The 284497-nt window shown below is 44.1% G+C and overlaps 17 protein-coding genes, 1 non-coding gene and 1 pseudogene across 19 annotated transcripts; 8 read left to right on the top strand and 11 right to left on the bottom strand.

The window, feature by feature from the left end:
* Nucleotides 1–15587: 15587 nt before the first annotated feature.
* LOC137896070 (lutropin-choriogonadotropic hormone receptor-like) lies at nt 15588–20773 on the top strand (annotated as a pseudogene).
* A 904-nt stretch (nt 20774–21677) lies between these two features.
* gtf2a1l (general transcription factor IIA, 1-like) lies at nt 21678–25535 on the bottom strand. The gene is made up of 9 exons (XM_068741599.1): nt 25512–25535; nt 25118–25219; nt 24905–25028; nt 24681–24727; nt 23858–23951; nt 23265–23770; nt 22410–22649; nt 21861–21950; nt 21678–21785 (listed from the first exon to the last, which is right to left on the bottom strand). The coding sequence occupies exons 1-9, from the start codon at nt 25533–25535 to the stop codon at nt 21678–21680; spliced, it is 1335 nt and encodes a 444-aa protein (XP_068597700.1).
* Nucleotides 25536–27543: 2008 nt separating this feature from the next.
* ston1 (stonin 1) lies at nt 27544–35453 on the bottom strand. The gene is made up of 4 exons (XM_068741199.1): nt 35344–35453; nt 29217–31124; nt 28913–29115; nt 27544–28798 (listed from the first exon to the last, which is right to left on the bottom strand). The coding sequence occupies exons 2-4, from the start codon at nt 31063–31065 to the stop codon at nt 28733–28735; spliced, it is 2118 nt and encodes a 705-aa protein (XP_068597300.1). The 5' UTR covers nt 31066–31124; nt 35344–35453; the 3' UTR covers nt 27544–28732.
* A 380-nt stretch (nt 35454–35833) lies between these two features.
* Nucleotides 35834–46044, bottom strand: ppp1r21 (protein phosphatase 1, regulatory subunit 21). The gene is made up of 22 exons (XM_068741170.1): nt 45985–46044; nt 45032–45100; nt 44532–44678; nt 44252–44353; nt 43987–44151; nt 43839–43897; nt 43541–43635; nt 43333–43385; nt 42441–42590; nt 42226–42327; nt 42038–42126; nt 41808–41944; nt 41630–41722; nt 41360–41487; nt 40936–41085; nt 40657–40749; nt 38967–39221; nt 38579–38614; nt 38360–38476; nt 37871–37969; nt 37659–37787; nt 35834–37063 (listed from the first exon to the last, which is right to left on the bottom strand). The coding sequence occupies exons 1-22, from the start codon at nt 46042–46044 to the stop codon at nt 37034–37036; spliced, it is 2358 nt and encodes a 785-aa protein (XP_068597271.1). The 3' UTR covers nt 35834–37033.
* Nucleotides 46045–52029: 5985 nt separating this feature from the next.
* Nucleotides 52030–66129, bottom strand: foxn2a (forkhead box N2a). Of its 2 annotated transcripts, none has more exons than XM_068741515.1 (6): nt 66045–66129; nt 57615–58189; nt 54991–55115; nt 54628–54677; nt 53928–53996; nt 52030–52454 (listed from the first exon to the last, which is right to left on the bottom strand). In XM_068741515.1, the coding sequence occupies exons 2-6, from the start codon at nt 58173–58175 to the stop codon at nt 52030–52032; spliced, it is 1230 nt and encodes a 409-aa protein (XP_068597616.1). In that variant the 5' UTR covers nt 58176–58189; nt 66045–66129. The 2 variants fall into 2 exon arrangements, with proteins under 2 accessions (XP_068597616.1, XP_068597615.1); XM_068741514.1 differs by lacking the exon at nt 66045–66129 and adding an exon at nt 64036–64153.
* Nucleotides 66130–77093: 10964 nt separating this feature from the next.
* fbxo11a (F-box protein 11a) lies at nt 77094–87341 on the top strand. The gene is made up of 22 exons (XM_068740953.1): nt 77094–77333; nt 78851–78975; nt 79078–79159; nt 79691–79835; nt 81057–81186; nt 81671–81754; nt 81844–81976; nt 82057–82163; nt 82266–82377; nt 82611–82717; nt 82792–82929; nt 83167–83384; nt 83474–83654; nt 83762–83884; nt 84003–84088; nt 84238–84314; nt 84436–84579; nt 84897–85007; nt 85143–85250; nt 85355–85463; nt 85553–85651; nt 85757–87341. Exons 1-22 carry the CDS (start codon nt 77240–77242, stop codon nt 85884–85886), a joined length of 2643 nt encoding a protein of 880 aa, XP_068597054.1. The 5' UTR covers nt 77094–77239; the 3' UTR covers nt 85887–87341.
* A 30-nt stretch (nt 87342–87371) lies between these two features.
* Nucleotides 87372–93623, bottom strand: msh6 (mutS homolog 6 (E. coli)). The gene is made up of 10 exons (XM_068741220.1): nt 93346–93623; nt 92573–92778; nt 92310–92485; nt 89606–92159; nt 88582–88865; nt 88388–88505; nt 88216–88305; nt 87982–88136; nt 87592–87791; nt 87372–87481 (listed from the first exon to the last, which is right to left on the bottom strand). The coding sequence occupies exons 1-10, from the start codon at nt 93621–93623 to the stop codon at nt 87400–87402; spliced, it is 4143 nt and encodes a 1380-aa protein (XP_068597321.1). The 3' UTR covers nt 87372–87399.
* Nucleotides 93624–109374: 15751 nt separating this feature from the next.
* Nucleotides 109375–126882, bottom strand: kcnk12 (potassium channel, subfamily K, member 12). The gene is made up of 2 exons (XM_068741490.1): nt 126543–126882; nt 109375–110267 (listed from the first exon to the last, which is right to left on the bottom strand). The coding sequence occupies exons 1-2, from the start codon at nt 126880–126882 to the stop codon at nt 109375–109377; spliced, it is 1233 nt and encodes a 410-aa protein (XP_068597591.1).
* Nucleotides 126883–140942: 14060 nt separating this feature from the next.
* Nucleotides 140943–160898, top strand: golga4 (golgin A4). Its single transcript, XM_068740907.1, has 25 exons — nt 140943–141104; nt 143200–143277; nt 144566–144675; nt 146665–146731; nt 146842–147168; nt 147287–147334; nt 147456–147512; nt 147609–147707; nt 148152–148296; nt 148388–148578; nt 149771–149854; nt 150050–150197; nt 150281–150459; nt 150738–150836; nt 150928–151083; nt 151371–155200; nt 155313–155434; nt 155679–155809; nt 156052–156138; nt 157358–157378; nt 157527–157595; nt 157954–158029; nt 159270–159367; nt 159954–160040; nt 160213–160898. The coding sequence occupies exons 1-25, from the start codon at nt 141027–141029 to the stop codon at nt 160234–160236; spliced, it is 6411 nt and encodes a 2136-aa protein (XP_068597008.1). The 5' UTR covers nt 140943–141026; the 3' UTR covers nt 160237–160898.
* A 1224-nt stretch (nt 160899–162122) lies between these two features.
* Nucleotides 162123–201988, top strand: itga9 (integrin, alpha 9). The gene is made up of 28 exons (XM_068740909.1): nt 162123–162370; nt 162516–162643; nt 163967–164064; nt 165873–165996; nt 167567–167634; nt 169174–169303; nt 169393–169478; nt 169573–169635; nt 170094–170231; nt 170555–170660; nt 173338–173432; nt 173874–173964; nt 174263–174308; nt 174393–174547; nt 176018–176178; nt 189246–189398; nt 190201–190277; nt 191413–191560; nt 194759–194845; nt 195060–195139; nt 195262–195345; nt 195734–195842; nt 195960–196067; nt 197238–197363; nt 197463–197582; nt 197672–197767; nt 200023–200142; nt 201890–201988. The coding sequence occupies exons 1-28, from the start codon at nt 162180–162182 to the stop codon at nt 201986–201988; spliced, it is 3087 nt and encodes a 1028-aa protein (XP_068597010.1). The 5' UTR covers nt 162123–162179.
* Nucleotides 201989–213402: 11414 nt separating this feature from the next.
* Nucleotides 213403–219240, bottom strand: LOC137895724 (zinc finger CCCH domain-containing protein 6). Its single transcript, XM_068741226.1, has 11 exons — nt 219155–219240; nt 217267–217492; nt 217044–217166; nt 216746–216968; nt 216471–216613; nt 216258–216386; nt 216064–216178; nt 215855–215964; nt 215536–215768; nt 214873–215456; nt 213403–214793 (listed from the first exon to the last, which is right to left on the bottom strand). The coding sequence occupies exons 1-11, from the start codon at nt 219238–219240 to the stop codon at nt 213403–213405; spliced, it is 3363 nt and encodes a 1120-aa protein (XP_068597327.1).
* Nucleotides 219241–220587: 1347 nt separating this feature from the next.
* Nucleotides 220588–229181, top strand: LOC137895725 (fibulin-7). Its single transcript, XM_068741227.1, has 8 exons — nt 220588–220665; nt 221619–221781; nt 223357–223533; nt 224721–224846; nt 224962–225099; nt 225704–225841; nt 227407–227545; nt 228809–229181. Exons 1-8 carry the CDS (start codon nt 220588–220590, stop codon nt 229179–229181), a joined length of 1332 nt encoding a protein of 443 aa, XP_068597328.1.
* trnag-ucc (transfer RNA glycine (anticodon UCC)) lies at nt 222344–222415 on the bottom strand. The gene has a single exon. It is a non-coding gene; the product is annotated as a tRNA-Gly (tRNA).
* Nucleotides 229182–232226: 3045 nt separating the features above from the next.
* tmem87b (transmembrane protein 87B) lies at nt 232227–238740 on the bottom strand. The gene is made up of 19 exons (XM_068741231.1): nt 238601–238740; nt 237705–237765; nt 237529–237620; nt 237305–237439; nt 237153–237206; nt 236571–236736; nt 236354–236415; nt 235907–236090; nt 235721–235820; nt 235511–235604; nt 234578–234649; nt 233812–233920; nt 233655–233713; nt 233459–233562; nt 233315–233388; nt 233138–233208; nt 232948–233000; nt 232813–232843; nt 232227–232367 (listed from the first exon to the last, which is right to left on the bottom strand). Exons 1-19 carry the CDS (start codon nt 238733–238735, stop codon nt 232326–232328), a joined length of 1698 nt encoding a protein of 565 aa, XP_068597332.1. The 5' UTR covers nt 238736–238740; the 3' UTR covers nt 232227–232325.
* A 1119-nt stretch (nt 238741–239859) lies between these two features.
* Nucleotides 239860–252548, bottom strand: mertka (c-mer proto-oncogene tyrosine kinase a). The gene is made up of 19 exons (XM_068741173.1): nt 252467–252548; nt 251168–251474; nt 250988–251088; nt 250739–250909; nt 247147–247233; nt 246938–247053; nt 246669–246858; nt 245837–245982; nt 244038–244173; nt 243286–243436; nt 242810–242898; nt 242623–242718; nt 242433–242513; nt 242260–242352; nt 242043–242161; nt 241839–241948; nt 241584–241743; nt 240879–241015; nt 239860–240559 (listed from the first exon to the last, which is right to left on the bottom strand). Exons 1-19 carry the CDS (start codon nt 252546–252548, stop codon nt 240109–240111), a joined length of 2823 nt encoding a protein of 940 aa, XP_068597274.1. The 3' UTR covers nt 239860–240108.
* Nucleotides 252549–253532: 984 nt separating this feature from the next.
* Nucleotides 253533–258702, bottom strand: lhcgr (luteinizing hormone/choriogonadotropin receptor). Its single transcript, XM_068741249.1, has 11 exons — nt 258521–258702; nt 257102–257173; nt 256493–256567; nt 256333–256407; nt 256177–256251; nt 256002–256079; nt 255855–255923; nt 255681–255755; nt 255189–255374; nt 254931–254999; nt 253533–254754 (listed from the first exon to the last, which is right to left on the bottom strand). Exons 1-11 carry the CDS (start codon nt 258700–258702, stop codon nt 253533–253535), a joined length of 2178 nt encoding a protein of 725 aa, XP_068597350.1.
* A 2178-nt stretch (nt 258703–260880) lies between these two features.
* sft2d1 (SFT2 domain containing 1) lies at nt 260881–268837 on the top strand. Its single transcript, XM_068741211.1, has 8 exons — nt 260881–261038; nt 261578–261664; nt 262624–262709; nt 263568–263649; nt 263968–264003; nt 264093–264151; nt 265428–265457; nt 267301–268837. Exons 1-8 carry the CDS (start codon nt 260973–260975, stop codon nt 267338–267340), a joined length of 486 nt encoding a protein of 161 aa, XP_068597312.1. The 5' UTR covers nt 260881–260972; the 3' UTR covers nt 267341–268837.
* Nucleotides 268838–269581: 744 nt separating this feature from the next.
* Nucleotides 269582–270352, top strand: prr18 (proline rich 18). Its single transcript, XM_068741750.1, has one exon. The coding sequence runs from the start codon at nt 269582–269584 to the stop codon at nt 270350–270352; it is 771 nt and encodes a 256-aa protein (XP_068597851.1).
* A 10933-nt stretch (nt 270353–281285) lies between these two features.
* Nucleotides 281286–284021, top strand: tbxtb (T-box transcription factor Tb). The gene is made up of 8 exons (XM_068741598.1): nt 281286–281491; nt 281587–281851; nt 281947–282081; nt 282270–282331; nt 282417–282478; nt 282580–282756; nt 283046–283178; nt 283787–284021. Exons 1-8 carry the CDS (start codon nt 281286–281288, stop codon nt 284019–284021), a joined length of 1275 nt encoding a protein of 424 aa, XP_068597699.1.
* The last annotated feature ends 476 nt before the right edge of the window (nt 284022–284497 follow it).

Raw genomic sequence — 284497 nt, 5'->3', positions numbered from 1 at the left:
GATTAGATATAGCAGCTAAACACTGATAAAAATGTATGCAACGGGTAGTGAAACAATTTGTAATAAGATCCAGTTCATTATCCATCGAACATTTAGTAACATGATTGACACCTCAGCTGATGTGGTGTGGTTTCACTTAGTCCCTTCCCAGTGTGCTGTGATTGGCCAGTTTTACCAGGGGCATTGCCCATTGACTTCATTGGTTATATAGAATTATACAGATTTCAGACAGAAAGCCTTCGTGAATGTATGGCTGGTTGTCTGCCTTCCTATGAAGCCCTGTGATCCTCCAAGATACAAAAAGTTATGTATCTTGAGTAACAGCCTTTTTGATGAATAACACAACAGATTCATTTGTTTTTTTTTCATTTTTAAGTCATGTCCTCTGAAACACATTTAAACAGACAATGCACAAGATAATTTGGGAAAATATCCAACAATTTGAAAAGACATGCACACTAATTGGGAAATGCACTGCCATTAAACAAAATAGAAGCATGTGCCGACCGGTACATAAAACGTGCCAGTGCTGAAAACAGTTTGGAGCAAGCTTCACTTGGCCTCCTCGTACTTGTGCTACAGCACCATTACTCTGTCGAACCATTTAATCTGGACTCCCTGTGGGTCAAGTAAGACAATAATTCTGGCTTGCTTGGCTTGGCTCCGTTCTGGCTCCTCAGCAGCTGCAGTCTGTGATGAAAAGAAATGGATCCAAAAGGAAAATGTGCCGGAGCCTCTGACACTTGTTATGATACATGTCTCGTTCGTACAGCATCCGACATGCAGGCCAACACCATCCGACTGCTAATTCCACAGTAGCAGCTCAGCAGGGTTGCTGGAGGAGGTGAGCCATGTCCATCTGCTGGATACTCCCTCGCTCTCCAGAGCAGCAAAAGGAAAAACCCTCCAGGAATTCAAATGGTTAGAATAGACTGAGACACTCCCTTCCACGTTGCAGGACTCCCCACTGCCCCTCACATCTGAAGCCTGTATGGGATTAAAATATGATTAAAATATGTATCAGCACTTATTGGTAAGACAATCAGTCAGCCTCTCCCTGTTTCGATTTTTTGTTTTATTTTTTCCTTTTCAGGAAACATCGACAGAATCTCAGATCACTTGCACAACAACAATCTCAAGGGAAGGAGGTGCAGCGAGGCATCGTCACGTGTGCGGTATGATGAGTGGTATCCACTGCCAACAGCATATCAGGCTCTGTACCGATCCGTCAGGCCATGAAATATTCATTCACAATTCCAAACTGCTGGTTATTATTATTATTGTACAACATTGACCCTCTTCGAGCCTGAAACACGGTAAACGCAGCACAATTAAATGGAGCCACATGCTAGGAAGGTTTTCTTGCCCAAGCTGGATTTGTAGATTTTGTTTGTGACAGTGTAGTAACAACAATAATGTGTAAGAAAGGAGCCTGGAGAAATCCTCATTGCCTCAGTATCTTGTTTCCTGATTAGGCGGAGCAGTCACAGTCGCACGTTGCTTTCAGACGCACGTTTCTGTTGCACATAGCTCTGAATTCAAGGCAAATCCCCTCGACTGCACACCATCAGACATGGTAGAGTCACCGCAGGCCGTAGATATCCGCTTCCTTAGCGCCCATTAGCACGAAGCCGAGGATTTATCACTAATGTCAGGGAGGCATTAGCGGACCTAATGAAATTTCATGTTGTTCTTCAAGCAATATTATCCCTGTGACCCCACTCTTTTCACAACAGCGAGGTTTAACTGCTGACTGTCAAACAGCTGGCTAAGTCTGTAGCATCAAGCTCAGTTAAGATTGTCTTCTTTTTTTTTTTTATCTGTGCTCATTTGTATTTGTGTGTCAGAATAATAGAAAATAATGACAACCCCAAAGCCCCTTTCAGACTGAGGTGGGCTGCGAGTTAATGACATCGGGCCATGTTGGGCTTGGCTGCATCCCAACACATAATTATGGTCTGTTTGTCACAAAGGACTCCCCCCCCTCCACCCTGAAATTCAAGTTTGCTGAAAAGGGCACATTATCAATAGTGTGCTGGGGTTGCAACCATAACCGCCTTGAAATGAGTAATTAAAATTTAGCTTCACGACAACAGGTGCAGCCTGGAAATTAATTGCCGTGACTCAAATATTAAATTCTCATTTTGCACGAGATCCATGTCCAGAGAGGAGATCACCAGGAGATCACCAGTAGTTACGTGAGTTAGTGCGCTCACTGTATGTATAAATATGGGTTTGTACTTGTGTGGCTCTGTGAATGAGAAGAGGACATTTCTGTTAGCATGGTCATTAAATAAAATAAATATCTTAATACTAATACCTGTGACCCCAGCATATATATATATAAATCTTAAATAGGGGCCATGATATGTTGTTTCTGTGGCAGATTTATTATTTCAATTGCTACAGCTTCCATTTAAACACATTATTTTAAGGTTTCCTCTTCTTCCCAATGTTTTTGTCTCGAGGGTTTGAGAGACACATTTTTGTCTGAGAATAAACTGGCTATCAACACAGCCAGCATACAAAGTATGACTCTATATACCATCCGATGGAAGCTCTTTTCCTGCTGCAGTGCAGATTGTGTGAGATTTTCATCTTTAAAAATCAGTAGCTGTAACTGATTCCCTGGAAGTGAACACTTCTGCCACAACCTTTGACCATTAAGGAGCCTTCAAATGCAAGCAGTTTTAGGTTGACAGTGGAACTTGATCACATTCAGGGGTGTTTGTGTGTGTGTGTGGGGGGGGGGTGAGAGCGAGAACGGAGAGGCTTCTAAAAAGTAAAATCTGAGCAGGTGTGAAATCTTTGCCGTGTCCGAGCTTCTCAGGCTCCTTTTAACTTTAGACTCACAACAGCAGGACGACTTCCATGTGATGAGGAGACACATGAAGGACTTGGCAAACTGTAAAACCGGGACACACACACACACACACACACACCTCTCTTTGTCCCGCCTCCGCCTCCTGCCTCTCCTGAGACTTACCTCCAAGTTCAGGTGGTTGGTAGTCATGGTAACTGCCAGACAGTGCGGGCTACTTGCATTGTTTGTGCTTTCATCTCTAGATCCATGTTATTATCCATACAATGCAGGTACCTGTCTTCATTTGTATGCTTGATTTGTACTCTATTTGTCCATCCACCTGATCGTCCGTCCGCCTCTGTCAGAATCTGCCTCTCCTGATCGGTCTCCCCTTTTTCTGTGCCGTTGATCTACACTATTGCTCAATTTATTCGCCACATCTGCTTCTTCATTTCATGCACAGCGTGCAGTACTGCGTGTATCTGCACCCACTTGGTTCTGCACCCATTCTCCATTAACTGCCAAATTATCACCATCACACAGACACAATGACAAACAGTGACATGCTGCTCGTTTGTTGTTATTTACACACCTCACAGCATCAAACAGAAGAAGATAATCCTTGTGTTGCACCTCTGTGTGACTGAACATTCATATTACATGTAAAAAAAAAATAGGAAAGAAAACAAGCTAGAAGGCAATAACATGATCTCATTGCATGGAAGCACACCCGAGTTATGAGGAATACTTCTGACATCTGCTGGCCATGATGGGAATATTAGTAAATATGCGGGTTATTAAAAGGGGGGGGGGGGGGGGGGGTCTACAAACTGCAATCAATTTTTTCATTGATGTCATTGTCATTGCTGAAATGATTTATTTGTCACAATACTCTCAACAACATGGTAGTGGATCCAAATGTTTGGTCCAGCAGATACAAGTTATTAGCTATAACCATACCAACACTAACAATGACATCATTATTTCCTCGGAAATTTAAAGCTGTTGAATAAAGGTTTGTCTCCATATGCACAGTTTTTTTTCACACTGAAATTCAATGACGTTTTGGTTCTTGTCTCACTCCTTCATAAAGGTTTGTGGAAATCAGTTAATTAGCAGTTTTCATAATATCCTGCGAGGAAACAAACAAAGAAACAAAAACACTCGGCAAAAGAGTCACAACTCCAATCCTACTCGGCCTGGCAGAGCTAACGAATGCACCAACCATAGAGGCGAATTTGGTGGACTAACACGCAAGGTAATCTTCTGGAAGAAATACAGCAACGGCAATTTATCATCATGAAACATGCACATTTTATTTTTAAAGTGCAGGTAATATTTTCTCGATTGAACACAATGACATTGTATTTTATGTTCCGTTAATCACGACAGCAATTTCAAATTCAGTGGTTGATTTATGTTTTCAGTCTGCATCAAATGTTTCTCAAGCACTGCACATGCAAACGAGTGAGAGCAGCACTTCCACAAATACATAACTCAAACCCCAAATGCACAATCTGCCATCCATTGAGCAACGCGCAAGGTGATTATGCTGGAGTCTGAACAGGAGGACTGATTCCCATGAGATTTCCTTTGCTTTAAAAAAAAAAGAAACTAACTTGCTGCTCCACAGGCTGCAGCGCTAATTGGGGGGATTTATAAAGTATGAGAATGAAAGCTTTTTGCCACTTTCTGTTTCAGCATGTCACCTCGCCTAAAACGCAAAGGAAAGTGGTTGATTTCAACATTAAAGGGCTGTTATTGGATGGGCAAACATCTGTCAGGAAAAACTCTACCTGGAGCTCACTCAGGACTTCATGTGTGATCAAATAAATATTACCGATTATGGCCTGGGAGACTTTTGTTTTTAATCTGTCTATACGCTGAATATATATTTGAGCAAGATGAAAGTGAGAATACCCAGAAGACTGTGATACGGCCCTGGAGCCTACAGTGTTTTATTGTGAGTCTGGATGCACGCCAGTGTTTCATCAGAAGAAGAGCAGCTGTTTGCTGAATCCACACATCCATAGCCAACCGCACTGGGTTTTGTCTACGCCGATTCCCAGCTCTCCGCAGTTATGGAGTGACGGTGCAAATGCTTTTCATTCCTTCAGACATCAAGTCTAAACAATAGTCAGCAAGATTGACTCTGAAATAGAGAATAAATAATCCATTTATGTTGCATAGTGGCATTTGTAGTATGAATGTTATGCCTGAAAGAATAAATATTTGGCAATGCAACAGGTATATATTCACATTCTTTTGCATGGCATGATTAAATGTATAAATTCTAAAATATAATGTATTGAATGCATTGATACCACCTTATGTTTGCTATAGCTAAGGTTTTATGGAATAATTACCTCCTGCGATTCACTTTTTATTTCATGGTTGGCGTATAAAGATACCAAGAACAATTTAGAACCTTTTGGTGATGATCCAGATCACCGTGTGGACGGTGTTAATCCAATTAGGAGCGGGATGAGCTGCCCGGCAGAGGTCTGCGCTGTCTGAGCGCTTTTCTAGTTGCTCTTTGGCATGTCCACCAAGCAGGGCACAATTAGCATTCATTTCAAGACACATTTCTGTCCACCTGGGGAGTTCATGTCCAATAATCGCTCTGCCTCCAGCTTTACTGAGGGAAATATCTGAATCTTTAGCTGCAAAATGCTTCATTAACTCATCCAGTCAGTAGTTTTTTTTTTTTTTTGCTGCTGGTCAGATATAGGCCCTGTGTGAGATTAACAGAGATTTTCAACAAAGAGAAACAAAAAAATGACTGAGCGCACGGAGGCAGCATGAAAACAGCAAGAAAGAGAAGATGCCCAAAGGCACTGCAGAAGTGAGGAAAGCTGTGGAGTTGGATGACAGCTAGCTTTGGCAAACGGAACCTTCCACGCTGCACGCTTTGCTAATAATGGCATCTAGTAGTGCAGATTTTAAAATTATTTTACAATGTATTGCACCGTCAAGGATTCTTTTTCAGACATACAGTGAGATCTATATTTCAGGACAGTGAATCTTCCATTCACATTGATTGAAGAAAAAAGTAACCGCTTGTGTGAAACTCACTCAGCCTGCCTCAGATCCCTGCCTTGTTCTTCCCTCAGTGAAAAGTGGGCCTATAAAGAAAACTCATGGAACAGTGACTCATGGAGGCGACACGCCAGACAGGATGTGAGGATATGATGGGCCGCGAAGAGCCATGCGCCGGCAAGGAGAGCTTAATCCTCGAGGCTCATCCATGACAGGTCAGCGTCTCCGTGGAAGCACATGATCGATGGCACTTAACCCCCTTAAATAGCACAAGTTCCGACATCATTTGGGCCTCAGCGCCTCGCCCAATCAGGATTGATTGCAGAGCGGTACTCCTTCTCGGGCGCGTGACAAGTTAGTTCCTCATCTTTAGTAATGGCGATGCTGTGCATTGACCTCACGGCAGCTGCAAGGAGGAGCAGTTTGAAAGTTTCGTGTGTGTTTTATTATCCTCGTCACAAACAAAGTGCGGGGGGGCTCAGACGTGAGTTCCATCTGTCTATCATGTTCAACTCCTGAAGCATTACTCAAAAACTGTTTATTGTCTTCTCAGTAAACGCTGCACATCGTCAATCTAAGCATGATGTGGTGCAGGGTGCAACTCAGGAATGTTAGCCCTTATAATTTATTTCTGTTTCCATGGTTACAGGTTTGATTTCAGCTCATCTGTTGGTTTTGGTTGCAGAGTAGTCAACAAATGCTATGCAGCAAATCTTTATAAACACATTTGGAAGTTTGGACCATTTAGACCTTACCAACATAGCACTGTATGGTAAAGGCATCCTGGAGCTTCCTCTATGTAGCCTCACAGAGGAATACAAGAGCAGCAAAGTCAGGCTGGAGATGATTCTGACAGATTCTCGAGACCCCTGTGTAGCTCAAACCGCTCCTGCAATTGCAACTGGGAGGAAGTGGACTCCAACTGTAGCTATACACCAGGCTAAATCAGCCCTTAAGCACCGGGATAATGTCGGCCACGTGCAAATGGGAAGAGGAGGCATTGGCCTAGAGGAGAGTAAACCATCCTGGTGCAAGGCATCTCCAGCTCAGCGACGTGGGGAGGTTCGCCGAGAGGAGCAGGCTGCAAGGTGTGCAAAGGCTGTCTCACAAGGAAAGCAAGGTCAATGGATGCGTTTCCATGTGCTGGAGAGGTGTCTTTGATAGTTTGGGAATAAACCATTTATTTATTCATTCATTCATCTTCTTAACCGCTCTGTCCGATACCAGGTCGCGGGTCGTGCTGAAGCTTATCCCAGTAGTCAACAAGAGGCGGGGTACACCCTGGATAAGCCGCCAGCTCATTGCAGGGCCTCACACAGACAGACAATCATTCACACACACTCACACCTATAGATAATTTAGTGTAACCAGTTAAGCTAATTTGCATGTTTTTAATGGTGGAGGAAGCCAGAGAACCCGGAGAGAACCAACGCAGACACGGGAAGAACATGCAAACTCCTCACAGAAAGGCTGCATTTGAACCTGTGACCTTCTTGCTGTGAGGCAACAGCACTATCCACTGCACCACCGTGCTCCCTGAATATATTATAGTTAGGTAATTGGTTAAAAAAAAAAATCCTGATGAATTATGGATCCTGATTAATTGTGTTTGTTTGATTTCCCTTTTTGATGTATTTTGATGCAAACAGCGCTGAAAGAATTGAATTGCCCCTTGGGATAAATAAAGTTGTCTGAACTGAACTGAACTAAATAAAGAATCAGTATGCTAAATATTTGCAATTGAAAAACATGCTCGATACAGATGCAAACGGATCCATAGCAAAATGCTTTGCATTTAATCAATAGCGTTGTTCCACAGAAAACCCTGCCCTGAGTCAAAATGTGGAATGGATCGATTTAAATAACAAACTGAACATATAAATAAAAACTCTCTTCAATACGTACTGAGCATCAGGGCATGTGCTCTTTATGCTTTGAGTAGCAATCCTCTGGACACTGAATATATTTGTTTTATGCCAATTCATTATGGATTGGACTCAGGAACAAGACACCATAGATGTAGTACAGCATCTTGGTGAATCTGGATAAGTGTAAAATCAGTTACTCAAAAACTGCTGGACCAGTGGAACGAATTAGGAATTATTCAGCACTGACTAGCAGCAGCAGGTAAACGATGGAAAACACAACACGGGAGACGTGCAGGAGACGAGAGTAGGGAACACCCGTATGCCAAAGCACTCGTATGTCGAGGTATTACTGTAGTTTAAAATTACGAGCTCCTCTGGGGAACATTTTCTGAAATATTCTGCGCATGCACACATGATTCTAGTAGTAGGTCAATTTGAGACTTCAATTGATCAAAACAAAACAAATGAAAATTTCTCAGGATGTTTTGGGACACCAGTTTGTCAAGAGAATGCAAAAGCTTTACTTTGTAAACTTCCTCTTTTTTCATCCCATTTCTTTCTCCCCTCCCCTCAGCAGATATATACCCCACCGACAAGATTAATACCTCAGGCTCATAAAAGCAAAAAAACACAATGCCCCGTCTTTTTGTGTTCATTAAAGCACGCTACGCTAGCTAGACGGCAGACGAAGAGAGTCATCACAGATAGAGACAGTCTGTCATACAGATGCAGACATGATAGGATGAGTACAGATTAGGGGATTGTTTTCTGAATAGACTGTAGAGGAGCAGATAGGAGGGGTTGCGGTTCATATTTGTCAGATAAAGAGCACCTCTTCAGTGTCCTCACAGGGCCTCCAACAATGGGTTTGACCTTTTCTCTGACACTGGCAGTATTTCAGGTCGCAGAGCGTTCAAACAGCTGGAGCTGGAGCTCCGGAGGTGCCGTGATTAACGGTCCTCTCCCGCAATCTGTGACAAGCACAAGGGCCACTCCACTAGCGTGATAGGCTTCTTCCCAAATTGAATCCTCTCTCTCTACTCTGTCCTCATCGTGATGTAATCGCACTCGGTGCCACCATTCTTCGCAAAAACACCGATCCTCGTTTCATTTCTAGCAATAAAGCATCATGTGTAAGGCTGCTCCTGCAAGCAGCTCCCGAAATGCATTTGGAGGTTTTGAGGTCAACAAGGGTATTCATCAGCAGCACGGCCCCCCGCAGAGGATGTAATGATCAAAGTTTGTGCGCCACAAGCCGCAATTTACAGCCCCCCCCCCCCCCCACATACACACACACACAAGTGCCCTTGCCCATCACTCTGCACGGTGCAGATCTTATCATTGTTCACACCAATTATATGACCCGGTGAGAAGAATACGATTGCTGTTCTGTACCAGTGGTTTGCCAAATAAATAAGTGCTTAATGACCCTCTCACTCCCCCACTTTTCGACTTAATTAGGGTGGGGAACAGATTTGCTGGATGGATGACTCTACAGCAAGCGACTGAGAATATATAGCAGAGGACCGCCAGCCTCTCACTCGTTTGGTTTGCTCTGCAGCTGCTTGACTGCTGCTGAAGTCATTTAACTATAGCTGACCAGGAGTAGGCCCAGCGGTGAGCCTTCAGCCATCTCAGCATCCTGCTGCACCATTCAAGCAATGGCGTTCTGCAGACCAAGTGCGTCTCTCCCATTGATCAGTCCATGTCACACATTCCATTGATCCACATGATCTATTAATGGTGGCAAACTACTGAAATCTGGGATCCAGTGTAAGGCAGTGAAGACGACACGGTTGCATGATTCCCTCCAGCTTGATACTGTCTGCAACTGGCAGCATGCGCTAGCTAGCGTTAGCATTCATGAAATGCGTCATCATACGGCAACGTAAGAAAACCGGTCCAAAATAATGCACTTAAAAGACAATAGAATAAGAGAGTGAAGAAATGTGCTGCCGGATGCTCAACGGACACATTTATAACTAGTATTGATCCTCAGCTGAAATGCTATTGATCACTTGAGATCGGTAAAGAGCAAAAGGAACTGCGCTGCTCATTTATCTGCACGACTCGTATGAATTTGATGTCCAGCGCAGCAGAGGACATTTCAGAATCAGGATAAACAGAGCAAGACTGGGATCCTTAAAGGCCCAGTAATGCTCTATCTATCTATCCATCCATCCATCCATCCATCCATCCATCCATCCATCCATCCATCCATCCACTACTTGGATCATGTGTCACAGGATGTTTGTATACCCTCTGTTTCAGCCTCCTGGTCATGAACCATCTTTGTGTCTGTGGTTTAAAATGCAAATGAGGAGAGGATAGCCACACCCCTTACCAAAAGTGGGTGTGGTTTGGCCATGCAGGTGCTTTGCTCCATTGTGAGTGAGGACGAAGCAAATTCTGAGTGTCTGTGGTGTCTCCTGCTCGGAAGCCATCACCTATGGCGTCATACGTAACCATAAATCTGAATAGAGCTTGACAGGAGATATTATCTGAGAGATGGAGCAAGATAAGAGTTATTTTCACACTCATACTAAACATGCTTTTAGCTGCTATTACTTCAAATTAATACCCAAAGTAAAATCATTCATGAATGGTTTCTAAGAAATTGCATTTCTATATAGTATATTAAAGTACTTGACTCCAAGTGTGTCTGCATACCCTCCACTCTGAAGTATTATTAGATATGCATCAATGATTAATTTTCTGGCTGTCCTGGTATTTATTACATTTTAATTCAGGCGCATCGCTGCTTCTGAAGGTAGTTTAAAAGTTAAACTAAGGTTTTAAGATGATGGAACTTTTGTTAAACAAAAAATTAAAAATTATGGCTTCCAGTAGCTCCGAGAAGGCTTTCACGTTTCATCATTTCAGCACGATGCCAATGACAGCAGACTCCTTAGGTCACATGATGTGCTAATTTACATGCATGATCACAAAATATAGAGGCTATCATGTAATAGACAATTTAAATTGGCAAATGGGAACAGCGCAAACAGCAACGAAACAGAAAGGTATTACCTCCGCCATTAACCAGTGCAATTCTGCACTGGTTAACTGCAGGTCCGATGGTGGTCCAAAAGAACGTCCCCTCTCTGTATTGATTCACCACCCAACTCTTTAATCAAGTATCAGAAAGCAATTTTCCATCAAGAATTGGGTCTTGCACTTAGTGAGTAACGGTCTTCTTACTTTATCATTGCGCACATGATGCCAGACATTGTCAGACATCACGCTTGTGATCCAGAGTGTTTGAGTCCTGAACAAACACAACAGCATGCATGCTCTATGTAGCAGTACGTACTTTGTAAGGACAGCTACAGACTGACACAATTCTTGTTGTTTTGATTTGTTGTAGTTCAACCTTCAAGTCCATCAAACAATCAAATCAAATCAATCAAATATGTATTCAATTTTGCCTAATAGATCCGAGATATTAAATGTCCAGGACCGGTACAGATCAGAATGAGCCCAGCATTGCAAAGTGTCATCAGCAGACTGCCTTAAAAAACGAGTATTTTGGAGTGTTTGGGAGTCTCAGTTTGTGGAGCTGCCTGAAAGCAGATATCCTTTCAGTAAAGACTCAACAACTCAAGCTGGATAAACATCACAAAACCCAGACGAAAAAGGACTCGGCCCGAGTCCAAATCTGTCACCCTCTAACACACACACACACACACACCTAGCCAACACTGCTGTTTCTGTCCATCTGGCACTAAAAGAGTCACTTGGATGTTCGTAGAGGCCAAGAAATTGCTGGTTTTGCATGAATGAAATAGGTTGAGAAGAGCTCTGCCTGTTGCAGAGGAGATAGTTGAAATATTTAGAACAAAAACTGTGATGTATTTAGAGCTAGCGAGGCTACTGTAGTTGCAGAAGTGCAAGGTAGTCAGGGAAATGAAGAAGCGATGCAAAAAGAGAAAGTTAATGAACGTGATAAACATGCATGCACTAAAAGTTAACTCATCGCCTGCATCATTGTCAAGAGTCAGGCGGTGAGAATATAACTACCGGTAAAACTTTTTAATGGTTTCAAAATCTGCAGAGATCTTCTTTTTTTATTTTTTTTGCTTCTTTCCAGCAGCATGATTGTTCTACACTGTGTATTGCCGACTGATTACCGCCTGTATAAAATAATATATTACATAATGTTAATAGATTTGAAAGCAAATTTTTTTCTCATGAACATTTCAATTAAACATGAATGTCTTACATTCCTACTTTACATCTTTCAATGAGACTTTGTGGAAGGTGTTGAAGCCTGTCCCGGCTAACACTGAGTAAGAGGATCACAGAGACAAACAAAACTTTAGTAGCATTCCGGATACAACACGGAGGCTGTAACCACATCCATGTCAGATTTCCATGGAAACATTCTTTGGCTCTGACAGTGATCTGATTATTACTCAAATACTCTGTTTCTGTCCAGTGGATGAGAGCCGGTCCGGTTGTGAAAGGGTTAAGACTCTTAATGCGATAGCTCTGTGGTGCATGTCAGGTACCCAAGGACCAGAGAATCCCTGCACTGATAAGCTGCAAGGAGCATTGCATGTGTGTGTGAGGGTTGAGTGAGAACAGACAGCTTTAATGTTGCATGCATTAAAACCAGATTGCATTCATAATTCTTAATAATAGCTCCCCTGCATGTTTGTTGCTTGTTTGTGCCACGTTCATTAGCATGCCATCCCCATGGTGCTCATTCTGCAAAATGTCTTCAGCGTGGAGCGTGAGAATCATTAGAGGGCATATGGAATTGATTATAACCTGCCGAAGTGGAAATAAACTACAAGCCCATCAGAACAGTGAGGATTAAGTCAGAAGATTAGCAAGTACTTCCGTGTGTGAGTGTGTATGTGCTTTGTCATTTTGAACTCCCTTGGTTCTCCTTGTCAGTCTCCTGTTTCTTCTTTCATTCATGATATGAGACTCCTTTGGTGTCTTTGAGTACTGAGCCTTAATTCTTCAAATTTTAAGGTAGAAACACAAAAAGATCATCCTGGTCTTCCCAACTCTTCCTCAACACCAAGTCCTTACATGCAACCGCAATTACTCGTAAAAATTGTGATGCTGTGTCAAATAATAATCAACGTAATTTCTTAACCATGCGCTTCAAAGGAAAATGGTATAAAGACAAGATGTAAAAGCTCAATCTTGATTTTTGGGAACATTTTGACATTTCAATCAGGACAAATAAACTTTTAGCCAACATTTACACTTGGGCTATACTTTACTTCTAATGGTATTCTGTTCTTCACACTTCTCACACATGTTCTGCTATCGCAGTCTGGAGCCATTAATCAACCTCAGCTGTTCTCATCAGCTGGTCACATCTGTCCAATAAGGACATGCCTTCATCATCAATCAATCATTTCACTGCTGTCTATTTAAGTCCAACTTAATCATCTCCCCGTCACCACCCAGTCTTCAAGATTCACCGACTTCATAATTCATCAGGTTCACCGGCGTCATCAGCCGCCACCACCACCAGTGTCTGAAATCCAAGACAAATTTCCTTTGACCTGGAGATCTGGAGAAATCTCTGCTACGATGGGACAAACCATCAATGTCCTGCAGTTCCTCAGGAGGCTCAGAAACATGATTCTATAAATATGCACTGATACTAAGTACATGGGCTCAGGAACGGGTTAGAAAATGTGTAACGGTAAACAATATCCTTCCAACCTGCACATCTTTGAAAGCCCAATATATGCTGGAAGGTGTGTGCAACAACATCCAGATGTCATTGAGGTGACATATCTTTCAGGGTCGCCCCTGGTGATTCCAGAAAGCAGGGTAAAGTGTCTAGACTGGCCTGCCTGTAATCCACACAGCCTAAAATATGGGACAGAATTCCAGTGCAAACACTTCTGCAATTAATATCCTATGTTGTCATCTGTTCCCCAGTGGGACTAGAATAGATGATGCAACCCAATTTAAACAACTTCTGAAGTGTGTTTTTAACCATCAATTTCAGTATCAGTGCATATTTATAAAAAATCAATAAAGTTTTGTTTTATTGCACTCAGTTATTATGTGCAATAGTCAATGTGGTGATATTAGGATTTATGCTGTATAACTATATAATCTGGGGGATTTCTCAATTAAACAAGCTTTCTCACACCGAGCTACATGCTGACGATCTGGCCTTGCATCTCCGTCCAAGTCATGTCGACTTTGTCCTGAAGATAAATGACCAATAGAAAAGAAGCAGGTTTTAACCTTGTAGTATAATCAGTTAAACACTTTCCAGATTACAAAGATGAAGCCAAAGCGAGCTGTAGGCATGTCAATTAAACTAACTTACACTTTAAATTGTTAAATAGTTAAACTTTTCAAAATCTATGTCAGCCCTTGTATACATTATGTGTACATAATCTCTTTAAAGCAACAAGGAATCAAGGCCCATTAAACAGCAAAATATCCAAAGCTGAAAAATGAGTGTTTTACTGACAGAGCTAGACTCCAACTATTAGACAATATAAATTAACGCAATCCTTAAAGGAAATGAGTAACTGCCAATAAAAAGGAAGAGTGCATCAGATATAAGAGATGGTGTATTTGTCTGTTGGTCAGAGAGGGAGACTGCGCGTGGTTTGAAACAGGTTCACTTCTTGTTTTGCTGCTGAGCTGCAGCTACGATGAAGAATAAAGCAAAGGGGCTCTCAGAGCAAACTCAGCGTCCCGGTTTCCAATTACCAGAAAATGCCACACAGATGTGTGCTCACTCTTGAACTCCCAGGAATTGAAATTTTGTGTGTAGAAATAGGAAGTGAATGTATTTGACACCAATTGCTGCTTCCAACACTTTGAGCTACGACTGTGGGCTCAACCCGTGTGTGTGTCTGCTGCGGTGTGTACGATGTGTTTCCTGTCGGCGGCAGTTCTTTTATATTGTGTTCTCCCTTTTTTTTTTCTCGCTGGATATGCGGAATTGTTTTAGCATGTTGTCATATTGCGACATGTCATTTTGCCTTTGGTGGTACTGCATCCCTCGACCAATGATTCGTCCTCCGATAACTAGTAGGATGCTGACAGGCCAACAGCCCCCCCCCCCCCCCCCAAAGATGCATATTGTGCCTAAAAAAGGAAGCCTTGACAACACACAGCGATAAAGTAGGTGGAGGTGATGGTGCAGAGTGTGATCACACCTACTGCCTTTTTGCCACGTCTGCACAGGTCTGAAGGACGCCGGTCTCTGGTCACCTAATTGAAGACAAAGAAATATGTTTGAACCCACGCTCACATTCCATAGATGTAAATTCGGTTTACTTAAGCACAAAATTATTAGAGAAATATGGAAGAGAGGCCCATCTGAAGTATGGGCATGGCCTTAGAATAACATTCTAGAATAAAAACAAGGCTTTAGTGTTTTTCAGGTAACTTGTTGTGCAGCTTTGTGGGACTGAGGCTGTAGTGTGAGAGGACTAAAGGAGACTGCATCAAAACGATTTGTGACTCCAAAATGACCACCCAGAGAAACAGAACAATGAATGAAGGCAACCCAACTACAAACAGAAGAAAACCAAGCTCACAGTAATCACAGAAACAAACTAAAAACACAGAGGACCCACCGACACACAAAATGACCACCAAGAGAGGGAAATCAATCCCAATACGACAAATGACCCCACAAAAAGAAATACTATGGACACATGATGCACACGCACTCTGTCATAATGTTAATAATACTTAATACTAACATTAAAATATGTGTAACTGCATTTTGAAAGAGTTCAAAGGTGAAAAGGAGGTCAAGCCTCACACATTCACCTTTCCAGGGAGCTGTGTGTGTGTGTGTGTGTGTGTATGTGTGTGTGTCTGCTTGTTATACAAGAGCGGTGAGGAGAAGGTGATGCTACTCTGTCGACATGGGTCACAGTGGAGGAGCGAGGCGACAGCGCCATGAAAGAGGTCAGAGACAGCCGAGGTGATTCAGCTCAGGATGGACACGATGACACGGAGGCGCTGCAAACTGCTGTAAATGCAAACAAAAAAAGGATTTGCAACCAAAGAAAAGATTTGCAAACAAGAGTAATGGATTTGCAATTTTAAAAAATATTTGAAAACAAGACCATTATTATCTATAAACATTACTTTTGTTTGCAAATCTTTTTTTTTGTTGCAAATCCATTAGCAAATCCATGGCCTGGCTCCTGGTCGTGCTGTCCGGTGTCCAGAGCGCGCGCTCCCGCGGGGCGTTCACCTGTCTGGCCGTCTGCCGCTGCAGCGCCGACGCTTTCCGGTGCAGCAGCGACACCCAGCTGAATATAAATCATTTTTATTCCATTGCCCGCCCCCCCCCCCCCCCCCCCCCCCTTCCACGCACATTTAACTGATTATGACTAAACATTTACACTAGTGTTATCACTAATGTATTGTGTGCTTCAGGTACTTATGGGACCAGACTGCAGATCATTCACACGTCGCATGTCCATTTAGGAATAGAAAACAAAAAACAACCGAAGGTAAAAGAAATATCGACATCAAAACATGCTACAATTAGCTGACATTACAACTGGATGATGTGTCGTGCCAAAGCCAGTCAGACAAGAGAAGACATCAGTTCTTTGATTTGCCTAAATCAAAGTCTGTCATGCGTTTACAGTAAACACTCCATCCTAAAGCTGCAGCGTCAGCCTGGGCCGTCACACGAGTGGCTTGATGAGTGGGGCTGTGGTGAAATCAATTTCAAACTGAACATGCTGAGTGTGTCTGACTTTGATCTCTGCTCCTCAGGGACAGGCCTCATCAGTCCCAGAGACTTTACAGTACTCGCATGTGATAGGTGCATTATGTCCTCAATGGTTAAAACAAAAAAAATACATTATGCCGCTGTCTTTAAAGCGACGACCTTTCATCAAAGCCTGATCTGTGCGCCGGCGATGACACAGACTGGAAATCACAGCAAGGCCGCGTCTCGATGAGGCGAAGAAGCTTTTCATCAGCCGTATGCAGAGATTAGGACACTAAACCCCGTAAAAGGCATTAAAAAACTACATTCAAGCGTTAGAGATGGAGGTATTTAAAGGTTTTCTCCGTTCTTTCAGTGAGAGCGAAAGATGAGGCTGAAGGAAAAGGAAGCAAAAACACCCAAGGACAAATAAAGGGGTCTTGTTGACTTTGTTTAGTCCTCCTTATCAAACATCCACCCTCAGTCTCCTTGACCCAGATGCATCAGTGATTTATGTTTAGACAGCGTGCGTGTGTGCGTGTGTGTGTGTGTGTGGTGCCCTAGAAATATCAATCATTGATATTAAAATAAATACTATGTCCCTCATGAGCTGCATCCCAATTATCAATCAACTATCAGCTTTGTCCTATTTCTAAAAAGTACGGAAAGGAAGAAAAGCATGTGTGTGATTAAATCCCACATTCATTAACTGATGTGAGGGACATTTCTAGAATAAGTAGTCTAGTGGCTCCCGTTAAACTGCTTCCTTTTTCTTTTTACCACAGTGAGATTTCCCAGAGCGACTGCATCACACAGATCCGGAGACACGCCTTCCTTTCCCTCTGCAGCCTGGCTCAAATGTAAGTGACACTTCCACCAAGTGTCAAATTCACAGCTCCATACGTCTTTGACACTTTATTTTCAGTTTCAGGGGATTAGCCCCTCAACTACAGAGCAGCTGATTTGTGAATGGGCCTTCCTGCTTTTCGTTGACAGAAAAAGTGTGATTGCTATTTTTTTTTTCCTGCAGTTCATTGCAGAACATCAACAGTCTGGGGGTTATTGAAAAGGGGCTTTCACTGACCTGCCCAGGCTGGAATATCTGTAAATCACCTTTTTTAAACTTGTCTGACCCAAGGATTTTGTAGTCACTGCGATTCATTCTCATTCCTCAGGAGGCAAGTATTTAAACTTGCATGTTATTTTATTTGATTCTAAATACTGTGGACATCCTAAACCTTCCAAAAATTTAAATACTTGCAATTAATCTGGTAAACATTTATTATTAAATAATACTTTGTCACAGCAGTTTATAATAAGTTTGTAGTACAGTTTCCCATTTTTTTCCAGTTGGTACTAAATACCAAATTCTGAGGAAAAGGCAGGAGGCAGAGCTAGAAGTGAAGATGCTGAGGTTCTCCTTGCCGGTGACCAGGTTGGATAGGATTAGAAATGAGACAAGAGGGACAGTGAAGTTTAGAAATTTTGGAGATAAGATCAGAGGACAGACTTTGATGGTTTGGACATGTCCAGAGGAGAGACAGGGACTATATCGGTAGAAGCATGCTGAGGATGGAACTGCCAGGGAACAGGGCTAGAGGTCAATTATAGGTGCAGCCGCACAAGTCATTTCTCTGGATGGGTTTTATTTAGTACATCCTTACCTGCAGTACTGGTCATTTTACCATGGCAACCACCTGCTACTGTTTGCGATGCATCTTCAAACAGCGTCACGTCCAAAGGGAAAAAAAGGTTCTTCTCTGAAAGGCTTTTTGCTTATTTAGCATTCATTGCTTCAAGGTTGGGATCAAGCAGTAAATTGTTGTTTGACCTGTAATATTTCCCTGAAATGTCTCGTACCAACTGAGACAACCTGATATCTTGTTTGCACGTTCAAGATTTGTTCTTGTGAGTTGATAGTCATCATTCATTGATGCTGGTCTTCTCAGGAGCATCTCAAACACCGGGGTGATGCATTTCCAAGACTTCTCAACCATCTCTTCCTTGGTGTCAAATATTATGTGAGTCATGTATTTTCTTTCAAATTAAGACATAGAACAAGGGGGACCCTGGTTGTTTATTCTGCACACAGTTTTTAATCTGTTAATGTCACACTGTTGCTCCCAAGCCTCCCCCAGTGGGTCACATGTCATCAAACTGCATGTTTTGTTTTTTTATCGCTATACATCATTTTGTCAAAGTGATCATTTAGCCTCAGCCCAGGTTACTGTCATCTCCTCTGTGTGTAGAGAAATGACAGATAACATGGGAATCGATTTCATCCCTCCCAATTCTTTCCAGGGTATCACGCAGGAGCATGTTGACATGTGAGTACAGGAGCCTGGCTCCCATTGGCTCCTCTTCCCCCATCAGAAGAGACAGGAGCAACAATTTGCCACCACTTGTTGAAAATGTATTTTGGTGTGTCTCGATATTCTTATGTAATCGTATGTTCGCTTGTCCGACCTTGGCAACCGGTATTTTTTTTTTTTTTTTACAGAAAACGAGAATGAATAACGGCGTGTCCTCGACAGGAACCTGGTTAGAAACGGCTTCAGTGGAATCAAGTCCCACGCATTTAATGGAAGCAAGCTCAACACCCTGTAAGCACATTGACAATATGAATTGTGTAAAATGACAGGCCTCAATAGTGTGTAGTTCAGCTTTAAGGCTTCCTAAAAACTCAACGTACGAGTCAACAAACGTCATGTAAGACTAAACAACGAAGGAACTACAGGCCCAAACTTTCTGTGAGTGACTAATTCACGAGAAGACAAAGATGAGCGGCGAACAAAGCCGCTATAATCAATATTTCCGTATTAATGGCTGATCATGTGACAGAACGTGAAAGGACTCAGTGGTTGAGTCTGGAGTTGATCAGCTCAAAGTTTGGCTTTTGTTCACTCTTACTGCGTTTGGTGAAAAAGCTCTGAGAGGAGCGACGCACATCGTCAGCTAATTAACAGAAAAGAGCGTCTGACTGCTACGAAGCCTTTATTTTTATCTCACAAAATATATCAAATATTGACTGTAAATTGTAGGGGTGACCAGATGGAGAAAAGAATATACATATATGGAAGTTCTCGCCTATTGTAACAAATTTGATGTTCCACAGAAAAGAGGGTGAAATCAAAAAGCAGCAAACTTCATGCTTATTTTTCAAAGTTTATTTACATGCAACAGGGCAATCACAGATTTTCTGCCTGTTAAAGTCAGCCGTGTTAAGATGCCTCCATTTGAACAGGGTCAGTGAAGGAAGATTAATATTCAAAACAAAGTGTATCAGGCTATTGTATAAACATCAGGGCAGTGTCGGCCGGTCTGAATAAACCCCCAACAGAGCAGACCGTGCTGAACACCGATTTGACGGTCGGACATTCTGTGGCGTCTAACTTTGTCCCTTTTTCTATTTACAGGGAGAGCGCCTGAAGGAACTTCACAATGTTATGTGATCTCAGCCAAAGTGAAACATACGGTAATCCAGCAAAGAGCCGAAAAGCACACAGCGAGGTTCATCTAGATTAAACAGCACCCGAACTGAACAAAGGAGTTCAATCAGAAATGTGTGTTTACACTGTGACACGTTTAAACATCCACCTGCGTTGTTAGACCAACTTTTAGATGATTCGTCATCCTCCCATTATCTATTACAAGTAACTGCCCCTGGAATTTGAGTGTGCGAGCAACCCCTTTGAAGTGCACTCCAAAGCCAGACGAGTTTAACCCTTGTGAATACTTGCTGGGTTTCCCCTGCCTGCGCCGTCTCACTTGGATCGTCGCCGTCTCTGATTTCTCATGTGCAACCTGGCCATCGCTGACCTGTGCATGGGGCTCTACCTGATGCTCATCAGCTGTATGGACCACCGCTCTCGTCACGAGTACTACGACCACGCCACGGTCCGGCAGACGGGGCCTGGATGTGGTGTAGCAGGGTTCTTGACCGTTTGCCAATGAGCTGTCGGTATATACACCGACTAATTAGCCTTGAACGCTGCCACACCATCACAAATGTCATGCACGTCAACAAGGTGCAGATGCATCACGTAGCAGACATAATGGGGGCAGGCTGGGGCTTCCCTCTGCTGGCTGCCCTGCTCCCTCTAGTGGGGGTCAGCAGTTACAGCAAAGTGAGCATCTGTCTACCAATGGACATCGACGCCCTGACCTCTATATATCTGAGCGTTCACAACCCAGAGTAGAGCATGCTACGTGTCGCGGAGACACCAAAATCGCCAAGCGCATGGCTGTGCTTATTTTCACCGACTTCTTATGGATGGCTCAAATCTCCTTCGCCATCTCTGCAGCCCTGCAACCGTGTCTCATTCCAAGATCCTCCTCACCCTGTTCTTGAACACGCTCTTCACACTGTTTGAAAAGGGCTAATGAAAGGTCTTGGTCTACCTACTGCATATCTTCACCATCAACACACCCTACCTCTGTCAGGATCAAGTGCAAAGTCTGCAGAAGAAGCTGTAAATCTGGACACCATTTCCGCTCCCACCAAGCCTCAGACCGAGGGTCACCACAGAATTTCTTCTGATCTGCCCATCAGAAGAAATTCCTCCAGCACCGCAGAGTGTGCTGCGAGACGGCGCGGGCGAAGCACCCAATACTCCCCCGGGAAAAGAAGCTATAGAACCCCTGGAAGAATCGCTCCCTCTTTTAGATGCACAACTCCCACAGACACCAGCGGTTCCTTTTAAAAGATATAATACAACCACATCCGAACGAACCAGTACACCAACCATATCTCCCCATAAATAGCTTCCCACTGAATTCAATAGAGACAAGTGTTTGAATAATCCGAGTCACGACTTTAGCATCTATTCAAACCACAACACAAAGTATTTGCTTCCATGCTGACATTTACTAACTTTGTGTGTTCAAGGAAACTTGTACACTGGAAGTTACCGACTATAAAAAGGTCTCTCATACATGACATGAAATAAAAAAAACTTTAAGCAGGTATGCATGGAAAATAAAAGGCTTGCTGGCTGCAGCACACCTGTTTGCAGTTCAGCATTTTTGAATTGTGATTAAGGGCAAGATATTTCAATGTTTGAAAAGCCAACAGCACACGGAGCCTTCAAAGCATCGCGACAGGACTCAGCAAGGTCAAACTATGTTTTGTTCCAATAATAAGTAAAGTGAAAACATTTTTAAATAAATATACAACATAAACGCACGCCGTTTGTCTCGGCAGAATGAAATTCAAAGCAACGCTGTAAGAAATCAATCTGATTCTGCCCCATCAGGTTCTTCTTCTTTCATTATAATCAGATGCTCCTTACCACTCGGCTTCTCCGACAGCTTTGGAGAACACGTAGTCCCTGCCTCCGTAACACATCACTCCATCTTTCAAATGAAACTTCCAGCGGTTCTTACTGCGGTGAATCTGCAATAAGTAGTAATACATCATATACAGTCGTTATTCAGCATCGAGCTCTGTTAAAATATAGTATATACGTACCTTGTCATACTGGCAAACAATAACATTGTCAGTGTCAAAGAGATCCGGGATTTCCTGCTCAATCACGTCATCGCCTGAATTCAGTGGATCCTGATTTCGGGACAAACGGTTAAATCAGCAACATGCCTGACCTCCACTCGGTCCTTCACCAGTGCCACAGCTTTGAGCCATCTCCCAGCACAGTAGTGCAATCAGCTCATTCGAGGGAACATCGCCACCTGCAGGTTTATCTATGAACTGCACCTCACATGTGAAAATTCTGACGTTTAGCAACACCAAGACATTTTGTCACAAATGGTTAGGGACGCAGAAATGTCACGTGGTCCTCGTACTCATGGGGATTCACAAACGTGCAAGAGAAACTTCAACAACTGATCCTCAAATGGTTACATGACTTTAGAAACATTCTTGTGGTGAAATGACTTTCCACAACAAATAAAGTAGACGATGGCTACAAACATTAAACTCAGTGAAATATATATCAACAACAAACGTAACACCCATCAGCTGGAGTTTTGCGTTTTAAATAAACTTGCACAAATCTCTCACCTCTTCCTCCACGTCAGCGAGTTCATCCACTGCCTCGCCGTCGCTGCTGGAAGAGACGCTGTCGCCATCACTGCTCCCATCGCCTTCCTGCAGGGCTTTTATGGCCTCTGCATTAATGAGACCCAGAAAGTCGTTCTCTTCCACAGGATTTAACTCTTCCTCCTCAAAGTCGGAGCTGCCTGCAGGACCGTCCAGCTGAACGATGTCCAACAGCTCACCGTAGCTGTAGTCCAGGTCCAACTTAGCAGGGATTGCATAAAGAAAGGCCAGAAGTCAATCAGTACCGAGAGCGTTTCCATTTGAATCAACCCATGATCAGGCAGGAGTTTCTCATGTACAGTAGCTGCATTAGCGTTTAAAATACAACGCAGAAGCCTTCATTATGCCCTGTATACACCAATCAATTCCTCAACACCAGCTGGGTGCAGCTTTATAAAGATAATAAAGGGCATGGATCGGCTGCCAAGAGCAAGTAAAGCAACGCGTTAGAGGTCTCTCAAATACAAAGCTAAGGCTGCTTATCTTACCCCTACCTTAAACAAACTGAGGCATACAACTCAGGATAGATTCTGCTGCCTTTTTTTTGTGTTTTCTATTTAATCACCGTTGTGCTAAGCTAACCGTTTCCAGCGACGCAACATATTTTACAGATATGACAGATATTGTCTCATGTAACTCCGAGCAAAGAAAAAAGGTAATTAGTTAATGTTCCAAAACTTAGGAAGTATTAATTTCTAAATCCGTATTTGCATCTCAAACATCTGGCCTTTCTGTTTACATGTTCCTGGAGGAGGAATATTCTTTACGGACCAGCCCAGAATGTCTATTAGTATTCGCAGACCCGAGAGTCCTCACCCTTCCTGCTTTCTCTCGCTCTTCCTCAATCACTTTTTTGAGAATATCATCAATGTCACTGGTCTTGAACTCTGTCGTCTGTGTCAAAGCCTCCTCGGCGTCTATCTGGAAGTCTAATAACCGCCTGTGGGGGGTGGCGGTCAGCTCGAGGTCCACGGGTTGGGGTTGTGGACTCTGCTCGCTGTCTTCCAGCGTGACCTGCTGTTCTGGAGAGCGGCCGCCCTGGAGCTGCGAGGTCTCCGGTGCAGGAGCGTGCGGCTGCTGGGGGAGGCTGCCCTCATGGCTGGGGGGGAAACCGGTCTTTCTGTGTGCGGGCTCTGTCGCGGATGGAACAGATGATGGCTCCGCCTCTTGGGGCTGATGATTGGTGCTCGATGGGATCGCAGCTGACTGAGACGCACGTGTTTCTTTCCACTCAGTGACGTTGTGTGCGTGCTGGGACACAGGTTGCTGACACGCTGCAGTCTGACTAACCACAACAGGAACATTGACCTTGTATAGCTGACCTGAGAGAGAGAGAGAGAGAGAGAGAGAGTTATTTTAACCTGTTAGTACATGATGAAAATGCAGAAAGGCCCAAAGCAGGCGTTTACCAGAAGCCGTTTGCAGAGTGACTCCAGCTGGTATCTGCACAGGGTAAGCTAACCCAGCAGGGAGAGAGAAAGTAGCGAGCGTTTCCGAGTTATTCTGCAACGAATGATGGATTCATATTTAATGGACCAACAAAATGCAACACTTGATAGTGTTTGCTGCCATTTTCCATGAGTCAAAGATGCAAGACAAGCACACAAATGCTGGCTCGTTTGTTTAGCGTTTGCCCTTCATTGAGATAAACAGTGAACACCACAATGAAAAGACCCGTCCTGTTACACCAGGCATGGGCAAACCAAGGCCCGCGGGCCATTTGCGGCCCGTTAGTCTTTAATCCGGCCTTCCGAATTTGTCCAAATTATCATTGAATTAAATGTTACTATTATTAAACCTCTTTAGTTTTACCTTGTCCCTGTTATTTGTACAACGAGCCTTGCATATTCATGCTTTGCTACCTGTAAAAGGCCAAATCCTTTCATAACGGCATTTACAAGTCATCTATATTAGTTCAAACAAACACTTCACCTTTTCCTGGCCCGGCCCCCCTGTCAAATTTTAAAACCAATTGTGGCCCGCGAGTCAAGGAGATTGCCCACCTGTGCGTTACACCAGTGGAGGTCACGTAATGTTGACATTTTCACTGCTGAACCACAAAGCAAATCATCAAACTGAATTTCCGAAGAATGAATTCTAAATCTTTCGTGTTGGGCATTTCACTGCCTGAAATGATTTTGTAGACATTGAAAAACAGTTCAGTACTGTGAAAGCTGTTTCGAGTAAAAAAGCAATGCGAGGTCAGGGACACGACAAACGGTCAACCCTTACCTTGAGCCCTGGGAATCTGTTCTGACCTGCAGGAACAACAACAGAGGCTGAAATGGAAAGAAAAAAAACACGATTATACAAATTCAAAATAAGAAGTCGTGACTGAATCACTGCTTCTGCTTAAGTAATTTATAACCCGAGTGGTAAGGCAGTGCTACTGGACATCACAGTCACACACACGCCGTCGTGTTCTCCGATGCAGTTCCTACTCCACACAGCCGTACCTGTGACCTCCTGGTCAGTCTGACTGTAGCTGGCGGGAAGTTGCAGCACGAAGTTTGAAGAGTTCATGTTGCTTTTCCCGAAGTCTTCCATTGCTTTGGACTGCATCATCTTTGATTCCCAAAGCTGGAACACAGAGACACGACTGTCTTGAGTCAATGTGCATTTTTATTATTGCTCTGTATGAATGAAAGGTGATATCAAAAGTAACTCACGTGTCTTAAATCATCCAGAACACGGTCTTCAAGGCCTTCATCCAGAAACAGCTCCCTCATACTCTCGATGACATCATCAATGATGGACAAATAGAGCTTGGCCTGGCATCATTTACAAAGTCCGTTAAGGCAGAAGCTGCTTTGGGAGGATCAAACCTACCAGTACTCCTCATTTCAATAGTCTTCAACTTTCTAGCTAAAACTTCCACTTTGAGAACACAGAATCATTTGTACAGGAGAATAAACAGTTTATATTTAAACAAGAATGTGCACGCTTATCAAACGACTTCACATATGACAAACAAACAGAAGCCCCGCTTCTAGTCAACCTGGAGCTAAACTAGAGCGACTAGTTAACCTCTGGTGAAGCTAATTTAAAAGCATCTTTTCTCACCACCGGGCCTGCGTTGGTCAACATGACTTCAACTCGTCAAAGACAACTGCAGTCCAGCTTCAACAAGGTAAGGAGACGGTGGCAGTAGGAACACACAGCTGACAGTCATCAGGCGTGATTGGGCAGCACCTTCAAGCATGTGACGTCCCAAAGCCCCGCCCCTAGCCACACCCTCCCACCCCAGCTGCTGTCAGAGCCATTAGTTCTTTGTCAATTACCTGTATCAGTGATGACACATTAAAGTTATACCACTGAACCTACAAGTATTTGTGTTTTGTGTTTTGTTCCTGAGAATATGTGTGAATGTAAAAGTTGGAGTTGTGAAAAAAGGTGGACATATTTTCTTTAGCATATCAAGTGAAGTGAATCTGTGCCAAAACAGAAGGCTATATGTGATATTATGGGATGTCCCGATCCGATCTCCCCTGCCATCCTTACTCGCTTTCTCTGATCCCATCACTTATAAGGAATACTCACAGATACAGCCAGAATCAAGTAAATAATGGAAACATAACACGGGAGGCCCGCTGGAGAGCGCTCGGGCCATCCAGTGCCAGCATCTGAAAAATGTTCGTGTCTCAAAGCAAACTAAAAAGACAATCAGAGATTGCAGACCCTCGCCTCCAATAGACTATTCGATCTTGTGAGACAGTAAACAGGGCTTCCGGATCAGAGGGGCCAAACCTGCTCTAGCTTGCTGCTCCGGAACGTACTACAAGACTCCTTCTGGACTCTTTTTCCCATCATGCCATTCGTGTCCCTCCCTCTTAAAGTGACACTCCCATGTTACAGCACAGGCACAATTCCTGTTCATGTAAAAATAATTCTAGAATCTGGATCCAGATCCGGATCAACACCATTCTCGGGGAAGACCGAGCCACGGAGAGAACCTTGCTTGTGTAAAAATTTCAAGTCGATTGGCTTACTAGTTTTTGAGTTATGCGCTAGGACAGACAAACAGACAAACAGACAAACGCGCCCAATTGCAATACCCTTGCCTCCCCTTCGGCGAGGGTAAATATCGACGCAGGTTTGCTCCGTGTCTCGGAACATTCGTATGTCAAAGCGCTCATATGTCGAGGTATCACTGTTCAGCAATGCCGACGGTCCTTCGACATCGTAGCTTGACTTCCTCTGATGAAGATGAGAAGGCAGCAACGTAAGAAACATCCCAATGCATAGCTGGCTCGTCACTCCAGAGCTCCTCAGCATCGTGACTTCTTTCATCTTGTGTAGAACCAGCAAGACTCAAATCAGACAGAAAACACTCTGGAATAAAATTCACTCTGTTCAAGTTACTCATGTCAATTTGAGTTCTGTAACACAAACACTGGGAGACCCCCCCCACACACACTAATACAGGTTTAATTAATAGGTGAGCCCATATGCAAAATAAAAGCACCCTGCTATGTTTGACTTTCAAGCCATATTTGACACCGCTGGAGGCACTTGCATTAAACCCTCATTTGTATCAGAACAGCTGCAGTGAGGAAGATCTTGTCCATGTGTTTAATAAAAGGCATGTCCCCCCCCCCCCCCCCCCACAACTAAAAGACCATAATGAACCAGTGAAACAATGACAGGTTTTCTTCCAGAAGCTGAGTCTCGTCTCAGGTTGGTTGTTTGTTTGCAGCTCATCACCACAGGAGAGAAGTGGCACGTTAGAAGCAGCAGGTAGCACTTTAAAAAAAGATGCTTTCATACAACTCATGTCACTTTTTGAGCTGCGTGACTTTACTCACCGCTGAGCGTCTCAGAGATCAGCTGAGCTGTTTTGACATATACAGTAAAGTGTTTAAAAGTTTTACTTTACTGTGGGGGGGGGGGGGGGGGGGGAAACTAATCTTTCTGCTTTTCCCGGGAGGGGTCGCCACAGCAAACCAACATTCTCCACTTCACCCTGTCCTTTGCATCGTCCTCCCCAACACCAGCCACTCTCATGTCCTCCCTCACTACGTCCATGTATCTTCTCCTGGGTCGACCTCTAGCCCTGTTCCCTGGCAGCTCCATCCTCAGCATCCTTCTACCGATATAGTCCCTGTCTCTCCTCTGGACATGTCCAAACAATCAAAGTCTGTCCTCTGTGACTTTATCTCCAAAATGTCTAACCTTCACTGTCCCTCTCATTGTCTAATTTCTAATCCTATCCCACCTGGTCGCCCCCAAGGAGAACCTCAGCCTGATTGGTAGCCTCCAACAGTTTGTCTTTTAATGGAAAACTTTCATATGAAACAGATTTGGAGATTTTAACATGGCATATAAACTGTGGAAGACATACAGGATTGATTAAATCGTTACTCTCGATGATATACAGAATATTCAAAGAGGGTCGGGTACATAACCTGATGCATTATTTTTTTTATCCCATTTATTTACAACCCAATGGTAGAAAGATCAATAAAATATATTTATTTCAATAAAATTACACTCCTCCAGAACATAAAGTCAGTTCATGGTAAGCAACAAAAGTATTACATTTCAGTTGCATTCAAATGTTGGTGGCATTTCAGGATTAGCATCCGTTGCTATGGCAATAAAATAAGCCTCTGTTGTGTTTCATTGCTATCAATGGATGCTAATTAGCACGAGCTGAGTCAGGTCAAGCAAACTGTTGCAATTTACTTGATGTAATTGGGACTCCATATGAGCATGTTTCTGTTGCTGCAGATTTCCTATAGTCCCTTTTTTTTTGCTGCTTTTCATCCTTAAATGAAGCAGTCTGGTAGTTTGAACTGGGAAAACACTGCTGGGAAACAGAAGGGCGCGACCTGACACATCTGCTCGCCATTAGCTTTCCTCAAACGCAGTAAATATTGCTCCTTACCTAAGCTGTTTATCTCCATTAGCCCATCCGGCCGTACATTTAATAAGGCATTTATAAAAAACGATGTCAGTCATTCCAGAGGCCAGTGCAGATGATGCAATAAAAAGTTTATACACAGTACATAAACAATTAATCTATTAAATGTAAAGTGCTAGTCGAAATGGACCACGTTAAAGTGTTTCGGTCTAGACTTATCCAGTCTAATTTAAAGGACACACAATCAGCTAACCTCCATGTAATTAGAGTCGACACCAAAGAGAAGCAGAAAGTCCCACAACACCCCCATTTTTTTTTTTCCATGAGATTTTTGTTTCACCATCAGGAACATTTGGCACATATTTTGGCCCAAAGCGCTCGTGTCCTTCTCAGAGCTTCATCATCATCATCATCATCATCATCACTGCGTCATGCAGCCGGATTGCCTCTGAGACTCTGTTTCAATCCACTTCTTCTCCACTTCCACCTAAAAAAAAAAAAAAAAAAGGAAAAAACAGTTGTTCTATGAAATGCAGATGCTTTTGTTTTTGTGTTTGTGCACACTGAACAAGGCATTATTCCACTTGTTCAATCCTCTTACCTGACAGTGATAGCGTGTCCAGCTGGTGGTGTGTTTCTGCGGCTGGATGTCGTCGGCCGTGCCCAGCGACTTCACCCTCGTCTGCGACACAACCGCTCCCATAATCTCACACTCCATAGTGACGAACGGGTACCAGTCACTCGGGATTTCCTGATCAGATCCCAGCTCCAGTTTGCAGGAAAAGGAATGCGGCTGATCCACTACTGCAAAAAAGACAAAGCGCGTTGCTTTTAATTCGACTCCGACTGAACTGAGGAAATACTTCACACATATGAAGCGAGGCTTATTTTGGTTGTGACGTTACCCATATTCTTTGCGGGCAGCCTGTCAATCCTCCACACGATGGCCGAATACGCATTCTCGTACTTGATGGTGCCGATTGTCACCTGCATGGCGGGCTGAGAGCCCGCGGCGCCGACGGCGCCCAAGCAGGCATTCCTGTTCATGCGGGCCTTCAGCGACCTCTGCCGCAGCAGCGACACTGTCGGCGCCGCTTTCACCCAGTTGCCCGGCACAGGCACGCGGATCACCACTTTCTCGCACAGCGGGTACGTGTCGGACATGATGGAAAGGAAGGTGGCCGACATGTTAAGAAAGGCCTGGAGCTCCACATAGGCGCCTTGAACCGCGACCACGGCTTTGATTGAGAACGGGATCTCCGTGCAACCCAGGACCGCCGTCTTGTAGCGCATCAGCTCCACCCTGCAGGCGTCCGGAGGGGAGAACTTGATCAGCCGGGACCTGCGGAACTCCGTCTCGTTCGCGCAGTGATGGAAATAGCAGTCGGTGATCTCCATCCAGAGTTCGCCGCCTTCCTTCGACGAGTAGCTGGGGTTGAGGCGGAGCAGCCCGAGATCGTTCAGGGCAAGAAAACAATCCGCTCGCCCGTTCAGAAACGCCAGACAGTGCATCTGCGTGAAGGCTGCCCGCGCCATAACTCTTCCACACGTATCCAGTTGCACCCAGATGTGATCAGTGACCTGCAGCGAAAGCTCCTGCTCCTCATAGTGCCTCCTGGGCTGGTGCGGGACGCGAAGCTTGAAGATTTCCTCTTCCATGGAGATCGCCAGGTCCTCCATGTCGTCGTGCGCCGTCGAGCCGAACTTGAGCAGCTGCTCGACCTCTGCGTCGTGACTGACCTCCAACTTAGGGTGGAAGCGTTTCTTTTCAGTGTATGAGAAATGCTCCACCTTGAGCGCGAGCACTTTGCGGGGCTCGCCGTAGCTTTCCAGTTTCAGCTCCGAGATCCGGCACTGAGGGAGGAGTTGGAATTCCTTGTACGGCTTCTCCAGCCCTTTCTCATAGTACATCTGCAGCACGCCTCCCTGCAGCAAGCGGAGATAGATCGGCCCCCACTGTCGAGATGACATGCGGTTCTTTTTTTCGGGAATCCTGACCATGACAGACCAGCCGTCTCTCTTCTGACTCCGAAACAGAACGCGAGGAACAAATTGAGATGAGCCCTCACTTAAAACCTCATTTTTGCAACTCAGCCGCCCCCCCGCATCATTCTCTGCCTCCGCCTCATGATCAGTATCTGCTTGTAGCTCCTCTAATTTGTGGCAAATGTAGGAGGAGGAGTTCTGGAACTGGTAGCGTGGAGGCTCGCTTCCATCTTTGGTCCGGATAAAAAAACGTGGGAGGCCATTGTCCGATTCGGAGTCCGAGGAGGAACTGTCCACATCGGCGCCGTATCTCGACCCGTCCCAGAAAGGGTTGTAGTGTCCTGAGTTCTCCTTGATAGAAGGGAATGGGCTTGGTCCGTCTGAGGTCTGAGTGAGCGCCTCCGGTGCCGGAGAGGGAGCGGAGACGGTAGACGTGGTGGAATAACTCCGGAAGAAGTTGTTCTCTTCCCACGTGCTTGAATGAAATGGGGATGCACTGCTGGGAGCCCCGCTCACAGGAGTGCAAAAGGGCGTGTTACAAGGAACGCGGGGGCTGTCATTAAGACTCGAGTGGCTTTGAGGGGATTCCAGGGACCTGCTGAAGCTCCAGGAAGTGTCTCGAATGGGAGGAAGCCCTAATTTCAGACCGTTTGGCCGTGGCACCGATGCTCTTAGAAGCCCCGGTGACTGTTGGGGCTTCTGAGGGGAAGAGAAGGATGCCCCGTCATCTTCAAATGTGACCCAGTTGGAATAATTTGTGGAGCACATGGCTGAAGAGGACTGATGTTCAGAGAAGAAATCGCCTTCTTGTAAAAAGGTCCCGTGTCCTGCAAGAGACCAAAAAGAGAACTAAATAAACATTAAAAAGCAGAGTCGGGATCTTCCGTGCCATAATGTCCTTCTGAAGACCCGTTTGAAAGCTTGAACAAGTCAATTTGTCCTTCGGGGGGGGGGAATAATGAAGACACAAAGCTTCTGACCTCGGAAGCATTCGTGTGTAATTATGCAGTAAAACGAACCGAGACAGAGAAGCAGCAGGATCTCGCCTCACGTTAGAGCTTTTGTTGATTGAATTTAAGCCTTCATGCAAGCGTATCGACCAACGTCTTCTTCACGTCTGTTAGAGACGCGCCTTCGATTGCTTTGAACGTGACGTGAAAACCAGCTATAATCACGTACAGCCTTTATCCTCCTGGCAGCAATGAATTATTTATTATTCCTGATGGATTCTAAAATACCCGGAGAAGAATTTTGGAGATTCAAAAGCACCGTTGCGATTAAAACGTTGCATTTTATTTTGATGGTTTAACCATTCACTAGCAAGCCGTCTCCAAATGTGTGAAGGGAGGTGTATAGAGAAGCAGAGCTGTAAACGGCTGCTCTCAGACGTCACACCTGCGACACACGTTTCAACGTCGGCGTTAAACGTTACGGCACCGTGGGAATATTCATGCATTTCACTCTCCTGCCAGCCGGTCGGTCTTTCTCTTGATGCGCTTGGCAGCTCCGAGGCCTTTCAAAACGTCAAAGCCTCACCTCGCCATGGAAATGTTGAAAAGAACAATTGAACGCGGGAAGCTTCAATTACGGCCCTTCAAGATCACAGGCGTGACTTTGGATGAAGAGACATCCAGTGGTGAGTTCCTGTAGCTATAAATAAAGTGTGTGTGGGGGGGGGGGGCACTGGATGGACGTCTTCAGTCAAACACTGCAGAACATCTTTCTAATGAGAGGACGTTTGCAGCAAGTTCATCCGTCTGTCCTTCCACGCCCCCCCCCCCCTCCCCCCCGCCTGGTTCAAAGAGATGTGCGGAAGGGAGGACGAGTTCTCCGCGGGGTGACGGGCGAGCTCTCAGACTCGTTTCCAGGCGGCTGTCTCTCTGGACTCGAGCAAGCAGCACAAGCAGAAAGGAGAGAATCTACAGAGGACAAAAGAACACATTCCACACATTCCTCTGGGACAGGCAGCGCCGCACACAGGAAATAGCAGCCAGCTATATTTGCCATATTTGTGTGAACCGACAACAAATATTATCTTAAAAGACATTTTTATAAAAAATGATAATAATCTAAATGGGCCACATTTACAGTTTTTGCAACAACAAGCAGCGGATTTCTCGAGAGCAAATCTCCAGTCTCTTTTAATTCTACGCGAAGGCTTTGGTGTTGAAGTGCAGAACAGCGAGGCAGAATCTCAGGCGTGCCCCTGATGGTAAACAAAACTTCTACGCTTTAAATGTTGACGAAGAACAAACGGAGCGTCAAACGTGACTCTTATTGAAATGTCTGTCATGCCTGCGGTGTTACTGGACTGACTTACAACGAGGACAAGCGTCTTTACAACAGGAAGTCCTTTCCAGTCGTAGCCTGACATGTGACGACGGAGGGGGAAACTGGCGCAGTCCAAGAATAAAACTGCTGAGTTCACACAAGCTTGAACTTTGTGGACGGGCGCTTCCTGATATTTAAAAAGAAAAAAAAAGAAAAAAAAGGTTCCCGCTGGAGCTTCAAAAACATTTCCACACGTAGAGGCTGTAGAGGAGACTGTTGTCCAAAGAGAGGTGTGTAAATACACAAACTAAACCTTTATCCACACCAGAAATAAATAAAAAAGCAGCAGAATTAACTTTTCCACTACTGCAGTTTATTCAAGGGACTTGTTGGAATTTTGAATTAAGATTAAAGATGAATAAAAACAAATAATATCAGAATACAGTGGAGGAAAGCCTCCTAGTAGTCAGTGTTGGGTTCAAATGTTTAAGTATAACCTCAGGACAAGACGCATAATGCTGAGACGGTGGGAAACCACTTGAGGGCCACAATTTGAGGAAGAAAGTGTCAGCTAGGAAAGGAAGGGGTCCATAACGGTCTGGATTGTAGATCAAAGGTCATGCAGGGACCATTGTAGCATTTATGTCTCAATCAGTCCAATATAATGGACGAAGCTGCAGCCAGTCCCCGAAGCTCTGTTTGTTTGTCTGCAAGATCTCAGTAAAGGTGCATTATAGAACCGGACCTAAAGGTGCATTATAGAACCGGACCTAAAGGTGCATTATAGAACCGGACCTAAAGGTGCATTATAGAACCGGACCTACAGGTGCATTATAGAACCGGACCTAAAGGTGCATTATAGAACCTGACCTACAGGTGCATTATAGAACCGGACCTAAAGGTGCATTATAGAACCGGACCTACAGGTGCATTATAGAACCGGACCTAAAGGTGCATTATAGAACCAGACCTAAAGGTGCATTATAGAACCAGACCTACAGGTGCATTATAGTACCGGACATAAAGGTGCATTATAGAACCGGACCTAAAGGTGCATTATAGAACCGGACCTAAAGGTGCATTATAGAACCGGACCTAAAGGTGCATTATAGAACCAGACCTACAGGTGCATTATAGAACCGGACCTAAAGGTGCATTATAGAACCGGACCTACAGGTGCATTATAGAACCGGACCTACAGGTGCATTATAGTACCGGACCTAAAGGTGCATTATAGAACCGGACCTACAGGTGCATTATAGAACCGGACCTACAGGTGCATTATAGAACCGGACCTACAGGTGCATTATAGAACCGGACATAAAGGTGCATTATAGAACCGGACCTAAAGGTGCATTATAGAACCAGACCTACAGGTGCATTATAGAACCGGACCTAAAGGTGCATTATAGAACCGGACCTACAGGTGCATTATAGAACCGGACCTACAGGTGCATTATAGTACCGGACCTACAGGTGCATTATAGAACCGGACCTACAGGTGCATTATAGAACCGGACCTAAAGGTGCATTATAGAACCAGACCTACAGGTGCATTATAGAACCTGACCTAAAGGTGCATTATAGAACCGGACCTAAAGGTGCATTATAGAACCGGACCTAAAGGTGCATTATAGAACCGGACCTACAGGTGCATTATAGAACCTGACCTAAAGGTGCATTATAGAACCGGACCTACAGGTGCATTATAGAACCTGACCTACAGGTGCATTATAGAACCGGACCTACAGGTGCATTATAGAACCTGACCTACAGGTGCATTATAGTACCTGACCTACAGGTGCATTATAGTACCTGACCTACAGGTGCATTATAGAACCTGACCTAAAGGCGCATTATAGAACAGGACCTACAGGTGCATTATAGAACCGGACCTACAGGTGCATTATAGATGCAACTCCGATGCCATTAGAAGAACCGGGGGTGGTCTGGACTCTGGACCTCGGAGGTTCAGCACCACCATCAGTATGTCCGTAATGACTTCTCATCTGCATGCTGCTAAACAATAACATGCAGACATTTGATTTTGTTGTTTTCAAAAGAAAGACGCTTTTTAAAAAGGCAGGTGTGAAAGTTGTTTAAACCATTTCACACGTATCACCAGTTGTCATCCCCACATTGGATCTGCGCTCGGTTCGGTTCGGGTCGGTTCAGTTCGGTCTTTCTGCTGCTTCCGCCTCACGCTCAAAACTTTTTCCGGTCATTTCTAAATCAGCCTATTTCCCCGTTCCGAGCCCTCTTTTGGCTTTATCGCCGTTCTCCGGTCTGTGTGTGTTTTAGCATTTGTTGTTACTTCAAGGCGAACTTCAGCTCATCCCATCGGAAACATCAAACAAACAAACAAACAAACAACAAACGCGCCGCTGTTGTGTTGACGCGCATTCTTAACGCGTGGGGTCGGTAAAGGAAACAAAAACACGAGTTCAACTTGTGTTTTTGTTTTTGCTCGTAGTAACCGGAGGAAGACTACAGCACCGGTGCTGTCGCCCCCCCGCAGGCCCCCCCCGCCCCGGCCCCCCCGGGCCCGGAACGCAGGCCCGTTTCTGGTTCAGCTCTTTGTTTTGATGCGGGCTCTGGGAAAAAGTTGTCTCTGCGTTAATTCAGCGCAACATGCGCCATTCACTTAAACCCGAGCTGCGACTGACCCCAGACCTGGTAAACACCAGAGATGCGTGGTTTAAAGTCGGTGCTGGCGGGACTCGAACCCCCCCCCCCCCCGCTCTACGAAGCGGAGCAGAGCAAAGAGGCACTCACAGACTCTCCGGAGGAGTTCCCTGATCCGGATCATAGCGCGTTTCCTCGGCCGGTTCTCTTCAAAATGGCAGAGAGTAAATCCTGAGTTCTGTCGGCGTTGCTCTCCCCCCCCCCTCCCGGGTTCACGGACTGTCCTGCAGCGGGACGGTGCGGGGACGGACGGGGGCGTGCTGCGTTCACGGCCGTAGGAAAGAAAAAGACGCCGGATTCTGGTGTTCTCCCAGAACTCTAACTCTAACTCACTAGGAAACTTCGTGGTATTGATCAATGAGTGTTAACATTAAATGCAATAAACTACTTAAACTGTGTTCGCTCACCATTTTACTTGCAAAAAAAGTTTAAAAAATACAAATCCAGCTCCCGTACATGCTCAATGGTGCGGCCTCTATTTGCCAGCAGTTTGGGTGGATTAAATGTTTTTAATAATGGAACTCTAAAATCCCACACTCCACCACTCACCGAAATGTAGCACAAAAAAAAGAAGCAACAATAGAATGTTACACAAGTGCTTTATTTTGCTTCACATAAAGACATGTGCTTTTGAGAACACAAGTATTATTCTGTGAAATCTGGGGGAGGAGCCTCTTTGCTAATAGATGAGGCTCGCTAACCGGACTGTAACTTTGAATGAAAGGCTAACGACCACGATTTAAGCTTCCAATCATTCAGCTGCAAAGCTATTTATTCTGTAAACTCAAAGTGCACTCTGCCTCCGCTTGATTCTGGTCGTCTCAGCACTAGTTACCCCTGAAACACTTCCCCATATATTAAGAAATTGAACAGTACAAGTACATCAGAATTTCAAATGAGCATATATTCATATTAACCCTTTTTGTCCATACAAATTACAACAAGAGGCTGTTCCGAGACATCAGGCTTCCGAGTGCACGTTCACATTGACTTTGGTGATAACGACTATTGTAACTCCAGACAGACACTACCCTACGAGCTGCGACTTGTCCATCCCGCCCTTTTGTCGAGGTGAACGATCAATCAGTGCTAAACGGTAGACGTTTTCTTCTTTCTCCACTCCCAGAAGAACGAACTTCCCCCCCAAACTGAGCGGTGTTGAAGTTCCAGAGAGGATTGTGGTTCATGTACATGTTATAAAGGGGTATCTATGTCAGCTGGAGACATACGCAGGACCCTTAAGTTGATGTAAAAAAAGAAAAAGAAAATTAAGTGTAAAATAAAACTGACATGTGAAGCCTGGCACTACAATCGCACAATGAGGCGAAAGTCTGCACACAAACGCAGCTCGGCCAACACCGAGTGTGTTGGCGTGCTCCCACAGATTAGCATAGCACACATACATTAAGCAGGATAATGATAAACAGGGATTGGTCTTCAAGTCTCGACCTCAGCGAGAATCACCAACTGTTCGTTTCCCTCTGTCCCTTTGGGGGGGCAGTTTCTCTGCTCAAGTTCAAGCAACAGCTTCCAGCACTGTTACAGAAAGCGCTTTCTGCAAACGTTTTAACTGGTGCTGTAGCAAGGAAAAGATAAAGAGAAGCTTCTTCAGTCAAAAAGGTTCAAGCCTCATGTCGACGGTCACCGAGCCTCCAGCGGCTGGACCTGTGGTCTGGTGATTAGTGGCGGTGTTGCTACCAGGAGGCTGCTGGGATGCTCCACAGATCAGATCTTCCAGTCAAGGTGTCCTTTCGCGATGCCAAATGAAGCCTGAAGCTTTCTAGCGTCCTTTGTTCTTCTTGGAATTTCCCTGAAGGGAACAGAAAAAGTGTAAGTTCAGTTCTACGCTAAAAAAAATTGAAACAAGTCACATCCAGGGTTTGGCACATAAAGAAAAGGCCCCGTGGTGCGTTCAAGTGCTGCTAATTAAAATAGCTCAGATGACTAATCCAACTTGCTGAGGCTGGTCTCTGGGCCTGCGAGAGGAAAATCACCGCCCCGAGCTCAGAGACATGTTCTGTCCTGCAGCCCCCCCCCCCCCCCCCCGTGCATACCCGTAGGAACACGCTCGCTTAAAGCCGGCCTCTTCGTTTCTGCAGCTTTAACCTAAACGACTTTCTCAGATGGTTCCAGCAGGAGCTTTTCCCATCAGGCCCAGTAGCAACTACAACACCACTGTGGGACCTCCCCAGGTCACCTCATAACTGAAATGTTTTATTTTTCCCAACATCACATTTTGCCAGCAGACCTGAAAAAGATCCTTCACACTCCCCTTAAGCCGCTAGACTCTCAGCACTCTGCGTCTGGATTTATTTACACGGAACCTGACAGATTGCGGCAGCTGAAAACAAACTTGAAAGGGGAGCAGAAACTTCTAAAGCAAACACGGCTTGGCAGCCGTTTACCTTGCCGCCCAGTTTGAGCGTATCGATTTCCTCCCTCTGCTTGCTCAGAGTCTCATTCATGCTACACAGGTGGTCGCTCATCGTGCTCAGCTGGTCCTCGTAGCTCCTCTTGGTCGTAGTCAGCTCATCCTGTCGGGAGACGGCCACAGTTATAATGTCAGTTCTATCGGGAGAAGGTCTGCGCTTAGCCCGGAAGCTCTTCGGTTATTTACCTGCAAGCGTGTGATGTTCTGATCCGCCAGCTTGACTTCTTCGCTCAGAGTCTCTCGTGATCTTTCTGCGATGGCTAATCTCTTGGCCAGAGCTCGACACTAGAAAACAAATAAAAAGAATACCTGATAAGTACCCTGGTGTGGGTTTAATGAAAAGATTCTTAAGAGCAACGACTGTGCCGAAGGTGAACAATTTGAAAATGCAACAGACTGATAATTTAGATGCTGAAATGACATCAGAAGCATCCCTGTTGCTAGGATACACAACGATGACTGGGTACATCTTGATTCTGTCACTTTTTCACTAACAAAAAGGCAAGTCGTTGTAATCATGGGAGGGATCTGGAACAACTATTTCTAAAGTACAAAAAGATAAAAACCACAGTTTTTGTGTGTGTGTGTGTGTGGGGGGGTGGTTTCTTGTTGCTTCAGAAGACGACAAGCGCTGCTAGAAAAGCTGCTCGGTTCTCTGCTACAATAAGCAGTTACCTCAGAGTGAAAGTTCACGGCTTTGCTGTCTGAGATCTGGAGCTGGGTGGTGAGCTCGCCAACTCTGGCCATGTAATGAGACTTTATTAGCTGCTCCCTGGACTCGCCGTCTCCCACCTGCAGCCACAAACAACGCCCAGCGAGACAAACGCCACGACTTCAAGTACTACCCGTTCAATGAATACAGGAACTCCACAGTCAAATGTTTAGGAGACTCACGTGTTCGACTGCAGGGGTTGTGCACAACATGCCAACCTGGATAAATCACAAAAGAAAGATTTAAATCAAGTCTCAAAGATCAGACGCTATAAAATCTACTTTGAGCAAACGAGCCATGCAGTGAGGTGAAGGCTAACGCATGTAGCACAGGGGCTAGCTGATCTGGACGTGTGTGTGCTGCGAACTCTGCACACACTTTTCCCCCACAGCAGTATTCTTCCATTCTGCCACATCAGCACATTGGGAGTCTGAAGTTCATTAAAAACCTGCTCACTGCAGGAGCCACAAGAAGACAGTGACACTCCCCTTTTTGAAGGCATCAAACAACAGTACTACGGGTGGAAATGTATTCTGCATGCAGACAAAGGAGCCGGTGGAGGTGCGCTACCAGACTGGTGCACAGCGTGGCCTCCTTTCCTCCAGCTTTCTGCTCCCTCTCTGCCTCCTCGTGGCTCTGAGCAACCGAGCTGGCAGGAGCCGCTTGAGAGTTTGGGCTTCCCCCCAGAACGCCTGCGAGCTGCGCTTCCAGGTCCGCAATGCGCTGGTTCTCCTTTTCCAGCCGCACCTTCCCCAACTGGGCTTCCAAGAGCCAGTGCTCCTTCTCCTGCTCCAGTCGCGCAATCTTCTCCTGGCTCTGCTGCACCTGTAGGAGGCCGACGGAGAGAGGCGAGGAGCAGACGGTGAGCTTTTGGGTCAGGAGGCGAGAGGACAGCAGCGTCCAGCGGGAGAAACCGTCAAATAAACGCAAAAAAAGCCTTACAGCGTTACCTCATGAAAAAATATGCGAAGGCTGCACTGCCAAATGGTTCACGCCCCGTCCCTCAAGAGCGACCGCTAACATTAAATCATTCCTGCAGTTTGGTGACCGGCATTTTGAGATTTCCTCTTAGTGGCCGTGTGCCGTTTGTTACGTTCGAAGCTTCTACCGAGGCTTTCCACGAAGGATGGGATATCACATTCTAACAAGTGTGATGTCATTGCCCCTGGAAAATGTTAGAAGTCCTCTAACAACCAGAATAACGTGATTTATTAGATTAAATATTCTATAGTGTTTGAATGTTTAATAGACGGTATTTGCTGCGTCTGTTGGGCAAAAGGAAGGACAGCGTGAGTGAAAGCAGCCGAGCAGGAAGAAATCAGCGAGTGAATGCACAGGGACAAAGTTTGTCACGCAACCAAAGTCTCTCAAAACCAAAGTGAAGCGTGTTAATTCCCAAACTACAAGAGAGAAAGCTCGCCCTGAAGCAAGAATCAGGAGAAACACCTCGTCTCCCCCCCTTAGGCTGGAAACGCTGTCAGACCAACTCATTCAAACGTGTGTGCAGCATAACACACACACATTTAGCTCCGACCAACATGGAGTTTTTGAAAAGCCATTTATTTTCATTATATAAAGATTGTTAAGTAATCCAACAAGTAGTAATAATAGTCTAATACTACTGTACTTTCTTCTTGTCCCGGGAGGGGTCGCCACAGCAAATCAACTCTCTCCACTTAACCCCGTCCTTTGCATCCCTCTTATTGTATCATTTCCAATCCTATCCAACCTGCTCTCTCCCAAGGAGAACCTCAGCATCTTCATCTCCACCACTTCTAGCTCCGCCTCCTGTCTTTTCCTCAGAGCCATCGTCTCTAAGCCGTCCATCATGGCTGTCCTCTCCACTGTCTATTCTAACCCTTCATCCTCAATGACACTCTATCACAGAGCACACCTGATACTTTCCTCCACCCGTTCCAGCCTGATTCTTCACCTCCTTTCCACATTCTCAATCACTCTGCACAAATAGCAATGATAGTCCACAAATAATATTAGGGGAGCCTGTTATCTCCAACCGTGCAGAAGTAAAATGTTTAAAGAAAAAGAACAAACGTGCTGCGTCGGACATGTCGGCGCCATCTTTTAATTTCACCTCTGTGTTATTACACTTCTGTGTTTGGTGTGACAAAAGATGGCGTCCACTCCCGACTCATGCCCGACAGCATCATCGACAGATTGAGACCAGCGCTCGACCCGATACGCGTCCGGTTTAGCCGACAGAAACGGTTGAAAGGAGCGGCCTTTGACCCGGGCGTCTCACCTGCTGACTGAGACCCTCTCGGCTCTCGGTGGAGCTGGTGAGGACGCGGCGGTTTGACAGGGCTTCTCTGTAGGGAACGGACTGAGGCCTGGGCTGAAGGCGGAAACGGGGCAACAATTACACAAAGCATGCAATCACAAATAAAATGATGCTTTACGAAGTGATTTAGAGACATTAGAGACGTCGTCTCTGTGATCTCAGTGGACACAAGGAGACCCCGAAGACTTTGGGCTTTGTTTTGGGGCGAGTCAGTGCAGGCAGACGAGAGCGGCTACTGACCTTGGTGACGGCTTGGATATAGGCAGCCGCTTTCTTTTTGTTGGCCAGCATGTGCTCTGCTTGCAAGGGGTTGAGGGCTGCCGTGTTGCCTCTTGGACTGTAGCCTTGTGATGTGAAGAAGTCCAAATTGTTGCTGAAGAAAGTGGCAATCTACAACGAAACGTGGGACAATCACGCGTCGCATCGCTCACACGAAGGAGAGACCTCTGCTCGGCCAAAGACACGCCTCCTTTATCAACGCAAACGCCCGACAGTCAGTCTCAGATCAATGAATCGCTGCACCGGATTACCGTCTGAGCAACAGAGAATCACACACGTCGTATTGAAAACGCACAGTTAGGGTTAATAATTAAGCTTTATGCACTGCAGACGCTTAAAAATACAGATACAACTCTGGACGCCGTCTGCCCCCTGGTGGACACACCTTGCCGGTGCTGCTGGTCAGCGAGGCCAGCGAGCCCAGCAAGCACTCTGAGGTGGTGCAGAGCTTCTGGGTGGTGGTGGGGAGCTCCTGCTCCAAGCTGGCCTTCTGGTTGTAGTGCTTTGACATCTCTGGACACACAGAGAGGGACCACGTTAGCAAAAGAGGCTTTAATGGACTCTTTCTTTCTGTCTTCAGCTTCATCCGCCATGTCCATCATTTTGTGAGGTCAGAAAACAGCCGTTTGAGAACAGATTGTGAAATGCTGCCCACCTTTAATGGCGTCATAAAGGCTGTGAAGGCAGGCAGCCATCTGGGTGAAGACCGCTGAGGTGCTGCTCTGTGGCATAGCATCCTGACGAACACCTGCGACACGAGACACACATTAGCAATAAAATGAAATATACATCACATATATTTAGTTTTATCTGCTCTGCCACCGCTCACTCACTGAGTAAGGCCAAGATGTTAATGTAGTTCTGTAGCTTCTCAAACACTGAGGTCACCCTCTTCATGTCTCTCTGCAGCTCCTGGTTCTTGGCGGTTAGGGCAGCGGTGCAAAGAGGCGCCTCACACTCTTCCTCCAGACTGAAAGGAGAAGACGAGCTAGTTATCAGTACAGCCTCCTTCACTCCAGCTCGACATCACACACACACACACACACGCCTGAAAAGATCAAACCTTTTCAGCTGGTAGGGGAGAAGCTTTTTCAGGAAGTGGGCGTATAAGGAAAAATGATCAGCGAAGCCCTTCAGCTTCACCACAGTCTCCTTCGATTCAAGAGAAAAATAACCCCAATCAGCGGCTGGTTGTAAACACGCGTCATGAATGAGCCCACACAACGTCCGTGTCCAATGAAAAGCACACACCAACACCGTGACCGTGTCCTCCGTGATGCTTTGGTGTAGCTGCAGAAAGCTGTCCTCCAGGGGGCGCACATAGGCCGCATTTTCATGGAGAAACTGTGAAAACTGAGAGAACAAAACATACTTCTCTCAGCTAATGCCTTTATTGATCATGTAATTGTTACGTGTCGCATGGAATTGAAGAGAAGCGTGCATGTCTTGTGTTAAGGATGCTTCACCTTCTGGTTCAGAGGGGAGATGGGCTCGATGGAGGAATCCCGGGGATAGATTTGAACCCTCTGTTCTGTGTACGAATGAAAGTTCAGCAGAGCAGCTACAAGGTCCTGAAGAAAACTGAGGGCCTGTCCCACCACGTCCCGAGCTTTGAGCTACAACAACACAACAAGCGAGGCAGCCGCGTCTTAGTGGCGTTTCGGCTGCATTGACTTTGAAAGATGTATTCCATGCAAAAAAAAAAGATAGCCGATGACCGATTCATTACAAAACAAAATTAGATAAACTTTCCCAAATCTCCAACTTTGTTGAGATATGTTTTTGCTTCTTTGTCTTAAGTGATCATCATGTGAATGTCTTTTGGTTTTGGACTGTTGGTCTGGTAAAACCAGGTGACGGCGTCGCGTTGGAGTTGGGAGGATTGTAAAAGGAGCTTTTAACTAATTAACCATTCGATCCCTTTGAGAGGTTATGAAACACTTATGAAATGGTGAATGGGTGGCTGCAGTCCTTCCCACCGCACGGGGTACGTATCCATATTCAATTCAATTTAATTTAACAACAATACGTTCAATACCTTTTGGCATTTAATGATTTTTCTAACCAAATTTAGGAAAATAATAGTATTTGTATGATCAGTTTGTTCAGGATCGGCCCATCACTGCATTGGCTCTCTGGTACCATTCCAGAAATGTCCTGAAGATGTAATCAAGACCTGCCTCTAACATCTTATATTATGCTGCTAACAGACAGACAGACAGACCGACCAACGCCAGTGATTTGGTAACCCCCGCCTCGGTGGAGGTAAAAATAAAGCATTTAGATTGTTGGGGAAATATTCCTGTAATTGCAGACATTAAATAACAAAATGTTCACAATAAACCTATAGAGACTCACCTGATGCCTTCGATTGTGAGGGGGCACGTTCAGGCTGTTGTAGTCGCCAAACTCTGCAGGGTGGGAGGGGCAAGCAGTTAAAACAGGCCACGCCCACAATCCCTGCACAGCTCAAATGCCCCCCACCCCCTTGCGTGCAGCGTCACAGTTCGGCCCAGCATTGCACTATTGACTCCGAAGGCTCCGCTACCATCAGGCAGATACTCACTGGTGTCATTAAAGGGCACTTTCTCCTGGATAACGCTGCTGCTTTGTTTCACCTGCCGGTTCAGATCCAACTGGCACCGCTTCAGCTGCCGCTGGCTGCAGACAGAGGGGGGGAAGCATTCATTCATAAAACAAGAGGCACAAGGATTAACATCATCACTGGATTGTTAACATGATGGTTAATACTTGTGTATTATATGATATTTTGTTTCTTTTTTACATCATGGTTATATATATTTACTGAGACAGTCCTTGAGGAATGCATTATTCTCAAACTGTGGGCATTGAGGAGGACGTACCACTCTTCTGTTCGCACTCTGCACTCCTTTGCTTCCCTCTCTAGGGTCTGTGCTCTCACCTATCAAAACGAAAACACGGACGCATTTGGATTAAAGTCCTCCGGATGGCATCGCCTGCGTCTCCCTCCCTCCTGCTGTGCATCCTCACCTCTAAACGCGCTTTGTCATTCTGCAGCCGCTCGACCGCGTCCGTGTGCTTAGCGGTGAGTCCGTCCACGGTGGCCCGGTGCTGCTTGGAGTCTCTCTCCAGCTCCTGGAGTCGTGCCTTCAGCTCAGCCTCCTGCCTCCTATGCTGCTCATCTGCTTCGTAGAACTAACGCGCACACAGCAGGACACAGAGCCGTCAGGTGCACAGCCTCTCCAGGACACAGAACTTCATTTAGGAAACGGCGGTAGACGCTACGGCAGCTTACTTGGATGTGAAGTCTCTCGTTTTCCTCGATCTTTTTTTGCAGGTCCTCGTCAAAGACGCTCTTGGTCTCCAGGCCATGCTCTGACGGAGAGTCGCCTTTACTCTAGAGCAGGTCAAGAATAAATACTAGCTGTTATTCATGGTCCATTAAAGTCCAACGGTAATCATATGTGAATTTTCGTAACTAACTAATGTTTCTGATTCATATCATGAGCGTTACAAAAAAACGCATGCGACGGACCGTTCCCTCCACCCTACTGTGCAGCATCTGAATTGATCACCTTCCCCTTCCTGCCCTTGGCTTCGCTAACGGCTAACTCCTCCTGGAGCAGCTCCACCCTCTTGGCCAGCTGTTGGTTCCTGAAACTGAGACTGTCCATCTCCTGCTCCTGCTTCCTCAGGCTTTGGTCCCTCTGCTTCAGCTGCTCCTGATGAAGAAGATGAGGAACAGGTGGCAAGGCATTACAGCGCCACACGTGCCTTCATTCAAACGGACCAATCCATCAATACCTCTAAATCACGACATTGCTCAAAGGCACTGGAGTAGAATTTGTAGCGCTTGTTTTTATTAAAAAGAGAAGCTTTTAGTAGGAGCTCCTACTAACCCAACAGAAACATGGCAACAAGTGCGAGCGAGGTTAGGAGACCCACTTGATTCGTTGAGCAAACGTGAAAACATTTATTCACTAGACGCTTGTATTATAAATTGATTAACAGTTTTTAATACGGTACGGTTGTGTTTTGATTATGCCGTTTATATTGCAGTCATTTTCTATGTTACCTTCAGGGAAACAGAGCTAGCCTGTTCATCTACCACTGCTTTCTTTAGCACTTGGTTCTGTGCACGGAGCTGAAAAAAAAAAAGAGAAATAAATGAAAATGCTCAGACATCAAAAGAAAAATACAAGGCTAAACATTACCAAAGGTCAATGCTGCAATGCTAAATAAAGTGGCATTTGTTTGCAGTAGTTTTGAGCAAAAATTCACTGCTGACCGAACGCAGAATTATCTGTCACAGGTCAGAGTGTGTTTCCCTTCTGCTTCTTTTTTTATCCCAGTAGGTCAAATGTCAATAATTATCAAATTTAAAGCAATTGAATACAGTGCAAAGTCAAAATATTGTATGTTCAAACTGATGCACTTTGTTTTTACTCTCCTTATATTTATACGAGATATACATTTGTCTTTGTCCTGATTTCAATATAACTGAATGTTATCAAAAAGGAACTTTCATGGAATGAGGGCTGTAAGAATCTGATGGCCTTTCACACTCTCTCTCTCACACACACACACACACACACACACACACACACACAATGGACAACAGCAGCGTGTGACCCAGTTGCACAGTCAGCACTTCCTCTGTGGGTATCAGGAGATCAGTTGAACAGGAAACACACTCCTCCTGTCAGCTGACACAATAGGCGCCCACATTTCACCCAGAAAAACCCACCAAAGGTTAAAAGTCGATTAACTGACCCAAGATGCTGATAGAAACATGTTTCTGGTTACTTAAACTGTATCAGCTCATCGTTATCAACTTTCTACATGTGAAATACTACGAGAGTAAAATAGTTTAATCTTACAGTAGTCTAAACATAAGTTTTATATGTGTGTGTAAGTTTTACTAATGTGTCCAGTCATATAAATCGCAACATTTAATTAAAAAAAATAGGTTCTCTATATAGAATATTAAAAACACAAGCGGACAGAACGCTTTTGATGTGTTTTTACCTTGGAGTACTCCTGTGCCAACTTGCTGTATTTCGACTGCAGGTCCGTAACGTTAGCCATCGTTAGCTCCAAATGTTATCCAGTGGCTAATACCTGACGCTAACCCGGCTAGCGGAGCCGCTGTCCCGTTAGCTTTTCTTCCCCACGCTGCAAACCTGCTGCTTGAAATATTGAGGATAGTTAGATACGTGAGCTACAGTCTGGCTAACGAAAGTTAGCTAGTTAGCTCGCTGCTCTTACTACTTCAAGACTGACCTCAGCCACATTCTGACAGAGGCATTGGGGAAAACGCTTAAGCGTCATCTGAATTACGCGTATTCCTAAAACCGGGTGTAAATCCGATCTGCCTGCAGCGTTTTTTTTTTATTTACAATATTAGCGGCATAAACCTCCTAGCTAGCTACCTAGCCTGCTAGATAGCATAACAAATCCCTCCACGGAGTAAAACATGGCGCTCTGTGTGAGTAAAGAAAACCTGCGGTGTCCGTAAACCTAAGAGTGAAATTGTAGAGGCGAGTTGTCATTCCCTCTGGTCAACGGAAAACATCGATTTTCAAAGTACAAAAAAATCCACTCGAGATCCGACCGGAAACACGGGAGCAGAGGTCAAAGGTGAGAGTTCCGAGAAGTGCTGACCAGAAGTCAACAGGGCGCCATCTAGCGTTGAAAGCTCTCCAGGACCATGTCGTTGGAAGTAAAACCAGTCAAAAGGTTTATTTATGACCAACATTTTCTTATTATATGTACGCGATTACTTTTACAACGTACTTGTCAGGATATGTAAAGTATAACAAAACAGTACTAATTTTCCCGGACTGCTGCAGTGTCAAATTTATTCAACCTCTTCATGACGAGAGTTTCAGGATTTTTGTGGAGAAACTGTGACCCGCTCGCAAAGATGCACAGCTAGACACCGGCCCAGCATAATTATAGGCCTTAATGGGGAAATTTTATATTCAGATTTTATTTTATCTATGTATCTAAAATGTACTCTTATGAGGGATGATATTTAGGATATTCATTATAGATTGATATACTGTAGCTATAGATGGGATTAAAGTGTAAATTAATTTATACCGATACACAGCCTTCAACATACCACAATAAATTGTACCGACATCAATTTGAGAAGGATTGAATAGGATATTATGACAGAAAATGCAGATGAGCTCTCTATTTATATAATACAAGCTAAAATTAAGCAGTTTTAAATCACTGTTAAATTATTTAGCAATGATTTTGAGGATGGATGGATTGTATATCACTGTGAAGGGTAGCCTCTGTGCTTTCCCTTTAAACCTCACATGACCTCATTTAGACTGGAAGTGAAATGACGTTGCTATCGCTGCGACCCTTTCTCAAATCCTACACGATGAATTTGATCTAATCCATAATAATCTCTTCACATTTTCAGCCTTTATTTCCCCCCCGCCCCCATTATTATTGACATGTTTCTTTGGTCCATAGTCACAGGTACGTGATTGGTTAATACAAATCTAACATCTGATGGAATAACCAAAGGGCATTTCGTATGCTGAGGTTTCACTACTCCTCATTTTTAATGCATACAGGCAAAATATAAACTCTCCAACGTACACAAGCTCCACAGCCAGTGGCTCCAGCATTGTCTGGTTGCCAGGCAACTGTCAGCTTGGCGTGGTTGCTAGGGCCGCGTGTGTGTGTGTGTGTGTGGTGGGGGGGTGCGCTCTGGTTTCCAGCTGAATTGAGGCAGTCAGTAGGGAGAAGCCCCCCTCTCCCAGTCGACACACAAGACTCTATTGAACAATAGAGCCGTGCCAATGGGCCTGAGGCTCGTCAGACAAGCCCTTGTTCAGGGTCACTCTGTGTTCATCCCACAGTCCTCCATGACTAATTAGCTTACAGCGAGGAGTGCTGATAGGACAACTGGTGAGGCATCCATCACTGGCACGGCCCTGGAATTTACATTAACGCGAGGTGCATTTCTGGCAGCATGCCATGTCTGTGCATTCAGAAGACATGCAGGAAAAGAATGGAAGGTGGGGTGGAGCCGCCCCACGCAGCACCGAACAGTCAAAGCAGCGCTGAACTGCTTTTCCCCTCCTGCTAAATAGGAATATTGCTCTTCCATTGATACGCTTAACCCTGACCCTATCTTAATAGCCTTGAAGACAAGAAATGATGAAAGGGCTACAGTATCTAAAAACCGAGTGGCGGTACTACTATTACATCAGGACCGCGCCACGTGCCTGAGTTTTCTCCTATATTTTCTTTGCCAATAAGTCGGATCCCTCAGTGAAATGAAGCTTCTTATCCTTAATTTGCTGCAGCATTCTCTGAAGCTTCCCATATTTTCTGCCTGAAGGTGATAAATGATATCACATGATAAATTGGATAATCACCAGTTTTGAACTTCTTGTCTTTCTGCGGGGCGTTTGGTTTGTGGAGCACTTTGACCGAAGATATGAACGACACACTTTCTTGCATCCTCCTTGGTTTGCGTCGACAGATTCAGGGAGGTTGAAAAGTTTCAGATTATATCGAGTTCAGCTTCTTCAAATCTTCTGAGTCACTGATTAACGGCACGCATTTTACCATTCATTACGTTTGTCAGGTGTTCATTCACCCCCCCTCCTCGTACCTATACCTGGTATGTTCTTACTTCCCCTTGCGCAGGTTAGATGAACGTTTGTTAGCCAAGGAAAATATCCAAGATCCAAGAACTATTTAGCAACTGGTTGCTAAATCTTCGCAGAGCTCGAAAGCAAAGCATGCGCACTGGCCGCCATGTTGGAACTGCAGCCCTGAACCATTGGTGAGACATATTTGCCGGGTGTAACACGGTTTTGTGAGAATTGAAAGAGGCTAGGATGTTGGTCATTTGGCGAAGGAGGCGAAGTATTTTGCTAATGTCAGCTACTAGTGTAAACTCATGGTATTGGTGCATTGAGGAGGAGTTTGGAGAAAGAAATGTCTGTTACACTGAAGCTGAGCTGCTAGAATAAGAGGATGCTCACAGGGGGGGGGGGGGGTAACAAGAACAGGGTTTTATTAATATTTTTGTAATACCATATATAATGCAATTGCATATCTTTGGCGAAAATAAATCTTATTAACATCTTATCAACAGAGGTTAGCGTACAAAAACCAAAGATGTCGGTCTAATAGACATGGCAAATATGATGGCAAACAATGATACTGGGTTGGCAACTTTGTCGACTGCAAGAACGTGTTCAACATAATCACAGGAACGGCAACGTGATTTAGAGAATCGCAAAAAAACCCCAATTCAATAATAGCTGTTGAACAATGACGCAACATTTGATTCGAGTCAGACCCCATGGAGGGGGGCTCCTCCACCGATCGGCCAACTCACCGACGCCGACACAGCATTTACAAGAGTTACAGAAATAATGAGGGAGTTTGAGCAGGTCTGAAACTACAGAGCAGCAGTCAGGGGAGGGGGTTGGTCTGATCCCATTTTCAGAGATACTCATTTCTCAATATCAGTGCCTGGAATCATGCATTACGAGTGGCAGTATTTATTTATTTATTTTTTAAATCAAGATTCTAATCCGTAGAGAAATCGAGAGCTAACGTTCAATTTGACATCTTTATATGATCTAAACAAACATGAAACAAATGTAAAAGATGATTCAACAGCATATGGGGAATGTGTCTGTCTTACATTTTACATCTATTTTGGCAACAAAAGGTTTCGGGATCAATATGAATTTGTCTTCTTTCCAGTCCGACACAAAACATCAAGAAAACCTGGCAGTCGTTGCTAAACTTGGAGAAAACAAAGCAAACAAGTTATTGGCAAAATATATCGAATCACTCTGACATGGTGAAAGAAAAAAGGCCCATGTATTGCTGTAAAAGAAGAGTTCACAGGCGCTGAGAAATAATGTTTCAAATGAAGTGTTTGATGGTTCTTAATAATCCCATAAATTAAAGTTATAAACAAAGTGATGATTCACGATCAATAAAAAAAAAAATCTTCACAGCGAAATAGACCAGTGTATGCAAGTATTACTTCTGAGAAGTGCAGCTTCCTGTGCTCAGAACAATTCAAAACACTAAAGCGCCAAAAAAAGAAATGATTTCGTCTAAGAGTCCCCCCCCCCTCCCATTTCCTGTCGGGATGATTTAGAGAAGGATGGGATTGTTGCTCTAAGTCACAAATACACTGGGGGGGGGGGGTAATAGTGATCTTGGCCCTCAGCAGTTTAACATCAGTGGCACAACAACATGTTTGGCACTGACCGTGCTTGCTTATACCGACAGTCCCATGTGAGCCAGCCCTTTGTGAAAAGATCTTTTTTTTTTTTCTCAATTTCGTGCGTCAACCTTGCGTGCTTCTGTGCTACCTCGTCTTGCGAGTGCAAAGCCTTTCTAAAAGCGCAAAACTACTGTGGCCTTTTACGCGAGTGACTCTTGGTGAACTGCAAGCAATCGACGAACAATAAACGCTCCACTTCACAGCGTGAGAGGAGAGTGTGCGCTTCCTTGTTTTGTTCTGAGAGGAAGACCAAAGACGAAATACTCACGGCCAACCAGAGCCGAGGGAAAACACGAGCGCAGCCCGGGTCTTCCTGTACACGTCCCGTCAGCGACACAGACCAGTTCTCCCAGGCCGGGTCTGCATCGCCCCCCCCCCCCCCCCCCCCTTTTGGTCTTTAAACTTGACCTTTCATTTTTCTGAACCAAAACAGATACACTTCCCCTCAAGCTGTGAATGAACCCCATGATTAGCAGGCAGAGAATTAGCAGTATAGTTTTCCGGACTTTCTCAAGAACACAGTTCAACACACAAGGAGATCACGCGGAGGCATTATCAAAATCAAAAAAACGTGGTCATTTACCAGCGTTCAAAAATAATCGCAAACAAACAAGCGGCCCAACAGCCTGACAACAACGAGAAGACGCGTCACGACGCCGGTCAGTGGAGCAGCAGGACGACTTCGAACTCTTTTCTTTCAGGCCGAAGTCAACATGCACCGTCAAAAATAAAAACAATTCTAAATGAGGATAGCCTATGACCACGCAGTGAACATCTGGCAATACAAGCCAGATGTTCAGTTTGCATAGGCTGTCACAGTGTCGCCAAATGCGAACATGTGTTGTGTGCACAGTAAATGTGAAAAACCCACTGATGAATGAAAGGTGTTGACAAGGCGAGTGGCAGGTTTGGGAGAAAAAAAGAAATGAAATCAGTATGTATGGCATGAGTAAACTGAAGTAGTACAGCTAAAACTACAACTTAATTTGGCAGTGGCAGAGACATAATACGTCCAGAGGCAGGGTTCAAACATAATAAAGTATATCACATAACAGGATCATAGTACTATACTCCATTCATTCATTCATTCATTCATTCTCTTAATTGTAAAGTTTAACCAGCATACTCAGGTCTGACAATTGCCACCACACAAAAAAAAAAAAAAAGTTAAGGTTGTGGATTAATTATTGCATCTCTCTTCAGAGGATCTATGGAGCAAGAAATCAAAAAAATAATGGCAATTTGTTTTTCTTCTTGATCACAGAAAAGGAGAAACTGAAAACAGGAGGTTAGAGTTTGTCTGTTACAAACATGCACTCACTCGCTTCATAAATAGATTCACTTGGAAGAGAATACAGGTTTTAGGAGGAAGCATGCAACGCATTGAGTTATTTCAACTTTCATTTTTCCATATTTTGTCTCTCGGAAGGAAAATTCTTGAATTACAATCTTCTAATCCAACAGAAGCAGGCAGGTCGTGTTTTTGGATAGGTTTCGTAATGGATCTCCGTCGCCCAAACAGCCACACCCAGCAGTTACCTCCAAATTTACAGAAGTCTCTATATGGCTTTGTTCCCCTGTGTGAACGATACTATTGCCATCTGTTTGTTTGTTTTTCCTTTTATGTCGGAGAGGAATATTCCCAACGAAAAAAAGGGGCTTGAAATGGCCAAATGAACGATCAGGTAAGGAGATGGAGGCACACTGGGACACACGATCAGGGGTCAGAGGTTTATGGTTCGCAGGGTCTGGAGTCTGACGTGGAAAAAGAAAAGAAAACCTTATTTCCTGTTAAGTTTTGTGCTCTTGACGGTGCGTTTAGAGTCCTCCATGCAGCTGCGTATACCGGCGAGGTGCAACAAGGAGCCGGCGGCTTCCTTCAGCTCCTCGTCCAGCTCCGGCTTGAGCTCGCGCCGTGGCCGTTTACTGACGGGCCACTTGATGGCGGGAGAGCGTCGAGACGTCGGATGGACGGCCCGCTCTTCCCACAGGTCGGAGTCCTCGTCGCTGTGGAAGCCCTCGCTGCCGGCGCGGTGGGACTGCCTCCCGTTGCAGCCTCCTTCATCGAGGGAGGAAAGAGATGAGGAGGAGGAAGGGGAGGAGCAGCGCTGCAGGGCTACGCTGCTGTAGTTGTGGTCCTGCTTTGGATCACTGCTCACCAGGACCGAGTCGTGCTGGGAGAGGTCCAGGGGACTATCAGAATTGTCTGAGGAGAGCAGCAGATGGAAAAGAGCCATGAAGTTGCATCCAATGCTTGGCTTGCAATGTTCCAACAAATACTCAAAATATTTTATACTAATACATGTTAAAGTGACAGATCCCTGGGTTGAATAAAGTCAACTGGATTTGGAGGACTTCCTACAAGATCCACCGTGACCTTGATGACTGGGAATCCCCACAGACATTATAGCGATGGGTAAACTGATACAGTGGAACCTCGGTTCTCCAACATAATTCGAGATAGAGCCTTCTCCATTGCTGCACCCACACTTTGGAACACACTCCCACAACTGCTACGAGCATGCCCGGATCTAAATTCATTTAAAAAAGATCTTAAAACATATCTGTTTAACATTGCTTTTACTTTATAATTGCACTGTTGGAATTTTTATTGACTGCTTAAACCGTGTTCACTTTTAATGTATTATTTTACTGTTTGAATTTTATTGATTCTATATCCGTGTTCACATTTTTATTGTTTGTATTTTTTGTTTTATTTTATTGTTTTTACTATGTACACTGTAAAGCGTCTTTGAGTTCTAAGAAAAGCGCTATACAAATAAAATGTATTATTATATTGTTATTATAATTCGTTCCGTAATGCTGTTTGAAAACCGAAACTATAAATAATGGAAACGGGGTAACGAATAAGAATGGGTAACTGTCCTTTTGGGTTTTTTCCCCTTCCCTTGATTTCTCCATACCGCACTGCGCAGCAAGATCCGAGACAGGAACGCCATTTTCATATTTGCCAATTATTTCCTTCTTTAATTCAACTGTAGTTCTCACTCCGTTGCTCGATTCTTTAGCTAAGAGCTCAAAAGAATTAATGCACAGGACGCAAGAAAATTGCACACAGTCTTTCTCCTACGGCAGGTCGACTCAAACGGAACCTACTCGGGTTGACTCCGCCTTCGTTCGCGTGTCTTGGGTTCGCCTCGGCTCCACACGTGTTTCGGACTCCGAAAATAAGTACGACTTCCGAGGGATTAAAAAAAAAAATGTTTTGGGTTGAAAACCGAGTTGATGGACGACCAAGTCGTTCGATAACAGAGGTTCCACTGTGCTTAGAACATCTGATGGAACTTTAGGGTGCATTAGCCGTTGCATAACAAAGTAACCCACATTCATTAGTGTGGGTTACATGCTTAGTATATAAAGTCTTACAGACAGTTCAACATTTTTGGACAAATAAGTTTTCAGTCAGACCAGTCATTTCAGAGCCACCAGTGCCAGCTTCAAGTATTTCACAAATGTCCAACTATTTATTTAATGCAGCTTTAAAATAAAGTCCATAACAGAGAAAAGAAAACAAACCACTTCTAGAAGAAAAAACAATGAATGCATATGTTCCAAATCAAAGCACACAATGAGAGAAGAGTCAAGCCATGGCGGGGTGGTATGTCTGGGGTAGGAGGCAAAGCGCTGGAAGAAGAGGTGAAAGGATGGATTCTCTTACATGGGTCAACGTGGTGCCCGGGGGCAGAGTTTAAGAGCATCATGGCAGTGGCAGCATCAATGTCAGACTCTGGAAGAGGAGAGAACATGCATGATGGTCAGTCCTAAGCTGTGAAAGTATGGCGGCATGACATCTCTGCTTGGACTGGAAGGACTGGTTCTCACTAGAACTTTATCAGCCCAATCAGTGCTCGGTGAACGGGCTGGAAGGCTCACCAAAACAACAAAGGACAAACGCCATTCACTGGTATTGAGAGTGCGTCTCAGCAATTTCCTTTCCAAGCCGACAGTGTCTAAAAGCCTCATAGTTCACTTTTGGGGTTCTAAATTATTAATGATTACGTGAGAGCGAGCGCTCGACACACTGCACCAGCAGAACCTCTGCCTGTCGTCAAGGTTACAAATCCAGGAGGCAGGGGGGAGAGAGAGAGAGAGAGAAGAGGCTAAGACAATGGACTGGGAGCTCTAACACTGTGGTCTAAATGAGGCATCAATGACTTGAGAGCAACAAATCAAACCAAGAGAATAAAAGCACAGTGATGCAGGGATTGAAATGAAAGATGACGTCATCAAAACAGTGCACAAAAAAACAAACGAACAAACAAAGAAACAGAAAGCTGCACAGACCGAAGTCTCTGTAACATCTGCAGCTTGTATTTGTGCTCGTCCAAACAGTGACGTAAAGTTTGCTTTGGGCTCACCTTTGAATGTGCAGCCTTGTAGTAAGAGGTGGCGTGGGGGCGAGGAGGCACTGCAAACAGTAAACAACAGACAGGAAGCGTCAGATTGTCAAAGAGATGAAGAGGAAAAAAGGGACTGAATGTTAAGTCTCCAATAAAAGATGAAAAACCTCGTTGAATAATAAAGATATAATTAACAAATGGATTTAATGGAACTTCAAAATAAAATCAAGCCTCATTAGATATGCTTCACTGTGCCAAGTTCACTAAATAAGGGTACTATGGTGATATTTATTTTCCAGCTCTGCCAAATTCTGTGTTTAACAGCAGACGTGATGTCAGATCATGATTCGCATGGTCCACAGAGTGGCCGAGGCCGTTTACCTGGGTGGGGAGGCGGGTTGTGTGCAGAAGGCATGCGTGGCAGGGAAGTGCTGCTTCTTCAGGGCTTGGATCAGGTTGGGCCGGTACTCAGGGTCGACGCACCAGAGAGAACCTTTTCCACTGGCCTGTAGAAAAGAGCAGGGACAGTCAGAGAACTAACCAAGCGTAACTTCCCTCCGACTGCTCCTTCAACGAATAAACCAAACGCACCCTGTGAATATTTGTCGACACTTATTTCTGCTGTTCTCAGCAGATTGTGTTGCTTCTTTCCTGAGGTGCCATAAACAGTTCTTTCATCACAACATTCAGAAAGCTGCCTTTTCTGTTACCTAATGCATCGTTTCCGTTCATGTCAGGTGAGTTCCCTCATTAACGGTCAAAAACATGCAAGGAGCAGTTCGGTAGTTTTTACGTACGTTAAAGGAAAATTATAAAAACTATTCATCTGCATTCACCTCTTCCCTGCCACAATCCCAACCCTCCACAAACTTTCATGCAGTTTTTTTTAATCTAATCCTGCAAACAGTCAGACAAATCAATCCTTACCCATCAACAACTCGCTGCAAAAGCTGCCGGAAACCAAACCTGATCCTCAATGCACAAACCTAAAAAGATCCAAGTGGGGGGGGGGGATTGCTGCATTCTGTTCTTAGCAACACAGACTGCTTTAAGAAACATGAATAATCCAGGGTGCTTTTCCTCCCTGCACTGCACTAACAGGTGCAGCCATTGTGTATAAAGTCGTCTGTATGCGAGACAACGTCACGACCTAAATAAGACTGAAAGGGGCATATTGATCTATCAGAAATCAATGCACTAGATCTAAGAGGCACACTCCATCATAAGCGAACTAGTGGAAGACAGAAATGACATCAACAAGGATTCCTGGACAAGAAGAGGAAGTCGCTGCTCCACAGAACGATGCGAGGAGAGCGTTTATCTGTGGCATCAACTGTCACTTTTCCTAATGGCGGCATATTGCAGAATCTGGGAGAAGAGGGAGGGAGAAAGGAGAGAAACCTTGACTCAGATTACCAACCAGCCCTGATGCAGGAAGAAGGAAATGTCTCCATGGCAACGGAAACCACCAGCTAGCGTCATGTGACACTGGTGGCAGTTTCTCAGCAGACGCAGCGCTCACGCTGTGCACCTGCATGCTGAGCAGCCTGCGCCTCATGGTGGGAAAACACAAGGTCTTAGCCAGACACAGCCTTGGCACCATGAGCTCCACCAGTCACAAGTCTGAACTCATAGTGGAGCGCAATATGGCTACCCATCATGCCACTCCTCAGATTGGCACAACAACATGACAGAGATACAGGTCTGACTGCAATCCTCAAAGCCTTCCTCTAAAGCTTGGGAACAAAATGCTACACGTACTGACGGGAAGCCAAGCAAGCTTAGAAAACATGACGCTGGGCCTGTTCAGCGCTTAACTGGCTTCCTACGAGTCCTTTTTTCCTGATAAAAGCTCTTGTGTCGTTTGCTCATTAAGCGGCTGACAATCAAATCTGATCGAACCACAGCATCGTAGTCTTTAAAAAATGAGATGGGTTCGCTTTATAAGTGCAGTTTCTGCAGCTTTTCTGCTACTGGCTACATTTGTCAATGCAAAGTTTGGAAAAATACATGGAAATTGCAAATATTCAGAAATAAATTTACAATTGCACAACAAATATTTCACAAGAATGAGGCAGAAACGCAGGCCAGTATCTAAACTTTTCAAGAAACTTCACACGAGCCGGGCCCACTTCTCTGTCTGGTTTCTGTCTGTATGGTCTCACAAAAACCCAAACCCGCACAACAATTGTCAAACAAATATTCACGATCAATGACTTAATCATCTTCCCCTGTTTTATCTCAAATTATAGTTTAAATCTCATCACATCATTGTAATAACTCTGGGAATATTGTCCTCGTCACACTGCTGATGCTGTCCTGCTAGGATCCTCTGCTGAAAGGTTTCAGAAACAACCAATTGCCAGGATGTACCTGTGGCTGAAGCCGCGTGTCCGAGCTCAGTGAACACGGAACTGTGGTATTGGCAGATTTCACTGCTCCCCTTCTGCTATGAATTTCCTCCTCTTGTTTAAGTCACAACATGTTTGTTCCCCTCAGGAGTAAAACAGTCAGCGCCATTGAGGACTAACTCCCCATGTGTGGCCAAAGTAGCCCATCAGATGACATCATTACAAGCACCAGCCAATCACGGGGGGGGGGCAGTCAAAAATGATGTGAAAACTTAAACTGCAATATAAAACTTCTCTCAGTGTTACAGTAACGATCATCTCGGGCAATAATGCAATAATTGCGGCAGGCCTATGCACTACCCAAAAGTGCTCCGCCTTCTTATTGTGCCGTGTTGAATTTCCTCTGAAGGTTGAATCTGTGACCTTGACTGCATCGCATCCTTATCACAGCAGTCAGAGGCGTTACAGCCCCGGGACATCGTCACGGCACACACTGCAGTGTGTAAACTGTTGACCAAACATGACTTCCGAAAACAAAGGCACGTTTCGGGTCCTTGTTTATTTTACCACAGCAACGAAAAACAATGACTTTTCGAGAAGCATGACCAAAAATAGCCGTTTGCTTTGTGTAAATGTGTGTGTACCACAACCTACCTTTCCCAAACTCCTTTCGACCTTGCGGAAGCATTTGTTCAGGGACAGGTTGTGGCGGACTGAGTTCTTCCAGCCAGTGGGAGCGTTGGAGAAATACGGGAAGTGCTCAAGAATCCAGCCATAGATTTCTTTAACGGGTAAAGACTTGCTGGGAGACTGCTCAATGGCCATGTAGATGAGCAGAGAAAATGAGAAAGGGGGCTTCGACTTCAACGAGTCCCGCTCCCTGCCTCTGCTGTGTGACAAAGATGAGGAGGACGAAGGGCCCTGGTTGGACTTGTAGTCTCCCTCTATGTCAAAAAGGGGGCTGCCGCTGGGCTGAGCTTCTGGGCCTCCTAGAGTGAAGTTCTGAAGTAGGTTTTCATGCAACCAGTTGAGGTTGGTGAGTTCTTCGTCCTCGGTGCCTCCAGTACGATCCACACAAGTCGCCAGCGGACTGGACGCACACTCCGCCTCAGGCAGCGTTCCAACACCGCAAACACCTCTGAGTCCCGTCCGCTCCTCTTGCATACCCGGAATTTCCGTTTTCTTATCTGGTGACATCCCAATGATTGGACCCATTAAACCAAAGAGGTCTAGAGACAGAGAGAAGAGGATCTTGATGTTAAACAGCTCACAGAAACAGACAGAATGTCAACATTTCAGAACAGCGCCGGCCGTATGAAACATACAGACGTGACGCTATGAAACGATGTGCCCTTCAAAGCATTGACCTTGTTTCCTTAGGTTTTCCCTGGGGGGCACAGCCCCTGTAGCTGAATCTGTCTGCCTCCACCATTCTGCTTGGCCCTCTCACTGCCCATCTCTTCCACTATTAAGACAGAGAGGCCTGCCACTCCTCCCTCCTTGACTCCAGCAGAGTACCATCGAGGAGGTCCTCAAGATACTGAGCCGGCTTAAGGCTCCCCTCCTCAACCGCCACCTCATTTCAGGCAAGAACCTGATGATTGTTATGTGCAAATGAGGAAGAGACCATCCAGTGACTGCAGGAGGAAAAGAAAAGCCTCCATCTTCTAGAGTGGATGACTCTTACAAACTGATCTGCATTCACCCAGGAACAAGTCCTAATTTGTCACACGCCTGGTTTAAGTAGTGCTAAGAGGCTACCGACCCTAGCGTTGTCAGAGTAAACTCAGTATTATCCCCATCACTAGCTAATTCCACGCAAGTACTCTCATTAATAAGATATGAAACATTTTTCCGGGGACTCAAGAAGAAAATTGTTTCCATGTGTCAATTTGTGCAACATCAAAAATCACCTTTTCCAGGTTAACGTCGAATTTAATAATTTAATTACAAGCAAAATATAAAACTAAGAAATATAATCTGATTATATACGTAAAAAAGAAAAATACACGCTATTGTGTTTCTCTGTCGTGGTACTCACTGGCTCAGTTCACAACAACACGCTTAACTGTATGTCCTGGGTCACCATGACAACCATGCTATCCCCTTCTATTAGGAGCACAAATCTCACAAACAAGATATACAGATGCAATAAGAAAATAAGTAATCCACACTGCCTATCTCTGCCACAGCAGACCACCGAATATTCGGCCTGTGGCAGAGAGGCTCTCTCTGCACCCGTGCACGGACACATGATGGGGGGGGGGGGGGGTCTGGATCCAGACTGAAATGGGTGTGCAGCTAGGATTTTAGATGAAAGGTAAAGGCTGACAGAGAGTAGACGATTGGGATATCTTCCTGTTTCGGTGAGAGGATAAGAACTGGGTCAAACGTGATTGTTTGCAAAGTGGGTGAGACAGTAGAGGGAGTGTACCGGTACACACAAAATCACTTTGTCAAAGCCAGTCAGAGAGGATGGGAGGTGGAAGGGAGAGGCATTAGTGCATTTACAAAATAACCACTCGACTCTCAATGGGGGGACAAGCATGTAGCAGTCAGATCCTTTGGTTTAGAGAAACCTCTAAATCTGTGAGCGTGATTTATTCACCCTTTAAAAAGGATAGTGTGGGCATCTAAATGTATGCCACTATGGTAGCGCCTGCCTGCTCTATAGGTGCTATCAGCCACACTGTGTCATGCTTTGCTCTCGAATACTCTTGTCTGCATTTCCAGCTGTCAGCGTCATTCACATTGCTTTGCATACCTTAGATAAGTCTTTGATTGTGCTCACCAAAAAAAACAAAAAGTAAGTCAAAGAGCATTTCAGGTCAAAGGCAAAGGGGCAGGCAAATTCAACACAGGAAGAGACTCACAATGGGATATCCAGTTTATAGCAAAACTGTGAACACATGGAGAGAAATAGGAAAAGAGATATGAGGAGAGAGGGAGGAAGACAGGGGAGCTCTGTGTCAGAGAGGTAGGCTAGTAGCTATGCAAGTCTGAGATGAATCACAGCTCTCCACCCAAGTAGAGCAGTCAGTTACGGCAGGAAGGCAGAGACCACCAATCTGTATTAAAAGAAATCTCTGCTTGAAACAGTCAAACATGACAGGTTCCTAATCTGAACCAATTTACAAGCACAGACACTCCTCAGACAGACACGCTTGCACTTTTGGACATCATAATATGTCCTTCCAAGAATCGACTCATAACTGAGCAAGCAGCGTAGACAGGCAATAGGTGCAATTAGGAGATCTTTGCAATTCACCCACGTGTGACCGTTGACGGTAGAGAAAACGGTGAGGTGAAGGAAAGCGGCATTCAATCAAGTTCCAGTAAAGTTCCACGGAGCGCTACCTTCGGCTGTTCTTTGTGAGTTTAGGCCAGATCTAGATCCAAAAATGTAAAATAATAAAAGCTGTTTACAATAATTAAATCACACAAGAACAGTTTTTTTCTTCTTCATCCAGTCTGTGAACTGGGGAACACAATACAGTATATAAAGTCACTTTAAGTGGCAAACCATAAATTAACCTTCAAGCGCAAGAGAGCTTCGCCTCAGTCCTTCACGGACCTGACCTCCTAGCTCTGCGCTAGGACGCCAAGGAGTGATCATCCTCCTTTGAGTCGCTACTGCAGAAGACCGTTATTTGAATATCAACAGAGACTGGGTGGATGAATGGGGGGGAAAGTGGCCATGCATGCATCCAAACACAGGAAGTGAATGCAGCTGGTCAGTTACCACCGGTGTTGCAATGAACGCAGTTATCATTGTACTTATATAAAAGGCATCAAAGAGAGGAGATTAGGAACGCAATGAATAATGGGGCATTAGGGTGTTGAGAGGAGAGCGGGGAAACGGAGTTAATAAGATGCACTGGCCTGTTGATGCAATGATGCTGACCCTGATGGCTCATCTGCAAGTGAAAATAGCCCTGCACACCACCAGGCTCATCATATTCATGTGTAAACAGGGAGGCACTAAGAGCAGGTGCCACAGCCCCCCCCCCCAAAGAAATCCAGTTATGCACTTATCCTATTCAAAAATACACAAATACATATGAGAATAGCTTTACGAGTTGTTGATGTGTCAAATATGTATGGGTGTACAGGATATTTTGGGCGCTTCAAAAATGTAAAGGCACTGGTTTGGAATGCTTTCTGTGAGCGAATCTCATGATCAGGACCCAGTTGCCACGGCAGCCAATGTTGTAAGGGAAGCAATTGTGCCCATGCCTGTGCATGAAGAGAGAGCGCTAATGTGGAGAGATCAATATAGGCGGAAAATGCTGAGGGCAGCAGTCTGCTGCTGTTCTCCGTAAAACCTGCCTGACAAAGAGCAGTGAGAAAGGCCGCCGTTGATCCGGACGGCAGGGCACGACGGCGCGCGCGCGCCATTAAGGCAGGCAGTAACCATCCCATGGTCCAAAAATCTGCTTTACCTGTCATAACAGACAACCAAGCACGCTTTAAGTAAGTAATAAGATCACTGGTGTTGTTGGCAGGTCTTCTCGTTTCACCCTCTTAACAAGAAGGAAACCAGTTGACACAAACCAGTTGCGCCTCCGTAAAGGATACACAGAGGTGTGTCGCGAAGCCCGAGGGCTGTTATTTGACACCCTAACTGATATTTAGGCGACTACTCGGTCTGGCTGAAGCTCTAAACATTTGACAGAGATGATACGAGTTAGAATGGGGAAAAAGAGCGGCTGCTCTGTAGATCACCAAGTCGCAGTCTTTCTTTAATTCACAGGTCGCTGTTTGCCGTAACAAATAAGGCAACATTTAGTTTTACAGCTAAAGGATGGTTTTTCTTGTATAACTTGGATTACAGTAATCTAATCAGCAGCTCGTGAAAGCAAATTAAAAAAAAAATGCTTTCGCAAAGCATTCCAATTTGACCCACACTTGGCGCGTACAAAGGGGCAGTTGTTTTTTTGCTCTAGTCATGTTTCGGACGTGTTCAGTATTCACCTCACAGTCTCAAACAGAGTAGCAGGAGGGAAGGAAACACCTCCTGCCTGTTGAGGAAGTTCATTTTGAGAAACAAACGCAGACTTCACACGGAGACAGTTATGCCTGTTCTACACCAAAACAGCGGACTCGAGCAGACGGAGGCTGTGTTTACTGAAGCCTCAGTATTTACTTTGCAATCCATAAATTCCACAAGCATGGAGGTTCTAGAATGCCGACGAATCACCAAGCTGAACCTGGTGAATTGACCGCTGCAATCACTTAGCAGTTTAGGGGGGGGGAGCTAATGAAACGATATATAGTTATTTGCACTGTTCATCAAAGGTCTACATTTGACATGAATTTACACTCAGGACTGCACTTTGACTCTCAACAGGGGCGAGGCCTGTAAAAGTGCCTGCCAGCTCCCATCCTACACTGAAACCTTATCTCTTGGGTCACGTGGCGTTGAGTTCAGTGTACAAACACTCGCTGCCCATCAGGACACACACGCACGCACACTCAATGACAAACAGCAGTAACTGCCACACCAAGTTTAGAAACCCATAATAAATGGTCCAACACATCTGAGGAAAGCCTACTCATCTGCAGATGAGCTGCTCAGGCCATGCTATAGTAGTCATACTGCCATCAATTAAATCAACTCAGTTATTGCAGACGGGGGTGGTGAGACAAAGACCCATTGTGACACAGGACACAGCCGAGCCTCCCTCTTCCTGTCAATGAAGGAAATGGTCACATCAGTGTTGCTCTCAAGGAGGGAGGCCCTAATGGGCAGCGTCTTGAGGAAAGTCCATTAGTAATTAGACAGGCAAAGGGACAGTTGTGTGATGGAGAGTGGCAGGGAGGAGGCGGGCAGGGGGGGGGGGGGGGGGGGGCTGCTCACTACAGTCTGGGGAAATCCAATGTGTCCAATCAAGAGATGTAAAACAATAACTGAAGTCGACAGAGGGTCAGGAATACACATGGTCCAAAAGCAAATGTAACCTGAAAATGCACAGGTGGGCAAGTGGAGAAAAACTGAGGTAGAAATTCACAGCATCCCGATTCGATGAATGCATTGGAAGAGAAATCGCAAATTGTTGTCTTTTTGTTGACCTTTTGTAACCTATACTAGAACAGCGGGAGTTGTGGGAAGTTTGGAGAATAAAAACAGAGGCCAATTTGCCTGGTTCCCAATGACTTTTGAGATATTAGCTGATTTGTAACACAACACAATACATTGTTCAATTCAAAAGGATCATTTAAATGGGACAGGAAAACAAACCCATGACCAGAGGCTCATAAGAATGGAGACACCACATTGGTGTAAACCTGCATCTCCATGCGTTTTCATTTACATTTCAAATTCAGAGTCCTCCAACTATATTTGATTAGCAGCTCATCTGAGGCTACAGTGGACTATTGGTGAGGATATCCCCCCTTCACAAACACACCAGTGTGCACGTAGTTGATGAAACATGAGCAGCGTCAATCAATCCAACCGCCACGGAGCTGCATGAACCAGAGAGGTCAACACCAGCAAACAGAGCTGCAACTCATTGATGATTGGCTCATCCCATGTTCCATTTAACAAGTTAGGCATTCATGATATTATTTTGGCTTAATAAATTATTTTGGCTTAATAAAAAATTATCTTCTTGAAAAACATACTTTTACACCGGTGGAAATACAATCATCTTTCTTCATTTCCTTTACAATACATGCTTGTGATGCTCAATAATTGTTTGTTATAAAAGTTTGAGGTTTTCTGTTTAACAATCCAGAAGCCAGAATTAAACTGTGCTACGCTATCGCAATGGTTTGGTCAAGAGTCAGGGCTTTCGTAATAAATTTAAACACAGATCCTCTTATGTCTACAAAGAACATGGTGTATTTTAGAGGACTCAACCTTCAGTTTACTCTGGGTCAGAGTACAGAGCTCTGTGATAAGGCTGATCACACAGTAATACCACCATTTTGAAGTAAGGATTATTTAGCACTAGATTGGGGTAACAGCTATAAACTACAGTCCAGTACCAGCAGTAGAGTCACTTGTTTTCACTGGATGGTTAATTGAACATAACTCCACTGGACTAAAAAGAAATTACTTTATACTCACTTGATAAGAATATTGTGATGCAGCATCCCTTTGATAATGTTGCCTCATAGTTACACATCCCCTTTGGAACATCATCCTGTTCTGTTGTCCCTCCAGTATGTCGGAGCTACTTCACAGAGGCCTGACACAAACATGTTTAACAAGTGGTAAAAAAAAAAAAAAAAAAATTGTGGCATTCATCTCAATGTTCCTTTGAAAAAAATATTTAAATAGGAACAGAGAATAAAGACAAATGTAATTTCAAAACAAGGCCAACACATCTGAACAGAGCGCCAATCATCATTGATGAGCTGTAAATTTAAATTTCAAGAGACCTTCAGTGAAAGCATGACTTGACTCAAGTCTGTGAGTTATATTTCCAAAAACTGAAATTTAGGAGAAGAGACAATTCCACGAAGACCTGAGTCTGCCTCATGCTGGACCCGCTGTTCACCTCTTTACTGAAGGAGAAAAGAACTTCAAGCCACAGAGTAATTCTATCGATGGCAATGACGGCTGCATCTGAGCAAAGTCAAATAGCATTATGGCGTTTCGCAATTTACAATAATTCAACTCCACTGACAATACTTTAGATCACTGTAGTCATTAAAGCCATTCTACGTCAGCAAGAACCACATCACAGGGTTACAACAAGTCTTATTTATAGTAATGAATGTCAGTGGAGTTAGCAGGCGCTCATCTATTCCGGGAGCCAAACGCACTTCAGAAGCGCTGCGCATACAAACGTGTACAGAAGTCGATTCGAGCTAGACGCACAAACAACAGCAAAGACAACAGATGGTTTGACCTACATGACCATGGAGACTCTAGCAGCAGCATACCGGCAGACTGTCAACATCTGTTTCTTTTTTTTTTTTTACTCTTTTTGTCCCCTGAGCTCCTGTTGCCTTTGTTTTTCTATTTATCACAAGGGATTTAACACTGTCAAGCAAGGAGAAAGGACCGTCAGCCGACATTAATGTCTGAACCTCACAAAGGGAATCGTCCCCCCCCCCCCCCATCATCATCATTATTTTTATTACTATTCTGTACTCTTAACAGCACAGATTCATTTAACACCGCGTGTGAACTGGCAGGCGCACAAACAACACGTCCAATGACATTAAGAATAGACGAATACTGTGATGTCCAACACAAAGTACATGTAACTGGATTTAGCATTGTTTGTAGAGCACACTATATCTGGGACAATCTAGCCGGTATAGCCCCCCCCCCCCCCAAAAAAAACCTCTCGTTCCGTCGACATTTATCATGATATGACTATTTAAAGTATTTTAAATTGTCTCTGACAACAGCTGACTGAATATCGCTGTTCACTACAACCGGAGAAACTACGTGATAAACGAAGACCTGCAACCAAACACCGAGTCTAAACCAAATATATTGTCTAAATTAGCATTGTAGCTAATGGCAGTGATAAGTGAGTGCAGCATTTAAACGTCACGGACTCCAAAGTGCGCGCACACACACACACAATGAGCAACGCGAAGTTACACGTAACGAGGTGAACTATTGCACAACACTTCGAAGAACACGGGACTCGTTGGATAAGTTAGCTGGTTAAGCTGGTTAATCTCCACTTGGAGTGACTTGGAGTTTATGAAATGTAATGTTGCCAATACTAGCTCGGCCAGGGAGAAGGGAGAAGGGAGAAAGGAGAAGTATCCGCGTTAGCTCCGCTCCGTGGGTTAGTGACGGTGCTAGCTGTTAGCATAACATTTTAACTCTCTCGAGGCATTTCACGCGTCTGCTTCCATACTCTCCGGCGATAGCGCTCGGTTTGTGCTGCGCGCCTGCCCGCCTGCTGCTCGACGGGTGCCGGATAACAGAGGGACGCGTTAGCATTAGCTAGCTGACCACATGCTAGCGCTGGTTCTGCCACGCTGACTCCTCTTAAGGGAAGTCGCTTGACCACATTTTACTTTTAGCGTGTTCGAAACACAACCCGTATCCTGTCGGACAGCATTTGATTACAGTCATTTTTTGGGGGGGGAAAACGAGATACTCACAATCATACGCGGCGTCGCCTCGGCGCGATTCGTTTAAACACGCAGACGTGCGCAGTTAATTCAGATGTCTCTCTCTCTCTCTCTCTCTCTCCCGCACAATGTCAGAGATCAGATCAGCAGCTGCTTCCTCCATGCACGCAGCGCGCAGCAGTCTCACTCAGCGCACGCTACCAAACCCATGGCCGTCGTCATGGCAACAGACCCACTTCAGCCAATCAAAACCCCTCCCCTCCTATCTCCCCTGGCAACTGCCGCAGCGCCGAAGCTCCGCGAGCGCGCGCGCGCCGTCGTCTCGTGCAGCAATGTGCTTTCACTGTTAACTCCGACTGCTCGTAATGTAACACGGAGGGGTCGGAATTGTGTTTTATAAATTGATTTATCGACTAAAGAAGTATTTTTTTTTCGTTTTTGATAAATGAGGAAAACGAATAAATTAAGTGCGTAAATGGTCAATCCGGACGGAACCCTTAGTAAGCAGCGCTCCCGCGATATTTAGGATACACAAACACCTCGGGGTGGAGAGAGAGAGAGAGAGAGAGAGAGAGAGAGAGCATGTAACGCCACGCCCAACCTTGTGACGATAATGGACCCTCAACGGGGCCCCTCCTAGAGTCAACCGCGATATAAGGAGTTAACATGATCTGTATACACACAGCAGCGAGATAAAGAAAATAAAACAAAGAAGAGAGAGACGGCTGATTTTAATTACTTTGTAAATGTGTGAAGAACCATAATTGCAAATACGCATTATTCACATGGCTGTGTGGATGTACTGCAGTCCAGTAGTTTTATGGGTTTTGCAGAGTATCTTACTGGCCAACAAACTTGACACCAAACTGTAACTTTCACACAATGGTGATGCCTTGCTCACCACCAGCCACTCTATTCCATAAGCCTGCACGAGTTGCTCACTGTGGACTGGTCTAAAAGGCTCTTAATTTGCTTTTCCCCGTGTATAAAGCTGAATACCTGTCATGCAGCATTGCTTGTGCACTGGTGTTGAAGCACACCCCAATGTCTTCCCGTATTTCAACTGGATAAACAGGCTTTGCATCGTTGTGGGCCCGACAGTTATACCTGGCCGATACTCAAGCATGTATTTGCGTTGTTCCGTAGCGGTACACTCATATTTAACATTTAAACACAGTGGTATGTGAAGTGATTGATCAGTACTGGTAAAGCACTCTGGAAAACACAAGATTAAATCATTTAATTATTCAGGTTTTGAGGCTTCGCTCAGGTTGCTGTCGCAAGAATTTCTTGTGCAAGATTTTCCCACGGCCAGCAATCACCATATCCTCTCCTCCATTTTTTTAATTCAGTGTCACAGGGTTGAGGAAGTTGCAGCACAAGCAAATGATAGTGAGCTGACAAAGACACTGGGAAGGAGTTGATTGAGGTTCCTTTACATAGACAGACCCATTATTCTGTGACTGCAATCGGCGAAAACAAACATGCCCCATTGACCAGCATCAGAGACGGTCATAACTGTACTGGAGCATTTCCTGATCTATATAACATGCCGTCTGCTCAGGATGCTAATGGGAATGACTTTTGGAATGATGCGTTTTGTGACATGAAAATAGAACAAATACAAATCATGTATCGTTACTTTATGTAAAAAAGGCTGGTAAAGAATGCAGTTTGTAAGCTATGCTCTGGACAGGATGGCCACCCTTCAGTCACCTGAAAGAACGTGTTTTTAGCAGAAAACACAGAACAACAACATTTGTAGATGATTCAAGATATCAAAAAGCACCATTGCTTATTTGCTTCATATATTTGTAATGTTTTGTGAAGGTGGTATGCAGTTTGTGAGATATTCATTCATTTATTTTCTTGCACTTTTCCGCTTTGGGGGTCACAGGAGTTGCTGGAGACTATCCCAGCTTGCTATGGACGAGAGGCTGGGTACACCCCGGATGCATCGCCAGCATATCGCAGGGCCAGTTTGTGAGATATACGCCATACCAAAAAACGTGTACAGACAGATGGTTACATACAGACTTTGCCCACGAAAGTGTTTAGTATTTACTTAAGAATTGGCGAGGAAAAAGACAGCAAAGTGTTCACTTTGTTTCTGAGGAAGCAGCAAGGGGAGGTGAGCAGTACGGTTACAGAGTAAGAAAGGAGTTCATGTGAGTCAATAAAAGAGGTGCTGATGAAGGGAAGAACAATGAAGAAGCTTGCCTGTGATGAAGAGTGGCGACCAAGCATGAATGAGGACGTGTGTGTGTGTGTGTGTGTGTGTGTGTGTCAGTAGCCGGCCTACGGTGGCATCGCTGTCAGGAGGCCTGCTGCTTTAATGGTCCATAAATCTGGGTGGACTGGGTGGCCTGATGCCGCCCCAGTGAAACCCTCTCATGCGGAAAATGAATCAGACCATTTTTACGAAGCACAAGTGTGGAAGCTCTCACCCTCCCATGCTGCCAGTGAGCCGATAAGAGCTGCTGCACATGCACTACACTCTATTTCAGCAGGTCTGGAGCCCATAAAACTCTCCATTAGTGACAACCCTTGTTTGTATACTGCTCTTCATTCAGTTTGTCCTCTTGCCTCTGTTTTCTTTTTCTCATAGCTTTGGTTTCTGGAGTGGGAACGCAGATGCTGGCACTTTGGTGGACAGCCAGTGCAGACATGGAGACTCTCAACTCCGACTCACATTCCAGGAGATAAATAGTTAAAAATAATTTGAGCATGCTCGGTATTGTACCTTTCTGCCTCTTTCCTTCTCTGCTCGCCTTCAGATACACATTAACGATATACTATTCCGGGATTCTGTAGGTGATGGTCTCCAAAATATTTACCAACATGCACAGATTGGCAGATTATGGATCTCTCTCTGGTTAGTTCCACTATGTAGTACTGTATATAGTGGACAGGTGAAGACTTGTGTAGTACAGGTCACTGTCCTGTTGTTGTTTTGCAGGATTTATACACTGGATCAATAATCCCTCGTAGTTGTTATGGGAGTGAGACCAACAGGCAACATTAAAAATTGAAATGCAAAGTGGAAGAGTCATCGAGAGAATGGCATTAAAGAGTGCCGACACACACACACACGCTAAGATACACATGTAGAAACGCACGCAGACAGGTGCACACACACACACACGTTCACTGAGTCTCTATAGCATACAGTAGTTCACATCGTTACGTGCACACGTGAGATTGGTAACTGGTTAAACAGGTATACGTTTGTCTTCTTCCCAAGACGAGAACTGTCTGAAGCAGCCAGAGGCCACGTGTTGTGTGCTGACATGCTTGGGAAGTCCGGCGTGAAGGAGAGGGAGAGGAAAACGAAGCGCCGCAGACAGTTTACCTCATCCTTAAGTTTTGTTCTTAAATAAATGCACTTGCAGTCCAAAATGCTGTAAAGTTTTCAAGAACCTGTCAGCAGGACAACCAGGCGTGGCCAACTTATTTCAAATGCAACACTTTCTTTGTTCCCCATGTTGCTCTCCCCGAGGTTCTCTCAGCTTACGCCCGCTAGTTATTCGCAAATGAAAAGCGTATTTGCAGACAGAAGCCCTTGTTTGACAATCCATTCGTCGAACCGGGTCTCGTAAATTGTGTCAGCAGTGTGCCGATTGTCTGTTATCTCTTGGCTGATAAGTGCTTCTTTTAATGCACGGGCAATAAAATGCTCAACATGTAGGGCAGCGGAATGATCTTTTCAATAGTCAAACAAATATCCCGTCATTCGGTATTGATTCAGACTATTTGCCCAGGTTAGACTGAACAAGAGCTTGTACAAACAGGCCCGAGTGTTGCTCATTTGCTCCAGCTGAGAATGAAATAGGCTGCGATGAGGTAGGGACAATGGCTAAAGGTTTATAGGGGCTTAATTAAGAACAACTCAACTATTTAATGAAGCAGTACACGCTTACGAGCTGCTTAGGAAAGTTCATGTGCATGTTTTTCTTCAATTTTCAGTAAAAAGAAGAGAAACAAAATGATGTCTTTGCAGGTCCGTAGCTACAAAGGTCTGGTCCCTATCTAGACTGTCCTTACCACAGACACACTCATTATTTAGCAATAGCTAATTAATGAACTAACACTAATAGCAATAATTGTTAAATTGGGAAAGGGAGTAATAAATTGGATCTATTGGAGCTGCAGTAGTCTGGGCACATAATTATGTTCAAGAAATGTTCCTCCAGCAGTCAGATAAAGCTTAAAAAAGAACACGTGTGGTATAAATTATAACCCCAATTTGGCTTTGATGACTTCATTTTGAGGTCCTGCGTGGTCCCAGTTAGCTGCTTCCTCACACAACTGTCTGAGATCTTGAAGGTCTGTCCATTCCATGCACGACTGTTTTGTATTATTCTAAAAGGAATGACGCACATTAAATCACATCATCAGTTCGTCTAGATTATTCAGCCTAAAATAAAAGGACTGATTGACGGAGCAATTATTCACTTTCAGGTCGTGACATTGCCGGCAGCGACAACGTTTCCCCAGATGTGTCTGTAACGTAAAAGGAAGAAGGCCTTGCTCTCAGGCGGTCCTGCTCACCTGACTCACTCAAAACGCAGGACTGAACTTTGTTCTTGTCCTGGGTTTTGTGCTGTTCTCCTCTCTCTCTCTTTATTGGCCAGCATCTATGATATCACTTTGTACTTTTAAGTACACAAATACCGCATGACTTCCATATAAAGTGCTTAAAATCGCCTCGCTCACACAATACATCACAGACAGAACTAATTGAATTTACCCCTTGTTCTAAGTTTTGTTCTTCATCCTTAATGACTGCTCATTGCAGGCAAATGAACACTTGTTGTAAAGAAGGAGGATAAAGAAAGTACAACCTACTCTGATATGCAAAAAAAAAAAAAAAGACACAGTGTGAAGTCGTGACGTCTGGAGAATCGCTTGACGGAGGACTTTGCTGTAATCAACACAACACAAAAAAGCCTTATTCTTGGACACTGCCTTATCTTTCTACAACATCTGGCCATCCCCGCCTTACCCTGGTCACAAGTGCACTTTATCTCGTGGGACAATAGTGGTCTTGTTTTGTGTGGCACTGCCAGCTCCACAGTGGGCTCTGACTCTTATGAGGGATTGCTAATGCCCTTCCAGCAGTGCGAGCTCTGTTTCCCCCTGTATATATACGATGCATTCATCCGCTAGCAGCTCGGTAGCTTTAATTATACACAGATAAAGAACAAAACAAAATTCTCCCATGTAGGTAAATTCACAATGTCACGGTAGTGCTGCATCACTTATTACCAACCAGTGGTGTATGTACCCAGAGGGGCCTGGAAGGAATATGTGATTTAATAACTATTTTAAAAAGGATTTTTAACACATTTATTCATGTAATAATTTAACCAAAATAAAAAAGGACTAAAATAAATAATCATTGTGATGGCTAAAATGTAATGGTTAAATGGTTGTTCAATTAAAGTGATGGATAATTGTGAACATTTTATAATTAGATTCAATAATGCTGAGGTTCCTAACCAAAAGTAGGTTAAGAGATTAACGGCTGAAATGTAGCATCTGCCGTTGTTTGTCGCCTCACCAATGTCGATGCAACCAAACTGACCTACATGCTGACATTTCAGTTTGAAAATAAATGTTATATCATTACTGGGGACATAATAGTACGTAAGTCATTTAATTAATGTCAACACATCTGGGATGCGATGCTGACTTCACTTCATCTACAGGCAACCAGAACGAGCCAAACCTGTCCTCGTATGACGCCAGTGCAGACTTCCAGTGTTTTCACTGCACTAAACATATAAAATGAGTGCGACCCAGTGCCTGAGGGCGATGAATACCTTGCCCGGGTCTGAGGGAGCCGGGCCTGTGAGTGGGCACATGGCCGTGGTGTGGAGAAAGTGGTGCAGTGCCGCTCTGTGCCTGGCTGAGCACTGGGTAATGAAGCGTGGTGGACGAGAGAGGGAAGAGCGTGTCTGCAGGGTGGGCAAGGCCCCTGTGTTCCTATGCGACCGGGGCGGGCGGATGGCGAGGTGATGCAGCACCGCCGCTCTTCTGCTTCCTTGTCATGCTGCCGCCACGCTTACTTTCCCTCACTCGGATGAATTGTTCTCTCCCCATTCTTCTGATGCTGTCAGACATCCCAGAGGACAATTTCACAAAATGCCCCAAAACGAATCAAACAGCATTGCTATGACAAATGATGGGAAACCAAGCAGACGTTGGACTGCGAGATGAATTAAAATATCAGTTATAGAATTTCCAAAAATATTTATATCTACCATTTGAGAGTATTTATTTGATCTCCTTCTCTCCTCCTCCTTCCCGTCTGAGACTGAGGCTGCTCTCGCCCTTTCAGCTGAGGTTTGTGACAGCAGACGTGCTGTTGTGTTTCAGAGGTGATGTGTTGACTGATGTGATTACCTCACCCTAATCGCCCTTATTTTGGCGGGGCGCTTTTAATTTTTGCTTGTGGTGGATGCACGGCAGTTATTACAAACAAGGGCTGGAATGTTTAGGATCAGATTAGGATAAAACAGAGAGATTAAGAATGACAGAAATGTGATGAGGAAAAAAGCCCCATACTGTTTATGTCACAGTCGTGTTGGAATTGTGCGTGTGTGTGTGTGTGTGCGTGTGTGTGTGGGTTGGTGTATCATCTTAGAGTTTCCATTTTACAGCAGCCAATCAAAATGTTGTCAGTAGCAGATATAACATCAAGAGGTAATCAGGGATTATTCAGGGTGGATTCATATTCATTTTTGTTTTTTGGTAGCCACACATTCCCTGTGGGGCAACAAGTGTGGCTCTATTGTTATAGCTGATGGCTTGGGCCTCAGCTCTTTTGCTCCTGTTCCTCCCAGGGTGGATGGGATGAGGCGGGAATCCTTCCTGTCTGGTCTGTAGCCTGTGTCCAGCTGTAGAGGCGATGGGGCCCATCGACCATCTGTCCACGACCGGCAGATTCAAGGTTCGGGTCCCCAGAGCTTGGAATGGGGAGGAGAGGGTGGGATGAGGTTGGATGGGGAAATCAGCTTTGTGTTGCTATAAAGCTGTCTCTCCTCTCTCCTAGCAACGGCCTACCATTTCCTTGGTTTTGGGCAGCATGCTCCCGTTGGTCGGTGTGCATGGCCCCCTCACTCACTCTCTCTGTCCTATTTATGGTAATGAGCCATCTGCCCTCTCTGAAACAGCCGCCCAAATAGAGGAGAAGCTATTGGGGGGTGGGGGGGGGGGTGGGAGCGGGTGCCTCTGATAGGAGCCGGAGACAAAGGCGCTTATCCTGTTGTGTCTGTCTCAGTGGATGCCTTCATATATTGCTAGAGCTCGGAGATAAACGAGAGCGGAGGTAAACGTGAAGCACGTTCAGGGCTTTCATGAGAGAACACAGACAAGGGAAGGACTTAATTGTGTGTGTGTGTGTGTGTGTGTGTAGAAAGTGGCATAGAAAGCGCTAACACCTGCAGATCATCAAATTAAGTTGTTCGAACCAGAAAGCATTTGTAATGCCGTTGTGAGAATGACCCCATCATCACCACGACACACAATTTTGACTCTCAGAGTTACGTAACACTAACATTATTCTAGGGTTGCTGCTTTATGGATGCGCTTCTGTGACTTGGTGACACAGAAGACTGGTGGGCACACCAGCAAAGACAGCGCTACCCAGCATTCAATAGACCTCTGTTGCCACTGGATACTAGATTGGTTACCTAGCCAACACATTTGCCTCACTGTCATATCGCCAACAGATTAGTGTCGAAAACAACAGATACTTGACGCCTAAGCACTTTGTGTTGCCGGCTTGGGTAAAGTCGTCTCTTTTTCTCAGAGGACTGGCGATCCGTGCTGAAAAATGGAGGCGTCTGAATCAAGGTTTCGCAGAAACATGGTGCGTCTGGTCACAGTGATGCTCAATTCATCAGCGAGTGCATTACGAACACAAAACGGTAACATAGCAATTCCATTCCAAAATAGATCATCCTTGATAACTAATCACAGAGCAGAAGAAAAAAAGAACAGAGCAGGCGCAGAACACAGCCCTTTGTCAAAGAAGCTCACTTTCTCTGTTTTGTCACTGCACCTAAAGGCAATGGTGATGGTGATGGTGATGGTAATGGTGATGGTGATGGTGATGGTAATGATGATGATGATGGTTTTATAGTCATAATTTGACTCACTGACCATGTAAAACTATTCCTAATATTTGGAATCATATTGTGTTATTATCAGTTTGACTGTTCCTTTATAGAGATCCACTCTAAAATCTGATGATTCACACTCCCCTCCCTTCCTTCCACCCAGTTTTGTTCAGAGAAATCCTTAATCTGATTTAAAAAAAAAAAAAAAATCTTTTCAATCCTTTTACCAAATTTCCTTCTAATCCAGCTGGCAATTTATGCGGAATAGAAAGAAATATGCAAGTAAAAGGGAAAATAATTCAGACTCCGCCCTTTGATCCTCCTAATATTTTCCACCCTCCACCAAATTTCATTAAAAAAAAATTTGGACACCATTTCTGAACTGAAAACAGTTCCTCTATGGAGAAGGTATGGCAAAAGTAAAAGTTGTCAGACAAAAACTCAAAATGGCAAAAATCTTTTTAAACAGCAAAGCTTGATAGACTTTCAGTTTCATTCAATCGTCATTATAATTTAAAAGATGGGGCCAAATTTTAGCTTTCAAAAAAAAAACAATGAAGAAGAAGCATTAGAATATGTGAAAACAACAGTGTTGACATGAAGCATGCCTTTGTTTTCTTTTGTAGTCACTGAAGTTAGTGTGCTAACCAGTTAAGACTGGCCTGTCCAATGAGGAAGCAGCGCCAGGAAAGATTCATGATTAATTCCTGTTAGGAAAGAAGTCAAACATGCAGAATCATCAGAAACAAAAGAAGCATACTGAGGCAAGGGATCTTATTCTTAAGACATTTGTTTGAAATGACCAAAAGAAGTGTGTAGTATAGTGAATTACATGCCTCACCGTGGAAAAAAGTAATAATACTTTAGTACCAGTAAGAAAAGGAAACTGAGCAAGTCGAAGCATCATATAGAGAGATGAGACAGAAGACGGGCCACCGAGGTTCGCTATGTGGCGATCAATTTACAGACAGCGTGTAAGGAACAGTCAGATGCAGAGGTGAGATGCCATCTAGCGGGCAACTGCAATACTGCAGCTGTCTCTTTATCAAGAACTCAGGAGGAGACTGACATTAAACTGAAGTTGATGTACGAAGATCACAAGATTAAAAGGAAATCAGTCATATTATGAATTTTGGCATGAGATTTTACTCGAGAGATATATCTAAGAGCCCCTTCAGTGTTGTTACATGATCTTAATGAATGGCACTACTGTGCTCATTCATTCATTCATTCATTCATCCATTCATCTTCTTGAAGAAAAGACAATCACTGATCATCTTGTCTTCAGCCGTTTATCCTAATCTGGGTCTGCTGGAGGCTGGAGTTTATCCCGGATGATTACGCAGGTGGAATCGAACCATGGACCTTCCTGTTGTGAGGCAACAGCGCTACCCACTGCAGCCCAGATCAGATTTTGTAATCCTATATTGACTAGAAATCAACTCTTTTTTTTTTTTTACAAATAGTTTGTAGGAACTTTCCCAAAATACATATCTAAAAAGTTTGATTCTGTGGCCTTCAGTTGTAAGAACCCCCAGTTCATGTTTCATTTTAAGATCAAATAAAAGCCCGCCCAGCTTTTTCTTATTCTTACAAATAAGAATTTGTGGATATTTAAAGTGTAGTTTTGAATAAGAGTTCCAATAGAACCTTTTTGTCAGATAATATAGCTCAAATTTCCAGGACTTAATGTAATCCACTTCTTTCAAAGTTTTGAAGGTGGTTCCAATCTTGGATTTTATTCACTTTATTATGTTCACATTACCAAGATAAAATAACTAAATTCCAATATCTTATCTTATAATGATATTATGAAACATCTATATGGATTGTTCATTGGACCACACCACCCCTCTTTAATACACAATCTGCTCATAACTTTGAGTAACCAACCTTGGGGACAAAAAAAACCCCCAAACCAGATGCCAAACCAAAAATATTAGCATCTCCTGATGGGAAGAAGAAATGTCCCAATGTATGACATAATGGATTCTAGACTGTCACCCTGTATGTTTCCAACATTAGATATTGTTTACAGGGCACATCATTTGACGTCTGGCAATAGTGTCAGAGAAGCAAGAGAGAGCACATTAGTCCAGTTATGGACATGAACGCCTGCTTTCTCAAAAAGGCTTGAAAGTGCTGCTTCACATTGCCTTGTCCTTCTGTACTGTTGCATAAATGTTGCATGCTTTGTATTTAAACATAAAATATAATGACTTATTGTTATTATTATTATTATTGTTTTGTTATATAGTAGCAGGAGTAACAGTAGTAATGGTATTTCAATTATTAGCAGTAATAGTAGTTGTAGTACGACAGTAGTAGTAATAGTATGGTAGTTGTAGCATTTTATTATTAGCAGTAATAGTAGTTGCAATACTACAGCAGCAGCAGTATTATTATTATTATTATTATTAGTAGTAGTAGTAGTAGTAGTAGTAGTAGTGAAGTATGATCAACTACCAACGACAGTTTTTCTCACCACGGTCAATTAAATTATCTTTAAAAGATCATGCTAAACAAATTAAAAAGCAAACTTGAACTCAGATGATTGATCAATATGTATATTGATTTACAAAGGTCTGTGTTATACTAGAATCAGAATTACAGCACGCTGCGTATTATTTATTTGTGGCGTAGAACGCATGTAACTATCGCAGCGTGACAAAACATGCTTCTGTTGTTATTACCTATTTTTAAATGCAACAACAACAATAATATTATTATTAATAACAATAATGATCATAATAAGGACAGATCCGTGGTCTTGCGCAAAAGATGCTATCTATCATAGCCGAGCAGACCGCAGGGAGCTAGCCTAGCCTCCGCCCGGGGAGGCGACGTGACAGCTGGAGGTCCTCCCATGTGATGTGCGTTAGCTCCGACGGGCTGTGCCTGCCTGCTTATGGCTCCTCCTGCTTCGGTAGAACGGGACAAGACGTAACACCAGTAACACCGAGCGATACGCGTTCCAAGAGACACGGATACAGATGGCAGCTCGTACAATGCTGAAGAAAAATACATAGACGGTGTGCTACGAGTCCGCCTCTTCTCCCGTGAAAGCTTCGACCTTTTTCACGATTAACAGCACCCCAAATGAACTCCGTCAGAGCAAGTAACGTTAGCAGAAGACCGAGGCGAGTCTCGAGGCCGCGCCCGTTGCAGCCGGAGGGGAACCACCAAGAAAGAGGTAATGTTAGCCAAGCTATCGTTAGCATTGCCGATTGGCTTGTCAAAAAGCTAGATTAAGGGTTACTTAACCGATTTAAGAATATAATATGAAGGTCTAATGCATTGTTTGTGAGCATATCCAGTCCGTCCATGGGTGCGACGTTGTTTGTTGTGATAAAATCTTGGGGAGCTACCCGCGTTCTGAACGCGTTGCGTTGAAGTCAGGAAACTCCGAGGCTCCAACTAGCTTTCAGGCCGCGCTTTGTTTTGCTTGATTTTTGCCCCGTCCCGGCCTCTCTTATACTTGTCTGACCTCATATCACTGCGGAATTTTGTATTTTAATGTCAGTGCGTGTTGCACAATTGATGAAAATGAGAAGTGACAGATAATTTAGTGGTTTATGCTTGGGTGACAAACGCAGGTAGCACTAACACAATGTGGTTTTGCCAGTTGTCACAGCGCTCTGTCTGAACTTAGCTTGCGCTAGCTGTTATTATTAGCATGTTCGAGCTGTCTATCTGCGTCCGGACGTTTTTAGAAGAGCCCCAGCCTTATAATTGTCGCAGCAGCCTTAAACTAGCACTGCGTTTCGTTTATGTTACAACGTCACTGTTACAGACTTTCACATTATTAATTGATTTTTGTTCGCCTGCCAGAAAACACGTATGTTGTTAGCCGTGTGCGCTCTTTAACTAGCTAAAGCTGAATGCAATGATCAGAGACCCAGTCACTGCAGAACACTGATAATGGTTGATTATGTAATTAAGTATTTCGTTCACTGCATGTTGTGACGTTGGATTTCACTGCATCAATTGAATCGGTCATCAAAGGATTAACTAATTTCAATCACAAACGCGATTAACATTGGTAACTATAGAATTGTCATAATTATAATAAATTTATGGACTCGCATGCTCATCAGGACTGGTTGGTTTTATTGAATATTTCAAGACGCTTCATAGGATTTTGACATTCCTGACCTGCCATTGTAAATATTTGCCTCTTTGTCCACAGCATTGATGAGTTATTATCATTAGGTAATTCATTTAAATGGTGGTGTGGTTGGTAAAAGTTTAACAACGTGTTTATACATAGCACATTACATAGTGTACATGATATCCGTAGCACGATTACAAGCAATGTGTTTTTACAATTTGCAAATACAGATAATTAGCCGAAACTGGTACAGTTTGGGGTACTTATCCACTCATGTCAGGGTTTATGTGTCTGGATTAAATCAAGTCATACTTGTGTTGATTCACTCTTGACTAAATCCCTTCATGAGAGGATCGATTATTATTTGAAGAATGCATAGCAGGTAATGCACAAACCAGATTTGCCACGTGACATGTGTGTTAAATACTGTTTTAGGCAATACAATGTGTTCCTTTATTCTGACAGGTTTATGTAAAAATGAATATTGCAGAATTAAATTTGCTATCTGTCAGCTAAATATCTGATTTCCCTTCTGTTGTATATCACTATTTTTGATAGCAATTCAAGCAATACTAATTTTTCTATTGCACTTTTTGCAGATGAGGACGTTCCTGCAGACATGGTCGCAGAAGAATCCGCTGCAGGAGCTCAAAATAGTCCCTACCAACTTAGAAGAAAGTCTCTGCCCAAGAGAACAGTGTGTCCGACAAAGACAAACATGGAGGTGCAGTCACCAGGAAGCCTTTTTGTGTCTGATGATTAAAAATCAATGATTAAAACACAATAATTGATATTTAATTGTCTCTACTAACTTTTTAATTCACAGGTTGCTTCCACTTCTGCCACAGAAAATTGTGGACACCGACCAAAGCGCCTCAGAGTGTCGGGAAAATTTCAGGATTTACCAGGTAATACCAGACTCCTAACTGATTCTGAAATCAGGTTGCATCGCTCCTGTAGCTGGAGTCTTCACAGATTATCTTCCCTCAAGTCTCAAACATGCAGAGGATTTGAGAATGATGGGGGGGATCATATATTCATGATTAAATTAAGGTTCTCATACATGAGGCAACTATGAAGAGAACTTTTCCTTGGGTCTTTGCAGCTGTGTGACATAATCAAAACAACCGAAGAAGACGATGTGGCGATCGACCTTCTTAGTAGTTAGTACACAAAGTAAAGGAAGAAGTTGTTGTAGTTATCAGCATACTTTGTAGTTGGGGAAACAAGAAAAAGGAGAAACCAAGTGTGGATGACGAAACATGGGCTATCTATTTTCCACATGAGTGCAAAAACACAATGACAGAGCAATTCAGATTTTATTACGGTATGTTTGAAGTATTTCAAGAGCTGTTAGGACTTCTGCAAAAATGTAGGGTTGTTGCTGTTCAGCCCCACTGAAAACCAGAATCTAATCTCATCCCATAATCTCTTCCCAGCAGCTCCGGCCGAGCAGTATTTGCAAGAGAAGCTTCCAGACGAGGTGGTGCTGAAGATCTTGTCGTACCTCTTGGAACAGGACTTGTGTCGTGCAGCCTGTGTGTGCAAGCGCTTCAGTGAGCTAGCCAACGACCCGATCCGCTGGTAAGCAGTGATGGTGTTGGGAACACAACCCTCTGCTTCACAGCGGCTGGAACCTTTTCTTTTGTCTTACCGGTGTATATATATATATATATATTTTAATCAGTACTCAGTGCAGAGATTCTGAAAGAGGTTGCCGTCAAAACTTCATAGCTATTCAAGTAATAGTGATTTAATAGTGCCTGTTGATTTGCTTTGAATCTAAATTGATTTTATAGTTCTGGTTGCCTGGGCAGAATGTCATGTGACTTACTATCACGCAATCACGCATAGAATTCTATCTCCAAGCATTGAATTTTCAAATATCAATATTGGTGGAGCAGAATCCAATTTTACAACTGTAAGCAGAACAGCCGCAAGACAACATCAGTTGTTTGTAGTATGGATTCAGACAACTGGAGTACACACTAGCAACAAGGACATAAATAAAACATGTTGAAACTGGTTGCTGTCTCAACCAGTGAACGGTCACTCCTATCTGTTAACACGCCCACCGACGTGCTCACCATGGCGCCATTACTAAGTGTTGGAGGGATTAAAGTAAACAGCCGCACATATGGCAAACATCATCCACAAAAGTGACCATAAAACACTTATTTTATGGTCACTCTCTTTATTTTACTTACAAACAGTTAAATCGCAAAAAACTAGCATCTCCAGAAAAATGAACTCATGTGGATAATATTATTTAGAAGTAAAACTTAAATCCAGTATTACAGAGCGAAAGCAACATAAACAGTAAGAGTTAATACAATAAAATGTATACCATCATAATAATCGTCTATCATGTACATGTTATGTGTACATCTGGTGTACTCCTATTTTGTAGACAGTTGTAGACATTCAAATAATATTTACAATAAATTCTGGTACTGGGCAAAAATACTAGTAATCATTTTTGTTTAGATTTACTATGAAGGGTACAGTGGGATACTCGCACATTGTCCACAACCAGATTCAAAAGTATTGTAGTTCTTTAATATCTAACTTTACACGTTCACACTTTTTTAATAGATATTGTGTATTATGCAGTAAATAAAGACATTGAAAAGGAAATGTTTTCTTTGGTTCAGTTTTCTTTTGTTTAATGACCCAAGATCAATGCTTATAGAAATCAAAAGAAAATGATTTATTAGGTAATACTGGTAAATAAAATCCGGTAATCTTCTATTGCTGTAATCAGACCGTAAACTAACACCTGGATCTTAATTCGAACTATTTCAGGAAGAGGCTGTATATGGACGTTTTTGAATACACGAGGCCCATGATGCACCCAGAGGCAGGGAAGTTCTACCAGATAAACCCCGACGAGTATGAGCAACCAAACCCATGGAAGGAAAGTTTTCAGCAGCTGGTATGGAATCTCTTTATTTTACCTACAAATTAATTGGAGTCCATATTTTCTATTACAGATTCAAGGTTATTTTGGCGTTCAGGGTTTTCTACATTGACCTAACACTTAAAATAAATAATTAAAAACATGATTCTGAGACATTATTGATCCAATATTAAAATGTGGCGTTGTGGAGACATGAGTCTTTCAGTTTTTACGCCAGTATTTTATCACCAAAGGCTGCTTCTGTACGACTTAAAGCCCCCTGTGTGCAGACAGCTAATGCTATGTGAAAGGGCAACACTACAAGCAGGCCACGATGGTGGCATTCAGTGTGCAGGTAGTAGAAAAGAGGTGCCGTTAACATGCTACACCTCTGTGGCATAGTGACCTCGTGAGGATCATTTTCTATGGTCGCTCCTGTTTTGTCTAATGTCTCTGTTGTTAATAATTGTGTTTTAGGTGTGACAATAAGTGCACCTTTCTTCTTCTTCTGTTTTTACAGTACAAAGGAGCACATGTAAAGCCAGGCTTTGCAGAACACTTCTACAGTAATCCTGCTAGATACAAAGGGAGAGATAATATGTTTGTAAGTCAACCGTCTCCAGTACCCCCCCCCCCCCCCCCCCCCCCGCTGTAATACTCCAGACATTCATGGCCTGTCCGTGTTTTCCCCAGTATTATGACACCATTGAGGACGCCCTTGGAGGAGGTCAGGAGCCTCACTTTGACGGCCTGATATTTGTGCACTCTGGCATTTACACAGATGAATGGATTTACATCGAGTCCCCCATCACGATGATCGGCGCTGGTATGTGTGTCTGAAGTCATGGAGTCCCTCAGTATTTGTCGTGATGTTGCTAATTGATTGCTTTTTGATGATTTTTGCAGCTCCTGGAAAAGTAGCAGAGAAAGTTATTATTGAGAATACCAGAGATTCCACATTTGTGTTCATGGAGGGCTCAGAAGACGCTTACGTTGGATACATGACCATTCGGGTGAGATGACCTTTTCTTTGGGTTTATCTAAGCCACATGCACGGCATCCATGTTTCTTTTCTTTTGTTTCTAATGACCTAAATGTTTTTGCCTCTCCTGCAGTTCAACCCAGATGATAAATCGGCGCAGCACCACAACGCTCACCACTGCTTGGAGATTACAGTGAACTGCAGTCCCATCATCGACCACTGCATCATACGCAGCACGTGCACCGGTAACTCCGCAGCATGTTTGATCTCCTGCGGTGGCATCACAACGCGGGCTGCATAATATATTGCTAACGTGGCTGCGTGTCCGTGTGCAAGAGATACTTGGCATCATTACATGTCATTTAAGGCACAGGATCGGTGCTTGCTTGCTACTAAATGAAAAATATTCTTGGTTATATAAAATCTTTTATAATTTATTATTGTTGGTGTTGTATGTTATCTCTCCTGCTTGTTTCAGTGGGATCGGCCGTCTGTGTCAGCGGTCAGGGTGCCTGTCCCACAATCAAGCACTGCAACATTAGTGACTGTGAAAATGTTGGTCTTTACATCACTGACCACGCACAGGTACTTGTCACTTCTAGCCTATATCAGGCCTCGCCTTCTGCTCCTGCCTCAACAGTTGTTTTTCTTCCTCTCAGGGAATATATGAAGACAACGAGATCTCAAACAATGCTCTGGCTGGGATCTGGGTGAAAAACCATGGAAACCCAATCATCAGGCGGAATCACATCCATCACGGCAGAGATGTGGGCGTTTTTACTTTTGACCATGGCTTGGTAAGTTACGGCCTCCTGCTAAAGAACCGTTTACAGACAGCAGGAGTCACTTTAAAGTAAAGTATCGTTAGAGGTGATTATAGTTGAGCCTCCTGCTGGTTCAATGCGGTGGCAAAGGTTTTCTGTTCTTGCGTATTTGCGTGTTGGTTCCACGACGTTCTTATTTGTGCTTCGTAGCTGCTTGTCGATGGTAGAACACTTGTAGAAGATTGTAACGTTTGCTCTGTCCATTCCCAGGGTTACTTTGAGAGCTGTAACATCCATCGGAACCGTATAGCTGGCTTTGAGGTGAAGGCGTACGCGAATCCATCCGTGGTTCGTTGTGAGATCCACCATGGCCAGACGGGCGGCATCTACGTCCACGAAAAGGGCCGAGGCCAGTTCATTGAGAACAAGATCTATGCAAACAACTTTGCTGGGGTGTGGATCACGTCCAACAGTGATCCTACGATAAGGTCGGTGCGCCTCATTAAATGTATTGATTTGTACACTTATCCATGCAACATTGTAGAATACGCTGAAATGTGTTGTTCTGCCATAACAGGGGCAACGCCATTTACAATGGCAACCAAGGTGGCGTTTATATTTTTGGTGATGGCCGAGGCCTCATTGAAGGAAACGACATCTACGGTAATGCGCTGGCAGGAATTCAAATCCGGACAAACAGCTGCCCCATCGTCAGACACAACAAGATCCACGACGGCCAACATGGCGGCATTTATGTGGTAAATACTTTCAACAGAAAGGCATTAATATCGTGTTTTAACTTAAATACCTTTAACACACTGTAGCTCAGAGATGTATCAATGATGTATGGTTTGGTGTCGCGCAGCATGAAAAGGGACAAGGCGTCATCGAGGAGAACGAGGTGTACAGTAACACACTGGCAGGCGTGTGGGTGACGACCGGCAGCACGCCGGTCCTCAGGAGGAACAGGATACACAGCGGGAAGCAGGTCAGCTTCAGAGGCCGGTTACTAATGCCAGGATGAGAGAGACGTCTGCAGACGAGGCCGTTGTGTGTCTGTCAGACTGACTTCATGCCTCTAAAAACATTCACTGTCCTTTGAACAGGTTGGGGTTTACTTCTATGACAATGGCCATGGTGTGTTGGAAGACAATGATATCTACAATCACATGTACTCTGGAGTTCAAATTAGGTTTGTTAATACCGTCAGAAATAAAGTCACATTTAACTCGGCATTTATATATATATTTTTCGATTTGCAAAGAAGTGCTTGAACCATGTGAGAAGCAGGAAGTCAACTTCAACTGTTCCTTGACTGTCTTTTTTTTTTTTTTTTGACAGGACTGGCAGCAATCCGAAAATCAGGCGGAACAAGATCTGGGGAGGCCAGAATGGAGGCATTTTGGTTTACAACTCGGGTGAGAGGCAGAGGAAGCGGTTTTATTTGGGGCTTTTCCCCTCTGTCCCCGTTGGGGGGGACAAGCTCTGCAACATTTCTCTTCGGCTGCCCTTGTGATGAAACTTGGATTTGTTTTTCAGGCTTAGGTTTCATCGAGGACAATGAAATCTTTGACAATGCTATGGCAGGAGTGTGGATCAAGACAGACAGCAACCCCACCCTGCGGAGAAATAAAATCCACGACGGCAGAGATGGTGGCATCTGCATATTTAATGGAGGAAGGGGTAAATACTTATACAAGCATTTCAAATCCAACATAGTTGCTTGAAATGTTGCTTCCTGTCTTTGTTGGGACATTGCAGCTTATTTATGTGCTACTAACACCAATGGAGTGGTGACTATTGTTCCGCCCGTATATAAGTGACGGCACCACCTTACGGTCGCCAAAAGGCAAGGAGCTTTGTGAAGAGATTGTTTCTAATCCGTGTGAAAGCAGGCTAAAGGTTCTGCTTTGTGCCTCTAAATGTTTTGTACACTTAAAAAATTATCATGCATTTTTCCCCATAGCTTTTTGGATGGACTGTTTCTTTTCTGTCGACAGGTTTGTTAGAGGAAAATGATATCTTCCGAAATGCCCAGGCTGGAGTCCTCATCAGCACCAACAGCCACCCAGTGCTCCGGAAAAACAGGATCTTTGACGGCTTTGCTGCAGGTGAGTCTGTAATCCTGTATTAAACCATCTGCATGAATAAATCCGTATCGATCTGCACAAAAACCTAAAAACAAAGCATGTCTTTCTTCATGGGAAGCAGGAACTATTTAACATGGACGCCTTTTTCCACAACAGGTATTGAAATCACCAATCATGCCACAGCGACTCTGGAGGGCAACCAGATCTTTAATAATCGCTTCGGTGGATTGTTTCTTGCGTCTGGGGTCAATGTTACAATGAAAGGTACTCGCCTGACCACGGAGACCGCAACAACATTTTTGACAAACCCTTCATTGCCAAGTTGGCTCGTTTCCTTTAACTAACAGTCTCTGTCATCTGTCCTTCAGATAATAAAATCGTGAACAATCAAGATGCCATTGAGAAGGCTGTTAGCAGAGGTCAGTGCCTGTACAAGATTTCAAGTTACACCAGCTACCCAATGCACGATTTTTACAGGTAACTTCTGTTTGTACTCGCATTAACGGCGACGGGAGTACCCTGGCCTCTTGCCTTGTTCCGGACGTTAACGCCGTGGTTTCCTACAGGTGTCACACCTGCCATACAACAGACCGCAATGCCATCTGTGTGAACTGCATCAAGAAGTGTCACCATGGACACAATGTGGAGTTCATCAGGCATGATAGGTCAGTATCGACTGATTTTGGGCTTTGGGCGAAGACGTTGTTGCGATTTCTTATTTCTGTCTCCGTGATGTTTCGTTCAAGTTGTTTTTCCCTCCTTCACCCTAGATTCTTCTGCGACTGTGGTGCCGGGACGCTGTCGAACGCTTGCACGCTGGCCGGAGAGCCGACTCATGACACGGACACGCTATACGACTCGGCTCCTCCTATAGAGTCCAATACGCTGCAGCACAACTGAGCTTCAGCATGAATAGACGGACACTCAAAAGTTGTGCAGCGGTGGAGGAAATGCAGATTCACATATACAGTGATTAAAAAAAAAAAAAGTGGAGTATAAGTATACTAAAGTGAGACTAATAGAAAAAAAAAAGACTATGGATGTCTCACTTTTCCTTGTCTTCAGTCAGAGTAGTGCTGACTCAGGGTTTGTTGGTTTGGTCAAGGCAATGAAACCGGACAAAGAGCCTGTGAGGCTTGTGTTCTGTTAAGATCAAGATGCAGCAGTCATGGAGACCAATTATGGACAAATGCTCAGTCTGAAGAGGAAAGCTTTTCTCATTGGGAGGCAAAGACCCCAAATTCACCGATGCTTCCATCACTGGGCAGCCGGCGTGCTCATACGATACGCACGGGACCCTGCACTTCAGCTTTGTTTTGTTTCTTTTGCTCCAGACAACTGTTGAGATTTGATTTGAATGCTTCGTGTGTAGTTTTGTATTTTCACGCAGACATTTTATTGTACTTGAATATCTTTATTTTATTAAATGTGTTTTTGTTTTTGTTTATTATACCCTAGAATTGCTGTAATTATACATGTCGCAGTTTATAACTTCTTTCTGTGAAAGAGAAAAGAGGAAAACACTAAACATTTTCTCCAGCAATGTTGACTCACTTACGATACAGAAAAATAACTGCTTCATTGTGCTTTCACAAGACGTGCAGATTTTTAGAAACGGCGTGTCCCTGAGGGAGTTAAACAGTTGTGATATTTTACATTTTACATCTATGCATTTTTTTCTTTTCTTTTTTACAGGCCTGTCTCAACCAGTTTCAAGAACTAAGAAAGATGTTAGGCAAAAAAAACTTTTATATTCAAGTTTGCACATGTATGTCAATGTTTTTAAATAAATAAGCTAATTAAGACAGTTTTATTATTTACCAAACACTTTGCTGTTTAGATATTCTGCCACCCCATTGGGTCGTCTTTGCCACACTTATAACCTGCCGCTGACTTTCAGTTTCAGTAAGAATATAGAATAGTTGCCCTGTAGCAGAATGACTACGGTATGTTAGCTTGCGCTTCAGTGGGCATTAATTTATGCCTGCCGGACTGTTTATACAATTATTTCCACTTGAGTTGCATCAGAAAATAAAACGGGCACATCTTGTGAAAGCACAACCGATTTTGTTGTCCGTCTTTGCCAACGCTGCTGGAGAATGAATAAAGCTTTTACTCTACTCGAGCTGAGACAAGTATCTGTACGCAGTACTATATGGTTTCACCCTCCCCCATTCATGTGTACTGGTGATTGTGGGTTCTCATACAGACTGAAATGTATGCATGTATCATAAACATCTAGACTTAATATATTGTGAAGTATTCAATAACCGTCATGTAGGCTCTAGCGTGAATTAAAAGGGTTTAATTTCCTAGATGAAACTGTCATTTTTAAAAAATAAACTATTAACTCATTACAGTATTTATTTTATTTATTTTTAAAGTGCCGAAAACAACAAGCACAACACTCAAACTACATCTTATTGAGCATCTGGACAAGCGAGGTGAAGTGTGTTTTGTCCAGCGCGGCATCTTCAGCAAATGAGCAGAGCTTCCTGCAAGAGAAGAGAAGAAGCAAAGATTAGAACATCAGGCATGTGTACGAACACCCAACGTAACTTCCTGCTGTCGGCGTGAGACATCAGAAGATATGACGACAACGTACTTGAAGAGTCTGAGGTTGACGGTGCTCTTCTCAAACTCTTGAGCCTTCTTGTGGCCCGACTGGATGACCTCTTCTGGCAGGCAGGCGAGTCGAGCAGCGTTGAAGCCGTAACTCTTCGGACAGGCGCCGGTGATGAACTTGTAAAGGAATGTGATGGTCTCTCGGCTCGGGTCCTCGCATTCATTCTCCACCATGCAGGCCTGACGGGGGGACACGCAACACGGACTTCACGGCAAGGCCGAGACATCCCAACTGCAGAACGCGTCCGGAACAAGTTATCTTTCATGGCATTGGGCTCGGCGTGACCTCGCCAGAAACTCCTCCTGCGTTCAGCCGGGATTTGGCTGGAACTAAGCACGTCCGTGTGAGGGGAGGCGTGGCGCTGCTTACCATGTGGCCCAGCCGCACGGCGCGGTTGTTGGCGTAGTCCTCCACCAGCGAGTGGTAATGTGTGGAGAAGAGCGTGCGACAGCAAATCTTCTCGGCAAGCTCCTTCACAACAGCGCTGGCGATCGCCGTGCCGTCATACGTGGCCGTGCCTCTTCCTGGAGGAAGGAGGCACGCGGATGAACGTTTGCGCTCCGAGAACAAAACATTTACTGTCGCGGCGTTACAAACACCGACCCAATTCGTCCAGGAGCACGAGGGAGTGTTTCGTCGCGTGGTGCAGGATGCTGGCCGTCTCGCTCAACTCCACGAAGAAGGTGCTCTCTCCTAGGCGACGCAGCATCGCATGGTTCAGCAAACGCGGCGCAAGCGCGAGACATCGCGGCACAGACGACGTTCGTGACGTTACCGGCCATAATACGATCCGAGGCGCCGAGCCGGGTGAAGACCCTGTCGACCGGCGTGAAGCGGAGGCGCTCTGCGGGGACGTAGCAGCCCAGCTGGGCCAGGACGATCACGAGGCCACACTGAAACGAGCAGCACGTCGGTATACCTCATGGGGATCGGCTCAATCGATATATCGCACGCGTGTGAGCCGCCCACCTGTCTCATGAGAGTGGATTTCCCCCCCATGTTCGGCCCCGTGACGAGGACACACAGGGCATCGCTGGCGACCTCGTCGTGTTCACGGCTACCCGGGCAGCCGATGAAGACGTCATTAGGGATGAAGTCGTCACCGAAGAAGGTCTTGGTGACGCAAGGGTGGCGGGATCCGGTGAGGTCGATGAAGGACGCGGCCCGGTCACCTCCCCCGGGGAGCACCACCTCGGGCCGGGCCATCGGCCCCTCGCCGCCCTGACTGTAGCGCGACAAAGCCAGCAGCACGTCTGCAAAAAACAAAAGGGACGACTCGTAAGCAGAACAAACTGAAGAGGGACGGAGCTCTGAACGAAGTAGCCTTCAAAAACAGGAATTTGCTCCCAGCTTCTTCCGTATATTATGGGATGGACATGCAGCTCAGCTCTGCTAAACTGAAGAAATAACCCTCTGGCTGAGGGATGCCTGCTGGCAGAGAGACATTTTCTAGCCCGTCTCTCCGTCTGTCATTTGCAAGCAGCAGCGCAGCATTTCCATACGCTTGAAAAACAAACTAATTACTGGTTTGCTCAGGAAAATATTAAACGGAATAGCTACTCAGAGACGATGTGAATATTAACCAGCGCTCAGACTGACCGATGACCTCCTGCTCCCTGGCTGCTCCATCCTCAGCGTCCTTCTACCGATATATGGTCCCCGTCTCTCCTCTGGACACGTCCAAACCATCGAAGTCCGTCCTCTCTGACCTCCTCCCCAAAACGTCTACCCTTCACCGTCCCTCTTAGTGTCTCATTTCTAATCCTGTCCAACCTGGTCACGCCCAGGGAGAACCTCAGCATCTTCATCTCCGCCACTTCTAGCTCCGCCTCCTGTCTTTCCCTCAGAAAAGAACAAAGCTATAGCTGCGACATTAAAAATATAATACATATTTGTAAATCTTTTCTTTTTTTTTTGCTTGCATCAAAAGCCCTTTCTCTGCTCTGGAGACGGCTGGCAGCCAGTGAGCTAGGAGTAAAGCATATATAATTACCCAACACGGCCATGCAGTCCACGCCGGTCTTCCAGTCCCTGTAGCTCTGGTCAAAGTTGTAAAAGAGCCTCCTCATGCAGTCTCTGAGAGCAGCGTCTCCCTTCTCCTCGTGCCCTTGCAGCTCTGAAAAGAGCCGCTGGCTCTCCTTCGTCACGTAACGCTTCCAGCCTCTCTTTGTGGACCTCACTTCGTACTCCTCGGGGATGTTCTTCTCCGAGAAGCCGCTCGGCACCTCCATCTGGAACCGGTTGCGTCCAGTGCCCCAGTAGGACATGCTTTTACAGCCCAGTCGTTTCTTCTGCCTGTCCAGGTAGCCACTCAGCTCCTGCTCGCAAGTCTTGACGCGAGCCAAAGCCTGGTCGTACTCTGGGTCAAAGCCAGCCTTTGGGGTCATGACGCCGGTGGTACCGGCTTTCTGGTGGTCAAACGCTTGATCCCAGCGGGTCAGCTCAGCAGAGAGGCTGGGGAAGAGCCCGTCTTTGTCGCCCTTTAAATTGACGACTTGACGGAGCAGCGACGATCGAAATTCACCGGAGACCGGAGAGAGGACGGCAACGATCTGCTGCATGATCTTAAAGCCGTCCAGCGCCGACAGGAAGTCCGCTATCTTGCGTTTGCCGTAGGTGACTTCCTCATAGAGCACGGCTCTGCTGTCGGGGTGACCCTGGCCCTTTAGCGGGGTCCCGATGCTGTGGATCTTACTCAGGAGACGCTCCAAATCCGGGAGCTTCTTCAGCAGATCGGACACTTCCGTCGTCTGGGCCTGAGCCCCCATGAGGTCGTCCACCGCATCCAGGCGGTCCTCGATGGACGTGGGGTTGCACAGAGGAGCACAGAGCCACTGCTTCAGCAGCCTCTTTCCAAACGGGGTAGAGCAGGTGTCCAAGCGCTCCAGCAGCGTCCCCTCCGTCCCCCCCGTGCCACTCTGGAAGATCTCCAAGTTGGCGAGAGTTACGCCGTCGAGGACCATCCGCTGACGAGTCTGGGCGAAGACGCTGCCGGGTCCGGCAGCGTTCTCCATCTCAACGTCAACAGGGACATATTCTTGGAAGTTAGCCATCGACAGCAGCTCTTGGTCCACCAGACATTTCTTCAGGTAGTAAATGCATCCGCCCAGCGCCGACAGCGCCAGCTCGTAGCCTTCTTTGGGAGTGAGGCACAGCGAGTCACCGTCAGAGGTCATGTCTTTAAGAAGCGCCGGAAGACGATCTTTGCCGGGAGACTCTCTGAAGTAATCGGCCTCCGACAGGGTTTTTAGGGTCTTCTGAGCGTCCCAGAACTGCGTCCCGGCACAGAGTCCTTCCTGCAGCGCAGAGGACAGGGAGGCCCGGAGTATTTTACGCGTCTCAACAGATGGGTTCCCCTTTTCAAAGAGCACTTCGGCGGGAGAGAAGTGCGCCGTCAGCGTGCGCAGACGCGAGCAGTGACGATCGTCTGGGAACTGCCCCACGTGGAAATAACCCACCGAGGTATCCACGAAACAGACGCCGTAGGCGCGGCAGCGGCCGGAGCTTTCCTCCTCCGCCTTCTCCTTCACGCTCAGCAGGAACTTGCTCCGGCTCTCGGACGGCGCCCCGTCCAGCACGCTGTAGGTCTGCGTGCCGCGCGTGATGATCCGGCACACCTCCCTCTTCACCACGCGGTCAAACTTCGTGGGCTTGGCCATCGTCTTGCAGCGCGCTTCCATCATGTCCGGGGTCTCCGTCTGCTCCACTCGGGCCACCTTGTAGCCCTTCTGAACCAGAACGTCCGAGAAACGGCCGAAGCCGATCTCTGGAAAGCCCGAGTGCGCCCAGGTCCCCCTCATGAACGTCAGCCCGAGCTCGCTGACGCCGATCACGGCGTCCATGTGGTAGAGCTCATAAAACTTCCCCACCTTGTAGAAGATTACCGCGTCGAACATCTGAGACTTGATCTGCCACCACCGACGCACGCCGGGGGTCGTGCCGTTCAGGAAGTCTTCCGGCACGTGCAGGGTGGTGGGATCATAGTCGTCCTCGGTCTGACGCCGCCTCTTCACGTCTTTCCTCCTGCCGTCCCGCAACCACTCCAATTTGTCATGGTCCCAAATTGCGGCGCCTCCGCCGGCCCCCGAGCCGGTTTCCTGACTCTCAAAACTGTCCGGCGCAGAGAAGGCCGACAGCCGAGACTTGGCGCCGGCCGAGACCGCCGCCGGGGCGCCTCTCTGCGCGGCGGGCGGGGCGGCGGGCACCTCGGGGGTTCTAGCGGCGGACTTCTCCGCAGGTCTTTTGCGCTTTGTGGGCTTGACGGGGCTCTCTGGTTCCGACTCTTGCGCACTCTCTTCACCGATCACCGTCCCGGCGTCTTCCTCCTCCTCCTCTTCCTCACTGCTGGACGCAGCTTGTTCCGGTTTGAATTCCTCACCCGACCCGTCACTGTCCGAGGCCACAATTATCCGACGGCGTTTGGCCTTGCTGCCCGTTTCCGTTGAGGCTCGGGACAAACGTCGACCGACCCGGGGCGACTTCGCGTTCCCATTTTTCTGCTCGTCATCATCGCTGAGCTCTTCATCGCTCTCTGTCGGTTGTTCAAACTGAAGAAAGAAAACAAATCCACAAAAAGGTCAACGTGTAGAAACCTTAGATTACCGACCTGATTCCGTAGAATACCCCCCCCCCCCCCCCTCTTTATGATTGACGAATAAGAAGCGCTCAAGCACATCATCATTAGATCAGACGGGCACCTCCATTTCCTCTTCCTCATCGTCTTCCTCATCCGAGGGCTCCGTGCACAGAGGCGTCTTTAATCTCTCCTCGGGGCTGTCGAACATGACCTCATCAGCAAGCGCCATCGCGCGGCGAACGGCCGCTTTGCCGCTGAAGAACACGCCCCCTGCTGAAGCGTCGCTGCTGTCAGAGCCTGAAAAACGGCAAATAAAAACTCAAAGGTAAAACCTGCAGACGTGACAGCCACGGCGAGAACGCATTCTCCGTAACGGCGACCGACCTCGGTACTCTCGGACATATTTGCTGCTGACCCAGCCTCTGGTCGGAGGTTCGTCAAAGAAATGAACGTGCACGCGCTGGTCCCTCCCCCCGACCCTCAGCTGCTGTCCACTCAGAGGTTGGGGCACCACCATGCACGGCCACCAGGGGTGCCCTTCCAGCCTTGCCCACACCAGAGCGCCAGCTTTAAATGGGCACGTGGCGCTGCTTGTCAGTAGGGGAGAGAAAGAAAGAAAAGACTTGGTTTGAAGACGGACGGTCTCGTGTGCTTCACGGTGGCATTTCTCTTTAAACTAGGAATCCGTGAAGCCGAAATAAAACCGAAAGGAGCCGAAGAACGAAAGAAGAATCGACTGGACTCGATTATAGACGCTTCACCTCCCATCCAACAGTTCTTCGGTTCCAACCGACCGGGAGAGGGTCCCGATGTGTCCATGATAAACCGACCCTAAATCCAGATCCAGGTTGGTTTACCTCAGCCTGGATGAACCCTACAGACGCCTAAACAATAAAGTGCGTCTCTCAAACAGAAGCCAGCGTGTGATCTTTGATGTTCCCGTCGTGGATCTCAGGATTCCAGAGAAGAGCCACATCATAAATAAGGAAGCGTTATTGTTATTATTAACATTTAATCTCTAATCTAATCGACATCATTAAACTGAGGACGTTGGCACTTCGGTGTCTCTGGGAATAATAGCCCCCGTTCATGCCCCATGGTTCTGCAGGAGAACGAGTTATAAACTTATTTCCACACAGCCCCCACTATCGGCTCACCTTTGTTTTCCAGACGGAGCCCTTGAGCCAGGCAGTTTTTTGAACCCCCCTTTCGGAGGTTTGGAGCTGCTCTTCTGTTTAGCTTCGCTCGGCCGCTTCCGCCGCCGCTGCTGCGGTGTCTGCTGCGCCTGCTCTCCCGGAGACGAGCTCGACTTCTTCACGGAGGAAGGCAGGTCCGCCTCGGCCGGAGAGGTGCTCGGCTTCGGCTTCGGCTTCGGCTTGGAGGCCAGTGGAGGAGACTTGGTGAAAAAACTGAACAGAGAGCTCTGCTTCGCCATGTTTGCGAACTCAGAGATGATTCTTATCGAACTTCAGACAGTAGGATGCTAACCCTCCTAGCTTAGCCTCCTAGCTAAGCGTCAGGGTACGGACGCGTCCAGTTCGCGGGAAACGCAGGCGTTGTGGGTGAAGGCACGGCTCTCCGCCAATGAGGGGCGAGTACACTGCAACACGGAAGTCACGTGGTATCCTCGTGTCCCACTACGGCAGGGGTCCCCAAACCCTTTCCTGTGAGGGGGGGGCCACATAACGTTTCCCTCCTCTGATGGAGGGCCGGGGTCAGTTTGTACAGGAAAAGTGTGACGATAGCAGGGGGGGGGGCCTAAACATTTATTGTTTTCCACACAGCCAGCAAATAACCCGTTCATTCAGGAAATAAATAATAACACTATTAATAAAATAAATAATAACACTATTAATAAAATAAATAAGAACTAAACAGCCCTTTCTTCACAGGAAAAAAAAGTCAGGAAATAAATAATAACACTATTAATAAAATAAATAAGAACTAAACAGCCCTTTCTTCACAGGAAAAAAAAGTCAGGAAATAAATAATAACACTATTAATAAAATAAATAATAACCAAATAACCCTTTCCGGTTTGTCACAGAAAAAAAAGTCAGGAAATAAATAATAACACTATTAATAAAATAAATAATAACTAAATGGCCCTTCACAGGAAAAAAAAAAGTCAGGAAATAAATAATAACACTATTAATAAAATAAACAATAACCAAATAACCCTTTCCGGTTTGTCACAGAAAAAAAAGTCAGGAAATAAATAATAACACTATTAATAAAATAAATAATAACTAAATGGCCCTTCACAGGAAAAAAAAGTCAGGAAATAAATAATAACACAATAAAATAAATAATAACTAAATCGCCCTTTCTTCACAGGAAGAAAAAGTCAGGAAATAAATAATAACACCATTAATAAAATAAATAATAACTAAATAACCCTTTGTTCATAGAAAAAAAGTCAGGAAATAAATAATAACACTATTAATAAAATAAATAATAACCAAAGAACCCTTTCCGGGTTCGTCACAGAAAAAAAGTCCATGGTACATTACCTTTCTGGACGTATGTGATCATCATTAAAATTGTCCCAAACGAAAGGAAGAATGCTTTTCTTCAGAATATTAATATATTCTCCACTATTAATATTATTTTTAGGAAACAAAAGATCGAATTAATGACCCCACTTAAATGCACCAAATACCATTATTGATCCCCCACCGGCTACTCGTGTTGTATGGAAAGGAAAATAAGAAAATACAATTTTTTAAATTTTATTTTGGTCTCTGGTATTGTTCAGGGGGCCGGGCCAAATGTGGAGGCGGGCCGTAGTTTGGGGACCCCTGCGCTACGGAAACACTTCATTTCATGACAAGCATGAAATTCCCCCCCCAAAAAGACTGACACTTCCCAATGTCTTCGCTTCACCAAGAGGGAGTACACAATTGGAATAATAACTTGCAAGCAAACTAAAAAAATTAGGAGCTTAAAGTTGTTTATGTTAAGAGTACAAGTATGGAAGCACAAGGAATGGAGCGAAGTGTAGATTCAAGGAAAGGCTATTTTCTTTGTGTGTGCAGAGTAATGATATATTGGCTCTATAATTTGTACCTGTCAGACACCACCAGCAGAGTGCAGTGGTAAACTGGAATATTAATGACTGATCCTCTGAATATGATTCTTTACAATTCAGCTCTGGTGCGGCAGCAAACAAACATTTTAGTTCCTTTTACGACATCATTCAGTTTAGCATGAAAAACAAAATTGATTTACATCCTTCACCACGATCTTATTATTAACGGTTTTTAATCAAACTAGATCCAAAATGTTGATTTTTCTGCCAGTTTGTTTAACGTGCCTTGATCAATAGGAACAAAGGGCGTACAGTACAGTATACAAAAGGTACACACGCACACACTGGCCTCCTCTCAGCAGAAATCTGCTGCTGAAATATTACCGTCTACCTGTTAATGTTCCTCCCAATTTAATCACAAGAACTCAACTGCCTCACTGGATAAATTTATGTTGCTTTTAAAGTGTAGTTCATAAAAAAAAAACACCACAAACATGAGGGAAAGATAATCTTACTTATTCGAAACAACCAAACATTTAAAGCATCCAAACATCCGCCCACTTAATTTTTTTGCATATGGTGTGTGGGTGATGGAAAGCATGTAATTCAGACAGCATGACAAAACCCCACACAGTAGTAGATGCAAATCAACTTGACTAGACTATCACAAAAGTGAGAGGCTATCATCCATCCACCCATCTATCCATCCATCTATAGTGGCAGAAGAGCAGCAGGCAAAGGGAGAGTTCATGAAATCAGGCAAGGGTCAAAAAACAGTGTGATATCAAAAACCAGGGAGGGCAGGAGGGCAGGAGGGCAGGCACACAGGAGTCAGTGCTGGAAATGACAGCGTGAACCACGGCAATTTGGCAGAGGTGTGTCTTCTGAGTTGAGTCTATGTAGTGTCGGAGCTGATGACAGACTAGCTGCAGGTGAGCCTGGGAGCACAGGTGACCGGAATGAGCTGATTGCTGTAGGAGGATCTGGAAGACAGGAGAAGTGAATGCATGGAAAAGCACCGGCCCGCCTCAAGCTGTGACAAAATCTGTGTGGGGGGCAGATACTTTTTTTCAGCACTCCTTTATTCCTACGGGGCAGTCCTCTGTGTTTGTTTTGGTGCCGTTTCACGTTTAGTTGATTGGAATCTCTAAACACTCAAATTCACCTAAAGCCAGTCTGTTGTTTGCAGCAGAATATCTTTGATTTGACATTTGATTTATTCATTATGTTATGGAGGCGTTTCAGCTTAAACACAGCTGGGAGTGCTTCTCTCTTGTGTGTGTGAAATATTTGTATTCACAGAAAACTTTGAAATACCGTAAAATAGACAGTATTGTTAATATACTGGCAACTGAAGTATTGGCCAGTGGTCTCAAAGGACCAGCTGTAAGAGAGTGCGGGTTATTATCCAGCATGTCCTCATTCCTATATGGCAAAATGAAGGACCAATGACATTACTTTAACACAATATATATTATGTTTGCAAGGTAGTACATTTAAAAAATGTGTTGACATAAATTCAGCAAAATAATGCTGGTGGTTATATCATAAATATACTACATATACGTCTGTGGAGTAAATGTTTTTATATTATTATTGACATAAAAACATGGGATTATAATGGAATTTAATTTAAAAAATCTCTTTTATATATTACCGGAAAAAACAACAACAAAAAGGCCAAACCCAAGACTGACTCCTTAAATCATTCCGTTACCTTCATCTCTGCCTCTTTGTCTTTGTCTTTGGTGCTGCGTTTTTGTATTTTCGTGTTTCACGTCAATCCTCTCTCCTGTAGAGTCCAAACGAAGCCTGGTGGTTTTCCCAATGAGTACACTATAAAGCTGTTGCAGCAGATAAGAGCAGGCAGGGTTGATGTTAAAAAGTGTTTTATAATGTTGAGCATTCCCTCTCCACCCGCCCTCTTTAGCACAAAATACTGAGAGCAATATGGCTTCGAGCCAGAGAGCAATACACACTGGACTGTGTGAGACTCGTGAAGAATTTATATTCTGAGCACAGAAGTCCTCTAAAACAACTTCTTCTGCTGGACAGACATTTTCACACACATTTGTTTTGTTCCAGTGCCGTCAAGCGATTTGTGACGTTCTAAAGACATTCTAAAATGTTACATATTGCGTTTCCCCTCAGTGATATAGCCAACGGCAGGTCTGAAAACGGCAAAGAAAATGTGTGTGTAAAAATACATAATAGCATCTCATCTGCCTGCATGATAAACTGTGGCTGTGAAAAGAAATATCTTTCCATTCCACCTCCGAGGAAAGCTTTAGATTAAAAGTCATGCTGGATTTTTCAAATAGACGTCGGAATTGACAAAGTGAAGCAGACGAGACGCAGAACATTTGCAAAAAGATGAAATATATACTGGGCTTACAGATAACTTTTTATTCCGCTTAATAAAAACTGGAAAGTTGTGTTGCAAAAAAAACCTAAAGTCTTTTCTGGCTGGATTTAAAGGAAAAGCTTGAAGATGTTTCTCCTCTCACCCACGAGGCTTCTTCATTTACAAAGGTTTCACCTCTAGGCTGGAGGCTCACCTGAGGGAGGTTGGAGTCATCTGACATTCCTCCAGCTCATAGGTGAGACCGATATAACTGGCTTTCCTGGGATCTCATTATGACTTAACGACTCTGATGACCACAAGGTTAAATATCTGGGCCGACCACCAGCGGCTCAGAACTGAAGAGGCCTCTTGAATGAGAGGTGAAAGGTCTTCAAGCTCTTCGTACAAGTCCATTAGCTTTATTCAACACAGATCTACCATGACCTGGAGAACTGAGAATCTTTATATATACAGTAGTATTTCACCCTGTTATCAAGAGAAAAATGTTTTGTAGAGGTTTTATATTAGTCTCATATTTGGCCAAGAAAATATTCGGAACATTATCCTTCATAAAGAAATATTTTTGTAAGCCTGTAATACTAACTTGACTTGTATAGCGCCCATGAAAACTTTACAAAGTACTTTCACAAACATATTTATCACAGTTACCTAACAAAGACCAATCTATACCATTAGGCCAAATAAATGCAGGTTAGAGATTTAAAATTGAATCTAAATTGATAGATGCTGCAGAAATTTAACACCTGCAGGAAGCTCCTGTATATGTTTATCTTTTATCAGTCTGTGGTTCCATGCAGTGTCCTGGTAATTGATGCACCGGCATCAATTACCAGAAGAGCCTTTTCAGTCAAAGACTCCTTCCCAAGTGCAGGAATAATATTCTAAAAATACTCCTTTGTCCCTCAGGCTATCAAACTTCTCACTCGGGGGGAAGAGTAGTAACGGAAAGACAGAGGATAGGAAGGAGCAATAAATTACATAACTAAAAAAGCACTCAGAGAGCGCAGACCTCCGCCAAGCAGCTCATTCTCCTCATAATTGGATTTACACCATCCACATGGTGATACGTGCGTGTGTGTGGTGGGGGGGGGGGGGCAGTAGTACAATAATACTTTATACTTTTTCTTTGGGCTGGAGAGGAAAATCGGGCATAGGAGGTTGATCCGTTCTCTGCGATCCATGATGGTACGGAGCTGCAGGACAGTGTAGAAATCCATGGATGCACAGTAAGTTTCTATGAAGAATTGCTTCACATCTGAATACACTGAGAAACCTGAACAATTAGCATCAATTCTCTCCGGTCTGACATCACTCTGCAGGAGCTGTCTGAGGTGGGGATGAAACCAGCAGCTTCCAGAGTGTGGACCCACTCTGGAAGCTCTGTTCTCCACTGTGGGCGTGTCCTCAGTAAGGCTCATCAGCAGCCTTCGGAGACACCGGAGGAGTCATCTCACCCCACAGCAACAGACTCTGATGAACTTTTATTGCACTGATCTTTCAAATCCTGAAGATACAGATCCCTGTAGAGAGCCAAGTCTCCTGGTTTTAGCGACTCTGTGTCAGAAACCGATCAGCCTCAGTGACGGTAACGAGAAAAACACGTACAAACTGATGGCAAATCAAAAACAAAAGCAAACTCAAAGATCAGGCTGGGACACCATGGAAAAAGATTGGAGATTTTACCAGGTGCTGTGACTGTTAACAGTTTTATTTCCATTATTAAACCAAATGTGTCTGAAAGCTGTATTTCACTGTTTCCATGACTGCCAGAGAGTAAAAAATAAATAAATCTGTTCCTGTTTTTATAGAGAATCTTTCTCTCATTTTTGACTTTAAATGCAGGAAAAAAATCCAAAAAAGAGGTTGCATATTTTAAATGCGACCTTCTGGGTCTGACAAAAATGGTAATCTACCTGAGCAGGAAAATAAAAGGTCAAAGGCTCACCAGACTGTAACGTGGAAATCATTTTGCAAAGAATGGTCGACACAAGAAGAATCACAACTGACTTCATCGACGATAGAGAAACGAATGATGCAGGAACGTTCAAGAACTTGTGGAGGGTGAACGAGGTGATGTGTTCAGTGTTCAGTGAGAAGATTGCGTTTTATTCATTCATTCATTCATTTTCCAACTGCTTTGTCCGTTATCGGGTCGCGGGCCAAGCTGGAGCCTTTCCCAGCAGTCAATGGGCGAGAGGCGGGGTACACCCTGGACAAGCCGCCAGTTCATCGCAGGGTAAAATTGCGTTTTATTTATGGTTTTCCCCCCCAATTATAATGTATTTTTCTGTATGGTTGCATGAGTGTCATTAATCTGTAAATTTTATTTCTGTAAATAAATGTACTTTTGAAAACTTCCAAAAACATCTTTCTTTCTTCCCCCTTTTTGCTCTTCCTGAAGTCTTTATTCCTCTGCAACCCCCCCCCCCCCCCCCCCCCCCTGAAGCAGCGCGGTTCGAGAGCAAACTGTGGGACTCCTCTAAGCATAATGAGGACTGCACATCAAGCTCATGTAGCGAGTACTGCAGGCATTGTGTGTGAGTGTAGAGAGAGAGAGAGAGAGAGAGAGACAGAGACAACATGAAATAACAGCTCAGCCCTTCCTCTCTTCCTTCCTCTCATCTTCTGTTTTCCCTACTTTGCTCTTTCACAGGATAACCGCTCCTCTTTTTGTTGTTCCTCATATTTTTCATTGACGCCGGAGAGATTTTATGATCCCAGAGTTACATTTTTGCTTTTATTTCACAAAGGCCAATTAAAGGTCCAAATCAAAGTGACGGATGCCTCCTGCCAGTTCTCCCGCTCACGGCCATCCGTTCAGTGATTTAACTGTCCCCCCACAGCTCTATTATGTGACTGACCCTTACTGAAGTACCATAAATGTGTAAGGTTCAGTCTCCTATTAATTCAGCTGCCTCTCGGGTGAGGTGGGGGGGTAGGTGTAGGGGGCTGCTGTTGATAGGGAAGCAGCAGATTCAACCCTGAACGCAGAGCTGCACTATCTGTTTCTACACTGAGGGAACGAGGCGAGAAGGGTTCGATGAGAACGGGAAAGAAAGAAAGAAAGAAGACAGAGGCAGATGCTGGAATACTGAATGAATGGAGTGGAATGTGAGAACGATATTGGAATATTAATCTCCCTGTGCCGCATTACGGACAATGGTGTCGAAAATGACATTTATTTCGAGGCCGAGTCTTTGCAAATTTTAAGTACGCTCACAAATAAGCACAAATTGTAACTGTAAGGGATCATTAGGAAATTCTTAGTGTTATCTAGTTACCCTTCATCACTATCATCTCTGCTCTCCGTGAGATGATAGCACCGATCTGCACCGATTTGCAATTCAACAGCAATTTAACTAACCCCTATGTTTGAAATGTAGTTGTTTTGGCTGCTTGTTTGTTTTACTCCACTGACAGAAATACATTTCAGTTTATTCCAAAGTGATCTAAGTCTTTTCTTCAAAATAGAAAAAAAAGACTTTGGTGCTGCTATTCTCTCTCTTTTTTTTTTATTCCTCTTCCAGTCTCTTGTGTATTTTCTTCAACATATCTTCTTATTCAGTATTAAAGCTTTGTGCAGTGGGCATTGCTTAAAAAGTACTATTTTGAGCTTTATTTCAAAGATCCAGTTTGCTTAATTGAAAGTTTTATTTTCACAAGTGTGTAATCACACACTTTTTAATAGTTATAGTGTTCACACACTTCATCAGCTGTGAACTGTGTGGTTCATTCTACTGAAAGCGAGCTGACGTGGAGGAATTTCTGCAACAGTAAACACCACCGCTTCTAATCTGAGAAAGAGATCACATTAAACTTCAGTAGCCAAACTGGTGACTTTCCCTTATCTATTAACTCCTCTCTCCTCCTTTCTCCCGGGGCACGTATTTGAGCGCCTGGCATCTGCCCATAGGGCTCGACCTCTGGTGGACTCACCATCCGCTGAGCTGAGGGAACCATAGGGGATGGGTGCAACGTGGATTAGGTGTCAGTGGATGGCAGGGGGCTCGACGGACCGGTCAGACACAGAAAAATGAAATGACTAAATGAGAAACAATGACATTCTGGTTTAGTCAGTAACACTATAAGATTCTAGATAGCCTCCAAGGTGCAAAAAGTTAAAGTACACGTTTTAGGTTTACATCAGTACTCATACTGATTGCTCTATAAATGGTGACTTCATCTGGTAAAAGTCAAAAAGAAAAGTTCTCATTATCACAATTTCTGGTCAATTTTGGAAAATCTAAAGTGTCAAGAAGCAATTGAACAAAACAGAGTTTCTGCAAATGAAGTAAATCAATGCATAAAACACCCGAATCTTAAGTACTGCTTTTCCATAGACCTCACAGCCATTTGGACCGTGTTAATGCCTTGTCTTCTAAGATTGATCGGACAATATATTTAATGTGACGAGCAGTTCAGAACAAATACATCTCGCTGGCTTGACAACCGAATCACTTGTGACATCTGAAAATGAAAAAGCGTGACATATTCCTGAGTATCAAAGTGGTGAAGTCCAGTTCTGAACGTCATGCAGATGCTGTAAACACAAACAATTTACAGACACGTTTTCTTTTGACTGAAGTTTATTGTAAGAGACTTCATTCATTCATTCATTCATCTTCTGAACCGCTTTGTCCGTTACTGGGTCGCGGTTCATGCTGGAGCCTATTCAGGCAGCCAAATGGCGACAGGTAGGGTACACCCTGGACAAGCCGCCAGTTCATCGCAGGGCCACACACAGACAAGCAGGCATCATTTTGCTAATTCACATGTTTTTGGTGGTGTGAGGAAGCCGGAGAACCCGTAGAGAACCCACGCAGACACGGGGAGAACATGCAAACTCCACACAGAAAGAAATCAAACCCGGAACCTTCTTGCTGTAAGGCAAGAGGACTACCCGCTGTGGGGCAAGAGGACTACCCACTGCGCCACCATGCCGCAGTAGAGAGTGCAATCCTTGACAAATGGCAGGAAACAACATTTGTCTGCCGCAGTGAAGGAATTGAGTCACATGTCTCTGAGTCCAGCTGAGTCTCAGAGGAAACGCATCCGCCTGCTGCTGGAGGTTTAGCTGCAGTTTCCTCTCCCTATGGGAGAATCATGCTACCAGTGTGACGGAGCGGCGCCGTTGTATCGCAGCAAAGGAAAAATACAAACGTTTTCCACCCCACTACTGATTCAAGCCGGGAAACCTTTTGTGTGCCAAAGCTGTTTTGCAGTAAAAGTGGAATTACAGTGGGGGTGTTGCAGTTACGGAAGCATGCAGATATTCCAGCAAGGCAAAAGCAACAACAGTACAAGGAGAGCGATAGCTACAGTCAGTCTATGGCCGATGCTAATTCCTCTAACAACAGCAACAGAACAGAACATTTCTCGGCACAGACTTTTGAGGCACAGTTCCTGTAAACATGCTCCTAAACTCTTGCGCGGCAAGTTTTTAATTTCCCAGGCATCAAGCTCATTTCAGTAAAGAAGGCAATTAAGTCCATTATGACTAAACTCCCACTAGACCCAGCGCTGGATGATGTTTCAGTGTCCTTCCAGCACGTCTTGCGTGTTTTTGTGGAATTGTATCCGACAGAAAGTGGCCGGGTGAAGATAATTGATGACTGTGTGGTTACCATGAAACCAACTGAAACTATTTTCTTTCTCCCTGCTCAGAAATAGGATGCTGAAAGGCAGCAAGTATATAAAATACCACATGACATTTACTGTAATAATAACTCAGTTTTTCCATCAGTAGTGTTTTGCAGCTCCATCATTGCTAAAATATGTCCTCTGATTGTTCTTCTTACCATTTCTTGGAGAAGTTTCCATTGAATCACATTATTTATAAAGAGCTTATAAAATTTAACTAATCTCTTCAGTTATTGCTAGCGAAAAAAGAAGAAGAAGAAGAAATCCAGGAAATAAATGATGCCATGCAGCATGGCCAAACCATTACTAGGATGGCCAATACACCCCATTCCATAACTGTGCACCGGTACATGCATTATGTAGTGGAACAACGACAGCCTGTACCCTCTCCCATTAATAATCCAGAATAAGGATCAGCTCCTGCTGCACATCCTCACAAAGATCATTGGCAGCCATAATTTGCATTCACAGGCGAGCTGGTGCAATGCTTTCCAACCGTGGATACTGGAACTTCAGCTCTCATTGGTGTAGCAGTGTCTCCTGGAGCTGCAGTGAATGCTATGAATCCATTAGCGCGTCTCTTGCTGTCGAGCTGGAGCTAGCTTCATAGTGTCGTCCAGTCATTGAACTGAAGAATGCTGATTAACAAAAACCTGAATTCTGAAGCCGGGATGAAATCCTGCAACTGGCTGCTCCCCTCGTCCTGCAGCTGCATCACAAGTAGAATGTCAGTCCGTGAGAAGGAGGCGGATCCCTGGGACCCACTCATCGCTGATTAATTATGTGTACTTGTGGCACCTGAGAAATGTTTTGATTATGTTTTTGTGATTTAAATTAAGCTGATCATTTAAAGCTCATGAAGCACAAAAATATATTTTCATAAAAAAAACTAGCCTACAAGCTACCCGAGTACATTATCAGATAAACACAGCGAGCTTTTGTAATGACAAGAATATCAAAAGAGCCTCAGTAAATATTGTTTATTGGAACTCCTTCCTGTTTTATTGTTTTTTTACTTTTAATTACATAAATATAAAAGTACAATCATTGGTTTAAATGTGCAACTTGCAAACAGAATCAATTTGCAGACATTAATTAGATGTTACACCACAATGCAAGCATTATGAGACACACATCAAGATGTGGAAATATGCTGATGTAGTCAAAGGTCAAAATAACTGCAGGTCACAGATACTCCGAGTATACTTTAGAATACAGATGTAAAGTAATAGCGACTTGTCGGCTCCGAATCATCAATCTCCACTGAGTGGAACAGCAATGGATTTGGAAATGAAGCTCCGGATCAAGCCATCGATGTGACTCTTGCTAAGCGGCCACGCACTAACGACAGCAATTTGTCATTCTGTTACTGAGCCAACCCACTGGGCAAACCATCTCCAGTGTGTTCAGGCCAAATTAACCGAAATACATTTTGGTCTGGAAAGAGTGATTCAAAGTCTCTTAATGCAGAGTCCATGTGCTTCTCCTCAGAGGGAAAGGTTATGTTAATGAACCCTACTCTGGTCGCAGAGAACTTTGTGAAATGCATTGCTGGATTGATGATAATGCCTTAAATATCAAACCTAACATCTCCAGTTCTTTATTTATTTCAAGTAAAAGGGTTTTATTATGTTGTATTCATGGCGGCAGAGCAGATATTGTAGTGTGGAATAATCATTCGAAGTGTTCAACTCTTCTGCAACTCATTCAGCACTGCGATCCCAGTAGGTTATACTCTCTTTCATTGAGTACTAAATGGGCTTGAAATATCTGCATGATTTAAACCACTGCTCTAAAGTTTGGGGCCACCCAGGTCCGTTTCACGGCTTCTCTAACCAGCTAAAGTGTTTTCAGCTGTGCTAACACGATTGCACAGGGTTTCCTACTCATCCATTAGCCTTCTGACGTAATGAGCAAACACATCGGACCATTAGAACACTGGAGTGATGGTTGCTGGAAATGGGCCTCGGTCTATGTAGATGTTGCATTTGCACCTAGAATGGTCATTTAGCACATTAGCAATGTAGAGAGTGTATTTCTGATCAGTTTAAAGTTATCTTCATTGAATAAAACGAATAAAACAGTGCGTTTTGTTCAAAAATAAGTGAATTTCTAAGTGAGATGATTGGAATTAATAACACTCAAAAGAAGCTTCAGATATCTCACACTTAAGAGTCATTTCTGACAACAAAGACAAAAATACAGTCAATCCTAAGATCACTTGTCTCCTCTTACAGAAGACACGAAGGAGGAGCTGAAACCATTGCAATCAATGGAGATCAATTTTGCAAAATGCAAACGGAAGGTATAATACAATGCACGAGTTCTACGTACTATGATCTCTTCAATAAGGAACCATTTGTAATATGCAAGGACTAATGTGAGGCAATCGATTTCAAGCCACGCATGCATTTTAGGTGAGCAAACGTTACTCTAAAGACAATATTCACGGTCTTAAAAGCTTGATGTATTTCAGGCTTGCAGAAAATACATGTAATCAAATACCTTCTGGTGGGCTTAATGTTCAGGGGAGCATGTCATCCCAGGTTTCTCATTTTCCGACCGTTACACTCTGATTTGGATGCACAAATGCAAACACACACATGCCACTTGTCAAAAGTAAGGCTTAGCATACAAAGCAGCAAACTGGATCCCAACAGCTTCACAGGCTTCTAAAAACCGGTAAGCAGTAAGAGTCCTCTGCCGCTGTAACCTAAAGTCTCAGAGGGGAACATCGATTTAGAAGTACACTATGTCATTTGCTACAGCATGCTTTTAGTCCCACTCAATTTTCCCAGAGTTTGATACTTCTATGTCTGTAATTTAAGCGATAACAATGTGATAACGCACGAATCCCCGTGACACTAAAAGCATCACATCAGCCAAGTGAAAGAAAATTTAACATTGAGCTTTTTTAATAAGTGCAGATGTATTTATTTTCTTGCTCAGAGTTAGATAAGAATATTGACACCATTCCAATATTTGTAAGGTGAACATGAAGTGCCGCTGCATTTATCCTGCCCGCAAAAGCTGTGTCACCTCTCTAAAGCACCTCCTGCCTTCAAATGCAACTTGTGAAATCAAGGTTGAAACATCGAACGCATTACACAGAAACGCCGCGGCAGAGGTCATGCAAGAAAACGAGAGGTAGTGCAGGGTCTGTGAAGGAAAACATTCCTCACGTACAAAGTAGAATAATATAAAATAACATAAAAAAGTTCCTGTTAACATTTTAGCCAACAGAAAATGGGCCTTTGAGAAATTTCCCCACAAGCGAGCATTTGTTTTTTTTTGTTCTCATCAACATGTTGATGCTACCTGATTTAAAGGGAAACAGATCTGGGAAGCTGGAAGCAGTAGCTGACTAGCTTAGCATCAGTTAAAGTCTAGAAAGGATGGATGAAAAGCTCTTTAATTCACCGAGCACCTTTTTAAGGGGTAACGTTCTGCCCCTGTCTTACGAGGACGGCTCCAGTCCACAAAGTGTTGTCAAACCTTCTCTACAAAAAATGTAGACTTTGCATCGGTGCTGCACAATAGCAGGCCTGTACAGTTCCTGTCTCCTCATGGTGCATTCACTCCAGAAGGGGGTTTTCATGTGGCAGTTTACATTTATATGCATGCCGATTCTCACAAGTTCACTTATTATGACTTGGTGGTAAAATGTATCCGATGCTGTAAAGCAAAAAGCTCATCAGCCTTGATATTTTTCACATCTGCCAAAATCCCACCATCGCTGTGCTGCTTGGAAAAATGCAGTGAGGAAACTCAAATGGTCCCAGTGTGACGTTTGTCAAAATAAATCAAGGTGAACATTAACTTTATTGGCATTGTTGCCTCCCCTGCCTCAGTCTCTGAGAGCTTGTTACCGAATGTGAAGTCTCAACGTTTTTTTGGATTGGATTTGAAAAATGACATTTTAGCATCAGAACTGACCAAAATTGACCTCAGTGAAAGGATTGGTAATAACGGGTGCTCGCTTCCTTCATTAGAATGAACGTATTCCGTATGTGCCACAAATCTCCTTCCTGGGAAGGACAGTGGAGACATTCATGTGACACAGACACACAGGAAATGACTATTAAGAGAACAATCCCAAAGCTTTGCTTCATGGTAGCAGTACGGAGGAAAAGCTCATGTGCGTTATCTCACTGTGAGTAAACCCACCGTTGTTTTTTATGCTAAGCTAAGATAACCAGCTCCAGCTACATATTCACCTTACAGAAATAACAATGGTGTTAGAGTAAGAGAGTACAGTTACAAATATGTCATTCCATCCTTTGACCTCTAAGGTGTCCTCTCTGTTATGTTTTTGGAAGGGCGTCTTGATTCGGCCGCGTGAGAGACATGTCAGACAGTAAGACTACTTCAATCATTCACATGTAGATATTTGAAATATTCATGTAGAAAAATAGACTTGGAAAAAGTCATCTGTTTTATATACAGTCATCTTGTATGGCTTAACCATAATAGCATGCAGGAAACAAAGATTAGCCTGAAGATTTATCTACCTGAGTCATTTCCTCTTTTCCTCTCAGTGAGAATGGGGAGTAAAGAAAATCATTGTGATCTATGCACAAGTTGATGAAAAGCAGCTACAGCAAGATCGAGAGCGAGTTCACATCTTATTTGTGGGAGTAGTACATATACCTGTGTATATGCATACATACACACACACACACACACACACACAGTATACTGTATTTATAGCATGTCCCATCACGTTCACAGTGTAAGGGTGAAGAGTGTGAGGAGACAGCCAACAACTGCATGCAAAGGAAGCCGGAGGTTGAGGTGCAATGTGTGCGGAGTGAGTGCAGAAATGACAGAGAAGAAGAATTGATGAAGCGGCTATTAAACCAAGGAATGTTAAACCCTTGTCTGAAAGAGGCCGTTAATTTGGGCTGGGTGTGAATTTGGGTAAGAAGAGCTGAACACCACCTCCTCCAGCTCTGCTGGTGTCAGCAGCCCCTCTCTACGCTCGTCTGTTTTTCTATTTTTTTGGTATCACTCTCCAGTTTACAGGACGTCACCCCCTCTGTCTTGTTCGTGACAGCGTAAAACAGCAACACAAAGCTTTAAATCATCGATGCCTCAGAAGAGAGCCTTGCCATCTACTAGCGCATCGATTGTGCAGCCTGACAGGGAAGTGCCGTTTCCCCCTGCAAACACCCTCCAACCAATAATACGTGGCTGAAATCAAGACTAATGTCAGCCTCTGCAGGCTTTTGGGTCCTGCTTTGTCTCACATAGGGATACAGAATCCCACAGGGTGCTTTCTTTTTTCTTTTTTAAATAAGCCTGCATACTGAATTAAAAGAGAAATTAAATATGATGCAGGCCTTTATCATTTGTTTTCTTTCCAGACAGCTGTAAGCTTAAAAGGGAGACTTCATTTACTCGTCAAGTCCAAGTCTTTGGCCCGACGAGGCATTTCCTGAGCCGATAAGAGGGCTTCTTACAAAAGAAATGGATTTACATTCTTCAATGCCGCACTTTTCTTCATCTTGAGCTATAGAAATGTACTACTTGTTTCCCTGTTGGTGTGTCACGCTGAAAACATTCCCCTCACTATGAATAAATCATCGCAAGGTAAAATGAATGAGAGGAAACAAGGGGAGATGCACATTCAACAGAAGATCACAGGGTGCAAATGAAATGCATGGAAAGTATAATGCATAGATCAGTATGTGCTATATTATTTAGTGGTTGTTTGGATCAGCAATCAGCATGTACATTCAAACCAAGCGGCTGTACGCTCTCGCAGGCACCATTACAGTATTTGAGTGTAATCTGATATATTGAGCGTGTATAACAGTTTCACTCAGAATAACACTGATATCACAGACTTTCAGTAATTTGTTCTGGACTGAGTTCGAGTTTAATGAAACGCGTGATTGGTGGTCCCTTTGCTCCCAGAACAACTTACTTCTTATTCATGTTCCCTCCTCGGCCCGTCAACATCAAAACCATCATTTTACCTGTATTATCACCGCAGTCAAACCATCCTGTGTGTCATGCAGAACGAGTTGTAATGGCAATCCGTGCCAAAAGCCTTGCATTTTTATTGTCTCGATGGCGATCGACCTCAGGGTTTGTGTTCATGGCTGCGTGGGCGTAAGGACCTCCCTCACATCCTGTCTAGCCACGTCTACCTGGAGTTACTCGTCTCTGCCAACCTGTTGTTCATGATACCGAGAGCTCCCACCCCTCCTGAGAAACCATTGTGGCGTGAGCTCCCACATACAGTCCTGGGATATCCGTTGGCCGACTCGGACAGCTGCTTCTGCATGATGGCCAGCGACACCTTGTTAGAGGCGGCCAAGTCTTTCATAGATATCATCTCCCCCGACAGTCTACGTCCCTCTGTGTCGCTGTCGCAAGGGCCGTCCGAGTAGCGTGACTTGCCGAAGCGACTCTTGCGACATCTAGAGCCCGGGCGGATGGCGTTGCGTCTGCCCAGGAAAATGCTGGCTTTATTGCAGCGCTGGCAAAAAAAGCAGCTCATTTTCTCCAGCATCCAGTTGAGCACCTGCTTGATGACAATGGAGATGACATTAAACAGCGAGTAGATGCAGCACACACCCATCAGCATGAAGAAGAAGTTGGCCACCCTGTAGAGGCTTTGGTGTTTGTAAGAGGAGCTCTGACTGCTGACAAAATCCCCAAAGCCGATGGTGCTGAAAGTGACAAAACAGAAGTAGAGCGAGTCCAAGTAAGCCCAACCCTCCACAGGGGTGTACATGGCTGATGCACAGCAGGAGATGGTAATGGCTGACAGGCCCAGAATCAACATCACATGGTACACTGATGGCTTCCAGCCCGGGAGGGAGTAGGCAGAGAAGTCATGGCGGATGCCGGGTGGGAGCAGACCGCTGTTCCTGATTCGCCGCTCCCTCACAGCCTTCATCACCACAGCCAGCAGTGTGATGATGCGCTCCAGGAAAAGGTTAAAGAAGAGGATGGTGGCAGCGCAGCCGAGAAGCCCATAAAAAATCAGGAAAACCTTGCCTGCAATTGTCACCGGCGTTGTCATTCCAAAACCTGCAGAGAAAGAAGAGCGTTCTCAGAGACAGAGAGCCCGCACTGAGTACAGAAACAGAATTTACTGCAAGATGAACGGAAAGGATGCAGGACAGGCAACTCAAGGGTAAAGTTGTAAAATGAGGCATGAGATCATATTTCTAAGCATTTGCACCATTAATAAAAACAAATATGAAAAGAAGGGAATTTAATGAAGTACAGATTAAATTAAATATTAAGGCTGATATAGGCTGTAAGGCCGCCTAGAAGATACATTTATGTAAAATTATAGCTATGACGGCAAGGTAAAAAGTCAAGTTCCATATAATTAAAGCCAGATTGGAGAGAAATAACACACTCAGAACTTGCATGAAAACAGAATGAAAATTATGAAAACTATCAACAGTAAAATTAACATTTACATCCTGAATGGACTTTAAAAAACACACCATCCTTTATTTAATGCATCTATTTTATTGTGAGAGGAGAGGAGAGGAGAGAAATGTCACAAGTGCAGACTATACTTTGATAATAACATCAGCTGATGAGCATCATTGTTTTTGAGCTCGGTATTATTTCCTCCATGTGAAGAGTTTTATAAATCACACCTCACAGCTGAATAACCACCATTAAATGTGATATATAAATATATATATATATATTTGCCTTCTGAGGGTTCCAATAAGTGGTTCGGGTTACTTCACCTCTCATTACAGGTTTTTCTGGGAGCAGCAAACCAGAAAAGGACATTTCCTACTTGACATGATTATTATTTTTTTGTCTGACTGGAGAATTACTTCATTGGACACCGAGGGCTAATTCAATATGTGAAAATATCCAGGAGCCACAGAAATCCAACCTAATGCTGCGTCCACACGCATTCAGTCAGCGTGAAGATCAATTTAGTGGAACAGACCATTTGCCTTTGGTAGCCAAAGACAAATTATGACATGCTTTAAGAGAAAACATGGTTGATCTGGATGACAATAGCATTTTGTTTTGTTGCTTTTGCTAATTAGCTCCAAGGAAACAGCACAGCAGAGTCTGATGGGAATGCTATTAATTCTGTAAGTGTTTGGCTGTAAACCAAAGTGCAATGATGCTATTAAATGGAAAGTCTGGATCACCTGCGTTTTCCCACTTCAGCCTGATATGTATGCGACAAGGATGAGACAAGGATGAGACAAGGATGAGACATAGATGAGACAAGGATGAGACATAGATGAGATCTGGTTGTCTGTACACAACTTCATAAAACATAACAATTGTTCCAATAATCATAATAATTAATAAACGGATTTCAAAACAATATTGCTGTAAAATGTACAAAGTAAAAATAAGAATATTTTGCTCAATATTCTGGTTTCATTCACTATTTTGCCACCATTTAAATTTCTCCCAGTACCCATCCGGGCAGAATTAATTCCACCATTACAAAACATCAATCAGTCATAATCTAAAGCATCTAATATATAAAAAGCTCTGCAGTGTGTTGCTGTGGAAGCGACAAGCACACAGTTCACACGCATTCATCTGCGGGAGACCTGTCGCACACAAAGTTACTGTTTGACTCTTTTTATCTGCACATTTTCTGCTCTTGCATGTTGATCTTTTATGGTTGCATGAATGCAAACACAGACGCTCGCCGAGGTCCATTGACAGCGCACACACACACATGCACGCACCATAAGACACACACAATATCACATTACTTTTTTCACAGAATGGCAGATGGTCTATTTGTCAACAAATAAAACCGTGCTGAAAGATCAACCAGTTCACTTGCAGCACAAGGTTAATAGATTTGTTCCATCACGTCTATCCTCCATTTCTGTTTTTACACAGCACCCCCCCCCCTTTTTCCCAACTCATCTATGTCCCTCCCTGTCTGGAAATAAATGACATCAATATCTCAACACAACATCCTTGATGATGCCCAAAATGGCTTTTTTAACCTTATCTCTTGCACTTGAAACCACTCTCCTGCGGGCCTGCTGTTGACTTGCCGGTCATTTAGATTAACACTGATTGTTACAGACTGTTTTATAGACACAACAGGGACACAACTCCAACATGTCCACACACACACGTGTGCACAAACTGGCCTTGCACACACAGATATCGGTTGTACACATGGAACCAGATATTCAGTCATCGGGTTTTGCTCAAAGTTCAGTAACAGACGATGTAGCATCGCTGGGTGACAGGATGCTGAGGGAAAGTGATTTCCCAAGTTAAGCTCTTCAGTTAAATCCTATGTCAGGGATTCAGAGTTAATTAATTAGTAGCCCAAGTCATTTTAACCCAACTTGATAACAGGGGGGAGGGGAGGCAGATTGCCTCTCCTCTGTGTGTAGAGAGAGAGGCTTCTGCACCATCTCTCATTACCAAGTAAATTGCCGAAGAGAGGAAAATGCACCAGGCATTGATTCCAGTGTAGCGTTTCAGAGCCATTACTCCAGACTGCATCGTCAAGATCCCTATTGAAAAAGATAATAATAATAGAGATCAAACAGGCAGACAGCATGTAATTGTATACTCAAAATAATTGTGATGACTAAAATCAATCCAGACCCAAAAATCCAGTGACCAAGCCTTTGCTGAAAGCCTTCAAATCGTTCCCCTCTGCCTGAGCCCAGATGAGGGATTTAATTCAGCAGAACTTGTTAAAGCAGCAGATTTTGTGTGTGATAATCCAATTAAATCACAGCCCCAGGAGAATATTCATCAGCAATAAATAAAGTATGCTAAACGCAACATGTTACACTCTAATGCCTGATGAGGATTGCAGACACAATTCCACACCGGGGAATCAAGCAGAAAGAACACGATGGAAATTGTGCCATTTCTTACATTCATCAGTTTCAAGAGAGGAAGACGAGGATGCTCTAATGATAATCAGGGTGTCGGCAGGCATTTCAGTGTCTGGGTCCATTTCTTTTACCAGCAGCGGGGTCGACGCTGCCTCTCATGGCAGTCGGGTGTCATTTTTTATTTTGTGTGGTAATGCAGGGGCCAAACAAACATCAGATCTGACTGAGAGTGGTGCCAATAGTGATATCGATGAACTTCTTTAATTCCCTGCATTGAATTTGCCTCACTTTGGAGACCAATCACTACGAGACAGTATAATTGCACGCAAGATTCTACCCCAAAGAGTGAAGGGGAACCGCACAGAACCTGCAGCACTCACTCAGCAGGTTTATCATTATCTCAAGAGTCTGCAGCACAAAGGGCCAAACAGCAGCTATTCCATCTAAATCTAGAAAGAGCACTACTCTCCTCAGGTGAAGTGAAATTTTCCCAAGTAAATTATACTGAAATGTGCTTTTCTACTGGGAGTGACCAGGATGAATAGGATTAGAAAAGAGGCAACAAGAAAAGCACTCAGAGAGCACAGACCTCCGCCAAGCGGCTCATTCCCCTCGTACTTGGATTTACACCGTCCACATGGTGATCCGGATCAAAACTAATAGATTCTAAATTGTTCTTGGTATCTTTATACACCAACCATCTTTCTGGATGCACCATCAATATGATGACAACGGACCTGCATGGGTAGAAATGGAAAAGCTTTCTTTTGGTTCTTTTTCGTTGTCGTCTGTTGCTGGTGCATTAATTCCATTATCAAGCAGCTGGAAGTCTGACAACCCCATAGTCCATAATTCTATCAAAATTTGCTTTCAGTTTCGAAAACATTTTGGTCTTTTGAAGATGAGTTTGGAAAGCCCAATTGCATTTAATTATTGTTTTTCACCTTCATTGCATGATGCTACATTTTATGGCTGGCAGAGACGAGGGCTGATAATTTTAAAAGACTTATTCATTGAAGACACATTTGCCTCTTTTGAACAGTTGACCAATAAATATAACTTACCCGCCTCTCATTTTTTCAGATATTTACAGATTCGAAATTTTGTTTCAGGCTCCATTTCAGGATTCCCTACTAAACCTCTAAATGATACATTTGATGAGATAATGTGTTTTAACCCGATCAAGAAAAAGGCTGTTTCTGCAATGCTTGTTTTGATTTCACGCCTGAGTTCCACATCAATGGCTGGTATCAAGCGGTCCTGGGAACAGGATCTCCAAAAAGGTATTTCTGACGTAGACTGGGAAAAGATCTTAAGGAACATTCATTCATCCTCCATGTGTGCAAGACATTGCCTTATTCAGTTTAAAGTGGTACACAGGGCACATCTTAGCAAAGCAAAACTGGTTAAGATGTACCCTCAAATCGACCCAACTTGTGAAAGATGTAAATCGGCAGATGCCACTTTGATCCATATGTTTTGGTTCTGTCCCAGGATACAACAATTTTGGGGGGGTGTCTGTGATATATTTTCTTCCATATTTAGCATCAGGATAACACATAATCCATTATTATTTTTGTTTGGGGTTGACACTGAAGGCTTGGCACTACCGGCAGGGGGTCAGAAATTAATCGCCTTCTCGACATTGTTGGCACGACGTTTAATTCTTTTGAAGTGGAAGGATGCGGCTCCACCCACTGTGTCACAGTGGATTAAAGATGTATTATTCTATCTCAAACTAGAGAAGATTAGATTTGTTTTGAGGGGTTCTGAAAAACAATTTTATAAAGTATGGAAGCCCTTTCTAATATTTTTTGACCAACCTTCTACTCAGGTCCAGGAGTGACCATCTGTTTGATCGAGCATATTTGGGCTGACTCAAGTACAATAGGTCTTATTTTGTATTGATGTGAAATGTAATATGTTGTTTGATTGACAGTGAACAGGGGTGGGTTTGGGTGGGATTTATTTACATTATTATTATTTTTATTTATTTATTTTATTTTTTATTTTTTTTCTCATTTTATTTTATTTGTTTTCTTTACTTCTATTTTCATTCTTTGTATTGTCTGTATTTCTGTTTGTTATTCTCTGTGAAATTAATAAATATATTAAACACCAACCACAAAAATGAAATGGAGTTTTAAATGTTAAAATGTAATATTTTTTCCTGACCGCATTCTGGATCAGAATATATTTTGCATAGTATTGCATATCGGACCCCTTTATGATTTTTGGTTAGTGAATTGAATATATATTTTCCAAGATTTTAGTAAACGGGAAAATTATTATTTGTATCATACAGGCATCCGGATCAAAATTTAATGAGATCTAAGTTAGACCAAGATCCATCTTCAGATTGTTTTTCATCAAGATCCATCCAGTAGTTTTTCTGTAATCCTGTTAACAAACAGACGGCAGCAAAAACACAACTTCCTGGGCGAAGGCAATAAGAGAGATGGTGAAGGTTATCTACTTATGACTGGGATGTTGTAGTTATTGCCTACAAATCCCATAAACACAAGTGTTAGTACTTCCAGAGCCCCAATCCCGTAAATCCTCTCTAAGGACTTCTTCAAATTGATCAAATGACAACAGAGAATTGTCACCCAACGCAACACTTTGTACTTTCAGCAGTGCAAAGTATTTTACAAAGATTTGGGTCCTGAGCAGCAAAAATGGATATGAGTAAAACCACTAAAACATCCTGCAATTAGCTCCTCCAATGGTGGCCAAACCAAAAAAAAAGACTGGCTGGTATAAGCAGAGTAGTAAAGACTTTCTTCTCTGGTGTTGAAAAAGAAAAAAGATCCACTTACAACAGAGAATAACTTTATTAACCTTGTTTTTAGCCTGAATGCATCAATTTGCCTTAAATTCAAGAAAATTAAAAACATTTTAAAACCATTAATTGAGTCATTTGATATTGAAAAATACAGATAAATAAAATGAATAAATAATAATAAATTGATCAGCTCTATTACCTCAGGAACAAAACATATAAAACATTTTAACCTACAAGACAAAAATGAATAAAATTTTTTATTCTGATTTGATTGTTTGATGCAAAAAAAAAAAAACTTGGCCAAGGAGATATATTTTGAGGGTCAAACTATCATGTGACTTTTTCTTTCTGGTGCAATGACATAATGACTAAAGTGAACTGCCATAGTGGCAGTTTGAGTAATCCTACTGACAGATAGACAGACAGATTGAATTATAGCTTTGCACATTTCGGTCTCAGAGAAACATGATTGTAGTTTATGTTCAACTGACAGAAGCCAGTCAAGCCTAATTGACAAATATACTAGAGGAAGACCCATTAGAACTCGTTCAAGCAGGAAATGAGCTCCTATTGGAGCCCACACGAGAAGAATGGGTAGCTAAAAGCTAAACAAGGGTGAATGAATAGCATGTTTTCATATGTGTTTCTTGGCGGTGTTGAACCTGAAGGTCACATCTAGGTCGGCCTCCCACATAACTCCCAGAATGCACCCAAAGATTCACCATGTGATGGTTTTACAAACCAGCGATGCAAATCTCTGCTTCCTATTGCCTTCCAGAGTCCCAAATGTAAATCTTAAAAACAAGCTCCCAGTCCATCCAACTGTGTTCTATTAATGGGAATAGTCATAAATTGGCCTGATAGAAACTGCAGCAGAAAACGCCACATCCCTCTTGATGACTGTGTTTCTGCAAAGAACAGGAAGTTATTAGTCACGGGGTGGCGTGGCAGGCGTCTGCTGAGAGGACCGGGGTCTTAGGAGGCAGCAACATGGCCAGGCCTGAGACATCATCATGGCCCCACCATCTGCTGAGGAGCTTCCAGGATTACTGGCACATAATAATAGAAACATTCACAATTGCCAGATTGGCATAGGTCACACGCATGAGAAATTCTGTTTGAGCCATGGAAATGTTGCTACATCTGTGCACTGCTTGCACAAATTAAACAACGGCCACAAAGCAAAACGGCCTGGATTTGAATTTCACACCCAGCTCACCCTCACAGAGTAAAGGCAAAAACATTCATGGACGCTGCATGTCAAAGTGTTGGTAGACGCCACTTCGTGCTACACATGACTACGCGCTAATTAGAAATAATAGACTGAGGTGATCATAATTAAAGTGTTTATACTCAAATAATTTGGACTCATGGTTAGGAGAAAGAAGGCGATGCTGACCGAGCAGCACGAAGCTGTTCAATAAAATGCAAGCTGTAATACTGCTTTTGCTTTCTGAACTGTTCCTCCATAATTGAATTGAGCCCAAATTTTAAAATGATATTTTGGTGCTTAATTCATTGGCAAAGAGAGGAAAGATGATTGATGACTCTGCTGCTGTCTGTATTGATTTATTGGCAAAAAAATATAGAAACAATGCTACATTGTCTTTGGACCTGTGCCAACATTTAATGTCTTTTTTTCTCACTCTTCTGTTTTTCCAACATGCATGGGATCAGAGATTATACAGGTTTATCGGCAAAATGGACAAAATAAAAATTCATCTGTCCTCCTTTGCAAAGAGGAAAACAGCTTTTGTCCTTTCATGACAGCAAGGCGTGGTTCTCTCATCAGATTAACAGCGTCTTCCAGAATGGGTTAAAGGCTGGAGTCTGTCCTTGTGCTTCTTATAATCTTCTATGTGGACAGGCAATGTTTGAATGAAAGCTTAGCTACATAAAGCGCTCTTGTATTACTCCCCCAATCAAACACACCTGCTAAGGTGGAGCTTTAGAAACACTATCATCCTGAGATCAGCGAGATAAGAACCCATGTTCAGAATAATCATTAATACAGAGTCCATATAGTTTCACAGCAAGGTTCCATTAAATGACTTTAATAGGTGCTTCAGCTTTTATTTTATTTTATTTTATTACAGCTCCTGAGTACAGCAAAAAGCAGAAATTAAAATTCTTTCTATTCAGCAGGCATATGATGTAATGGATTTTTTTCCCCTGCTGATGTGAAAGCATAAATCCCAGAAATCTAAGACTGTAGAAAACTTGATTTCTACCAGGGACTGCAAAGTGTGTCTGTCTGCCGACTGTCGCAATAATGATTTCAGAGCACCATGGATCAAAAGTGCCTCTGAGAAATGAAGATGTGATGCTCTGTTGCTCATACTTCAATGATATTTTACTTCCCATTAACTGAATGTGCCCACTGTGAGTGTGAGACTCTGACTCTGTCAGAAGCTGCCAGTGTGGAGGAAATCGGCAGTTTGCAATTGTCTGTGAAATATATGCGTTTCAGCACGTTCGGCTGAGTGATCCCAGTGTTTCCCAGCATTATCTGCCTTTCATGAGAATCAGAACACATGCCACATGACTGAAAGATAAATGTGATTTATAGTTCTTCTGGCTGGTAAGGGTTAGGGTAAGTCCAGGGAGTCCAGCGTGGATTCGCCGAGAAGCTCCCATGATTTTTTTACTGAGATAAAGCAAATTACTCTGTGCTGTTTCAGATTATTATGAGGAAACTTGGCCGCAAGCGGCCGCATCTACTGTCCAGTTTTCAGTTTCAATTTGTATTACAACTCAACATAACACAACTTATAAGTGCGCTTGCTCCAGAAAGTTCTGGAGGCTCAAAGGAAGGATCAGTAGGGGTCAGTGGATGCTGATTCATCGCAAGTCTGAAAAAAAAAAAAAAAACCCTGTTCAGCACATTGTTGGATCCCTGCAGTTTTCAAGACACGATGCTGCAGCATGACCCCCATGTGCAACCCCTCCCTGACAGATTGGCGACTGCTGTTACTCGATTAACTCTGACTACTATTTATATCGATGGCTCCATGAGGTACATAATGGTTTGCTGGTGCAGAAGTGGAAATGCTTTGCAGGTTTTCTGCAACATGGTGACACTTTTACTTTTGTGTGATTTTACTGCGTTAAAGGTTTCAAGAATCTAAAATTCCAGTGAGAGACTTTTCTGCTTACGGGAAATCTTATTGACTCTCATACCTGAAAGTCAGCATCGATACCAGCACCGGTGCAAATTGGGCTGTCAGGCAAAGTAATGAAAAAACAAACAAACATTAAGATGAGAATAATCTTTAAGGTAACTATATAAATTCATCCTGCTATAGGAAGAAGGTCAGTGGACTGCAACTTGCAAAGAGCATGCTGAGTTCATCCTCTTTTTGAGTAGCTGGTTCAAAGAGCAGAATAAGTAATCGGTTTGAGGAAAAGGATGCCAAGGAAATCTGCTGTGTCCTCCAAAATGATCTTGGTATCACTTGAGCGATTGTACGTAGGCAATTATTACCAGTGTGGATTTATGACCCACTGTGACAGAGTGCAGAGGTGTTTGCAGCCGTCCTGCTACAGTAACAGTTAGATAAAATGAGAATTTAAAGCCTGTGATTCTCAGCGAGACATCTATTCATACATAGCAAATATTGATAAAAAAATAAAGTCAATAAAATTGATCTTTTCAGTTGAACTGAATGTAAAACACGATTAGAAAATAATCACATTGCATTTAAATGTTTCACACCCAGCACTTATATAACAAGGGGACATCATTTAGATACAATCTCAGGGACCTTCAATGAAAGGTGCAACTTTGCATTTTCTGAAATGGGGGCAGTATTTTTGTGCTGAGCGTCTGAACTGTGCAAATTCTAAAGAGACCCCCCCCCCCCCCAAGCGCATTTCTTGCAACTGATGACCCTCTGTAATTTCACAAAGCACCGGGACTTCTCACAACGTAGGGCAAAGTAAATATTAAAGAACCGCTTGTTGTTTTCTGTTGTTACCTAAAATTAACTCAAATGGCTTTTCCTCTAATCCGTTAATGTATTGGTGTTAAAACTAATTCAGAATCACAATTGTATCAATGTAAAATGCGTTCAACAGATCAGAATGAGTGAATCCAAATGAGCGAGTGGACCCTGGTAGCTATAGAACAAGTCAACGGGAGCTAGTTTGAATGAAGCCAAGAACAAGTGTGAGACGTTGACTCTGCTTTCAGGTTGCATCCGGAGCCGCCCACCTCCTGACAGCAGCTTTATAACATGCACCTACAGCAACATCCACACACACCATTTGTGGACTATGTAAGAGCATTAAAGTACAATTTAGGCTCTATTATTTCTGAATCTATATATTGTCTCTTTAACACAGATGCACAATTAGAAGGCGCAGTGCAGAGCAGAGAACGAAACATGAGCCCTGGTTAGACAAGCGTGAAATAGCACTAACTCCACATGTGGGCCGCAGACAGACTGCCGAATCAGTACTTTTTTTTTGGAGGGGGGACTCAAGAAGATGAAAAAGATGACACCCTGTAAACCATTAGGCCCCTAATCGTTTAATAACGCTGCACAGCACGAAACTAGCCAGAGGGCATGACTTTTTTCTAAATCCTTTGTCATGATCACAACTTAACAAGCTTGTTTTCTTGAGTTTGACAAAATTGAATCTTGTTTCTTGTCAAAGTATTCTTGCTTTGGTTTTACAAACACAGGATATGGTGCTATTACCCAAAGCGCACTGGACTCTGCACGGACTCTGGAACTGAATATGGTCTCGTAGTGTGCTTGCGTGATCTTTATTAATTCCAAATTCTAAACCAAAGCTGTTCTTTTCTGTGTCAGTCTCTGCTCAGCCCTCAGTTCCTGCCAGGTTGTTAGTGTCCCTTCTACTTTCCAGCATTCCTGTTAGCATTCCTTGTTTTCTGGCTGAATACCCAAGTACCAATTCTGCCTGTTGCCTGCTCCTTGTCGGCTTTGCTTGCCTGTTTGGACTGGTTACCTGGTGTTCTGAACTCTGCTTTTGAATTAAATACGGCCCCCTCTATCAATTGTGTCTGAAGCGTGACACTCTGTCTGCGGTTTAGCTCGGACCAGTCTGTGTACTGTGGTTTATGAGCATTTATCTGCAGGGCAAACAGTGTTTAAAAGAGCGGTGGCAGTCATTCTTGTGTCGAAAAAAACAAAGAAAAAGCTAAAAAGAAATAAAATATTAGAATTGAGTACTCCAGAGTTGATTCAGCTTTACTTTAGGTAATAAAGAAATACCGCTTAGTCCAACTTTTCATCTGAGCCTTTTAAGAGGCTACAAAGAGCAAACTAGAAGAAACCACTTGCTCTTTTAGGCTACATTACTGTGTAGATTGCAGTGCATGATAAAACCACAAACCTGACAATGCCTCTTTGATTTAATTACATCACATTTTAATATGAAGTCACTGGTTTGAGAGAGAAGCAATACTCTTTCTGTCCTGGTTTATCCTTAGGGAAGACACTGTCCTCCTGCTGAACAGCCAGAGAATGTAGAGCGGTTTCCAAAGCTGTGGACAGCTAGGACATCAAATCAGGCATTACTTAAAGGGCAAACTGCATGACTTTTTTTGGGGGGGGGGGCTGTTTTCTAAATTGTCCTATTTGCTTTGTGTGCGTTTGCAACTTCCCTGAGTGGGTGGATATGAGTGGGTTGGAACAAGAAGCTGCAGTCTCTGCCAGGGGCAGGAAGAGACAGGACAGTGTCTGTCCCCAGAAATAATTACCCCACAACACAATCCAAAAGTGCAGCTGAATATCACGTGGAAAAGCGCCAAATGCCACTAATCTCAACAAGTTCAATGCCTCCAATCCCTGGATTCTCAAACAAGCCCCCCCCCCATACCTATGGAGCACTTAACAACTGACAAAGTGTTTCTCCAAAATGCCATTAGAGGAACTTGCAGCCGCAGCGAGCTGGCCTAATTGACGATTGTCAGCTGCCCATCAGCCTTGATGGTTATAAATATCGTTGGTGTAGTTTGCTGTTTACTGAGCACACTCTTCTGCCCTCTTTAATGAGGATGCACCCAGTAAAACCGACTGAAAATGTAGGGCAGGACAAAACAACCAAGAAACTCTTCAACAAGATGAGATGAATAGAAAAAAAAAAACGAGACGGAGATCAGACGCACAGCCTTTGGAAGTACGCGATCAACAATGCCCGACTGGCAAACGTGTGCTTTTACATGCTGGTGAATTTAAAAGAGTCCTCAAGCAAATGATAAAGATATCTGCTATAGAGCCATTCTATGATCACCGTTTCCAACAAAGAAACCTGAAGCACATAAGGAAGAAGAAAGAAATGGACGCAGAGAGAAGTGCCGAGATGCAAACCGGAGTTGGACATGTTTGTTCAGCTGTGGTATTTTTCAGCTGAAGTTAACCCAAACAGAAAGCGTCAGCGTTCTCTTGGTTTTTCATGCTGTATCGCCCGCAGGCTGCAACACTCTGGCTGCAGCCCTGCCCTGGCATTACATTTTCACACGACAAGGCCCCAGTGCACGACATGGGAAATCGATCTTACGTAGCTGGAAGCCTCTGCATTGCGTCTTTGTTTGCACACTTCTGTGGACAGTTTCGTGTCCCAAAACTCTCCAGTCGTTGTAATGCCATCCACTCACGAGTATGCATAAAAACCCAAACAAGCTTGATACCCTCTTGGAATATTTTACACATGTAAAGAATCCCATTCAAGAGTTATAACACCGAGTTATAACACCTGATAAGTGGCTTTCCAGCATGATGTGTTCTGTTGCATGCCAAACGTTTACACCGATGACATTTATCTAACAGTGAATCTTTTTGGTGTCATCTGACGCATCTGAATATTATTAATCGATTAAATTTATATTGGATTTCTTCTTGGGGACTTACACTAAGTGGTGAACAACATCGATTGCCAGAGCTGCTATGGCCTCTAAAACCACCATCAAAGACACACGCCCATTCACACACCACTGTGAGTGGCACTGGAGGCAAGGTGCGTGAAGTGTCTTGCCAAGAACGCAATGAATGGGATGGATTTGAACTGCTGACCATCTGGTTATTGGGCAACATAATCCACCTCCCGAGACCCACCAATGTGAAATACCTGTTCCTGTACAGTGAGAAATGCAGTACCGTGAATATCAAAGCCCCTGGGATATGGTCAGTTTTGGCATTGGAATTTAATCCCTTTGGTCTGATGGCATTTTTTAAATCCAGAATTGCAGATTAATTAAGTACCGGTAATTTCATCTCCATTCATGTAATCAAAGCGCTGGACTGGAAGCCCTACAATTTACCCCGTTTGCCATGTTCTTGGGCTTGCACGGTGGCACAGCGGGTGGCGCTGTTGCCTCACAGCAAGAAGGTTCTGGGTTCGATTCCCTTCCGTGCAGAGTTTGTATGTTCTCCCCGTGTCTGTGTGGGTTTCTTACGGGTTCTCTGGCTTCTTCTCACCTCCAAAAACATGCAAATGAGGTGAACTGGTCACACCAAGTGTGAGTCTGTGCTTGAATGTTTGTTTGTCTTTCATGTGACCACCCCCCCCCCCCCCCCCCCCTTAAGGGGTGGTGTCTCATGCAGGGTGTACCCCACCTTTTGATTGTAGCAAGCTGGGATAGGCTCCAGCAACACCCGTGACCCACAAGGCAGATGAGAACTGTAGATTGGACGGATGGATGGATGGACGGCATGTTTTTACAAACAGATTACGTCTCTCTTGGTAACGGCATCTTTGTATATTACCATTTCGGATGGGTCCCATGGAAACGGGAATGTTTTTAGTTCTGTAGGTACTTTAGAAGAAAAGCTAGAGATTCACCAAAGTTATCTGGATTCATCTTCTGGTGGTCATGGAGCCAAACCAGACTTGCTATTTCTGCTGGACAAAAGTCCTCCAAAGACTCTATGATTCCTCGACCTATCATCTATGCCTGGAGAACATTCCATGAATACATTGTTAGTTGTTAAAATATTCCAGTCTGCACGAAAGCCAAGGACCAACTAGACAGAACAACACTCTCTAAGGTCACAGCACGGCTGTAAAATTGTTTCAAAACTCATTTTTAACCTCGGAAAAGTATGTTCTGATTTCCTGGTTCGAAAAAGAAAAATGATCGTTAATGTTGAATAATGCAACGGCCGTGCTTAGAAACAGCTGCAAAGTTCTTTTTGTGTTTCTTGGATCTGCGTAACAGCACAGAAGATGCAGTATGACCTCTAGATCTGCCAAAACCCTGTGTGTGAAGGGTGGCATGGGTTCACTTTCATTCTTCAAAGTGACATTTTGAGCACACATCAATGGGAGCAAAGTGTCACTGCTGATTTGAAGTGGAAAGGGTTTGGGAGGAGCGCCTAGAAAGCACATGGGAAGGCCAGTCTGATGAAGGGCTGTGTGAGGAAGTCCCCAAATCCCTTTTATATCACTGTCTCACATGCATGCAAAAAAAAAGTAGCACACAAGATGGATGTTTGGGGGGGGGGGGGTAGGAGGGATCAAAGTGAGCCGAAAATCTAAACGGAGTTCCAAAGTGAGCATGAGACAAAGATAAATGCTATATCAGACATCCACGTTCTCCTCCTTTCTTTCCCCGAGCAGCAGAGACAGTTTGTTATGATCTGTTTGTTGGGGAAGATGCCGGCGTTTCCGCGTGACAACTGGAGTACAAAGGATTTCAACCTGCCGCTGACATGCACAACGACTGTTGTGCCTGTGATGGGAACGTTTTAGGCAACAGAGCTCGGCCTATCGGTGAAGTGTGAGGTCTGCAGTAAATAATCTGGTGGCAGGTTTGCTGCATGTTGATCCAGATCGTCCTGCCAAACCCATGCCTCCTCGTCAGCTTGTTTAATTAGGGTCAGGTATCACTGTGTGCATCTCTCTCTCTCTCTCTCTCGCTCAGTCATTCTCTGCATGCTGTGGCCTTTCTCTGCATCAGTGCAGTGTGAAGCAGCAAATCTTAATAGAAATCACTTCAAATCACTCCAACAAAATTGGAGTCGCTCATTTCCATGAAGTTAGTCTACTCATGAGTTTCTGACATTATAACTCGGTTGCTTAGAGTTCACCTCCATTTTATGAATATTCCAGGACTCCAGATTGTTCCATTGACTCCTTTTGTTTCATAGAGCCTTATCAAAAATGTTAACATAACATTACATGTTTATTGATTTAAATTTAGTTCATGATATTATTTAATAATTATCTTATTATAGAGTTTCGTAATGATTTTAGTTTAGGGTTATTTAAAAAAAGTGATACATACAAATGAGTCTTGAACCCTTCTGATGACAGAGCTCACAGATTCTAATCACAATTATACAAAACATGTACTCGGGATGAAGCGTGAGCTTCATGGACCTGTGTGGGTTCATGGTGGACGGATCCACTGTGAGTCTCAGATCATAGAATGACGTGGCAGTCATGTCTCCCTGCTCCTCCTTCCCCTCTGTTTGTTTGTGTGTATCTCTCTCCTTTTGTGTCCTGGGGCGTGGCCGATTCTGGCAGTGCATGCGTACAGCAGACACACACACACACACACACACACCTGATTCTCATCTACTATCAAGCCTCTGCAGTATTAGCCCAGGTCTCATCCTCCATTCATTGGCAGGTTCTGCCTCCAGCTACAGTGTTACAGTCGCAGGCCTCAAGTGGATTCTGCATGCCAGCTTGACGTCTGCTGCTAATTTCCCATCCTCTCCTCTTCCTCACCACATGCCCAGAGCTCCAATAAACTGTCTAAACCTCCTCCCGTGTCTGAGTTTCAGTTTTGGGTCACGATATTGGTGCCACATCCTCACAATTCCATATTTTTCCCTCTCTGAAAACTAAGACTTCAGAATGTCTGAGATGTGTAATATTGTTTTGAGTTGACTAAAGTGATGTAAGGGAATCCAGTCTAAACGTTAACACTTAAATAAGGAAAATTAACCTAAGTTATTTCTAAATTATGTTTATTTTTAAAAATCTTAATGAACTTTAAAGTTTTGGCACTATTAACTTAATCCAACACATTTACATAACAAGAAGCATTTGAGTTAATGTATAAATTAGACAAATGGGTTGGACTCATCAGGTTTTACAGTTACTGGAGCCATTGGGCATGCAGTCCACAACATCATCGGCCCCCGGGGGTGTCCTGCAAGGGACTCTTGCTCTTTTCTGACCTATCGCACAAGCAAATGTTCAAAGTGGAGCGAGCAGACTGCTTCTCATTGACATTCATGGTGAATGGAAAATGCTTTGCAAAAAGGAGACTGCGCCCGAGGGTGCTGTCCTATCGCCGGGGGTGAGTGTGCTGTTCCTACCAGGCGTGTTAGAAGGCAGCTGTGTGCTGCTGAAGTACTTCACAGCTAAAATGTGACTGGAAAAACACAAAAACATCAGGCGGTATACAAGTGGACTGCAGGGACAGCAGCGCCAGCAGTGATGTGGTTAGAACAAACACATCTGCGTTATCGTTACGCATCCCCCTCCATATTTGGCTAGATGTGATTCCACCAGGGAACTATGCCCCCCCCCCCAAAAAAAACAAATCTAATTCCCACTAAAGCGCTTATTGTCTTAAAGTTTTGTACTGATCATCAGACATTTTTTGTTGTTGATTATATCCTATTTATAAGCCTTTGCATTGGCTACGTTTGGTTTTGGTGAAATAAAAAGCCCCCCCCCCCCCAAATCAGTGTTTGCTGCATATCGATCACCCACCTATAGTCGACACCACAGTTCCAACGAAATAAAAAGCCCCTGTGAAATCCCATCGTGGCCTCAGCGCATCGGCCCGGATCCCGGCGGCGATGGCAGCCTCGTAGTCCCGAAGGAACGAGTTGAGCTCCTGCAGGCTGACGTTGAACGTTTCACTAAAGTTGAGGAGCGTCCCGTTCCAGCGGCCGTGGGCGCGCAGCTCCGACGGCCTCTCTATGGCCGAGAAGACCGCAGCGCCGCACAGCAAGTACCCCACGATGAGCACGGCCAGCAGCGCGAAGCGGCCGTTGTCCTCGTTCAGGTGCAGCGAGCGGCAGCCCCGCAGTCGGCGGACGGGCATCATCCAAATTTCAGCACCACGCTCGCAGCGGACAGCGACAAGCTCCACATCGGAGACGGCGTTCACTGGTCGGCAGGGATCCACGGGAAGTCTCGGTTCTCTCTCCGAGCACTTTCAGAGGCAACGTGTCCCCGAGCTGGCCCGCCACCTTGTCCCATAGTTCTTGTGAGGTGCAATGAGGAGAGAGGGGGGGGGGGGGGGGGGGGAACAAAAAAACAAAAAACGCTCCACGTGAGGATACAAGTCCGCAGATCCACTGAAGTGTTCAGAGGAGAAGATGCCGGCGCGCAGTTTCCCACATTTCCTCTCAGAGTTGTGCCAGTGCAGTTGGTGTGGAGTGCACTGCGGCTTCAATCCAACCGGATCCGTGGAAAACGCTTCTTTGTGCAATTTAAAGCGATTTAATATCCTCTGGTTCCCCTGCGCCAAAGGTGACGCTCCAAATTCTGTAGATTACAAACGTATATTTATCGCATGCAGGAAAGCCCTCGTATACCCGCTCTCAGATAAAGTCCTCTGTCCTCATGCTGGAGACCTGCGCCGAGCTGGTGGACGTTCCGGTGGGACACGAGCGTCCTTCCTGTCCATCACTCGCCACTATACAACCGAGAGACTCCAGAATCGCGCTGTCGTTTGAATCAGACGCGAAGGTTGTGCAGATGGATGGATGGAGCGGAGTGGAGCGGAGTGGAGCGGAGGCGCATCTCATTAGAGAGGGTCTGCTCTTCACACTGAGCCATGCGCACTGACAACTCGACACACGGGAAGCTGGCTGTTGTATTGAAATAGTGAAGACGCACACACCGCAGTTTAACTGTTTGAAAAAGTTTAAAAGAGAATGAAACAAAAATGTTTATTTGATTGTCAAGTGGAAGAAGCATTCAGATCATAAAAGGCTCCAACTTTGAGATAAACATTTTCCAGCGAATTATGCTTAAAATATTGAAAGTGAAAGTGTCCACTGCGCAGCAAAACGGCTCCGGTTCAAAGAGCAAACAACGAATCACTTTTTGGATGACAGCAGGTGCTGCATTAAGATTAAAAACAGCCTTAGTGTGATTGTAACCGGATTTACACATTTTCACAATTAAGAGGGTAGAGTAGACGATTAAATACTAAAAAGAAGTTCCAAACGCATATTATTAAACCTCCAGTTGACCTCAAGATCGAAAGTTATTTCCTTTTCAGTGAACAAACTGGAGCGATTTTTAAATTACAAATAGAAATTCAGGAATGTTTGTCAATCATTTTAAAAAAGGTGCTTGATTTTTTTCATTGAATTACTCATGATTAATCAATCTGGCATCTGTTGCATCATTTTGCAAATCATCTACCGGTATCTGCAGCGAAATAAATATAGATTTGTAATTTTATTAAACACAGGAAACATTATATCACCCAACATAACACACTTATGAAGCCTCTCGTCTCTGTCTGAGTCAGTTTAAATGATCGGTGACCCAACCTGCATGTTTCTAGATATAGCAGTCTTATTTGGGGCGATGCATGCGCTGATGCTTGTTGTTGAAGCAGATCTGCTGTAAACCTGTGCCAAAACCTAGACAAAAATAAACAAGGCCACAAGAGACTCCGGTTCACAGCAGGTGAAGACTTCTGACAGGTTTCAGAATGCCTGGATGAATTCTCAAATGGCACACAAGGCTGAAATTGGTCAGAAAAAGCCAATATCATTTTGTGTTGCTGGACAGAGGTTATATTAGCAAAATCAATACTGACCTGGAGCTGATCAATGAATCCTGTGAAAACAGCAATGCATAAAATAATGGAAGTGGAAACAGTGACAGGCTGTCAAACAAACTGCTAGAAGGTGGAAGTGTTGCTTAGCTGATGTGAAATAACTAAAACTTACAAATGCATGAACAATAACGGCCTTAAACGGATGTGATATCCTATGAAAGCCCGTGTTTGATCTTTTAATTCACATGTTGTGTCATCCATGGGTCATCTTTCTATAGTGGGAAGAAGGCAGGCTTTGCATCAGGTGGCTCTTATTGACGGTGTCTTCTAATTTAGCTAATTAGTTTACGCATATCCAGGCAGAATGTAGAACAGCGGGATGCTCAGCCAAATTACCTCCGCTGCACACAGCTTGTCCTTGTCAGTTCTGATGATCACTACAAAAGACATATAAATCAGAGGACAAAGAAGCGGTAGAATAATGGAAGGCCTATCCATTTACATGGATATTTGCTTTGTGGTGGGCTGAGATGCTTTGTCTGACAGCATAATGCTAAAAGAAGAAGAACCAGCTTACCGGCTGGTGGGTGTTGCTGTGTTTTCCTTTCCTCATGCTTTTTATTCTCCATGCACTATTTTTTTCTCAGGGCCAGGAAAGATGCAGATATATCCCAGCATGCACTGGGTGGTAAGCAGGGAAGTCATTACAGGCTTTCAGATATACAGTAATATATTCAGCGCTATACAGCTCGTACCTTTAGGCCATTTAGAGTCTCCAGTCCACCTGACTGTCAGAGGCAACTGGCCTGAAGCTGAAAGTAATTCTCAGTCTATTTGGCCGAGACAAAAAATAAAATTAACCCCTGGTCCATTTTTAAACCTTGTGTACATCATTCTGATTTATTTACTTTTTCATGACTAAATGCGCAAACACTGCTGCACTGATTAATTCCTCTCTGCCGTGTACCTGTCTGATGGATCATCTAGAATGACAATAAAGTATTGAATTTGAAAGTCAACACACATCTTAATTCAAAATGTGCAATAAGCTGTTTATTAACAGTTTACATATACTGCAAACAAATTATAATTATTTATCAGTCTACAATTAAAAATAATATCTAAAATGGTTATACTTTTTTACTGAAAATTCACACGAATGATTTTAATTAAACTGTTTCCGCATGTCTCAGTCTTGATAATTCCAGGATACGTAGTGTAACACTAATGTAGTAAATATATATATATCTTGAAGTCAATCAAATTACTCAATGTCATCGAAACAGCTGTATTTTTCAAAAGACTAAACATATATTCTAAATTAGTCATATATATAGGTTCAGAAGAAGTAAAACTGCATCACAAGAACAAGCAATGGTTTTTCAGATCAGAAATTCAAGTTTTTATTAATGAGTCAACAGTTGAGTTTTTTTGTTGTACAAAGGGAAGTTATTTGATTTCAAAGTGATACACTTTCATGTTTCTTACAAATATTTTATAAATATATGCTCAATCTGAATTTTACAGCTGTGACACGGGAACAGTTGACGCAGGATCATGTTTCACCTTTTATGAGTTTTGAAGGGGAAATTCTCTCCCATTCATTCCTGCACGCTGTTGATTCAGCTGATCAGCAGTATGTGGTCTTCACTGCATTATTTATTGCTTCAAATTATTCCACAGTGGGGGACCAGTGTGGAATGCAGACAGGCCAGTCTAGCACTGGGACTCATTTTTTCCAAAAGGAGTTCAATGCTTGAGGCTTCTTGCTGGAGTTAGCAGGGTCATCCATGAAAAAAGACGTCGGGATGGGAGCACATGTCAGCGTTACTGCAACCTTCAGACATGTGCAGGTTTACCATCTTAGAGGAACTCCATACAAGTCAGTGGGGTTTGTTGATGTATATGAGGTTGTGCTTTACATGGCAGTCTTAACTTGCAGTTACAGATGCTGTGATGTACTGTGTTCACTAACAGTTTTGCCTCAGAGTGTTCCTGAGTCTATGCAGTAAAGTGCTTCTTAGAGTCATGTCGGTATTTGCTGCAGTGGTGCCTGACAGATGGAAGATCATGGATATTCATTGCTGGGTCTCATCCTTATTAAGGACAGAAATTGCAGAAATTGTATTCATTGAATTAAAAAAAAAATCATATTATGGACTGTAAATGAAATCCTAGTACTGTACTTCAGCAGCTTCAACTCTGACCTTATCTCCAAAACGTCTAACCTTGACTTTCCCTCTTATTGCCTCATTTCCAATCATAATGGACTGTAGATGATGCAATCCTGAAATCCTCTATAATTGAGAAATGTTCTTAAATGGCTGTAGGAAGCTCCCATTCATTCTTCATCATGATACTATGAGCTGTTACCTATTACTGTAATCTCTTTTCCTGTAAAACAATCCAATAGGGGCAGCACGGTGGAATGTTCTCCCTGTGTCTGCGTGGGTTCTCTCCGGGTTCTCCGGCGTCCTCCCACCACCAAAAAACAAGCTAATTAGATGATTTGGTTACACTAGATTCCTATAGGTGTGTGTGTGTGAGTGAGTGTGTGAATGGTTTTCTGTCTATGTTCAGCCCTGCGATGAACTGGCGGCTTGTCCGGGGTGTTCCCCGCCTCTCGCCAGCTGCCTGCTGGGATAGGCTCCAGCACGACCTGCGACAAAGCTCAGCATGTCATGCCTCGAGGCGGGGCAGGGCCATTCCCTCACTTTCTCTCCCTGTCTGCACCTCTCAGAGCTCCTGCAATCAGCTTCATGCCCATCACCTGTGCTCCTGCCACCACCTGCACCTCATCAGCCCGGACACTACTTGAGCTCAGCTCAGTCGCCACACCGGCGCCAGATTGTCAGTAATGCTACCTGCTTTCCAGCCCTTCAGACCAGACCTCCCGTGCACCGACCCTCGCCTGCTACCCGGACCCTGCCTCTTCGCCTGCCCCTTGTGTTTCGGCTGCCGGACCTGCCTGATCACCCGGTGTCTCACCCTCGACTGCCCCTTGGACTCCCTCGTGCCTGCTCCCCCCCGGACCCGTTGGCCTGACCTGCCTGTCCAACTCGCCAATAAAAGCTCTGTTCGCACTTTTTGCTCGTCTGCCTCGCGTTTGGGTCCCAACCTGCCTTAGGCCGTGACACAGCAGATGAATGAATGAATAAACAATCCGTTCAGGTGTTCCCTCATCTTCCGCAGACTTTTGTTGCCCCTGTCAAAATGTTCCTGAGATCGGTTGTTATCAATTTCAAAATAAGCAATTATTTACAAAAATCCGTGAAGTTGATAAGGTAAGGATGTAGATCTATCATCTGTGCTACTTTCAGTTAAAACTGAATATCAAACAACAGCTTAAAATATTCAGCTACTATTTCGGGGGTGTTTTTATGGTTCTTTTTTTTTTTTTTAACTCTCAGGAGTTGGAGTTGTATAAAAACAACTTCCCGATCCCAAACAGCAGGAGCCATGTTGCAACAGTGTTGGCTCTGTGATGAATGATGAATGCACTCTTCTTGCCGTATCTTGGCACCTACCTTCACCGGCCCATTACAGGAGATACAGAGGGCATGAGGAAAAGACAGAGCAGAGACAATCCCTCAGAGTGCAGCAAGCAGAGCTCCTGCGGTGAATAAAGATGAGGTGACAAGGGAGAACACACGTCCACTTACTGTGAGAAATTAAACGGGGAAGGAAGAGAACGAGGGATTTCCTCTCACCCTGCTGAGCGGGAGCTGCTTTCTATGATCAAAAACATCATTTGGAATTAATAATTTTGTCATTTTCATAAAACCGAGGGGCTGTAAGTGAGTAAATTTGTGTGGATACATTTCAAAAGTTGTACATAAGGCTGGTGTTGGCTGAAAGCATGCGAGAAAGCGTTTAAACGAGTGACAGCATATCGGCCAATGCAGTCGTCTGAGATTTGAACGGAGCTCAATTGTAGTGGGTTTCAGAGCAACCTGTACACAGGTCAAAGGTCAGTACTGTAACATTTGGGACTAAAGTTTTTTTTTTTTGTAGTTGTGATTCAAAGCATGAGAAGAATCCAAAACGTATCTAAATGATTAATAATTTCATTAACCAATCTTTAACACGTTAATAAGTTAACATGAGTATTACATCCATGCTCATGTGAACTTACGTGCACAATTGCTCGGAATGAAAACCGTATCCACACTCGACATCCAAGAGTCATTTTTTAAAAATAGTTTTACAGCCAATATAATCCTGAGGTATGCATTTTTTTGGAGGTAAATTCAATATAGTGCATTTTAGGCACCTGTTTTTCATTTTGTTGTAGAAAAATATAACTGCTCTAACTCAAAAGGGGATTGAGGTGGACCCTGAACAACAAAACTTGATTTTCCACTCTGCAGGATTCTCGCCCACATCATTTTTTCATCCTTTGTCAAGCTGTTTGGGTCGTGATATCTCACTGGAAGGTGCATACAAGCTTTATAAGATAGGGAGGAATTAATATTTTTTCCTCTGTAATCTATTTTTATAGTCACACCTATTCCTACAGACTGTCTACATCTTCATTTTCTGATCCTTCTATTTAATATTTGTCCTGTCATTCCAAGCCTTTTGAGGGGATCCAGCCATGAAGAGCATATTCCTTTTTCTGATCCATAAAAATCCAGTCATTCTTATCCTTTCAATGACTTGCAGCTCTCAAGGGCACCCAGAGGAAAAAAGTCCAAACAAACATCGTAAATTTGTGACAAGCTAAATGTCACAAGAAGGAGAGAAGTGGACCTTGAAGTGACTTTGTCTGTTCTGTATTATCATGCTTAACGTTGCTAACAATGTACTGTCATTCAAATAACCTGTTAGTCATCTTCACGGAGCACCATGAGATTTGAGGAAAGCAGTGTTGGGGCTTATACTGCCTTGATCTGAATAGCTTTTGTGTTTGTTCTGGAAGTAAGTGAAAGGAAGACACAATGCATTTTAAATTATATTTTAATTATTTTAAACACAGCTGTTTATGGGGTGTATAGTACAAACATGTAGAGTTTGGGCAATGTAAATATGAGCCGAAAACAGAATTGCTCATTCAGTACTAGTACTTTCAATAAATGCTATAAAAAACAATTAAAAAACGTTTAATTCCACAACAAGTACAGGCAGGAAATTGTTTTTTTACTCAGCTGTGTGGTTCATGAGCTCAGCAAGCAGAGAGAGAGAGGGAGTAGAGGTGGTTCAGGGAAAATAAACAAGGGAGGGAGAGAGAGAGAGAGTTATCCCAGGTGTTTGTTTGAACCGATTGCTCTCCCACCCTCATGCTGCTGGAACTGGAAAAACGCATGATGAGCTGTGTGTCTGGAGGTGAGAGGCATGCAAAGAGAAAAGGAAAAGCAGAGAGAGTTCCTTCCTGCAGAAATGTGGCTATGCTTCCTCCTTTTCTTAATTTTTTATTTTTTTATTTATTATCGAGGTTGCACGGTGGCGTAGTGGGTAACGCTGTCGCCTCACGGCAAAAAGGTTTGGGGATCAAATCCTTTCTGTGCAGAGATTGCATGTTTCTGTGTGGATTTTCTCCCACATCCAAAAACATGCAGCTTAGGTGAATTAATCATTCCAAATTGTCTGTAGTGTGTATGAGTGTGTTTGCTCCACCAACAGTGGAAAAGCGTCAGTAGACGAGACGATTGAGGTCGTCTCGTCTCCAAGAGGATGGCTGGAGGTTCCTTTATTTGGGTTTCCTCAAGAGAAAGGTGAGTTTTAAATTCAAAATGATCCCGTGGGGACATTTGTATGAATAAAATGAGGTGAAAACATTGCTTTGTGTTTGGTGCGAATTCACCTCGTGGCAGGCATTAAGATAAATCAATAGATCAATAGAATAAAATCTTTATTAAGTTGCACGGAGGCACAAGCTTTAAACCAAGGCCTCTACATATCGGTTTATCCCAGGTGGAATGTTTAAACACCACCAAGAACAGAAGTGCAAGTGCAAAAGCCAACATAGTTGTGGAGAGGGACTGTTAATCAGCTGCAAACGGCCTATTAACCAGTTTTTGTGTCTCAGTGCATCGCTGGTTGCAAGTCAAAGCAGTGTGGTCCAGTTGTTCTGTAAACCCAGAGCTCTGGGATAAATCCAATTATCCTCCCCCCTCATTATTGTACGTTTATTTACCCACAAATTCCACTTGTCAGCACCCTCGTAAGGAATGAGTTATGGATAACACCCAACAGTGCTGCTGTTCATTAAGGATGGTGACTCATCCACCTCAGGAATTGACCCCGGAGTGATATAGATTCCTGTTCACCCATAGGGTTAATTTACACCGATCTTTTTTCACCTCTTCAAACGTTCCACTGTGCTGTGAAGGAAATGGAACTCTTCCCAACAGTCATTTATCATGGTGACTAGCTACTGCAGGTATTCCTTTCCGTAAGCGGCGTCTTTATATCAGGCCAGTTTTTTTTTTTATTTAGATGTGAACATGATAGCACTGCAGCATGAGAATATGCAGAATATAAAAACAAATGCACATACAGACACTGTTATACCACCGCTATGTTGGAAATTCAATTACACGCCAACTACGTACGGACAGCTACAGTCAGAGGGGCTATAAAATATCCAAGTTATAATATCCACTGGGAATAGAGAGACGGGCCCACCTCATTTTTTAAAATCCTATTACCTCCGTCCTTTCTTTCATAGCTTCATGTTGTTACCTCTCTTACTTTGGACGCACCATAATGCAGGATGCTTCAAATAAACAGTCAAAGACAGGACAGCGGAGAACAGTGCTATTTGCAGCAGAGATGCAACTATAATTATAATAAAAAAAATAGTGCAATGTATTTTCACACAAGAAAACTAAAAATAATTTAAAGCCTTGTCTGGAGTTTGTAGAATTAAGTGTTGTGTTATGCATCATTATTAGGTATTAAAAAACCATATAAATCTACACAAAATGACAGATGGTGACTTTAGCCATTAATACCTGCTGGATTCACATGAACAAAAAATGTGTGTTTGTGTGTGTGCGCGTGTATTTCCTACTTTGAAATAAACAAACAGGAATGAAAACAATGCATATTGGACTTTTTGTCTTTTCTTTTGCCATATTTTTTTTCTTTAGCCTGAACTTCAAATTGGGCCCATATAATGGGAGATTGTGGGAACAGCGGTAGCTTGGTTTGGCCTGAATAACCTGAATAACATACAATATAAATGTTTGGGGATGCACAATATTCACCCGATGAATGTTGGATTACTGAAGTCAACGTTTGCAGGGTAGGAAAAAAGTCAATGAAATGAAACCAGTCCTCACTGCTCAGCACTGAACACGACACAGGGGTGAAGCGGGGTGACCCCATTAACAGTGCAAAGGTTTAATCAACATTCACTTTTCTTACCTTGCCATCATCATTAGGAGCAGGGCTGGCTGAGCCAGTTTATCACACATTCATTTTAGATTGCATTTCCTCCGCAGCTGGAAACAAGCCTAAAACCTTGTAATGTCATTTTAATTAATTACTCCTCCAGCAATTATTCTAATCAGCATGCAACAAGGCGGGAGGATGTAAAGAAGGTAAACAAACAGGAGGACCGCTTTGACAACCAAATAAAGAATAGGCATGAAACTGACTCAATATTAAAATGGAACAAATTAAAAATAATTAATAACAAAGTTTGCCTATAAAATAAAGCCAGCTGGCCCCAGGTGTATTATTATTTTTTGGAGTCATAAACAATGACCACAGCAGTTAAAGGATATTTAGCAGGCGCTGTGTAGTGGTGAATGCAGAATGTGGTTGTGGAGCAGACATGACATGACATGATATGATGAGGGATGCTGTGTTCTTTGCAGCAACTTAGTCAGCAGCCTGGTATAGAGCCTGGAGCAGCCACAGCGCTCTGCATAAAATATGTTATCAAAACATTTATCTCAGCCATTGGGATGATTTACAATGTGTTGATGGATCCACCCTCTAATATTCGCTGGCTTAGAGATAAGTGGCTCTCCTCCGAAGCTCTACATCAGGGAGACAATAAATAAATAAAAACAAATGGCATAATTACAGCAGGAACTAAGTGAATGCGCACACAGAACGCGCTGGGGCAGTGACCGCGATGAAATCGTTGCTCTTAAATTCTGATAAAATCCCCAGCATAAAGCAAATGCAGATGTTTTCCTCTCTGATATAAAACTGTGTATCAAGAGGATGGAGCATAAACACTTTTTAACGCTTATTTGGAAATCATTCCCACAGAGTGTTGAAGCCTGCTCTGAGATGGAGGAGACATCATGATGAATACAACCATTAGCCCACGTTTTATCTATGTTTTTGTCATCTAACAGACTTTGTTCCTTCCAAATCTAGTTGGAAACAATAATCTGAAAGAGGCAAGGAGGTCAGTTGTACGGTTAAAAATTATATATATAAACCAACTAAAGTAAAATACTGTCAACATCATTGCATCCATCCTAAAATAAATGGACTGCCTCCTTGCTCATTGTTTTCATAATGACCCAGATGCCGGAATAAAATCATATAAATGCACGAATGACATCGAATGCAACGCAGAACAATTTGGACACTGATATTTGCTCGCGGGCAGACCGTTCAGATTATGGCACCAGTGACTGATGCTGCATTTGCCCTGATCGGACCTGATCAGATTACGTCTTGTTTCTGCTCTAATGGCCCCGTTGTCTAAGCCACACCCCCCCCCCCCCCCCAGCAGCTCCGAGGAGGAAGGATCACAGCTATCAGCACGGCTGATCATCCCCTGCCATAAAGCAACATTTTATTACCATTAGCAGGATGATCAGGCGATGGACTAACGACCCTTATTGCCATTAGCCTAAAGAAACCTCCCCTCACCCAATGTGATTACAGTTTGACCCTGGTGAAGGTTGCACCATTACAATGGCGACCACAGTAAGGTCACGTTGGGGATGTTTTACCAGGCTCAGGTGATGCATGATTGATGAATGTCAGCAACAGATGACCTTTACGCCTTTGAAGCGCTGGTTATTTCAATCTAATGAAATAAAGTGAAATAATCACTATTGTGGTGAAGTCAGAGGACAGAATGCTGGAGAGGTTGGCTAATGACATTTGATTTTTATAATAATTCCACTCGATGTGATATAAAAGAGGGTTCTGAAGCTGTGGTGGTAATGCATGAACATCCATAGAGGTCCAGCAGGGACAAAATATAAGCTGTCAGATGATTGGGCAGGACTGACTAAACCAATACAACGGATTTCCACAGTCGCCGTAGTAACACATTTTTGACTGTGAAAGGTCAAAGTGTCTGCTGCGAAATCTTCTTGACTGTTCCAGCTTATTGGCTCACCGAAATGGAACAGAGCCCTCGCTAATGCTATTAGTTGTAGCTGTCTGAAGTAGTTTGAATATCTGCTGAGACAGCAGTTCTACAAAAATGGTTTTTACATGGAGCTTTAAGAGGCTGAAAAGTGATGGGGCAATACATTCTGCATATTAAACAACATCATTCCTAATATATCAGGCATAAGTAATAACATATATCATTTAATATAGGGGAAACATCTATGTAATACTCTACAACACAGGTGACAGCTCCAGGTTGGACGGGCAGGTGACTTCACCGTCTCCCTGAGAACATACTACACAAAGCCTCGTTCGATGCAGTGGTAGCGCCATCTACTGGTTCCAGAATACACTAAATGATGCAGGAACAGTAGAAATACCACAGAGATGATTGTTGGACTGGACCGCCACTTACAGTCACAACGGTCCGTTTTAAATTGTTGCCTTTTATGTTCAGGAACCAGCTTGAGATTTATTCACGCTCGGTTGAATGAGGCCAACCACAAACTAAAATGATCAGATATGACCATTTTTGCAAGCTATCATGAAGAGCTGTTGCGGACAAGACAGGACATGTAAGCTGATGGCAGCATTCTTCTTAATGACGTGCTCATCCTCACGCCAGCTGGAATAACGCTCCCAGGCGCTGCTTAAGAGAGAGACTCCTAAAGCTTTGGGGCACTGTGACAGGATGGATGGATGCCAAGCAACCAGATGATGGCTCAGTTGGAGATGGGAGCGGTGCTGGAGCGGGGCCGCGTACTGATGCTCAGTTGTCCAAAATGGTTGTTACATCAACCTCAGCAACAGAACAAATAGTTAGTGTAAAAATATGTTTTAAAGTATTAGTATTAAAGTATTAAATATTTGGACACACGTGAATTAAACTTTGTGCAGGGAGACGCATTTTTGCACCTTGGTAAGATCTGCTTGAACGAAGCCCATGAGCAGCACTGCAGCAAACATAAGGGACAGTCGAAGGTACAAAAGTTGAAATGACATAAGACACTTCACCTTCTAAAAGATTTTCATAAGGCTAAAAACCTCTAGCTTGTCCTCTACAGCCTGCATGACTCCAGAAAGCTGCAGAAGACAGAAATGTTCTGATGGAATTAGCAGGAGAATGCAAGGCTGATCTGATGGGCATGTTTGGTGCAGGGAAAAAAGAGGAGCAAGCAGGATCCCTTCTGCATTGTGCAGCGATATTGGAGAGGAGGGTTGTAGGAAAGACAAGCAATGTCAAGTCAGGGATGAAGTGTATAAATATTTAATCAGTTTGGCTCCTTTTCTCAGGAGAAAAGGAGATAATTCTATGCAAAGCGAAACTTTTAAGAGTTACAGCAGGAGGCAGAGTTTACTCTGAGCTCTTTGATATGAATATCGCTGATGAAATAATGAAAATAATCCACTTGTATGTTTATATATGTTATCATTTGCTCTGAATAGGTCACTTTGCACGTTCCACCTCTGCCCAGTTCTGAATTGTCACGTAGATCTCATAATGGTATACTCTTGCAGACCGTTAGAATGTTAACTCAAACTAGAGTATCTCTTAGTATGAGCAAGTTACAATCATTCATAGACTCTTAGATACTTAAAGAACCAACAACCCAACGTTTGTGGGTTCTTTAAGTGCTCCTGCAGGCACACATTTAATTGTGCATCTATAAACCCCAGGTATTTGCAGCATCCTTCGTATTGATCTATTCTCTGACGTCCTCTGGCAGTAATAAGGCGCACGCTGCATTTCTGAAGCTATTAGCTGTCAACTTTACCCCCGTGTGAATGTGATGGCTGGTCTAACAAACATGCTGTCTGACAAGACATATGCATCCTGCCAGCCGGGTCCTGTCTGTGTGAAAAATACATTTTAATAGAGAATGGAATTGTTTATTTTCAAAGCGGTATTTAAAGAATAAATCCTCCAATTAGTTCCGATTGAGATTACGCAGTAATTATAAACCCATTTTGGAAATATTCCATGTTGGGGTCTAATTACTGTATATATACAAAGTACCAATTACAATTAAAATACTAATCTTCACGCAGTTTTTATTTGGTACTTGCACTTCAGTTGTGTGGTTCCATTTTTGAATACTTTATACTCCACTACAATTCAAATTGAATAATTGTACTCTTGAATCCACGACCTTTAATCAGGAGTTGAAAGCCTTATTCCAAATAAATTGGGATGGTTTGTAAAACAGAATGTAATACTGTTGACATATACAGTATGTCATCATATATAAATAACTGCATTGATTTCTGTCTATGCATCAGAGTACAGTACATTCTCAATTTATTGCATAGTGAGATGTTTGTTTTTTAAAGATTGGGAAGGGAGCAGCAAAAAACTGAGGAAGTTTTGGTTTAGTTAACAGATCATGAATAGAAATAGCATTCTATTTGTTGATATGTTTTTCCACAGTATCTCTTTTTTAATCAGGATTGTAATTTTCTGATGATCATTCCATAAAATCAGCTTCTGATTGCTCACAAAAAAGTGTGTCTCCGTGTTAGCGGCTCCACCAGAGAGACTGCAAAGTCAAAAGAAACATTATCAAGTATATCATAAGTATATCATCACTTTTTAAAGCAGATGTATTTGAGTGAGTGTTCAAAAAACATTCATGAAAAATCAACTTGAATTTTCACCATATTGATTTACATTTTGGTAATATTTTTTATTCCAACCAGATCCATTGCTGTTAAAAACAAAGTATGGATTCAGAACTTCAGAAGTCTGAAATTCTTATTCTCCAAATTCCGACTTTATTTTCAAAAATGTGTCCTAAATCTTCTTCTGCGTCCTCCAATTACCACAATTACGAAACAAATTTTACAATGGGGTGGGGGACACTGGAATAAAATAATAATCCCTGAAGTTCTTCTCCTCTCCAGAGAGCGGCGCTGTTGCTGATTCGGACCAGGACCGACGTGAAACCTGACGCTTCGGTTTTTCCTCCACGTTGGCCGGACATGCGCAGACGGCCCGGGCACCTGCTGGAAAACGGAGGGCAACAAGGAAGTTTAGCCCCGAGGACCGAATGTCAGGCTAACGACGCCTGAATACATCCCTGCCGGATTGCAGCCATCTCCCCGTCGGCCGTTTGCTACATCTACGTGACAAGATGTTTAAAAGACTAAAGCAGAGGATAAACGAGGAGCAGACGCCGCAGAAGAATGCGCCGTCACCGCCGCAGGCCCAGGTCCGTGTTGCTCTGCTGCTAGCTCACTGGCTAAGGGCTAAGCTAACGTCTGTTTGTTTACATGGCTGAAATGCTAACATTTCCCCAAAAATATAGCTCTTGTTTCACAGAACGTAATTATTTATTCCTCTACCGCGATTGTTTACTAATGTGTTACCGGCTTGCTGTCTTTCATTATGTGTTTACTTCTTTTGTCACTTAGTCCATTTGCCTTTTTTAAAACTTTGACACCGCGTTAAGCCACTTAGCTGTCATCAGCGGCTGCTAGTAAGGTGCGTTCAGGGGGAAAACGTCAGTGGAAAATCTTGTTCTACCAGCTAAATGAAACACATTCAGCCATCCAGGAAATGATCTCACAAAGTCGGTGTGTCGTTCCACGTTGTCCGGAGAGGCTGTGAGTTGATGCTTGTTAGGATGGATCGGTTTTAAATAATACTTTTACAGATGGTTTTATACTGAATTAAAGTTGCAATTCCGGTTCATTTAATTACTCCTTTCAAGTTCACCTGCAAACTGGGCAGACCTGTAGTCAAATGCTCCAACGGATAAACAGCATTCATCTTCGTCTGCTATGAAGATTCACTGTGGCCTGTACCTGACGATAGATCATTATGCTGATATCCAGTTAAACTAAGCCCCTTAGACTCAAGATAAGTTTATTTATTTCTACATTTGTAACACTTCTACAAAGAGTACTCCACATATTTACACTATATATATGTGTGTAAGATGGTATTTCATGACAAAAGGCATCATCTGCCACCTTTAATGAAAGCATTACTCTTGAATTCATAAGTAGCATATAATTGAGGCGTGTGTGAGCTAATGGGTCACAGCTCGCTGACGTCATGTCGGGCCCATCCCCTCATCCTCCTTTACGTTTTATTCCTTGCTCACTTCACCTGTTTCTTCTTTACGTCTTTATTTGATCATTTTTCTTTCTCTCATTTTCATTTTATTTAGTCTCCTTTGCCTCTTACTGACCGCTTTCTTGTCATGTTTCCCTTCTTCCTACTTTGTGTGCACTTTGTTGAAAGCTTTTTTGTGGTGTATGTGACCCGCATTAAGTCGTCTTCCGGGCATTAACTGGCTGTGTGTGTGTGTGTGTGTGTGTGTGTGTGCCTGTCTTGGTTATTGAAACTGTGAAAATTACTTCTGGCATTCTCTCAATAAGTAGGTGAAATGTATTGGCTAATGAAGCACTAACACAGTGGTATGAAAAAAAACCCAGATTACAGTAATACCTTGACGTACGAGTATAATTCATTCCTGGACTGAATTCTATTCTCTTGTATTTCAAATAAATTTTTCCCATATAAAATAACTGAATAAAAAAAAAAAATCCATTCTGGCTGTCTAAAACAGTCAAATCAGTGCGAAAAACAATGGAAAAAACGTTTAAATTGCTACACACACACACACACACACATACAGAGAGTTGGACGGTACGTAGACACTCGCAGCGTTCGGCCCTTTAGTGTCAGCGTCTGAAAGTTGCTCGTGTCTCAAAGCAAAATATTGCTTGCAAGTTGGCGCCTATCTCGGAAACACTCGTATTTCAAAGTGCTCGTATGTCGAGGTATTACTGTATTTCATTATTAATGTAGCCGAAGATGGCGGGGAGTTTGAGTAATCTTGTCAGTGCTGTATGTCTGTGTTATGTTGTCTTTACAATTGAACTACCGGTGTTCTGTGGTTGGTTTTCCACAAAAAGAGCTTGTTTGTCGATTCAGAATCTAAAATCTTCATCAGTGCCTCATTTGTCGCTTCCGGCGCTGGAAAAGGTTGCTAATTAATATTTAATTTTGATATTGTGTCCAAGTTCCTCCAGATATTAAAAACCCACTTTCAATATTGTATTTTTTTTTCAATTGCACTTCACTGCACCCTTTTGTTTTGCATAAACTCAACATGTATAATGGAAGGAGTTCAAATGTAATAATTGACAAACTGTTGGGTACAATTACCAGATACGTTGGATTGTGGCTCAAGTGAGGGCATTACACTGAACCAAACTTATTTCAACTCTAAAACTCAGTGTTAAACAGAATAACATGGATTGTGTGTGGTTTGCGTTGTTTATTTCTTTTCACAGATGGGCAGTGGAGAGCATCATGGCAGCCAAGCCAACCCCTTTCAGCAGGATGGCGCTCCCTCTCCCAGCGACAGAGAGGTGAGCATATACACCTGTGATGATCTATCTAGTATCTGAGCTCAAGTTACAGCCCGCAGAGACGACACGTTCTCTCCGGTTTCAATCTAATTCCAAACATAGTGATGCTTCTGACAGTCCTCAAAAACCTGTCTGGCTGTGCTTGATGCTCCCCCAATAACAAGCCAGTGTCTCTTTGACTGCTGCACGTGAGAAACTAAGTCAGTGACCGAGTGCTTTCAGTAGAAAAGTAAAATATTTAACTCTTTCTCTATTTAAGTTCAGTTTTGTTCACTGCCTGTTCCAGCTTGATGGTGAAAGACACATTTTACGCACACAACAGAGTTTCCCATTTTGTGGCCTTGGCAGTGACAATCATTCACCGCAGGTTTCTAAAACTGTCATTAAAACGATTGAACCAGAATCACATTGTGATGAGCGATGGACTCGTTACATCCCGGTGCGTTCTGTCAGGCTGTCCCTGTGTTTAACCGTTTATGTGTGAGAATCGAATAGAATAGAAAGCCTTTATTGTCATGGCATAGTAGCTACACAATGAGATGAGGGTCTTTGACTGTTTTATACTGTAACTGCTCCCCCCAAGACACAAGAGCCAGTCTTTCTAGATGGGGAGAGCTGACCAGCTCTTAGCGGATCCTCGGGAGTTGATGCGATTATTCACGCATTGTTTGCCTGTGTGCGAGCGTGTATACCTATGTTTATGAAGTCAAAGCAATTTAATCTGAGGATGGGAAAACTAGCCTAGTTGCTCATTTATTCACAGTTTCTTCTGCACGTGTTTTTCAATATTTCAACACCACAGAAGCCAAATTGGAATAGATTTCTATTCTTCGGAAGTACAGGTGTGTTACTGTTGCGCCCTCAGCTTCGAAGCTTCATGTCATTGCAGCATCTTTTTTCCACCTCACAGGTCTGTAACGCTTTGTCATCTCTGAAAGAGTCGTTTATTGTAATTATAGTGCTCCATTATTGGAATGTGATTTAAACTGTATTTGGTGAAATTGAAGATTTGTTTCAGAGATGCCAAACTGATTCATAACATGAATGTCGATTGTGGTTCACTCTCCTTTTTCTTATTTTTCTTTCTAGCTCGTGTAGCGCTCTCTGTCTCTCTGTCTGTCTGTCTGTCTGTCTCGTGCTCTCTCTCTCTCGACCAGCCTCTTCCAGACGGTCTGGCTAGATGCTCCCTCCAGCGCTACTTCATACTCACGGTGTTGTTTTTCTCATTGCTCTCTGTGTTCCTCTCCTTCCCCGACCTTTCGTCCCGTTGCTGCACTGACGGGGTCAGATGCTGGCCGGGATGATAGCAGAGCCTGCTTTTCTCTCTGAGTATACTATCTTTGCTCTGGACCATTCAAAACAACCCAAATCGACCCAGGTAGCCAGTGTGGTGAGTTTGTCCTCACTTCCTGTCTCCTCCTCCTCCTCCGCCTCTTGTCCTGTTCCTCCCTCCCATCTCTGCGACTTTTGGGGAATTGACAGAGGACTGTGGCCCATGTAGGGACAGCTTGTTCCCTGCTCTGTCTCCTGTTTCCTTTGGAATTAGCAACAAGAAGGCATCTCATATTTCGTCTAACCCTGCATCTATTAGGTTTACGTTGTGTGGGATAGCAGCTTGTGTGCTTTGCCTTTATTGATAGTTACTTCCCTACCTTTCAGTTACCTGTCCCAGAATGCAGTATTCTCCGCCTCTGTTCAGGTAACATTAGTTGCTTGCTGTAGACCCACAATATCTACTTATGTTGCCTTTATCCCTTCTCCCTACAAATCTGTTTATCTGGAGAGTTAATGAATTCCTCTTCTAAGCCACACCCTTTTTTCTTTAAAATATAAAGTTCTTTGAAACTCTTTCAAGTAAACAAACAGACCAAGTATACAGTATAGGTATTGTTAATTTGTGATACAAATAGATGTGTGCATTCATTTTTCCTAGATTTACAATGCAGCTTGTAATGTTATATATTTGATGTAAATAGATTTTTCTATTTTGATTACAAACTTCTTCTCATAGAGGGACTTTGGTCATTAATGCGCATGCAGATTTAGGTCGTACAGTTGTCGTACATTGGCTTGCACAAATAATAATGGTCTGCTTGTGAAATCGGCGGCAAAAAATGTGTCTGAGGTTTGAACTCATAATTCTGTATTGCATCTAATTGAATATCGTGATTATAGTCCAGTTTAAAACCCTCTTCTCTGTCGATACATTTGCTCCTAATAGACTGTGGAGATCAGAAAATAATTTCACTGTGTTCTGGAGTATTTGATTGTGTTGTAGCTGCAGATAAAACTGATGCCGTTAGCACCTCCCTGTAATAAACCCCAAACTCTTCAAATCCATCACAACGTTCTGCCATACCATCCACATCTTATTACAATATTTGCACATCCTCACAAAATGTCACTCGGTACATTTAATAATAATTTCAACAATTCATCTCATTATTTGTGTTTGCTTTTTGTTTTCAACATGCGAACTTTGCTGGTGAGGTTTGTCCTGTGACCACAGATGAGCCAGGAATCTTTCCTGGGCTTGTGATTGTGTTGTGTTTGATTAAGCTGGTGTGTGTGTGTGTGTGTGTGTGTGTGTGTGGATGTGTGTGTTTGGACGTGTAAGAGTGAATCAGTTTTACTAAAAAATTCCATCAGTAGTTCAACTTATAAACAGTAAAAAGTATCGTAATGATTACAATATAGTTGTGTTGATTATGTATATTATATATGATGTAAGCACTACTATGAATATTTATTTGGTTTTGAACGTCAACATCCGTCTAGAAAATAACAAAGGTTGAATATTTAGACACGCAGACCTTTCCTCAACCTGCAAAGGGGTCCTGGACCCGACAACCATCTGAACGTGTCCACAAGAAATGGGTCAGAAATGCACAATAAGTTGCTCAGTAATCTGTAGGAAGGAGTGACTCGGACTCGGACTCGGACTTGGGAGAAGTTTGCTTACACGCTCTTGTTTATAACAAACCGGCTAAACTAACGGAGCTGCTCCATGTCGACCGGCTGCAGTTATTGTTCTGTTGTGTTTCTCTAATGCAGCTGCACAAGCACCTTTAATTCAAATCACAGCTCTCCTCCTCGACATTAACCGTTTGCTTGTTCTGACCTCATGGCTGTTCTTAGGAATTTAGCTTTGACCCTTTGTGTTCCATGTACAGTAGAGATGCCTTCTTTTGTTTGTATGTATTTAACCCCTCGTTGTTTTTTTCCAAGCTGCATGAGGGTACCCACTGCCCCTGCATTGCTCCCAGCAATACTAATATTGCTCCCTCCCGAGTAATCAGGGAGAGCCACGCTGGGTGTGGAGGACTAACCGGCCCAGAACGCGTCCACAGTTGTCCATCATCTCATGATGTCCTTTAATCTGCAGAGTACCCCTAAAGGACCGTCGAGAACGCCGAGGAGTAGCATCAATGGGGACGAAAGTGCTTCCCCTCAGGTATGTTCACCTTCCCCTTTCTCTTTGGTGGTCGTCATCTTTAGGTTGAAATGCTTCGCTCATTCTTTGCAGTTTTGTTTTTAATCTGATATGTTTGATGTTCCTACCAGAGAGAGGAGGCGCAGTCGTTTGCCCAGAAACTGCAGTTTAAAGTTCCCTCCATGGAGTCGCTGATCCGTGGAGGTGCCAGTCGGGCAGAAAATCTCTTTCGCTCGCCCTCTAGAGAAAACCTGGTCCGAAGCTCATCGCGTGACTCCCTGACAGCTTTAGGAGACAATGAGTCCCCCGGCCCCCCGTCCTATGACCCTTCCTCAGATATTGAGAGCGAAGCTGAGGAGCCACCAGGAAGTGTAGAATCCCTTTCCAAAGAGCAGCTGTCGCACCGACTCCTCAGGGTGGAGAGAAGCCTGGGGAAGTACAGAGGGAAATACTCAGAGGTGGGAGTCACACAAACAAGGTCTAGTTAAAAATGTGTGTACCGCAATTATTATACTCATTATTCCATTAGTGAATTATCTGGTGATTGCTCCTCTTTTTCTCGCCTCCACCCTTCAGCTGGTTATTGCATACCGAACAGTACAACGAGATAAGGAAAAAACACAGGTAATTTCTTGTAGCTAACAAGTGGGCTAATTTATATTTAATGGTGTCATGATTTTCCCAGGATTGTCAATTTTGGGAAAATTACTGATCCAGTGCTCATTTCTGTTTTGGTCCCTTCAAGGTCATCCTCAGTCAGAGTCAAGATAAAGCTCTGCGTAGGATGGGAGAGCTGAGGGAGGTACGGCTGTAATTTAAATGGTGGTTTCTCCTCGTCAGTATTTAGCCTCCTTGTTTTATTTAAGTTGTACGAATCAACACAATGGATGATGTCTAGGAGCTCCAGATGGACCAGCAGGCAAAGAAACACCTACAGGATGAGTTTGATGCTGCGCTGGAAGAGAAAGACCAGATGATCTCTGTGCTCCAAACGCAGGTGTGGGTTCATACATTGTATGTGCAATAAAAACTTGTATCGTTTTACACTACTTGCAAAATGTTAGGGATATTTGGCTTTGGGGTGAAATTTATGGAGAATGTAAAAAGTTCAGAGACATAACTGAAAGAAGGGTGTTTTAGTGGAAGCGTGCAAAGCTGAGTGCCTCGTCTCAAAATGTGAAGCAAGTCACGAGGAGAACTGTTTTAATACCAATTCTGATCGAACAGGGACATTTATTTATCATTTGTGGATCAAATACCTGTTGTTAGAGAACTCCTTATTAGAGAACAACAAGTTGAGTACTTAAACATGGAACAGTTGGACATTCAGAAGTTTGGAGGAGGTCACATCAAGTTCACCTGTAAATATCCGTAGCAAAAACACAACCTGTACAAAACGAAGCAAGCGGGGTTGCGAATAAATGTTTGCTCTTTCTACCAGGTTGCTCTGTTGAAGATGCGAGCCAAGGGTTTTTCTGATGGTCCCGTGCCTTCTGAGGGTGAAGTCCCTCAATCCGATGAGGCTTCAGAATCTTCCTCACAAAGTCCTTTGAAGGCTGAAGACGCGGAGCCTGAAGCCACTGCGGGTAGCAAACACTGTGCATGATTGGTGGTTGCCAGTCGCAGCGAAATAAGCTCACTTGGAAATCTTTGAACTGCAATTCATTTTCTTGGCAGGAGAGGGCAACGCTGATCCAACCAAACTTCTGGAGGTCCTGCAGAAGAGAGTCAAGAGGCAGGAGAACCTCCTGCAGAAGTGCAAAGAACTGATCCGAACACACAAGGAGCGGAGTGCACAGTTGAGCACTGAGAGTGAAACTCTGCAGGAGCAGCTGCAGGAGAGGCTGCAGGAGCTGGAGAAGATGAAGGTGGCTAACGGGTTTAAGACTGAAGTGTCAACCGATGTCTTCCTGTGCTATTAGGACCGCAGTATAGAATAGAATAGACTTTATTGGCGTTGCACAATTTACAACGAAATCTCACTGCGACAGCCCTGAATAAAAAGCACTCACACACACGTACACACCACAACATCCTTATAAATAACCCAGTAAAATGAATTTTTGCAAATAATATTGCGCACGTTTCCCACATTGCACTGTGACCTGTTTTCTGAGGATAACTACTCGCTCAATGTTTTCGTGGCCATAAACTAATAACAAAGAAGGCTGATTGAAATAGGGTTGAACTGAGGTGCAGAAAATAACCGAGGTGCATTAATGTTGCTGTTTTATGGTCCACAGATTATGTAATTCATTATCTCAGTGACACAGCGTTTTGCTGTCCTTCATTTGCTTAAACATCTGAATTCTCTGGCCAGGCTCCAGACGAGGGTTCGTGTCAGTGTGACATGTTGATTTCAGAACATTTGGCGCATACCGCTGATGTTTTGCAGGATATGATTACTTTTTCGGAAACGCTGCGTGTTTAAACAGGATTTATTTTGTCATTATATTTATGTTACTTTGTTGTTTGTTTTGGAATAGGCCTTTTCAGAAAAACCATAGGTTTACTGATATTTAGCGCTCTCATCCCCTGCTTCGGGCAAATTGTCCATTAATAAACACCATGTGTTTACAATTCATTGCAAGGCCTTTTGTAGTTGAGCTCTACTTTCAGTCTGGTTAGAGTGGAGCAGGCTTTATTACTTGTTTAAAAATATGTACATTAAAATGGTTTTCTTTTTTTTCCTTCATACCATTAACCTAAAAACCTCATACACACTCCTACCTTGTTGCAGTCATTGATAGCACGATAAAAAAAAAAGTACAGCATAGACAGGCAGCCCAGCATTTCCTGTTTAGAATCCACTGGTTACACAGTGGTGGCCCAGAGACTGCAAGATACCACTGCTGTTAAGCTGGTCTGTAATTTGGGTCAGCTTGCTGGTGTGGCTGGGCTCGTGCATGCTGTCGGGTCATTTGTCTTGTGGGTGTGACCTCCTGGGTGGTGCAGCAAAAATCCAATTTTGCTTTTACCTAACGCAAACATATATGAGATGAGTCATCAGAGATAGCCTGCGTGTCAATGTGTGTGACCTGTCAATCTTTATGTTTACAGGAGCTGCACACAACAGAGAAGACTAAGTTGATCACTCAGCTGCGCGATGCAAAGAACCTCATTGAACAGCTGGAGCAGGACAAGGTGAGTGAGGTCGAGCAGATTTAGCCATTTCAGATAGGAAAGGATGTTTTTTTTTTTAACATTTTGTGAGGAATGTTAAAAAAGCAATTTACGCTCGAGTTCAGGTGTAAATTACAAACATTGTCCTCATCAAACCAGCATCACATTTAGTGCCAGTCTTTCTGCTTAGACCATCAGGGTATTTCTGTTTTTCAGGGAATGGTCATTGCTGAGACAAAGCGACAGATGCATGAGACATTTGAAATGAAAGAAGACGAAGTCTCGCAGCTACGCTCCAGGCTCCAGCAGGTCACTGTCCAAAAAGAGGAATTACAAGAACAGAAAGAAAAAGCCGAGAAATCAGGTGAGCGGAATTATTTTCTGAATGTCAATGTGAAAAAACTCTATTTTTGTGGATGTAAATTATGGATCTTTCCCCCTCCAAAGCATTTGAGGAACTTGAACGGGCATTGGGTGTAGCTCAGAGGACAGAGGAGGCCAGAAAACAGCTGCAGGCTCAGCTGGAGGACCAAGTGAATGAAGTTGTGAGAACCAGCGAAGAAGAGAGGAAGAGTCTGCAGCAGGAACTCACACGAGTCAAACTGGAGGTTGTCACAATAATGAAGGTGAATCCTCGTGCATTTATTTTAAGTTTGTCACCTGTGACAGTTGGTTGAGTTACTTTGAACAAGATATGATGTTGTCACATAAAGTTGTTTTCCAAAATTATCTCAAATATTTCCAGCTATGTTCAAACAAATAGAAATCCATGGGTTTAAAAGATGTTTATTTATATTTTTATTTGTTATATTTACTGTTGCTGTGTGTCACGTTATGCATTATTATAAAGTGTATTTGAGAACTCTGTATTAATCAGCTTTTTGGTCATTGTAAATGATATCAGAAGTCCTCAGAGGAAACTGTGGCCAATCTTGAAAAACTCCACGGTGAAGCCTTGGCTGCCAAAGAAGATGAAATCAGTGGCAGGATCAACAAAGCTGTGGTACGTTCCACAGGTTTCCACTCATGACACAAGCAACCAAATCACATTTAGTTTTTGGTTGCTGCATTGCTTGTGCTTGTTTCATATGTAGGAGCAATGCAAAGCGGAGTTTGCCCAGTTCGGCAAGGAGCAGGAACAGCAGGCATCTCTGGCTCTGGAGGACGCAGAGTTACAGAAGTCAGCTCTGAAGGCAGAAGGTGATAACAAGTTTAAAGAGGCACAGCTGGACCTGGAGGTTGCAAGAACGGTCAGTGTTTGTGTGTATATCTCTCAAAAGCCACTTAATTTGATAACATGTCTTATATCCATTGTCGGGGCTAAAAACATTTACATCTCATAACTGGCTTCTTGGATTTTTATGAACAATTGAACTCTATCTTCATGTCAGTTTCCTCGCATTCAGAGGTTTTAGTCTAGTTGCAACAGAAAGTACCTTTTCATTTTGCAGTCGTCTCAGAAGATTTAGAAATAATTTTCTGTTCACTCAAGACTTTTTTTTCAGCAATCTAAAAACATACCTGCATGTGCTCACAGAGAATATTGGAGCTGGAGAGCTCCCTTCAGAAGATCTCCCATGAAGAATCGCCTACGTCCCGGGAACTTTCCAGGCAGATTGAAGAGCTCCAGATTAAAAATGAAGCGGAAAGCTCTGCATTAAAAGAAATGAACAAGGAGCAGCTGCAAACGTACAAGGAGATTGTAACCCAGCAGCATGGTGCTGCTCTTGTAGAGCTCAAGGAAAAACTAAGAGTTGAGATGGCGACCCTCCTGAAAGAAAAAGAGCTGCAGTTCCAAACAGTTGTTGAAGAGATGAATGAAAAAACTGTAGAGAAACTGAAGGCAACACAGGGAGAGCTAGAAACAATTTCCACCCAGCTCTCTGAGGCTTTGCAGAGTAAAGAGATCCTGGAAGAGAAGTTGAAGGCAGCTGAAGATGGTTATAGGTTAGCTCAAGAGGAACACGAGGAAAGGTTTCAAAAGCAGGAGGCAAAGCACAATGTCGACATGGAAACTATCAAACGGGACCTCGAGGAGTGTCTCGCCGGTATAGAGAAGACTCTCAAGGATGAACTGAACGCATTAACGATTGTTCTGGGGGACAGGGAGAAGGACATTGAAGAACGCATCATGAGAGAGAAAGCGTTACGAGAGGAATTCCAAGATTTAAACTTCAAGGTTAAGGACTTCAAGGAGTTGCAGCAGCGTTTATCACAATCCCTGCTGGAAAACGAGAGTCTAAAGAAATCTAATGCCCAGTTAAGTGAGAGCTCAGAGAACCTTGATCAGTCTAAGAAAGACTTGAAAGATTTGAAGCTTCAATTGGTAAAAGCAAATAATGATTGTCAGCAAAAAGAGAAATCGCTTCAGGAACTCGAGTGTGAATTGCAACAGATCAGACAGAAGCTGTTGGAGCAGGAGAAATCGTTCTCTGCAGAACTGGACATTAAGAAGGGAGAACAAACACATTCAAAGAAACAGCATGATGAGGAAAAAGCTGCCCTTGAGAAAAAGATGAAAGATACTAAATCAGAGCTGGAAGCTAAGCTGAAAACGCAAGAAACAAAGCTGGAAAAAATCAAACAAAAGGCCAAAGATATGCATGAGAGCTTCAAGAAAAAGATTAAACAGAATGAAGAAACCACGAAGAAGGAGCTTGAAAAGAAGGAGAAAGAGCTTCAGCAGAAAGAGAAGCAAATTCAAGAGAAAATTCTAGAGATGGCACAACAAAGTTCCCAGGGCCACAGCAGTGCAATATCAGAGCTGCAAGCCAACCACAAGGAAGAACTAGAGAAGCTGCATGACATGCACAGGGCTGGGATTGAGAAGCTGGAGCGGTGTTGGCAGGAGACGTTAGGACAACAGGAGGAAGAGTTGTCAGAAAAGCACTCGCACACACTACAGGAGAAGGCTCAGGAACTGGAAGAAATCTCAGTGCAACTCGGCAAAGGCAAAGAAGAGAACCAGCAAGTGTTGTGTGAAATACAGACCGTAAAGGAGGACCTTGCTATTCGAGAAACCACTGTACAGAAACTCCAAGAAGAACTTAATGAAGCAGGGGTGAAGCTTGAAAGCTTGTCCCAGGCTGAAGTGTTCCTCAAAGAGCAAATTGAATCAGTGGAGAAGAACCTGAAGCAGGCTCTGAATGAGAGAAACGCCCTCCAAGACTTGCTCAACACAACGAAGGGAGATAGCAGCGAGACCTTAAAGGTGGTGTCTGTTAAGTTGGAGGAAACGGAAACGCAGCTCAAAGCACTGCAAGGTTCCAGAAGTATGGAAAGTGAGGACATGCGGAGTAAGTTCGAGGACAATGTCACTCGACTGCAAGCTAAAGAAGAAACCATTTGCACTTTAGAAGAGACTATCCGCGAACAGACGGTGAAGATGAATAATCTATGCATTTCATTGGATCAGATGACCGTTCAGGTAAATGCTCAAATGGAGCGTGCAGAAGCCTTAACGCAGGAGAAGGAGAATCTTTCTCTATCAGTCAGTGAGAGAGTTCAGGAAATTGAGGAACTGAGTGAAGCCAACAAAACCATATCAGAAAGTATGAAGGCAAACGAGTCTCTTATCAGTAACTTGGAAAGCCTTGTCAGTGACCTGAAAGATCAGGTAGGAAGGAGCTTAAAAGAGAAGGAGGAAGCCATAAATAATCTGAACCAGCAGTATACAGAGGAGAGAAAACAGGCTGCAGAGACCACTGAGCGATTAGAGCAGGAAAGAAGCTCTGCATTAGAGCAACTGCATGCGCTCAGGAACGAGCTGTCAGAGTATGAGAAGAAGGCAGAAACAGAGTCAACCCAGGACACAATGTCATCCCTGCAGGCCAAGCTCGAAGGGCTTGAGCGAGAACTGTCTGGAAAAAATGAAGCTCTGGAAAGGCTGACGGCAGATATTGACAATCGGTCCATCAGCAAGTCCGAGATGGATCAGGTATTGAGCGAAAAGGAGCAGAAGATCGGGGGACTTACCGCTGAGCTCGAGGATTGCATTAGTCGCCTTGATGGGCTTCAGGAGCGGTTAGCCTTGAAGACAAAACAGTGGGAAGATCTCCGAGATGACCTCCAACAGCAGCACGGCATCTGGGAGAATGAAAAGAGAGCGCTGGTAGAGCAGTTGGATCAGACCCAGATGAAGTGCTCCCAGAGTGGTAGTTTGGTGCAGGAGATGGAAGGAAAGCTGCGTTCCCTTGAGGAAGACAACCAGCAGTGGAAGGAGCAGCTTAAAACTCAGAGCGGGGAGTTTCAAAAGATAAAAGATGAGATCGTTCAGGACAAAGAGGCAAGTCTGAAGGCTTCTGAAGAGAGGCTGTCGGCAGAGAGCGCCCGCAAAATGTCAGAGCTGAAGAAGAAAGCTGAGCAGAAAATCAGTCAGATTAAGAAACAGCTAACTTCACAGCTGGAGGGAAAAGAGCAGACGATCAAAACGCTTCAGACCAGCCTGGAGGAAATCAAGAGCCACGAAACGTCCAGCGAACGACAGAGAGAAACATTAGAGGAGAAAACTAAAATACTCAGCGAAGCCGTCGAGGGTAAAGAGCAGACGATCAGGACTCTTCAGACCAGCCTGGAGGAAATCAAGGGCCTTGAAAGATCCAGCAAACAACATAGAGAGTCTTTGGAAGAGAAAATCAAATTATGCGAAGAAGCTCTCGAGGAAAAAGAGCAAACAATCAGGACTCTTCTGACCAGCTTGGAGGAAATCAAGAGCCATGAAACATCCAGCAAACAACACACAGAAACATTAGAAAATAGCATAAAAGCACTCGAGGAATCTCTCGGCAACCTTAAGGAAGAGCAAGAGAAACAACTTGAGCAGCTTTTGAATAATGAGATGCTTGAAAAAGACAAGGCTTTAGAGGAAGTGAAAATCGTGTACCAGGATAGGCTAGCCTCACTCCAGAGAGATTTAGCACAGCAAGGCGAGCTAAAAGAAAATGAATCGATGCTACATGAGATTGAGGCAAAACTGAAAGAGGCCGAAGAGCAGAATAAAAACCTCCAAGCAGAGATGGATGAGCTGAAAGGAGCGATATGTCAGAAGGATGCTCAGCTCGACCAACACCAGGAAGCCATTAAGCAAATACACAATTCATCGCAAGCTGAGGCGGAGCTGAAGGTGGAATGTAGCAGCACGCAGCAAACCGGCAGCCCGATGGGAAATCACGCACCGACGGAAGAGGTGGACGGCGACCTTCGAGAGTCTCTAAAGAACAAGCTGAGTCGGGTGAAGAATGAGAAAGAGAAAATACAGAAGGACTTTGTCAGGCTGCAGAAAGACATCAGATTACTGAGGAAGGAGCACGAGCTGGACCTGGAGCACACCAAGAAGGACTTGTCGGAGGAGAACGAGAAAAGGCTCAAGTAAGTTGATTTGAACAATTCACAATGAACAGTTAAAGATTCCTGTGAGGGCCTTTGTGCGTAAATCCCCAACCCTAACTCGACACATTCCTTTTTACTCCTCTTCTAACAGACTGGAGTTGGAAGATATGGAGATGAAGCATAATTCTGCCATCAAACAGTTGATGAGGGAGTTTAACACGCGGGTGGCTTCAAAAGAAAACGATGTGGATACAGCAGTCAGGGAGGCCATCGGTGAGGCAGAGGAGCTTCTCCCTCTTCTTCTTCGTCACATAGAACCGGAGAAGGAGATTCACCGCTGTGTCGTAAAGCTTCTGAATGAGTGATCAAAACAACCCTCTTCTTTTAGTGAAAATCACTTTAGTCTTCCATCAAATAGAAATTCAAAGGAAACACGATTTGGCTTTGATTTGGAACTTAGTCGCGGTGTCTTGCTTCCTCCATTTATTTTGGGTTTTTTTTTTCCCCCTCGACACAGTGAAAGCCCAGCACGTGGAAGCGGATCTTATCAGTAGCCACCGCGAGGAGGTCAGCCAGCTGAGGCAGCTGGTGGCCCAGAAGGATGAAGATATCCACAGGACCGTTCAGAAATATGAGCAGGTTATAGAGGTATGGCCATGCTGTGGTATGCTCCACAACGTGTTCTCAAACAGCCAGTTCCGGCTGAAGCGGTTGGAACGTCTCCGCTGCTGAATTTAGTTTCTCCTTTTCTGTCTCCAAACATAAGTCAAAGAATAAGACAGGAAATTGAGCAAGTGATTTTTACCAGCATGCTTGAGTTGTGAAGATGAGATGAGACATAGGAAATGACTCAGCCATTGTTTTTGTTTGTTTGTTTTGTTTTATACCAGAGTCGAGAGGCGGAGATGGGAGACAAAGTGTGTCGGGTCCAGAAAGAACTGGAGAAGTTGCAAGAAAAGAACTCGGGCAGTGCTGAGGTACAAACATCTCTGAGCCACGTTCGCCGGGTCATCAAGCATCGGCTGGTTTTACACAAATGTAAAAATTCATACCTGCGGCTATTAAAGTCCGTCATACGCACGGCTGAAGTTCTAGATTCATTTATACAGAGGTTCGGTTGAAATCACAAGTCACTCCACAATGGCAGATTTAAAGCAGTTCTTTTCACCTGCACCTTCTCCTCCGGGAAAAGGCCAGGGACGGATGGGATGAGCCAGAAGACGGGCCCAGTGGTGTGTCCATGCTATATTACCTGAAGGTTCACACACTCAGGCTTACAGGCAGCAGTGAACATTTCTTCTGTCTTGCTATGCGATTGATGGAATCCTTTTCAGAGCTCAGGGACCGTTTTCTGAAGCACAAGAATGTTCTCCTCTGGAAACGGAGATTGCGACGAAGCAGCTAGTCTCAGTTCCTGTTCTCAATTATCATCATATGAGGTGAATACATGCCTTAGGCATGTAACCACAACATGCTGGAAAGGGCCCAGATGGGTCCCGGGAGACGTTTGACCCAGGTGTTGATGTGCTGTGAGAGGACCTGCTCTGATTCATCTGCCTTTTCATGCTTACGCTACGCTGCTGCAGCATGTTTCCCCGGTGAGGTCATCATTTTGTGGGTACATTATTCAGGGTTTGTGCTCACTGAGGCTTTTCCTTATCGGAGGCCTCACACACACCATTCTCCACTCCCACGGGGGTCGGCGTGTTTCTCCGTAGAGACGGCAAACCGTCACTCTTTCACAAGCACAAGTCTGGATTGAAAATAAAGACGCCAAGCCGACTGTATTTACTCATCGCTCAAATGAGAGTTGGCCACGCTCGCTTCCACACAACCTTATTCCAACAGGACTGTTTGCTGGGAACTATTTGCGACTGTGGATTAATACGCACGTTTGTGTGGTTGCCTGTTCATTGAAGTGAAGGAACGAGTGATGTCTGGAAGCGATTAGAAACACAACAGTGTGTGACACACACTGATTAATTATATCAGACTTTCAGAGACACAAAATGAAAATGCTCGTTAGTGGGATCAGTTTATTGTTGGCTTTGGTGCCATCAGGTGTATTAGATTATACATTATTTAAGGGTAATCTGAGTCTAAATACGCACAATGTAATACATTTGTACTGTTAATGCACGAGTACCTTTTTAATTCCAGCCTAAATGTCATTTTCTCTCTTTTTATTCGGGGCAGATCAGCATAGAAGCGCTGCAGGTATGTTTATTGATTTCACTTTACTCAGGATTCAGCGGTTTGATCGAGGAGATATAGATCGTTGATTCTTATGCACTGTGCATTGTTTTTGTTTAGTTTTTCCACTGTCAACCTTCGAGTTCTTTGCATCATTAACTTTCTAAAACAGGCTCATCTAGGAGAGAAGACGACTTTGCTGAGCGAGAGTCGACTGAAGGAGCAGGGCTTTGTTGAGAAAGTAAGCGTGCGTGCGTGTGTGTGTGTGTGTGTCGGTTGTTTGCTTGGGACAAGTGAACATCATATAGCATGCAGTGTATTCCCATGATTCTGTGGCCTCCGGCAAGAGAAGCTGCAGCAGCTTAATTAGACCACACATCTGTTTAGATTTGGTTTAACCCTGTAAACAATCAGCAACGCCTCCCACCGTTTTCCTCACACACGTTGCGACTCTTCCAAGCATCCCCCCGAGGTTGGCCAATAAAATGCTGTGCTTGTGTCTCACACAGCAATTAGTCTAATGCGTAGGATTAACCCGCCGAGGTCAGATGGATTATTGATTATTAATGTGTGTATGCTTGTGCGTCTCTTCATGCTAGATTCACATCCTCGAAGACAAGATTAAGTGTTTACGCCGAACCGCTGTCGTAACTCACCTGGGGACCACGTACAAAGGTAAAGTTACGGCCGGGAATTACTCGTCCCCGCTGCTGCTTGGTTCAGATGACCTTTTGTTCAGCACAGAAAAGATGCCATGAATTTAAGCTACGCTAACAGAGACTGCAACGCAAACTGTATGCGCCTATAAAACAAACCCAGAACTTGGGGCTGATTAGCGCCGGATGATGTCTGACAGTTTTGGCTCATAAAACTGATTTTAGTCTTACAGATTAAGATTAGCGCTGCGAGTAATAAGTAGGGTTTGGTTAAGGTTAGCCGTGCAACCCTTGTGGTCATAGATACGGACATCCTCTTTGGTGCTTGCTGTAAGTCAGTGCCGTGTTCTCCAGCTCTCTGTAAACTGAACATGATGTGTGTGTGAGAGAGCGGGTGTGTGGAGGGAAAGGGAGAGAGAGTAAATTCTAACCTCAGGATGCGAGCAGAGAAAAAAGCCGTCGTGGTGCTGTGATGTGTTTTGCCGATTGTGGCGTTCGGGTTTTCCGAACGGGATCCTGCAGCTTACGCTTTACTTTTCAAAGCTTCCACAAACAACGCTGCATCCCCTACGTTGGATGAGTGGAGGCATCCTCTGCAATGAATTAGTGATTTACTACTTAACACTCGAGGTCAAACAGCTGCCTTTTCCTCTCCTCTATTGTCACTCTCGGTGCATTTGTTTGGAGTTCTCGTTGTCTGAATGCTCCACGTAAACGGAGAGGAAGTGGCCGTATTTCCATATTAAAGATGTGGTGGGGGATTTCATTATTTTAATAGCAGAAGCAGTAGTTAAGTGTTACCAGCCCCGGCTGTGCTTGCAGCACGTTTTCCCATTCAAAGTTCGTAGGGGGATAATGGCATCATAGCTTTGGGCGGAGAATTAAAACAGTCGTTCTTGGATTGAGCGGCAGTAATAATGTGCTCAGGCTGTGCCTCACCATTCCTGCCTGCCTTTATAGATGGTGCGTCATTAGCAGCCATACCGGTGCACAAAGTGGTTGTGTGTGTGCCATTTATTTACCATTAAACAGGAAGGTGACAGCTTTTCTTCTGATAAGTGAAGGATGCTCTTAGGATGCTTCAGCAGAGAGCCATTTGAAGCCTACAGAGTAGTTCACACATAACGGTAATGAGATCATTATTTGACGGGCTTCTTCTTGAGTTTTTATGTGATTATGTGCCGTTCAGGGAAGTTCTACCGTGAGCCTGATCGGAGCTCGGAGGATCTGCTCCACTGACTTTGTGTTTGCTTTCACAGATCCTGTATTCAGCAGCACCGGCGCGCTGTCAGAGGCCACTGAGATGGAGTACCTGAAGAAGGTGTTGTTTGAGTACATGATGGGGCGGGAAACCAGAGTATGCTTCACTTTTCTCTCTATTGTTTTTGCACGGAAACATTGCATGGTTGTTTTTGCGAGACAGGTTCTGTTAGTTCCAGTTTTCTTTGACGTCTGCGCGTCAGACATTGAACGCCCCCCCCCCCTTGATAGTATTTGAAGTTAAAGAAGGGTGAAGTCAGTCCATGGGCGCTGCTTTAATCTCATAAACACAGAGCAGTGGCGATTAATAAATAGACTTTCAGCCACTGAGAAACGTTTCAACAGCAGCTCAGCATGTAGTCAGCATGGCAGACACCCCCCCCCCCCCCCCCCCCATGTGAAGGATGTCCACCAGGCTGCCTGCTACAACATACATGTTGCATGACGCAGATGTGCTGAGCTGCTCCCTGTTTCTGATTAATGCTGCTGTTTATGGGGGAACGGACTCGACCTGGCAGATCGGTCTGGAGTTGATTTCTTCTTCTTCTTCTTTGTTGTTGGATTTTAATTATCTCAGCTGATGGCGTCACAGATGAGGGGGGTTAGCGTATCAATATAATGCCTCTTTTTTTGGATTCTTCATGAATTATTTTTCGCTTTATTTATTGCCTTCTCGTTTGCAGACGATGGCCAAAGTGATTACCTCCATGCTGAAGTTTCCTCCAGACCAAGCACAACAGGTTCTGGAAAACGAAGACTCGAAAGCAATTGTGAGCATCCGTTTAGCATCCGTTTAGCATCCGTTTAGCATCCGTTTAGCATCCGACGACGCTTTGAGCCGAGTCTTTTCTGTCTTCTTGCATTGATAAAGGCGCGGCTACAGTTCCTCACTGACAGCTGCGTGATTATCTGAACTGAACTGTCGTGTGTGTCCCTCCACAGCCTTGGTTCGCGGTGAATGTCTAATCCTTTCGTGTACTTTGGGCGGAGAATCTGCTGCTGAAGGGGAAAACTGCCATGGATGTTTGAGAGTCCTCTATATATATTTATTGTATTACTGTGTGGGTTGTGGGTGTTTGCTGGCGTGTTGGAGCACATGCCAGGCATAAGTGTGTTATGCGTGTGCATGTGCGTGCGTGTGTGTGTGATGCGGTGTGACTGAATACATCTATAAGGCTCGAGGGATTTAATTATGAACACAAATGCATATCTTCCTTCAATCTAGTGCGATCCTGATTTTAGCTTTAATTTATACACATTAGATTGAGTTAATATTGTCCTTTTTCTTTTTGGAATGTGTTTATAAATGTGCTTGTGCAATAATTTACATCACAACATGCTGATGCTGACATTTATAGGGTTTCTGTGTTGTGCTTCTGTCTGGATCTCTTCCTGTGTAAAAGTGTAAATGACCATTTAACTGTGCCCTCGCACCACACTGAGAGAAACCGGCCCCCGGACCTTTGTTTGCTTGTCTCTGCTTTTCTTTGCTTTATATTATGCCACTGACAGAAATGCAAAATCACAAACTGTATATTCTATTATGATAACTCAAAACTGTATTATAGGACACGATATGACTTGCTATACATTTTCAGACTAACGGATTAAATTTTATTTCCAGAACAGCCACCGTCTCCTTTGTCCTGCTTATCGCTGCGTTTTGTCTGCAGTCCAGTATGTGCTCTACACTAGATGTTGTTGTTGTGTGTTTAATCCTGTTGAAGAAAACATCTTATTCAGAGGGACACACACAGAAGGCAGACAAATCTGGGTTTGAAGGGTCTTCTCGGTCGTCACAGAGGGTGACCTTTGACCTTTTCTCCAACAAAACAAACTTCAGCACTGGAAACTCCCTTCAGAATTACATGAAGATAATGTAATTTATTATGCTATAATTTAGTGTGTTTATTTATTTATTATGGGGGGATTTTTGTTTACCAAAGATAAACTAGTTGGAAATTCTTAAAATTAATTTAAAATCTATTGAAACACAACCAGACAACAAATGCATGTATTTATTGGATATAATATTGAAATATTATATGAATTGCAAATGATTTAAAACCAGTTTTTTTATGACATTTAAGACAAATATGTCAAAATATAAACTGTCACACTGTGGCAGCAACAGGAAGAAGGTGCCATAAAACTGCTTAAATTATTAGCTAAATGGTAAATTTAATTTCTAGTACCACATACCTTAAATCACTGACATTTCAGGGAATCAATAATAATAATTCCCTATATAATAATAAGTCACACCGCCGTCCTCTGTAACAAATCTGATTGGCTTTCAGCTCTTCAGGAGCTTAAATCGATAAATGGATGAAAGCGTCTTTATCCGTCCTGCGTGGAAGGAATCGTTAGGTGGCAGCAGAACCCACTCCCCTGAGCTGAGAAGACCCCCCCCCCCCCCCCCCCCCCCCCCCACGGGCGAAACGTGACGCTTTGCGCCGTAACCGCGTTATCCGCGTCGGTCGGTTCCACAACGCAAAACGCGCGTTCCGGCGTCCCCTTTCACAATAAAACACCTCCAGCTGTGAGGAGAGTCCCGCGTTTTGGAGCTGCGTTTATTTTAGAGTAGAACCGGATCTCATTTCCTGTTACCCTCCGTTAACTTCACAGACTCGGACGCGTTTATCTCCAGGACAGGACGCGGAGCAGCGATTGAGACAGAATGGAGAGAAGCTGACGCACCGTTATTCACCGGACCGTCAACTTTCTTCCTCGAGCTCTTCCTCATGCCCGCGCAGCCCGCACAGCCCGCATGTTGCACCAGGCCAGGAGGAATTAAGAACTAAAAAGTGCTATAACAGTTTTTTTTTTTTTTTTTTCCACTGAAGAGCTGACAATACCTTCTTGTTTTCTGCTTCTTCTTTTTTTTTTTTCCTATCAAGTTATTACGCATGATGCGCAAAGGGATGGCTTCCCTTCGGAGACATAAAACAGGATTACAAAATGTTTTTTATGTCTGTCTCTCGGTTTCTGTGGCTTATTCGTACAATATAGACTTGGAACATCCTCTGGTGTTCCGCGGACCCACTTCTAGTTTTTTTGGCTATTCTGTGCTGGAGCATTATCATGACAGCACACGCTGGTGAGTCCCATGGTCCAGTGTTCTGATGTAATAATAATAATCTGTCATATTCTGCACCTTCTGTCCGTGCTGTAACTTCACTGCTCCTGTAAGTGCTGAAAGGTTGTGGGGTGTCCCATCCTCTCCCCTCTCCCCATGTCTGCAGGGTCATAGTGGGGGCCCCCAAGGCGAACTCTACCTACAGTAGCTTTGTGCATTCTCCTGGAGCTGTCTTTAAGTGTCGGGTTCACAGCAACCCGGAGCGCCGCTGCACAGAGATGGATCTGGGAAGAGGTCAGTCACCGCTTGGCTGCAGCACGAATACAGGATCTACAATGACACAAACTGCAGCCCCGGGACAACACACACACACACACACACACACACACACAGAGAGAGAGAGAGAGAAGTTCTGATTCTGTAGTCCACACACATGATCGCTCTCTCTCTTTTTTCAGGAGTTTCCCGCAGCTTTTTCTCTTCCACTCTTTGCATAAACTCCCCCAAGCATCTGTTTTGTTTTATCAGAATAATGCAGCTTTATACGGCTCTGCACAGCGCTATGTTTGTTCTTTTTGTCCTGGACCTGCTATATATGGAGACGTGCAAAAAGAAAAAAGGGGTTCTGTGTATAGGGAGGTCCATAAATATTTAAAAACTTTTGATTTATGCTCCTGCTAATATTTTCCAAGCACGTGAGCCAAAACGTCGACCCACCCGCCCCCCCCAGCCAAAAGCCGAGCCCCCGGGGCCCTTTTCTTGTGGTCAGGAGCGGGGCTCAGGCACAGCTTTTAATATTAACCTCTGCGTTCAGAAAAAAGAAACATCACCAGAGCGAGCCGTTGTATTCGGTGATCACGGGCCAGCAGAGATGAGCAGACGGGCTCCTGGGGGCCGACGTCACAGAGAGACCTGAATCAACAGGGAGAAAGAGAATAAAACTTAGGGATGGGGGAAACTAAATTTAGATTCTGGAAACCCAACATTATCGTTTATTTTGCTTTCCTCTCCCATTTAAGCCTGTTTATGTAAACGTTACTTTTAATGGCTGCATGCTCTTAATCTTTTTGATTTATTAACTTCATAAACTGATCCAGAGTTCCCAGTCAGTATTGGTTTACCAAGAAAAATCAGATACACATCATTAAATCATACAGTGAGCCATTTGGGTTGCTTTTCCTTTGATGCTATGAAGCTGTCATTTGTATTTTACATTCTTTTCAGATAGTTTTTAATGCCCAAACAATCAATAATAATCAGTTGCACTGAGTTACATTAAACATTGACCCTTGTTTAATAATAACACATATTCTGTGTGTTTTTAGTATTTTTTAAATGCTGTCCAGCCAATGATTCTCAGAATTAAATTAAATCTTAAAATCCAGTGTTGTTTGTTTGTTGTTTTGCTATAACACTCAATAAAAACGTGTATATTTCATACCAGATGTTTTTATTTTTATAAAGAAGTTATAACAGCTATTAAATAACCAAAGATCTCCCGTGAGTTACTTCAGATGAGAGAACTGAAATAAAAGTCTTAGGAGTAACACGTTTCTTGATCAGAGACATCCGCCCTCCTATAATGACGATCTGCAAACCGTTCTCTTTGTGTTTCAGGAAACAAGCCGTGTGGAAAGACATGCCAGGAAAACAGGGACGATGAGTGGATGGGGGTCAGCCTGGCTCGCCAGGACCGGGCCGACGGCAAAATCCTGGTGGGCTCGAGAACACGACGCCGCAGTCACTGCAACAAATAGTTTAACATGAAGCGTGTAAACTGGCGATAACAGATTATTCCAACACCATGATGTTCAATGAACCACGAGCGGTCTCAGCATTGCAGCCCTCCGTCAGCAAAAAAATCATTCCATTCTCACTTATATGCTTTCCAAACGAGCTTCTTGTAAAAACTCAATTTAAACATTATCTCTTTTTTTTTTTTTTTTACTTTCTCAGCTGGATAAACGAGGAAAATCAGCCAGCTTTCATCATCGCTGTGCGGTTGCGTAATACCGTTGCCTCATGTTTACAGCTGGACATGTGGGTGGACGAGGTTATGTCAAGAGTGGATTGCTGTTTATTACAATGTGAGAGAGGGCTTTGGAGAAATGGACTAACTATCGGTGTTAATCCCAGAGGTGCTTGGCCGAGATCACCGGGCGGCTGGCAGAGTTTGTTTAGGCTTCAGCGCTGGGCCCTTCCAAGAGCAGCCTTTCATTTAAACATTGCCCCCCCCCCCTCCCTGTCTTTTGTGTGGTGGGGCACTAGCGGGCTTCCAGGGAACAACCGGACAACTCTTCACACAGCCCTGACAGGCGTGCATGTGTTTCACTACCTGCTGCAGACGTCCAGATAGCTGCTTGCTCTATTAGAACTCTCCTCGCCTCAATATGTTTTCCTTTGGTTCACTTTTTTCTTCTTCTTTTTTTCGACCGCGGTGGAATGCGTTGGCCTGACTTTCAAACAATCACCCCTGGCTTCCCTCGCTGGTCTTCTCGGTGTTCTGTACACTCCTTGGCGGTACAGACGGTGGGTTATGATGAAAAAAGGCGGCATCTCTCTGCAGCCACGTGCTGCTGAGCCTCTGCGGAAGAGTGACGCTTTTTGCTTTGGACAATGTCTGAAAAGGAATGGCGTTTCTGTGCAGCGCGACAGAAGCGGCTGCTTCGCAGATGTGTATTCTTGGTGATTCATCTGCTTTGCTTTGCGACCAGCCAGCCCCTTTTTGAGTGAACGGGAACATGGTAGCGTCACAGACTCCCACCCGAACCGTAACCTTCTTCTCTGCTGCTCCGAGAGCTCCTTTTGCTGCTTTGATGCCAGCTCACGGATGCTTTCCCACAGGATCTGCCTCCACTCAGGAGCGACGGTTTATAATATGCCTGTGCTGAGCGTTTATGCTGGTGGAGGCCAAGCTGTCCTTTGAAACACAAGGGCTTTCTCAACATAGCGTCTCGCTTCCAGCCAGTCATCTGATGCTCAGTGTGTTCCCGCATTCTTTCAAGCTCTTCTGTTCATTTGGATTGGCTGCGTGCGCTAGTGGGGAGGGGGCTGGAGGGGTGAAGCCATGTGAGAGGAAATGAAGTGGACTTTTATGCAATAGGCATCCAGATCTGTCCTCAGAGCCACACGAACACCCCCCCTCCCACCCCACGGGGTATTAAATTATTACCACATTTACACATTTAGGCAATCTGAAATCTAGCCTATGCTGTCCTCTTCGCTTGATAATCTTGAGAATGTTTTATGTTGAAAGCAAAATAGAATTCTGAGAATTCCAGAATTCCTGTGTAATAAAGTAGGATTCTATTTTTTGCTTTAGCTGCCTGAACTTTTGGCCTCTCTGGCTGATCTGTGTTGAAAAGGAAAACTCTTAATACACAATTGTGAGAGACTTTCTTGGCCGTGTGGGAACCGAGTCCTGAAGCTGCAGCCCATTGATAAGATGATTAAACCACCAGCGTGCTGCTGGACCTTCTGCTTGCGTCTGAACTTGTCTTCCATTCGTGCTTTTCTCTTGCAGGCCTGTGCCCACCGCTGGAAGAACGTCTTCTACCGTTCAGAGCAAATCCTCCCGCATGGATACTGCGCCATTATCCCCCCCACCCTTCAGGGCAGGACAAAACCCCTCATCCCCTGTTATGAAGGTGCAGTGAAATTATTCAACCAGCCATCCAACCATCGTTTCGAAGTTCAATTCGTTCTACCTCATCATTTTAGGGGCCATTTAAACGGAAACAATAAAGAACACTAAACTGTTCTTGCAATTAGTTTTCTTGTCCACTGAGTTTTGGGAGCCTGAAAATTTTAACGTTTAAAAACGAGCTAAAAAATATAAAATCCACCAAAACGACAAAGTCTCTCAAAGTGAATCACATGAATGAATGAATCTGTGACATGGGTGCACTGCGCTGCTATGCCGAAGCACAGTCTCATTGACCTGTAGTAGACTAGTCTTTTATTTCTTTGACTGTTTTTCTATTGTTACTGAGTTTTCACCAGGCGTGACAGCGCAGCGGCAACAAAGCGAGGAAAAGTCTGAGAGGCGAGCCAAATACGAAATACCACCCGCCCTCTCACCCCTTACAGCAGCTGGGGCCTCAAAAAATCATATACAGTAAGAACAGGGGGCACGTGTTCACGAAGTTGTATGGAAAAAGTCCAAATTCTGCATGTAACCATGGTAATCCTTAAAATCCATAACAGCTACTTCAGTACTTTATTTGAAAGAAATTGAAACCTGCGTGTGCGATGTTCTATGAAGAAATACAACTTGACAGCCAGCCGGATGGAACAAATTCATGGTGGGATAAATAAATAGAATGAACGCATAATCTGGAATGTAAAGTAAAGAAACATGAAATAATAATGATTATACAATTCCTTTATTAATTTAGTCCCAGATTTATGTAGGGGGGCCTTTCGGGGTCCAGACCGCCGGGTCGAGAACCCCTGCTCCGGTCATTTTATCAGGGTACGTGATCGCTCTGTGCAAAGCCACACATCTGCTTCTGGTCTCTGATTGGTGTTTTGGTAGCACGAGAGCCTTGAAGTGTGATCTCGCTTCCTCTGTCCAACGCGAACGCTTGTCCGGTGGAGGTGACCTAAAAAGGTTTTAGATTTATTTTCCCCCAAAAATCAGGAAAGTCTTTGAAGGGCAGGACTGTTATGTGGAGAAATCCGCTTGTCTTATGACTAGATTAAATCCATTTGGGTTGCGTGTTGTTCGCTCGGCCGCCTGTTTCCCTTTAGATGATTTGAAGTTCTGTTCAGAAAGTAATTTGCTGCATAACATTTTTAAGCTGAGTCATGCTTATGTCTGAACATGTGACTCAGAGCTGTTTATCAAAAGATGCTTTGCAGCTTAATTGTGCTCCCAGGCCGGATTTCACTTCCTTCCGTAACTCTGCTGCCCAACAGTTGGGGAGCAGCCAGGCTTTACTTTTCAGGGACCCGATTTACAGTGCATTCTGCTCAGATCCAAGCTCAATATTTTTGTAACCTGAGACCACAGTTGCCCACCCCCAAAGTAAGCGGCCTTCTCGTTGAATGTGCTTTTTGCACCCCTTCTCTCAGTCTGCTTTCTGGGCCCCCCCAGATTCCTCGTGGATGAGACTGGGACTTTGACTAGCTCCATATGGAATGCAGGAAAAGCTCCGGTAAATGCTGGCTCAAGCACACAGTGAAATAATTTGTGGTTTGTTTTTTTTCTTGCAGACTATAAGCGGCGGTATGGGGAAGAGCACGGCTCATGCCAAGCAGGGATAGCCGGCGTTTTTACCGAGGTCAGTGACCGCGTGTGTTCATCTTCTTAATGCATGTAAAGTTTGATTATTAATTCAGCATAGAAGTAATCGTTTGTTGTCCTCCCAAACCCCCCCCCCCCAAAAAAAAAAAAATGGTCGTCATGGAGCCTCCCAGTTAACCCGAATCATGCATGTCTCTTCTTATCAGGAGCCTCATTTCTCACTTGAGAGTATGATTACCATTAACATTACCACATGTTTCAAAGGAGCTTTTTTCTTTCCGTCTGTGTTGACACCGACTCTCTGGTAATGTGGGGATAGTTAGCAGGGACATTGTGTGTGTGTGTGTGTGTGCATGTGTGTGCGTGTGTGTGTGTGTGTGTGTGTGTGTGTGTGTGTGTGTGCGTGTGTGTGCGTGTGTGTGTGTGTGTGTGTGCGTGCGTGTGACTGAGGGGGATTTTTAGCACTAAAGTTGTTTAAGAAGTCAAAGGACGTTGAAAATCTGAATTCTTTACAGTTAGATATAATGTGTGTGAAGTAAAGCGGCCGGCGACCCGCTGACTCATCGATAACGGCACATTCACACGGCGTCTCCAGAGGCGAATGCTGCAGGGACGGCTGGCGTGACCTCACTGACCTGCTGCGGTTCCATAAGATAAAGGCTTTAGGAAAATATTTACTTTCCTTTTGTTTACGGCCAAGATGCACCGACGTTTTCTATGAGCACAACACAACACAACAGATCTGCCAGATTCTTTCATCAAAATTTAAATTTTATTTTATGAGAATTTCAAGATAGTGTTGAAAGTAGAAGTAACAGCATAAATCCTGGATCTGGTGTCTTCGTCCAGATCCACAGCTAAATTGAACGTTTTGGGGAAACCTCCTGACATTCCTGCCAACGGTATGCGGGAGAGGGTTAAGAACATAACGTCCCTGGTGGCGGTAGCAAAGGAGGTTTGACCTGAGAAGACGTGCATTCGAGAAAACCTTTAGAAATGTGACCCGATGCTGTCTGTGAGAGTCATCAGACCAGCTTTTTATTTTTAAGCCTGAGGATGCATTTGTTGATCTTTTAAATTATTTGAAAACCCCCATCCTTGCAAGAATGTGAGGAATTTAAAGAAATAAGTCCAACTGTTAAAACGTATCCCTGCCTGAACTGTGGAGCGTAGGCCTGGTGGGGGCCATGGGGCCCAGATGTCTGACACCACAACACAGGAGGGGATAAGACGCTGAGCTGGCTCCTCGCTGTGGCTCCTTGCACAGATAATTCGTTACAACCAGGAAGTGGCGAGCAATGGCGCAGCGCCTGTGCTGCAGTCGGAGCGGAGAGTCTTCGTCGACCTCTGAAATCCTCACGACATCAAAGGAGGCGGCTTCGGCTGGCGTCCCATGTGTCTGTGTGGTTAAGAGCCGATAACACAGACCAGTCTGTGGTTATCGGTTAACCAGACGCTCCAACAAGAAAAACCTCTTTTACCCCTCCTTCCCCTTAAATGCCCCTTAGCAAGCGGATGGAGTGAAAGTATCACACGAGTCATCTGAATGAATATGTTCTGGGGGGTTCATTCTCAGGAGCTGGTGGTGATGGGGGCGCCGGGTTCATACTACTGGACTGGGACCATCAAGGTGTACAACCTGACCTCTGACTCCTTCTACAGCCCAAACAAAGACAGCATCGACTCCCACAGATACAGCTACCTCGGTAAGGGAGCGTCCCTAAACCGTAGTCGTGCTGAACGTTACATTTAAGGGTGAATGGAAGAAGCTGTGATCGATTTTCTGTGTCTCCAGGTTATGCCGTGACGGCTGGACATTTCTCCTCTCCGGGCGTTGTAGACATCGCCGCGGGGGCGCCTCAGCACAGCGGCAGTGGAAAAGTAGGTCCTGCATCCCATCGTCCCGTTTGTCAGCTGTTGCGGTGATGCATCCTCTTTCGTTGCTTACAGCTATCCCCCTTTTTCTCCCGCGCAGGTTTACATTTTCAAAATTGATGGCTCGTCTTTGGTGAAGAGTTTTCAAGCCTCAGGGAAAATGGTATGAGCTTGGATGCGGTCTTCTACGTCTGTGTTCAATCACTGTAGCAACATCGAGGCTACGCTTACAGCGCATTTGTTCCTTAGGAAGGATATGGCAGCATTTTTGTTTTGTTTAAACTAATCCTCCTTGAGGATAAGGTGGTTCGTGGGAGGTTCTATCTGCAGACGTGCTGCTCTAACTGCTGGGTGACGATCGGAGGAGATGCATTGTTTGTGTCTGTGTTTAGACAGAGATTTAAAGGAGGAACACATGTGCCAGCGAGGTAGCTAATGCTATGCACTCGGGGTAAATGAGAGGAAGTCAGGGGTATAGCTTCAAGACACAAGTTGTGTAACTATTCCTTTAATGGCAGTGTGGATATAGAAAGAGGGTGCGCAGCATGTCAATGGTATGAACTGAAGTGAGAGAAGTGTCTGTGATCTGACCCATTGCTTTGTGGCTCGGCTTGGTTCCAGATGGGCTCTTACTTTGGCTCTACATTGTGTGCAGTTGATCTGAACCAGGACGGCCTGTCGGACCTGCTGGTGGGGGCACCCATGCACAGCCAGCTCCGGGACGAGGGCCAGGTGTCTGTGTACCTCAGCAAGGGCAATGTGAGTGGGCTCTGTGGGTCAGTGGGGCCGTGACTGGCAGATCTTTGTCTGCAGGACGTCCCGCCTCCCTTCCTGTCCGTTTCTATTGCTCTTCTGTCCTACCGGCTTTGTTATCAGGATAACGCAGTGAGCCTATTTAACCAAAGAGTGTATTTAATTCATAACTAACTATTCCGTTGTTTATTTGCTTGGAATTATTTTATTTTTTTTGTATCTGGCTAAAGAATATTATTTGACAGAAGCTGCTGTAGTTTAATTCTAGCAGCTTATTGCTTTACTCAGCCCAGTTTCTTACCTGTTATGTGTCCTGTTGCTGTTTTCAGGGGGTGATGGAGGAGGAAGCTGTTTTGAGCGGTGACGATGCATTCAATGCACACTTTGGAGAATGCATTGCCGCCATCGGAGACATCGACGACGATGGATATCAAGGTTAGTTTCATCAGCGGGTGGGTTAGGGTTACTGAGTTTTCACCGCAAATGTTCCAATTCTGCTTTATTCTTAGAAGGATTAGAACACAACAACGTCAACTTCTCAAGTAGAACTAAAGAATTTGAAGGAAAATAATAGTTCAACAAAACAACAATTGCACCCACTTGTATTTTTACGTCCAGTTTGTTCAATTCTATGTTTATTTCTCACCCAAATGGGTATATCTTTATCAGTTATAAGGCATAGGCCTTAAACCAATAAAGTAGGTGATTGTTTATCTCCCACAGTGATTAACTCTTTTTGCTGTGGGGATGGCATTAAAGCATTCAAATGATACATTTACTCACTGTCAACTTCTACCAAAAGGTTTTGGTGTATCCGATTACTTTAAGTTTTAAAACATGAACAGCTTTAGATGGGAATCCTGACCCGCAGGTTGGGGGCATCAAGACGATAAATGAGATTGCAAAAAAATAAACATGAATTAGTCATGTTCTGGCTCTCATTTTTGTGTGAGAACGTTTTCTCTAAATCTACATCTGGCAGTCTGTGTCCCAAGCAGACAATGGTTTGATTTAAGTGGTCAGAAGCCAAAAAGGTTGGAGACCACTGCCTCACCACTAAACGACCTCTCCGGGGGTTTAACTTGCTTTCGTGCCTTAAAAACAAATCACTTGTGTTTCGCAGCACTTTTACAACCATGCTGTAATTTTCCAGATTTATTGTCTACCTCGCCGTTTGTAATTTAATTCACTCTGATAACCGTGTGGTGCCAAGGTAGATTACGAACAGATAGATATTTAAATTTCTTCCAGCAAATCTCATCTCGTGCTCATTTTGTCTCGAGTCTCAGTCCTTGAAAAGCAAGAGAAACATTCCAAGCTTCTGGTGTTACTGCTCTGCGTGTAAAGCAGAGTTAGAGCCGAGAGGAGGGATGTGTCTGATGAATCTTGTAATGGTCCCTCCAGTGGTCGATGACACTTTAAATCATATGCACTGTTATTGTCGTGAGATTGTACTGTAGTCATGCGACAAAGCTATTTCTCCTGCGTCCGGCGAGTGATTTCTAACAAACGTAAGCCGGATGAGATGCTCAGGAGGTACAGCTAAACCTCTCATTTTCACCAAAGGTTTTTTTTTTTTATTACGCTGAGGCAAGGGGGATCTCAAGAAAATATTCCCTTCTCTCGTGCCATTTTGTGCACCTTCAGAAACAAATAGAAAAAGCACTCTGTGAGTGCGGACCTCCGCCAAGCAGCTCACTCCCTTTGTAATTGGATTTACGCCGTCCACATGGTGATCTGGATCATCATCAAAATGTTCTAAATTGTTCTTGGTATCTTTATACACCAACCATGAAAAATAAAAGTGAATCAGAGTTGATGTGTATTTTTAACTGATTTCTGAAGCCATAAATTGAGTTTTCAATGTTAAAATTAAATATTTTTTCCTGACCTCATTCTGGATCAGATCCAGAAGACATTTTACATGATAGTTAATATCGGTCCCCTTGATGACTGTGATTTTTGGTGAGTGAATTGAATGCATATTTAACAAGATTTGTTTTAAACCTCCTTTATAGATAAATGGGGAAATATGGATATATTTTTTTGTATCCAGGCAGGTATCTAGATCGCTCTCAAAATTTGATGGGATCTAAGTTAGACCCATCTTCAGATTTGTTTTCATCAAGATCCATCCAGCAAATCTTTCTGTAATCCTGCTAATAGACAGACAAACGTCCTGCTGACGTGCTCCGATGTAGAATTGACTCAGCTATAAGACGACGACAGGAGGCTGAAATGCAAATGTACCCCCACTTTAAAAAAATCAATCTTAATAATACTTGCAGTAGGGATCCAATCCAGATTAAAATCGGTGGTGAGAGAGAGGCCCCCACCCTACATGACTGTCAAATTCCATAAACATCGGTCAATAATCAACCGAGATATTGAGGGACACATTTTGAAGCTCAATAGACTGCGATGTTAAGGAACATTTCAAAGTGATCCGGAATCCAGGATCTCTTCTGGATCATCACCAACCATCTGTTCCTGGTAACATTCCCAACATGTCCTGAAACTTTCATCCGGACCCGTCCAGAACCTTTTAAGGTATCTTGCTAACGGACGTACAAATGGCAGCAAAACGTTCCTTGCCGGGTATCCAACCACTGCTGGTGGATGACGCGCTCTGCCCTCAGTCGCAGCATCCAACATTTACAGCAAAACCTTTCCACTTAATATAAAAGAAAACATTCTAAATTAGAATTAGACACCACATTTGCTTTCCTTATTAAATTAAGTGTTTAATTCTACCTTTACTTAATAAGGTTATGAGGTATTTAAGAGCTGCCATTCTTTCACCATTTTTGCTTTGGTATGTTGCACCAATTTACACAGAACATTTATATATGGACTCACTGTGGAAGTGGGATAAGGACACGCTGTTTCAGGGCCCTCGCCAGCACTTTATAGTCTTGTTTCCACTCGCTCAGAGGTCACACAGCTCTTTATGGCCATTAACAACACCTAATAGTCTCACTGTAACAGCTCGTGTCCCAGGAACAAGCCAGCTGGAAGTAAACAGTTTTGTGAAATATGCACATTCACAAACACACAGTCGTGTATGCGTTCATTCATTGCTATACTTTGTCCCATTTTCTTGTCTGTCCAGATGTGGCCATAGGAGCCCCTAAAGAAGATGACTATGGTGGTGCTGTTTATATCTACCATGGAGATGCAACAGGAATCATCAGCAAATACTCCATGGTAAAAACCAAAACGTGATAATATCGTGGAGGTGGTTGTGTTTTCACTGTTAAAAGTCTTATTTTTATGTTTCTTTTATTGATAAAGGTAAAAACGTTTTTTATTTCACATTTGCAGACATACAAAACTACAACTGGCTTAGCTTTACATACAATCAGTGGAACAATTAGCCTCTGTTGTAAACCGCTAAAGCTCACTAATGAGCATAATAAATAAACACAAGTTCCATAACGTGTTTCGTTGTTTGCAGTTTGTGTACAAACGATGTCGCATACAGGTGTGTGTTTATTTCCTGGAGTGGAGCAAGCTTGCCGCCAAACACTGAATATTACTTTCTGTAAAGCTGCAACAACAAAATAAGCACAAATTCGACATTTTCTCCAATTTTGCTTTTGTGGGATACTGTATGTATTTAAAGGCTGGAATCATCATCTGTTACAGAAACTGTCTGGACGCAGTGTAAAACCTGGTCTGCAGATGTTTGGCCAGTCCATCTCTGGCAACGTGGACATGGATGGCAACGGATACGCTGGTACGGTCAGAGCAGGCTGGACAATGTGTCCTTCTTACATCAGGAAAATAATGGAAGCACACTATGAGAAAGGATGAGTTGATTAAATATTTTTTTTTTTTCACTCTCGTGATGAATCTGTTCGGACGCCAATGTGAAAACTCGTGATGGAGGCATCTTGTTGACTGCATTCCCCCAGCTAATGTTCAGACTTTGCCAGCAGGACGGAAGCCTTTCTGCATTGTTGTGGATTTGCGGGTGTAAATAGTCATTTTTCTACTGCATTAAGTCTGAAATCTAGTTTGTGTTTTTATTGCAGATATCACTATCGGGGCTTTTATGGCAGACAGTGTGGTGCTGCTGAGGTGAGTGACTGGACCAACCCCGGGAGTTTTCTTTTTAATGTCCGCTCTCCACCGCGCTGCATTCATATATCTGTGTGCTTGCAGGACCCGGCCGGTCATTACCGTGGATGTCTCCATCTTGCTTCCGGCCTCCATCAACATCTCTGTGCCGCAGTGCCATGAGGGCCACCAGAACCTGAACTGCTTCAGCGTCACCGCCTGCATGCGTTTTCGGGGAAGACATCTGCCGGGACAGATAGGTACGGATAAATCCTTCGAGTCTTCTCACAGGACGCAGTTCGCTTGAAGACTGTAAAGCAGGGTCAAATAGCTTGCCTGGCTGGCCAAACTAAAAAAACATAAATATATCAACGCCTCTCCAACTTTACACCTCGGATCGAGTTTGTCAAATAAGTACAACCCGGGAAATGAAAAGGACAAGTTGTATTTCTTGGCCACTGGAATCCAGACACAGTGACTTTCATGAAAGTAATTCTCGAAAGCCAAAACCTTTGCCGGCGTGTTGCTGCACCAAGACTCCTGTTCAGGTTCATTATATTTGTTATTTTTTTGCTTTAAAAATATTTTAAATTTTGAATTCTCAAACTTGTTATTTATTGCAATGCCAAGTCTTTGTGAGGGTTGAGTGAGTGCTGACCAGTGTGGTTAGTCTTCAGCGTGTCGGTGCGTTTACATGTTGCTTTACCCTTCAGCCTTTTGCTCTCTCTCGGGTGCGGCGCCTGTTGAGTGCCGAGGGCCGGTCCTGTTCCAGCGTTCGGGTGTGGCCACTCACAGCACCCCCGCCCCGCCCCGCCCCCCCCCCCCAGGGGAGCAGGAGCCCTGTCCTTACATAATGACTACGTCCTTTCTCACAGGAATAAAGCCGCTCTGTTTATGCATCTGGCAATCACCATGGAAAGTGCAGCAGCATGTGTTCGGCGACTCCCATAATGAAGCCTTCCTTTGCCTCGTCTGTGCGTGACCTCATGGCTTTCTCTCTGTCAGATGGAGGAAGCAGTTAGGCTTCGGTCCAGATGGGGTGTGTTTGCCACCCCTCGCTTCCTTTTAACACCCTACTTTGAGCAATTACGACAGACTGAAGATGATTCATTCACAGGAAGGATTTTAAATAGCCACAGGCCATATATGGCTCGCTCGGAAATATGTGTCATGTCTGACTTTGTGCTTATGATTAGAGTTAGATTAAAATTTGATATTGTGTCGCTCCAGTTCAGATATTTAGTAAAGATTGAGCTCGGCAGCGTCCGTGCAGCTAATTTATGGATTCTGAAGTTTGCTGCTTTCTTTACACCACATGGAATAAAGAGCTCTTGTTAAGTTAAGTTATATCAGATGATTCGAACAAGAAAAAAACATGTCACCATGTTCCCATCTTCTCTCTGACTCACCATTCACTCTAATTCAATGAGCCTATCACTCATTTCATCCCAGAAAAACAAGCCTGAATACAAACACAATCACATTTATGCGAACGCAATGGAGTAAAACTGACGGCTGATAAATGTATGTTTGCAGTTTTGCACAAAGAATACAACTGAAAGGTTTAACAAACTGTCGCTACCAGAGACGCTTCAACCAATGGCTGCTATGTATTGGACAAGGTCCCATCTCCCACTACTGCGCAGTGCAGATCCTTTAAAAAAGAAAAGCTTTACCGTTGAGCATGTCGCGTATCCATATTACTTTGATGTACTTCTTTGTCTTTGCAGGATTGCTCTATAATTTGACAGCTGATGTGGATAAGCGGCAGAAGGGCCAGCCATCGCGCGCTTACTTCATCCAGGGAGGATCTCAGATCAGCCAGATTAGCCAGGAGCTAAACCTGGACATCAACAAGGAGGCGTGCCAACGCTACACCTCCTACGTCAAGGTAAGGGCTGACAGTCTGGTGCTGATGTGTGTGTTGTTGTGTTCATGTGCTGCTTGTGTCCCCATCGTTCCCATGACCTCACGGCCGCTCGCCCTCGTCGTTGACGTTGTTTGTTTGTGTTCTCTTGTTTTTCTTTCCCATCTATTTATGCAGTTTTTTGTTTGGAGAATCAAGGTCCATATCTTTCCATCTTAAAAGTGTAGACAGATGAGAAGATGGAAAATTTCAAAAATAAAGTCAATCTCTTGGTGTAGGTAGGAGGACTGGAGGCAGCCGCTGGTGGCTATATGGAGCATCTGCCCCCGCTGGGGCAGGTTGAAGGCAACAGTCAGGCACTTGAGACCATGCTGCGGAAGTGTGTGTCTGCAGAAACGGACAGGGAACGTGAACAGGGCCTCCTTTGTCATTGCATAGTCCCTCTATTGTGTTCCTGTGTGATTTAGCCGCAGTGAGGGTCCTCGTCCTGAGGGCATCATCAACTCTCATAATTCGGAGGCCCACAGGAGGCCTGTAAATTTCACTGGCATTCTTAACTGTGCTCTCAAGGCACTTTCACTGTGGGAGGCTAAGCTGCCAACCGAGGGCAGCTGTCATTACTGCGTCTGCCTCTCTTCCCTCAACCGGTCATACTGTAATGAGTATACATCACAGGGGGCGCCAGCAGCAATAGGAGCCTGTATTCATCACAACAGGCACGTCAGAGGTATCCGTGACGTCTGGCGTGTGTTTCTCCAGGCCTGCCGGTAAACCTGGAAAGAAGCGTCCACCTTTTAAAACGTCATTTTCACTTGTCTCCATTTACTCTTCAACACATGCGTCGTACTTTAAGAGACACGGCAGCCCAAAGTAAATCTGACATTTCAACACCTGAAACAAAGATCTTCAGCTTTTTGGGTTGATGAATGAATTGTCAGTCAGTTTGAGCGCCACATACAGGAAGCTGGGGCTACCGTTTACCTTAACGCAACGTAAAGACTGGATACTCAGAGAATATTTGAGTTTACAGATGTCTTTTGGTTGGCTTAGGTTGGCTTGGCTGAGGCACGAAATGCAGCATGGCTTTCCACTCTTTATTTCTTCGTTACTATCAGCGCTCCCATTATTTTACTTGCCTTGCAGCGAAAAGAAAGGGTGAGATTCCCAGTTAGGGAACGCTGAGGAGCCACACGGGGACGTAAAAGGTGCGCTAGCCAAATTACAACCTCACCAAACTGCTTAGAGCCCTTAGGTATCTAAAAGTGAAGGGGACAAAGATTACGAGCTCGCGGGACGGGATGTCTGCTGTGAAACTTTTCATCATGTGTTTTGTGTTTGTCCTAAACGTGAGAGAAGCGCCAGAGAATCACCGTAATCAGGAGGTGCTCTGGCTCCATTCTGCTTGACCAATCGCGTCATTCATCTTACTCATGTCTGCCCACATGCGCCAGTCCTCCCATTCCCCAGAATGCTAATGGGAGCCAGCTGCTTTTGTGTCCTCAGAGGGGGGGGGGGGTTGCACACCTCTGTCTCACTCTTTTCTAAGCTGAAACATACAGTGAAAACATGGCCGAGGCTAGAGTCGCAGTGGGGTGCCGCGCTGCTGTTGTGTCAACGGGAACTGCATATTGGCGCTGCTGATGGAAAAGCCTCGCGTCAGGGCTGATGGCTGAACCCCTGATGCATGAGGGCTGCGTGGTGGAAGGCAGCCATGAGCTATTCTGGGCGACTCCCACGTTCGAGCCCGTTGACCATCTGTCGACCCCCCTTTTGTTGTCTCCATAAACTTTATGAATACTTTTAAAGGACCAAAGCTACATTTACTTGGTACAATGTGACGTGCTGTATGTGCGGCAACAGGGCTGGAATAGAAAGGCTCCGTTATCAACATCTGACATCAAGTGGAACCCTGGAGCGGTCGAACGTATCACACACAAAAATCCCATTCAGTTTTGGAGTAGATCTGGATAAAAGGATCAGGCTCTGGATTTTATTTTATTTTTGACTTGCTTTAACATTGTAGCAAAATTGATGGCAGGCCGTTATCACTCACGTCTTCTTTGAAATGTAATGATGGATTTTACTCAAATCTGATGTGACGTTCTTGTGGAGTTACTATGACGTGTGTTGCTGAGATCATGATTCTCTGGAATGATTTATCTCCAAATTGAACTATTTAATGTACTTCATCTTCTGACAGTGGTGAGGCAGCCATGATGTAGAAGGGGCGGAGATGCTGAGGTTCTCCTTGGGAGAGAGCAGGTTGGATAGGATTAGAAATGAGGCAATAAGAGGGACAGTGAAGGTTAGACGTTTTGGAGATAATGTCAGAGAGGACAGACTTTGATGGTTTGAACATGTCTATAGGAGAGACAGGGACTATATCAGTAGAAGGATGCTGAGGATGGAACTGCCAGGGAACAGGGTAGAGGTCGACCCAGGAGAAGATACATGGACGTAGTGAGGGAGGACATGAGAGTGGCTGGTGTTGGGGAGGACTTTTGCTTAACAGTGTTAGCAGAAACAAAAATAAATGAAAGATAAATGTATTAAATATATTAAAATATATCCTTTAAAAATATTATTTTGTGTACTTTTTTAATGCATGCTATACGTTGAGTGGAGGGCATTGCTGTTCTTGGATTTAAAGTACGACCGATCAACATTTCTCTCTGAAGCATTAGTTATTGTGTCAAAAAGGCCTTATATTGTGGCTGCAGGCTGACTTTTACTGCTCAGGTCGCTTTGAGTTATTGCCCATCTTCATAAACACACTTTAGTGTGCATATTCCTCTGGTGGATGTTCTGCACATCAAATGTCATGGCGTGTTTACATCCTTGGTACTTTACCCTCCATCATATACATGGTTTACACCGACTGTCTCCTCCTCAAAGTGTTGAACATGTGAGCCTTGAAACCATGCCAAGGGCCGATTCCATGTGTAGTCATGAGTGGTATTGTGTAACTCTGCAGATGCATTGCAGTCTGCTAGGAGGGGTTAAAATAGGCCGTTAAAGACCTACCCGTAACAGTTGTCTGTTTAATTTAGCTCGCAAAAGATCCTGCTCACTTTCCCTGGCCTATGTTCCACTCTCCCTCACATTTGCTTGGCACCATCAGGATATTTTAAGATTCATCAAAACGTTACTTTATGATTGCTGTTATTGCGTCATCTGCAGGTTGAATCTTAATATGTCTAGACTCTAGATTAATGCACTCATGACCAGGCTCATATGACTGAATGGAAAAACGAGAGGTGTGTTGGATTTCAGAGATAGGCTACATTGGATATTTTCAGAGGGACAGATGGAAGATGATCTGTGCAGTCACAGGAGGAACCAGGTTCTCTGTATCATTACGTTTGCAAATTCAATTGCGACCTTCCTGTGCCTCTGCTTTTTAGCATAACGCTGTACCTCATTCATAACTTATTTCACTAAATTTGCCAGACGGATCCATATTTTACATAATATATTTTGTCAGAAATAAAAAACACTGGAATACTGGATTAAAAAGCATGTTTATATGATATATTAACATTGATTCTGGCTCTGATGGACACTTTGACTGAAAACATTATTATACTCCTACAACTATCTGATTGAAAACTTACCTGACGATAGTTTGACCATATTATGCTGTGAAACCTAAGACACAAAGCAAATGTGAAAAAATAATGTACACTCGTTATTTGACCTCAGCCTGCTCTCTTCAGGCGAACAGGAAACCCTGGAGAGTGTGGCACAGCAGGGGTTCCCGTCCCTGCATCCCCGAGAATCTGACTGCTGTCTGGCATGTGAAGCCCTGTGCTGGGCTCCTGCCACACGGCCCTGCTTTGTTTGCCTCTTTACATTTCATCAGACATGTCCTATTCCCTTGATGCTATTCCCCGAGTTTCATTTACATCATGCCAAGAGGGCTGATCGAGGGAAAATATATAGCAGCACGTTTATCAAATGCAGCTGTCTTCTCATGCACATGGCAGCCGGCCAAGAACCTATTTATGTAGAATATAATGAAACAAAATTATACACACAACAAATGTGTACAAATGGTACAGAGCAGAGCAGCTTGATGTCAGCTCAGAACAAATGTGAACTGGATGCACAGTACATTGTCCTGACTAAAGGTAAAAGAGAGATTCTTAGCCCCACCCATTGAGCCACCCACCGCGCCAACCTGGCTTTGGGTAGAATGTTGACCAGCGGTGTGGACGAATCAGGGACCCGATAGGAGTTGATCGTCATTCCTTGGGTATCTTAGTCTACTGCTGGGAGTAATTTAGAAAGGTATGTAGCCTCCTGATGTACTCACAACGGACCAAGACCTCCATTAATGTCCATACAGCCAACGGGGAAAAAACTTGCACACTTGCTTGATCTCCGCTTGTGGAGGGGTTGTGAGTTTGTGTGTCCAAAGTGGGCAAAAGTCAAGCTGTCTTGGAGTGATGGGAATTTTTGGTTATTTGTGTCATTGTTTTATTTCGTGGTGCTGTGAAAACTGGTGTAAATATTGTTCTGTGAGCAACATGTTGGATTGACTCCCGGAAGAGTAGCTGTATTTGTTACAGCTACTGGAGATCGAAATAAACACAAACATACCCAAGCCGTGCTCTGCCATAATACATTGAGTGGGAAATATTTGAGATGCCATTACATCAGTAAATTAAGCTGAATGCTTTGTCTGAAAGAATCAGCGTTAATAGCCTGTAGTGGATGTCAAAGATGAACCATTGGGGTTAAATTTAGCTCAGGGTAATATTTTGGTCAGGATTTCCCTACATGGTCGTGCTAGAGCGACGGTTAGACCATTCTTCTCCTGGCTCGTTTTGGGAATGTGCAGCCTGCAGACAAATTTCTCATGACGTATCTGTGAACAGAAGATGTAAGTGACTGAAATGCAAGTATTATTTCTGGTGTTTGTGTCGCCGTCGTAATAAATCTACTCTCATCCAGAACAACTAAAGGTTGCGCAGATCTGAGGAGCTGTTGATGTTGGAAATTTTGCATGCTGGGTGAAATGTTTCTCTAGTCTGACCATGTTACTGCCATATGATGCCACCACAAGGCGAGCATAATGGGTGGCCAAGTGTGACCACAATGAAAGGGCAGCCATGTTTCCCACATCCACTGCAGAGGACACATGTTTAGTCCTGCTGTCTGCGAGGAAGCCTTTGCTTCACTGCGCTGGATTACACAAAAGGCTCTGACGATGCTTCCTAAACAAGGTGGAGGCGACCCCGTTATCGCTTCACACCGCTTGACCCACTTGTTAATATTAGCGGACATTCCTGATGTGGAGAGGTCAACATCAAGCTCTGCTTCCGGAGCGTACAGTCAAGATGTTTGTTTATTTCCGGCGGAGACTTTAACCTGCCCTCATCAGGTGGGTTTGACAAATTTGCATTTGTGTGCTGTAGTTTTATCAGGGCTTTGTCTTGAAACAATGGCTCCAACAAAAACAGTCAAGTTAAAGTGCCCCAGATTTTCTGCAGTGACAAAATCAGCTCCAGGAAGCATCTGGAGACCTGCCCTATCGTGAGGATGGAACAGACTCAAACACGCACACACACACACACACACGTTTGAAGGAGTAACTATCAGTAAATACGTAGTTACAGAATAATGTTCCTAAACAGTCACAATATAATAAAATAAAATTTAGCAGCTGTCAACTTAATAAAACAGCCTTAATTCTATGGAAAATTTGATTCTGCAATTAATTGCATATGAGTGCAGATAACAAACTTCCTGTTTATGCACAAAGATGGTTTATCGGGACGTTAATCCGTCAAAGACCGGAAGCCTTCAAACGCTTGTTGTTATCTCTAAACGGCAAAATTCAAAAATAGAACTCTGATGCTTTTATTTGGACGAGTCTATGAGAATAACATCTGGATTCACTCCATATTTGCTCGGCCATCAAACTTACCCCCCATCATTTTGTTTGAATATTACAAATCAGTGACTATGAACTTTTAAATCACTACATACAAGGTTTATTGATAAGATCTACCATTTATCAGTGGTTTGCTGCGTTATAAATCAAACATAAACTTTTACTGACGACTGTAGCTGGGAAAGTTTCGACAACAACCATCTCCTGTACTTGTAGAGACTTTCTAACTACTATGATCTGCTGCAAACACGATGCACATCCAGACACCAGCTCCTGGCAGTTTTCTTGAGGAATCTTAGCCCATTCCTTGTGGGAAGTAGCCTCCGGTTGTACAATATTCCCTGGGATTGTATCCTGCAACCACCTTTCTCAAAGTCAGTCAGGTGACTGTGACGGCCACACTAGAATCATCATTCTTCTGAAACCAAACCCTGGTTGCAGAAGAAGTCTCCGAGGTCTGCTTGGGATGGTTGTCTCTCTCCAGCATCAGCATCCTTCCTCCTCCTCCAGATGAGCCTCTGATCCATAGGCTCCAAAGTTGTATGCTTGTTTCGTGGCTCCACAGAACAGCATCCCCAAACGCGTTTCTTTTCTAGATGGTTTTTAGTGACTAGCGCCAACTTGTCTTTTGCAGCACTGTGCTGTTTAAGTACGTTTCTGAAGGTTGGTACAGCATTTGAACATTTGGTGCTATGCAGTTTTCTGAATCATTTTCAGATTGCAGTGGTCAATACAAGAAGAATTATGTTAAAGTGGACAAAATATCATTGTTGTATTGAACTATTTGATTTCTTCTTTGATCTGATTATTGCAAACAGCTGATAAATAGCCTATTTTGCCGATCAGCCTAATATTCAATTTTTTTAATCAGCTAAGGAAATGTGAAACATTAGTGATTAAGTGTTCATCACCTTATTGTTATTGCTAGTATTACTATTATTGTGATCATTGTAGATATGAAGACTTGTGTGGTGATTAAAGCCACCTTGTTTCAATTTGCAAAAGCCAAACTTGCTTCCTTAAATGGACCTCATCTGGATTCTTTTGTGTTGTTGTGCTTTGTAGAACGCCCATGTGTGGGTCCGAGTGGCGGCTTCTCACTTCTCAGCCAAGCTACAATAGAGATCCACAAGGGGTTAAAGGTAGATCGGCATGACGATCATGAGAGCCCGGGGGGTTGGAATTTGGGGAATTAAGAGGCTGTGCTGCAGGGTGAGACTCATTTCCCTTCAGTTCTGCTCTTGTTGAATTTCCAGGGCTCAACTTAACAACTTTGGGATCATTTCAAAGGTGTGAAGCCTTGTAACGCTCTCAAATATGCTGTAATAATGATGCAGAAAATAGCACAGAAACAAGTAAAGCATTCAAACTGTCGCTATTAGAGCTGTAGTGAGGAGGAACTGCACGTCTGTGTATTTATAGGTAGTTGGCTGTGTCTCAGATCCAGATATTACTCTGATGCAGCTAAAGTTAGCATCAACTCGAGGTGGATTAAATGCAGAACAAATAGCACGCTGATGAATTTGCTATGCTTGAGCAGTGAAACCTCGTCCATCTGCCAATTTCCACCAGGGAAGTGAGGCACCTTTTTTCTCTTTCTTCATAAATCCCAGCTGTGGTTTTACTATCCAGAGGTCAAATGTCGAATACCTTCTTCATGATGCATACAAGACCGTAAAGGTTTCCTGTAATTTGTGCATATGTGAACGTTGTCTTTAAAACGAATACATTCAACGCGCTTCGATTCCCAAAGGGATTAGAGATGTATATCACCTTCTCTGCACACTCAGGAGCTTCATTGGAGTCGTTTTACTCGAAGTCTACGATAAAGAGGTGTGTGTTCTGGACTGGGTGTCACTGGGCGGGATGGCAAGTCTTAATGTAGTCACGTAGTCTGCACTTTTACAAATGCACGTTCCTGTGTGCATGTTGTTCTATGAGCAAAGTGGCACTTATTGGTGTTTTTCAAGATGCAGTGGACAGTGGAGATGTGCAGATGGAATATGGCTGCTGTTTTGTAAGTGATAGTGCTCCTTTGTTTTAGCTGGAGAGCGTAAGTGTGCGCTAAGGGGAAGCGTTTGGAACACACTTGTTAAAGGTTAGGAGGATTAGTGTGATTTGTGTTTCACAGAACCAGCAGCCCAGAATCGGGTAATGGCAGTAATGAACGATCCTCACAAATGAGTCACCAAACTGGATGCAACTCGGAAACGTGAAACTCTACTGATTTAAAATAGAGGGGGAGGGGATTCGGAGTCAGACTTCATTGATGATGTCATAGGCTTTTACTGCATCTGCCATTGTGATGTGAAAATGCACGTCTGTGAAAGGTTTCCATTACAGTAATGCCACGGTTGCTTTTCGTTCTATGAACACTGGAACCCTGCTGTGCGCTCACTTGAAATGGCTCCCTCACTTTATTGTTTCTGAACGTTTTGACGCACAACATGTTGCAGAGTTGCAATGTGGGATTCATCAGGTTAGTGCCTGAAGCTGGAAACACATCTGAGGACCCACTGCCATATTGCTAACATTAAATTGGTTGAAATATTTTTCAGCGGTTGGAATAAACACGGCTCGCAGCATACATTTTGTGTGACTGATAGTCTGGCATTTTCAGATTACTCAGAATGAGTCTTTCAGACCACACAATTTCTCTACACTGATGAGCACATTTTACTGACTCTTCCTTTGTTTTTGGCATTTTCTTTCAAACTCCTTCTCTATAGCCGACAAATTGTCAGCGTTGCTTGTAGCAGCTATACAGCGCCTGCCCACGACCAATCATCAGACAGAAAAAGTTCCAACTCGCTCATTAACATGTGAACATTTTACATGGAGGATAAAGCGTCATCCGTGAAATAAAATAGGAGAGGTCGGTGTGTCTGCAGGAGGAGTAAATATGAAGCTGCTCACTCACAGATTTACAACCCTATTTATAAGGTGATAATACAGCAGTGATTGGTTTACAACTTGTACCCATGCCCCCCCCCAGCAGCTAAATAGAAGAGCAACTACAAGAGTCAGAAAAAAAAAAAGTGTATTGAGAAAAGCAATCAGGACACAATGGTGGGTTCAGGAACTGAGCAGTGAGGACGCAGCTAAAGTACCAGAACAAGACGGGAACAGGCACCTTAAGGACATGACAGGCAGCTGCACTCGTTCTCACTGAGAGGTCCTTGAAAATGTCCTCGGAAGACATTTTTCTCTCTGCATCAGCGACAACAGTCAATAGCATTGTGACCTGAGGAGCCGCTTGCAGAGAGACTCATAAAGCGTGGTGCGGCAGATGAATCAGGGAAGACGGCATTGAGTTTAGTCTTGACATTTGTCAGCGTACGTGGGATCTTTTCTGATTTAGGATTCGACCATTTGAAGAAGGGCGCAGACTCCTGACCTTTCTGCCGTGACACGTAGCGGCATGTTGATCATTTTCACAGGCAGAATGAAGCCCAGTCACATTTAACTGCTCCAAAGAGGTTTCCACATAAAACAGCTGGATAACACTCTTTTATTCTCCTGCACAGTTTGTCGTTCTCGACATCTGCTAACCTATTCTACGCTGAGCAGCTCTAGTCTGACCCAAAGTCAATCTGACAGTGATTCTCTCTCTATTTTCCAAGGACACATTGAGACAAGCTGCCCAGTTGTGTTTCCGCCGTATCCTGTGAACCTTACTGTAAATGCTCTCAATTCCAACTGTTCTCCTTGTCTCTCACAGCGTACACATAGGCCTGACCTTTGACACGCTGAATCCATTCATCACTTAACTAAAAAGCTTTTTCCATTTAATCTGAGTTGCCTTGGGTTGCAGCCCATGAATGAAAAGGCTCTAGCCTGAAAGTCATCCAAACATCCATTGTCCTAAAAAGGACCGCTGTGTCTGTGTGTTTTGCCCGGTTAATAAAGACTTCCCATGACCAGGCTTAATCCATATGCTTTTGAAGAAATGAGAGAGGAGCTCTTGTGCATCCCAGTCAAGCATGAGGCCTTCAGAGTCTTTTGCAGCCTGACGTCATCCACCCTGCGTCTGCCACGATCAGGGTGCAGGGGCAGATCGATGCCTCGCTATCTCAACTAGAACTAAGGGAGTTCTAGTAAATATGTGCACTAAGTCAGGCTTATTCAAACAGTAGCTGCTTTCAAGTTATCAAAGACTTGCATGCAGAACGATAAAATGAAAGGAAAGCCTTTCTGCAGGTAGCAGAAAGGCGTGAAGAGAGGGAGGGAGGAATAAAGGGGAAAGAGCAGATATTGAGGTAGGAGGATGTGCTCTGACATGCCAAATAAATGGGTCCCGAGTGTGAACATAAACACTGAGATAGTATATTGGCAGAAGCGTTGCTCCACGGAGAGAGGGTGGCGTAGGAGAAAAGTGGATTCCCATTTGCTTTCTTTCCAAACATAGTGGCAAGCTGTCCTCCATCCTCAGAATGAACACTTATTTATATGTAAACAGCCAAGAAGAGTGTGTATCAAGTGTGGCCTAAAAAGATCAGCACTGCTGTAACATGCGTGTGTTTCATTGAGAATTCACTTTTATAGTGGTGACTGCTGGAGAACTGCTTCCCACTGAGTTTCCTGGCATCTTTACAGTGTGACTGGAACCAGCCATAAGTAATTGTGTCCATGAAATAAAGGAGAGGCTTCAGACCGTTATTCAACTTTTACCCTTTTTTTATTATGCTGTAAAATAAATCAAACTTTTTAAAGTCAACATTTGTGAGATTTAAGTTTCCTGACAGGTAGAAGTGTCAATCATCAGTCCAGAGGAGGAAGTCACAGTATTTCCTTTCATTTCTTAAAGCGTATCAGCTGTCCGGGGCGTAGGAATGTATATATTATTATATTAATGGTTGATGTGAGCATGAAAAACTGAGCTGATTTGAAGTACTTTTTTTTTAAACACACACACAAACAGCAATTCCAATTTGCTGCCAGCAAAGGTGGGAAAATTCAGGATGCAGACAGCTGTGTGGAAAATTGGAAGCAACCAATCAGAGCGCAGCCTTAAGTCGCCTGCTTGCCAGAAAGATGAAGGACATCTATTAGACATCCTGATTACTGAGCTACGCAGGATTGACTGGATGGTTTAATTTCACAGTTTTTGGATTGGGAATGACCCAAAAACACCAAATATGAGAGTAGAAACATGTGTCCCCTTTAAGTACCGGTAACTGCTGGTTGCTTACTTTCTATAAATTATACAAAGATGACTCTGTAGCTGATGCTCTTCTCAGCTCAGGAGCTCTTGTGTTCTACAAAAAAAGTAATTAAAAGTGGGTTCAGGAAGGAGTAGATGACTGGGCCAAGTGTGTGGGTTCAGGTGGGCAACGTTTGGTCAAGGCTTAATGAATCAAGTGTTACTGAATATCCTTCATCGGGTCTAATTTGAGTTTACTGTGTGTACTGGGAACTCTCCAGTTAATTGGCAGTCTGTAGTCTCGTGTTTCGACAAGAAAGCGATCCTGTATTTGCACAATAATAGATGCTCTGTTAAGGAAAGATGTGGAAATCCCACCAGAACACACTGATTTAGAGGAAAGATTGTGTCTGTTTATTTGTGCATACAAGCCATGCTTTAAGCAATAGATCGTGCAAAAATGCCGCGTTTCATTTCCAGTCAGTATGTCTCCTTTGTGGTCTCTTGTGGCTCCTGAAAAAGCGCGATAAGCTGTCGGAGTTTGGGGCCGGAGACCTGAGCAGTCGACTCCCCGGGGACCAGTTCACTGTGAGGCCGACGGACAAGGGCCATTTGAGACAATCTGCTTTAACAGCCGCTGAGGCCGAGTGCTCTGCCTGAGCCTTGTGTATTATACCACCTCTGGTCCAGCGCTGACTAAAGCATGGTGAATTGCCCCCCCCAGCTGAGCCGATATGCCCTGGAACAACACCGTCTAATAAGGCGTGAATCAATTGCAGTCCAGTGATGGATGAGAGGTCAGCCGCTTGCTTCTGAGTTACTTATGATTGAGTTCTGCTGCGGTAAAAAACCATCCAACACTGTCAGAGTTAATTAGAACTGAACCTATAAAATGATTAGCCAATTATTTCATCCTTTAAAATGACAGGAAATTATTTTGTTTCTCTTTGAATCATTAAAAGTCGAGACGATGCGCGGGGGGGGGGGGGCTTCCTCTCACGTCAGTGTTAGCATGGTGGTCGCTAACCATAACTCTTTAGCATTTTCACTGGGAATATTTGCGTGTTCATGTTGTGATATTGACATAACATTTAAAGTGGAGCAGCAAAGTACCAAATGAGCAATTTAAAAGACGAATTAAGAAAATAGAGAGAGATTTTATCATGAAGTAAAATTACTGGGATTTTCAGTTATATTTGGAAACAATCAACAAATAGAAATGATTAAAAGCTGATGCTGTTGGTCGGATCTTTATCAGTGTGCAGAACCGTTTCCAAAGTAAAACACTGCTTTATTTTTTGTCTATTCATCTCCTGCGCTGTCATTGTCTCTTTCCTGCTGTAACTCTCTCAGCACTGATGAGTTGGGTGGGTTCTCCACTGGTGATGCCTGATCTGTTCAAATCACACACTGGTCTGAGTAGAGCGGATGGGTGGGTGGGTACTGGAAAATAATGGGCAACCGAAAGAAAGCGCAGGGCAACGATTGGCCTAAATGACCAGCGGAAGACCCGGGGAAGCCCTTTGTGTTTACTTTGTGGGTTTGCCTCCGCGTTGCTGGACATCGGTTCAGAGGGGCGCAGGCTGAGTGTGGATCTTTTGGGCCGGATCCAACAAGCTACCTTCAAACAGCGAAGAGTAACTGTGATGGGCAGGAGAGAAAAAGACACATCACTACCTGATTCAACGCTATCATCTAATAAAGATGAGGGATGTGGTCACATTTAGCTGTTTGATTTCAAACCCGAAGTTAAATTAAAGCTATTAAACACTCTTCTTTCCCTCTTTGATGATTGATGATCCATTCATTGAAATGATTTCAACTGGTGTGGTTTTTGTGGTTCTTCAGCGTGCTTCCCTCCGCGTCTTTGGAACAGTGATTACAGTCATCCAGACGCCGTGCTCTTTCAATAATCTGCTGTGTAATCTGGTTTGTGTACCAGGCGTGAACGGGACCAGGCTGCTACGTGGGACATGTCCTTTCTCTGAGGTGAAGCAATTTTCCGTCGCAAATTCCCTACAATCGCCTCGATGTTTGTGATCTCTGCAGAAAGACGTGAAGGATGTGTTCACCGCCATCACGTTCGAGGTGGCCTACAGCCTGGGGAAGCACGTGCTGGCCGGCCACCAGGAGCGGGACCTGCCGGCGCTCAGTCCGGTGCTGCGATGGAGGAGAGGAAGCAAGATTGCAGTGAGAAATGAGGTGCAGCAAAGTGGAAATTATAGTCAAGGTTGAAATGCCTCAGAGCTTCTTAAAGTGGGATTTCACAAGGAAAGTGTAGAGGACGGTTATTATGTGGATAATGTCAGTAGCTGTATTAAAGGGATTAGTATCCAATTGTAATGGAGGAATTTAGTAGTCAAATCCAAGCGTCTCTCAATCTCATTTTGGGTTTCTGTCCATTCATTATTTGGATACCTCATCATTCTGACATGCTTTGCTTCCAGTGCTCTAACAGAAGACGATAAATTCATCACTCCGTCATCAGTTATTTGGGATTTGGATGTAGTTTCTCCAACAAAGTCACTTCTTCCCTTAGACCAACAGGGAGGAATGAAGGAAATGGCTCCACTTTATTTCACTGATTCTCCTCATTTGGTGTCAGTTACAAGCGTATAATTATCTGTGTTAAAGCTGTCCTTGAGTCAAATCCAAAAAGACAGACTAATGTATTTTCTTTGCAGCCACCTCTAACCTGCCCCACATGTTTCGCCGCTGTCTGCACATCTTGAAGGATGGGGTGGGGGTGGGGGGGGGGGGGTCAGCCCCTCCAGAATCCTTTTATCTGAAATTAGATCAAGCTTGACAGCTAATCTTCAATCCCTGTTATGATTCAAACCATAAAATGTCAGAGCGATCACAGAGTGTGATGAAATTCTTATCCGGTAAAGATTCTGGGCTTCCTGGATAATATCTTGTGTAACTCCATCCTCAACACAACAACACAACAACACAACACTGGTTCTCACTGCATGGACTGTGTGCTTTACTGCTTCCTCCTCAGACATGGTTTGAGAAGAACTGCCTGTCAGAGGACTGCGCTGCGGACCTGAGGCTTCATGGGAAACTGCTTTTCTCTGGGTAAAAACTTCAGCTTCACAGTTGAGATTCATTTTCCGTGTTTGTCTTCAGTATAGGAAGCAGGTTGACGTCATAGGCAATGTGGGTGTGGGTAATGGAAGCATGACGCATGCTTGGAGGATATCCACATGTTTTTCCACACTCAGAGAGTTCCCTGTTTTTTTTGTTTTTTTTGGGGGGGGGGTATTGTATATCTGGATTCTGCACATGTACAAGCAGTGTATGCTTATTTATATCTTAGTTTTACTCCCAAAACTTGCATACAGTAATACCTTGACATAAGAGTGTAATTCATTCCTGGACCGAGCTTGTGTGTCAAATCAGTTCAGACCATATAAAATAACTGGAAACAATTTAATCCGTTCCGGCCGTCTAAAAGCACTGAAATCAACACTAATAACAATGAAAAAAACATTTTGAATTGCTATATAGATACATACACACACACACACAAATGAAATACAGTATTACTGTAATATGCCATGTGGAGGAGGAGGGCGAGAGAGTTATGTTTGTAGACACTTTATTCTGTAATTGTACCTTTACACCTACACGTACATAAACTTAGACATAAGAGTGGAAGGCGTTGTGTTCTTGATATCTGGTATGGTTGAGGTTCGTATATATTGACGATGTACTGGCACTAACGCAGACACCACGGTCACGTTGATCGATTATTTCATCCTTCATCTCCATCATCATCATCGTGCGTCTTTTCTTCTCCCTGCCATCTTTACCACTCGGTTGCTTTGGACCCATCACGTCTAAGGAATACTCACAGATACAGCCAGAATCGGGTAAATAATGGAAACACAACACGGGAGACGTGCAGGAGACGAATACTGAAGGAGGAGCACGCTCGGTGCGCTCGGCCACTTAGCGCCAGCCGCCAGCGTCTGGAAGTTTATCTCAAATCTATACTCGCATCTCAAAGAAAACTTTTGCTCGTATCTCGGAACGCTCGTATGTCAAAGCACTCGTATCGTATGTTGGGGTATTACTGTACGTTTTTTAAGGGCGCCTCTTTCTGTTTACATCCATTTTGAGTACAAATTCAAACAAACTTGGGTCTCGTGTTTCTCCTGCTGTGACGTCCAGCTGCTAATATCTCTTTGTTACTTCGTGATCCCATCAGGGTGCAGGGCAGACCCCACTTGGCCCTCGGAGGGGTGAAGAACGTCTCTCTGAACCTGACCATCTCCAACTCTGGGGACGACGCCTATGACACCAACATCTACTTCAACTTCTCCAGAGAGGTTTTCTACATCAACTTCTGGCAGAAGGTCTGCGCCTCCCGTCGCTCTTGGGCTTTCTGCTGCTTGTTGTCTGGAGTGTTTGTTTCCGAAGTGTTTTTGGTTGTTTAGCTAAAGAGATGTGGAAAAAAAAAAAAATCACAAGTGGATCTCTGGGTTGACAGAGAGAGTCAGATCTTACACTTACGTATAGCTGGATAGTTTCCCCACTACATTTGTAAAAGAGTGTTTATTTTAAAAGACTGATTGGATGTCAGCCATGCAGTCTAAACACCGAGGCGTACAGAAAGGCAGACCTGCGAGAGAACAAATCAACTTAAACCCTGCAGATGAAAGGATGAAGAGCAGAAGGGCCTCATCGGCAGCTGCCCCAGCTCAGGGATGAGCTCCTCTGGCCGACCAACAATTCTGACTCATTTGTACGGCTTTGTACTCTCTGACCTGAAACGGAGAAGCACCTCGCCGTGCTGTCACTGTTACAGACACCTGTGAGATCTTCCTGGAGACGTATGCTGATGGATTTCACAGCGCCTCCTCCTCCTCCGCTCGCGTCTGTTCGCTCACTTGTTGCAGAAGGCCTGCAGCGCGTCAGGCGGGGCGCGCCGAAGCCTGCCTGTATTAGCAGCAGATTTTGGTCTGCCGGGGGGGGGGCACAGCATCCGTCGTGAGGGCTCATAATGTTGATCCTCCAGTTGGGCTTTGCACGCCAAGTGATGGACAAGGATCATTTCTGTAAACTGCATAGCCCGTGACATAATTTAACCCCCCCCCAACAGCTGAGATTGAATTTAAATTGAATACATGCTGCTGGTAAATATTAGAAAAACATTGTCTCAGTTTGAGTTCCACAGCGAATCTAATGAACTAATTCAGTATCAGGTTACCAGCAGCCACAGAACCTCATTTTGCTCTGGAACCCGAACCCCAGCCGCTGCACAAAGGCAGCAGGAAGTGGACAGGAGCCAGCAAGAAGATTTGCTGCCATATGCTTCGTAGAAACGGTTCTACTTACTGTCCAGTTCTAGTTTAGGCTGGCTCCCCAACCCTCCCTTGAGGTTTTCTTCCCGTGAACAAAGTGTGAACTTGTACTCCCCTTGTGTTTAGCTTTAATGGAGGGCGTTATCGGTCTGTTGTTGTTGCAACACAAGCCTTCAGAAAGCTGCGGAGGTGAGCTGGATCCAGGAGCACTAGCTCGCCTTCACCCCCGTGGAACCGCTTCTGTTTTCCTCTTTGATAAATGAAGCAGATGTCTTTTTGCCTTTGTATTTCTAGCAGCGGTTTGGACTCCTACTTTGCTCCTTTCATCTGGAAACCGCAGCAACTTCTTAGCAGATTAAGCTTTTACACACAAATCTTTTTACCTGTCCTCCAGGTTCCTATGTTAGATTAAACCACATAACAAAATAATGAACTAGCTTCATTATCAACATGCTGCTATGCTAATGTGGTAGTAAGGGTGATATTTGATGTGATGTAGTATTTATAATTCCTATATGGACTAATTGCATTATGTATTTACTAGTGAGTTAGTTACAAGTAAATGGCAACAATGTGTGAATCGACTTAGCAGCAACTATTTACCATAATATTACATCAGACATGTTTAGTTGGCCTGTTTGGTTTGCAGATCTGAGAGTTGTGATAACGCCTGGTTTGGTCGCACATATCCGAGCATTGCTTCCTGTTTTGCATTACGTGTTTGTGGCCCGATGATAAGACCATGAAAGTGGATGGACGGTCCTGTAAGGCCGAGGTGTTGCGTCATAATTTCTGTTCATCCTTCTCAACTGATTTATTTAATTTTTTTCAGCATATTAGCTGGGATGTTGAAATGTTTGACTCTGACATAGGAAATGAGATCTCGGATTAGATGTTCCACCAAAGACTTTCACTTCCATCAGAAGCTGCAGAGTGCCATAGATGTGCCTTTGCATTTAAAATGAAGTGACACTTCAAATGCAGGCCTTGTCAGCGTTCTGGAGTATTTTTTGGAGTATTTTTGTGTGTGACGTCATCCACGCTGACGTACAACTGCAGGCTACAGCTGACGCTGAAGCAGGCTCAAATCCGTGTATTTGTTCCTGACAGAGAGAGGAGACCGTAAGCAAGAGTGACAAGCTGAAGAATTACTGCACAAACAGAGCTTTGTCTCCCCATGGATGCACAACGCACCATATGTCAACCTGGGGTGGGGGGTGATGGGTAACCGGGCTGATTTACCCGAGTCTGCCCAGCCCCACGGGACGGGCGGTGTTTGTCCAGCAGCATGGAGAAATACAGGAAATAGAGGAAATTCCATCATTGTGCCCACCCCCCTCCCAGTCATGCAAAGGGCAGTGTTGCTTATTTAAGCTGACTTAATGAAGATGGAGGGGTACGGCCACACCCTGGACCCAGTCTGGATTCTGCTGAATAAGAGGAACGGGAGCGTGGATGATACTGTGGATGGACGTGCACCTTTACATGCAGAATGCCGGCAGAGACAACCTTGGCTCCTCTTGTCTTTGTCACATCCTTATCGCTGTTGGACGTGTGTTATAAACACAAGGCCATACTGGGCTGTTTGTATGACTTACCGTAAGCCTTCTGCAGAATGTTCCGGGAGCTCTAGGCCGTCTCCTTTTTTTTTATCATGGAGTTGTGAAGCATCTCTGCCCTCCTTCATGCTCCAAGCACACGAGCTGGGCCGACAGCCCCACGGTGAACTCGCTCTAAAAGAATTCTTACTCCTCTGTGGGTCAGGGCCCGGGTGTTTACAAAGCACAGCCGGCAAAGCTCCATATTGTTTAGACAAGCTTCCAAACATACAGCCTGGTGGTTGTCCAATTACCCACCCGGCAAGACGAGTGTGTGCCATCTCTGCTTTGTGCTTTCTTATTTTAGCCTAATTTAGAACTTCAATAAGATGTGAGACGCTGTAACTTTCTGTGCAGCAGCTGGTTTCTAACAAAGCACTGATAATACTTTAAATGTGTTTATAAAGCTACAACGGACATTAAGCTGTTGTTGTTTGTCATACTTTTGCAGCTGATTATTTTATCTACGTCTTTTAACCTTTCAAAGCATTCAAAGTGTATTATCAAGACTGACCGTTCCCTTTCACAGTCCGCCTCATCGTCTTCCTCTTTACGTCTGCAGATTGTCACCCGCTCTGACTCCAGCCTGTCTGTCTTCACGCCCCCCCCCCCCCCTCCTCCTCTTATTCTCTATCTATCTGTCTTTTTGCAGGAAGAGAAGGGTATTTCCTGTGGACTTGTTGATTTGGACTTCCTCAAATGCAGCGTGGGATTTCCCTTCATGAGAGCGCAGACTAAGGTATAGCTCAAACCGCTTTATCGTGGCTAAACCTGCGTACAGAACATGCAGCGTATTTAAACTGTTGTTATCTCAGGCAAGCACAATGTACTGGTTTGCAGGAGCCTCTTGCTGCCTACATTTTTGCATTAAAAAAAATAATAATATGCAAATGTGCTGTATAACATAGAATCCAGGCAATGACATGCTTGTTTATTTTGCTTTTTCTCTCCAGTATCATTTCGCAGTGATTTTTGACACGAGCCAGCTCTCTGGAAAAGATGACACACTGCAGTTCTTGGTTCAAGCAAAAAGGTAAATATTAGTCTCACATTTTAATGAATCTAGTGCCAGAGTGTAAATGTGTTTTCATGCATTTTGTACATTTTACTCCCTATCGGGTTGTAGAATAACTTAAATATTTTGTTTTCTCATAGTGCCAATCCCGAACACAAAATCTCTGACAACAGTTTGGACCTGTCCGTCCTCCTGGTTCATGAGACCGACACAACGATCACTGGGTAAGAGCAGTTCACACTTGAAAACAGTGCACCGACCGTTATGCCTTGACCTGGTCGCTCATCCGTCGGCTCGTGGGAGGAGAGGGAGTGCTTTCGTCAGGACGGAGCGTGTCAACTTGAAAAGCCTTATCTGTGATTGCTTTATCATAGCTCTACTTCACAGAGACGGCAAAGATCGAAAACAGCCCAAATCTGCCAGAACACTGACATCTGATAAAGCTGCTGTGTGTCTTTAATGTGAAGGGAGGCCTCAGAGCAAAGCCCGTGTCTCTGGTGTCTCACTAAAAAGAACAGGACTGAAGCCAGACATTTTGATGAAGCTCTATTAAAGATCTTTTCAGTGTCTTTTTTTAAATAAATGAGCGCATCGTCTTCTTTATGGCTGCAGCGTGGTGACGCCGAGCTCCTTTGTGTACGGAACCTCAATTGACAGCTCACGTTTTGTCCAGCTGGATGACATGGAATGCAACTTTCAGCCTCTTAATCTCACCTTCCAGGTACTACAAGCACAGATTGTAAAGAACTTTCAGTATATTTGACTTGTTTCTTCCACATATAACTGTGTCTCGTTTCCCTTATCTCCGCCTTTGTCTCTGTGTCTGGTGTGGTTCCAGGCCATAAACAAGGGGCCCAGCAGGCTTCCTGGCTCCGTTGTGGACATCAGGATACCCAACCGTCTGGCTGGAAGTGGAGCTGACATGTTCCACCTCATTGAAACACAGGTGGATGCCAACAGCAGTCTGTCTACATTACTGAAATAACCCAAATGCTTATTTATTAGTTTATTCACCTGCAGGCAGCAACATTTATCTCCCCTATATCTTCATGGCACGGCTGCATGGATGCTCCTCACGGGACACTTTAGAGCAGAAAGCTGCTCATCTGAGAGCTTTTTGTCACGGTGTGGGCCGTGCGCTTCGTCTGGGGCGCCCCCAGGGCCAGTAGAATCCTCACTGTACGCGTTGCTGCTGGACCTGGATGACCATGTTGTTTCACATCGCTTTGCACACAGTTCTCCTATCGGGTTGGAGTGTGTTCTTAACCTTTGCATTGCTCCTTGAAACAGGTCGATTGTTTGAGCTGTTGTATTTATATGAATGGGCAGACGGGGTTGAATGTATTCCACCCTGCTTGAGCCCATCTGGAACCACTTTCAGGGGATTAGACAGCTTGCACGAAACAGGAATGGACACCTGCAGAGCTGGCTACTGCTCCATACCATCCCCAGCCTGGAGCTACACACCATAAATACTGTTACCGCTGCCTATAGCACGCTGGACAGCCACACACTTATGTTTTATAGCCAGATTGTCTTACTTTTTATACACACCTCCATTTGTGCCGATGTGATATACATGTTCCAGGCGGTTGATGACATAGATTGAAGTTTTTCTGGACATAATCCCCATTTTCTGTTCTCCTAAGAGATTTCACCTGGAGCTAGAGCATCCTCCCAGTGGCAGCAGAAAGAAACACAGGACAAGAGAAAGTAGAGCAATAAAAAGTCAGACATGCTGGGTGGGAAAAGAGGAAACAATGAGTAAAGCCAGGGGAGATTTCCACCTCCAGAGCTTCAGGTCGGACTGAGAAAAGGGGGAAATGTGCCCTGGGGAGGTGGGCAGTAAACCAGACACATCTAAATCACTCCATATGGGAAATCTGTGTGGGAGGGGTACCAGCCTGAAGTAAAAAAAAAGAAAAGAAAAACAGCTTCCTGTGAGCCCTGTGGACTTGTAATAATACTCTGACTGGGCTGGCTCAGGTAATTCGTTTCTGGTGTGTAGTCTCATCGTGTCTCTGCAGCAGCATCCTGACAAAACTCCACCACACGTGTGATTTGAACTGATCAGCAATCAATTGTACTTGAAAGAAAGATTCTTCTCCTTTTTCAGGTGGCTGATAACCGAGGTAACTGCACCCCGCACAGGAACCCGACACCGTGCACCATCCCCCAGGACAGAGAGACCATCTTCCACTCCATATTCTCCTTCTTCACCAAGTCAGGACGCAAAGTCTTGGTAAATTGTAGTTGTTTTTTAGTCATCTGTTTTATCACACTTCTCTTTGCTGATAAACCTTCTCATGCTATTTCTTCTTTTCTTTTTTCTTTTTTAAAGGACTGTGACCGGCCTGGAAGAGCTTGCATGATGATCTCCTGCAGTCTGGGTCCACAGTTAAAGGACGAGGCTTTGAGCATAGATATGAAACTCCTACTCAACACTGAAATCCTTAAGAGGGTAACACACGTCACAATCCTGACATGTTTTGATGCCGGTTGCTGCGATTCTGATTCTGATATGAACACGTATCCACTCCCAACCTGCAGGATAGCTCCTCTGTGATCCAGTTTGTGGCCAGGGGAAGCGTGCAAGTGACGGAGCAGGTGCTGGAGGTTCCTCACGGACTGCCAGATGACATTTCTGTGAGTATGTCTTGAGTAAAGGCAACGTCTGCCAGCAGCTCAGTATCACAGGTTGGGTTTGATTGTTTCCAGACTGGTTGATGTTGGTCTAATCAATTAGTTTCATATTAACATTTAGCTAATAATTGACAGAATAGGATTATCAACTTCTTCTTGTCACAGTTCTTGCCAGCGTTTTAGTGTCTTTTAGTGTATTTTCTCCATTTAACCTCTGAATAAGCTGATAGAGAAGTTATGTGTTTATATAGGTGACAAACTGGGCCTCAGATGGTGAACTCTATGGTCTTTACGTATATCATTGAGTCCTGGAGTTGCCTGAGGGAACAGCTGGAAGCTGAGGGGATACCGCGTGCTTACACTTCTACGGGTTGCTTTTCGGCGTTCTCAGCTGTGCTCAAGGACAGACCATCATGCCAATGTTGTTTTCTGAGTGATTGAATGGCTCACCAGATCAGACGTGATGATTATATTGGCGCTCCCAGCATGCTCGCTCAAGTGATTAGGGTGCTGACCGGGCCACAGCCCCAACTGACCTTGAGCTTCAGACAAAGTCGGAAAACTCAGGCCTGCCACGAGTATGGCCGCTCTTTCAGCACTTAGTGAGTGAAGCCACTCCAGTGACCGTTGTCCCTTTGGTTTTTAGTAAACACAGTTACCTATTCCCTCAGGACCGCTGCCCCAGAGCACACGCTGCAGAGCATCAATCACGGACCCTGGTTGGTCCCTCGTATTTGTCCCTTGGGTCAAGCAAACGAGCTGAGATTGAATCTGTGGGTTTGTTGAGTTACAAACTTTACCTCACGGAGCAGAGGTGAAGGAACTTCACATCCAGGCGCACACATTCCCAGAATTGCCAGCCAGAGTGCTCCAGTTCATTTGGGACAGCCAGAGAGCATCGACCGGCAGCGCTTTAATCTTCCCTGTGCATGCAACAGCCTCGGCATGCACAGCAACGGGCAGGTGTTAATGTGGGAAACTATCCCAGAGATTAATTGTCACGTGTCCACTCGGTTGTGTGTCTCAGCACACAGTTGGTGTCTCACGCCACATTTGTGTTTTTTAAGTTCCATCGTCTGCACATTTGCAGTAACAGACATTATTAAAAATCACTACTAAAAATAAAATCCCAACTGTTTTATAATCTTAGTGATTAAATTGTTTTCTTTTTAAGGCCTGAATGATGGAAACACACTCAGATGTCCCAAATGCAGTCATTTGAATTCAAGTAAAAACGCAAATTCTAAGTAATCCAGCAGACCGTCACACAAATGACATTAATAACGGTTATTAGAAAATCAAAGGAAAATTAAAGCAACGGTGCTTGAAAGGGATTTAAAATAATTGTGTTGACTTAATTATATGACACACTCGATTCATCACTGGTTGCCACTGCCTTGCGTTGCATTTATGGATTGCAGTGTGCATTGGCTTAACTCGGTCTGTGTCAGTGACAGATGATCCAGCAGGTCAGCGTTCACTCATTCCACGGGAAACAGTTCAAATAGCTATTTATTGCGGAACCGGGGTATTTTTTAAGAGATGCCAAGCCTCCTCGAACAAAGATAACTCTCAGATTTAGCCTCAGCCTGGCCTTTAAGACATCAGCTTCAAGGCGTGAGGCTCCAAGTTGGAAAAGGGAGTGGGTGATGTATTATTTTGAATTTTGCTGACCTAATAAGATGAAAACTTGTTGGCATTAAATACACTGACAAGTGGAGTGGTATATTCTGAAGCGGATCATCAAGGTGAAGGCTTTGATGATGTAGTTCATACCAGTGATGAATAAATAAAAAGATTTAAGGGAAACGTCTTTTCTGACAGTCGGAGACGACGATGAACGCCTTTGATATCTGTGCATATTCTCATGGTTGTTTATTAAGTATTTGTTGAGATGTCTTTAAAGTCTATAGCAAAGTGAAGGACAGACTGACATTGTTGTGCTGTTAGTGGAGCTTGAATATAATTCCAAATAAAACATCTTTGTAGCAAAGTATTTGTTGTCTGTACTGATCTGTACTTCCGTAGTGTAGAATGCAAACTGATGGCTGACTGTTCTGTCCTTGAGATAAATGTCACAGTGTCCACTTTGTTGCTCTTGGTCCGAGTCAACAATTCTGGGAAAAGCCAAAGCAGCATGAAATAACATGTTCCTTGCTTGCTGCATCACATTGCATCAGGAGCAGCACATGATATCATGTGTGCGCTGTATTTGTGTGTCTCACTGGCTGAATTAAGGTTTATTTTGTGTGTCTCAGCTGGTGTTCGAGGCGCTCCACAATCAGGAGCCCAGGGGCTACGTCGTCGGCTGGATCATCGCCATCAGTCTCCTGGTGGGGATCCTCATATTTTTGCTGTTAGCTGTGCTGCTCTGGAAGGTAAACACATGGAAACAGATCGTGCTTCGTCATCTCCTAGCATTTGTCACAAAGCTGCTGTTTTTTTCTGCCAAGAGTACAACAGTAAATAAGAGGGAGTTGTTACATCCAGACGCCCTGAAATTCTTTTAGATGACAGCAGGGCACCCAGTTGAACAGAGACAGCTGGACCTCTAGGGAGGGGGGGGGGGGACGACACTTCCTCTAAGCCTTAAACTACCATGAAAAGGGCAATTCACAGAATGGACAATAATTCACACCCACACGGCTCACATGAAAGAAAAAATGTAAAAAAAAAAAGAAGCGTCAGATTCGCTGATGTCCAGAGGCCCTGTTAGCACAAAACTCCTTTTCTCTTTCACGGCTTCATTTTCCATCGGGAATACCACGACTAAACGTTGGAATGTTGGTCCCGGGATACATCCTCCGTAACCCCCCATGTTCTCAGCCCCCCACATCACCACTCCAATCCCCAGGTACTTGGATCTTGCCAAAATAAACCTTCCTTACAAGAGCAGCACATGTCCTGCGTTGGTTTTTCAGAAAATGCCTGCGGAGAGTTCAGTCAAACGGATAAATGAATGGAGCCGTCGTGAGTGAAGCGTCATAGTTTCGTTTCGATACACACCAACACTCTGCCTCATTCCTCTTAGACGCGTCATATTGTCCTTCATCAAGCCAGGATGCAGGTCGCTTAAATGGCTATTAGAATATTCAATTCCTGTACAAATAACACATTACGATGCAGAAAGTACTTGATTAGTTTTTTTCCATTCTAGGTATGATGCCTATTAATTTACATACTGACTGATATCTATCAGGGTGCCGTGATGTTTAATAAATTAGCATCCTATCAGACAGAAAAGTCTCACTGCAGCTATATAATGATTTACAATCTTTGAGCTCAACATACGTAACCATGCAGCGAAGACTGCTGGGGAAGCTGTTGGTTCGTTGTGGTGTGTTCAATGACTTTCCTCTGAGTCACATTTACAAGCTGCGTAAAAATAAAATCCAGAAGACAAATGAGAAAATATTAAAGTTGACGAAATCAATTTTTTTCATTCTATAAGTCTAACTTAAACTTGAATGCACCAACGACCAAAACCCAACACCGACTGTGCACAACAGTAATGTAACCGCTTCTGCGTATCTTTGAAGTTTATTAACTCTAACGTGTGTTTTAAAAAAAGTATCACGATAGAGATTTTAAAGGGCACCTTCTACTATTTAAGACTAATATCAAGACTGACATTTAAATGCTGTAAAGTGTGCTGATTTTGTTTTCTGATCCAATAATATCAACTCGCCATAAAAGCATCACACCAGCAAATACTTTGGATTAAGAAGACCATTCAAACGCTTATTAATTTTCTTTATAAGTGTGGGGAAAAAGATTACCCCCCCCCCAACCCTCATATCTCCACAGAAAATATAAATGTTACATCCAGCAGCAAAGATTAGAAAAGAGGGGGCTCGTTTGGGGCACTATTAAAACGAACCGAGAGCATTCCGACAGTAATTCACACGACGCTCTGCTTTGCTGCTTAATCTGCACAAAGACAGTCGTCTTTGACATTACACCTATTTGCATGTCAAACCATTCCTTTAAAGAATGTAGAATGTAGAATGTAGCTCCACCATCTCCCGGAGGAATCGCGTTCCTGCGATTCATTTCTGAACTCAACCAAGCGCTGGATTTTGTTCCTCTTGCCACATGTGAACACTTGTTCTCGTTCCTTGACAGATGGGATTCTTCCGTCGGCGCTACAGAGAGATCATTGAAGCTGAAAAGAACAGGAAGGACAGCGATGAAAGCTGGGACTGGATGGAAAAGAACCACTGAGACTGGCTGCGAGGAAGGTCCCAGAGGAGCCAATGAGATTAGGGATTGGGTCTGGAAGGATCCAATAGCATAGGGTCTTGTAGCCCAGCCGCCCCAAGCCCTTCGGTCTTCCATATGTGGAATAGTAGAATATTCTCCATATTTTTTGGGGACTTAATGCTTTTTTTTTTCGTGGGTGGGGGTCCAGGAAACGGGCTTCTGAGGTGACAGTGTGGCTTGCCAGAGGACACTTGCTGCGGAATTCAACTGATCTCAGCGGAGGCCAGAGGAGTGTCGCTGTTGATGGAGACCCGCATCCATGCGGGAATGTGGACACGGCACGAATACCGGTGGACAACAAAACCCTCAGGGCTGTGTTACATAGCACATTTATTTTTATACATACACTTTAAGCCATACTGCGTGCAACTGGGCTTCAAGGAGAGTTGGGGTTTTGGAGGCCATTAAAACATCCTGTGTCTGCAGTTTGTTTTCCTAAAAGCACTGATGTTCGATAAGTATTAATGCCTTAGCTCCACGGCTTTGCTCTCTACGCCAAAGACATGTCCTGTATAGAGTATGATTGACTTGCGTGTGTGTATCCGGTTCTTCCTGCGAGAGAAAGATTGTGTCTCTGTTATTCCACATCCCGACTGCCCTTCCCTCCCGCTGGCAATCAATCAGGCGTAATTCTTATCTTGATCCCACTCACAGATTGATTGAAACCCCACGCCCACGTGTCTCCTGGTCTTGTCCCAGAGGCCCTCAAGGCCCACACAACTGCCCTCTGTGGTCATGAGGGCCATAATAGCGTCCATTCATTCTACTTTAAATATGCATTCCATTTGTTAAGGCTTCTGGCTGCAGGTGATAGAAGTGAATACTCTGTAATGCTCTGACTCTTCAGATGCTTTGGGATCATTGTGGGCAGCACCCTTTAGGGGTTGGGTTTATCAGAACTGATTCTGTTCCTCTCACTGAGTTGTGATGGGAATGATTCTCTCTAAATGAAGACATGAGACCGGATGATGATTGATTTGCAAGCTTCGACTTATAACGTATTTCACTGCTTTTGTGTTATTAGTATCTGGCTTTAAAGGTGAATTATGAGATGCATGACTTTCCACTTGGCAGTGATGGGAGTCCAGTAGCAGTCAAGCTACAGAGGCCCCGTGGCATGAGTGATTCCATAAAAATAGGTGAGAATGTGCTGCAATCAATCACGACACGTAAATGAGCTTTTTAGGGCTCCTGGGAAAAGATGATTTTAAGTCAACATGGAAGAATGCCGGCATCCTTAAAATCGCTATTGAATCTCACAGCTCCTCTGTACTTGATTGTTAATGAAAACCATCAGAATACATTGAATCATTTTCAAAGTCCCCGAAGAGGTAAATAGGGCTAAATAGCAAGGAAAGATGGACGCTTACCTCAGTTTCACCTACAATTTCTCTTTGATGACAGAAACACAGAAAATGTTCGGATGATTTTTGCAGCAGACTAGAGCCCGACTTAAATGTGCAATGCCAAAGAACAAAAACTATATTTGAAAATAATTCATGCATTTCTCTCTGATTTCAGTGCTAAGACACTTTATGGCTTGCTATAATTGCTTGGCTTGTTTTTGTTTTGTATGAAACTTTTATTGATTCGAAACACTTTATTCTAACATTTAATTCCACTGGCATGACAGCATATACTGTACACATTCACATACATCTTGCATCTGCATCTGATGAAGTGATGCTATCTACACCTGTATGCAGAAAACCGACACTTGACATTTGTTTTTTTATTGTAAATTTGAGCTGTGATGGTTATATTTTGTTTGTTTGTCGATCACAGTGTTGTTTGGGGTTTCATTCTGGGTATACTACTGTCACTGAATATCATTTCCATTATAGTGTGTTGTATGTTTGAGTCGTGTTTGAGCAGTATATTTATCTGTTGATAAATTGAATGAAATTTCATCGGTCTGCATGTAGTTTTTTATATACATCTATATATAACGGTGTGTGCTGCCCCCTGCTGGCTGATCTGTACAGACACATCTCAAGAATGTTGCACTAACAGGTATGTACCAGTATTCAAAGTTCTTATCTAAATAGATCTATGAAATCATAGATAAAAAATAAAAAAAAGGAGAAATTTCAGTCACAATCACAATTTTTGATCAATTTCAGTTCTTTAATCAGGTAATAGAAATATAGCTTTTAAATTTTGCATTGTTGTATCATGACTGAATACCAGTGGGCTCTATGAGGATTTTCTTATTAGCTGAATGAAACTTAAAGTGGAATACTTGTTTGCTAAATAAGTAATAATAATAATAAAAGTATTACTATAACAAATATTCTATCATACTTAAATTGGTTGTGTAAAATTTGATCAGGCGGATAGCGTTGCTATGAAACACTGAAATCAACACGAGCTCCAGTGCAGCATACAATGAATTATTAATACTTCTACCACACTATAAAGCAGGAAAACCACAGCAGGGGGGGGGGGGCTGTGCTCGTTCATTGGGCCTGAGAGACTCACTCAGCCAGAATGTCCTTTCTATTTGATCATGGGTTGATCAGGACTGCAGCCATGGAGCAGGTGGTTGCACCGATCGCAGCCCACTTATGCCGCTTGGTGCTGTTGTGTGACAGCACGGAGGAACCTGAACAGTTCGGCTGGCTGGAAGGTGCAGCTCAGGCTGTGGCTAAGGCTACTGACAACCTGACAGCAGCGGCCTGCAGGTATGTAGTGTGGACTAAACTGAAATAAAGGACAGACTGTAAAGTACGATGGCAACAGGTGAAAGTACCATTCTAGAATGTGACCTCTTTTACTTGATGTGAGGCTGTAGAGTAATAAACAGATAAACACCTGGCCCTTTGCTTCCAGGCACATAAGTGGGACAGAGGATGAAGTGTTTCACACGGAGATGTCCTCCCTGTTGGAGTCAGTCTCCGAGTCTGGACAACATCTGCTGCTGGCAGCCCAGAAGCTCAGCATCCAGCCTAGTTTGACCGAGCACAGAGAGGAACTCGTCACTGCCACACAAAACGTCTTCCTGGCAGTCGTTAAAGTAAAGGCGTTTAACTCTCTGCAAGCGTGCTTCTAAACACAACATGTATTACACATTTCAAAAGTAAAGGAAGCAAATAGCTGTGTCTGATTATCCTCATTGGCCGGTTCCGATAGCTTAATCTTCCACAGCTGCACCTACTTATTACATTCCCAGAGTTTTCCATAAATGGGATCGCTATGAAAGACAACAGGAAAACAAACTCCTGTTTTTTGCGCACCTGAAATGCCTCATATATATTCATCCGAGATGTCCTGAACATGCTGAAATACCCTTTGCTGTTTATAAAGGGGAGTGAATATTCCAGGGTCAGCCACAGATACATGTCTATAACATCCTGTGTGTGAGCGACTCTCCTTCATTAGATAAGCAGTGAATTCAGCCACCGCATGAACGCTGGACAAAAGTCCTCTCTGTTACTGGGACGGTGCGTCACCGTTATATCACTTCACATTCTCAACTCTAATTGACTCTCTCTTGCTGCAGGAAACAGCCTCTCGATCTGCTAAAACGATTTAGGCACGCCAGGCTATCATTGCCACGCGGTGATTTATGAACGTCTGTGTCTGTTCTCAGTCATCCGGGTCGAGGCACATCACGCAGAGCAAAAAGGAAGAATCGACTGGACTCGCTTCGGTTTGGTTGAAGTCCAGATACTTGTACTCCTGTTGGAGCAGAAAACAAAGGGCCGAACCACCAAGAAAATAAGCCTCACCAGGAATCATTAGCATTTGGGTGAAAGATTGTTGCCCCCCCCCGCGACCCTCTGGTGAGCCGTAAGGTTGAGCTGCACCCAGGTGTGGATGGTTGGTCAGTACTGCATTGTTGGTGGTCTTGATAAATGCCCAGTTGGGATCGCCACATGTCTTTAGAGCATCCCGGATGTGTTTCTGCTCTTTGGCCTTTCCTTCTGTTCTGGTGGGGGTGTTCTGGGCCCGGCGGTTCAGGGTTCTGATGACCCCTAACTTGTGCTGCGGTGGGCGGTGGGACTCAAGAAGAAGACACTAGTGGGTGTGGGTTTATTATCCTGGTGGTTTCTATCCTTTGTTTGCTTTGACTCTCTACCAGTCTTTCAGAACTCTTGGATCAAAGGTGAAACGTCTTCAACCAAACTTGAACAAGTCCGGTTGATTCTTTGATTTTGCTCTCCGTGAGTGATTTTTGTAATTTTAACTTTTCTGTTTAGGTTCTCAGTCATCCAGGTCAAGGTAAATCATGACGAGCAAAAACGAAGATGGACACTTTCAGCCAACTATATTGTTCTGGCAGTCAGAACAGGAGCGCATAAAAATTTGTAAACCACTTGGAAATAAATTGCATGGTGGACTTCAATCTTTACCCTTCAAAGCTATAGAACTATACAGTTGCAACGCACCAGAACAGCTCTGCTCAGAGCGTTTGATCAATCAAACCTCGTTTCCATTTCACATCATGATCTTATATTTCATTATAAATTTCTCTTACTGATTGATGATTGATCTTTATTAGTTTGTCTTTCACCAGCCCTGTGTTGTTGTGTTTGTTTTCATACGCTGTTGATTCATCTTTAAGCATGCTGGCATTTTTAGAGAGATTTGGTGCATTTGTTTTGTGGTCTGATCAGTTTTAATCTGCATGTTCAACGTGGGTTTTATTTAGTGAACAGTAATCTGGCCGATCCTTTGGAATGTTGTTGACCTTCTGTAACATTTTACAGAGATATTGGTGTTTTCAGATTTTTTAAACTTTACACAAAAAAATGAAAATCTGTTTTGCTTAGTTTGCCATTTTCTCTCTCTCTCTCTTTTTTTTTTGGCTTTGTATCAACAAAATGTTATCCTCATGCTAGTGCTGAAAACTATTGGAATTATCAGCCATGATTTAATCTCCTATAGACAGTACAAACAAACTATTACCATGCTTTAATTAATAAAGGCTGTTTAGTACCTATAACACGCAGTTTGATCCGCTTCTCTGCTCCTAGGTTCTGTTGGTGGAAGACGATGCCACTGTAAGGCGTGTCATAGCTGCTGCTCACCGTGTTTTGGACTCCCTGTCTGAGCTTGGCTCCTCCTCAGATATAAACTCTCTGTTCAAATCCTTCCAGGTGTTTTCCAAGTCTCTGCTTCTACTCAAGAGTCTGACAGCAGAGAGAGCAAACTCTTTAAAGGATGCCCGACAAACCAAACGGCTTTTAAACTACTTGAACACTCTGCGGAGTTGCATCTCCATGCTGCACACGGCCACGTGCGCAACCATCAAATACCCTGCAAGTGAGCAAGCCCAGGCAGCCAAGAGCTATGTTCTGGAGAACGTGCAGAGTGCAGTGAATGACATCGTCCTAACCTTGAAAAGCGAATGCGACCCTGGATCACTGGGTCCGTGTGGTTATTACACGGGCAGAAGAAACCGCGTGCTGCAACTTCTGAACGGTGGCTCCGCCTCTTCTATCCTAGACAGTGGATTTGACAGCTTCGTGAGAGATCTTGTGTTTCACTGTATGGTCGTGGCAAACTCTTCTCGTAGAGACTTTCAGCAAAGACTGGTGGGTCACTGTCGTCACGTCCTGCAGTTCTGGTCAACCATAAGAAGACTTGTAAAGACCTTGGAGGAGGATCCTAATGATTCTGAGCAGAGCCTTGAGAAGCCCTGCAGTTTGTTGGTTCAGCAAATAGAAATGCTTGACAAAGCCTTGGCGACTTCTCTTCTCCATCAAATCTTTGACACCTTTCTGACCGCGTCCTCTACGGTTGAAGGGCTTTTGAGTGTGACCAGACAGATCCTGGGAGATCAATCTTCTGCTAATACAGATCTGAACTTCATCCAGCCCACTGTTGAGGATTTTATATCTTCTAACGACAGAATAATCCAAGTGACAAATTTCATCTCGGCCATGGCCATCGATGCAAAGAGTCTGGAGAACGTGGAGAACTCGAGAGCATGCCTCACGAGACTCAGAGTTCAAACGGCGTCCTTGTCCCTGGAACTTGCAGATAATTCAATGCAAACGGTTCAGAAGCTTCACGGCTTGTGCCAGAAATGGGAAGAAGAGACCAACCACCTTCAGGATGCCTTTGGCGATGTGCTGGACGTGAAGGAGTTCACCAGTATCGCTCTCAGCGAGGCGGCTAATGAGAAGCGTGGATGCGATGAAGCATACAGAGAACAAACATGTCAGTTGTTTCGTGAACATGCAACCAACCTTACTGGTCTCTTGAAGCTGGTGACTCGTGCAGTGAGGAGGCACTTGGACGGAAGCAATAACCCCATTTACAGGAACGGCCTTCTGGTCCTGCTGAAGCAGTGCCAGTCATCTCAAACCAGAGTGGCTGAGCCCATCAGGGACATGCGTTCAGGTTCCGGCCTAAACGTGGAGGGATATTCTACCTTTTCTAGCAACGTTTCCGTGGCTTTTCAGCACTTTAAGGTGCTCAGAAAGGGACTGGACGGCCAGCAGCATCCACATCTCCTGAGCCCGTTGCGAGAGGGGGCGCGTCGCCCTGAAATCCTACAATCGGATTTCCCAGTTGAAGACACTTGTGAACTAAACGTCGACCGCCCGACGACACACACCGATTCTCCTGTTTCTGGGGTTGTGGAGAGAGATTCCCAAACTGAGCGTGAGAAGGGAATCGTAGAAGCGGAACTGGCTCATAAATGTGACAGCGGTGATTTAAAGCGCGCAGCTGTCTCCAGTGAGCCCACACTAATCCACAGACCTCTCGAATTTGACCTCCTGCCCCTCTTGTATGAAGTTGTGACTGTGACTAAAGGGAAAGATGTCACAGCCCTCAACCGAGTCTGCACGGGTGTTCTCGAGCTGTCCAATTGTTATGCCCAATCTGCAAAGGAAGCATTGGCATTTGTTGACCCGGCCGATGGTCAGACGCTGGAACGTTTCCGAGCAGGCCTGGTGTCACTGACTCCGCTGCTCATCCAGACGGCTCGGGAGACGGCAATCAGCTCAGCGATGAGCACAGCGAACGTCTACAAACACAGCGCGCAGTTCTCTGACCTTATTAACAGCACCCAGAAGCTTTTACTGCCGGTGGCTGGAGCCTGGTATCATGCTGTTCACAGCGAGCTGCAAGGAAACCTGCCAACAACGGCAGCCGCTGTCAGGCAGCAGCTCGGTGACGTCATGATATTATGTGCTGACACAGTCCAGCTCCTGACATTGGCTGATTTAACATCACAAGGCGACAGTCAAGAAACGCTCAGCGTTTTACACAGCAAGCTGAACAACGCCCAGAACCATGCCCGGCGTCTGACGGACTGCCCCCTCACTCCGGAGGGGCAGGCCGATCAGCTGGAGGGGCTTTGCATCCTGTGGGGGTTGTCGGTTCAGATCTTGTTGAATTCCGTTGATAGGGTTTTGGGAACGTCGACGGCGATGAATCACTTAGGTCCTCGGAAGCAGCGGTCAGTGCTGTCTGAGAACTCGCTCCGGCTCCAAGAGGCAGCGAGGTTGACCGGCCTGACTTGTAGGAGTGCCTACAGGTCAGAGCAGCTAACAGGATACCAGGTGGAGCTCAAAGCGCTGACTGAGGCCTACCTTGAAGCTGCAGAGGAGCTGGACGCGAAGCCGCGCGTGATGCAGTTTGCAAAGTCCGAATGTTTTCAGAGGCAACTCTTAATTAAGATTCGAGTCCTTGCTGGTCATTTAAGCAAAGCGAACAGGGATTACGACACTGCCCTTCAAAACCTTGTCAGCGCTGCTTATTTTGCTGCAGGACGCTTAAAGGGGGACAGCACAGAGGACGCAGGGCAGAAATATGAAGCCGCAGCACAGTCTCTGTCTGAAAACGTGAAACACGCCACCAGAAAGGTCGAGGAGTCTTTGAACTACGTCCGTGACCCTCGTGCTCGATTTAATCTGAGGTCGATCAACGACCGCCTGTCTTTTCAGATCTCAGATATAATCAGCAGAGCGAGGCTCATGGTAGAAGCTCATTACATTTGTGACACGCTGAGTCTCGATGTGCAGCTGCAGTGCTGGTCAGCCAAAGCTCACTATGTGGCGGAGGAGATAAGGAAGTGTGACGGGATTCACCAAGAGGCTAAAGAGCACATCAGGGCAGGTTTACAGGGCGGAACCCCCGAGGGTACGATGGAAGTATTGTCCAGAAGCCCACCTAAAGGCAAAGAAGTAGAGCTCGCCCCTGACACAGCACCGTGGCGGACAGGCCACATAGAAAGAGCTGATGTCGCAGAACCGGATGGAAACATGGCAAACCGGGACAAAAGTGGAAATAAAAACAAAAGTGTAAGTGTCTCATGATTTACAATAGGTTTTCCAGGACAGCGGTTCCAATCGGTCACAATAAATCCTTTTCATGTTTTTCTGTAGGCCGCTATCAAGTCAGGAGCGCACAGAGAAGCTTCATCGCTGACCTCCACTTCCATTTATTTAAAGCAAGAAAGCGACAGCTGGGATCCCGAGGACAACCGCATAGTCCAGGTGACCAGGAAGATGGCTGACACGATATTTTACATGACCCAGTACCTGAGGAAGAAAGGACCGATCCCGGTAACGACCGCCAGACTTTGAGTCTCGACTTGAGTCTATTTTCTTCTTCAATGATCTCCTCTCCTTCCAGAACAAAGAGGCATTCGTTAACGCAGCCAGAGACGTGATCTCAAACTGCCAGTCAGTAACTCAGTTCATCAGAGTAATCGCCACCCACTGCACGGATACACAGTGCACGGTCGAACTCTCCCTCACTGCGGAACAGATCCTCACCGTCACTAACCAGCTCCACATCGTCTCCAGGTGAGAGGACTCAAACCTCAGCTGGACAGCGAAAGACGACGCAGGTTGATGAGACTGTCTGATTTCCTTTCGTGCACTCAGCGTTAACGCTGTGACGCCCGGGTGCAAATCATCCGATGAGATCCTTGTGAAGAATGCTCAAAGTCTGCTCCAGACGGTGCTGCGAGGGGTCCGCGCCGCAGAGACCGCCTGCATGACGGTAAACACGCGACAAGATCCAGCCTCACGATTCTGTAACGATGTCTCAAACTATCTATCGCTTTTCTCGTGTCCTGCGATAGAAGCCTACACTTAAAAATGACATCCTTATTCCAGGGATTGAAGCAGCCGGAGCCAAACTCAGATGGAGCCGAGGCGGCAGCCGTGTGTTTCCAGTGGAGGAGGAAGCTGGAGACCCACAGAGCCCGGCAGACCTCCAACCCAGAAACCGACGAGCTGGGTTTGAGGAAGACCTCTACCCAGCCCGTCGCCCCCACTCTAGTCCTGCCAGTTAATTTGAATATAACGCCATCAAAACACAAGTAGCATGTGTGTTTAAAAAAACATACAAGAGGGGTTAAAGGTTACCTTTGTTTTTTTAAAGCTGTTCTTAAATGTTTTATATAAGAGACAAAGATAAACTTTCAAGAAATATTCTACGTAGAACAATCTGAAAAGTTAATGTTTAAAATATCTTGTCAAATAAATGTAATGTAAAAAGAACAGCAGTAGAAGTATAAAAATAAATACACAAATTAAGTACATGACAAGCATACTCACATGTGTTACCCTGGAGTAAAAGTACTCAGTTACCCTCCACCCCCCCGGAAGCAACAAACACACTAAACCTATAGACACTAAAACAAGACGTTGCAATCTAGTTTGTAATTCTGAAAAAAGAAGAAGCTTTTATTTTTAATATGTATTTATTTCAGATACTCATAATAAAAACCACGGAAATATGACAGGCATGTGTTCAAAATATCAGTCTAGTAATACAAGCATAACCACGGAAAAAACAACTATTCATTTTAAACACTTAAACTGTACATGTGATACAAAATAAGCATTTACAATGCAAACGATGGAAACGGCTTCATAAAGGACAGCTGCAATAAAACGAGGACAGATCAGAGACAAAGACGCATCATGTCCAAATACAAGCTGCAGAAACGGCGAGCCAGCTTAACCTCACAGCACAGGACTCTCCGTACGACCTCATCGAGCAATACCACGTCTGTATCTCTACTACACTCCATTCATCTATATTATTTTATTTTCTGATGAAAACAAATAAAGATTAGCTGATGAGGAAAGAAGTGCAGCAAATGAAGTAACCGGTATAAATTGACTGTTATCAATAAGCTATTTTAAATGTAGAAAATCCTACTACGGCAACTTCAAGTCACTAAGCAAGGTGCAGAATAGAATTTGAATGGCTGGAACGTTTTACACTGAATACATTTGACTCCTAATCCGAGCAGGAAACGTTCACGTTGAACGAGTGGGTCTGCACGCTAGCTTGATTGTGGAGCATTTCTGACCCCAGAATACTGTGAGATGGAAGAGCAATCGATCCCTGCTCTCTGGCGTATCTTATCAAACGCTGGAGCCCCATCTGTTCCTCGGAAATGTGCACGGTGCAGCAGAAAGGGACCGCAATGTGTCAGATATCGATGAGCCACAAAATATCAGGTTGTATATAAAAAATAAAAAAAAAACACACACACACAAATGTTGGAAGGAGACACGTTGACTTCTGGCAAAAACTCTGCCATGAAAAAAGATCACAAGCATATAAAATGTCATTTGTTTGATTGCTCGTTTCTCGTTTCTGCTCTGCGCGTGTCGAACGCTCGTGAAATGCCTGGAATGCAGGAAACAACAGTTAGTCCTTCGGGAACACGACACCGTCGGCGTAGCAGGTTTTCTGATCGTTTAAAATGTAGATGGCATTTACAGAATGACTGAAAGCGCTTTCCCCTTCTAACACGGTCACGTTGACAGCATCTACAATGTCTGTGCAGCAAACTGAATCGAGGAGCTCAAAAAAAAGAAAGAAAGAATCAACTGTTTGGTTGAAGACGCTTCACCTCTGATCTGCAGTTCTAAATGACCGGTAGAGAGTCCAGATAGCAAAGCCGCCAGGACAATAAGGCTCATTAGCATGCTTAAGGTGAAAAGTCGTTGCCCCGCCCCCTCATCCTTAGGTGAGCTGCCTCCTTGTCTGGTTGGGGGGGGGGGGGGGTTGTGGCTTTTGGGGGCAGAGGTCAATACTGCATTGTATGTTCGCGATAGACGCCGTCTGACTCCTCCTCCTCCTCTGCTCAGGGATGGTTTCTCCACTTCTTTGACTCCTCCCTCTTCCCTGGCTTGATAAATGCCCAGTTGGGATCGCCACATGTCTTTAGAGCGTTCCGGATGAGTTTCTGCTCTTTGGCCTTCCCTTCTGTTCTGGTGGGGGTGTTTTGGGCCCGGCGGTTCAGGGTTCTGATGACCCTTAGCTTGTGCTGCACCGGTGGGCGTGGGTGGGGGGGTGGGGGGGGTTCTGTACACCTCGATGTGTGAGATAGTAATAACGTGATTCCATGCAGAATGCTGAGTAGGCAGAAACAAAGACGGATTCATTTACTGACAGAAAGGGGACGCGGTCGGATCAAACGTCTTAAATACGTCTTTTAGTGTCCTGTCATCGGCCTCCTGCTCTGGATCGTCCCGTTTTGGTTCCTCCCCCACGTCCTCCTCCTCCTGCTGCTGCTCCTTCTTTTCCTCTGCCTCCTCTTGAGCTCCCGCACAGCCCTGCCCTCCTGGTTTGGCCGGTCTGGGGTCCGTGTACTGGGGTCGGATCAGCCCGGCCAGCGCTTGGACGGGGAGGTTGTGAACTGCGGGAGGTTTTACAGGCGAATCAGGAGGCGCGATGGGAGAACCGGGCTGATCCGAGGCCACATCTTCAAAGGAGCCGCCTCGGTGCGTCGGGGAGAGCGCTGGCGGCATCGCGCCGTCTCGCTTCTCCGGCTGTTTTACAATCCCCACCTTTTTAGGAGGCTCTGCGTCCTCCGTCTGGGTCCGGGGATCGTACAGACTAATGCCCCCGAGGATCGTTGTGGGACTCTCTAGCCCTCCACCAGAAGACGCCAGACGAGGGGCATATGGTGGAAGCTTCTCCGCTTCCGTCTGAGCTGGAGCAGCATGAGGGGAGGAGCTAGCGCCGGGCTTTTGTAGCCTCGGGTCCACAGCACCTCCCCCGGAGGAGGTCTCCTTCTGGGACCCCAGACTCCCCGCGCGCTTGAGTCTGGGGTCCAGGCTCTTCTGCTGACGAGGATCCGCCGGTCTTTCTGCGGTTGATCGAGACTCTGTCGAGGACAATCTGCTCCTGCGCTCCTTCAAGCGCGCGGCTGCCAATCTGGGGTCAGCGGGGGGGGGGCTGGAGACGGAGGAGTGGTCGGGCAGGAGCGTCCGGTTCATCTGAGCGTCTGCGATTAAAGGTGGGAGGGGAAGGTTGATGGAGTGTTCCTGCTTGGGCACCAGGGACGGGATGAGGTCCTCGGGGGCCCACACGACCGTCTGAGCGAAGGCCGGCCTCTGGAGCAGGATGTCCACGCGGATGTGGCTGAACTGCTTCAGCTGGCAGCGGGGGTCCCGCAGCACCACGCCAGGGCCGGCATCGAGCGGGACGAGGACGGCTTTGTCCCTGAGCTCCCGCTCCCCCTCGTCGTCCTCCTCCCCCCCCGCAGCAGCGCGGCTCTGCTCCACCGGCCTCGGCTTCCGGGGGTCTCTGGGGAGCCGTGGATCCGCGGCGCCATCCGACTCCTTCTTCGCGTCTGGGGGTCTGTGTCGGGGCTCCGTCTTCACACGGGGGTCACTGGGCGGGGCCCTCTCCTTTGGAACCCGGGGGTCGCCCACCACCGGAGTCGCCAGGGCCGCCTGGTGCAACTCGTGCTGCTTCTTCAGAGATTTGAGGATGGAGCTCACGCAGCTTCCCTCCTCCTCGTCACTCGAGTACCAGTTTGTAGTTTCATCTGCAAAACAAACTTCGATGGCGTTTGTTCTTTAGGAGCGCGTTGCTAAATTACTCAGAGGCTTTCCTCCGGGACTCACCTCTGTGTGAAGGGTCATCCTGGCCCTCCGCTGCCAGCGTCTCGCTCCCCGGAGGATGAAGATGAGGATGAGGATGAGGATGGGGCTCTTGTTGCTTTTGCTGCTGCGTCAGGTGTAGAAAGATGGCTTTCTGTACTGCTGGCGGTAAAGACTGCAACTGCGCCTCTGCAACCGTCGGACCGCCCTGCTGACCCGACGCCTGGCTTTGGAGGAAGCTGCTGAAGACCTCCGCTGGGTTCTGACTGAACGCTGGGAAAGGGAAGAGACTCTGCAGCATCTGCAGGTCTGGGACAGGAGGGAACGGAGGCGGAGGCATCTGCAGGTTCATCTGAGGGCCGATATTTGCCAGGTTTCCAAGGAAGGGTGGGGGCGGCCCCGGGGGGATTGGCAGTTGCATTGGAAATCCATGGGATGGGTGTTTTCCTTGGGGGCTCTGGGGCATTGGGTGACCCGTGGAGACCGGCGATCCAGGGGGGGGAATTGGAAGCGCAGAGGAGCCCGAAGGCGCCACGCCGCCGCTCTGCATGTCCTCCGAGTCGCCACCGAGCTGATCGCTGTCCTCCCCTTGGGTGAAGTTGGCGTTGCTGAGAAGAAATGTGAACGAGACATTTTAAGGTGACCTCTGAACCATTTTTAGGGGTGGTTTTTTTTGTTTTTGTTTACCTCTGACAAATCTTTTGTACCAAGTTTACAGTAGGTTGGACATTGATTTCAAACAGGGAAGGGATCTTCTTCCCTGCCTGGCCGGAAGCTCCATCTGTCGGACTGCTCTGACCAGGAGTGGGCAGCAGCCCCACCCCAGGAGGGGGCTTTGGAAGTGGGGCAATCCCCTGCTTTCTCAGGTCCTCAAGCTCCAACTCGTCCTCTCGAGCGTTCTCCTGCTCAGTGTTAATGATCTAATAAACGCGATTGGAAGGAGGTAAACGGTTCCTTGTTAGACTCTCTTGATACGTAGGAGTTGAAATAAATCCTCTCGTCCTACCTTATCAAGCAGCTCTTTGGTCACGTCGTTCAAAGCGCCATGGGAGAACTTGCAGTTGTCCCCCTGATAGCATTTAGCTCCAGTGTGAAAGAACTTGCATGGGTATTCACGTGCAAACGCAGGTTAAGGAACAGGACTAGCTCAAAATCACAGAGAACTCACGTTATTGATGCGACTGTGACCGAGACACGCTTATTAGTGAAGGATATTGTGCATGTAAATGCAATTGTCTCCTTTGCTGCAGTATCCCTGCAGGTAAAACTTGCACAGCTCCTTCTTCTTATCAGGCACGACAAGCTCGTGTTCAAACTTGCACTGCTCGCCCTGCATGAGAAGACGCGCCGACCGTCAGGCGGGAAGGGGATTAGCATCCTCACCTCCGATAAGCTACGTGCTACTCCACCTTGATGCAGCGACCTTCCAGGAAGTATTTGCAGATGTATCTCCCGTTGTGCTCGACGGTGTGCTGATTGATGAACTCTTTGCTCATGATGAGCCGTTTCTTCTGAAAGGCGGGAGAATTCTTCCCTTCCTGTGACGAAGGATAAATGGCAGAACGCCGTCAAAACTGCGGTTCAACCCGCGCAGGACTACACTGCGTGGGTGAAGTCCTTACCCCTCCCATGTCCTCCATGCCCTGGTCTCCCCCCCGGCCTCGTCCTCGGCCTCCCCAGGGTTTGCCCCTCGGCTTCTTGTTCTTGTTGAGCATCCCGCGTCCTCTTCCCGGTCCACTCCCTCGGCCCCGTCCCCTCTGTCCAACTGAAAATCAGATTTAATCAGATCTCACAAGCGCATTGTACTTTGGTCGGTCGACCCCCCCCCCCCCCCCCCCGTCGTATAAACCCCCAGACCCGACCAATGAACCGTCTGAATTTGAAAAGGCATTCGTACACTGCTGTTGCTTCATTCCCCGCAGGTTTCCTCTCCTCATCTGCTCTTTAGCGTAGCGTCCCCTTCCACGAGATGAATCCTTGGACGGCGGATACTCAGACATGTCGTCGCCGTAATCCTCCTCCTCTTCGTCGTAGTCATCACTGTAGTCGCTGTACTTGTCGAAATCGCTGCTCTTGGGTGGCAGGGACTTGCCATGGCTTCCCTTTGAATCTCGTCCATACTGGCGGGGTCAAGGATCACGGAATGAACCTTCGGTGATTGCTTGGCGTCGACATGCCGGAGGCGACGGACTCACCTGAGAGCTCTGGCCATCGGGCTCGCGGTTAAATCCCTGCCTCTTGCGGCTTTTGGGCCTTTCCTGCCGATCGTAGTCCGAGTCGTAGCTGTCCGAGCTGGAGCTGCTGGAGCTGGAGTGGTACTGAGGAGACACGGGTCACAGACGGGAACACGTTACGGGACGCTTTACTTCACATTTAGAACATTTTGCGTTCCCTAGTCAAAGGAGGACCGTGTCCCACCTTCTGTCTGTCACGCCTCCTCCTTTTAGAGCGCCTCTTCTCTCGGGTCTTTTTGTATCGCTTCCTGGAGTGTCTGTGAGTTTTCTCCTCCTTCTCTTTAGATTTGTCCTTTTCTATTTCCTTCTCTTTCTCTTTGCCATCGGTCACCTCTGTTGCCTCTTTGTTTTCTTCTTCAATTCCGATCCCTTCGTCATCTATTTCTCCATCTTCCAGTTCACCATCTTCCCTGAAAGTGGAAGAAGCAGCACAATGAGAATAAGTGGAAAGGTCTATATCGTTCATCTTCTGAGCCGGAATGGTAAAAAATAAAATAAAAAGGGGGTTTGGGTCAAAATTCTTGTCTAGAAAATCTGATTTCTGTCACACACTTTTACTTTTTTCTTTTTTTCACCCACAAATATTCCTAAAAAGTATTCTAAAACTCAAAGTATTTCTCTCATTTCAAGCAAAGAAACAACTATACACCCAAAATAGTTTCCAGTTCATCGAAACACTTTCCTGTACGAAACACATCCCGTAAACGTCACGACAACTCACACTCACATGGGATGAAATCTATAAACACCAGTTAAGGTTATTCACTGACTTTATAGAGGAAGGATTGTGTATTATTATTCAAAACGCCGTATCCATAAAGGATAGGAAGGAATTCTTATTTAAATAGCAATATTACCTGTTTTGATGGAAATACAATTTAAGATAGCAGCTTGAGATTCACAGTTTTAATTCTCAAGGGAAGGTTTGAAAATATTGTGAACACCGTGGGACAATAAGATGTATATTACTGTTAGACAAGTAGAGTTTTCTTTCTGGAGGAATATTCACTAAAACATGAGCTACTGAGCATTTATAATATCAGACAAGGGTGGTTGGGGAAAAGTAACTGGCAGTTAAAATCAACCTATGGAAACACTTGGTACATATTTAAGATTAGACATGGGCCAAATTTAAATGAAGATTCACAGATAATAAAATAAAAAGGAAAATAAATTTGGAAACAACTGTTAAAAAAGTTCGTTCAAGTCAATTTGGCATTAAATTACAATAACGCCAATCGGGCTTAAAAACCACCACCGCACAAGTTAAAATCTACCACAACAATGTACCTAAACTTCCCTTTTAGTCCAGCCGAGCAGCAGAAACCTCAACTTCTAACCTGAAACACTTCCTAATTTACATATATTACATCTCACTTGAGGAAAACTGGCATAAAGAATTCACATTTCTGAAGGACTATGGCAAAAATGTATTCAAAAAAAGTTGCTGCTGGCAGCCTTTTGTTAGAAAACAACTTTGACTTGACACAAACATTCCAGCTTATCCATTTATAGTGTCATTTATAAACAAATGTATTTGGCATCATTGCAAAGCAAAACTAGAGACTCAACGTGCTTTAGCTGTTCCTGCAGCAGTTGTCTACTCTTGTCCCAGTGCAAGGGACAGAGACACTGCCTGCACCAGGACAGGACCGCCTGTCTCAGCAGTACTACCAGCTGGCCGGTAGGGGGAGCACTGAACAGTGATGGGCGTGGCCATTACATCATAGTCATTTGCATAGCCTCCTGCAGACGGCGACAACGCAGCCATGGATCCGTCCGAGTACCGCCATCGACACGAACGATGAGGGCTTTGCTATCCACCGTGGAAACGACCAAGAGTCCAATCAACGCGGTGATGGAAACATCCTCGGCTAATGGACGCCATTACTCCGCAGAGGCATGCAAAGATTAATCTCTTTTTGAGGGGGGGGGGGGGGGGAGAAGAAGAAGAACCCTACAACCTGCAAACTCATGATTATAAAAAATAAAATAAAAAACAGTAGCACAAGCACGTCGACCCGCAGCACTGAAACGAGCGCATAAAGAATGGTATAAGAATGTTACTCGACCTTCCGTCCCCCGCTAGCTCAGAGTCTGTCATGTTATTGTCAACGGGGGCTGCTGGGGGACTGGAAACGAGGCTCACAGAAGCCATTGGAGGACGGAGCTGCGCTTCCCTCCTCTCCGGTAACGAGAGTGAGTCAACTCGTTGGCTTGTGAGAGAGACGCTGGAAGATTTCAGACGGGAAAAGACTCACGGTGTTACATGTCTCGACAGAGACAGTGAAACAGACACTCTCCGCTCTCATATCAATGGCGTTTTAACCCTGTGAGCGCAGCTTGAGAGCCCGCTTTGCTAATGTCCCGCCGCTTGACTGCCGCCACGGTGAAACAGAGGAGACGGAGGGAGGAACACACAGAAGTGTAACCATGTTCCTTGATTTCAGCATCTTCGTGCGCTTTTCTCAACAGGGACTTCATCTCAAAATGGCTTCTGAGGTCTCTGCAGCACATTCCGGGCTTGTGTGTTCCGCCACGGTTATATAGCCCCGTTCGGATCTACCTAACGTGGATGCTGCGCGTTCTCGTCAGCTATTGGTCCAGACGTTGTGCGCCAAGCAAAGCTGCGATTATCATTGGTTGGGAAGCGTTGTCACTCATTCTAACATCTTGAAACGACGACGCCCACGCCTTTCCTTTGTCTGAATTTGTGTATAACGCAGTTATAATGAACAATGTGTATTTTTTTTTTTTTTAAAGGAATTATATTCACCCGTTTGTACTGCGTTTTCGGTAGCGACGTATGAATTGATTTGTTTGTCGGCGCAGGCGCTCGTGAAAGCGTCGTGCTAGTGCTGTGTTTGACCACCAGGTGTCGCCCTAACTGTTTAACAAATCCGAAAGATTTATCCGTATTTTACGGTGACAAAGACGCAATAACCAGCATGCAGTCCAGGATTTTTGTTTTTTTAAATATATTTCACCAATAAATGCAATGATTGTTTTGTTTATAGTGCACTAAATGTGCCTGTTATCATTACTTGATATTGGGTTTAGTGTCACCTTGCTTATATTATATCCTATTAGGCGACTCCGTCAATCAAACCTATAAGGGTAACATCCCATACCAAATTATAATATTATGAAAACGTCTCATTCTGAGGAGATCAACTTCAAAATGTGGAATATTTTACTCTTAACTGACTTTATACTGTCAGCCACAGGGAGAAGCGATGAGAAAAACGCGTTTTGGGAGTATCTCGATGGGAGGGCTTCTTTCTGCAGCTCGGTGGTGCGCAGAGCTCGGACGCAGACGCTTCCGCGTGCGCTTAAATGCTTCGGAGCGCACCTCACACACCTGATGAGCATCTTCCAAACTCTTCAACCCGGGGGAGGACACTTCAGAAGATATACAAATTCATAGCTGCACAATAAGCCTCCTACATTATTACAGGGGAAATACGTGGCTCACGCTTTTCTTCTTCTTTTTTTAAAATAAGCTATGGCACTGTCTCTCCGGCACAGGTGTTTAATTTTGGTGTTTTTAACGACTATCCAGAGTGGTCATGGTGCCGTTCAGGTAAGACTTATTTACTTTACCATAATTTCTGCAGTAACAGCAACAGCTCACTTTTCTATACTGGCACAATACAAGGATACATAAAAAATAAAAATGTTTTCACTTTTATATCCAGCTGACTTCGAAGCTGTTGATGATTTGTCTGAATACTATGCATAACAAAGTTTTACAAGGTTTTGATCTCTGGGCACTAGATAAATAACTAGTCATCCGGATATGAGTCCTCTCCTACTGTCCACATTGCCTGCGGCAGGTTAATAAAAAATTCAAAAATAAAAATAAAAGAGCAATGTCTAACCACCACACACATCCAAATCCACACTCTCTCTGTGTCCTTATAAATATATATATATATATATATACTATATATTGTATAAAACCCTCAAAATAGCAGTGTTATACCAGACAAAGTAATTTTTCCAGTGTGGTCGATAAAACGTCTTGGAGAGATACAAATATTTTTGCCCTGAGGAACTTTGAAATAGTTTGACAATCCTTCTCTCTCAAGCGACTACCAGTGACACCCATGCTATTTTTGAATCTGCCTATTCAGCATGTGTCTTTGTACCACCAAGCAAAATATACAGAGGAAGAGCAGTTTGGACTTAAGTCCCTACGACATCTGCCTGACAGCTTCTGTCCAGCTGTATCTGTCACTGTGTTTGCGGCAGCGAGAGAAAACGCATAAGGGATAGAATAAGAAACATGGTCGACCAGTGAATCCAATGACGTGTAAAGGAAAATACTGAATGTCCCCCCCCCCCCAATGACATGGATGCAGTTTTAATTTCATCATGCCCCACAGCTGTGAATTAAAATAAATTTACTGATCATGTTTAATATTTTACGACTTAAAGTTTTGTGGCGTTTACCCCCGTTTGCATCCGTGCTTGTTTTCTGTCTGGAACGAGAGCGTTTGATAACTAACTTGTGCCCGTCGCGTTTGTTCACAGACGTGCATGGACAAACACCAGGTGGGTTTGGTGCTGCGGCAAATGGAAAAGTTCCTGAAAGGCCAGGAGATGCGGTTTACAGAGGGCCTCAGGATCATGAAGTCAAAGCTGGCGATGCTTCAGAACTCTGTGTCCAAGTTACCTCAAGCAGATCAGTCAGCTGGTGAGTAACACACACACACTCTCACACACACACACACACACACGACTGACAATAACACCACCCTGCTCATTGGATGTGAGTCATAAACATTATGATCAGCGAGATGTTTTTTGACGGTACAAGAACATTGACGCTAAAGAAGCTAAGTGCAATCCAGCCAGCTCTCATTGTATCATTTGCATCTGCATTTCCTACTAATCGGTACTTAAATCCAAGTATTTACACTCTCATAAATAAGTTAACTCTTATAACACCATTATTATTATTATTATTATTATTATCTGTCATCTATAATCAAGTGAATTAATTAAAGTGATTTTAATTGCACTCTTACAAATAAAATACATACCGTAGCTCAAAAGTCTTGCACATTTGTAAACAGGTGTTATTCACTGTCTTTAGTCCGCTGCACAAAATATAAACACGGGAGCCCAGTGTGGCATCCTCTAATACGGAATTACGCAGAATATTGATCCATTCATACAAAACCCTCTCATGTACTTGACATTGTATTGCTCGGCATCAGGTGAGGCAAATTTATTAGCAACGGATTCTGAAAACATGCGATGGCCGGGAATCGAACCCGGGCCAACTGCTTGGAAGGCAGCTATGCTCGCCGCTACACCACCATCGCACAGTGGTGGTGTGGTGGTCAGCACTGTCGCCTGTCAACAAGACTGTGATGTAAATGTGTGGCCCAGCGATGCGCTGGCAACACGTCCAAGGGGTACCCCGCCTCTGCCCATAGCAATCCGGGTTAGGCTCCCAGCAACTCCCGTTGCCCAGAGAAATCCGGGTTAGGCTCCCAGCAACTCCCGTTGCCCATAGCAATCCGGGTTAGGCTCCCAGCAACTCCCGTTGCCCATAAAAGCTGAATTTCAACTGTCGACGAGACAATTGACTCATCTACAAGAAAATGGATGGATTCAGAAAAGAGTATCATGGAGGGGGAAGCTGTTGAGAGTCACAGCAAAATGAAGCTTCTCTGCTGATCAGCGGATTTCCACCGATTTAAATGTAATTAATTAGTCTTCTTGAAAGCAACGTGATCGTAATCGTCTCGTCTTCAGCTTCAGATTACGAGGTGGGACGAGGTGCACGATAAACCAAAAGCAGTTGTACCTGCTACCCTTATTATAATGACACAAAGCTGGGTGAACAGCAGCGAGTACGATTTCACCAGGGTGAAAAGATAACGCTGTGAAATCTACCGCTTGAATATGTATGAGGCATTTATATCAGAGAGAGGGACGACGAACCTGAGCTGGACATGAAGGCGGTCGGATTGCGCAGGATTAACTTTGACACATTTGAATGCATAATGAAGTCGATCATCTGTGCATAATGTCAGATACTTCAGAACTCTCTGAAGCACCAAACATCTGGCTGCTGGGGGAGTTCTGACATGTAAAAATGGCTGCTCCTGTGCTGGATGACTGTAAATGAGGTATATTTGAGCCCTCCTGTCCCACGACGCGTGTCTGTCCCCGGGCAGAGAGGGCCAGAGGATGTCGGGAGGCTTTACGCCACATGCGATCCAGCCTTTCTCTCAATGCTGTTTTTCCTCTCCCACAGGTCACGCCACCTGCCCCTCTCTGGAATCCCCTGCTCACGGCACCAAGTTTGGCTCAAAGTACTTCGTTGGACATGAAGTTCATTTCGCTTGTTCCCAGGGCTACCGTCTCGTCGGCACTGCCACGCGTTTGTGCCGGGACAACGGCACCTGGACTGGCTTCAGCGCCGTCTGTAAAGGTGAGTGACCGACCATGTGACCCAGGAATGCCGTCTCCATCCTGCAAAAGCATGTTTTCATCACAGGATTAGCAGATGTTCACCAACGGCAAGATTCTTTTTTACAAACACACACCCACTGTCACCGAGGGATTCCATGGAATGTTTTTTGGACCCCGTCTGCACATCATTCACCGTTGAACAAAAAATGCCAGCATTCATTTCGGGTTTTAGCGGAGGGAGTGCCAGCCTGAAACAGACGGCAGCCCCCAGAGGCAGCGGCGAGCCGAGCCGAGCCGAGCCCAACACACATACACAGATAACAGGCAAAGAAAAGAACCATTCTTCAGAGCGGCTGGTGCTGCTCAGCCCACTGAATGAAGCCCTCATTAAAATAGCATTAAATGTCTGCCAACACAGAAACACACCTGTGCTGCATTGCATTGTGGGGGGGGGGGGTTTGTCCTCGGAACAGCAATGGTTGGGCGACTGTAAGGAAACCTCGTCGCTCATGTTTCACCGGCTCTTTAACAGTGGTCCCACTGGATGGGGCTGAGTCCAGCCATTATAGCCACACCATGGTCTGATGGTGCAGAAGTATGAGAAGCACGTTACTGATAGCCCATTCAGCCTGCACCGGTGGGTCCCGTCCAAAAACTCCAAGTGGCACACTCATTTGGACACGCACGCGTTTATCGACATTCACGGCTGAGAGGCTTGAGGCTTCCCTCTTCAGTCGTGTGTGAGATACAGCTTAAAATGAGAAGAGTTTACAAATAAGCAGCAGGAGTGAAAGGGGCCTTTTCATGTCGTGGCCCTGTGGTGCCCCCTTATAAAGTATAACGCTAAAGTATAACGTTTTTTTTGCTGAAGGAAAATCGTTGAAAAGTTCAATACAAAGACATTTCTCCGTTAATGTTTGACAATTCTGTATGGAAAGATGTGGCAACACAAATACCAGGAAGATCAGACTTTACTTTGACAATCCTGGTGTATTTTATTGAATTACCTTTCATTCATAAATTGCTGTGTATGTGGAGAAGTATTACTATATTACTGTAACTATAAGAGGGAAGTAGCTCTGATCCCCGTGGATTTCTGCGAGAGTGCATGAGTTTTATAAGGTTTTGATGAAACTCACTGGAAAGACTGATGAAGAAGCTGCAGACTCCTCAGGAAGCTGCCCTAATTCTCTGCTGCACCCACAGACGTAAGTGAGTGTGCAAGCAATCCCTGCCAAAACGGAGGCACCTGTGTGGACGGTATTAACCAGTACAAATGCACTTGCCCCCAGACCTGGACTGGTTCTCACTGCCAGCACCAGACCCAGACAGGTAGGTGCCACAAAAACCCACGTGGGGATACTTTGCATTTGCGTGTCTGAGATCGTATATGCAGCGTGTGTTCAGCACAGATCTTCAACTTTCTTGTTTGGCACTCTTAACGCAGCGCCACCCGAGTGGAGCGTTATGAACGATCCGGCTTTCAGCCGGAGGCCTCGCTGTGCCCAGATCAACCAGGCCCAGCACTGCAGCTGCGACGCAGGCTTTCACATGAGTGGCACGTCCGACAACAGCATCTGTCAGGGTGAGCTGTAATTACGGGCTACTCCATTGATCCCTGTGGTGCATGAAACGTTTGCTGCTGCTCCTCGCAGGGACGCGAGGTCAGCTACGAAGCGGTTTCCATTTGAGCCGGCGCCCTGCTCAACGGCATCTCAGCAGGGCAAATAGCACATTCTTTTATATGGGCTCTACTGCCCTGTTTCCCTCCTCCAACGATTAATCCAGCCACAAACAAGAGTAATCTGTAGAGCCAGTCTGCAACACGCAGAATAATCCTCTCGAGATTTCACATGCCGATTCGCCTCCAATTAGTTCACAGTTCAGTTTCTCTTAAGATGATATTTACTGAGCAACCTTTTTGAAATAGAAGTTTTCATGCAACCTTTTGTCCAGTTTCAAGATTCTCAAAGGGCAAAAATAAGTGGCATAAAGAACGAGATAGAATACTGACTACCTTAGATGTTCAGGGTGTGTATATTATCACTACTACTACTACTACAGCATATATATCAAATATTTACTATACTATAAATGTACTATATGCACAATACCATGGCTTGGTCATGTGATGCTTGTTTAAAGCAGACACATCCTGGACATCTCCTTCCTCTCCTGTCTCTTAACAGATGTGAACGAGTGTGAGGTATACCGGCTGGACCGAGGAGGGAAACTGTGTGTCCACGAGTGTGTGAATGTCCCAGGCTCGTACCACTGCTCCTGCCCCAACGGCTACAAGTTGCTCCCAGACAGGCAGAGCTGTGATGGTGAGTCACAAAGGGGAGGTGAGGAGGAAAGGGCTGCAGAGCTGGCTGGGTGGGTCGTTTCAGACGCTGCTACCTGTGTTTCATGAGGACGTGGACACTGCTGAAACACACAGAGATGCCCACTGAGTCGGATTGGGGGTTGTCAGCTTGTGGGAATTAAGTTGTATTTGGTGCAATGTGTGTGTGTGTGTGTGTGTGTGTGAAGTCATACAAATATTCAAAACTATTCATTTATTCATATGAAAATGTTACAGCCATGCAGACTAGAGAAGTAACAAAAGACAAGGTGATGGGGAATAACCAGGGAGATGATGGCCGGTCATTTCACACCTTTAGCAAGTTATTTTATATTATACTTTTTAAATATTCTAATATTAACTATGAATTTGACATGCAATGATCCCAAGTCATCAAAAGTTGGTAGTTCTAATCTCCATTCTGACTATAGCTGCTACCTTTAATGTAGCAACTATTCCAAGGGCACTGTCATAGGGGGCTTAGATTAAATATGACACTTCAACAGCTTCTTCTACGTTCCAGTAATAATATTACCGCTACCACTGAGGCTACTATCACTGCTGGTGCTGATACTATCAGAACTACTACTAATGCTGCAATCACAGCTCATTAAATACTGTTTTACTACCACAATTACTACTAATAGTAGCAGTAATAGAGGTGCAGCCAACTTTAAGGATTTAATTCACATGGCTGATCTGATAGCTGCTTACACCTGTAGCTGTGTCTTACTTACAGGTATATAAAGTACATATAGGGACTGAAAGCACTCTACTTTTTTTTTTTACTCTTAATGCTTTCAATTGTGTCTGGTTGTATCCATGGGAAGTACAGTTTGGTGGTTTGCGTGGCTGCTCTTAAGGACATACTCCATACATATACTGTATACTGCACTGTGGGGAGTGATGAAGCATATAAAACATGCCCATGCACCTTGTTTGGACTGCACGTTGAGCGGTTTGAATCGTGGCTGTAATACAGCGCAAAGCATCCTGCCAAACTCTGTCACTGCGGCAGATGATTTCATCTGCATCATGTTTCAATGACAGAATCGTTATCTGGGTTCTAATCCCGGCTGCTTGACAGCGTCACGCGAGCCAATGACTATCAGCTGTCGGCATTTACATGCATTTTCTGAATTTTTCTTTTTTTGTCTCTGTTGTGTAATATAGGTCTTATAAAAGTCCTCTTGTCCTGGGCAGGTGTCCCCAAAAGGAAATGCTTAACATATTAAAAGCTTGTAAAAGTCGTGCCAACATGTGATGATTATATTTTTTATAATGACTCATTTAAAAAAAAAATGATATTCTTGAATCAAATACTCTTTACAGATTTAGGTGCAGTTCACCTCGTGCAGACCACATACTTTATACAGTTTTTCATTCACTTTTCACAAACACATTTGCCCCCCCCCCCAAAGAAAAGAAGAACAAGTAAACAATTGCAGCCCGTCGTCCTCTGCTGCGACTGCGGTAGCCAGGAGGCAGCAGAGGACGCCTCTCTTCCCGCTTCTCGTTGTCACATACCTCCTCTGTTTTGTCTTCCAGATGTGGACGAGTGTTTAAGCCAACAGCACAACTGTAGCCGCGGTACAACTTGTATCAACACGGGCGGAGGCTTTCGGTGTGTCAATCCAGAGTGCCCTCGTTCTCATGGCAACATCAGCTACGTCAAGACATCTCCCTTGTAAGCCGATACACCCGAAAGTCCCCATCTTTGAACACAAGCAAACCGTTTCAAATCTTCCACGTTTCAGCAGGAAATTGACATCAGACCAAACTGTGAGACTTTAATCGATTCCAGGCTGACATTAGCGACACATTTCACGTTTTGCCAATAATCCATGTGGCCCAGAATCCACAAGAAGAGGTCAGTCGCTCAGGAGTCCTCCAGCTGAACTTCTTCACGAGAAAGTCATGTTTCATTAAACGCGAATTTGTTTTAGTACTTTTTGGCCACCATTGCTGTTTATTTGAACAATATTTAACTCGCCATGGTTACAGCTGAAATCTGGCAAAACTGCCACGTCATCAATGGATGAGCTGAGCAAACCTGTTCAGAAGGGAAAGTTTAAAGCCGGAATAAAACCTTCGCTCCTCTCTCAGCCGCCCTGCTCGACTTTGAGCTGTTTATTAACTTGCAGCAGTTCAGGGAGAAATCATTGCAGACATTTATGGGGCATGCACTTCTCCGCCGCACAAAGACGTTTAGACAAACTGACTCCACTGATGTTTGCAATCGTCTGATTGTCTGACCCTTTGGACGTTGTTGCAGTGATTTCTCCATGTGCACAGTGTGTAATGAAATTATAACCATTAGAAGTGAGGGCCAATGAAAATAAGAGCTGTGCAGCAAACGATTCCTGAACAGAGGCCAGCATGCTCTGAGCTTCACCTCACCAGCTGAGGGTTTTTTTTTTCTTCAGTACGATGTAGAATGTCTTTGTCCCGGCCAAATGTTTCGAGACATTACAACTTTCACCTCCCTATTTGCCAGTCATGAGTGACGGCCTCGTTTAGGAGCATGAAACAAAGCTCTGTCTGCTCCTACTGAAGCATCCGTGTGGTGAAATCCTGCGCCGCTGCCAGCACAGGAGACGGATAGATGTTTAGGAAAAGGGAGAGAGAGAATGAACGAAGTAAGACAGTGGCCACGTCTCCATTTCATCATGTGTTCTAATAGTGAGCATTAGCCACTTGATTTCTTTTGGTATGTCCCACAATGCAGCGGTTCAAGGAAGACACAGCTGCAAAACATTAAAACAAATAAAGGGAAATGTTGAGACAGTGTCAGGAATTAATTATTGTATCATTATCTTTAGAAAATATATTATTTTTCTATTTGTAATATAATTAATCCCAAACAGTACAAAATGAATGTTGTGGATTTTACCCATAAGCACCCGCTCCTGCTCCAGTTTGATATTCGCTGTGCTTCTGTGTCCTGCAGTCAGTGTGAGAGAAACCCCTGCCCGATGGACAGCCGCTCCTGCAAGCTGGCCCCTAAGACTGTGTCCTTCCACTACCTGTCTCTGCCCTCCAACCTGCAGACACCAGCCACGCTTTTCCGTATGGCGACTGCCACCGCTCCGGGGCGCACGGGCCCGGACAGCCTGCGCTTCGGCATAGCAGCCGGAAACTCCCGAGGCATCTTCGTCATGCAGCGTTCAGACAGACAGACCGGCGAGCTGATATTGGTCCAGCAGCTCCGCGGGCTGCAGGAGATCAGCGTCGACGTGGACATGACCGAGTACAGCGAACGCACCTTTCAGGCCAAGCACGTCGCCAGGGTCAACATCCTGGTTTCACCTCATAACTTCTGAAGTCTTGTTCCTGGACGAGTCAGACTACAGACACAAGGCAAAGAGCAACGAGGAAGGATCGGTGACGGGCACTCATTTGATGCTTTCCCTACATTTTCTAATCAGAAATACATTTTTCAGATGAGTTTGAGGCTGACATTTGTTTAATGGCCAAATTATCAAAAGAATTACGAGTCAATATTTAACGTCTAAATATTCCGATGGCAAAATGTTCCCATACAGGTGCCAGGTAAAATAGTGCCAGTTTGAGTTTGGACCAAGGTCCCTTGTGATTTAATTAGTGAAAGTATAGTGGATTGGTGGGGAGGGACGGATTCCTTGTGCTTCTACCCTTATCCTACGTAGATCTGTGTAGCTCATCCGAGCTGGACGCTCTGCTCTTGCTTTATTGACGATGACTCCTTTGACACATTAGTGCTCCTGCAGCTCTAATTTATTGGAAATATTGACGCTGGTTTTTACAGTGTAACATTCTGTGTGTTACGTGTTCATTTTCCACCTTATACTGTATATTTGTTTCCTGTACTGGCTTGCTTTATTTAAGGCACCATTCTTTATACCATGGTTTGTTTTAAGAGTAGATGTGATGCTCTACATTTGCTATATGCTACCCAGAAGTAGTTTAAATCAGAGCTGATTGGGCAAGTCCCCCCCCCCCCCCAGCTGAACTGAAATAAAGTCAGTCCAACATTTCAGTATTTGTTAATCTGCTCCACTTGATTCTGAAGTGTGAGCATTGGATGTCTTTGTGGCAGTGTTTACTTTCTTTCTACATCCATTATGCATGAATTTCAATCAGTGAAATTCCAACAGCCGGTTGATGAGTGAACTCTGGATGGCTCTAAATGGCTACCTGATGGAATGAATGAAAGGAAAGAAAGAAAGTGAGAACGTGTTTTACCATTTCAACCCTGGGGCAGCAGGTTACAGATATTACAAGTCAAAGCAGCCCCCCCCCCCCCTCCCCTCCATTTCTTGGAAACAAAAGGACTTTAACAGTTTCTATTTGATTTAAAAACACTCGTCATATTCTACAAATTGTTTCTCAGCGTGCGCGTTTGTCTGAGAAAGCAGAAGCTAATGCTCGCCACGTGTTCCTTCACGTCTTCATCCTGGGGTTTACGTTGCAATAAAGGGGCAAGAAGAGCTTCATGCTTCCAGGAGGATGAAGAGTGGATGGCGAGAGTGAAAACACACGCTGCTCAAAAGATGACAGCTTGCCTTAACGGTGGATGCAATCTCCCCCAGAAGCTACACATCCAGGAGCGGCCTCGTGTTGCAGCCTCTTTCAGGATTGTGCCCAGGTTGCTTGATGTTTTATTATTTTTGAGGTGAAAGAATTGATTTAGAGTCATAATAATAAATATATATACAGTCAGTATTTATCCAAACTCGACCTCAACACCGAAAGATCACCAAAATCAGATGTGAAGACTTTAGATTAGTGATAATCTGGTCTGTAACGGCAGAGTTGGGCTTTTTTCCACCCTCCTGATCACATGCCAACAGCCAAAGGCTCATTTTTAGCAAGAAGGAGGGGGACAATCTCCGAATCACACATTCCTGAAATTCCAGGACACAAAGTAACGGTATCCCCCGAAAACACGTGAACAACTCTGAAAAACTCGAGTGAAGGAAAACTTTTAATCTATGGTCTTTTTGCCTCCGCGTCTGGCATGGGAGCCGGCTACTGTTTGACATTACATGAAACCTTTCTGCTTTGGGCATGTATTCTGATATCAGCACTTTATGATGGCTTGACAAAATAAAGCAATTAAAGTCCATCATCATAATTTTAACTGAGTAGCAAAATAAATCCATTCGATAAGGAAGAATTGTTATGAATACCTTCACATTAAAACCACAAACATTCCCCTGTACTTATTTTTAATCTTCATGTGCACACTTCCTGAGAAGGGAAACTGCTGGTATGAAACATTCCAACATAGTTCTTCATCAGTCATCGAGCCACCGCTCCACATGTGGAATTATAAAATAACAGGAATCAGCCAAAACCCAGCTCAACAAATAATCAATGCCCACTGCAGGGGTCTGCATTTTATACAATAGAGCGACAGCATTCCATCATAAGCAAGTGTGTTGGTGGTTTCCAGCCCCCCCTCCCCCCCAAAAAACAAAGGAACAGTGAAAAGCCAAACCAAGTGCTAAACACACAACTTATCTGGTGTGTCATGATATGGAATGGTCTCATTAGACGAAGGTCCAGCTGTAATATGAACCAAACATTGCGGGCAAGAAGGTGATACAAGTGCCATTATTTTAGCTACACTTAAAATTAAATAGGTGAACATTTCAAAAAGCCAACTTAAGACATAAATATTATTAAAGTGTCTGAGGATCAAAATGCAAATATCTTATCAGCAAAAAACAAACAAACGGATATTTGAAAGAAATCAGAAACAATCTGCAGTTTGCCTGAAACAGAATGATCAGAGATCTAAACAATGCAAAACAGATGCACACGTTGTAAACACACTTTTAAAACAAAAACAAATTATACATACAACTGAAATACAAATAAATAATGAAATTCACATATTATATTTGCTCCTTATTTCAACAAACAAACACAAGCAGCAGATGAAAAAATGTTGCAAATCCCAATGAAATAGAAACTGTCGAAGTTCATGTCCCGTCTCTCACCAACACTAAAAACATGGGTAGGTCCAATTTTGAGGCATGAAAGATCATTTCATACATATATGCATCAGAGCCTGTTCATGTAGCACGTCAAACGCTCTTAATAAGCTGAAAAAAATCAGCACGGCCAGAACTGAAATAAATAAAGCATTCATTATAAAACGGAACATCGTCTTTGGAAAGAATAGCTCAAATCTCATCATGTCAGGGAAATAGAGAACCGGGAGGTCACCGTAAAGTCCGTGTCCATCTGGTAGAGTTCCTTTGCTCTTGAGCAGATGAATAAAATAGAAGAGGTCACAGTGGATGGTGGAATCCTCCCCGCCTGCAAAGCGGCAACCATAAAGGAAGATCGCCTGGAATACTAAACGGTACTCCACCACCACCACCCGAATGGAAAGCCCCCAGAGGAGTCCTCTGTACAGCCGGGGACAGCTGCTGCGTCCTGCCGCCACATCAGCCGGCGCCTGGAAGTGGGTTTCCTCACTCCAGCTTCGACATCTCATATTTGGTTGTCATGATTTCCTGTGCAATAATATGCAAATGTCAACTATGCACTTGTTTGAGCTAAAAGATTTTACTCTTTCAAGAAACGTTTTACGTTTCCAGGTTGTAGCGGGCGTGATGCCCAACTAAACTACACACCGCTGAGCCAGCTGTCAAATTTAGCAGTTCACGACAATACCAGTGGAAACTTTACCACTAAATGTAAAAAAATAATTAGTATCACAAAAGAAATGCAGATCAAATCAGGCTTATAAATTCTAATTCTCATACTGTAACTTTCTAAATATCAGTCCCCAGATCACCAACTCCAAAATCAAACCCCGCCATTATCAAGCAAGGCTTTCTTTATGACTGCTTTTGGAAACATTACTCATCTCCACATCCCGAGGCTGCCTGTGGCTAGAGAAATAACATGTTGCGTGTGAATCCTGCTTTGCAGACTACAGGGAGAAGGAATTCGTACCTCGTCAGAGTCGAGCAGGACTGGCAGAGCTCTGCAGTAACAAACGGAATCAAGGCGAGGCCGTTAGGAGCTCACATGCCGGGCAGGATCAACAATTTACTGGATTAATAAATAGGAATTTGATGGGATGCTTACACGTCAGTGAGAGCGCTAGGAATGTTATCCTCCACCCACTTCAAGTTTTCATCCTGGAAAAGGCATGAGAAAAAGTCAATGCCGCCATCTGCTGATATAAAAAGGACACTTGTGCAGCTGCGTTTCCTAAACCTGGACAGCTATTACATTGTAATAAAGAATTATTCCAGGGTGCAGCGGTTTTACTGACTGTGTTTGTCTCAGCCGGTTTCATTGTGCCATTTGCATCACTTTTAGATGCTCTCAACTTCATGCCAGCACCTGTGAGCAAAAAATATTGAGGGGGGAAAAGAAAAAACAGAAATAGATCATCATGGGAAAATGTGTCCTCCCACACCCAGCCGCAGCCCTTATGACGTTCCTATACCAAAGTTTGTTGATGCAATGAACTCCTCAATCTCCTCATCATCAGAGTCATCAATGAGCGGTGTGAAAGCATACCTGTGGACATTAAAGGATGCCATTAATATCTCCAACGGGAACAGTGTTGGTGTATTTATGCACTACCTGCCTTTGGTTATTTGCAGACGGCCTCCATAAAAACAATATGACGAACAGGATGGCGGAAAACAATAACCTCCAGAAGGCATCTTCCACCCACAGCTCCATCCAATCCTTTCACATAAAAACAAGGCAGATTATGTAGACGGCAACCCACAATCAAATCTGCATCTGCCCCGACTACGAGCGACGCAAACCCCACTCACAGACTGGCAATCCGCTAGCCTGAACTTCTTTGCTGTCCAACCCATGAAAATGATGGAAGCTGAGGGACACAAGGGAAAGAGGTTCGAGAAACTTTTGTTTCACGTGTACAGAGCTCGGTGCGTTTCAGACTGCAAGCAGAAAAAACAAGTCACTTACCGATGACGGCAAAAATAAGCGTGTTTGTAAAGTGCCTGTAAAGAGACAACTTGACTGGATTTCTTCTCAGCTTCAGAGTCTTGATGGTTTGTGCCAGGCTGACAAAGACGTTAGTGACAGTCAAGGTAAACGTGTTGCTATCTGGATCATGCATTAATTAGACAAATATCGTGATCAAGTCACTTAACTAGTGTGAATAATACCAGTGTGGAAATGAACACGGTACAACCGATCCGGCTCAAGTTTTATTCCAGATGTGATGAAACAAGATGGTAGCTAATCTTCCGGTCCCCAGTTGCCCCAGGCAACCCGAATATTTGTTCTGACTTGGCCTGTGATCTTTTTTTGGTAATTTCATAGATGTCTAGATGCAGGTCAACAGATTGACCTCCAGTGCCTTGAAACAATAGTAGTAGTTATAAAAGAGAAATGACTAGTTGAACATTTAGCCCAACATTCACCTCCATTTCTATAAACTTTAGGATGGACCACATGTGAAGGAGTGATAGACGAGCATGCAAAGCAATCACATCAATAGAGGATGGTAAGAGCCATTAAAGCAAACACCCACAGAAAATACGCTGATCTAATATTCAGTAGAAAATGTTTTTTAGACGTAGCATCATATAGTATATTCCCTACTACTAACATGTGAGAGAAATAATATAATGATGACTATTCTGGTCTCATTTGGGAAAATGTGAAGTTGGTGAGGAGCAGAGGAAAAAACCACGCAGGAAAAGGCTTTAGGTGCACGAAAGGATATCCACCAGCAGAGAGAGGAATCAAGCAGTGCCAAGGGGATGCTGGCTAGGAGGGCCAAGTCTGAGTCTTTGGCCTAGAAGGGACGGTAGAGGAGGAGCACAGAGCACGGGGAGGAGAAAGGTGCCGGGAAATCATAGATAAGGAGATTAAAATAAAGAAACACAGCCAATAAGATACGGAACCAAAGTGCAAGGAAGAAAAACACACATCCACAAGGCACGAATACTCAACATGACCTGAGCTCAGGTAATTAACAACTACCCCCCCTTTTGCGGTTCCTTCTGAGGGTCTAAATGTAAAAGTAAATCCTATAAATATAAATGTTTTCTATTGGCCCAACCGAGGAGTTCACTGGAAGGATATGAACCAGAAGCAGCAGGCGTCACACAGACACAGAACTATTCCCATAATGAGAGCGGGGGCATTATCTTGTCCCTGGATGTTTGACCCCACACACACACATCATGAAAATACAGAAATTATGAAAACAGTTTTCATTCAACACACACTGTGAAAACAAACCTGCTCAGTTTATTAGCTTTGCTCTAATTCACTCCGCCAAGGAGGTTGTTTTAGACGCCGTTTGTTTGTCTGTTAGCAGGATTATGGAAAAACTGCCGGATGGATCTTGATGAAAAAGAAATCTCAGGAAAAAATATTTTATTTTAACATTGAAAACCCGATTTAAGGATTTAGAAAATCAGTTAAAAACACACATCCACTGATTCACTTTAACTTGTCCTGGTTGGTGTATAAAGATACCAAGAACAATTTAGAACCTTTTGATGATGATCCAGATCACCATGTGGACGTTGTTAATCCAATTAAGAGGCGAATGAGCTGCTTGGCGGAGGTCTGCGCTCTCTGAGTGCTTTTCTAGTTTTTAATGTATTTATTTATTTTAATCTTGCCAACGTAAGAGGAGACGACTCACCGCAGTGATCCTCAGGACACCTTCAATGCTAGCAAAGGCAAAGTAGAGGATGCCGAGCCCCACCACTCTGTGCATCACCGTGCCCAGTTGAGGCCTGAAACAGCACACAAAGAAAATGTACTTGCTGATTTTTTTTTATAGATTTTTTGCAATCTTTAAAAAAAAAAAAAAAAACATGTATCTGTGCGTCCAGATACTCGTTTGACGTACTTCACAATGCCATAGCCCAGGCTGACGATGACGACGAGCAATCGGGCCAAAGTCCTCTTGAGTGCGGAGACCAGCTCCCCAAAAACCAACAGCCCTGTAGCTAAAGGCGACACAAACAAGAATGGTTTTAAGCATCGTGCATGAAAACAGGAAAATATACTCGGTGAAAGATCAGCAGGCACTCACAAGCAGAGCCAACAGCGTTGGTGTTCTCGTACTCGGCACAGAAGACAGCCTTCTCCACCATCCCGAGGAAAATGACTCCCGCGATCCAGAACTGGATCCTCAGCAGATCCTTCCAGTAGCACGCCGCCCAGACAAACCACAGCACGGCGTACAGGATGTACACGATGCACATCACCATGTAGAACTTACAGAACAAAAGCATGGGCTGCTTTTACAAATGCGACACGTTTTTATAGGAAACCCTGCCTTTCTGTATTAGGCTTCTGCTGATAACTCTCATATTCTCCTGGTGAGTGAGGTGAGCTGAGTTTGAACTCGCATTGTCTGACAAGTCATTTAACGCCATGCACAATTCCCAAAACTGCAATAGAAGCCTAGATTATAGCCCGGAAATATTTGCAGACACGCATATAATTTACAAGTGATCCCTTAAACGGTCCTACTTACAATCATGAGAGGCCATTCGGTGACAGAGATGTAGCCATGGCTCCCTTTCATCACTACATTCACTGGGGGGGGGGAAGAAAACCCAGATAACAGACACATGAAGTATGTCCCCCCCCCCCCTAATTCAGACATGTGATGCTGTAGAGTCAGTTGCCAAACAACTTTTGCATCTAAGAGATCGGCATTTTAGCAACATGTTTCTGTTAGAAGCTCTCACCTGTTAGATTCCAGTTGGCATCCTGCCTGTTGGACGCTACCTTAATGACCAGGAGGTAAGGCCCATCCTTCCATGTGGTTGCTATGACGTCGTCTCGAGTGTTAAAACCAACGCTGCCACTTCTCTCATTAACATACTCTTCAGTCAGCAATCTGATATTGTCATCCTGAAGAATCCAAAAAGTCAGTTATGATCACATGATCAAAACTACTACCGTACCTTCAACTTGTCCCGTCATGGGTCCCCACAGCAAATCAGCCTTCTCCACTTCACCCTGTCCTTTGCATTATTCCCTGTAACCTTCTCATTTACACACATTGTACTCTGTTTTACTCCTGCTCACATTCATTCCTCTCTTTTCTAAAGCAGACCTCCACTTCTCTAAATTCTCCTCTACCTACCTCTCATGGCAAACAACTAGCCTCAATGCAAACATTGTGTATGCGTACTCTTCCTCGGCAGAAAGCCATACTGCTGCTCACAAATATTTATTGTATGACTCATAGCTTTATCCCCCTATAGTTTCACAACTCTACGTCTCCATTCAACATTTTAAAAACACTTTTCTTTTATGTTTCTTACTGGTACTTTCCCCTCTGAGGGCAAACCGACTGGACGTGGGCTCGCCTTGGCTTTCTGCAAAACATGGAGAGTTACTGGATGTGGGGAAAAAATAAAAGCTATGATGTTGGAGACGTCATTATGTTGAGGAAAGCAAAGAAAAAAACACCTACTTTGAGTACTGGAAAAGAGCGCAGTCCGTTGTTGCACACAATGGGACTGTGTATGTGTTCAATGTACTCTCCTCTTCCCGAGGGGTTTGGATCCAAGCTCTCCCCACGACTCAAAGGTGTTTTCTCATACATTTCCTACAGACAAGAATTCAAAAGTGAACATTCACAAATAAAAACTGCACAGAGTGACTTACTCACCATCTACGCGACGATACGCTACTTACTTCAATATTGTCGAACTCATTGTGGCAGAGGTGGTATTTCAGATACCAGTGGATCGTGAAAATTACCTCCCCAGGACAGGCAAAAGACACAACTTAAAAGAAGACAGGTCACTGTGAGTACAATGAACAAAAAGACAACTTTGTGATGGCTCAAGGGCGCATTAAAATACAAATACCTTTCAAATCAATGTCGGTGCCTTTGTACATCGACTTCCTCAGCAGCAGCGGTCTTGACGTCTGCAGAAGGTCAAATAAAGGTTAGGAGCGTTTCTTCAGCATTCTCATCAATCATTAATTCATCCATTTGTTGCAGTGATTATGCATCGACGCAGGATATGCACCCAGACACTCGATCTGATTGAACTCATTCTCTTTTGTAAAAGGGAAACAAACAAACAAAAACTTCCATTCTGTCCCTCGATGCAAACGTGTATAAATATTGTACATATGACCTCTGAGTAAACACAACACTGCAACCAGATACAGAGACGACAACAACAGAGGAAATCTGAAACGTATCAGTACTTCAATTATTGATCAAGACTTTCCAGATCGCCTTGGCTCAAGTCTGGGAAGCTTCTACTAATCAACCTTTACTGGAACACAGTGTTGTTTTCATGCGTTTAACACCATAGCAATGTGGATCTGGAGGTTTTACACGCATATTTCATAACGTGAATACAGGAAAAACAGGCCACGCCGAGTTGTGGACTCCAAGTCTTGGTCGAGATGGTCGTGAGGTCAGAAACAGCGAAACAAATATCGTAATTTCAGGTCATTAGCAAAGAGTCGTGAGAAATCTGAAGCCAGCTAATTAGCACATCAGTCACTTTCTACAAGCTCACTGCAAACTAGCAAAACATAATGCTTTTTCGGGAGGTACACTTCCACCGATATATATATTATATATATATATTACAGCATGTAGCAGTCAGCAGTACTTAATTAACGCCATTAGGGCAGGTTCTGGCACCTCACTCACTGGTGACAGCGAGTAAGCTAATGTAGCTAACGCGAGCTAGCTGGCGCACCTGCCATCAAGCTGCTTAAACATTTCTGTGACGCCACTCACGTTGACGATCGATAGTTTCCAAAGTCCCGTCTCCGGAGCTGCAACAACCACATTTATGATACCGAGGATTGTCAGGGAAGAGAAAACTCCTCCAGACGGACAGCTCCACGTCCTCATCCTGCCTGCTGCGGCCATGTCGTTTCATCCATCCCTGTTGGAGGCGCCGTGAACGCATCATCTGGATGAGGAACGCGACGTTACCTGCAGCAGCTGCGTTTTATTTACGTTCCAGACGCCTGTTAAATATTCAGGTTTACGATGGGTTCTAATCACACTGGCTAAACTTCAGCTAAGAGCCTACATTAAATCATAGATTTAGGATGAGCTCGCTGCTACGGAAATAACCGGAAGTTCCCGAAACTCCCACCGTCAGTGAACATATCCAAATATTGCGTATTTAATTTACATTTGACACATTTCTTAGCCAATGGTTGCGTTTAGTTACTTTGCGCTACACCACTACATTCTATTATTTAACTGTAGTGACAGGATGAGCTGCAGATATAACTCATAATTTATATACTTATAATTCAATGTTAAAGATTAAACTGCTGATTCACCTTGATCACAATCATGTGTCAAATGTGAGTCGTTATGTTCCAGTCTTCAGCCCTGTCATTATCTCAACTGTTTTCTAAAAGTTAATGATTTAAATAAATAAATAAATAAGCAAACACAAATGTGCATCAAAAGAGAATTAATAATGCATTATTTACATTAAATCCCACTCAAGTTATAACAGTAGAATTGTTGTAAACCCATCATCTATAATATTATACCAGCCAGGGCGCAGTCTTCTGCAGAACGTACTTATTTTATTTAAAGAGGCTTTTTTAAGATCGACTGATATTCTTCAATTTCAAAGCTTTACTTTCTACATACTTGTAGTTTTTATACACGTAAGAGTATGCATCAAAGCTGAAACTCTTGTTTTAGGGAGGCTCCTAAAACAAGCTTGATTTTACATTTATACTTACGCTTTACATTCCCGTGAGGCCCTGGCGACGCATTCGGGGTGTACCCCTCCTCTCGCCCATGGGCTAGACTCCAGCAACTCCTGTGAGAAAATGGATGGATGGATGGATGGACTTACTCTTACATATTATCTTGTCTTTTTGATGACATAGCAGCTAATTCTTTTCACATTAATTTTCTATTTGGCTTACATAAAATATACATCAGCAAAATAAGCGCATCTCCAGAAAAAATTGTCAATGTCATTTTATAGCATATAACATTAATTTATAAAGATTCTGTTCATTTCAATGTTTACATAACACAACATTTCAATACAGTGACCATTTTCACATATCAGTGGACCTTTAGCTTAAAAACGTGTGGACGAACATGTTTAATGCTGAGCATTAAAGCACTGAGAACTGAGATGCAACAAAAAGTCTGCATCAGGGCCTGTCAAGGCACCCCCGGTGCAACGAGGCATCGTGTTCAGTGCTAATGAACCATGGCGGCAGCTTTGTAACAGTCTGGACCTGCTGGGGTACCGATCTCTACAGCAGGAGGGAAGTTTCACTGGAGCTGTGATCCGTTGACGGCACATATGACACCATGCCTCCATTTGTTTGACTTAAAGCTTCACTTGACAAAAGAGGAGTGTCCACTGCAGGCGAATGCAGGGAGGGAGCAGAAGTGATCACCACCACATATCGATCATCGTCCTCGTCCTCGTCCTCCAGGTTCCCGTGAATGTCTGCAGTCACTACTGAATTTCCTGCTGTCTGGACGCTGCATGAAGGTGACGGATTCAGCACAGACTCCGCTGTAGAAAATGTTTCTCCCTCAGGATCCTCCTCTGGAAAGCTGGTGTTAATATAGATGATATCATCTCTATTGTAAGAGTCTGGAAGCTTTTCTGTGAGCTTTTCCAACATGTCTCGCAGTTGGGGAAAGGCGTGTCGGTCCAATGGATCAGCCCTCCAGCAGCTGTACATGATCTCATACCTAGACAATAAAAGAAAAGATTGTGTAAAAGGGGTTGGGAGTTTCGTTGTTCTCTACTATATGTGAGCAAAATGGAGGGACAGCAAAGTGCATGCTGTATATCAGTACACAATGAAAACAACATCTAGATGTAAACTTATGTATGTTAATTTGTAATAAAAATGCTCCCATCAACATGTTACAGCGGTTTCGCAACCACAAGTTTTAAATTTTAATGTGAAATGCTAGACGTCTTTTTAAATGTAGCGATATATTAGATATTAGATTCCCATGTTTCACTCACTCCTGCAAGGTTTGCACAATCAACTACAATACTCACAGTTCATCCAGACAGTCCGCTGGCTGCTTCAGTCTGTGCCCTTCAAGGAGGTGGTCATAGATTTCGTGGTTCTGGATCCCGGGGTATGGAGTCATGCCTCGCGTAGCAATCTCCCACATGGTAATGCCAAATGCCCACTTGCATGACACAAAACATCGACATCAGATGTCAGTGCGAACCACAATCTGCTGAATAACTTCCCTGCTATACAGTATGATCACCTTCATGATATGCCAATTTGAAACATGATTAAAAATGATTTCAACAACATCATCAACTTTTGAATTTGAAGTAGAGTAAAACTGAAGCGTGAAAGCATTCATCCTCTTTCAGATTTCAGAGTCAGAAGTATTGTTCAGGGATTTCTTCTCTTTTTGTTTTACAAAACAGATGACAAACACACAGGAAATTGTAAAATGGGATGAAAGGGCTGCAGGTCAGCTCTAAACCCAAGCTGCTGCGGGAAGGATTCAGCCTTTCATTAGCCGGGCCACGCGAGCAATCACTACAGACCACCTTTTACATTCAGCTACAAAAGTTTTTAATCAACAATGTAAATGCTGTTTTTTTTTTTTTATCAAAAGAAAAGTTGGAAAAATTAGCCAGGAATTAAAATTTAATAAAATCAAAATATTTTCTGAAAATGACCACACAGTAAAAATACAATGTAGGAGTGCTATGTGACGATGGAATGGAGGCCCTTACCACATCACTCTTTACAGTGAAGACTCTGTCTGCCAGACTCTCCACTGCAATCCATTTTACAGGCATCTTAGCTATCCTTCCCTGCCGGTAATAATCTCCGCTGTAGATCTTCTTTGATAACCCAAAGTCTGCTACACACACTGTCATGTCGTCACGCAACCTGCGGAACAAACAATGAAACTCGGGGTATAATAATTAAACAAACCTCCTTTATTCGAAATGTGTCTACATCATGTTCAACGCTTGGGGGCTTACATGCAGTTCCGAGCAGCCAGGTCACGGTGAAGGAAGTTTCGACCGCTGAGATACTCCATGCCCAAAGCAATGTCAACCATGAATTTCAGGAGTGTCTGGGTGGGCAAGAACTGAGTAGAGATAAACACGGGATCCCATGTAAATATCGCATGCTCTCTTATCGTTTTGTGTAGAATGCATTGCAGTGATTGGCCGGGAGCTTACCACAGAATTCTCTCCATGTCGTGATCGAAGCAGGAAGCTATGCAGATCTCCGTATTTCATGAAAGGCAGTATGACCATGGGCTTAGGAAACCGTCCCGAGTCGACTTCCAAGCACACACCTGGAGAAAACGTGTCAGAGGTGATGCACGCCGCAAAATGAAACTGAACCATGGAGCAGAGCTGCAGGATCTCCACGGAAGTACTGCATCGGCCCTACCAAGCAGACTGATCACATTAGGATGGTCGAAATCCTTCATGCAGGCCGCCTCGTTCAGGAACTCGTCAATCTCCCTCTGAGAGAAGCTATCCACTGAAGAAAGAGAGGAAAGCCGTTTTCTGCCTGCTTTGTAGTTCCGACATGATGCATGGCCTCAGTGGTAGAAAGCTCACGTTTCATTGTCTTCACAGCAACTTTTTCGGACGTTCCATCCGGTTGTCGTAATTGCCCCTCCACCACAGAGCCAAATTCACCTGATTCAAATAGAATCACAAATGGAATTCTGGGCATTCCGTGCAGCATCTCTTGAATGGTTGTAGATAGAATAAATCATCTTTTCCATAAAGGAAATGGTTCACTCACCCTCTCCAAGAACCTTTCCCACGGAAAGCATGTTCCTTATGATCATCACATCCTGAAGTTTGGCCTGAAGCTCTTCACTGACACCAAGATTCCCAACTGCAGACAGAACACGAGTTATGAAATATCCCACTGCATAAACGGCAGCGTGTCGGTGGATTTTCCGCTGTGTCAGCAGACAAGGACATACGAGTGATCGCTGCGGCCGATCGGTTGTAGGATCTCTGGGGTTTGTACTGCACAATAGGAGGCGGCTTCTCTCCCCCTCTGAACACCCGGCTGCAGGGGCAGACAGGAAAAAACACAAAATAGCAGGGCAGGCTGAATAGTGAGTAAAACCTATCACAGGTTGGTAATAGCACGTACACAGGCATAGAAGTAAAGGCTAAATAATGCTCAATTCCAGCTGCTTGCTGTCCATCGCTGCAGCCGCAGGCTTATTACAGGCTGCAGATGATTCAGAGGAAGCAGAGCTAAGTCTTCAGTGGTTCAATTCACCCTACCGTGTATCAATGACAATCTATTACACAGTTATAAAATGAGCTACAGCCGCAACACATTTTGTTTATAAGTGACAGAACCAAGTAAACGAGTCGTGCAGTAATTTCAACGATAAGCCGATCACATTTAAAGCATGGTCGGTAATCATTCTGCATTCGAGCATACCCAAAGAAAGAGTCAGCGGTCCTGCTGCGAACACAAATAGCCCCCGAAAGGATAAGCATCAGAAGACAGAAGCCGCACACCACAGCTAGCACGACGTAGACCGAGTCCGGGACCTCGGTGTCGGGACGGGAGGAAGGAGACATGACTGATTCTGTGACGAGAAGAAGAAGCGGCTGACATGAGCATAAGCCGATAGCGTCCTATCGGTTATTCAGGATTTGTGGTGTCACCATAACCTCTGGGATATTTCATGATACAATTGCATTTCTTGTTCACATTTTTGTTCCTCATTTTAAGATTATGGCGACAGATAAAAAAAAAATGTCAGCATGAATCGATAACATGTTGGAATTGATTTATACGTCATAATCATTTACACAAGTCAACCTTTTGTATTTTGTGGTTTTGTTAAGTTAATCAGTGTATTTTCCGTATTATGAACAGAATCCAGTAGAATCCCAAACTCTCCATAATAATCCTGCCCCTTTAATGTGGGCAGGTTTTTTTTTTTAAAGAAACATAACGTAATGTGATGAGACAGTTAGTAGCCAATAGTAAAGGAAGTTGAGGAACTATTATGCTAAATAGACTGATAGATGGATATTACGATCCCTGGAGCCCTGTCAGTTTTGATAAGGACCATCCGTATCATCATAATGCATTTATATTACTCCGCTCTGCATCAGCTGAACTATGTTTGGCCAGATTACGATGTGTCCAGCTGGAGGCGATAAATCAATAGAGCATCTTACTGTTCTCTGGCACAAAGAGCCAGACTTGTGGGCTGACCATGCCGCTCCCGGCCTGCGTGCACGCAGCCACCTCCACGCTGTAGGTTAAGTTGAATTCTTGCAGTTCTACAAAGGCTATGGTGGTATTTCTGTGGATCTGAAACAGCACACACAAACAGAGAACTTTTATTTCATTCAATAAAGCGTCAGAATTACACTGCTCTTAACAAAAAGAAACAAGGTTAATCATTGTCTTTGTTGAGACTAATGGATCCATTTAGAGGAACATAGAGCAGGTCAAAGGAACAGATGGATGACAAGTCCTTAAAGGGAAAAGAGAAGCAGATCTTAAGATCAGCGAAAGACAAAACATTTTGAAGACGCGTTGGTGGAACGACATGCTGAGGAACATCCTGTTCCTTCGTGAAACATCTCGGATTCAACACAACAGATACATTTGCTGCCTTCTTTCTCTCACTGCTTCTGGTTTCCACACAAAAAGTCCCTCAAAGCTGTGAAATCTTTTCAGAAAATCCCAGAGAAATGGGATAATGAAACTCTAAAAAGGGAAGACCAACTTTGGGGATGAGCCCGTGTGCTGCAATGGGAGGGAACATGTGACTGACATGGCCTCGCATTTCACAACAGCACACCGTGGCGTCTGGGGTTCCTCTGTTTATCAATGTGCTGAATGGATGATGACTGGTGTATCACGGCGGTGGAACCAAACATGAGGCAACAAATATTTAGACCTCAGCGTCAGTTCCAGTGGCAGAAAGCACACAATTCACAAACTGTCGCAAATAATATCAAAAAAATATTCCTCTAAGTTCAAGATGTTTGCTTTATTTTGTATTATTTCATAATAAGGGGGCGTTAAAGGGACAGGTGAGTGCCAGGATTAAGCAAGTTGCCTTTGCGAACATTTCCAGTAACTCCTACCATGACAAAGTTTTTTGTCCATCATGACATCACAAACAGACTGGAAAGCACAAAGAATATTTTCGCCTGAGCTATACATCCTGTCGTATTCGTTTTCCAGTCACTCTGTGGTGACTCAAAGCTGCATGCCTAACAAAGAAAAGCACCGATCGCCAGTTTTCACAGCATCAGCTTCCTCTAAGTACAACAGGAAATAAAGCGCTTGCACTAGAGAGCGCTAACACAAGAGCTGAAGCGCGGTGATGCAGCGCAGTACTCTGGAGCGATGACATTTGATGTTGACATGAAAGGAAACTGAGCTTTTATTTTTTTAGAGTGTAACTTTTAAAAAAAAGCACCTGTTATCATTACTTTCACTGTTTTGTCGATTCTAAAGAGGGATGAAAGAACTGCTCACAGACAGACGATGGCGAAGCTGACCTCTGGTTCAGGAAAGAGGAGGGTCACATATTCCCAATATGAAAGACTGATTCTTTTCCTATTTAACATGCATTACTCATTGTTATAAGCGGTTTGCATTTCCAACCATTTATTCATTCATTCATTCATTTGTTTCCAACCATTCATTCATTAAATCAGTTTATATGTAGAATCACTCTTTACTTATTTACAAAAATGTAGTTATTACCGGTACAAAGAAAACAACTAACAGAGCACTCAGAGACGTTCACCAAACCCTTTAAAAAAATTTGCATAGCCAAATGTAATCACCTCTCAAATGTATTTCTGTCCATTCACATTTGTATAATCCAGCTAACAGACAAGCATCTGTTTAGAAGTTAATTAATAAACTAAACTAAACTAACCAAACTGATGGCATGTGATCCTCGGCGGAAGCAATGATTCAGAAGGACAATCACTCGACTCGACAGGCTCACCTTGAACATATGCCCGCCATGTCTGACAATGACATCATAACCACGCAGGATGCCGTTGATCTTATCTTCTGGAGGAGGCTTCCATCGGATCACCAGCCGGGACTCATTCAGTTGCACAGTCACATTTCGGGGATAAACTGAAGGCACTGAGAACGTGATCAGAAATGCAGAGCAGAGGGATTAAACCATCACTGGAGTTCCAACTAAATATAAATGAATCCCAACCTATGAAATAAAAATGGGGGAAGAGAAAACTGCCCATCCATCCATACACTTTGGTATGTGGTCGTTTCCTGGAACACTGGAAATCTTTCATCTAAAATATCCCCTGTAGTGGCTTTAGGAAGGAAATTGAAAGCAGCCCCACCCAGAAAGCACTTTGTGTTTTCTCAGGGAGACCACTCCCATTTCCTGTGCAAATCTTCAGGGGGGGGGGACCCCAGATATTTAGGATGTGAAATTTGTTCGAGGGGGATTTAGTGAACGTCGAGCAGGTAGTTGCAACTTCGGTAAATTCCATTTATTTCACTCCTCCGCTACAAATACTTTCATAACAAGCACATATTTGGTTGGAAAAGTCGTCGGCTAATTACAGAGCAGTAACATTCCTGAAAGCAAAGCTATGATGCAGATGCATTTTGCAGACCTACTATTTTCAAGGCAAATAGAGCCTCTTGGTAATTAAAACGTCCACAAGCGTGCACGTGGGGAGATGGACTTGATTTGACGTTATTTCTATTCACCACAATAAATCTGCAGCCGTATAATCTATTGAACTGCAAGCACTACTCCTCTTGAAAGCTGCTCCACAGTTCATTAAGCACTCACACACCTCCTTCTGTGGTGTTGCTCTGGAGCCACTTGGCGACAGGAGAGGCCCCCACCTCGTTGCTGCAGGAAACACTCATGTTGTACCACGCCATCGCCTGCAGACCGGGGACTTCGTACCGGAACGGTGGAACTGTGACGTTGATGAGCCGGGTGGTCGTCATCTCCCCTTTCCTCCGACTCACCTTTCTCACCTTGGAGAAAAAGTGAGAACATGTGAGGATCAAATCTGATGTTAAGTAAAAGGGTGGCTTGCGCAGACGTGGGGCTTACTCTGATGTGGCATTTAGTCAGGGGGGAGAAGCCGTCATGTCCAGGGCTCCAGCTCAACATCAACTTATTGGACTGCCTCTCCAGCACTGTGACATTAGACACGGGGCCAGGAAGCACTGCAAAAATAACACAATAGCCTGGTCAGCACGCTAATAGTGAAGCATGTGGTCAGCTTAGAGAGCATGACAACCTGTTAGTGCCGCCTTTACCTTTAATGTTGACGTCTGCTTCTCTGGATGTGGTGAGACCCTTTATGTTGTGCGCTTCACAGCTGAACTGCGTGTACTTGTCCACACCTGCAGTAGAGAGAACTCTTATAGCACACCCATTGCTGTACGGATTCAAACAGCCAATCCTCAAAGGCCAAGACGGCTTATAATATTATTCAGACCAATCAGGGCTCTTGGTTCAACACTAGGAATAACATATTCCTACATTTGTGAAAAGTAATGATCCTATCAAATATGACTGAGGGCAAGAAAATGCTTAAAAGTAGAAGCAATGCTGAAGTGTTCACACAAAGGAAACATATGGGGGGGAGAGTCACGCCTTTATTATACCTCAGAGCTCCGCATCAACCTCTATCTGTGATAAGCAGCAGCAACAAGCCTATTGCTGCGTCTCTTGTCCTTGACACAGTGTCCATCGTTCAACAGCCACAGATCTGTCCTGTTGAAACAGGACTGGGACAGCGGATAAATAATGTCCCTTTTGTGCTCTGTGTTTCACTGCCTCTGTCTTGGAAACCTTTGGAAGTCTGAACACAGAGCAGCCAGTGTGTGATATCTTGCTTTCACTCTGCAGAGTTTACAACTAATAAGTTTGCCTTCCTCTGATCTGGAGGACCGAGATAAGAGTGAGTGTATTTGTTTGTTTGCACAATGATGGATCCTTACAAAGTTATAGTAAGTACAATGAGATCATTCTATTTACATGAAATTGATTTAACTTTTTCGAATTACGTGACTCTTGTGGTTTAATGATGAGCAACAGAAATGAGGAATATTTGCAAATTGCAACTACAAGCATGCTTCATTTCGTACTGCACATCAAGCATGCGTGGAGCGTAGTGGGCATAAACAAACATGATGTTTCTCATGAAGTTCAGTTCCAGTTCAGTTCCAGTCACGTTGAAAAAAGTTTTTGTAGATTCTAATAATTAAGGTTTGGGAAAAGTACCATATTGTTCATAAAAACAACCTAAAGTGCATTTATTAGACTGCTTCTGAAAGAGCTGAAAAGGAGAGAGACAGAGCAAAACAGAACCGTGTGTTTACACGGATTTAAAAGTATTCTAGCAAAACAGCATGTTTCCAAACCGCTGTGCTAATTAGTGACAACAGAGACGTGCTCTGCTGTCTGGGTGGTTTTGGATGTAACAAAAACCGTAACGGTCAAACACAGAGATTTAAGAGCATGTGTCTCGATCTCTTGGCTCATTAAAAACATTATTTTTAAGTCACGTATTTTTAAAAAAAGGAAATGGTTAAAGTTCAATCATTTGCATTTCTGCTTTCGATGCACTTGGAGAGTGAATCAAAACAAAACAACCTACAGAAGAAAAGAAAGAGACGGGTTAGCCACTGCAATAGAAACATGAAATTACAGAGGAAAGCCTTTCAGCTGCCTCAGACATCTGTGTTACTTTCGATTATTTTTAAATTCAGGGTGCAAATATAGCCGAAGCGCTCTGCGGGTTTACAAATGAACTTTGACTTTTCACTCTATTTGTGCATACCATATTCGGTTTTTTTGTGCGAGTCAAACCTGTGTCCTCATTCCCACAATAAAATGGATCTCATGCTGCAGTCCTGAGACACATTAGGTAATGATGTGGACACATTTCATCTTCATCAACTTTAGGCCATTTGAATGAAAGGTAAATGCTAAGGACTTCCTTGCAAAAACGGTCTGGAGCCCTGCAGGGTGCACAAGCTGGGCATTGCCCAAGTGGGTTTAGGCCGTTCTGTTGTGACAATATTTGGTCCTGCACAGAGCTCTGGTCTCCTGCCAGCCTCTGTGTCCAGCCCCTCCTTTCTCGGTAGTGGGCCGTCCTGTCAATGAGGTCTTTGTCCACGGAGCCAACCCCCAAACAGACTCCCTGTACAGCACCCCCCTCACTGCCCTGGTGCTGTCAAACCTTGCCGGCTACTGCTTAGCCTGCAGCAGGCTGGAGATGAAGGGTTGCAGCTCACAGAGCGGAGATAATGCCTCTAATAAATGTTTGCTTTTGGACCAGAGGGCAAGCAGAGCCATTTTCTGGGGGGGAAAGCAAGCATGTAAAGCTAAATGATTATTTGATTACTGTAAAAAGAAAAAAAATATTTTCAGATACTGAATATATTGTTGCTTTTCGTATTTTTCTCTGTTAATAAAATAAATATATCTTTGAGTTTTGGATTGTCAATCACAACAAACTAATAATTAATCAGTTTGGGCTTTGTGAAACTGGGATGGATATTTTCTAGAATATTTTATGGAAAAAACTGTGAAACTAATGATAGCAAATAATAATTACTAGTAGTTATATATTGTAAAGCAACAGTTTCAAAATACAAATATACTGCTGCACGACAGTTTAGCTTCATGTGAACACTGAAACAACTAGCTGCGTTCAAAGGTGGCAAAATACAACCAGCGACACGGTTAAAGGTCGCTAAATAAAACCCTAACTCTGTTTTACAGGTGGATGCATGCTAACCTACATCTTGGCTGTGAACAATAATGTCCTGGGTTGGACAGCTGGTCCCAATGTTCTTACCGTTGTGCAGAGCTGTTTCTCCCATTTGTTTGCATGCTAAACTAAACTAAGCAGCTCATACAGACTCATTTGCCACACAGGTAAAATAATTAAACGACTTCAAACTCCAGGGTAAGCAAGGGATATTCCCAAAAGGTCAAACTCCTGCTTAAGAGGGAGTTTCACTCCTAAAGTTAGGTAATTCTCCAGACGTCACATTGTGCACAGTCTACGGTGGGCATGCATGGATGACCGCTGTTAGCCGGAGTACAGAAGCTGAGTCAGCAGAGACAAGGCAGAAGAGAAACCGCCACCGAAGTGATGAGGCCCAAAACCACATTTAGCTGCTGAGGTAAAGCCGCATGCTCATTTATCTCTGTTGAGTAGTTCCACATTCAGTCACAGGATGCAGTTTGTTTATTTGAAACTAATTAAATATGTTTATTGAGCTGCGTCTTGTGAGTACCTCCTAGCAAACAACTTTCACAAGTTTTTACTCGAGACATATCCAATCCAATTAAATAACCAATCTTATTACTTTTTTTTTTTTTTTAACTTTCAGTAAAAAACAAAAACAACTCCCTAACTCGAGATTACTCGAAAAGAGCTATTTGTGCTCATGACATCTAAAAAGAGCCGTTTGGCATCATCCCTGTAATTATTGTAATAAATGGAGACTTTGTCAACAACAACAAAAATAGACAGTTTTGTGTTTCAACAAAAAAAAAGCCCTCTGTTTTGTTATGAGTTGGCATGTGTCGTTGCCGTGGACACACAGATCATAAAAAATGTACATTTCTAAATAGTAAAAAAATTATATAATTTAAGCATTCACTTCATGTGTATGGACAGTTTGATGAAAATATGCAAAATGCTTTTAAAATTGCTCTCCATACAAACATTTTATACACAAACAAAAAAATATCCTGAGAAATTAACTATTTTTAACCAAAGCAAGGCAAATAAAATGTTAAATAAACTATTGCATATGTACACTTTATGAGCTTATTGCAATTATAACAGTCAGTTCTTGTCAGTGTGTGAAGTGGCGAGCGTCTCACCTGACACAAAAAAGTTGCTAGGAGAATTCTGAATGTCACTTTCTGGTAGTCCATCGCGGAGCCAACGGATTTGAACGGGGTCTGGCGGTCCTACTGCGTTACAAGTCAGATTGAAAGCTGTGTTTCTTGTTACGTTCATGTCCTCTGGCTGCTGGATAAATGTTGGAAGACCTGCAAACCAATCGAAGACGTATCAGGAATGTGGAAAGCCTAAGAAGCGCCGAATGCCGACCTCCTGCTGAAACTCACCTTCTACCTTGATGATGATTGGCTGAGATTCCACCATTCTGGTGCTGATATTGAGTCTGCAGCGATAAGCCCCAGCATCCACTTGCTGCACATGATCAATGCTGTAAAACACACACACGAAGAGAAGACACACTTCAGTCATTTAACAAACCTGCCTACTTCTCCAGCTCCATGTATTACCTGACAGCAGAAAAGAGGGTCGTGACTCCATCTGTGACGCTCTGAAGATCTTTGATCACCAGCTGGGAGTTTCCCACCAGATCCAGGCCATTTTTCATCCAGATGATGATGGCTTCCAGCCTGGCATCAGGGATATCAATGGAGCAGTTGAAATCAGCCTCGTGGCCCTCTGACAGCTGGATGAGGCCTATGGTGGGCTTGAAGTGCAGCTGCCGGAGCTGATCCGGGCTAAGGTGAACCCTCGGAACACGTTCTAGTTTCACAAGAGGCTCAGAAGTCTTGGTGGGGCGATGGACCCGCCTCTGAGCTGTTCACAGAGGGAGATGTTAGATCCATGTTACACTGACTAACAGAGATATATGGACTAAATAGAAAAGCGTGTGGAAGAGTGTCAAATATCAAAACTTAGAAATACAAATCCATACCTGTCAACCAGTACGCTTTTGCCGTACAAAGTACGGGTTTTATGCATTTAAAGACGTGTACGGCGTAGAAGAAAATCTGTACGGGAAAACGCAAATTTGAAAATGATGGGTCTGTAGCGTCCGTCAGACGCTGAAATCAGGACGAGATATTCTCAGAACAAGCTTTTATTAATCGGTAACCGCGCCGCTATCAGAACAGATATCCTCTCCCGTCTCTCTCACCCCCTCCCGAGGAGAGACGGGAGAGGATTACAAGCATTATTAATGGATATTTTAGTTTAGTTAAAATATCAAATGTTAAACTGTATTATAATTAATAATGTCCAACTATGTACATAAATGCATTTGAAAAAAAATATATGGTGTAAGGTTATTTTGTATTTTGTAAGGAAAAATTCATCGGTTTGTAAGGCCATGGAGCCTTGGCGGTTGACAGGTATGCAAATCAGACATCCAGCGTCAACAATCACAGTCTATGAATTATCACAAATAAATAACTGATCGTAATAATTACAGTTCTAAGTAATCAATTGTTTTTTTTTCATTTTGATTAAAGTGGTTTAAAATTGATTTGCTACACTTTTATTTTTGGACCCAGTGCGTAATGGTTCATTTCTGTGAATGATCAATCAGCTGATCGTTTCAGTTTTTATTGAAAACAAAAACACCATTAGACGAGGCATAAATACAGCAACAACAACAACAACAAAACATAAATATTGTTGTTCTATCAATACACGCTCACAGAAAGATTTATTTCTCTTTACCAGATGAGTCTTCTGACGTGTTTTAAACGTTTTATTCTCTGACTCCAGTCATACCCAGGATTTGGAAGCACACATCCAGTTAATGAAACCCAACAAACACAACTTACCGGTTACTGGACTCCCCAGTAGGAGGGAAAGGGCAAAGCAGAGAAGAAGTCCAAGCCAGCCTGGAGCTGAATTCTTTGCCATGACCAGCTCTGCGTCTTCCCCGCTGCTCTCCGTGAACGCGTTCAGCTTTACGGTCTGAGCGGTCCGGACACTTTAACTCCCGACAACAACCGACATCACCCACCGGAGACTTCCACGCAGCGTGCGTAAAGGGCTGTTGACCCCCCAGATTGCGTTCAGCTCAGCTGCAGAGAGGAAAGTTTACTTTTGGGTGACGTCACTGAAACTATGCCGCGGAGGCGGGACTAAGATAAAACAGCAGAGGAATCCAGCTGCAGAGCAATAACACGTTTATGGGCATTTTGGGGTTTTCCTCTTTGTTTCATATGTTTTGAGACAAACTTGGGCTCTACGTATTATTTTATTTTATTAGCCTTGCGCGCAACTGCGTTGGTAATCGTTTTGTTGTTGTTATTATTATTATTAGGCCCGAGCGCCTATCCTAGTTATTATTATCATTATCATTATTATTATTATTATTATTATTATTATTTATAATAATTTTTATTAACACACATTCAAAAACCCTGACAAAAGAAAGAGCAGAAGCCCTGGCAGTGCAACCGAGTTGTCGTCGCAACTACTCCACCAGGTGGTAGATATTTTCAACAAGTAATCTGTAAACGAAATGTACAAGCTTCACATCAGTATGTTGCATATCCTCACTTCATTTGGCAAGCCTAGAGCAGTCTGCATATTATTTTGGGTATGTTCTGGAGCACATTATTTTTTTAATAATAAAAATTCAAACATTTCATGTCTCAAGGCCGATTCAGTGTTTAACTTGGTAGGAAAAAGTCATCACAGGATTTTCAGCATTTAGTTCCTAAGATTTCTTTTTCTATCAGTGTAAGATCTCCGACATCACAGGTCGAGGTGTGTCTCTCCGTGTCGACATGTTACGTGCCAGCAGATAAATATTTCACATCAAAATGCAGCGTGAGTTGTTTTCCTTGTCCTGCTGTCCTTTTAACTGTCTACAAGTGTGTCCCATCTCTTTGTAGTTCAGGTGAGATCCCTCTCCTCTTTCAGGTGACAGCTCTGACCAGCCATCACAGCCAGTCTCACTCCTGTTCCCGATCCTCTATGTTTGGATCCAGAGTTGCTCCTGCTTGAGCCTTTGCCACAGTAGGCCTTCACGTGATGGACACTGGCCTTGCTGTTACAGCAGCCCACGGTGCTCACGAGGTGACATGCTTCCTTTCGGAATGCCTTGGTGAAGATAGCGTAGAGGAAGGGGTTGGCACAAGAATTGATGGGGAAGAAGAGGACCAACAGAATCTTAGAATTGGTCACTGTGATGAGGGGAACCTTGAATGCAGCAGAGATGGCAAAAAAGGAGATGGGAGCCATGCAGAGGAAATCTGTGAAGATGAGCACAGCCATGCGCTTTGCAATCTTGGTGTCTGCGCTTCTTCTGGGGAGGTCGGGCTTCTTTAATGACAGATAGATCAGAGCATAACAGGCACAAACCACAACGAAGGCCCCCACATTGAAGAACAGCATGATTATGACGTAGGCCTGTGCCAATGGGGTTTCAATGTCCATGGGTAAGCACATGCTGACTTTGCTGTAGCTGCTCACACCAATCAGGGGCAGCAACGCCATCCCCAGACAGATGAGCCACCCAACCGCCATTATACTTGCTGCCTGTGCGAGTGCCAGGTGTCGTTCGACCTGCAGCGCATTGGTGACGGTGTGCCAGCGCTCCACAGTGATGGAGCAAAGTGTGAAGACTGACAGCTCCCCACCAAACACAGACAGGAAGCCTGCGGTGCTACAGCCGGGCCCTGTTTGCCACGCTATAGCATGTTGGCTGTAGCGTCCGCGTGTCCGCAAGTCTACCGTGGCAATCATGAAAAGGTAGATCCCAATGCAGAGATCTGCAAAAGCCAGGTGGCACATGAGGAAACGAGGCACCGTCAGCTTGTTGCGGCTCAGGAAGGAGATCAGGAGGACTGTCAGATTACCTGTGATGGCAAGTATGTTGATAAACCAAATGGCCACTCTGAGAAAACTGAAACCTGCAATGTCCTCACAGGGGTTGAAAGCGTCTTCTTCGGGCGTGCAAACCAGAGTCGATCGGGTCTGACAGAAGTACAGCTCTGGATAGTGGAAATTCACGTCTCCGTATCCTTCCGCCTCTGCAAACAAATCGTCGTATGGAAAAAATGGAACATCCTTGACTAGAGTTGTTTCCGCGGAATCTCCAGCCACGTGCTGAGCCCTGAGAAGAAAGGAGAAAAAACATTGTTCTAATCAAGACTAAAAATGGATGTGACCAGCACCAACATCATTTCCAGCAGCAGCATAATCAATGGTTTGGTGTTTTTCAGTGCTGCTAAGGCTGCAGACCGTGAAGTTCAAACATTACAGAAGGTGGGAACATCACAGCCTTTTTACCTTGATGACGGATCTCCGTCACCACAGTTGTGAAAGCCAATAGTATGTGCAGGGTTGATGGGCGGGTCCCTGCGGTAACAGGAAGGATGTCATGTAAATCTACCTTCCCCGTTAGCATTGGCTGACCAACAAATGCTAATACTTATATATATATATATATATATAGCGCTGATATTGTAAACAAGATCAATCCAGCTGAATGATCTGGGGGGAAAAATCGGTCATTGATTAATCTCTGAAATGCACAGTGCACGTCACCTGTGGCTGTCCCAGCTCAGCAGTGCACAGCAGTGACTGTTGTAGGTGAGATGTGCCTCTCGGAGGCTCCACAGTCCCTGAAGAGGAGGCAAGCTCTTCAGCGCGTACGCTGACTGGGCAAAAAGGACCAGAACAGACTCCAGTCCCTGGGGTGGTAAATTTGTGAGAGCAGTCGCCGACACATCCCTGTGAAGAATCAGAGATTTACGAGGGACCCTTTCTGGTGGGAGGAAGCCGGAGAACCCGGAGAGAACCCACGCAGACACGGGGAGAACATGCAAACTCCTCAGGTCACAGGACTAATTCCTATCATTTCTAGAAAGAGAAACTATTCAAAGCATGAAGCGCAATCTTTTTCACTATTTCTCTCGCATCCACAAAGGTGACCTGAACATTCGGCTCAATGAGCATACCCGTCTTTCCTCCTCGCCCCACTAAATCTGAGAATACGAGTTGAAGTGATCATTCAGAGGGATTAAGAATATTCCTTACAAGACTCCAGGCCCTGTGGCGCCTGCAAAAGCATCTCTGTGGATCACTCTGAGGTTTCGGTTATTCTTCAATACCCTAAAATTATGAAAGGCAGCACAATGGAGAAAGAATAATCCTAAAGCTGTTTGAAGACAATGTAATTTACAATATTTGCTCAGAAATGTATGGAAATACAGCTTATCGATCTTTGTCCCGTTGAAGGCGTGGTTATGTATTTCTCTGATGCCGTTGTTGTACATATTCCTGCAATGTCACATGACTAGGATTAGAGGTGAGTGTGAAGTGTGACAGTGTGAAGTTATCTTTTCTTGCTTCACTTACATCGTAACATATTCTTTTGCCATTCCATTGAAAGCATTTGGAGGTATTTCCAGTAGATAGAGATTATCGCATATATCCCTGCAACAGTGCACTGGTTTATAGCAATGTGATGTTTATGCTTTTTATTTGTATTTTTATTTTTTGGATTAAAAACTCAAGAAGCAGAGGGACTTACAAGATGAACTCGGATTCAAGAGAATGAATAGATGTAAAGTCAGGAAAGAACTTTATTCCAGTATTGGAGATGCTCCTGTTGATGCAAAGGAAAACACATATAATTCTGTGATTTGTTTGTTAAGCATTTAAATGTTATGTTTCACGTTTTTCTCACAAGTAATGCAGTTTAGGAAGGTTGTTAAAAGTCCTTCTGCCGATGTGCATCAGGCCCTTTGCGTTCTGGATTGAGCTACAAAGAAATATGAGCATTAGTTGAGCCTCTGCTGTGTTGCAAAATCTGTTTGTGTATTTGACTGAGAACAGAGCAGACTTACATTTCGTAGAGGCTGAGGAGGTCATTAAACGCTAGCGTCTCGATGTTTTTCAGGGTCAAACTTTGAGCAATCTCACTGTACATTACGCAGAAACAGTTCAGCTCAAGCAAAGTACATGGAGAATTTCTTATGCAGCATGATGGCTTATTTTTATAAAGGAGTCATCCCAATGGCCAGCTAACAAGATGTAGCCTTAAAGATAATGCAAAGCAAGGATAAAATATAAATTTAAAGGCTCTAAACATTTATTTTATTGACTAACTTGAGTATTAACCCTTTAAAGCCAAGGGTATCTTATTTGATACAGTTGGCTTCAGGATTTTTAGACTTTTACATCATAAGTTTGAGTCCTGAAAAACGCATGCATCTGCATTGTACATGTGAACAATTCTGGATTTACGAAAATGATATAAATGAAAGTTCATATAGTATACACATTTATGTTAATTGTTGTTGTTGTTTTTTTTTTTACTAATTTGTCAGAAGGTTCCATTAAGAAAAATTGGCATTCAATTTTTCTGGCAATCATTTGCTTTAAAGGGTTAATGAAAACAGAGTGGACACCACATAAGAGTAGTCAAAGGCTGTGACCGGGTGGCTAATACCTACATCCTCTGGACTCCTCTCAGCCCCTCAAATGAATGGCTTGAAATTGTGTGCAACGACAGGTGATAGAAAAAGCTGAAAAAATACATTTAGAGAGGAATAATTAATTTATGAATGTAAACAAAGACAAATGATTTGATATATGACAGTTGATATATCACAGGTTTTAGGTATACTGCACCAGAGGACATTTAAAAGCTAAAAACAAATATTACTCTCCATGCACATACATATTAGCATTGCATTTTTCACAAAATTAAGGATAAGGGCCTCCTCACAATGTGAGCACAGTTAATATAACAAATAATTAAAGCTACTGATAATACCACTATCTGACAAAAAAAACTCACTGGAATTTATTTGTGCATGTGTGTGTGTGTGTGTGTTTGCGTGTGTGTGCTGGCCTTCATGGACACTTATCAAGAGAGACTCAAGGTTTTGTCATTTACCAGAGGATAGGTCAAGATTTACCACCTTCAAGGCTTGTGATTGTCTGGTAAACAGAGTAAACCAAGAGGCTGCTCCGTGTCCTTGACCATGTTAGATCAACTTGACATTTTCTCCACAGGTAATTAAGTTGCACACATTCAATGCCTTCCGCTTCCCAAGAGACTGGTAGGTGTTTCCTGCACTTTTGCTGAATGCGGTAAAACGTGAAACAGCAAACACAAACATGAGGTGGAGGCCGACCTTTCAGGTTTTTGTTTTTGCCTGAAGTGGTCAGGTGAAACCCCTGCATGAAAGGTATGCACACTTTAGCCTTCATTATCTCATCTCTTATTATATATAAGAAACATACAACACAATTGAGTCTACGGACAGGTTTGCTGATGAGCAGCACCATCCATAAACCACATATAGATGTGGCTTAAGAAGAAGAAAATAAACCTAAACCCTAAAAGGTAATATGAATAATATAAGACGCCGTTTAGTTGGAGTGCCTATGATGTGCACACGTGCATATACTGTACCAAGCAAATGCCTCCAAAACCAAGGCTGGCTGTGCAGACCTCTGAAATGCTCACTATAGATTAACCTTTAAAAAGTAGAACAATGTTCCTAATATGACTGCAAATATTCACATATAATCGAATGGGGGCAAAGGAATAAAGCTTCTAATGATCGCTTGGACAGCCCTGCATTTACTCTACTTCAAGTGCATATCAAAGCATATCAAAGCATACCAAAGCAGAAGCATGCAAGTGTGTTTCGTGCAAATCAATTCTCCGTGCGCAAAATACGCACGAAATAGTCATGGACACATTTGCAGAAGGAAACGGACTGCAATGAATTCAGTCGTCACAATGTTCATAACATATGATATTAGTTATCAGTCAGTTCCGACCACTCTCTGTGTTTCTTTGCACGCACAATCTTTACGGTGCACGCAGCTTAAATTCCAAGACGGTGGTGCGGACTTACAGTCTCTTCTCTCTGTGATCCATCGTCAGCGCGGAGTCCGCTGACCCTTGCGTGACATTGTTGCATCTGATCGTGTGGGAGAAGCAGCGGCAGATCCTCGGGCAGGCGAAAGCAGAAACACCTCTGCGCCCGTAAAAGCCCAAAGCGATGAGGAGCGAGAGGGCTGGCAGCGACGTCCGCATGTTGCTTCGTTCGTCTGGAAGCCTCTCAGGAGCCGGGGCGTCCGCTGAATCCTGCACATGGAGACGTTTGGCCCTTCCTCAAAGACGCTTCTGCTGCAGCTGATTGTCAATGTTGTTAGTTTTTTTTGGGGGGGGGGGGGAGTGGGAATATCATCTGGGATACACAATTCATAAAAGGAGTTTATCACAAAGAAGTGAAAAACAGTTAGGAGGTTATTATTATTTTTGCATAAATAGGGAACTAATATAACACTTTTGATAAAAGGCAAATAAAAAAACGATTATCTATCAAGTGGAATTAAGTTTTTGTATTTTACTGTCGTATATTTATTTTATTTCCAATTTAAAAAAAAGAGTGAATTTATAGAACAGGATGAAAAACGACCTTTTTCTATATAATGCATGACTAAGATTTTATTTTTTCTACTAAGTGAGAAACTGCTGAGCAAGTGTAAAATGTTACATTTATAAAGTTCTTTTCATTCATAATTTCCAATTCCTTGGATGGATGGATGGATGGACTTGCTGTTTTGTCAAGATATTTTCAGGATCCATTATTCTCATATAATGAGTACACAGATACTTTAATGTTGTCCCTACGTCGGTTGCTAAAGAAAACACCACTCAAGAGTCAGTAAAAAAGAAATGTCTACGAGAAACCGATACTGAGGTGACAGAGACTGATTACATTCACGGGGATGCTTTACATTGTGCATTTTTTATTTAATCACTGCCGTTGGTCGGTTAGTCTGTTTGTTTGAGCTGCTCGGGGGAGGTTTGCACTCTCTGAGTGCTTTACAAGTGTGATAACAAATTCCATTTTCTGCATTTCTAATCTCCTTCTTCTTCCTCATCATCACTGAGCAGGAATTTTCAAATACTGCTTAACATTTGCACCAGTTGTAGGAAGTTGACTTCCGCCTGCTGAAAGTGCAAGGCAGCCTTGAGGAGTATCAGAATTTCTTGCATTTTTAGGGCCACCCCTTCTTTTTCATTATGTTTGTCCATTCATCCATTCAGCCCCTTTTTTCCGTCTTGCAGGTCACGTGTTGCTGAAGCCTATCCCAGCTGACTATGTGCGAGAGCCAGGGTACACCCCGGACGCGTCGCCAGGGCATTGCATGGCGAATATACAGACAACTCACATCTATATGGACAATTTGCAGCGATCGGTTGGAGGTGGGAGAAGACCAGAGAACCTGGAGAAAACCCAAGCAGAGGAGAATATACAAACTCTGCATAGAAAGAAATTGAACCTGGAACCTTCCTGCTGTGAGACGACAGCGCTACACACAGCACCAGCCTTATTATATTTGGCCAGCTATGTTCTTGGAAAAAAGCAAGGCAACACTGCACAAGACAAGCACTGTCGAGGCAGCGCCTTCTTTCTGCGTCCTGTCTTGTTGTTATAAAAACACTAGATGGTGACAAAGCGATAACAAAAATAGGGTACATAAGAAATTGTCTTGTTTTTGTCTACGAGATATATGATTTACACACGATATGCAAGTAGGCGAGCCAAGCAAATAACCTTAAACAAGCAAATAAATGCAGGCGGTGTTCAGAAGCATGCTGGCCAAATATATATGTTCATATTACAATTTAATATTAAAATGTAATACTGTATGAAAATGTAATGTTAAAATGTTATATTTTTTCCTAACGTCATTCAGGATCCGATCCAGATGAAATTAGATGGTGAGATTGAGGTTCCCACCCTACATGACTGTGTTAAATTCCATAAACATTGGTCAATAACCAACCAAGATATTGAGGAACATATTTTTAAGATCCATTGACTGCAATGTTCCTGAACATTTCAATCTGATCCATAATCCAGGATCTCTTCTGGATCATCATCAACATTTAATAATCCTGGTAACATCCCCAACATTTCCTTAAAATGTCATCAAGCTCCGTCTGTAAAGTTTTGAGTTATCTTGCTACGAACGGACGGACGGACAAACAAACGCTGGCTAATCGATCACACAAGCCCCGCCCGGCGGAGGGACTAATAATACAAGGCAGCGGATCACGAGGAAGCGCGTTTGATGGAGTTGATTTCACAAGCTGACCTGCGGTCAGTTATTGAAGCACTTCCTGCTTCGTTAGAGAGTTCACTGTCTGCGACCAACGGATTCTAAATCAGCAGTTACAGAGAGCGTCGTTCAGGAAGCCAGGAAGTAGAACTTTTCACAGCCGTGATCAAGACTTGCAGCACAGTTTTACATTTTGACATTTGTTTCCGTGACGTCAGCGATCGTCGAGCGATGGACAAGCTTCGCCGAGTGTTAAGTGGCCAAGAAGAAAATGAAGAGCGAGGTCTGACTTCACAGGTAGCTAGTTGTGTTGTGTTACACGACGCTAATGCTAATGCTAATGCTAATGCTAATGTTGTGCATATACGTACACTGAATTGTCAAGTCTGTGGCCCAGTCTTATTTTTTATTTTTTTGCTCAGACGCCTGTTGTTGTGTTTAATTGTTTTTTTTAAATATATTTTTAGTAAAGTCTATTTTCTATCGCTGGATCTTGGTGAAAGTGAAAATGTCATTTAACGCTAGGCTAAGCTAGGCTAACGTCATCTCTGCAGCCTTCCGTTCACGTTAGCTTGGTGGGTGAGCACACTAGTTTACGGCTAACTGTCACACAATTGTCTGCCGCGGCTTAACAGTTTGTGCGTGTTTGCTTATTCTTTATTATTTTTTGCACGCTTTCGCGATGAGGGGGGGACGAGGTAAGGTGCTGACTTTAACTCTTTACTTGCTGGCTCGCTAGAGTGTCGTGGTGGTATGCATGCACGTCTTTGCAGATTCTTCTTTACGTTTTAGTTTCATGTATACACACACAATCTGCATATTTGTCGTTACTTTAGGTCCTTGACGCCAGCTCCCTCAGCTACAGCACCAGGGTGAAATGGTTCTTTATATGCTTCGTGGCAGGCATCCTGCTTTCAATACTGGTGAGTGCCTATGACTTTTATTTTGAAAAGGCTTCTGTCAGAAGTAGTATACTGACATTAACATTGCACATTTAGTATTTCTTTCTAACCGAGTCGTAGAATGGCCGAACACCATCACCATGGTGACGTCGCTGTTCCTTTTCACTTGCATATCAAATCGACGGCATTCTATTTATTAATGAATGCATGGAAGTTGCTTGAGAAGGAGGATGAAAAAGGAGTTGAATATATCATTTGGGTTTTTAGTTTGGAGGAAGTATGGCCACAGATGGCATTTACATTTTTTGATTGTCATAATTCACACTGAAAAATCCAACGCACAACTTGTGTAGGCCCGGGTGGTAAAATCCACATTCAGGGTATCTCCTCGCATTTGTTGGCATTATTAAAAAAAATTCTTGTCTCTCCTATTCATTCATCATATTTGAAACCCTTATCTTTTACCCATAATGGGTTTTCCTTTCCCTTCTCCTCCTTGAAAGTGAGTCAATCAAGTGAAGGATTCTTCCCGGACGGTATTTTCAGTGACGGTGTTTTGACACTAGGTGGCACCCATCACGCATGAGTGAAAGCATCTAGATATCTCTTTAGGCCTGCTGACCAGAGCTGACAGAGGAGAGGATGACTGTACAAGCATTTATTGTGCATGACAACACTTCACTTGACTGGACAAAATGACAGTTAATAACAGAAATGCTTTTGGCTAATTATGGTTAATTTGAAAATAAATAGTTTAAATATATATATATATATATATATGTGTGTGTGTATAATGAATAAATAGATATATTAATTCTACATGGGATATATTACCAAACAGACAGAGCTCAGAGAGGGAGGTGGACTGGCATTTCAATGTGGAGACTCCCAAATGCCAAAGATTACTTTGAAATTAACAATATTTGTCCAATGCGTGTGAATATCTGTGTCGCTGACGGACTGTGTTGTTGTTGGTCCAGGGTACAGCGCTGCTTTTCATTCCAGGGGGTGGATTCAAGCTTTTCGCCGTCTTCTACACGCTAGGGAACCTGGCAGCTCTTGGCAGGTATGACTCTTCTTATCGAATTTGCAATGGGTAATAGGCATTCATGGATCAGGAGAACCTTTTCAGGCTTCTAAGACTATTGTTGTTGTTGTTGTTGTTTTTTTGACTTTTTATTTTTAATGTATTAACCAAACCACATGAACCGGGGCCCATCAGACCTGGGGTCCTTTCTCTTTGTTTTTGCTTCTAAACAGAAGAATAATGTAGCATTAAATTACGTTTCATCTGATAATTTTTACCGTTCAATCAAATGTTGCTTTTCTAGAAGGAGGTGGTGCAGAGAGAGCTGAGCCTGAAGGCAAATAAATTTAGTTTAGTATGCTATGAAGTTTTAGCCTTATAGCATACTCGTGTCTTTTATAAGCGTCATTGCTGTGCCTGCCACAGTGCGCGTCCCTCCCTCGGCTGACGGGGAGAAACGGCGTGCGTCAACAGACCGCTCTCTGCTCTCAGCTAACAGATGTGACGCTGCACGGACTCGTCTGCCCACTCGGCTCGGCTGATCCCAGCGCTGCGAGCCTCGTCGGCGGGGAAAGCCTTTATCCTGTTACATTCTCTGGCGGCAGCATGTAGGAGGCTCTGATCGTGTCATCATAGGAAGTCTTTACCCGCTAATAATTGCAGCATGGCGGTGTGAGTCACGTGACCACACAGTTCCGGTGTCACTCAAAAGAAGTGTGTGTGTGTGTGTGCGTGTGTGTGCGTGCCTTTCAAGACTGCTCTGAGGCGTGTATACAGATTATATCATTTATGGGCAATTTATGTTCTCTATTTCCGTGCACATAAACTCTAATCAAATAACAGGTTGATGCGTCTTTTAATTGATGCTATAAACGTGCCTCCTCTGTTCTTTTAAAGCACCTGCTTCCTGATGGGACCCCTAAAACAGCTGAAGCGCATGTTTGAGCCAACGCGACTGATCGCCACGATCGTCATGCTGGTAACTACGGCGTTGCACTTCTGTTTCGGACGTTAACTTGAGCGTGAAGCTTCACTGGGTATGATTTGTCCTACATTCACATTCGCCAACTCCAGAGGGTGAGGAAGTTCTGTAGTCTCTGATTTTAGATTAGAAAGCCAAATTCAGTCTCTAAGGATTATCAAGATGAAACATCTTATCTGTGCAAACGCGTTCGTGCTTGAAATGGGACGCTGTGGCATTTCCCATTTCCCATGCGGGTTTAGGATCAATCCGGTGTCAGATTTCACAACGTCGTTGTCATGTATTAACGCAACTGTTCCTTTCTTCTCTCACCAGCTCTGCTTCGTCTTAACGCTTTGTGCAGTGTTCTGGGTAAGAAGGGGGGTTTGCGGTTTTACGCCACTTTCAGTCTTAATTGTTTTCAGCCATTTACAATTCCAGTTTTGTGTTTCATTTTCCAGTGGGATAAAAAGCCTCTGGCTATCCTCTTCTGTGTTCTGCAGTTTTTGGCAATGACTTGGTAAGTGTCCCTTCGTCACTAGCAGCCAATCGGACGGGGCCTTGCTTGTATCTTGCTTCACACGTCTGAGTTAACTGAATCACAACGCCGATGCTTTAAAAGAATAGTCGGTATGTGGGTCAGCATTGACCTGTGAGCGACGAGCGTGGGCATGTCGGCGCTTGTATGTTCATTATTTTGACCGTATTTGCACAGCAGTCGCAAAAGGCTTGAATGTACACGGTTCTAACCCCAGACCCCCCCGGGTGAGGACGGCTCTGAACTGGTAGCAATATGCCGACATTCTTTGCACCCGCATGGAGTACGTTCACTTCCGCTCTGGTTGCATTCTTGGAGGCATCACCATGGCAACGGCAAGTCACACGTCTCTGGTTCATCCTTAGCAGACTGGAGGGCATTGTGCGTTCCCACACAGGCGCTTCGGCGGCCGCGTGGAGGTGGTTCTGTAATAAGACGCAGACACACTGGTAGGTAGAGTCCAGTCTGTAGGCTGATGCCTGTGCACGCTGAAGCCCTGTAGAGAGCAGCGGAGCGTTAATGATGAATCAGGACCGGCACATTTTACTTTACACACTCAGTCACTTTCTCGGTTCAGCCGTTCGGCACGTTGAGCTTCTGATGTGGGCAGAACAAGGGCTTCCTGACAGGTTTGTTTGATCAAATGTCCTCCACTCCACCGATTTACACTGGATGGAGAGTATAAGTGTTGCCCGTCAGAAAGCCATCATTCTGCAGATCTTAAGTCCTAACTCGATTATAGATCCGTGATCCTTGTGGCATTTCTTGGATCATTAAAGACATCTTCATCTTTTTAATAATACCAAATGACATGCATTGTGAAAGACATTCTCTGTGTTTCTAAAGGTGCTGATGGCACGAAACGTTCACTGAGCCAGGATTTCCGTGTCTTTCTGCGCCTTCATTTCTTCATGCGTTCTTTACTTTTTCCCTGTCGATCCATTTTTATAGCACATCGTTTATGGACATCCGAGGTTTGCTTCCTTGCCATGCGTGGGTTGTTGCCGACATCCGGTGAAAACTTTCATGTCAATAGCACCTTTAGAAATAGATTTACTGAGAAGAACCGTGTCGTGTTCAACACTTATTTTTATCAGGAATTCAAATTCCAACATTGATCCTATCAGAGAGAAACATCCCCTTTATTACACCAAATGTAATGCATGTTATTGTGTGTGTGTTTTCCACCTCTTTATTCTTATAATGTCAGTATTTTCTTCTGTGCCGGTAACCTAAGTGTTTTTTGTTTCTGTTTCAGGTATAGCATCTCTTACATTCCATTTGCCAGGTAATTCAAGATGATTGAGTGATTTATAGCCAAACTGATGCACGGCTTTCCTCTTTGTTCGGGTCCCTTTGTGTGTGCGTGATGAATCCGGTCTTTCTGTAACAGCATTCTGTCCTCTTCAACCACCGGCCGTTGTCTCAGTAATGCTCCGTCTACAAACGCAAACCGGGTTGAGGAGCTTTGTGAGCCTTAAGTGAAAACATGTTTTGATTTTAGCACTATTTGCCTCCGCCATATGGCTGTAATCCCCCCCGGCCCCTCTCTCTCTCTCTCTCTCTCTCTCTCTCTCTCTCTCTTACACACACACACACACCCACACGCCCATCCCAGGCACAAACGGTAGCTTATTGTTTGACACTCGTTTTTGCTTCGACTCGCCGATGTCATTTGCTTTATCTACAATATCTTAATAATTATGTTAACTCAAAATGCCGTCGGGACAGTTTCACTGGTTGATTAGTTCTGGACCCATCTAGGCTCTCCAGCATAAAGACCCCCGGAGGTATGTGATGGTTTTTTGAATGATCCCACCCACTGAGCTGGTTGTGTTGGTCCAGCTGTAAACAGGGTTATACTTCATTTAGTAGTCCAGTGCTGGCATCCAGCCCCCCCCCCACAAAGTGCCTTGTGTGTTTGGGCAACCCTATAATCCATCCTGACAGCTGAGAGACGTCCCCGAGTGTCCCCCTCCCCCCCAGCCCAAATACTATTAAGGCAAAGCTGAGACAAAGATGTCCTCTTTTACACCCCTTCCAATAAACAAATTCTTCTAGAGAAATGCAAATTTCACCAGTGTTTTATTTATTTCATACCTCAATTATCACTTATTTATGACACTTCTCTTATTTATTTGTGAAGGTGTTGTTGTCCCTCCTCCCTAAGCTTCTTACTTTAATCCATTTTTCATTTCCTTTAGATTGGATGGTTTAGCGCTTTGCGTTCGCCGTGCTGCCTCAGATCTGCAGCATATTTCACAGGGTGACACGTTAGAGAGAATCAGACTCTCCTCTTCTTCCCATCCGTGGCCAAACAAACGGATACCTGGCCAGCAAGAACGCCACACGGCCAGCGGACTTGATCCTTTAATGTATTTTGCCTTGTTGCCTATTTATAACCTCTCCGGCTTGCAGACGGGGGCACTGAATCCTGCTGCACGTGATCTTCCCACAATGATTTTTGGCTGATTTTGCTTTGATAGTCAATCAGAAATCGGGGGTTGGGGTCTCGGGGGCTGAGTGTTTATTCTTAAGGTTTGGGGAAGGTAGAACTAGAATCAAGCCTCAGAATTAATGAAAGTCTAATTGCAGTCTGTAATGGATGAAGACTAGGAGGACCCCAGTGTTACTTATGTTGATGCATTAGACACACAAACCTCTTTATCCCCCCCCCCCCCCCCCCCCTCCTCACAGACTGCTCATATCCCCCCCTCCTTTTGACCTTGACGGCATTTACACCTCCTCCATCAAATATTTTAACTGTGGCTGCAGGTGAAGTCTGCATAGCAACAGCTTTGTGAGGAGGTAACCATGGCGATCGCTCGTATTGCATCATCCGTCAAGGCAGAGGAGAAACCTAGAGAAAGGGAGCCCCCCCCCCCCCCCCCATCACTCTGGACATGCGGTGCTTCCCCACCACAACACAATCACTTATTCATGCGGGGCTCCGCCCAAAGCGTCGCAGCGAAGGATGGAAGATTTAATTGTGTATTTATGACTGTACTGTACTTACTGTACTTACTACTGTACTCTACTGTATTTATTTTGTCCTGCATGCTTTGAACTCTTTGTGTTTTTGTTTCTACCCGCTGTTGACACAGATTTCCTTCTGTTTGCGTTTTCTGCAGGGATGCGGTGATGAAATGCTTCACAACCTGTCTGAGTTAGGAATCCTTCATTTGAAGACTGGTCCCAAAATGCAAACTGCCACAATGATTGCTGTATAAAATACGCATCCACGTTGTTTATATACTATTCAGATGTTCCTATGGCTTTTTCATACTGTGAATCTAACCTCTAAAATCTACCTGGTCTCTAACCTCGATCAGATTTTTTACGGCTTTCTTTTACTTCTGATGTGAGAGACACGAGTGCCTTGACTGCTTCATATATTTAAAAACATTCATATATATTCAGAGGTTTTTGTACCATTTAAATGCAGGGAAATAATTGTGACTTTTCTGTATGGTGATTGCAGCACAAGTGCCTTAACATTGTGCATGAAGTTGTGAACATATGATGACCAATCGTACACATTTACATCCTGAACAGAAAGATTTCCATTTCTTCTGCCTTCTTAAATTGTTTTCTGGCTTCTTGCTAACAAACTCTTTGATAATAGTCTGTCCATGTTCTGTCTGTGGCACTGATGTGCCTCCATATTTCTGATTATTTTTCCTTATGGAGTTGAGGCTTTACTCATGATGCACTGGGAAGTGTGTATATATATATATATATATATATACAGTATATAATTATTATTTTTAGCTTTTCCAACTAAAGAGATTAAAGAATCACCTCCTGTCTCCTCTAAGTTCTAGTGTCTGTTTAATTACACCCCCCCCCCCCCCCTCAGATTTCATAAAAGATCTTCCTTTTTGGATTTGATTTCCTTCCAGATTTCGCATTGATCCCATTTAATTACGCTTTCGTGGGCATTGTGGGTTTGTTATGACCTAATAACCCAGTGCAGCTTCCAGAGGGTTTCCTAAATTGCTTCAGCATGATGGGATTGCCTTTGAGGATACGGTTGTCATGACAACCTCTTCTACAGCCTCCACCCCCACTATCGGTGGTGCAGATATTAACCTTATCCGTTCCGTGAACACCTTAGAAGGACTTGCCCATCTTGGATCCCCCTACATTTTATTTTATGGTGAAATAATTGTAACAGTTTTATTAAGTTGTCGTTGTCCCACATTGAAGGTCCCATCTCATCCAGTTCCCTTTATAAGAGCTTTTCTCTGAGTTTAGCAAACATCCCTTCTTGTTTTTGTTTTTCTGTTTTGTTACTAGATAAGTGCCCGTCCCGTATTATAGGCACCACATAGTTTCATTAGTCGCGTGTATGATGGGATGGATTAACAGTAAATCTCCCCTCACTTGTTCAACTAACTTGACGGAGACTCAACAAATCCTTGAGGAGTTAATCTTGGGGATAGAAAGGATTCCGTCGAATGGCGGGAGCGTTGTTTTTGTTGTTTGTCCACCGTTACCGGGAAGCTGAGGAAGCATTCTGAGCCCAGCTTCCCGGCTGTTTCCTCTTCGTTCCGTCTGATCCTTTGGAGTCTGACGCCACAGCGTGGGCTGAACTCAAACAAGTCCGTGTCCTCTTCAGCTTCCTGCCTCAGGTTGTCCTCTAAGCGTTAATAAATGAATTGACTTGTGTTGTAAAGGTTGGTTTGAGTGCCATTTGTTGATACGAACCCCGTCGGTGCATCTTTTTCTCTGATCTGGTTTTGTTAGAGGATTTCATTTAAGTATTTAGAGAAGCCTTCACTCCGACTCAATATTCAAACGCAGCATGTCTGAGCTCAGTGGACTCCGATGTCCTGTTATGAAGCAATCGTCTTTATTCTAATACGAACTGCTGTATTGATACAGTGACCTCTGGAGCAACTGGCCTTTAATCTGTAGAATGACTCCATTAAGGACCCCCCCCTTCCCCTCCCCGTCCCTCCGGCAATATCACATTGACAGTCTAAAATCTATATAGGAGCCTGTATTGATTTGCTCTTTTGCTCGACAAAATCACTGATTTTATTGTGGGGCAAATAACAGCAGAAATAAGGGAAATCGATACAGCAAACTATTTGCACACCCCTCCCCCCCCCCCCCCCGGGTGGAAATCAGCAGAAAGGCGGAGCAAAAGAAGAAGAGGCGAGATGAGGAAGCGCTCGGTGGAATGACGTCACCACGGCATTCCGTGGCTTGGTTTGACCACGCCTTCCTTCCATCCAGCCATAAATCATCCGCGCTGCTGGCTTTATCTCCAGTAAGTGGACAACAGGTGCACCCGCCGTTGGATGATGCCCGCAGAGCAGCAGCGCTTTACGCACGGCTTTACGCACGGCTTCCTCGTCTGCATTCTGGACCCTCTGCTCGTTTTTACGCGCTAGTCACCACAAGATGCCTTTTCCGCCCATCAACCTCTCCCCTCCCGGCAGAGAACTTTTTGGTAAAAAGAAAGCCAGCGGCGCGCCTCCTCATCCTGAGCTCACCGGCCAGTCCGGGAGAGAGAAGGAGGGACCCGATAAGGCGAAGCACTGCGTCTCTTGGACATCTGCTAATTTACGCAATTTGGGGCGCAAAGTCCATCAAGAGAAGCGAAAAATCCCGAGTCCGAAGGGCGATGCCGGTCCGGAGAGCCCGGGGGGGGGCTCCTGGCTGACGGTGCCAAAGCCGCAGCTCTCCGCCGAAGTCGTCCGGCGCTCCAGCTCCATGGACTCCAGACAGCTCCACGGCAAAGAGCACGGCAACAAGAAGGAGATCCAGTTCAGCCTCAGCCTCACCCCCGAAGCCATCCTCGTGATCCAAAAACGAAATCTAGAAAAGCAGATGATGGCCAAGCAGCAGAAGTGCTGCGCCTCCGCGGACTTTCGCCACCGACGGGTTTTCCCTTCCAACAAAAAGACGCACGGGGGATCGAAAAGTAGCTGCGCTCCCGTCGCCAAAGTGGAGAACACCGAGGAGCAAGACATCACCGCCATAGTTAAAGTATCTCTGCTGAACGACCAGCACAAGTACGACGACGTGGAGTACGAGGAGGAGGACGGAGACGTGGACGAGACCGTGGTCAGGAAATGCAAGGAGTGGCTCAAGGGGGTGGAGAACGCCGCGGCTTTGGGCAAAGGCAAAGCGGACAAACTTTCTGCACCTCCGCACCTGAAAAGCTGCTGACAGCGAGACGATGGATGGGACTCCACTAACCTGCGCGCCAGGGCTGCTGCTAATGGCGTTTTAAACTCGAGCCTGGTTAATAGAACGCGCTGCAGGACACTGAGTGAGAGGAAAGACCTATTTGTGGCTATAATCTCTGCAGGGACTTTTCTTCCTGAGCAACGTTCATGTTTTAATATTAATATCTATTAACGGTCTCCTCCTTTGCACATGGCTTCTGTTTTCAGCGGCGCGTAAAGAGACTCCTTTGTGTTAGAGAACAATAAGCTGCTGCTGAAACCAAACGGGACTGCTGTGTGTGTTTCCTCTGGGCAGAGGGCTGCATCCTTTGTTGGGATTTATACCACTGATGTACAGTATTTATTATTTACCAAATATTTGTACTGTCAAAAAGGTTTTCGGCGGATGATTTTATGACATTTGAAGTAAAAAAAAAAAAAAAATTCTTCATTTATGCAAGTGTTGCTGACGCTTTTCAATTCTTCAAAAGTTCACTCTTTTTGTGCCTCTTAAATAATTCCATTACGTAACGCGGACTTGCAGGCGTTTAGATTTCTTCCACCATTCTGGATAGCTCCCAGACTCTTTGTTGCCACTGTATCTATACACCTGAGGCTATTTGAGCATTAGCGTTTAAGCGACTTGGATTTCCTGGTAAGCAGAGCTCAGGAACATGATCTCAGGAAATTATGGTCAGCCTGGTTTGCATGTTTGCATATTAAAACACATTCAATCTGGGAGAAACCTTCATCTATTCTAAAGTGTCACCAGAAAATGGTCCGAGCTTGCTTCCTCCTGAGATGCTCACTGACAGCCACGTTGTTATAATGAGGAAAGGTGTCTTTATATTATTAAATTCATTTGCCTTCATTTCATTATTGATGAATTAAACTCAGGTAAATGTTGACTTTTGAGACTAACTTCATCTTTACAGAATCACAAACATATTAATGAGACGCTTATATCTGTGTGTCCAACAATGAGACCCGCATTAAGGACTGAAAACATTTGCATTGTTCTCTGTAGCTTGGTAACCAACGTTTTTTGCTTTATGTGAGTGTGTGTAACACTCCTTAAAGTTGGATTGAGGCCCTGGGCTTGCATCTGTCCCCGCGGTAACAGTCGCATTATTACATCTGCACCAGTTCAAATACTTGCATTCAATCTGGCAACAGTTGAGGCATTTGGCTCAGTTACAAATGGAACCACTTTGCCTAAAGAGCCCTTAAAAGTCATTTGGAGTCTCTCTTCTCCTCCTCCTGTTGGTTAGATAAGAATCTGATTCCTGTCAGGCAGGCTGGCCTGACACAGCGGGACGGCAGCATTATCCTCCTCTGTGGTATAGTGGGGAAGCGCAGATGGCCGTCACTGACACTTTGCACGCAGCAGCGACAGCGACAGCTACAGAACTGCAGGTCCCTCTGCTCCGTCGCAGCTCGGTGACTGTGCAGCGACAGATCCTGTGTTTTCCAGCAGCTTTTGTGAGAAAGGACAAAACAGACGACTCAGCCAGTAAACTTTGCCAGCCTGGTCATTTCACGGTGTCTCGTTAGGAACAAGATATTTCCCAGGGACAGGGTGTCCTCAGAGGGAAGATCAGAGAGCACTGTCCTCCCATAAAATCTCAACCGAGTCTTCTTTTTCCATTTTGAATGGAAATGAAACTCTTTTTCACGTGTTTTGGTGACATTCCCGACATTTTGCATTTCTTTTCGTCTCTTTTCTCTTTAGATTCTTTGTCAAGCTCCCATCCAGATGTGGTGGAAATGTCTTCTTAAAACTTCCCTCTGGGACATCTGTCCGGTATCGTTCTTCATCAGGATTAAACAGGGACACTACTGCCCAATAACATGCTGAGGACAGGACAGGCCACAGCTTAATAATGAAACAGTTTCCTATAAACATGCTGGAGATCAGGCATTGAGGTGAGGGCTTTGTGTGCCTATGCTCTATTTTTTTGGTCAGGCAGGTGTGTGGGAGGTTGCACTTGGCAGACGAGAGGGATTACCAAAAATGCATTCCTTTTTAAAAAAATCTTCAGGCAAGCTGACTGATTCACTCCCACATAATCTAAATTGAGTTTGCACAAGCCCGACCCGGACCCAGAGGCCCCGGTGCAGGACTCAGCTGGAGCCGGTTGATGTAAAAGACTCTTTCATAGTCACAGAGAATCCTCCTGCAGCCCATCATTAGCAGAGACGGCACAACCATGGCCTTCCGATCAGTAATCAATACATTTATCACCTCCTTATCTGTGGAACTGCTTCCATTCTCATCGTTCAGCGCCTTTCTTTTTTTTTGGGTGCGCCTCTGTTTGTCCTTTAGCGCCATCTAGAGGCCCACAGCGACCTGCACCATCCCTGAGACGATAATAACGACCCAGAAGCTGGTCAAGAAGTTTTTCATTCTTTAAAAATGCCATACTTGAAGCAGCTCAGCATTTTAATGAAGCCGGTGTAGCTGCCTGTAATATTATTTATTATATTATTTTATATATTCTATTCATTCCTCACGCCACTGGTAAATGTTTCTGCCCATATACTTCCCAGTTGGTTGAACTTGTTTCTATTAAAAACAAACCAAGTGAAAACAGGTATATTTACCTGTATATGGGATTTGATTACCCCCCCCCCCCCCCCAGTCATTGTTCACCTGCTCACTACCTGCTACTGTATGCAGGTTCTCTTTTTTGCATTTCGTTTTGTTCTGACCGGGTGTGAAAAGCGCAATAAGCTCCGGGGAGGGCCTCTTCTGAGGAGGTCTAATGTGAGTGAGATCCTGTCTTATCTTCTCCTCCTAAAAGCTGAGCTCCTTTAAGAGGATGCGACCGTCCCCCAACTAATGACTTGCACTTGGTGGGGGGGGGGGGACAAAGAGAAGACAATAAACTACTTTAAAGGCCTTCCAGTAGGAATCTCGGTTACAAACTAGGAGCTGAGGCACGACCGCAGCAGGCGAGGCTAAGAACACCTGCTGAGCTCTAATTGGTCCTTGCTGTAGTTCATGGCTTCCTGTGGTTGTGTGTTTACTTCTCATTTGTTCCGTGTGCTCTGTTTCCCAGCTCTGAAACAAGGGAGGCTCACATTAAACCGGTATTCCCACAACTCTCCGTCTCTGTCCGTCTGTGTCTGGCTGCCTCCTCCTCTTCTCTCTTTCCTGACAAAAGGAGTTGGGCTTCTCCAAGCTGCAGCACGATGACTTAAGCGTCGAGCCCCCTCCCTAAAACCAGCTGTGGCCCGAGCTTCTCCCAGCAATGGAAGTATTAACATGCAACCGACAAGGAAAGCTGACTTTAATCCTTCTTGTCACTGATCGGTTTCATTCCTCAGCACGAGACGCTTCAAGGTGTCACCTTGTCCCGTCTCTGAGACCTTTGACCTCCAGAGACAGTTCGGCCAGCACCGGCGTCTAAAAAGTCGCGTCCATGCAGCAGGACTTTTCTAGTTCCACTTCACCATCACAGCTACAGAAACGTGTGGAGGGTATAAGAAGATTTCTTGTTCATGTTGTCAAAATTAAGCAAATTCTAATCAAATAAAACCCAACGCTAACACCCTGCCAAACACCATCGAAACACCAAATACCAACTTCTGGGTGAACGCTGCTCTGGTTCTCCCAGTGCAAGAACGAACAGCGACTCCACTGGAGACGTGCCCAAGCGTGGAGGCTCCTGACTGAGACGGCTGATTCCTCACATAGAAGTGAGATGACCAAACACAATCTGGCTCCGCTTCCGGGGAGCCTCAGCTCCTCCCTAGTCCTCCCTGACAAGCATAACGTGGGGAAAAAATGTCATATTCCTGTCCACAACACAAGAGCTGTAGCGGTCGAGCTGCTGGAGCCGGCAGATGTGGAACCGTTTGGGACGTTTCGTCTCATTTACAGCTTTACGGGCCTCCTGGCAAACACAAGAAGACGTGTCAGAGCTGAGCGGAGGGCCCGTTACCCTTTGAGTGGTCTTTGTTAGTTGTGCAGCTGCCATTCCACTCGTGTGCATTATTCAAAAAGAAAAACTTCACGGGAGCCTTTGCTCAACTTCAGCTGTACATTTAGCTTGTTGTATTCCCCTCTGGATGACACACAGGGATTCATGAACTAACCTATTTTGATTTAAATTCTTACACAAACAGATACTCTACAGTTTGGACCTTTTTCTCTGCAGGGTGATTTCGTAGGATGATGATACAGGGTGGTTCAAAACGGCACAAGACAAAGACGTCAGACTTCACAAGGTTTATTAAATGAATCAGAGGGTTCGTTCAATGGCATCAGATCTGACCAAGGGGAAGTCCAAACATCGAAGAACCGAGAATCCGAGCTAAGCTAAGAACTGATCGTCTTTCTGCGAGGCTCTCTCCCCCCCCTCTTAGAGACAATGCAGAATGACTCTGGCGTGTTTTGACTTCCTGTTGGATGGTTTCTGCTCTCTGGTCGGAACACTCTGACATTCAAGACGCACATTTTATCACCCAGACCTTGAGTTTGTGAAGAACAGGACATTCAGTGTTTCAAAAATATGAGATTAAGCAGAATCATAAGTTTAAGTGACTCATTTTACTAGATTGACAGTGAATGAGCCTTGGTTATAGTTATAGCTATAATGTATATAAAATGATTACATGATTGAGCAAACACAACTATTCATTTCGGTTGATTATACATTGATTATGTCGTGTTTAGGGCTGAGCTCTGTCCAGAAGGACCTCGTGTGATATCAGGGTGACGCTTCCACCTTCATCACGTTGGCCTGAGGACATGAGGATCCTGGTAGGAGGGCCAGAGAAGGCGCATAGGCGCATTCCCCACCACTGTAAGAAATGTCCAAAATAAAAGCAATTAGAGCTTAAGACAAAATCTGGTCTTGGCAAAGCCCTTGTTTGTGTTTTTAAGTAATGAACAAATTCATCCATTAGGGTGGCTATTTATATATTTATTATTAGCCGCTATGATTAATGGGCCAGTTGAGGCCGTACTTTTCTATCTTTGTGGCTATCTGGTCATGGTCGCTTCAGCATGTTGAATTTCACAAGTGTGCATTGCAAGTCTGCAAAATTAGACTGACTATAACGCAGCATGTCCGGTGCTATAAATTGATTTAAATGATTGGAAAATCTAATCTAATCTGTGCCGTTAATAATTGACTCTTATTTTGTAGGATCCAAATAGGCCACATGTTTAACGAGTCCTAACAGTTAGGAGTTGCTCATATTAATTGAAGACTTCTCCAGAGTCCCCTCTCCTGGCTCGCCTGTCAACATGTTAGCGCTAGTACAGTATTGTCCTCGCAGGTCCACGTCCTCGCTCCTCCACCTGGGCAGACGGTGAGGTTGGTGCATCTCTGTTACCTGCTCCACTGCCCTGTGAGTAAACGCTGCCTTGCTCAGGAGTCCTCAGCAGAGCCAGTTTACACGGGGCAGACAAAGTGTGTTGTCACCCGAGTGTGCAATGTCACTGGGTGTGAGTTGCACCACACGGTGGCTACCCTTTAGAAGCCCATTAGGAATATATTAACAACCTGACATTATGTGTTCGGGTCACGCATCACAGCAGCAGGAGGGTCAACCGGATGAAAAAGGTCTGACATATTTTTAAAGGATTAATGCTGGTTTCTATTTCTATTTGATTCCCCGTGGATTTAATATGTAAATGTGTTTTCCAAATTGTATTTGTAGGTTATAAAAACAAGGGCCTGGTTCTGGAGAGAGTTTCTAAGAGCACAATTTCAGTGGAAGGCAGGAGAAGGAAGGATCTGGATGAATGTCTCCCAAAGTTAGTTGAAATTACCATTACCATTACTTTACCTTGACAGCAGTAGCTCAGTTTGGGGACTTGAGGTTTGCTGGTTCAAGTCCAATGTGGAAAAAAGTATGGAGTGTGAACTGTTTGCTGGAGAGGTGTCGGTTCACTTCCTGCGTATTGATGAGCAAGGCACCAACCGCACAAGCTGCTCCTAGGGCGCTGCCTCGTGGCTGCCCATCACTCAACCAGCTCTCCATTAATTGCACGTGTGTGGCCCTTTGTGTGTGTGTGTGTGTGTGTGTGTGTGTGTGTGTGTGCGCGTGCGCATTCTCCGGCCTTTATTTGTGTTTTATATAATGAGTGAAAAAATAATTTCCCCACTGAGCATCAACAAAGTAACTTAAATCTTAAAATCAGATACATGCGGTAATATATATTCCTTACAGCTCCTCACTTTTCTTCCAGCATGTCAAAGTCAAGTCAAACAACAGGAGGCGTTTTGTGCAGAGCTTTATAACTCTTAAAAGGCTTTCCTTCCGTTCTTGCAGAGAGTAGCTCGGCCAACAAACAGGTAGGTTTGCATGAAGATTAGAAACAGCTCGTCTTCTCTGTCCGATGGTAAGGAAATGCTTACCAGCACATCTGAAGCTCAATAAATCCCACGACACACTACTAAACAGAAACCCACTCACGCCTGGGGGTTGTGTTCAGTGAGAAAGAATGCAATCAGCGTTCATGACAGGCCCAAATAATTCGGTGATCACACGTGTGCATCCTGTAAGGTGAAGTTGTAGCACACACGCACTCAGTGTCGAGGTTAAACTAAAGCAACTAAAACAACATTTAGCTGTTACTGAACTCAATCTTCTACCGTTCCCTGATTTCACATTTTATTGCAAACCAAAAAAATAAAGGTTGCTCATTTTGTAGTTTTGTTTCTTGAGCCTTAATGTGGCCGCTAGGACAGTTTTTCCAATTAATTTTGTCTTAAGAAAAACCTCAGATAAACTAACATATGCTAAACTATGTTAAGCTAAGACAAAATGATGAGCCAAGCAGTTGCTGCTTGTAGCCCAATATTAAAGACATCAGTCTCTTGCCCTCGGATTACTGACCCAGAACGATTATGGGAAGTCTTTGGGTAAGAAAGGGAGCATGAAACAGCAGCACAGCCGCGGAGATCAACGCTTTAAGTTGCTGGAAGCTGGTAAAGTGAGGCATTTGGAGTCGAGGTTGTGTCCAGATGCTGAGGTAGCATATACAGACTAACATGCAGGGCTCATTTTTCTCTCACCTCTGTGTCCTGAGCAAACAGAGCACGAGCCTGGCTGCAGGGAGGGCAGGAAAGGCAAACAGTGGTCAGACAGGACGGGGCAAATCCCGAAGGCATGCAGGATTATTACTCACTGCAGCGATGTCACCCTTACCGACAACTCCAGGGTGTCAGGCTCCGGGTGTGGTGCAGTTAGGAGATAACCGCCACACTAGTTCCTCTCTGCTTTGCCTGCCACGGATGCACGAGAAGCAACAAGTGTCGATGTTGTGTTGTTGTTGAATGTGCTTTAGAAAGTAGTAACTGTAAGTGTAAGTATTGTATTCTCTGCTACTGCAGCTACTTCTCTGTATTTCCTGTGTAGCTCATTCACCCACCTCGCCGCAGAGCTACCGGGGAGGGGCCGACCCCGCACAGCACATCGCTCTAGTGATGTTATGAGCACCGTGACTTGGAGCCAACACAAAATTTAACAGGTTCCTCCTAGTTTTTCTGCAATGTAGCTTAAAAAAAAAGAAAAACTGGACCTGAAACAGAGTTTTTTTTTTTTTTTTTTTATGTGCTTTTCTCATGATTTCCAACACGTAAATAAGCCAGACACTAGAAAACGAAAATGCTTTATTTTGGAATGAATGAAATCAATTTCTCCTTTGATACGACGTGATGCATCCGCAATGATTCGGAATTGGGGAAGCTTTAAAGCATCGTTAGGTTACTATTCAATCATTATCCAAAATCTGCGTCGCAGGTATTGCTGCAGTCTATCCCAGGAGTCAACTGGTGAGAGGCGGGGTACACCCTGGACAAGCCGCCAGTTTATCGCAGGGCCACACACAGGCAATCATTCACACACACACACACTCACTCATATGGTCAATTTAGTGTCACCAATTCAAAGTTGCATGGTTTTTTTGGTGGTGGGAGGAAATTAACGGAACAGGCAACAGCGCTATCCACTGCGCCACTTTGCTACCCGTCATGTAACTATTTTACCTTAAAATAATCATTACAATAAGGTGGACAGTGCACTGGCTCTCGGTCTCGGCTCATGATCATGAAGCCCATTTCAGCAAAGCCAAACTGGATCCAGCTGTGTTAGCTTCGCTGGCTACGGCTTGGAGTCATGTGTGAGTGTTGTGCAAACTTTTACTGCTGCATGGCAAATGATTTCTGAGCATCGAGAGGATGCTTAAAGACAGTAGCTGTCAAGACATGACACTGACACGACGCTACTTTGCATGTACGTATCACAAATTGCATAAACCAAGGATTTTCTTCTCTCTCAGAACATCTATAGTATTTATACTCTGATGGGGGCAGCAAAATTAACAAAATTGTGATTTCTACATACTGATGCTTTAAAAAGAGAATTTGACCTGATAAATGCTGAAGGACCAAAGTGTTACATCTCCAATAAGGTTTTGTACAAGTTAAAGGACAACGTGTGCGAGTTCTCTCTTCACTTCTGTCACTGCGTTCGCTGAGCTTTATTTGTGTTGCACCTGCATGAGGGGAAGGGGAACGGGTTGCGGTTCTATCTATTCCCATATGGATCAATGGCATGAATTCAGAGAGCCCGTCTCCCTCGTCAGGAAGTGGGCCGGTGGGACGGCTGCCATTGGGAGGGGGTGTTAGGAGGGGGGGGAGTGGAGGCGCTAAATGGGACACTGGGACTGTGGGAAACGACACTGGCTATGACACCTCTGGCTTTACTCCACAGTTAGATCTGCTCCTACGAGACGGGGGGGGGGGGGGGGCTCTCTTTTAAAATTACAGAATGATTATTGGGAGCCCCCCCCACACACACACACAGAGAGAGATATTTCCCTTAAATAGAATAGAAAGCCTTTATTGTCGTTGCATCGTGGATACGAGATCAGGAGCGCTGCTCCGTTTGGTGCTTGCGTACAATATTAAGTAGAAATAGCAGCAGAAAAACAACACAAATGCGATTATCCCAGAGATTCCTTTGAGACTAACACAAGATGTCTGCTCCACCCATGAGTCGGTTATCAAGCAAACAAGCAGGTATGTAAAGCCAGCGACGTGCAAACTTCAGTAGTTTAATCTTCCTCGGGTATGGGATTGAGTACTAAGAACGAGGGGACGAGAGATCAGAAGCACGTTGGAGGAGTCTTTCAAGCGACCGAGGTTTGTTTTTCGCTGCTTGCTGTTACCTCTGCTCCAGACTGCTGGACAGGGAGACTCACGGAGCTGGAGGAGGAGCGAGGCGTCCTCAACACAACACCACAGAGCTCTATGGAAGCTAACATGTAGCCGCCACACACTATCTGCTTTTACCGTTTGTTTTTGTCTTTTGGAGGCCGCCATGGCAACATGTCAGCGCTAGTACAGTATTGTCATAATAACGCACATAATAATGTGACACACATAATGATAATAATCACACATTTAGGAGCGTGCTGCGTGACATATTTAGATATATCAGTCCTGAAGTCTCATGAAACTAGAGAGTCTTTCAATTCTTCTTCTTCCCCTGCAGCTGATGTGTTGTTGTTGTTGTTGTTGTTGTTGTTGTTGTGCATATGTGGTATCTCAGCAGCCAGCAGTGCTTTGAGACTCAGGTTTGGGACAAAGCTGTGTGCTGCCATGAAGCCATATACGAGGAAAATGTGTGTCAATAAAGTACGTAGAGAAAAACCAATTTCCCATATGACTGTTTTTTGTAATTACCGTATTATAGCATCACTTTTAAAATGTATTTACTTGTTCCTACTTAAGATATTTGATCTTGGGGTTAAATAATAGAGAAACACAGAAAGAACATAGAAGAAAACATCAGAGCCAAGGAGTATAAAGATACCAAGAACAATTTAAAACCTTTTGATGATGATCCAGATCCCCATGTGGATGGTGTAAATCGAATTATGAGGGGAACGAGCTGATTGGTGGAGGTTTGCGCTCTCTGGGTGCTTTTCTGTTTTCCATGGTTGTTATGGTTACCATTTCAACTTTGTCCCAGATGAGGGATCCTGGGTAAAACAAACAAAAAAAAAAAACTCTACATTTCCAATCGAGGTGAGGAACCTTTTTATGTTTTGGGTATTTTAAATACTTTATTTATGGTGATCCTTTATTTTTGGATTATTGAACTTTTCTCTGAGTATACAAATAAATTCATAAAAAACCTTCGAATACCAGACAATGCAAATATATTTCTGGCTGTCTTTCTCTTAAGAAATGCACCGTGACATTCTTTTTGTATTCCTTTAGTCATTATTCCTTTATTAATTATAGAGTTGGAATTAAACTGATCCATTTATTTTGTTATGAATAAACGTTTTTTGTGAGTTTATGTATGTTGTGTCCGAATAAAATATTATTATTATTATAATTATTATATTAGAATACCGGTACGTTTTGTTCTTAACTGTCAAAGTATTACTCACTAACACTAAAAAAGCTCCAAACCTGAATCAACTAGCTACTATTAATAATAATAATAGAATATATATGTCACTATTAAAAGCATTTTAACCCTATAAAATGGGAAACGTAAGAAAATCAACATCCAAACAATCTGCAGTAAACTGGGGCTGAAGATAAACCACGGTGGGTCCGTAGGGATCTGCTTTCTGCAGGTGTGACTTTGATCTAAGTGTCAATATTTACAGGTTGATGTTATAAAGTGTTAAACTGCCTCATTCAAAAAAAAGCTGCCATCCTGTGGAAGTCAATGATATGGCCGCTCCCAGCCAATCCGTGGCAAGCGCGCAAAGATCAAAGAGGAGACGGGCCAACCATCCCAGCTCCAAACAGCCATCCAGAGATGGAGCTTCTCCTCCGGATATATAACCCGGAGCTGCTGCCGAGGTAACCGTGCGTCTCGGTGGGGAACCGACAAAAGAGGTCCAGATTTGTGATCACAAATCCGCCCTGGAGCTGCAGCCGCTGGGCAGGATGAGCGCAGGCGCCGCCGGTGGCGCCGGTAAGGCCGGTCAGCAGCGCGTGGATCACCTCCTCAGTGCGGTGGAGAGTGAGCTGCAGGCCGGCAGCGAGAAAGGCGACCCCACGGAGAAAGAGCTGAAAGTGTCTCTGGATGAGAACGAGCTCTGGCAAAGATTTAAGAATCTTACAAATGAAATGATCGTCACGAAGAACGGCAGGTGAGCCGAGAACGCCGCTAAAGAAAAGGTCAGTGAATGCATCACGCAATTACATTCATTTTCTGTTTCCCCCCCCCCCCCCCCCCCCCGTCAAGGCGCATGTTTCCAGTGCTGAAGGTGAACGTGTCGGGATTGGACCCGCACGCCATGTATTCGCTGCTGCTTGACTTTGCGTCTACCGACAACCACAGGTGGAAATACGTTAACGGGGAGTGGGTGCCCGGGGGCAAGCCCGAACCCCAAACACCCAGCTGCGTTTACATCCACCCGGACTCGCCAAACTTCGGCGCGCACTGGATGAAAGCTGCCGTCTCTTTCAGCAAAGTCAAACTCACCAATAAACTGAACGGAGGAGGTCAGGTAAGAAGAGGAGAGTTGCGACCCGAGTTCTACTCCGTCTTTATTTTATTGTTGTAAAACGCGTAAAACAGACACCTGCGTGTTGTCTTTTTCAGGTCATGTTAAATTCCTTACACAAATACGAGCCGCGCATCCACATCGTGCGCGTCGGAGGCCCGAGAAGGATGATCACAAGCCACTGCTTTCCGGAGACGCAGTTCATCGCAGTAACAGCGTACCAAAACGAGGAGGTGTGCAATTAATACTAGATTTATAAAAGAATAGTTAGAATACAGAAAAAATAAAATAAAATAAAATCAATAAATAAACTTTCTTCTTCCGTGCGTAAAATACACATGCGTACATTACGCACATCATTTATTAATGTATTTTTTTTAATTGCAAGTTAAAGTTTTATTTTATTTACTGTGATTTTTAGGTAACTGCTCTTAAAATAAAGCACAACCCTTTTGCCAAGGCCTTCCTGGATTCAAAGGAGAGGTGAGAACAGTATCTGTTTAAAGACATGTTGAACTTTGTTTAAACTTTTATGCCGAACATCTCATCAGTCATTTGTTTTTTTCAGAAGCGATATCAAAGACATGAGAGAAGATCCCAGCGAAACGCAGCAGCCAACCTGCTCCCAATGTACGTATATCTCATTTAGTTGTTCATTTACTCATCTGCTTTTCTTTTTTTTTAACGTGGCCCTTGTTTATTTCCATGCCTCTTCCCATCGGTGGCGCTAGTAAATGGCTGGTTTATTCCTGGGACAAGTTCTCTCTGCCCGCCTTCCAGTCCTCACAACCAATTTGGGAGTTCCTTGTCCATCTCGCCGTCCAACGGCTGCGAGCGCTACTCCACTCTGAGAAACCACCGCCCTGCCCCATACACCAGCCCGTACGCCCATCGGGCCAACTCGCCCAGTGAGTGTCCTCCTTCACCTTTTACCATCGCCATCTATGAATTAGGCCACTCCCTCCTCGGCCATTAACAAGAAACTCAAACAAATGTTGCAGCGCGTGGGATGGTTTGCATTCCTCTGGCCTTTGTCTGAGAGGAGCCACAGAGCTGTAAATGGTATGGAGTGAATATTCACTCCTTTAACTGCACAGGGAATCATGACTCACACCGAGACAACAGATTTAGAGATACATAACTCAATGTCTGACTATTTGGGCGCCACTAAACCCCATGCCTCTGTTTTTCTTTTAGCCAGTTACTTAGAAAACTCCTCGGGCTGTCTGTCGATGCTCTCGGGCCACGATAGTTGGTCCGGCCTGCAGATGCCGTCTCACTCCAGCCTGATGCCTGTGGCCCACAATCCCGCCTCGGCTTCCAACTCCAGGTTTGTGTACTTTCTCTAGTGCAGCTCAACACTCAACAATGGAAGTCCAAAATCACAATATGGTTATCTTGGCAGAAGAAGACAGAAAATAACGAAAATGGAGAAAGAAAACAAAAAAACTTCTGCTGCTTGTCTGTCTATGAATATCTCTGGTGTGAACTTTTCATTGCCTAACTTTAACCTAAATGTCACATGGTGGTAAGGTGAGATTCAAATGTCACTCATAGAAGTGGTGATTAAACATTAAAATTATAAACTTGCAACTTTTGTTCAGAAAAGGCTGAAATCTGGCCAAAGCTCAAATACAAATAACTGTTCATGTGTGTGTGTGTGTGTACTCAAATTCAAAGATAAACATGTTTATTCTCTTTAGTTCATTTTTTAAATCTTTTATTCATTCTCCCTTCATGCGTTCCTTTTACTGTTCCCTGTATCCGCTGCACACTAACCTCAAGCTGCTTATTGTGCTGCACGAAGAATCATTGATCAAACTCATCGCACTCTAAAAGTCATTTAAGGACAGTTGTTTGAAAACTTTTTTCACGCTTGACACTTTTTTTTAAACATCCAGAGATGTTTTTTATGTTTTTTTATGCTTGTCTCTGCAGCCAGTACGCCAGCCTGTGGTCTGTGAGTAACCCCACCCTGTCCCATACTGGAGGGGCCCACGGCGTGAGCGCCCAGTTTCATCGCGGTTCCAGCACTCACTACCCCATCACAGCGCCGCCCTCTGGCTCTTCCATGTACGACAGCTGCACGGCCACGGAGGCGCATGACGCAGCTCAGTACGACGCCTCGCCTCACGGCCGCCAGCCCTCGGCCTGGACTCACGTGACCCTCTGAGGGAAACCAGCCAGCAGGCCTGGGGAGAGTCAGCCATGAAATGCTGCCTGGAGAATAATCAATTTGATTCAAAGGAAGAATCAATCAACCCTGAATTGCAGAATTGCATCTTCACAATGAGAAAGTTATTCACTTTGCTGTTGGGGCGAGAGAGAGGTAACCGTGATTCAGAGTTCTTGAAAACATTTTTTTGGAATGTATTCTGGTTTTGAGTGGTAAGCGCTGCTGCCTCACAGCAAGAAGGTCATAGGTTCGAATCCGACTTGCAGCCTTTGTGTGAGGAGTTTGCAAGTTCTCCCCATGTCCGTGCGGTTCTCTCCGGGTTCTCCGGGTTCCTCCCACCACCAAAAACAAATAAGCAAATAAGGCCAATTGGTTACACTAAATTGTCTGTATTGTGTGTGTGTGTGAATGATTGTCTGTCTCTGTGTGGCCCTGCGATAAACTGAATGAATGAATGAATGAATTTATTCTGG

Source organism: Brachionichthys hirsutus, chromosome 7 (genome assembly GCF_040956055.1).
Source record: "Brachionichthys hirsutus isolate HB-005 chromosome 7, CSIRO-AGI_Bhir_v1, whole genome shotgun sequence".
Taxonomy (NCBI): domain Eukaryota; kingdom Metazoa; phylum Chordata; class Actinopteri; order Lophiiformes; family Brachionichthyidae; genus Brachionichthys; species Brachionichthys hirsutus.
Note: the sequence above shows the minus strand (reverse complement) of the source record. Positions and strands in the feature narration are given on the sequence as shown.

Bases quoted from the DNA above. Each gene is read 5' to 3' on its own strand.
- LOC137895725 (XM_068741227.1), top strand. From the start codon at position 220,588: ATGGCACTGTCTCTCCGGCACAGGTGTTTAATTTTGGTGTTTTTAACG. The intron at 225,100-225,703 runs GTGAGCTGTAAT...GTCTCTTAACAG, and splicing joins CGACAACAGCATCTGTCAGG to ATGTGAACGAGTGTGAGGTA. The intron at 225,842-227,406 runs GTGAGTCACAAA...TTTGTCTTCCAG, and splicing joins AGACAGGCAGAGCTGTGATG to ATGTGGACGAGTGTTTAAGC.
- ppp1r21 (XM_068741170.1), bottom strand. From the start codon at position 46,044: ATGGCTAACGTTACGGACCTGCAGTCGAAATACAGCAAGTTGGCACAG. The intron at 43,898-43,986 runs GTGAGGATGCAC...TCGTTTTGATAG, and splicing joins ATGACAAAGCGCGTTTAGAG to GTGAGAGCACAGACCCTAGA. The intron at 41,723-41,807 runs GTGAGTGAGCGG...CTCGTGTCGCAG, and splicing joins TAACATCTTGGCCTTACTCA to GTGTTCGTCAGGATGCTATG.
- foxn2a (XM_068741514.1), bottom strand. From the start codon at position 64,093: ATGTGTAACTATGAGGCAACATTATCAAAGGGATGCTGCATCACAATA. The intron at 58,190-64,035 runs GTGAGTATAAAG...CTCTGTCTCTAG, and splicing joins CATCACAATATTCTTATCAA to ACCTCTTTGGTTTAATGGGT. The intron at 52,455-53,927 runs GTAAGAGAATCC...TGCTCTCCTCAG, and splicing joins CGGGCACCACGTTGACCCAT to ACAATTCTGATAGTCCCCTG.
- itga9 (XM_068740909.1), top strand. From the start codon at position 162,180: ATGATGCGCAAAGGGATGGCTTCCCTTCGGAGACATAAAACAGGATTA. The intron at 173,433-173,873 runs GTAAAAACCAAA...CATCTGTTACAG, and splicing joins TCATCAGCAAATACTCCATG to AAACTGTCTGGACGCAGTGT. The intron at 200,143-201,889 runs GTAAACACATGG...GTTCCTTGACAG, and splicing joins TAGCTGTGCTGCTCTGGAAG to ATGGGATTCTTCCGTCGGCG.
- sft2d1 (XM_068741211.1), top strand. From the start codon at position 260,973: ATGGACAAGCTTCGCCGAGTGTTAAGTGGCCAAGAAGAAAATGAAGAG. The intron at 263,650-263,967 runs GTAACTACGGCG...TTCTCTCACCAG, and splicing joins TCGCCACGATCGTCATGCTG to CTCTGCTTCGTCTTAACGCT. The intron at 264,152-265,427 runs GTAAGTGTCCCT...TTTCTGTTTCAG, and splicing joins CAGTTTTTGGCAATGACTTG to GTATAGCATCTCTTACATTC.
- fbxo11a (XM_068740953.1), top strand. From the start codon at position 77,240: ATGAACTCCGTCAGAGCAAGTAACGTTAGCAGAAGACCGAGGCGAGTC. The intron at 79,836-81,056 runs GTAAGCAGTGAT...GAACTATTTCAG, and splicing joins GCCAACGACCCGATCCGCTG to GAAGAGGCTGTATATGGACG. The intron at 81,755-81,843 runs GTAAGTCAACCG...TGTTTTCCCCAG, and splicing joins AAGGGAGAGATAATATGTTT to TATTATGACACCATTGAGGA.
- LOC137895724 (XM_068741226.1), bottom strand. From the start codon at position 219,240: ATGGCTTCTGTGAGCCTCGTTTCCAGTCCCCCAGCAGCCCCCGTTGAC. The intron at 217,493-219,154 runs GTCGAGTAACAT...TTCCACTTTCAG, and splicing joins GAGCTAGCGGGGGACGGAAG to GGAAGATGGTGAACTGGAAG. The intron at 216,614-216,745 runs GTACGAATGCCT...TCTGATTTTCAG, and splicing joins GGGAATGAAGCAACAGCAGT to TTGGACAGAGGGGACGGGGC.
- tbxtb (XM_068741598.1), top strand. From the start codon at position 281,286: ATGAGCGCAGGCGCCGCCGGTGGCGCCGGTAAGGCCGGTCAGCAGCGC. The intron at 281,492-281,586 runs GTGAGCCGAGAA...CCCCCCGTCAAG, and splicing joins ATCGTCACGAAGAACGGCAG to GCGCATGTTTCCAGTGCTGA. The intron at 282,082-282,269 runs GTGTGCAATTAA...TGTGATTTTTAG, and splicing joins CAGCGTACCAAAACGAGGAG to GTAACTGCTCTTAAAATAAA.
- tmem87b (XM_068741231.1), bottom strand. From the start codon at position 238,735: ATGGCCGCAGCAGGCAGGATGAGGACGTGGAGCTGTCCGTCTGGAGGA. The intron at 237,440-237,528 runs GTAAGTAGCGTA...TCTTGTCTGTAG, and splicing joins ATGAGTTCGACAATATTGAA to GAAATGTATGAGAAAACACC. The intron at 237,207-237,304 runs GTAGGTGTTTTT...CATGTTTTGCAG, and splicing joins GCTCTTTTCCAGTACTCAAA to AAAGCCAAGGCGAGCCCACG.
- gtf2a1l (XM_068741599.1), bottom strand. From the start codon at position 25,535: ATGTTGACCAACGCAGGCCCGGTG. The intron at 23,771-23,857 runs GTAAACGCCTGC...TCTCTCTCTCAG, and splicing joins CACTCTGCAAACGGCTTCTG to GTCAGCTATACAAGGTCAAT. The intron at 22,650-23,264 runs GTGAGGACTCTC...ATCCCTGCTAAG, and splicing joins AGCGAGAGAAAGCAGGAAGG to TTGGACCTGGACTACAGCTA.
- ston1 (XM_068741199.1), bottom strand. From the start codon at position 31,065: ATGTGCTCCACAAATTATTCCAACTGGGTCACATTTGAAGATGACGGG. The intron at 29,116-29,216 runs GTAACGTCACAA...TCTTTTTTGCAG, and splicing joins GCTGCCCGCAAAGAATATGG to TAGTGGATCAGCCGCATTCC. The intron at 28,799-28,912 runs GTAAGAGGATTG...TTTTTTTTTTAG, and splicing joins GGACACGCTATCACTGTCAG to GTGGAAGTGGAGAAGAAGTG.
- golga4 (XM_068740907.1), top strand. From the start codon at position 141,027: ATGTTTAAAAGACTAAAGCAGAGGATAAACGAGGAGCAGACGCCGCAG. The intron at 147,513-147,608 runs GTACGGCTGTAA...GATGATGTCTAG, and splicing joins GGATGGGAGAGCTGAGGGAG to GAGCTCCAGATGGACCAGCA. The intron at 155,810-156,051 runs GTATGGCCATGC...GTTTTATACCAG, and splicing joins AATATGAGCAGGTTATAGAG to AGTCGAGAGGCGGAGATGGG.
- kcnk12 (XM_068741490.1), bottom strand. From the start codon at position 126,882: ATGATGCCCGTCCGCCGACTGCGGGGCTGCCGCTCGCTGCACCTGAAC. The intron at 110,268-126,542 runs GTGGGTGATCGA...CTTTCTCTGCAG, and splicing joins AACTGTGGTGTCGACTATAG to GTTTTGGAATGACAACGCCG.
- msh6 (XM_068741220.1), bottom strand. From the start codon at position 93,623: ATGGCGAAGCAGAGCTCTCTGTTCAGTTTTTTCACCAAGTCTCCTCCA. The intron at 92,779-93,345 runs GTGAGCCGATAG...CCTACTGACAAG, and splicing joins GCTCCGTCTGGAAAACAAAG to CAGCGCCACGTGCCCATTTA. The intron at 87,482-87,591 runs GTACGTTGTCGT...CTTCTCTTGCAG, and splicing joins GTCAACCTCAGACTCTTCAA to GAAGCTCTGCTCATTTGCTG.
- prr18 (XM_068741750.1), top strand. From the start codon at position 269,582: ATGCCTTTTCCGCCCATCAACCTCTCCCCTCCCGGCAGAGAACTTTTT.
- lhcgr (XM_068741249.1), bottom strand. From the start codon at position 258,702: ATGCGGACGTCGCTGCCAGCCCTCTCGCTCCTCATCGCTTTGGGCTTT. The intron at 256,252-256,332 runs GTGAGAAAAACG...TTGCATCAACAG, and splicing joins CTTCCTAAACTGCATTACTT to GAGCATCTCCAATACTGGAA. The intron at 256,080-256,176 runs GTAAGTCCCTCT...GCACTGTTGCAG, and splicing joins CTTGAATCCGAGTTCATCTT to GGATATATGCGATAATCTCT.
- mertka (XM_068741173.1), bottom strand. From the start codon at position 252,548: ATGGCAAAGAATTCAGCTCCAGGCTGGCTTGGACTTCTTCTCTGCTTT. The intron at 242,514-242,622 runs GTGAGTGAACCA...TATTTGAATCAG, and splicing joins GGGAAAGGTTCTTGGAGAGG to GTGAATTTGGCTCTGTGGTG. The intron at 242,353-242,432 runs GTGAGCTTTCTA...CTCTTTCTTCAG, and splicing joins TGCTGTGAAGACAATGAAAC to TGGATAGCTTCTCTCAGAGG.